This window comes from Platalea leucorodia, assembly GCF_965183815.1.
Source record: "Platalea leucorodia genome assembly, chromosome: W".
NCBI lineage: Eukaryota > Metazoa > Chordata > Aves > Pelecaniformes > Threskiornithidae > Platalea > Platalea leucorodia.
The window spans coordinates 8,581,562-8,849,238 of NC_138859.1; the positions used below are offsets into that span (position 1 = coordinate 8,581,562).

Genomic DNA, 267,677 nt, shown 5'->3' on the forward strand with positions numbered 1-267,677 from the left:
ATGGGGACTCAACCACTTCCCTGGGCAGCCTGTTCCAGTGCCTGACTACCCTTTCGGTGAAGAAGTTTTTCCTAATATCCAACCTGAACTTCCCCTGGTGCAGCTTGAGGCCGTTTCCTCTCGTCCTATCACTTGTTACTAGGGAGAAGAGACCGACCCCCACCTCGCTACAACCTCCTTTCAGGTAGTTGTAGAGAGCAATAAGGTCTCCCCTCAGCCTCCTCTTCTCCAGACTAAACAACCCCAGCTCCCTCAGCCGCTCCTCATAAGACTTGTGCTCCAGACCCTTCACCAGCTTCATAGCCCTTCTTTGGACACACTCCAGCACCTCGATGTCCTTCTTGTAGCGAGGGGCCCAAAACTGAACACAGGACTCGAGGTGCGGCCTCACCAGTGCCGAGTACAGGGGCACTATCACCTCCCTGGTCCTGCTGGCCACACTATTCCTGATACAGGCCAGGATGCCATTGGCCCTCTTGGCCACCTGAGCACACTGCTGGCTCATGTTCAGGTGGCTGTCAACCAACACCCCCAGGTCCTTTTCTGCCAGGCAGCTCTCCAGCCACTCCTCCCCAAGCCTGTAGCGTTGCATGGGGTTGTTGTGACCGAAGTGCTCGACCTGGCACTTAGCCTTGTTGAGTCTCATACAGTTGGATCCCATGTACACATCATGCAACTGATGCTACATGGAGTAAGTGGGTCGCACTCATCACACAACGGGCCCGAATAGGAAACCCCAGTCGCCCAGGAATCTTGGAAGTGATCATGGACTGGCCAGAAAGCAAAGATTTCGGAATATCGCCAAAGGAGGAGGTGACGCGGGCTGAGGAGGCCCCACTGTATAATAAACTGCCAGAAAATGAGAAGCAATATGCCCTGTTCACTGATGGGTCCCGTCATCTTGTGGGGAAGCATCGGAGGTGGAAAGCTGCTGCATGGAATCCTGTACGACAAGATGCAGAAACTGCTGAAGGAGAAGGTGAATCAAGTCATTTTGCAGAGGTGAAAGCCATCCAGCTGGCTTTAGATACTGCTGAAAGAGAAAAGTGGCCAGTACTTTATCTGTATACTGACTCATGGATGGTGGCAAATGCCCTGTGGGGGTGGTTGCAGCAATGGAAGCAGAGCAACTGGCAGCTCAGAGGAAAATCCATCTGGGCTGCTGCATTATGGCAAGATATTGCTGCCTGGGTAGAGAACCTGGTTGTAAAAGTACGTCACGTAGATGCTCACGTACCCGAGTCAGGCCACTGAAGAACATCAAAACCACCAGCAGGTGGATCAGGCTGCTAAGATTGAAGTGGCTCAGGTGGACCTGGACTGGCAACATAAGGGGGAGTTGTTTATAGCTTGATGAGCCCATGACACCTCAAGCCATCAAGGAAGAGATGCAACATATAGATGGGCTTGTGATCGAAGGGTGGACCTGACCATGGACGCTATTGCACAGGTTATCCATGGATGCGAAACATGCGCTGCAATCAAGCAAGCCAAGTGGTTCAAGCCTCCCTGGTATGGAGGACGATGGCTGAAATATCAATATGGGGAGGCCTGGCAGATTGATTATATCACACTCCCACAAACCCGCCAAGGCAAGCGCCATGTGCTCACCGTGGTGGAAGCAACCACCGGATGCCTGGAAACATATCCCGTGCCCCATGCCACCGCCCAGAACACTATCCTGGGCCTTGAAAAGCAAGTCCTATGGCGACATGGCACCCCAGAAAGAATTGAGTCAGATAACGGGACTCATTTCCCTAACAACCTCATAGACACCTGGGCCAAAGGGCATGGCATTGAGTGGGTATCTCACATCCCCTATCACGCACCAGCCTCCGGGAAAATCGAATGATACAATGGACTGTTAAAGACTACACTGAGAGCACTGGGTGGTGGGACATTCAAACACTGGGATACACATTTAGCAAAGGCCACCTGGTTAGTCAACACTAGGGGATCTGCCAATCGAGCTGGCCCTGCCCAGTCAAAACTTTTATGTACTGTAGAGGGGGATAAAGTCCCTGTAGTGCACCTAAAAAATATGCTGGGGAAGACAGTCTGGGTTACTATGATATCTCTGTGTGTGTGTGTGTGTGTGTGTGTGTATATATATATATATATATATAAAAAGACTGGAAAAGTGGTGGTGATTAATTGGAATGTATTGCAAAGTGTAAGACCTGGGCATGACATATATGGTATGGAATAAGGGATGGATACTGTCCTGGTTTCAGCTGGGATAGAGTTAGTTTTCTTCTTAGTAGCTGGTAGAGTGCTGTGTTTTGGATTTAGGATGAGAATAATGTTGATGACACACTGATGTTTTGGTTCTTGCTGACTAGAGTTTACACTAGTTAAGGACTTTTCAGCTTCTCATGCTCTGCCGGGTGCATAAGAATCTGGGAGGGAGCATAGCTAGGACAGCTGACCCAGACTGGCCCAAGGGCTGTTCCATACCATGTGACATCATGCTCAGTATATAAGCTGGGGGAAGAAGAAGGAAGGGGGGGACATTTGGAGTGATGGCGTTTGTCTTCCCAAGTAACCGTTACGCGTGATGGAGCCCTGCTTTCCTGGAGATGGCTGAACACCTGCCTGCCGATGGGAAGTAGTGAATGAATTCCTTGCTTTGCTTTGCTTGTGCGTGCGGCTTTTGCTTTCCCTATTAAACTGTCTTCATCTCAACCCATGAGTTTTCTCCCTTTTACTCTTCTGATTCTGTCCCCCATCCCACCGGGGGGGAGTGAGCGAGCGGCTGTGTGGTGCTTAGTTGCTGGCTGGGGTTAAACCACAACAGTCATTTATGGAGATGATGTACAATCAAATGAAAGCAGCAACCACCAAAAAGTCAGAAAATAAACCATGGTGCAATATTTGGAGATAGGAAGCTCTTTCCGTTGAAAATAGCAGTATGGAACAGGCACAGCATACAAAAGTCACAAATCCCCATTGCTGCTGAAAGCTTAGGCTCAGAAAATCAGTGGTCGGTCCTAAAAAGGCCACCCATATCTGACACACCTCAAGCGACAACTGCCATATCCTTGGTCACCCACCCCACATAGTCCCTGACCAGTCAGGGGCCCAGCTTCATGGAAACAGGGTGTTTTAGTTGCCAAGCCTGTTGTTTAGTCATTAGCTTTCTTCCCTTTGAAGACTTCCAGCAAGAATACCAATTAGTGCAAATGGCTTGTAATTAGCAGTGATGGTTTTTGTAATGTGGATACCTTCTCAGTATGAACAGGAATGAGCCACCAACTCATTTTGCATGGTCCATAGGCAGCCATGAGGAGGTAAAGTTTTGCAGTTAATAAAGGCCCATGTGAGAATGAAACCAGTGACTCAGAGGAGTAATGCATTGTCTTGCAATATCGGTCCACAGTGCTAGCACCTCTAATCTAACTGGATCATTGCTAATCTTTTGTTTTACTGAGAATGTGAACATTTTCTAAATGCTTACTTTACATTTAATTTCCTCAGAGATGCATATTGTAATAAGTGTGCTGCTCCCTGACATGGCGCCTTCTCCTTTATGCAGAGGGGAATTCACTCCTCCTGTGTGCCTCCTGCTTTCCCCCATCCTGCTCTGCTCCCGTCTCTTCCTGCCGGCATGCTGCCTACATCTACCGCCTTCACTTTCACACTGCTAATCCCCTGCTTGACCCACTTCAGCGCTGCTCTCTCAGCTCTCCTGGCAGCAGATGTGCAAAAAGGCCACTAATAAGTAAGTTCAAGTATCTTCCTTCTGTTCTCAGCTCCATTTAATGTGGAAAGGCTCTAATTTTTCTGGGATTTTGAACTTCTGCACTTGACTCATTCCCTTCTTGTTTCTTGATTCCTTTTGCTGTCTTTTCTCTGGTCACATCACTTTCTTCCCTTGGTATTTCATCCCTGGTTCGTGCCTGCTTTTATCACCAGCACAGCGTGACTGCTGCCTTCTCTGTCATCTCCTGTCCCCTCAGAGTACCGTCTCTAACAGCTTTCTTTGACACAAATTCATGAGATGACATTTGAGCTCACTCCCCTGATCCAAACACATGAGCTCCCACTTACTCCTTCTTCCCTTTTACTGACTGATAACGGATCAATTCCTCTATGGCTTTTATTTGCTATTATTTTCTTCTCCAAAGACCACTCTCTTCTTCCCCACCCCAGCCCTGCTATGACCCTCATCTGTGTGGCAGAGGTGGCTGAAAGTGGGCCTCCCCCTGGGTCTGCTGTGAGGTCTCCCTCAGGCCTCCCCCCAGGCCTGCTGCAAGGCCTGCAGCCAGGCCTATCCCTGGCTATTCTGAGCCTGCTGTGAGGCCTGCCTCAGGCCTGCCCACTGCTGCCCTGCCAAGCACCTCATCTGGCTGTTTCCTTCCTCCCTGCCTCCTCAGCCCTCCACTTCTTTCACAACATGTTTGCTCTGGGGGAGGGTTCAAAACGTGTGCCTCTGTCTCCCAGGCTCTCTCTCCCCCTCCCACTGGCTGCCCCAGCCAGCCCTCCCCTGTGTTTCCTTCCCAAGGCTCCCTCCCCTGAGTCATGGCTCTCCAGCAGCTTCCCTTCCTCCTGATGTTACAAGCTCCTTCACTTTTTCTAGAACCCCTCTGGAAACCCACATGTTCCCACATACCCTCTTGTGCCACGACTCACCCTCCCAAGCTAACCTTCTAATTATTTATAATTAACAATAACAAGTTGGAAGTGACATGATGTGGAGATGATCAGATGTGAGTATGAGAAGCTCAGTGTAAATGCTTAGAGAGGCAGAAACAGCATCATATACTACTCAATAATCCTATAATCACTCTGTGTATGTTCGCCTTTCCATAACCCCTGTCTGACACTATCATGCCCTGTGTCCTGTTACGAGATATCTAACCTCAATTGTAAGCAGAGACCATCCGCTTTCATTTCCATAGGTGCTCAGCACTAACAGAGGTCAGGGTGTCTGAAAATCAGGCCAGCTTTTTTCATTTTCTATGTAAAACATCATACACAACTGTTGCAGCCTGTGCTAATATATAATAAGACATTTAAATTAGCATGAGCTTGTCTCAGCTGCCTTGGATTCCTGTACTAAAAAGTCCAGCCTTTCCTGTTCTATCCGCTTATTGTACCTCTCATGCATTTATTTCTCACTGCAGCTATCCATGACTTAATGTGATGGCAGGCATGGGAAGCTGGCCTTGAAGATGATAAGCAAATTGCTTTTTTTTTTTCCTTAGAAGACTAAACTTGCTTTGATGGCATAACCTTTCTTTCTTCCACTCTCATTGACTATCCTCCTCTGCCACAGCCTTACTTTATAAGTAATATGCACTATACTTCCCCATTCTCCTCCCATAAGAACCAATAGTCTTCATCCATTGGAGCCAGAAGTGTTTACATCTAAGTTCACACATCTAATCTTTGCTTCTTTTACATTTCTAACCATATATGACATAAACTGCAGTAAAAGGTGACCTATAAAGGGGTGGGAGGGAGCACACGCATACACACACATACATATATATATACACATATATGTATGTATGCGTGTGTGTGTTTTTCTGTCCAGTTTTGCTTCTTTATGATATGTCAGGATAGAAGCACCTGAGAGAACTGGGAGTTTGAAAGGGTTATTTGCTGCTTCATATTTTATCTTTGAAATAATAGCAATGTCAAGTCTTGGCAACTCTGGTTCTACAGGTACTGTCCTGAGAGACAAGAACTAGTAGTTTTCTTAGTCCTCAGTTAAAGGTAGCTGTGTTTGTGTCCGTGTCAGGGAGAAAGAGGGGAGGCTCTGCAGAAACTGCTTTTCTTCCCAAAATCTGTTGACAGCTAGCACTGCAGAGGTGTTAACGGAAGCAAAAGAAAAAACTGAACAGTTTTAAGTGGTCTTTCTCAAATCCATTCCTCTCTCAAGTGCTCAGTTCCTCGTAATATAGTCGCACTAATCTAGTCTTTAGGAGAGAGGAAAAAGAACCAGACTTGCCAATCCCACTACAAAAGCCCTGCCTCTTTCTCTCCTCCAGTGAATGCCAGTCCAAACCCATAAACCTCCTTCAAACTTTTCAATGTCTTTATTTATAATAAATAAGAAAAAAAGCTTATTTATCACCATAAGTTATAAATTACAGAGGCTACTTTTAAGAGCAGAAAATTTAATGTGTGTAGAATTTTCCTGAATTGTTTACCTATTAATTTGATTCTAATGCTTGTGTCTGTGAAACCAGTGTTTGAAACATGAGCGGGAGCAGGTGAGGTCTTCCTGGGTCTGCAGTAAGACTGAAAAGGTAACCTCAAAGCTTCTTTTATTCATCTTAACAGTGTTGATGTGGTGGGTTGACCCTGGCTAGCCACCAGGTGCCCACCAAGCTGCTCTATCACTCCCCGTACTCAACTGAACAGGGGGAGGAAATATGATGAAAAGCTTGTGGGTTGAGATAAGGACAGGGAGATCACTCACCAATTACCATCACAGGAAAAACAGACTCGACTTGGGGAAATTAGTTTAATTTATTACCAATCAAATCAGAGTAGGGGAATGAGAAAATAAAACCTAAATCTTAAAACACCTTCCCCCCACCCCTCCCTTCTTCCTGGGCTCAACTTCACTCCCAAATTCTCTACCTCCTCCCCCTGAGTGGCACAGGGGGACAGGGAATGGGGGTTGCAGTCAGTTCATCACGCATTGTCTCTGCTGCTCCTTCCTCCTCACACTCTTCCCCTGCTCCAGCATTGGGCCCCTCCCATGGGAGACAGTCCTCCATGAACTGCTCCAGCGTGGATCCTTTCCACAGGGCCACAAGTCCTGCCAGAAAACCTGCTCTAGCGTGGGCTCCTCTCCACAGGTCCACAGGTCCTGCATGGAGCCTGCTCCGGCACAGGCTCTCCACAGGATCACAACTTCCTTCAGGGCACATCCACCTGCTCCGGTGTGGTGTCCTCCACGGGCTGCAGAGGGACAACCTGCTTCACCATGGGGCTGCAGGGGAATCTCTGCTCCGGGTGCCTGGAGCACCTCCTCCCCCTCCTTCTTCACTGACCTTGGTGTCTGCAGAGTTGTTTCTTGCGTATTCTCACTCCTCTCTCCCAGCTACTGTTGTGCAGCAGATTTTACCCCTTCTTAAATATGTTATCTCAGAGGCGCTACCACCATCACCGATTGGCCCAGCTTTGGCCAGCGGCGGGTCTGTCTTGGAGCAGGCTGGAACTGGCTCCATCCAACATGGGAATGGCTTCTGGCATCTTCTCATAGAAGCCACCCCTTGCAGCCCCCCCTCACTACCAAAACCTTGCCACATAAACCCAATACATCATTTAATGTGAAATACTGTGAATTGAGTCCTTCAGAAGAATGGTCCACAGGAATGATGTCCAAAATGACCAGGTTCTAAATGGGTTATTTGAATTACTGTAGCGCTTTGGAGTCATCTTTGTCTAGGAAGACCTAGCTGTGTGATAGGTTATCAGCCCTAATGATCTTAAATCCAGCTAAATAATTAAAGGAGCTGGTGTTTATTCCCCAAGGTGGAATCCAGAGAAAAAAGAACAGAAAATCAGGAGGGTAGAAATGAAATCTCCAGGAAGGGAAAAAAGAATTAGCTGAGATCTCTAGTAATAATAGTAGTAATGCACTAAACATGCTGTGGAGCAAGGATCTAACTTTATTTTTAAAATTAAAATGGTTGAATTAAAAATAATTTTAATATGAACTATCTATCCTTTCAATATCCACAGTCAGAATACGAGTATTTCTCTGAATTAAGTCTAACAGGTCAGGAGAAAGATCGGGATTGTTCTCTGGTGGGAAGACTACAGAGGTTGTGCTGAAGTCATTGGGAAAGGTTAGGTTGGTGAGGAGAAAGGGAGCATCTTGCATGTCTGGGGCTCTGAGCTGACTACCAGCTACCTCCACTTTCTTTTGTTTACCTCTGCCTAAGATTCTCAGTGTATGGAGACACTCACTCACCCATCCACTCATGCACAGAGCACAGTTGTTCCACCCTCTCCTTTATCTGGCTTTTGAAATTATCAATGGAAAATAAGCAGTCATTTTCATGAATCATTCAAGGTAAGTAAGGAAGGCAGAGCATGGAGTAATCTTCATTTCTGGCCTGCCTCAAAAGAAGGCAACACTAAATTCTGGCAAAGTGCCAGGGAGTTAATTCAATTCCTCCAGTCAAAATCCTTTGTGGAGGTAACTGTATAGTACTTTATTGCTTTTTAACCTCTGAAGAAAAAGTGTTTAGTAACTCCTTACTTGGGCCAGTTTTGTACCAATAATGCCTCTGTGCAAGGTACTGTTGATTTCATTAACTCTTTTATGTCCCCGTCATGTCAATCAAGATTAATACCTTACTCCTGTTCAGATCACATCTACATGATATGGACAATGTAAAATGTTTGTTTTCCTATGATTTCGTGGCAGAGAAAAAAAACCTGCAACAGTTTCAAACTTAGCCTAATTCTATGTCAGTATGATAGTCTTTCAAATCAATTTTGTTTCTGTGCTGAAGCTAATTTACACAGATAAATCCCAGAGGCTAAATCTTTATATTCTATTATACTAATTTCCAAATACTGATGAACCGTAATTTTTGTTTCCAATACTGTATATTTAAATGGAGTTTAACCTCTTAATTTGTATGTATTGGTCTAACATTGTCACAATTCAAAGATGTCTGCCACTATTGATGTTAATAAGGCATAAAGAGTATAAAAACAGACCAAAAGAAAAAAAACTATGGTCTATGCCATGCATGATTCTGGTTGATTCCTTAGGTATGCATCTAGTTGGGGGTTCATAATTACTTATAGGAACCTATACATTTTTTTTGAAAATTCACATCTAATCAGGCAGGAAATGCACAGTTATCGATGGGCAGTTGAAGGATCATTCTCCAGTCTGACTATTTTCAGAAGTAATGAAATAGCTTTAAAGTGATTGAATCTTTTTCTAGTTTCCTATGTAACCTGGACAATGTCAGTAAGTTTGTTCAATATTGCAGAGTAGCATGTAACCCAAACTCTCCGATTTTTTTTTTCTCCTATACTGTATATGAAGTGATGTCATGAAATGGAATAATTTCAGAACACCTTAAATGAATTACAGAATGCCCCAGAACACTTGAGTGACTAGTGGTATCACTGGGTAATACATTAAGTTAACATTGAAGCATGACCTATTTGAATTGTTTCCTTGACTTGTTTCCTGCTGGCAGGTTAGTGCACTGGGCTATACAAGTACATATGTATATTTGCAAATATATATTTTAAGATTTGATAACGCTATTTTGATAAGAGTACAAGAGATTTTTTTTTCTTGGCAATGTTATTTCCTGGGTCCACCACTCATACCTGAGAAACCTATCTGCCAATTTATGCTGTATTTGCTCTTGTTTTCAATAGAAAAGATGAGGATCACAGCCTGACAAGCATAAAATCCAGACCATATCACTTTCTTTCAAGAGAAGGTAAGATATTTGTAATATAGAGGAGTGGACAAGTACTTTTCTAATATTAATCTTCCCATACACAGAATTACAACAGGGATGTTACGTGATTGGGTAAAGGAGATCAATTAGTGCACTATAGTGTCTTATTTAAGACAGGATCCACCCTGGGAAGGAATTTCAGAACCTTTGTTCCAGATGCAAGTTCTTCTATTACAGAGTCTAAAGCAGCTTTCCCTCCTTGGACTGAGGGATTAGGGTGAAGGTAGTGTACTTTCTTCTTAACCTGATCTAAATGCCTCTCTTATTTTGCAATATGGAAAGAAGTGAGGTAAGGATACAGAGCACTAACCAGAAAGATACAGAAGGATTTAGAAAGCACCAAGCATCCTGGTACCACACATACACATTGCATACAGATAACTGATTCACTTAACTGTATTTGAGTGAGGTGCATTACAACTGTCCACAACCAATTAGCATCCTACAATAGGATTTGGGGCCTTTACATCCACTTTTAAACATCCTGTGCTTGAAGTCAGTTTACTTGCTTACACCAGCCTAAATTTCAGCCATAGAAAGATGTTGATACTCAAAGAAATTATAGCAGCTGAAGTAAAGGTTCATACTTTCTACAGCACATAGACATTCAAACAAAGAACTGTTTCTCCATTTGAAGAAATTAAGTACTATAGCGTAATTTTTGTGCTTCAAATAATACACACAAACTGTGTGCTTACTGGTGTCATAAACAAAAAGTGAGATTTTACTTTGTAAGAGAAAAGGGCTCAACAGTGGCTGTATGTGTGCAGCAGAATGAGATAAGTCATGGCCTCCCTGGAATAAAATCAATCGTTATCACTTGAAGAAAGTAGACAGCTGGGAAGCTGAATTCTGCTCACTATAGGAAGTATATATTTAACTTCACTGAACTGCCTAGATTCACATTAATGAATCCATCTGAAGAACTCAATTAGGTCATCCTGTCTAGATTTGAGAAGTAAATAAATATTACCTAATGCACTGTATTCAATACAAGGAAAACAATCATCACATTTATACACACTTGCTGCAAAATGAAGCAAACCAATGATACCTCCTCTGCTCGCTATTTTGGGCTGACATCAGTACTTTGTTTAGTCTACACTTCATTACATTGACTGCCTGTTCCTTGCATTCAGCTACTTTGATTGAAACACTGATGGCAATTGAGTTCTGTCTTTCAGAACAGACCTGGTTCAGTTACACAAAGATTAATCCAAATAAATGATTGAACTACTGCTTGCTGCTGCATCAGAACAGTTTTTTGAAGACTGCTATGTGTTTATATAGGTCCAGGTGCTACGTAACATATAGAGAAATAAGCCCAGACCACAAGTACACATTACCCTCCTGTACTGAGTCATGAGTCCTTAATAGTCCCATCTATTTGCATAGTTTAACAGACAAAGGGCAGTGCCTTCAGTTTAGGAAGGTGTCCCAGTTTAACCCCAGACAGCAACTAAGCACCACACAGCCACTTGCCCACCTTCCCCTGCCCACAGTGGGATGGGGGAGAGAATGGGAAAAAAAAACCAAACAACATGGGTTGAGATAAAAACAGTTTAATAGGATAGCAAAGGAAGAGAAAATAATAATAATAATGATGATAAAATAATATACAAAACGAGCGATGCACAATGGAATTGCTCACCACCTGCTGACTGATGCCAAGCCAGTCCCCGAGCAGAGATCACTGCCCCCCAAACAACTCCCCCCAGCTTATATACTGAGCATGACATCATATGGCATGGAATAGCCCTTTGGCCAGTCTGGGTCAGCTGTCCTGGCTGTGCCCCCTCCCAGCTTCTTGTGCACTGGGCAGAGCATGGGAAGCTGAAAAGTCCTTGACTAGTGTAAGCACTACTCAGCAACAACTAAAACATCAGTGTGTTATCAACATTATTCTCATCCTAAACCCAAAACACAGCACTATACCAGCTACTAGGAAGAAAAATCAATGCTATCCCAGCTGAAACCAGGACAGCATCCATCCCTTATTCTATACCATCTATGCTATGCCCAGGTCCTACCCTTTCCAATACATTCCAATTAATCACCACCACTTTTCCAGTCTTCTGATATATATACACACACACATAGATATAATTTCCTTAGTCTATAGGCTATCCCTCTAAAACGTTTGTCGAGTTCATTTAGTCCATGACTTTGGGCTTCATCTGTCATAACAGTCCTTCAGGGCAGGAGAGATGGTGTGTGGTGTTGGATTGTTGCATACTGAAGCCAGTTCTGGTTCCATCACCTCTGCAGTTTGCTCAGTTTCCTCAAAGTTCATTCTTCATTAATCTGGGTGATTCTTACTGTATACTGTTGATATGGCATATAGCAACCATAGTAGTGATGACATCCAGTATTATATAGCAACTAACATCATACCATTCAGTTCATTGGCTATTTTCACCCAAAATCAAATCCCCTTGAGGTACACATCAGACTTCCCCATCCTCCCGCATCACCCACCAAGTGCACCCAGGTCCTTGAGCAAAAGCAATCCCACGAATGGGCTTTCCTTTGACTGAGGCGGGAGTAACCCAGACTGTCTTCCCCAGCATATTTTTTAGGTGCACTACAGGGACTTTATCCCCCTCTACAGTACATAAAAGTTTTGACTGGGCAGGGCCAGCTTGATTGGCAGATCCCCTAGTGTTGACTAACCAGGTGGCCTTTGCTAAATGTGTATCCCAGTGTTTGAATGTCCCACCGCCCAGTGCTCTCAGTGTAGTCTTTAACAGTCCATTGTATCATTCGATTTTCCCGGAGGCTGGTGCGTGATAGGGGATGTGAGATACCCACTCAATGCCATGCTCTTTGGCCCAGGTGTCTATGAGGTTGTTTCGGAAATGAGTCCCGTTGTCTGACTCAATTCTTTCTGGGGTGCCATGTCGCCATAGGACTTGCTTTTCAAGGCCCAGGATAGTGTTCCAGGTGGCGGCATGGGGCACGGGATATGTTTCCAGACATCCGGTGGTTGCTTCCACCACGGTGAGCACATGGCGCTTGCCTTGGCGGGTTTGTGGGAGTGTGATATAATCAATCTGCCAGGCCTCCCCATATTGATATTTCAGCCATCGTCCTCCATACCAGAGAGGCTTGAACCACTTGGCTTGCTTGATTGCAGCGCATGTTTCGCATCCATGGATAACCTGTGCAATAGCGTCCATGGTCAAGTCCACCCTTCGATCACAAGCCCATCTATATGTTGCATCTCTTCCTTGATGGCTTGAGGTGTCATGGGCTCATCAAGCTATAAATAGCTCCCCCTTATGTTGCCAGTCCAGGTCCACCTGAGCCACTTCAATCTTAGCAGCCTGATCCACCTGCTGATTGTTTTGATGTTCTTCAGTGGCCTGACTCTTGGGTATGTGAGCATCTACGTGACATATTTTTACAACCAGGTTCTCTACCCAGGCAGCAATATCTTGCCACATTGCCTGTCGCAAGGGTTGGAGTAGCAGCGATGCTTGTTGCGGGGGCTGGAGTAACCGTAGTGCCTGTCACCGGGGTTTGAGTAGTAGGGGTAGAATGTACTGGATTCGCATGGCAAGGTTTTGGTAGTGGGGGGGCTACAGGGGTGGCTTCTGTGAGAAGCTGCTAGAAGCTTCCCCTATGTCCGATAAAGCCAACGCCAGCTGGCTCCAAGACGTACCCACCACTGGCCAAGGGCAAGCCAATCAGCGACAGTGGTAGCACCTCTGGGATAACATATTTAAGAAGAAAGGAAAAAAAAACACAAACTGTGCAACTGCAGCTGGAGAGAGGAGTGAGAATACATGAGATGAAAAACCCTGCAGATACCAAGGTCAGTGAAGAAGGGGGGGGAGGAGGTGCTCCAGGCACCAGAGCAGGGATTCCCCTGCAGCCCCTGGTGAAGACCATGGTGAGGCAGGCTGTTCCCCTGCAGCCCATGGAGGTTAATGGTGGAGCAGATATCCACCTGCAGCCTGTGGAGGACCCCACCCCAGAGCAGGTGGATGCACCCAAAGGAGGCTGTAACCCTGTGGGAATCCTGCACTGGAGCAGGCTCCTGGCAGGACCTGTGGACCTATGGAGAGGAGTGCACGCTGGATCAGGTGTTCTGGCAGGACCTGTGATCCTGTGGGGGACTCACGCTGGAGCAGTCTGTTTCTGAATGACTACACCCCATGGAAGGGGCCCACGCTGGGGCAGTTCATGAAGAACTGCAGCCTGTGGGAAGGACTCACATTGGAAAAGTTCATGGAGGACTGTCTGCTGTGGGAGGGACCCCACCCTGAAGCAGGGGAAGAGTGTGAGGAGTCCTCCCCTTGAGGAAGGAGCAGCAGAGACAATCTGTGATGAACTGACTGCAACCCCCATTCCCCATCCCCCTGTGCCACCCCGTGGGAGGAGATAGAGAAATCAGGAGTAAAGTTGAGCCTGAGAAGAAGGGTGTGGTGCAGGGAAGGTATTTTAAGATTTAGGTTTTTTGTCATTATCCTACTCTGATTTGATTGGTAATAAATTAAGCTAATTTCCCCAAATTGAGTCTGTTTTGCCCGTTGATGGTAATTGGTGAGTAATCCTCCCTGTCCTTATCTCAACCCACGAGCTTTTCATTATATTTTCTCTCCCCTGGCCAGCTGAGAAGGGGAAGTGATAGAGTAGCTTTGGTGGGCACCTGGCATTCAGCCAGGGTGAACCCACCACAGAAGGCAATTGCTCTAATATATGTACTTTTATTATCAGTAGGATTGCAGTAAGAGGCAACCCATCCTTATGTGGTCCTCAGCTTTAGAGAATTTATGGCATACCATAACTGATCTTCAGTCTTAATAACACCAGCAGTTGTCTTATGTTACCCATTTGGTAGAGTAAACCCAACGTTTATACTAAATCAGCCCTTAATCTTCTCAGCAGTTTTTATTTTACTTTAATGGGGTTGCCATTTAACCGAGGGTAAAAAGACACATAAAATAGAGCAGCAGTGCACCTGATAATGGTAGAATGAATTGTCTATACCCCTCACCTGTTTGAGTTGTCAGGATACTTTAGTCCCTTAGTAAATAAGAGCAATGCTTCCACAGCAAATAAAAGGAGGAAGCTTATACAGCTCTAGTTATCACAACTACTTTCCAGAGTATCATCCAGAAGTAAGGAGTTTGTTACATTAGTGTAAGACATCAATATCAGTTCTGGGATGTAATACCATGAAGAGGTCCCTACTTTTGTTTTTAGCCCCTAGGAAGATAACAGAGTGTCAAGGCCTACATCATTACTTTGCAAGCTTCATCTACAGTTGCTTTAGGGTTGCTGCTATAATTAGCAGCAGCAATTGGTGTTTGTAACTATGATTGTGCATAGACATGGACAGATTGCTCCATTTTAGAGCCTGTCATTCATATTCTGACCTATAGCAGACTTTAAAATAGCATAAGAAAAGCAGACCTGCAAGATTTTTGGGAACACTAAGCAAGGCATGTTAAGTTGTATTGTAAAAGAAGTGAAGAATGATGCTTCAGATTTCCATTCTCTTTATTCCCAACAAATTTTTATTTAAAATGCCAATGTCCAAAAATAATAAAAAAAAAAAGTGTTGTGTAATAAATACTTCACTTTAAGCTGTAATAAAAAAAAAAAAATTTAACAAGGAATGCCCTTTGCCACCCACAAGTGTGGGCATTTTTGAAAAATAAGGGGAAAAAAAAAGTATGGCCATAGTTCAGTTAAGCAGCCAGAAGCTGCTTATTACAGCTATTCCACAGTAATGAAGCTCTCCCTTTCCAGATGCATATTCACAGTTTAACTCCAGAAATGCTCTCTTACAGAGCAAGTAATCATGTTCTGCTCAGAGGTCAAGTCAAAAATATCTTTAACACACACATGAAGCAAGGAAAACTATGGTCTGAAGAACTCCTTGTCACACCATTTTCGTCCAACAGTAGGTTTAGGCTTCTGTCCAATAGATAGATGTGTGCCCAGCACACTAGGACAGTCAAGTTTTTGTACTACCACACATCCATCATCATCAACATAGTAGTTGCTCTACCATCTCCAGTGTAGATTGCACAGTGAACAAGAGGGTCCGTTTGGTTTAACGAGTCAGTCCCTTCAGTTACATCGCTGCAGCAGCATGTTTAGAGCATATTCCATTCTGTGTTTTAGTTCCAACAAGCATCCAGAAAACAGAAGTGTTGTCAGATAAAATGTTGTGGATATCCTCTCTTCATTGATGTAGGTAAGGAGATACTCCTCACTCTGATTGCAAATTATGATTTTTGTGTGATCATGATAGAAGTTCACCTGCAAAAGAGAAGAGAGTTCCTGTTTGTATACTTTCTCCTCTCAGTTTCTGGCACTTATCCGGTTTTATTACAATAAAGTATTTTAGAAACACTTTCTCGGGTGATGCTATCAAACTTACTTGAAATGTGCCATCATTGAAGAGCATCATTAATGCTTTATCAGATTTAAGCCACTGTAAGAGGTAAAGCCTGGGCCTGTGTACATCTGTTAGGCTGGGAAGATCTCCTCCCTAGGAAAGGGAACAGACACTACATTAAGCACTCAGTTCATGTTTAGCGCAAGGTCCATTTTTACAGCTCAAGATCCAGAAGGTGCTGAACTTACATCCATGAGGTTCTCCTCCATGTAGTGAGAGAAATACTTCAGTACAGTTACTTGGCTAATGAACTGTTCAGGAGCCTCTGTGGCTGAGAAGACAGAGCATTGGCCTAGCTTAGCATAATAGTGGACTGTCCTGTAAGAAGAGAAAGTAAGAAGGTCAGACATAAAAGCATTTCAAGTTTAAACTGCCTTAGTTAGTTGTCAGTTTTGTAATCATTCTTACTTTTTGTCTGGCTGAAGGCTCATATGCACCCCGTTATTGAAAAGGACACCAACAGTGTGATCTGACAGCTGGTACCCAAAGCCATGCTTGTTAGAATAGTCCACCCATTTTGTAACCCACTGGAAGGATGCTGTCAGATGTTCTTTGGGAATGCTGTCTGCTTCTGGCATGTTCTCCAGACATCCTCTCAATACCCTTGCGACTGTATCGGCAACACTTCCCATAGTACTGTCTTCCAGGCCTGAAAGGAAAGGATTATTAGACTGACAAGAGCACACAGAGCAGGCTTTAATTCTAAACCTTTCAGTATCTAGATTGTAATTTTAAGTTTAGCCTTTATGGCTTTCTAGTTTTAATTCTTCAAAAATATTGGCTGTAAAATTTAGAGCATCAAAAAGAGGGGGTGGGGATGAAAGCAGCTGTTTGTTTCAAGCTTCCAAGACATGAAGAAAGTAAAGGTGGGATTTAGAATTAGAGATTACATTTTGCTGCACTTACTTACATTCACTGCTACTGCTGCAGCTTCCCAAAGTTCCTCTGACTAACATCCGAATAGAGTCTCTAATCTGCTTAGTTTCTGGTAATGCTCCCAGCGTGGCTACTGTTGTGATAAGAGGTTGGATCTCCTATAAGAGATGTGAGACATGTAAACATAAAACATAACACAAGACAAGGCTTATACACAAGTTTTGCATGGCTCTCCTGTCTCTCAACAAATGATCAATTCTAGGGAAACTGGTATTAATATTTCCAGCAAGTACAAAAAGCTGCTGTTAGACTGAGCTTTAAGCAGCATGCCAGGTCTTTCCATTCTTTAGATCTTCAATTTGCATCTTACATGCTATTAATCAGTCCTCTGCTCTCCTGCCCTAGCAAGGGAACAGCTGCATGCAGGCCTGAACACCAAATGGTAAGAGTTAGATCTCAGCAATTTATTCTTTAATAAGTCTTAGTTAATCATGAACTGAAGCCCTGTATTTGGAAAGAGCACCTGGCAGACAAGTTTCCACACAGATGACAATGGAGTCTAGGCAGATACTATAATTACTCAAAAGACAAAACTGATAGTCTCTCTACAAAGGCTACCATACCTTGGTGAAGCTTGGTTAATCCCTGTTAAAGCAACTTTGCTAATCGTTTAAGCTTGATTATGCTGTGTACAGCCCCAGCTCTGATATCCAAGTCAAATATAATTTAATCATAGCTACTCCACCCAACTGTTATTGAATTCTAATCAAACTGCACTTGCATTTACCTCATCTGTTCTGTGTTTGTGGGGCTGCTGGGTTATCAATGTCATCTTCAAATCATGCCTGAGCTTGTAGATTTCTTCATCTTCTTTAGCTAGTCTGTCTGTAATACAAGAAAAATACTTAACACTGCATCTGGAAGTGCTGTTAAATTACAGAAAGCCTAACAAGTTAGCTGCAGAAAGTGTATTGTCTCCCTCCAGTAGCTTCTTCTAAACCTGCCATAGTCTCCCAGAACAGCAGTGCCATTATACACAGATCACTGAGACTAAACTTTAGTGGACATTACATTCTAACAGATGGCCAATATAGACTGTCAGTATGCCATAAGAAGCATTTACTTATGTAAGTTGGCATAGGTTGCAGGCTACCATCTATGCTTATCGATAAAGACATCAAAACTAAACCAAGGAAGCACCAAGATGTAAATACAAGTGCTGCACTGCTGTCTCATAGCTGTACATTACTAGCATGACATTGATGGCATAGAGATAAGTTTCAAACATAGCTATAGTCCACTTACTATGTGTGTCAAAGTATCTGGCTTTATCCTTTTTACCACCAAAGAGAGCAGCAGCTGCTTTTTTGAAGAAATTTTTAGCAGGGCTTGCCAAATGGAAATCAGGAATGGTGTGACAACAGCTAGCAGAAAGTCTGTCGGGTGTAAAGCCCTGTGGAAATGAGATTCAAAAAATAATTTTTAGACCACAGGGTGCATTTTTAGGGTGGATATTTTTTCAACCAGAACACTAAACAATGCAAACCCGTAAGAAAAATTCATGTCGAATTATTTCATCTAAACTGGGACGGTCTTCAGGATTTTTTGACAACATGCTAGCTATTAAGTGTTTTGCAGGTGCCAAGAGAGATGAAGGCAGGCTGTATCTTGCTTCCCTTATGCATCTGTATGTTTCTTTAAGATTTGTGGTCTCAAATGGGGGTCTTCCCAACAGCATTGTATACCTGTTTAAAAGCAAAGGAAACCAATTTTATTTATTTTACACACCCACAATACTTATCTACAACTACTGAGAAGGTTTTATCAACCTCCTAACAAGGAGAATTTCTGCACTTGGGTTAGACATATATAAAGGATTGCAAACTGATGCAGTACTGCATCCCCTTTGAACTCTTAAAAGCCTAAGCCAGTGATAGAAATATTTCATTTCAAAGGCAGTGAAGTACTTACATTACACAGCCTAAGGCCCAGATGTCAGATTCACAGCTGTGCCCTTGTTTGTTGAGGACTTCTGGAGAGAGGTAGTTTGGCGTGCCACATATTGTTCTGCAAGTTAAAGAGGCCACAGAGCCAGTTAGTATTTTAAATAGAAAGAGGAGAGAAACTATTTTTTATCAGCCAGGTTTTCCTCTCAAGTTCAGACAAGAGCTTAAAGACTCCTAAAGAGGAGTTGTATGAATATTAATAGTGTAGATGTGTTTCATGGTGTCTTCATGATACAGGACCAGCAGACTCATATCAGCACTATTAGTCAGTCAGGTACCGGTCTCTGGCACTTGCTATTATTCAAATACTCAGAGGAAAGCAGAAATCAAAGTATAGCAGCCTATTTTCTAGAAGGGGAAATCCTGATCCCAGAAGCAATTAGCTTTTGCTATGGAACAGGATCTCTCATTTCTAAATAAATTTGGTTTTGTTTACTATTAGACTTTACATTTTCTTTGATGCTCCTACCTCCTCCTGTACTCCAGTGGTTCCAGCCTAGCTGCCAAGCCAAAGTCACCCAGTTTCAGTTCCATGTTCTCATTAATGAAGAAGTTGCCTAGCAGACAGAGAAATTCCAGTTAGTCCTTTTCTTGCAGGGTAGGAATGCATTTGCCACAGGTGCTGAGTCATACTTTGTTCAAAGCCAAAAGCTAGCCAGGATTTTTTTTTTTTTTAATAGGACTACTTAATGTCATCCCTTAGCACTCCAAGTTTCCACTGTAAAGACAGACTGAGCTGATTCTATTAATTAAGCTATCGCCATACAAGTGGTAAAGTAGTACACTTTTCCAGCCCTGTTAGCATTGTATTTTGAAGTAGGCAAGGTACAGAACTTACCTAGTTTAAGATCCCTGTGCAATATTTCCTGTTCATGAAGATACTTTAGCCCTGACACAATTTGCCTGAGGTAGTATCGTACTTCTGGTTCTGTCAATACCTTCCTTGCTTTTAAGATGTGAGCCATTGACTGCAAAGGAAAAAACAAAGGCAGAAATGTCACTGAACATTCACGCACAAGATTCACCTTAAGCAAAAGTAAATCAATGCACGGAGAAGTGACAATTAAAGAAGCCATGAAAAATACCTTTTGCACATCACACATTTAAATTAGTTACAGATTCTAGGTAAGTAAATACTGGATTTCTCACAGTTGATGCTCACCCTTCTACTGCAGTACTCCAGAAGAATGTAAATATTTTCTCTGTCTTCAAAATAGTGGTAAAACTGTACAACATGCCTATGATTAAGCATTCTGTGCAGCTCAATCTCTTTATCAATCTGAAGAGACAAAAGGAGGGGGGAGTGTTGTTGAGCAAACAGCTCTATCAGAACCATTTCAGAAAAACGGTTGGGCAATCCAGCACACACAGAGTTTGAGGAAGAAAAAAAAAAAAGTCATTCATGCACACACACCTTTTCCCTTTGATGAGGTTTTGCTACTCTGCTGTGAGGAATGATTTTTGCAGCGTAAACTTTATTTGTTGTCAAATCTGTCATCTCATAACACTTGGCAAATCCACCCTAGAGAGACATATGAGAAAAAGGCAATTATACCATGCATGAAAGAAGTCCCACACTTAGTCATTCACTAGCTCATGTATTCGTCAAGAAGCATAACTTCCTTTGCACAGGACAATTTGGTCTTAGGTTCATCGCCTATCTGAAGGTTCGTGTTGCGGCTTCTCCCCCCCCCCCCCGCATGCAACAAAGTCATTTTTGTAGGCTTGCCCGAGCTGAAGGCACGATTGCGCTTGTATTTATGTGCAGAGATGAATCGGGGGCAGGAACCACTGCGTGTGGACCGGAGCAACGCAGGGACAAATCGGACCCCGTCCAGGTTGAGGGGCAGCAGTGCGGCAAACTCCAACATCCTCCCGGAGAAAAGCAACCCGTCCCGAGGGCTGGCGCCACAGAAGCAGCGCCCGCCGCACCCGCACCGGCGCTCCACACCGCGGCAGCAGTCCGCCGAGGAGGGCGACCGGGCCGGGGCACCCCCGCCGCCACCCCGGGAGGGCACGGGACCCGCCACGGCCGTTACCTTTCCGAGCACCTTGCCGCAGCAGTAGCGCTTCCCCATCGTGGGGTCGGTTATAATTCGGGAGACCTCAGCGGCGGGGTGGGAGTGCTGGTGCGGCTGCTCCTCTGTCTTCTTCCTCCGCGACTCATCACCGGCGGTTCTGCCTGGCTCCGCCTCGCGGCCCTTGACGACGACACCGCCGCCGCCCGGCGAGTAGGCAGTGGTCCGCAGCAGCTCCATCACCGCGCCTCACCGGCCCGCTCAGTCCATCCGACGTAACGTGACGCTCCCAAACCAGAGTATAAGCCCTGCTCGTCCCTTATATCTTGGCGGCGGCTCCGCCCCGGTGCTGCGGAACGGCCTCCGCCGAGACCCCGCTCCGCCCCGGCGGCGCGGCCGCCCGCGGAAGCCGCCCGGCCCCGGGCTGCGGAGCGGACCGTGGGGAGGTGGGCCGGGCCGGGCCGGGCCGGGCCGGACCGGACCGCCCTGCCCTGCCGAGTCGTGTGGCTGGCGCGGGACCGAAGCGACGCCGGCCGGGACGGGGGGAGGCTCGGCGGGAGCTGCTTTGCGGGACAGGAGTTAAACCCTGCTGGAGTCCCGGGGGCAGCCGGGCTGGGCGCCTTGGGGTAGCCCTGCAAAGCGGTCCAGCGGCAGCGGCTGCTCTGCCCACCACCACCCCCGGGTGGAAACTCTGCAAGAGGAACGCAAGGTCTATTTTCCTAACTTGACTGCTGCTCTTTGTGGGGCAGCAGAAGTTTCTGAGAGACGAGCACATTTCTGAAGTATTGTTTGCTTATTGGCACACACTAGGAATACTTTTGCCCACTTTCATTGCTGGTAAAATAAAAGTCTAGTTGATTTAATACAAATGAATCTCAGAGCATGTAACTGTATGAATGATTTCAGTGTCAAACATCCCTCATTTCAGATCTTAAAATAACAGCAAAATATACTTTTAGCAGTGCTCAAGTGTCAAATATATTTGGTTGTGTATACTCTACTTCTACCCATCTGCAGTTTTTTACTGGACATGCACTCTTGCATGCAGGTCTCTTACATCCTACCTCTCTCTACGAAGTCTAGTCAAGTCATCTTAGTATTACTAGTGATTAGCCATAGGGATGTAGGTAAAAACAAGAGGAGGGAAAAATTGGGATACAGAGTCTTTACTCAGTCCTGTGCCCACTTGCCCCTTAGCCTTACAAGCATTGGCTTCCCAGGCAAATACTGTTTCCCTCACCCAATTTAACTTTCTCCAAATTAGTATACGTTATGGCAAAATAAGTTACTTAATGTGATTTCTTGATGCTTTGTTTTCTGTCAGTAAGTTGCTTTGGTCTGCTGTGCTGAAAGGCTTATAGGGAAAGGGGTAGCTGTAGGTAATAAGTTCAATACTTAAGTGCTCCAGAGGCATCTTAAAGCTTATGTACTGGTACTTACATTTCTTACACTTACATTACTTACATTTCTTAGCTTCTGTGGAGAGCTACTAGATATTTTGCAATTTATATATTTCACTTTTTCCTTCTAAAGCTGTTCTCCTGGATAAAATAACATTAATGCAAAGACTTGAAACTGACCCTTTCATATCTTGAAAGAGGAAAGCCATCCTAGCCAGCACTCTGTAATCACCCACGTTTTCTTCCAAGTTACGTCAGCAGAGTGCTCAAGTATACCTGCAGCCTGCATGAGAAGCTCATTTGCAAGCTAGCTGAGATAGCAGCAGCAGCTTTGTAGCCAGGTTGGTATGCAGCACTGCAGTTACCCTGCCAAGAAACAGGGCAAACATAGCCCAAACTCAGGCTTCAGACATGCCTTCTGTCTCTGGCTCCAGAAAAAAAGTAATCCCTTATCCAAACAGCTTCATTTTGACAGAAGTATACAACTTTTTCATAAAAGCCTGATTTTGAGGGTCTGGGAAGTCTGAGCATACATAAATCCCTGAGTCAGATGGAGAATGGGAATTTGACAGAGTCACAAGTGGCCTAATTGCAACCTTGTGGGAAGAAGGTCTTGGCAGGAACAGCTCATTCTTACCCTGGCATTGGGAAAAGAGATGTTCAAAGACTTAAATTTCCAGAAAGAAGTGCATTAAATCCTGGACATCCAACTCCCTAAATATTACATAGCCTTGACACTATGTTCAGGGCCATGAATTTGCCAGGGCACCTGTAGGGCGCGAGAAGACTTTGCTACAGTAACCTGGAATAGTTTGCTTCTTCCCATCCAAGTATGCAGAGTCCCAAGCATGTTTTATCTCATTCACTTCCCCCCCTCCATCTGCACCCACCTTTGTACAGGCACCAATGTGGCAGCCAGGTGCAGATCTTGGAATTTGGACAACAGCACCTACATTACATCAGTGAGTTTGCTAATGAGCAAAACAAAACATTGCATATGTATGATATGTTAATCAGCACAAGTTTTATTATGCTCCCCTGCAGTGCTTTCCCTTGAGCTTCACCCCCAAGCAGGGCTCTGCTGCTGCGTCAGGTCCCCATTTTGACTAATGTCGGTGTCCTGGGGCTCCCACCGTGGTAACACTACACTTTCAATAAAGCCAAAGCTTTCACTCACTGAGTGTCACACCTGATCCCTGAAGGATCCGCACCTGCTTTTCACTCATAACAGTGCCCAAGTCCTTATGTGAAATCAGTATCAACACCATCTACCTGGTCTCCAGACTGTCTCACACCTGAACTTCCTTCCTACGGTGCCACAAATATGCTTTTCCATCAGCAGCATGCCAATCTGAGCCAATTCACTATGCTCCTATAGTCACACACATTGATAGCTCCCCAGTCCATACTGGGCTCAGGTGGCAGCCCACACTGGTTTGGCAGGCAGAGCTGCCTTTTACCCGGCTGGCCTCACCACTTACTTTTTACTATCAAAACGCCTGCTCTCCTGCCTTAGGATAGCGCTCCGTGTTTTCCACTTAGCCAGTCATGGAGTGCCCTCAGCTGCTGAAATGAAGTTATGACACTTTGTTCAAAAAGTGTATTCTGCTTAAAGTTGGGACAAACTAACAAGCCTCACGAATAGCATCATAACTGGAATATGTACCAACATATACAGGTGAGAAAAGATACGCAGCTGTACTGGTTTTGGCTGAGATAGAGTTAAATTTCTTCACAGTAACTTGTATGGGGCTATGCTTCGGATTTGTGATGAAAAGTTGATAGCACAGGGATGTTTCCGTTATTGCTGAGCAGTGCTTACACAGAGTCAAGGCCTTTTCTGCTTCTCACACCACCCCACCAGCGAGTAGGCTGGGGGTGGGCAAGAAGCTGGGAGGGGGCACAGCCAGGACAGCTGACCCAGACTGGCCAAAGGGCTATTCCATACCATATGGCGTCATGCTCAGCAATAAAAAGCTGGGGGAAGGAGGAAGGGGGGAATGTTTGGAGTTACAGCATTTGTCTTCCCAAGTAACCGTTACACGTGATGGAGCCCTGCTTTCCTGGAGATGGCTGAACACCTGCCTGCCGATGGAAATAGTGAATGAATTCCTTGCTTTGCTTGCGCACGTGGCTTTTGCTTTACCTATTAAACTGTCTTTATCTCAACCCATGAGTTTTCTCACTTTTACTCTTCCGATTCTCTCCCCCATCCCATTGTGGAGGGAGTGAGCAAGAAGCTGTGTGGTGCTTAGTTGGCTGGGGTTATACCACAACAGTTCTTTTTGGCACCCAACGTGGGGCTCGAAGGGTTCAAGAAAATGACAGGTTTGACCGGAATGTGCCAGATCGAATTTATAGCTCTTATTGCAGTTTAGCTATTAATCGGCAGGCTCCCGTGCTTGCCACGGGGCTTGCTTGCCTTACTGTATATTAGAGTCTAGTGCTCGTTTGTGGCTGCTTTTTGCTTTTGCTGCTTGCTGTCATGCTGTACTGCTTATCATCTTACTGTGCTGTGCCTGGGAACATTTTGATAACAACAACGGCCATGCCCTGGGCTGGCAGATGGCCAGGGCATCGCTGCTGTTTCTGTGCTGCTGTACTGGACAGGCTGGAACTCCAGTGTGAACTCGAGTCGAAGGGACTGTGACATGCGGATGAGTCCATGCAGGAGCAGGACACCCCGAAGCGCCTGTGGACGTGGATAAGCCCATGCCAGAGCAGGTATGTCTCGAAGAGTCTGTGGCCATGGTTATGTCTGTTCCATAGCAGGTATACCTTTGAAGGGATTGTGGCCCAAGGATAAGTCCACGCTGGAGAAGGTACACCCCAAAGCATCTGTGGCTGTGGATAAGTCCGTGCTGACACAGGTACACCTTGAAGCATCAGTGGCTGTGCATGAGGCTATGCTGGAACACCTCAAAGTATCTGTGGCTATGGATAAGTCCACAACGCAGCAGGTACACCCCTGAAGGGACTGTGGCCAAACCAAAACTTTTCCTATTTCTTGGAGTTTAATGAGTACCTATGTGGTCAGGATGCCTCTCTAAGGTGTTTCCCCAGTACAAAGATCAAGTATAGGCAGATAACTGGAAATAATATAGTTCCAATCAAGTGTCAGTATCAAGTCAAGACAGAGTCAAAGAAAGACTCCGCTTTCTCTTATCCCTCACTACTCTCACACTCCTTCCCTGTGCTGCTTGGGGCGAGTAATGTCTCACAGCTTGATTTCAGGCACTAGCCCCTGCACTCAGGAGAGTGCAGTAATGCCTTCATACACCCTACTTCTAAGAGTAAAGTCAGACCACATGTTTGCACATTGTGGTATTTTTCTCATTTTGTTTTTTTTTTACAGCTTGACTTGTTATTTGTGCACATCCCAGACCAAAACAAAGATTATACTAACCTCAAAGTTAACAATACTGCAAAGGTAAAGGCTCTAAAGCCTTTGCCTTTAACTCTAAAGGTTGATCAATTTTTTTTTTTTTTTTAAACTTTGCAAGGTTAATAGTTGAGAATGTGTTTACACAGACAATACTGTCAGATACATAGTTCCCTCCAATGAAATTCTCTACAGCCTCCATTTGCTCCCCTTAAAATGCACTAGGGAGAACCAAGAGTGCCAACTGTATTATCCATCCATAAGAAACAGTTCAACCTAATGACCACAAACACATGCAAATACTTCATGTCCTGTAGGAATCATGACCATTCTGCCTGCAACGTGAACACTCCTAAGTGCTCACTTAGCAAAAGAGTATATCTCTACAAGATATTTAGTGAGACATCCTGGCACCCTGGCCACCCATTCTGCCAGCAGCAGCTTTTTCCAGCTGCTGCTACTGCTTCTGCTAAAGCACTGGTGATTTTCAGTATGCTGTTGAAGGTGCTTGGAACTTTGTGAGACCAGGATTTAAGATACCACATGCCAGTGATATAACAGTTATGCCCAGAATTAGCCTGCCTCCCATATATAAGACCGCTACGCCTATTATGCAACTACATCAATCATGCAGAAGTAACAAAGATCTGTATGATGGTAAAGCATCAGGCACAGTAATAGACACACCTGGCTTCAAACCTGAAGAACAACTGGAGTAGTGTTTTGAGCCCTAAAAGAACTGACTAGATTCTTTTGCTTTTTTTTTAGCCCTTCTCAGTGCCCAAATATCTTAACATAAAACCTCTTTGTTAAAGGAAATAATGGCAAAGGGTAGTAAAAATCCTCTAAACAGAACAAAGAGTTCACTACTTCAGTCAGTTTGTTTCCCTTCCTGTTCCCCCTTCTTTCCAATTTTAGTCTTGTCATGGTTTAACACCAGTCGGCAACCAAGCACCATACTGCCGCTCGCTCACCCTCCCTCTCTGGTGGAATGGGGGTAGAAAATCGGAAGAGTAAAAGTGAGAAAACTTGTGGGCTGATATAAGAACAGTTTAATAATTGAAATAACATAAAATAATAATAATAATAGTAAATTGTAATGAAAAGGATAACAACAAGAGAGAAACAAAACTGAAGAAAAACAAGTGATGTAACCACTCACCACCCGCTGACCGATGCCCAGCATGTCCCCAAGCAGCAATCGCTGCCTCCCAGCCACCTCCCCCCAGTTTATATACTGAGCATGACGTCATATGGTATGGCATAGCCCCTTGGCCAGTCTGGGTCAGCTGTCCTGGCTGTGCCCCCTCCCAGCTTCTTGTGCACCTGGCAGAGCATGGGAAGCTGAAAAGTCCTTGACTGGTGTAAGCACTACTCAGCAACAACTAAACCATCAGTGTGTTATCAACATTATTCTCATCCTAAATCCAAAACACAGCACTATACCAGCTACTAGGAAGAAAAATCAATGCTATCCCAGCTGAAACCAGGACGCTATCCACCCCTTATTCCATACCATATACGTCATGCCCAGGTCCTACCCTTTCCAATACATTCCAATTAATCAATGACCACCACTTTTTCTGTCTTTTGATATATACACACAGATATACATGGGAAGCTGCAACCCGTAGTCCAAAAGCTATCAAGAGAGACTTCAGGGCCTTGGGACAGTTGGTGAGGAAATCAGGAGCACAGGTTACTTTTTCCTCCCTCCTTCCAGTTGCGGGCAGGAACATTGAGAGGAACAAACGGATCCAGTCCATTAATACATGGCTTCGTGGCTGGTGTCAACATCACAATTTTGGGTTTTTCAACAATGGGCTGGCCTACACGGCACCAGGCTTGCTGGCATCCGACAGGATTCACCTTTCTCAAAGGGGGAAGAGGGTCTTTTTGCTCAGGAGCTTGTGGGGCTCATTGACGGGGCTTTAAACTAGACTTGAAGGGGGAGGGGGTCGATATCAGGTTTGCCTGTGATAAGGGGTGGGATGGCACGCCATGGTTAGAGGGATGGGGTAGTAGCGGGGGATGGGATGCTAGCAGGGGCCCTCAGCCTGTTGGTCTGAGGCATGCTGGAGACACTGCAGCACAGTCGAAGTCTTATGGGGATGAGCAGGGGGCTCTTGAGGTAATAGGAGCCAACAGGGAAATATCAGAGAAATTCCTCAAGGGAACCAAGGGGTGTTCCTCCAAGAAGGTGACACGGAAAACAGCCCAGCTGAAGTGCCTCTACACCAATGCACGCAGCATGGGCAACAAACAGGAGGAGCTACCGTGCTGCTAGAAAGTTATGACCTAGTTGCCATCACTGAAACTTGGTGGGACGAATCCCATGACTGGAGTTCAGCTAACGAAGGCTACAGGCTGTTCAGAAGGGACAGGCAAGGTAGGAGGGGTGGAGGCGTTGCCCTCTACGTCAAGAAATGGATAGAATGTGAAGAAGTGTCTCTGAAGAATAGCCATGAGCAGGTTGAAAGTTTATGGGTAAGAATTAGAGACCAAGGCAACAAAGGGAACCTCGTGGTTGGTGTCTACTACAGGCCGCCTGATCAAGGGGAGCCTATTGATGAAGCCTTTTTTCTTCAACTACAGGAAGCTTCGCGCTCACAGGCTCTTGTCCTGATGGGGGATTTCAACCACCCCGACATCTGCTGGGAAAGTAACATGGCAGGCGGTAGGCAATCTAGGGGACTCCTGGAGTGCATGGAGGACAATTTCCTAAGCCAGGTAATAGATAGCCCTACCAGAGGGGACGCAGTACTGGACCTGGTGGTCACCAATGCAAGTGAGCTTATTGGTGATGTCAGGATTGGAGGCAGCCTCGGCTGTAGTGACCACACACTGGTAGAGTTCACAGTCCAGAGAGGTAAGGGTCGGGTGAAGAGTATAGTCAGGACCCTGAATTTTAGGAAAGCAAACTTCCAGCTCTTCAAGGAGTTAATCAACAGGACCTCCTGGGAAATGGCCCTCAGGGACAAGGGAGCAGAACAGAGCTGGCAGGTCTTCAAGGATGCTTTCCATAGGGCACAAGAGCTCTCAATCCCCAGGTGCAGGAAATTGGGCAAGGAAGGGAAGAGGCCAGCATGGCTGAGCCATGACCTGTGGGTCAAACTAAAGGGCAAGAAGAGATTGCACAGGCAGTGGAAGAAGGGACTGGTATCTTGGGAAGAGTACAGGGACGCTGTCCGGTTGTGTAAGGATGGGATCAGGAAGGCCAAGGCGTGGCTGGAGCTGAATCTGGCGAGGGATGCAAAGAATAATAAGAAGGGCTTCTATAGGTGCATCAACCAGAGAAGGAAGGTTAAAGAAAGCGTACCCCCTCTGATGAGCAGAAGTGGCGAGCTGGTAACAACAGACAAGGAGAAGGCTGAGGTACTCAACAACTTCTTTGCCTCAGTCTTCACTGGCAACCTCTCTCCTCACACCTCCCGAGTCAATGGGCCATTTGACAGGGATCAGGGCGGCAGAGGTCCTCCCACTGTAAGAGAAGATCAGGTTCGAGACCACCTGAGGAACCTGAACGTGCATAAGTCTATGGGTCCTGATGAGATGCATCCCAGAGTCCTGAGGGAATTGGCTGATGTAGTTGCCGAGCCACTCTCCATGATATTTGAAAAGTCATGGCAGTCAGGTGAAGTCCCTGGGGACTGGAAAAAGGGAAATATTGCAGCCATTTTTAAAAAGGGTAGAAAGGAGGACCCTGGGAACTACCGACCTGTCAGCCTCACCTCCGTGCCTGGGAAGATCATGGAACAGATCCTCCTAGAAGCTATGCTAAGGCACATGGAGGACAGGGAGGTGGTCTGAGACAGCCAGCACGGCTTCACCAAGGGCAAGTCCTGCCTGACCAACCTAGTGGCTTTCTGTGATGGAGTGACTGCATCAGTGGACGAGGGAAGAGCTATGGATGTCATCTATCTGGACTTCTGTAAGGCCTTTGACATGGTCCCCCACAATATCCTTCTCTCTAAATTGGAAGGATATGGATTTGATGGGCAGACTGTTTGGTGGATAAGGAATTGGCTGGATGGTCGCATCCAGAGGGTAGTGGTCAATGGCTCGATGTCCAGATGGAGATCAGTGACAAGTGGTGTCCCTCAGGGGTCCGTACTGGGGCCAGTGCTGTTCAATATCTTCATCAATGACATAGTGCACCCTCAGCAAGTTTGCAGATGACACCAAGCTGAGTGGTGCAGTTGACACGCCTGAGGGACAGGATGCCATCCAGAGGGACCTGGACAAGCTGGAGAAATGGGCCTGTGTGAACCTCATGAGGTTCAACAAGGCCAAGTGCAAGGTCCTGCACCTGGGTCGGGGCAACCCCCAGTATCAATACAGGCTGGGGGATGAAGGGATTGAGAGCAGCCCTGAGGAGAAGGACTTGGGGGTACTGATAGATGGAAAGCTGCACATGAGCCAGCAATGTGCTCTCGCAGCCCAGAAGGCCAACTGTATCCTGGGCTGCATCAAAAGAAGCGTGGCCAGCAGGTCGAGGGAGGTGATTTTGCCCCTCTACTCTGCTCTGGCGAGACCCCACCTGGCATATTGCATCCAGCTCTGGGGTCCTTAGTACAAGAAGGACATAGACCTGTTGGAGCAGGTCCAGAGGAGGGCCACAAAAATGATCAGAGGGATGGAACAGCTCTGCTACGAGGAAAGGCTGAGAGAGCTGGGGTTGTTGAGCCTGGAGAAGAGAAGGCTGCGGGGAGACCTTATTGCAGCCTTTCAGTACTTAAAGGGGGCTTATAAGAAAGATGGGGACAGACTTTTTAGCAGGGCCTGTTGTGATAGGACAAGGGGTAATGGTTTTAAACTAAAAGATTCAGACTAGATATAAGGAAGAAATTTTTTTACGATGAGGGTGGTGACACACTGGAACGGGTTGCCCAGAGAGGTGGTAGGTGCCCCATCCTTGGAAACATTCAAGGTCAGGTTGGAGGGGACTCTGAGCAACCTGATCTAGTTGAAGATGTCCCTGCCAGTTGCAGGGGGGGTGGACTAGATGACCTTTGAAGGTCCCTTCCATCCCAAAGCATTCTATGATTCTATATCACTCCCTTAGTCTGTGGGCCATCCCTCTGAAATGTCTACTGAGTTCATTCAGTCCATGCCATTGGGCTCCATCTGTCATAACAGATGGTATGTGGTGTTGGACTGTTGCATGCTGAAGCCAGTTCTGGTTCCATCACCTCTGCAGTTTGCTCAGTTTCCTCAAAGTTCATTCTTCATTAATCTGGGTGATTCCTACTGTAATACCATTGATATGGCAGATAGCCACCACAGAAGTGATGATATACAGTATTATATAGCAACTAACATCATACCATTCAGTTCATTGGCTATTTTCACCCAAAATCAAATCCCCTTGAGGTACAAATCAGACTTCCCCATCCTCCCGCATCACCCACCAAGTGCACCCAGGTCCTTGAGCAAAAGCAATCCCATGAATGGGTTTACCTCTGCCTGAAGCAGGAGTAACCCAGACTGTCTTCCCCAGCATATTTTTTAGGTGCACTACAGGGACTTTATCCCCCTCTACAGTACGTAAAAGTCTTGACTGGGCAGGGCCAGCTCGATTGGCAGATCCCCTACTGTCGACTAACCAGGTGGCCTTTGCTAAATGTGTATCCCAGTGTTTGAATGTCCCACCGCCCAGTGCTCTCAGTGTAGTCTTTAACAGTCCATTGTATCGTTCGATTTTCCCGGAGGCTGGTGCGTGATAGGGGATGTGAGATACCCACTCAATGCCATGCCCTTTGGCCCAGGTGTCTATGAGGTTGTTAGGGAAATGAGTCCCGTTATCTGACTCAATTCTTTCTGGGGTGCCATGTCGCCATAGGACTTGCTTTTCAAGGCCCAGGATAGCGTTCCGGGCGGTGGCATGGGGCACGGGATATGTTTCCAGGCATCCGGTGGTTGCTTCCACCACGGTGAGCACATGGCGCTTGCCTTGGCGGGTTTGTGGGAGTGTGATATAATCAATCTGCCAGGCCTCCCCATATTGATATTTCAGCCATCGTCCTCCATACCAGAGAGGCTTGAACCACTTGGCTTGCTTGATTGCAGCGCATGTTTCGCATCCATGGATAACCTGTGCAATAGCGTCCATGGTCAGGTCCACCCTTCGATCACAAGCCCATCTATATTTTGCATCTCTTCCTTGATGGCTTGAGGTGTCATGGGCTCATCAAGCTATAAACAGCTCCCCCTTATGTTGCCAGTCCAGATCCACCTGAGCCACTTCAATCTTAGCAGCCTGATCCACCTGCTGATTGTTTTGATGTTCTTCAGTGGCCTGACTCTTGGGTATGTGAGCATCTACGTGATGTACTTTCACAACCAGGTTCTCTACCCAGGCAGCAATATCTTGCCATAATGCAGCAGCCCAGATGGATTTTCCTCTGAGCTGCCAGTTGCTCTGCTTCCGTTGCTGTAACCACCCCCACAGGGCATTTGCCACCATCCATGAGTCAGTATACAGATAAAATACTGGCCACTTCTCTCTTTCAGCAGTATCTAAAGCCAGCTGGATGGCTTTCACCTCTGCAAAATGACTCGATTCCCCTTCTCCTTCAGCAGTTTCTGCAACTTGTCATACAGGATTCCATGCAGCAGCTTTCCACCTCCGATGCTTCCCCACAAGATGACGGGACCCATCAGTGAACAGGGCATATTGCTTCTCACTTTCTGGTAGTTTATTATACAGTGGGGCCTCCTCAGCATGCATCACCTCCTCCTCTGGCGATATTCCGAAATCTTTGCTTTCTGGCCAGTTGTCGTGGTTTAACCCCAGCCAGCAACTATGCACCACACAGCCGCTCGCTCACTCCCCCCCCCCCCGGTGGGGTAGGGGAGAAAATTGGTAGGGTGAAAGTCAGAAAAACTTGTGGGTTGAGATAAGAACAGTTTAATAATTGAAGTAAAATGAAATAGAATGGTAGTAATAATAATAATATAATACAATAATAATAATGTAAAGCAAGTGATATACGACACAGTTGCTCACGACCCACCGACGATGCCCAGCCCGTTCCTGAACAGCAATCGCCCTTCCCGTCCAGCCAGCTCTCCTCAGTTTATATACTGAGCATGATGTCACATGGCATGGAATAGCCCTTTGGCCAGTCTGGGTCAGCTGTCCTGGCTGTGCTCCCTCCCAGCTTCTTGTGCACCGGGCAGAGCATGGGAAGCTGAAAAGTCCTTGACTGGTGTAAGCACTACTCAGCAACAACTAAAACATCAGTGTGTTATCAACATTATTCTCATCCTAAATCCAAAACACAGCACTATACCAGCTACTAAGAAGAAAATTAACTCTATCCCAGCTGAAACCAGGACAGTATCCACCCCTTACTCCATACCATATACGTCATGCCCAGGTCTTACACTTTCAAATACATTCCAATTAATCACTACAGCTTTTCCAGTCTTTTGATATATTTATATATAAAAATATATATACACACACACATAGATATAATTTCCTTAGTCTATAGGCTATCCCTCTAAAACGTTTGTCGAGTTCATTTAGTCCATGACTTTGGGCTTCATCTGTCATAACAGTCCTTCAGGGCAGGAGAGATGGTGTCTGGTGTTAGATTGTTGCATGCTGAAGCCAGTTCTGGTTCCATCACCGCTGTACTTTGCTCGGTTTCCTCAAAGTTCATTCTTCATTAATTTGGGTGATTCTTATTGTATACTGTTGATATGGCATATAGCAACCATAGTAGTGATGACATCCAGTATTATATAGCAACTAACATTATACAATTCAGTTCATTGGCTATTTTCACCCAAAATCAAATCCCCTTGAGGTACACATCAGACTTCCCCATCGTCCTGCATCACCCACCAAGTGCATCCAGGTCCTTGAGCAAAAGCAATTCCACGAATGGGCTTACCTCTGCCTGAAGCAGGAGTAACCCAGACCGTCTTCCCTGTCATATTTTTTAGGTGGATTACAGGGACTTTATCCCCCTCTACAGTACGTAAAAGTCTTGACTGGGCAGGGCCAGCTCGATTGGCAGATCCCCTACTGTCGACTAACCAGGTGGCCTTTGCTAAATGTGTATCCCAGTGTTTGAATGTCCCACCGCCCAGTGCTCTCAGTGTAGTCTTTAACAGTCCATTGTATCGTTCGATTTTCCCGGAGGCTGGTGCGTGATAGGGGATGTGAGATACCCACTCAATGCCATGCTCTTTGGCCCAGGTGTCTATGAGGCTGTTTCGGAAATGAGTCCCGTTGTCTGACTCAATTCTTTCTGGGGTGCCATGTCACCATAGGACTTGCTTTTCAAGGCCCAGGATAGTGTTCCGGGCGGTGGCATGGGGCACGGGATATGTTTCCAGCCATCCGGTGGTTGCTTCCACCATTGTAAGCACATGGCGCTTGCCTTGGTGGGTTTGTGGGAGTGTGATATAATCAATCTGCCAGGCCTCCCCATATTGATATTTCAGCCATCGTCCTCCATACCAGGGAGGCTTGAACCGCTTGGCTCGCTTGATTGCAGCGCATGTTTCGCATCCATGGATAACCTGTGCAATAGTGCCCATGGTCAGGTCCACCCCTCGATCACGAGCCCATCTATATGTTGCATCTCTTCCTTGGTGGCCTGAGGTGTCATGGGAACACCAAGCTAGAAATAATTCACCCTTATGTTGCCAGCCCAGGTCCACTTGAGCCACTTCAATCTTAGCAGCCTGATCCACCTGCTGATTGTTTTGATGTTCTTCAGTGGCCCGACTCTTGGGTACGTGAGCATCTACGTGACGTACTTTTACAAGCAGGTTCTCTATCCGGGCAGCAATATCTTGCCACAACGCAGCAGCCCAGATGGGTTTGCCTCTGCCCTGCCAGTTGCTCTGCTTCCATTGCTGTAACCATCCCCACAGGGCATTTGCCACCATCCATGAGTCAGTATAGAGATAGAGCATTGGCCACTTCTCTCTTTCAGCAGTATCTAAAGCCAGCTGGATGGCTTTCACCTCTGCAAACTGACTTGATTCCCCTTCTCCTTCAGCAGTTTCTGCAACTTGTCGTACAGGACTCCATACAGCAGCTTTCCACCTCCGATGCTTCCCCACAAGACAACAGGACCCATCAGTGAACAGGGCATATTGCTTCTCATTTTCTGGCAGTTTATTATACAGTGGGGCCTCCTCAGCACGCGTCACCTCCTCCTCTGGTGATATTCAGAAATCTTTGCTTTCTGGCCAGTCCATGATCACTTCCAAGATTCCCGGGCGACTGGGGTTTCCTATTCGAGCCCGTTGTGTAATCAGTGCGACCCACTTACTCCATGTAGCATCAGTTGCATGATGTGTACAGGGGACCCTCCCTTTGAACATCCAGCCCAGCACTGGCAGTCGGGGTGCCAAGAGGAGCTGTGCTTCAGTACCAACCACTTCCGAAGCGGCTCGAACCCCTTCACAGGCTGCTAATATCTCTTTTTCAGTTGGAGTAGAGCCATCCTCGGATCCTCTGTATCCCCGACTCCAAAACCCTAGGGGTCGACCTCGAGTCTCCCCTGGTGCTTTCTGTCAGAGGCTCCAGGTAGGACCATTCTCCCCAGCTGCAGTGTAGAGCACATTTTTAATATCTTGTCCTGCCCGGACTGGCCCAAGGGCTACTGCATGGACTATCTCCTGTTTAATTTGTTCAAAGGCTTGTCGTTGCTCAGGGCCCCATTTGAAATCGTTCTTCTTGCGGGTCACTTGATAGAGAGGGCTTACGATCAGACTGTAATTTGGAATATGCATTCTCCAAAAACCCACAACGCCCAAGAAAGCTTGTGTTTCCTTTTTGCTGGTTGGTGGGGACATGGCTGTGATTTTGCTGATCACATCCATTGGGATCTGACGACGTCCATCTTGCCATTTTATTCCTAAGAACTGGATCTCCTGTGCAGGTCCCTTGACCTTACTTTGGTTTATGGCAAAGCCAGCCTCCAGAAGGATTTGGAGTATTTTCTTCCCTTTCTCAAAAACCTCTTCTGCTGTGTTGCCCCACATGATGATGTCATCAATGTATTGCAGGTGTTCCGGAGCCCCACCCTGTTCCAGTGCAGTCTGGATCAGTCCATGGCAAATGGTGGGGCTGTGTTTCCACCCCTGGGGCAGTTGATTCCAGGTGCACTAGACGCCCCTCCAAGTGAAAGCAAACTGTGGCCTGCACTCGGCCGCCAAAGGGATTGAGAAAAACGCATTAGCGATGTCAGTGGTGGCATACCACTTGGCTGCCTTTGACTCCAATTCATATTGAAGTTCTAACATGTCTGGCACGGCAGCGCTCAGTGGTGGCGTGACTTCCTTCAGGCCCCGATAGTCTACTGTTAGTCTCCACTCTCCATTAGACTTTCGCACTGGCCATATGGGACTGTTAAACGGTGAGTGAGTCTTGCTGCTCACTCCTTGGCTCTCCGGTTGACGAATCAGCTTATGGATGGGAATCAGGGAGTCTCTGTTGGTGCGATATTGCCGCCGGTGCACTGTTGTGGTAGCAATTGGTACCTGTTGTTCTTTGACCCTCAGCAACCCCACAATAGAAGGGTCCTTCGAGAGACCGGGCAGGGTAGACAGCTGTTTAATTTCCTCTGTCTCCAATGCGGCTATGCCAAAAGCCCACCGGTACCCTTTTGGGTCCTTGAAATACCCTCTGCTGAGGTAGTCTATGCCAAGGATGCACAGAGCCTCTGGGCCAGTCACAATGGGGTGCTTCTGCCACTCCTTCCTGGTTAAGCTCACTTCAGCCTCCAATACAGTCAGCTGTTGGGATCCCCCTGTCACTCCAGAAATACAGATGGGTTCTGCCCCTTCATAGCTTGATGGCATTCGGGTACATTGTGCACCGGTGTCTACTAAAGCCTTATACTCCTGTGGGTCTGATGTGCCAGGCCATCGAATCCACACAGTCCAGTACACCCGGTTGTCCCTTTCCTCCACCTGGCTGGAGGCAGGGCCCCTCTAGTCCTGGTCATAGCGTTCGTTACTCACTTCTTGTAAATGCAAATCAAAAATCCCTTTATTGAGATCGGAAGCAAAATCAGCCCTTCTGCTCTGCCTGGGGAACTGCTCACTGGAAACTGGAGCAGCAATTTTCCTGGAAGAACCACCTTTTGTGATTGTTTTTCCTTGCAACTCACATACTCGTGCCTCTAAGTTCGAGGTAGATTTTCCATCCCACTTCCTCATGTCCTCTCCATGGTCACGCAGAATAAACCACAGGGTGGCCCGTGGTGTGTATTCACTATATCTTCTCTCTTGAAGAGAGGGATGCTTACTCCTGATGGCTGAGATACTGGTCCGTACAGGTGAGGAGTAGGACATGTCCTCTTTGAATCGCTGGAGCTCCCGGGATAATTTCTCAGCTATCACATCAGGCAGTTTCTCCACAGCCGAGATGCAGGCCCGTAGGGAGGAAGAGAGACTTTCTTCGTATTGTCGGAGTTGGCCAGCCAATTCTTCCACTGTTGGTCCCTCTTCATCTTTCCAGGTCATTACTGCCAGAGAGTTTGCATACGATGATGGTGCGCTCCGTACAAACTTCTGCCACATGGATCGTGTGCACTGGGCTTCATCTGGATCTTTGGATAACTGCTCATTGTTTAAGTCATTATGCATCACCTCTAGCACGGCTAATTCTCTCAGGTATTGGATACCTCTCTCCATGGTGGTCCACTTGCCTGGCTGACATAAAAAATCTTCCTTGAAGGGATACCTTTCCTTCACAGCTGCCAGAAGTCGCCTCCAGAGGCTGAGGACTTTTGCTCCTTTTCCAATCGCTTTGTCAATGCCCCCTTCCCTAGAAATGGATCCCAGCTGCTTGGCTTCCCTACCCTCTAATTCCAGGCTACTGGCCCCATTATCCCAGCATCGGAGCAGCCAAGTGATGATGTGCTCGCCTGGATGACGACTAAAATCCTTTCGCATATCTGGCAGCTCACTCAGGGACAGAGATCGGGTTGTTACCATCTCATTTGTGGGTTCTGCCTCTTCCTCCTCCTGTTCTTGTGATGGCCCTGGTTCATCATCAGCCCTTACTAAGCGAGTTGATTTTCTCGTGTATTTTTTCTTCTGTATAGGGGCGACTGATACTGGTACAGATTGGTTCTCTGGTGTAGCCACAGCGCCTGTTACCGGGACTGGCATAGCCACAGCGCCCGTCACAGGGGCTGGTGTGTTGGCAGTGCTCGTCGCTGGGGCTGGCATAACCACAGCGCCCGTCGTTTTGTTGTCAGATCCAGAGACCTTCTCTTTCCCTTAAGGGTTCTGAATAGTGTTGAATAGGGCTCGGTAGGCATGGGCCAGGCCCCAGCACATTGTAGTAATTTGTGTCTCCCTAGGACTGTCAAGATGACAACATACTTTCTCTAAATGTTCTACTAATTTTTCAGGATTCTGCACTTGTTCAGGGGTGAAATTCCAAAACACTGGAGGGGCCCACCGTCCTAGGCATTTGCCCATGCTCTCCCACACCCCCTGCCACTCATAACTATCCAGCCTTGGGGCAGATCTCTGGATGATATTCTTAAAATGCTCATTAACCTTAGACAAAGCCGAAACAATATTCCCAAGAACTATCAATAGATATATCTTAACTACCCAAGGATGTTCAAGATACAAAAAAGTTGTTGTAATGAAGGAGGAAACATCACAGAAGAAGGCAGCCAAGGTGCCATTCTGTATTTCCTCCATAAAAAACTTCTCAGAGGAAGAGGTATAATTGTTAATTGTCTCCATGAGGTGGTATCCGCAGTACAGTAATGGCTTCAGTACAGAACCCAAATACCAGATAGCGCTCAAGGTCAGTGTTTTAATAACAAATCTCCCAGGCAAAACACCACTAATCACGGCAGAGCACAGCAAACTGCAACACCCAGCACCAAACTTTAACAAGTACTGCAAAAACAAGAGCATGGTGCAGATGAATCAATATTATGACCAACAACTGTTAACAGATACAAATTCCTTAATACACTCTGATTGATCTGTTATTATCTCAAACCCTTCGTGCCCCACGTTGGGCGCCAAAAAGGACTGTCGTGGTTTAACCCCAGCCAGCAACTATGCACCACACAGCCGCTCGCTCACTCCCCCCCCCCCGGTGGGGTAGGGGAGAAAATTGGTAGGGTGAAAGTCAGAAAAACTCGTGGGTTGAGATAAGAACAGTTTAATAATTGAAGTAAAATGAAATAGAATGGTAGTAATAATAATAATATAATACAATAATAATAATGTAAAGCAAGTGATATACGACACAATTGCTCACCACCCACCGACGATGCCCAGCCCGTTCCTGAACAGCAATCGCCCTTCCCCTCCGGCCAGCTCTCCTCAGTTTATATACTGAGCATGATGCCATACGGTATGGAATAGCCCTTTGGCCAGTCTGGGTCAGCTGTCCTGGCTGTGCCCCCTCCCAGCTTCTTGTGCACCGGGCAGAGCATGGGAAGCTGAAAAGTCCTTGACTGGTGTGAGCACTACTTAGCAACAACTAAAACATCAGTGTGTTATCAACATTATTCTCATACTAAATCCAAAACACAGCACTATACCAGCTACTAAGAAGAAAATTAACTCTATCCCAGCTGAAACCAGGACACCAGTCCACGATCACTTCCAAGATTCCTGGGCGACTGGGGTTTCCTATTCGGGCCCGTTGTGCGATCAGTGCGACCCACTTAATCCATGTAGCATCAGTTGCATGATGTGTACAGGGGATCCTCCCTTTGAACATCCAGCCCAGCACCAGAAGTTGGGTTGCCAGGAGTAGCTGTGCTTCAGTACCAACCACTTCTGAAGCAGCTCGAACCCCTTCGCATGCTGCCAATCTCTCTTTTTCAGTTGGAGTATAATGGGCCTCAGATCCTCTGTATCCCCGACTCCAAAACCCTAGGGGTCGACCTCAAGTCTCCCCTGGTGCTTTCTGCCAGAGGCTCCAGGTAGGGCTGTTCTCCCTGGCTGCAGTGTAGAGCACATTTTTTACATCTTGTCCTGCCCGGACTGGCCCAAGGGCTACTGTGTGAACTATCTCCTGTTTAATTTGTTCAAAGGCTTGTCGTTGCTCAGGGCCCCATTTGAAATCGTTCTTCTTGCGGGTCACTTGATAGAGAGGGCTTACAGTCAGACTGTAATTTGGAATACGCATTCTCCAAAACCCCACAACGCCTAAGAAAGCCTGTGTTTCCTTTTTGCTGGTTGGTGGAGACATGGCTGTTATTTTGTTGATTACATCCATTGGGATCTGACAACGTCCATCTTGCCATTTTATTCCTAAGAACTGGATCTCCTGTGCAGGTCCCTTGACCTTGCTTTGTTTTATGGCAAAACCATCTTTCAGAAGGGTATCTTCTGAAAGAAGCAGCCGCTACATCATCTGCACAAGAAGCATATCCTGCACTCTTTTTCCCATTGGGATTGGATTAAACCCGGTTAACATTTCTTGCCTTTCCTAGATTTCTTCTGTCCTCCACTCTAATATCAAAGCCACAGGCTTAAACTAAAAAGTGTATGAAGAGTTAGCATCATATGTTGTTGTTCATCAGATACGACATGAGAGGCACATGTTCAGAGACTGAGGAAAGCTTTGAGAACCACTCTTTCCAATAAGCTGTTTCTGTCTTGCATACATTAGAAGTTTTTTTTCCTAAGTGTTTCTTACCTCCATTTTGTTTTATACATAGGTCACTACAGCTTTTCCAGGCAAAAGAATACTTTCTATATTTATGTAAATATTTAGAAGTGACTGGCACTACATTTAGTTTAGAGTTATATTTGTCCTGACTGCTAATCTGAAGAGTTAAAGCATGTCATTAGTAAACTGCATGTAAAAAAAAAAAATCACATAAAAATGGCCTCTAATGAAAGTTAAGGTATCTAGGAAATAGAGCCATATAAAATCCAGTCTGCTGGCCTCTTTCAAAAATAGAAATGAGACCAGGTGTTGGTTAATACAGGATGGATAAAAGAAAAGATTAACAAAAAGCATGCCCTAAATAGCTAGGTGTGAAAGGGAAAATCCCCATTAGATTTTTCCAGCAACTCACTTCGATCTTTTCATTCTGGCATCTTTTTCTGACTGAAGCTATTATTAGCATCAGCCACCCAGGGAAGGTAGGTAGGCCACTGTGGTACTTTCCTCCTCCTGAGCTTAGCTGTGCACTCCACCCATGGCCAGAGACCTCAGGCAGTAACTGGACATCTGCTTTTTTAACTAGAGAAGCCAGTACCTTGAATAAAATTCCTCATCAGTACAAATAAAAACCCAGGGGAAGGTATTTGACAAGTGCAAAACAAAGCCAGAACTATGACCAAAAACCTGCTGGCAAAATTACTAAATCCACTAGGCAGAAGGGTAAATACTGCCCTCTAAACACACAGAATCTATGCGGGTGCAGTCACTGACCCCACAGACTGGTCACATGCTGGGGAGTAACAAATATGTATGCTTCCCAGCACCATAACAGATGTTTTTCTGCACATCTGCATTAATAAGAGAAAGTCAGGAGTACCAAAAGGGAAAATGAGAACTCAGTTCCACAGCTACAAACTGACCCAGGCATTTTGTCCAGCACAGGGGATATTTTGGGAAATTTTAGTTCTATTGACATTTTAAGCAGGTTTGGGTTGTGGAGTCTCAGTTGGCCTTTAATATTCTTTATTACTTAAAGTGGGCAGTTGTTTAAGTTTTGAGAGCTTTTACTATTGGCTCAGATCAACTGCAGCAAATTTATTGTGTAACAAGTACATCACATTTTCATGTCTAAAATGCAAAATAACACAAAGATAATGCTCAACTGAACTTACGACAAGGTAAAAACATGAACACAAATAGTTATTGCAGCTCTGTGATACCAAGAGAAGCTGTGATACCTGGCAAAGAGTAAGCCTTCAGAAAGGAAGTAGAATATTGCAAATACAAGTTTAGCAACAGGGTGTGATAGCTCAGTCCATAGCATGGATTATTGGACTTTTGAGATGGGGCTGAGCTAATTTTAGCTCTCATTTCAAGTAGAGCAGGGCACTTCCTCCAGCGAAAGAGTAGCAGTGACCTTCACAGCTAACTGTGAGGTTTCTCCTACTGAAGTCTGCATTTAGCTTTAAAAGTTCCTGCTTCTATTTTAGACTTCCAGGAAGGCTTGTGTGCTGAAAGACCTGTCTTTTTTTAGATGCATCAACTTGAGCAAACCAAAAATATTACCCCTCCCTGTAAACCTTGTCTGGTTTTTATCTTTAGATTCTCATGGCAAAGATACTGCCACCACAAGGTTACTGATTTTTTCTTAGTTAAGTAGCTCATCGCTGTGATCCGTAAATGACAGATTTGAGAATCATGGAATCAGCAAACTTCTATAACAGACATGGACAGCTTTCAGTCATCTGTCAAATGGTGACAGGGACTCATGGTCAGGATTTCAAGTAATAATACCCATTTGATGAATGAAACGTATGAAGGAAATCCTCCAATACTCATTTGCACAAAACATATTTTTAAAAATTAGAACTTTGGTTTCCTGCCCTTTGGCTCCTTGGTGGCAGTGTTTCTGGTTAGATGTACAGTGCTTAAGGAAACACAGCTGCTTCCAGAAGAGCAATACTGATTGAGAGGGGCAGAAAGTGAGCAGCTTTAAGAAGTCCAGCTATGAGAAACTCTAGTTTCCTGCCCTTTCAGCAGTCGGAGGGGCTGTTCACACTTGTATGTGCTTTACTAAAAGCAGGAAAGAGTCACCTATGTGAAAAACAATGATGTGGTGAATGTTATTTTGCAGCTACCTTAGAGTGCTTTAAAAAGATGTACCAATACATTAAATATACATGGCCATTTGTGGTTGGAACAAGTGTTTTCAAACACACTTCAGTCCCACACAGAGCACTGCATCAAAAACCCACTTTAGAGCTATCCTGAGTCCCCAAGCATGTCTTTGTAAAGAGAGAAACAGAACAGATGAACTGCATAACAAGGTCTCTGACCAAGAAGTACAGATGCCCAAGTCTCTACACTTTAAGGACTACAGACCTCACTGGACTTGTTCCAGCTTTACAAGCACAGGTCTAATTCAGACTCAGAGAAACTGTTTTCTTACATCACTGTTCCCTATAGATTACTGCCAGATAACTGAGACTTTTCATAGTGATGAACTCGATGCACAGTCTCATCAGTGATGAGAACAAAGAATTGACCAAAGGGAAAAAATAAACCAAACTGCATTATATCTTTCTCTGAAGAAATTAGGGAAAGAACACCTGGAATTTGCATTAGACTGACATACGTTCATTCCTGGTCAAGAAAGATACTTAGATATTAGGACTTGTTTGGTAGAACTGATAGGAAAAAACCCTTTGGAAATAACAATTCTATCCCCTAATCTTTTTCTGTTTCTCCCATCTGTGACAGTTCTTTTGTTGTTTTTTTTGGGGGGGTGGGTTTTTTTTTCCCTGATGCTTTTAATCTATCTTATGTTCTCTTAGTCACTGTGTCCCTCTTATGATTTTTAGTTGGGTGATATCCTCTGCTTCACTAATTTCTTCAGATAGATAAGCTGGCCTTCCATGAAGCAGTCTCTCTGGCAGCTCTCAGACCCTTCTGCATAGCCTAAACCCTTTCCAGCAGCTGCCTGGGGCTCTCCACTTGCATTAATTCAACCTGTTCACTTTGCTTTGGGACAAAGTTGAAGAGAAGCATCTTCAAGTGGAGAAAAAGTCACACTCAGCAGCAAAAAACAAACTTTGGAAATATCAGGAAACAGAATGTGTGGAAGCATACAGAAAATTAAGCTGATGGTGAGAGGAAGGGAGAGTAACCAAGTTGTATAGCCAGTGGAAAGAACAAAACAATGCAATAAGTCCAGAGGAGAGACTGTATTAGAAGTTGCTGCTTCACAAGAAGTTGGTGCCCAAACACTAAGCTAGATGCATTTTAAAGTTAACAAGTTTTGGGATCAAGTAGTTCATGGATGCAAGTCATCTTGTCTGAAGTAATTCCCAGGTGCTTTCACTACTGTCCGAGAAGGAACAGTGTAGTCAACAGTCCTCCTGAGATGCTGCATCAAGCAGCATTTACTGAATTTCAAGGAGTTTATAAAGAGAAGAATATTATGGGGAGGGAGCACATACATCTCAGTAAACAGCATCAGGCTCAGGAACTGGCAATCATCTTATTCCATGAACATTATACAGTTGCTCGTTATCCAGGCATCATCCTGTGCCTCACAACACAGCCATTTCATCAAGGGAACAAAGCAGCGCCTGTGAGGGAGTTGAGATACTCCAAATAACAATTATGAAGATACTCATCCACTGCATGTTCTCCCAACAGATTTGATTCATTGATGTTCTAATTAGTTGCAGGGGAGAGGGGATAATAAAATCTATCACCTGCTTTGTAATCTTATGAGAAATTGTAGGAATAAGTGAGATTGTGTTTTACTTTGATGAGATGCAGCTGTGCCCTTGAGGCTTGTTACAGGTTCACAGGAATGCAGCTGTGGCCTTGAGGCTTGTTACAAACAAGTTTGTGAAACTCAGAGGCAGAAAAATAAGGATGAGATTGGATACATCCCTGAAAGAGGAATTCGCATGCACCAGCTTGAAGAACCAATAAGTAACGCTGAAGAGATGCGTGGACAAAAGACAGCAGCCAATGAAATGGGTTTTGCTTGCTCGTGAACACTAGATCATATTATAAAAGGGATAGACTGTAAAAATAAAGGGTCTTTGCTTGTCTTTGCCTGAACTCATATGCGGAGTCCGTGTCTCATTCCCTTCAAGAAATTATGAGCAACTCCTTTCTCAGGGACTGCAAAAGAGAGAGACTGATATGGGAATGAAAGTTGTAAGGTGTACACCTATAGTTACATTTTTTTGTATGCATGCCTTGTGGCCAAAATCAGAGTGTTTTCCTCCCAAACTGGAGAGAAAGGTTTGCACCTGCAAAGATCTGCTGACTGATCTGCTCAGGACATCTGAGTTACATTGTACCAGGGCCAGAGAGAGCATGTGAGCACACAATGGGGCTCAGCTCCCCAGACATGGAGGGTGCAAAACAATTAATCATGAAACTCATCTGGCTGTTTGGAGTTAACACAGGCTGAGTTCATTCACTGGGCAGTGGAGAGATAGGAGGGATCATCCTGAGTGCCATCACTCAGCATGTATGGGACAGCCAGGGGATCAGGCCCAGTCAGCATGGGTTTATGAAAGGCAAGTCCTCCTTGACTAACCTGATCTCCTTCTATGACAAGGTGACCCACTTAGTGGATAAGGGAAAGGCTGTGGATGTTGTCCTGAAAGGAGGTTGTAGCGAGGTGGGGGTCGGTCTCTTCTCCCTAGTAACAAGCGATAGGACAAAAGGAAATGGCCTCAAGCTGCGCCAGGGGAAGTTCAGGTTGGATATTAGGAAAAACTTCTTCACCGAAAGGGTAGTCAGGCACTGGAACAGGCTGCCCAGGGAAGTGGTTGAGTCTCCATCCCTGGAGGTATTTAAAAGAAGGGTAGATGTGGTGCTTAGGGACATGGTTTAGTGATGGACTTGGCAGTGATAGGTTAACGGTTGGACTCAATGATCTTAAGGGTCTTTTCCAACCTAAATGATTCTATGATTCTATGATCTTCTTGCTAGGTGCAAAACACTTCACATTATACCAGGACCCTATTTCAAACAGTATGAAAAAGGAATAACTATGATATATGCTGTTTCCATAACTGTGTTGAGCTCCAGACCAGCTAAACCTCTGTTCCTTTCTTCAGGCATTGCTTCTTCCAGGTCCATGGCTGTGACCCCCTCCCCCCCATCACCTCCTTGCAATTGAAGCAGTGCACACTAGTGCCATTCAGCCAGTTTCTGACTGCTCCATTCCCCATGCACCCAGGGCCATGGTTCAATAGGCTTCAGCCAGCAACTCCCAAGAGCCTTCTTAAAGCACACTGAAAATGCTTTAACAGAATAAACAGCATAATTTTTTTTTTTCTTTCCCTTTGCATTAAGAAACTCTCCATGTGTTTTTTTTTTAATCTAAATACAAATAGGTATAATTTATACCCCCACCCTTTTGGGGTATGACAGTCTCCAAGAGAGTGATTCCCACTGATATCTCTGCAGTTTCCCTCCTAACAATTATCTCCTTTGGCAGACATAATGGCTTCAAAAAGAGCTGAACTGCTATGTCATTTAACTATTTCCCTAAGATGAGCATATGACAGTTAATCTCCAGCTCTAGGTGTATGATGCTTGGCAATGCTGCTTCCAAACAAGTCCAATAAAAACATCCAGCTACCATTTAAAAAACTTATCATTAACATTACCCTTGTGAACTCTTAACATGTAACTAAAAATCCATTACAGGCTATGCCACAAAACCCCTACATTTGTATGAACTCATCCAGGCACAAGAAATTCAGCTGTGCTCAGTTCTAAAAAACATACATGTTTTCATGAAAGCCATAACCACAAACATGAGCAACTGTTCTTCTCAAGGTCATCCACAGGAGGAATATTTTTCTGGCAATCAGTGGACAGGACAGAGCCACTAGTAATTTTTCAAAGAACTGTCTTTCTGTAAATTATTCCAAATAGATGTAGACACACCTGTGTCAGCCCACTCTCCCTTTCTTCAGCTTATCAGGAAGTATAGGCATTTCCAGGGTGAGAACACCAGAGGTTTCTCTTTCTCACTTTCCTTTGGGCAAGAAAGCCAGAGTCCATTCTCCCTCTCTGGTGCCTGGAAATAGCAAAGGCAGGCAGGCAGCTTGAGTATTTTCAGCTGCCTGTTTCTGAAATAGGGCCCAATGCTTCTCCTTGTGAAGCACAGACACATGAACAACTCATTAGTCCAGGACTGGAGCAAGACCTTCTGGCTTCCTGGAAATGCAGGAACTTCCTATGGCAGCAGTCAAATCATCCATCTTCAACACCTTGAATTCAAATCCATTTCAAGGCATGAATAAATGCCTTGAGTCCACCTTTTTGACTGTGCCTCTCTACATTTGAGTGGAACATTGTACTGAGAGGCAGAACACAGCACATTCCTGTAACAAGCACATCACTTCCTTCCAGCTGCTTAACTGGGAGGTCTGTGAGAAGTTGTTATACTTCTATCCTCAACAAGTGGCTCATGCTCATGTAATTAATAGTCCCAGTGCCCACAGGTCAGATATTTCTTTAATTTTAATGCCTCCGAACAGCTCAACTGATGTTATTCATCTCTTCACATGAATTATGGGAACTGGGACTGATGGAAATCAAATTACTCTTTTCTTAGCCAGTAATGTTTACGTGGACCCTGAGGGAAGATTAAAGGAAGTTTACAGTTAGCAGTGTTAAAAGTTGTAGCTTGGTATTACAGGTGCAATTTTAGCTCATAATTGACTACACTAACCTTTCTTTCCAATACACAAAGTTAGAGCTAGGGCTTAGCCCTGCAACTATTTTGAATATCTGTCTGGCTGAACACATTTGGTGCTCAAATAGATCTCAAATGGCTTGAGCTGTACCAGGAAAAAACCTCATGCAATATTAGAGGACCTGACACGATATTTGCGTGAAGTACTATATTGGCATCAAGAAGACACTGCACAGATGGAGGTACATGGAGCTCAAAAAGGGGAAAAGACACAGTAGGAGATTAAAAACAAAGCAGTGACACCTACTAAATAATGTTTCTAGGTTCTACCTTGCACAGACATTAGAGAATAACTTTTGAGAGGTAAGCTACTTTTCCTGAAAGGTTTAGTTCATGAGATAGTGCTTATAAAAAAGGAACAGAGAAATATTCCTGTAAGTCTGACTAGCAAGCACTCATACTTTACTACAAGCAAAGCAACTTACAGTTCAATTTTAAACCATATATCTGCAGGCTATTGCTTCCACTTACTTGCAGAAAAACTCATTAATACTAAGAAATACTCAGAGCAGACAGTGTTAAGCAAGAATAGACCGAGGCAAAGGATTCACTCACTGAATCACTAGGGTTTTCTCTGCAAATAATGCAGAAAATCCAGAATAAGCCCATATTTGCTGGGAGAAGTCTCAGCAGTAATGCCACATTAAGGATAACAATTGTGTAAGAATGTGCAGCCCTGGATTGGTGATCATTTATTTATAGGCAACCTTACTAAGGAATATGGCTACTGCTACAATCTACATATTGCTGTTACAAGGGCAATTTCTGACCCTTATAAATAGATATTATTTCAGAGACACATGAGCTTTCAAGGGTAAACTGCTTTAATTTAAAAATGTTTAATACAGAGAATCTTTAAGTGAGAAAGCCTTTGAAAATGAAGCAGTTCCCAAGGAATTATTAGCTTCCAATATAATGATCTCCTTAACGGATATAACTTTCACAAGTGTAGGGGTTTTTTTGATACATAGCCTCCCACAGGTAGGAGAGAGATTCCAGTACTCTTACCTGAGAAGTCCATTCCTCCTGCTCCCTCTACAAACCCCAAACTTTTCTCACATTTAGAAGATACACAGAAAAGCAAGTTACTACAAAGAATTACTATAAAACAGTTTTGTTTTCTTCCAGTCTCCTCAACTTCTTAGAGCAGTGTTTTCCACACCTTCATACTCATCACTCAGACAAGTATTTTTATAAAGGTAACTATAGCCACAATAAGTAATAGCATGACTTCATAAGTTTTAAGAAGTTAAACATTAAAACATTACTACAGATGAATATTAATTTTTAATTAAAAACTTATTACATCATCCTAGTATCTTCTAAAACCAAAGGGGAAGAAAACAGAGCAGTTATTGATCTGACAGCTAATTGATTATTCCTTTTCATTCAGATAAGAAACCAGTAAATTATTATGTGTATGTCTGCAAAGTTACTTTTTCTTAATAACAGCTCTATTAAACTCATATTACATCTGACTTATAACATCATTGTCTGGGGATAGTAATCTAAGTGTTTGAGTTTTTCATACTTTTGAAAGAGAAACTTAGTGAAAATCAGATATTTACACTTAAATCATACACTTAGATCCCACAAGTGAGGTGGAAAAGATTAATAGCCCTATTAAGAGACAGTTGGTTGTATATTTTTAAATGCATATATTAGCTTTAAAAATATAAAGCTATTGCATGCATATATTAACCATTAGTTCCAAATTGTATACGTTGCACCAGTTTCATTTCAGCTTATTCAGTCATCCAAGATAGAGGTGGTTTTGTCCTGCAGTATGTAACTGTATACACTTTCCTTTTATATATAAAAGCATTTATTTTACTCTTTTCCCCTTTTCAGTATTTCCAAGTCACAACCATACTGTTCAAGTCCCTTTAAGATGTGCCATTTTTGATACATAGCAAATTCTCAGTAAAAGCAGGAAGAGATATTTCTATCCTTCACTGGCACAGGAAGGCAGCCTACCTGCTAGCAGGTACCTGCTCCCTTCTTATATCACCCACAATTCAAAGCAGAGCATTAAAGACTGTCAGTGTTGACTTCAGTGTTTTCAAACATCCCTGAAATCTGCTATCATGACAGAAGTGTTAAGACATTTTGGAAATATTCAGCACTATTAAACCAGACTTACAGTAGAATATTACTGTGAAAAAAATAGCCAGCTTTAAGCAAGAGGGGAGAACAGCATTCAGCTGTTGCTATACAGCCCCTGCTCTGTACATGGGTGCAGCATGCCAGCTGGGGCTCCCCAGAGTCTGGAAAAGGATGAGCTGGGGAAAGCAGCAGTAGTAGTTTTCTGGACATCTCACCTGGAGATGGAGAGTGGATTTAGAGACCCTGTTTCCTGACTCTCCAAGTGAAACTGGAATAGGTGGCATTGCTAAGGAGTTCCCTTTCAGTGTGAGGCCCAATACAATCACAGAAGTCACACCAAACAGCCCTACACTTAATCACTTTAATTGCTTTTTTCATCTATGTCCCCCCAGCACTTTGGAAAACATTGATTAACATACACTTGCAATGTTCATGCAATATCCTTTGTTCATCAAGACACAGAAAAACTTTAATACATATTATTAAACAAGAGCTATCTGAGAAGATGATCACAGCTTGACATGTGCAATCCTGTTTATTGCAGTGCATTAAAAGTGAGAATGATGTCTGGAACATGAACATCTGCTTTTAGATCCCCAGTTTTGGTGAGCTTTAGAATCCTATGTTTTATCTTATACAAACATTAATCAAAGCTCCAGTACCCTGATTTTTGTGCTTTGATCAAAAACACAGCAGCAAGAGTGATACCATTTTAAAAGACCTCTGCTAATCCTAGCACAAAGGACCCATTGGGAAGCCCATCTTTTCTGTGAGGCTGAGCAGAGCAGCTCCCACTTACCAGGACCTCCTAGGACTTGTCTTAGAAAACTATAACATTAATTTAAAAAAACCAAAAAAACTTATTCATTAATGAAAAAATAGTCTCTTTTAACTACAAAACAGATATAATAGCTAGCAATAACATAAATTTATTTACCAGAGTGCTTCTGATGCAGGAACTCTATTGTTAGACTATTAAGGGCTATTTATATGTTTGCCAATTAGCACCTTAGTAACACATGCATGCAAAGTAGGCATATATTTAAGGCAAGCTGCTTAGCAGGTAACTCAGAAGGTGATATTAGTGCTTTTTCCTGTGTCTTTACAGAGACTCAATTATAGTAAGGTTTCTTTAGCAGTCTACTGATGTGTAGAGGCTCAAGTAATAGATTGAGTTACATCTAAGATAAAAGTTTTGAAAAAGTAATGATTGCATTATTTTTCTTAGGCAAGTAAAAATTAAAAAAGAAAAATAAGATTTCTGGATAGATAAGATATAGCTATCTAACTACTAGTCTGACAATTTTTGAAGTGCTTTGTCTCTTACAGTGTGTATATCTATTCACAGCTTTGTTTTTTCTTGTCTTTTAAAGTGGGAATGACTCATAATTTCTAAGCAGAAATGATGCTTGTGTTCACAGTATTTGTGTATACCCTGCATGAGAACAAACATGCCTTTTATTTTTTTAATAGATTAGATGTAATGAGGAAAGCACAGGGAAAAAGATATGTATTAGTCACTGTTTTAAAATGGCTTGGCTTTTTTTACTATTATAGTCAAAGTATAATAACATAGTCAAATATGAGTTAACTATTTTGATAATAATATTAAGAGAAATCAAAGGTATGATGAGATTGTAATTAACATGTTTTGTGGGGACTAGGTATAAGACTTTTTAGCATCTAAATCTAAACAAGGTTGTGGAGAGAAGGAAATAGACTTTTCAACTACCAGGAGCACCTAGCAGGAGGGTTATATGTCTCAAAATTGGACTATCTGCTGCTTTCTTCCAAAAGCCTAGCTGCTAGTAGCCAGAAACCTAGCTAGCAGTCTGGGTAGCAGGACAGCACTTATAGCAAGCAGCACTCTAATCTCAAGGATGAGTCTAGAGGCTTAAAACCAGTGAATCTTACTGTGAGGGAAATACAAATCTGGCTTTGAGCTTACACTACTGGTTTTATTCTGTCATTAGTATTGTCATGCTGGCAATAGTATTGAAACAGTTTCCCCAGTATGGCTGAGAGCAAGAGGCAATATCACTCTCTTGCACTGTACAGCACCATGATGTACTACCTATGGATGATGATGATGTCTAATCTAAGGGCAATCTCTTTTAATGGTATGTTGTGGCAGGGTAATAGTGAGCACAGATACAGCTGTGATTTTGCTTAGGGCAGCTTTCACTCAGGTGAGTGGTCTTGGTTTGCTCACCACTTCAGATGTCTCAATGTTACAGACTTTGATTCACTGCCTTTGTACCAGCTCATTTTTTCAGGGACACAGCAGTTATATCGAGGTTTCCATTTTAATTGGAGTGCTTCCCTTCCTGCCTCTTGCTCTGTCCAGGGCTCCTTCACCCTGTTGCTCCAGACTGTGATAAGAGCCCCTGGGTGTGCTTAATGTACCTTTCTTGTTAACTGTTGTGAAGCAGGGAAAATGTTTATTTCTTGTATTTGAAGATTGGCAGTTGTAGAAATTTTGTCAAATAATGTTGTTATTCAAATGTCCTGGTTTGTTTTTAATCCTTTGGCAATGATAGTGTTCAAAACTTAAGAAAAGAAAATAAAGGTATGTTACAGTCCTGAATAGAATTTAAAGTAATTGACTTTAGGACTAGACACCATTTGTATTCTGCTTGCTGGAAGCTGCCAAGAGAAGGTTGTCTCCCAGTCTGAGATCTATGTTCATTTGTCTGGACTTCTCAGATAGGCTTGAACAGTTCTTTTTCCTGCTCACCAGCAGGTATCATCAAAATGAGCTCCCTCCTCTTCCAAGTAGCTAGGATTAAAAACATCTGATCCAATGCATATTGCCCTTTACCTGAAAATCCGATCTGAATATAAAAGAGATATTGGGTAGAAAATTATCTTCTCAAGAATTACTTTTCTCCCCATGAAACCTAATCTAGCCCCTGGGGTCTTAGTCTTAAAACTGCCTGAAGTTATACTGAAGTACACCTCATACTTTATCCAAATATGGATGCATTAGACTAAGCAGTCTTTATATGAAATCGTGCTTCCTAGAATGCCTATGGGATTAAGATTTGCTTCTTAATGTTCAGATCAGAGGTTTAGGTTTTATTTGATAGTCAGCAGAGGATATTTAGCTGAAAGGTTTTTATTTTAGACCTCCTATAAGACAGCCAGATAAATAGATTACTCAATCCTGTATTTTTTTGCTGGTGACCAGCTGTTTGCAACCACTTGGGGTTGTTAGAGACAGAAAGTGAAAGGTACAGGTGAGAATATGAATGTGACTAGGAGAGGCAAAACTCAAATCCTAAACTATAGTTTGGACTTCACAGAGGAAGAGTGTTAACACACCACATTTTGTTTGGCCTGTAATGGAAAAAAAATGCCCAAATGAGAGCACAGATTTCCTCTTCACTGGGAATCTGCTTCCTCTCTACTTCAATGTCCAGATTCCTCCTAAAAGTTTTTGTCCAAGGCAGACAGCAGGATGCAAATATAGTAAGCTGGTAGAGTCTCCTGGTATTGCAGGAGAAACTGCTTAAGAACATGTATTTTTCTATCCCTGTTGCAACAGCAGATAAGGGTTTGGCTATAAAACCATTTTTAAGATGTTAGCTATGGTGTGAATTTGCAGTGCTCTCATCACATGGTAACTGAGAGGGAGCTTGTACTTCTATATGGACAATCAATTAAAGCATGAATACTGATACTTCCAGGCTGCAAATGCTAAAGTCATGTTTTGAACTGCATATGCTGCTATATCCTGAGCAATTCATGCCTTTTTTTATTATTTTAAAATTTATTTATTTTAAAATTAAAAAAAAAAAAAAACACCAAAGATAATGAAGTTTCATTTATTCTTTTCTCTTTTTTTTTTATTTGTAAGGGTGACACTGAATGTGACTTAACTGTAGAAAGGAAGTGTGTAGTAAACCAAGAGCATAAATCTATCTCCCAAGTGCCAGGCTAGTACTTTGGCTTTATATTGCTCTTCTTTTGTGTAAGACAGCTTACACTTTTGAATCATTAATTCAATAGAAAAATTTATTCTATTCATTTATGGTGTAGTTGAGGCTAGACAAGAAAGAGATGTGGATACACTCAATCTTTCACAGGCCTTTCTGATACAAAGACTTCTTCAGGAATTGTTTCTTACTGTAAGTAGACTTACGAAAACCAGTCTCCAAATCAAGCTATGCCTCCTACCATATGCCATACAATAGTTCAGGCATAACAGGTTGTGAGGGAGGTCTTGGTACTGTTTCAGGCAGTAACTTTGTCTTCAGGATAGCAGTGGTTTGAGTAGCAGCTTGCATGTTTGGCAGTGTTTGATATCTTACTTCCAGTTCACCTCACAAAAAGCCACATATAAACAATCCCCAGCTTCAGACTGGATTCATACCTACATCAGGATTTGGTGTTTTGGCCCTTTCTGTGTAGATGAAATTTGTTCACCTACAAACTTTAAACCTTACTTGAACATCACTTCAGGCTTTTTAGGGTTGAACTGGATCTGGCAGGCCAACGTTTACTTCAAAGGCAGGGCAGACTAAGTCTGAAGGGAAGAAAAGGGGGCTTTCTCACCTAAACTTGTACATAGCAAAGCATGCTGTCTGCATGCAATAAACAAATCAGGGGAGAGGAGGAGGAATCAACAAGCAAACCAGGAAACTTAGCTTTCACTATGATGCTATTATTCTGTTGAAGTTCAGTATTATGGCAGACTTCTACAGCACATAATTTAGGTCCCAGATCACGAGATGTCAAAGGGTTGTGTCCATAATGCCCTCCCTGTATGAAATAGAAGATCTCCCATAATAAAGACCTTTGGGTGGGAAAAGACAGTCTACCTGAATGGTCTTAACTTTCATTGTGGTTAGGTAATGAAGGCTTCATTAATTATGTGATCAAAACACAAGATGTAGTGTACTTTAGTCATGCATTATGTTTCATTTGGCAGAATTAGTGAGCTCTTACTTAAACCTGTATTATGTAATTAAAAAAATAGATAAATCATTAGGGAAAGATTTGGTAGAAGGTTCTGAAGCCTAATCTATTTCAAAATATAGGCTGGTTATTAAAGGGGGTTAACTGAAAAATTAAAGGGCAGAATACATGTGCTGTTGTAACACTTACAAATGCTGTGATTCTCCCCGCTGCCCCTTCTTTTGGACTTGTGACACTTGATGCTTCTCCTTAGACCATTCAATAGCAATAGGTCTCTTGAGCACTGTAATCTTTCCTGTGCCTCAGCCCCCTCCCAATTCCTATTTCTAACATTCCTCAGCACCCTGGTCTTGTCAAATACCAGCCTTTCACAGGCATTTTCACAATGCCAATCAGCTTATAAAGGGAAGCTAAATCTTATTTTGCAGTGCCTGGTGATTCAGTTGCATCCCCAGATAATCCAGGTGTGATCATGGGTGTTCTCTCTCCCATTAATCCCTTTTCTAATGGTGTGAATTGCTTGTTTTGCCAGTCCCTGATCTTCCTGCTAAAATGCCCAGGGTGCAAAACCCAGAACTCCTTTCTGATATTATACCCTCAGGATACACTGCCTTAGCAGGCTGATTTGCAATTCTCATGAAGAAAGGTTGGTTGTTGTTTTTTTTTTTTCTTAAAGAACATTACTAATTGTTGTAAATATCTGTCTGAGCTTTATTTGCAAGGACAAGCTCCCTACAGGGAAAACTCAGAGCCCAAAGGAATTGGTGGCTTTGCTGATACAAGATGGACTCCTGATGCAGAGCTCTGTGGTTTGCAATGGCTCAGCTGTTTATTTAGAAGCAGCTTCCAAGTCTCAGATTACTTTGAAGTCATTGACAACTATGATGAAACACGACTGGAGAATAAGAAATGCTCAGGTTTTTTATTTTCTTTGGGATTTTTTTTTTTTTTACTGAGCCCAGCTGTGACCCAGATTCCTCATCAGATTTAAGTTTGCTTCTGTTGCCTGGGAGCTGGAATAACAATTGCAGCTGTCTGGTGCACATCATGAGCCCTTTGCCCTGATTCCAGGTGTCTAAATAAATTCTGACACCTTGCAGGAACACTTTTGAAAATAGTGGGCAGGATAAGTATGCCAGTTATGTTCTTTGGTTTTGCTCAGTATATAGAGAAGAGTCAGCGATATTAAAATGAGCTTCCAGATAATTCACCCTGAACTGAAATTTGCATATTCCCCAGGCTTCCCTACATTTACATCTACAGATGGTACGTTTGTTGTGCTGCCGAAAGACATAAATAAGATTTTTTTTATCTATCTCCTCATCTTATGGAAATGTACAAAGAATATTAGGCAAAATGGTGTTATTTGCTTTTGCCTGTTCCATACTGCTATTTACAATGGAAAGAGCTTCCTATCTCCAAATATTTTACCATGGTTTATTTTCTGACTTTTTGGTGGTTGCTGCTTTCATTTGATTGTACATCATCTGCATAAATGACTGTCATGGTTTAATCCCAGCCAGCAACTAAGCACCACACAGCCGCTCACTCGCTCCCCCCCGGTGGGATGGGGGAGAGAATCGGAAGAGTAAAAGGGAGAAAACTCATGGGTTGAGATAAAGACAGTTTAATAGGGAAAGCAAAAGCCGCACGCACAAGCAAAGCAAAGCAAGGAATTCATTCACTTCTTCCCATCGGCAGGCAGGTGTTCAGCCATCTCCAGGAAAGCAGGGCTCCATCACGCGTAACGGTTACTTGGGAAGACAAACGCCATCCCTCCGAACGTCCCCCCCTTCCTTCTTCTTCCCCCAGCTTATATACTGAGCATGACGCCATATGGTATGGAATAGCCCTTTGGCCAGTCTGGGTCAGCTGTCCTGGCTGTGCCCCCTCCCAGCTTCTTGTGCACCAGGCAGAGCATGGGAAGCTGAAAAGTCCTTGACCAGTGTGAGCCCCACTTAGCAACAACTAAAACATCAGTGTGTTATCAACATTATTCTCATCCTAAATCCAAAACACAGCACTATACCAGCTACTAAGAAGAAAACTAACTTTATCCCAGCTGAAACCAGGACATATCTGTAGGGCCAATTTCAAACTTGTGCTTTATGGCGGAGCTGTAGTTAGTAACATTCAACTGGAACCAGTTGCAATTATGAAGTGAATCAACTACTAACACTGTTCCTTGCAGGTTACTGTCCAACCTATTCACAGACCCCTGGGACAGATATTGCTAATGCTTAACTAGCCTTTCTGTAAGAGAGTTTTCCTTGTGGTATAAACTTTGCTGCAGTATAAGCCTATTGTTCCCAATCCCATTCCTGGTGAATACAGAGAAGAATTTCTTACTTTCATTCTTTGCAGATATTTGAAGAACGTTGTATTGCCTCCCAGTCTCCTCTTTGTTAAATGAACCCATTATTTTATAAATTTCCTTACACATATTCTAGACCTCTGCCCATATATGCTGTCTGAATTCCTCTGGATACTTTCCAATTTGTCTATATATTTCTGGAAGCAGGATCATTGTGTCAGGGCTCCAACCAAAGCTTCACAAGTGCAGCATGCAATGGGAGGACTGTGTGGCTGTGGTGGGCTGACCCTGGCTGGACACCAGGTTCCCACCAAGCTGCTCTGTCACTCCCCCTCCTCAGCTGGACAGGGGAGAGAAAATATAACAAAAAGCTCATGGGTCGAGATAAGGACAGGGAGAGATCATTCACCAGTTACCATCACAGGCAAAACAGGCTTGACTTGGGGAAATTAGCTTAATTTATTACCAATCAAATCAGAGTAGGGTTATAGGAAATAAAACCAAATCTTAAAAACACCTTCCCCCCACCCCTCCCTTCTTCCCGGGCTCAACTTTACTCCCAAATTCTCTACCTCCTCCCACTGGGCAGCACAGGGGGACGGGGAATGGGGGTTGCGGTCAGTTCATCACACATTTTCTCTGCCGCTCCTTCCTCCTCAGGGGGAGGACTCCTCACACTCTTCCCCTGCTCCAGCATGGGGCCCCTCCCATCAGAGACAGTCCTCCACAAACTTCTCCAACATGGGTCCTTCCCATGGGCTGCAGTTCTTCACAAACTGCTCCAGTGTGGGTCCCTTCCATGGGGTGCAGTTTTTCAGGAACAGACTGCTCCAGCGTGTGTCCCCCACAGTGTCACAAGTCCTGCCAAAAGACCTGATCCAGCGTGGGCTCCTCTCTCCATAGGTCTACAGGTCCTGCCAGGAGCCTGCTCCAGTGCAGGATTCCCACAGGGTCACAGCCTCCTTTGGGTGCATCCACCTGCTCTGGGGTGGGGTCCTCCATGGGCTGCAGGTGGATATCTGCTCCACCATTAACCTCCATGGGCTGCAGGGGAACAGCCTGCCTCACCATGGTCTTCACCAGGGGCTGCAGGGGAATCCCTGCTCTGGTGCCTGGAGCACCTCCTCCCCCTCCTTCTTCACTGACCTTGGTGTCTGCAGAGTTGTTTCTCTCACATATTTTCACTTCTCTCTCCCACTGCAGTTTCCACAGCAGTTTTTCCCCTCCTTCTTAAATATGTTATCACAGAGGTGCTACCACTGTTGCTGATTGGCTCAGCCTTGGCCAGTGGCGGGTCTGTCTTGGAGCTGGCTGGCATTGGCTCTATTGGACTGTGGTGGTGCATTTCCCTCTCCCCCCCTCCTGGACCGCTTTATGATCTCAGTAATTCCCATCAAGACTTGGCCTTTGTGCAATGAGTTTGGCGGTTAAGCGTCCCTTGACCGTACCAGGAACTCTTGCATGGCTAAGGTGGGAGTAGCACTGACCATACCAGGAATAATCAGTTGCCCCCTGACAGCTTTGGAACATATCTTATCTGGATTGTAACTTGGGTGGCTCTGTACCAGCATCACTTGAATTTTTGAGAACTCCAGTAATTACCGACCCGGATTCCCAGATTGTGGCCAGGATGGAAATTTACTGATGCCTAAAGTCAATCATCTCGCAACCCTATAAACAGTGGTACCAAGTGAGACCCTTTGAGCTCTCCTGGACTGCAGTGGGCTGCGCTCAGTATCTCCTTCTGAGTGGGACACTTCCCAGAGTTTGCAAACTCTTAAGTTCTCTGCAAAGTTCAGAGGCCTGGCGACAGGACCTGGGCTGAACTCTGGGGGCCCCCCCTCACTCCTTGAGGCTCGACCTTCACCCATTGAGACAGTCATTTGACGTGAGTATTTCACTTAGCTCAAGGGGAATTTTTAACAGGTACCTTTATATGCATATTGTGTGTGTGTGTGAATCGATTCAAATATTGTAGTAAATCCTATTTAATCACTTTGTAAATAGTAAAATTAACCAATGATTAATTGCTGCTAAATTCCTGTGATTCTCTCTTTAACTGTGAATAAACCTTAAACTGCTGCTAGACATATATAATCCTTAGACATAAACTTTTGATAAAGTCTAAGGTGAAGTCTGGATCCAGCCACACCTAGGCTCCTCTCTGAGAAGGAGTTTAGAAAGCAAGGGGGTTCATTCTGAACCTCATGACTCAACGGGAAGGCCTCCTTTACCCCCTTGTATTTTCAGTCTCTGTATAAATCATTCTAATTCGCTTCTACCTCGATTTTTTTCTTTATATCTATTCCATTCATTTAATAAGTAATAGAGTGAACCTTGCCATTGAACTTTGTTAAATCACACTTTTATAAATTTCTATGAAAATCACTTTTTGTAAATATGTAATTCTTTAAGCAACCTAACCACTCATCCATGATATGGACATAGGGGAAGCTTCTAGCAGCTTCTCACAGAAGCCACCCCTGTAGCCCCCCTCGCTACCAAAACCTTGCCATGCAAACCCAATGCAGTGATATGTTTCCCCGGCCGTGCTCTGGATTTCGTGTTTTAGCTGATCCCATTTTTCAAAGTATTGCTCTTTTTTTTTATGGTGGTGTTAATCATTTGATGTTCTTTATGCTCTGGATACTCTTTTGTAGAAGTGCAGCACAGACAGTTGTTCCATTTTGTAAGCCTGTGCTCTTGATTGCTCCTATTTCCATGTGTGGACATTACTGCTTTCCCTTCACTCATTCCATCCTGTTTTTTCAGTTGATTTAGTCCAATTTGGTTTTTTTCTGGGGGGTAGTGTGTGTGTGTGTGGGGAACACTTTGCACAATTTTCACAGCTGATATTTTCAATAGCATAATTGGGAAAAAAACCCTCTTTCATAACTTTGTATTCTCACATTAGGGCAACAAGCCGTAAATGCTGGAGAATTCACTGCTTGGGGTAATCCTGGACAGAACTGAGATCAAGGAAAAGGCACACTGTCGTCTGTGTCTGTGGTGATGTTCCACAGACAAACATGGAGCTCACGTTTGGGGTTTAGATGGGATCTTTATACTGCAAAACTCCCATCCTACCAGTGAAACCACATGGCCTTCCATATATAGTCTTTCATGAAGGGTCCCTAGCCTGTGCCTTCCCCCGTGCCATGCGAGGGCACTGCCTTAGGGGTGCAGGCTGGCTGTGCCAGGGAGCACACTAATACTTATGCACTTGGGGTGGCCAGACCCCATGGCCGTGCTCAAGCCCATGCCCTAGCCCTGTTAGGTCTGTCGCAAAGATGTAGCTGCAGATCCCTTTCATGTTTGCTAGCTTACTTGCTGCTGTACTACTGACTTACCATTCAAAAACTCCCTGATAATCATGACTAAGGAGCTGCACAGCTGTAACCTGAATCCTGGTTTTGGAAGGATAAGACTAAATATTCCTTCACAGTGCAACTTTTTGTAGGTAAAGATGTGTTTTACCCTGGCTTATAAAGTCAACTTGCTACCCTCTGCTAGCCGGGACTTACAGTGACCTACAACGTGATGGCACCAGATAGCTCTCTGCTTTGTTCTTAAATCAATTTAAAGGTTCAACGCCAATTCCCCTAAAAGTGGACTATTACAGGACACACTTTTCTTTGCATTTGCAGGTGATTAAAATAGCTCAGACTGACTTGCTGTAACAGTCCACTTAGCAACCATCAGCCATTTAAAATTGCAGAAATAAGTAGAGGGTTAATATATCCCCCATCCTCTGCCAGTAACTGTCACTCCCACTAAGATCCATGATAGTAATTTAATTTCCATAAAGGATGCTGTTAATTCAGCAGACATGCAGAGAAAAGTACAAAAAAATCTAAGCTGAAATGACAAAAGTGTCAGGACAAACAGGGATTCCAGAGTGGAAAACCAGAATTTATTAAAATATGTATATACATATATATCCTTCATGTTTGTATTCTGAACCCTTTGAACACAAAGGTGAGTCCTAAATGTCTGGACTCATAGATTTAGTCTTACCAAATACATTTTGGAATATTTTGCTTGTGGTTTTTGGAAAGGAATTGTATTTGTGAATAAGAGAATTGTACTGAAACCTTCAGGAATTCACATCTTGGCTGCCATAATACCTTATTCATCTGTAAAGTGTATGCTGTTTTTTATTAACTATTACTGTATTCAGCAGGATTCTTTTTCTTTTTCTTTTAAAAAAGAAAAGAGCAGACCTGACCTTTTAACTAAAAAAACTTCTGCAACTGGGGGAGCATTTAAAACAAGGTTAGCCTGAAAGAGCCTGGTGGCTCAGAGATGGTTATCCTTTTCTTCACAGAATCATAGAATACCAGGTTGGAAGGGACCTCAAGGATCATGTGGTCCAACCTTTCTAGGCAAGAGCACAGTCTAGATGAGATGGCCCAGCACCATGTCCAGCTGAGTCTTAAACGTGTTCAGTGTAGCAGAGTCAACCACTTCCCTGGGGAGATTATTCCAATGACTGACTCCTTGTAAAAAGGGAGTCTCCATCTTCTTTGTAGCTCCCCTTTAAGTACTGGTACATGGTGATGAGATCACCTCTAAGCCTCCTTTTCTCAAGGCTGAACAAGCCCAGCTCTCTCAGCCTATCCTCATACAGCAGGCTTCCCAGACCCTTGATCATCTTGGTGGCCCTTCTCTGGACCCCCTCCAGCCTGTCCACGTCTTTTTTGTATAGTGGGGACCAGAACTGTACACAGTATTCCAGGTGTGGCCTGACAAGCGCCGAGTAGAGAGGGATAATGACTTCTTTATCTCTGCTGGTGATGCCCTTTTTGATGCAACCCAGCATCCTATTGGCCCTCTTGGCCGCAGCAGCACACTGTTCACTCATGTTGAGCTTCCTGTCCACCAGGACCCCCGGGTCCCTTTCCACGGAGCTGCTCTCCAGCCAGGTGGATCCCAGTCTGAGCTGCACTCCTGGATCATGTTTTCCCAGGTGCAGGACCTTACACTTGTCCTTGTTAAACTTCATAAGGTTCCTGTTAGCCCACTCTTCCAGCCTATCCAGATCTTCCTGCAGGGTGGCTCTCCCTTCCAGAGTGTCTACTTCCCCACTCAGTTTGGTGTCATCTGCAAACTTCATCAGGCTACACTTGATCCCGTTATCCAGATCACTTATGAAGATGATATTGAATAACGTTGGGCCCAATATCCATCCCTGGGGGACCCCACTTGTGACGGGTTGCCAGTTTGAAAAAGAGCTATTTACCACCACCCTTTGGGTGCGGCCCGCCAGCCAATTCCTCACCCACCACACAGACCACTTGTCTAGGCCATAACGCATCAATTTCTCCAGGAGGAGGCCGTGGGAAACCGTATCGAAAGCCTTGGAGAAGTCCAGGTAGACAATGTCCACCGCTTGCCCCATGTCAACCGAGCAGGTCACTTTATCGTAGAAGGCCACCAGATTTGTCAGGCACGATCTGCCCTTGGTGAAGCTGTGTTGGCTTTTCCCAGTCACGTGCTTCATTTGACTCGTGATGGCCCCCAGGAGGATCCGTACCGTGACTTTCCTGGGGATTGAAGTAAGACTGATGGGCCTATAATTACCTGGATCCTCCCTTGAGCCCTTCTTGTAGATAGGGGTAACATTCGTCTTCCTCCAGTCCTCTGGGACATCCCCCGATCTCCACGACTTCTCGAAGATTATGGAGAGTGGCCCCGCAATGACATCAGCCAGCTCTCTCAACACCCTCGGGTGGATGGCGTCAGGGCCCATCGATTTGTAGGGGTCAAGCTCCTGTAATAATTCACGTACTAACTCCTTCTTCACTGATGGTGGGTCTACGTTTGGACCATCCTGGATTTTCATTCCCAACACCTGGGATCCAACAGAGTTAGTAAAGACAGAGGTGAAGAAGGTGTTGAGAACCTCTGCCTTTTCAGCATTGTTGGTGACTGATTCACCACTCCTGTTTAACAGTGGGCCTATGTTTTCCTTCTGTTTCCGCTTGCAATTTACATACCTGAAGAACCCTTTCTTGTTATTTTTTACATCTCTGGCCAGTTCCAATTCAAGTTGAGCTTTCACTTTTCTAACTGCATCTCTGCACACTCTGGCAATGCCCTTGTAGTTCTCAATGGATAATCTTCCACTTCTCCATCTCTGGTACACATCTCTCTTCGTTTTAAGCAGACCCAGGAGCTCGTGGTTGAGCCAAGGGGGCCTCTTGCTCTGCTTCCTTCCCTTTCTTTTTTCTTTAAAAACTGGTTTTGTGCTTCCAAGAGAGCATTCTTGAAGAACTCCCAGCACTCGCTGGCTCCTTTATCCTCCATGGAAGCTTCCCACGGAATCCCTCCCAACTGAGCTCTGAGCAAGCTGAAGTTTACTCTTCTAAAATCTAGAACCCTTGTCTTGGTGCTAACCTTCAGCGTGCTCAGCTGGATCCCAAACTCCACAATACTGTGATCACTGCAGCCACGGTTGTTACTGACCGAGATATTACAAAGCAGGTTTTCTTGGTTTGTGAATAGCAGGTCCAGTAGCGCCTCCTTCCTGGTTGGCACATCTAACATTTGTAAGAGGAAGCAGTCCTCTACGCATTCCAGGAACTTGATGGATGACATGCGAGCTGCTGTATTGTTCTTCCAGCAAATGTCTGGGTAGGTGAAGTCACCCATGAGAACCAGGTTCTGTTGTCCAGAAGCTTGCCTTAGTGTCCCAGATATTGCTTCATCGGCTTTATCATCGTGGTTTGGAGGTCGGTAGCAGATGCCCACTGTAAGGTCCTGCTTGGAGACGACCCCTCTGATTTTAACCCAGAGGCATTCAATAGAGCACTCACAATCACCATAGTTGACTTCGATATGTTTGAGGTTTTCCTTAATATAGAGTGCGACTCCTCCACCTCTTCTTCCCTGCCTGTCTTTGCGAAACAGCCTATAACCATCCATCGTGATTCCCCAGTCATGTGAGTCGTCCCACCATGTCTCAGTTACTCCTATGATATCATAACCTTCTGACTGGGCACGGAGCTCCAGTTCCTCCTGCTTGTTTCCCAGACTGTGTGCATTTGTATACATACACTTGAGGTGGTTGCTCTTCTGGTTCACATCTTGGGAGACAGCTAAGGAACATTTGTCGCCGCTCTGGTTGGCCTGACTTACGCCCCAGTTGGATGTGATGGCATGAGCATTTCTGTTTTGGACCCCACCCCCCAAGTCCTTCAGTTTAAAGCCCTCCTCACCAAGTTAGCCAGCCTGTTGCTGAATATTCCCTTGCCCCTTCTAGACAGGTGGATTCCATCCCTCCCTAACATGCTATAGTCATCAAAGAACGTCTCATTGTCGTAAAAGCCAAAACCCTCTCGACGGCACCAGCCACGTAGCCAGGAGTTGATATGCATTATGCACCTATTTCTGGCTACCCCCTTCCCTCGAACTGGCAAAATGGAAGAAAAGATAACTTGGGCACCAATGTTTTCTTGTTGGGCATGGTTTCTTTGCATGCTCTTTTTTGGTGCCTTGTCCAACTGCTGCCCCATAGCGGTTGCTGAGTAAGATCATCATGTGTGAGAGAGTGCTTATTTCCCATAGCGTCAATAATAATGGCTAGAGATGAGCTCTAATTCTACACTTTAACCTACAAGGCATTTACATCAGACATGTTGACCTTTGTATCTTGGGATGATGAATCCTATGAACTGTCTCAAAATGAAGTGAATGTTGTTGTCCCTTCATATAATACTCTCTACTCTCTGGTAATGACAGTTCACCTGCTGAAGCCTTTCTTGGGATAAATAAACCTATGGTTTATCTGCTTGTTGTATTTTGCTAATTCCCTAATACTTTGTCCCCCCTGTGTTTTTGATTTTTTTTCCTATTTTCTTCCTCCCTTCCTACCACTGATCTCATATCTCAGATGATAATAAACATTTTTATATTTTTTAGCCCAGAAAAGGTCATTTAGTCTCTCCTGTCCTAAAAATATAGATCAGAGAATTTTGCCTAGTGATGTTTCATTTAGCCCTAACTAGCTTTTGCTTGAACTACTGGGTTTAGGTTATTTTAGAAAGTCAGACAGTGTTGATGCTTGTTTTCCACCACTTGGAATTTTTTGTATCTTGTTATCTCTTTCAAGGCTTAATTGTTCTTTCTGTTAATCCTGCATTATTTCCAGTTTGAGCTTTGCTGACTTCAGCTTCAAACTTCTTATACCTTGCCTTTCTCTGCTATACTGAAATAATGTGCTACCATCAGCTGTCTGTTAGCCATGTCTGCAGAGTGCGATTAAATCATCTCTTACCCTCTTTCACAAGCTAAAACAATTAGGCATGTCAGCCATTAAAAAAAAAAAATTTTTTTTTGAACATTTCTGAAAAGTAAGGTTGTCTAACCCAGTACAGGTGAGGGATGTTAAGGATACAGGAAGACTGTGAAGGGGAGACCCATGCATATAAAATACTTCAGGGCCTGAAATGGTGCAACTCATTCTCCGACCTTCCATATCACTCTATCACATGTAAAATAGCATCAGCATCCTACATTTTAGTCTCCTTCTGCCACAGGCTGCTTCTTTGTTCCTTAAGACTGTATAAAAGACAGCAGGCGGAGAGAAAGTGTCACATTAAAATGCCTGATGTTTGCTTTGAAAGCCTGTGGAGTTAGGAGTTATTTTTAATAGTATGAGACCATCAGCCACTAGAGGCCCTTCACGTCTAGGAGACCATCTGAGCCAAGAGGCTGTAGAATATCCATCTGGTTTGATTTAGTGCACCCAGAGGGGAAATATTAAAATCATAAACCACCTAACTGAGAAGCAACATTCAGAGTGTCTGTGTCAAGCACCTCTGACAGGATTTGGTCTCTTCTCAGCTGCTGTGTTATTCAGAAAACACCCTTGATATTAAAGCCTCTTCTCTCAGGCATGTTTTTTTCTTTTCATTCCCTCCTTCCCCAATTCTTTATCATATTTCCTCAGTTGTTTAAACTGAAGTATGGACGCTGATCTTTTATAATGTTTCTGATGTTAGTGCTCAAGGCACCTTATCTGGAAAGCAGAAGGGGACCCCAGGACCCAGGTGGGAGAAGCAGCAGCAGGGCACATAGACAGCACTGCTCTATGTCCCTCCCCAGTTCGAACAGACAAAGTAAATTAGGTTGGATCTGCCATAAAATGGGGATACAGACCTGCAAATATTTACTGTGAATGCTTAGTTAAAGCATAAGAGTCACTTAATGACCTACCAGAGTAGAAAGTACATAATATACTCTTGGGGAAGGGGATTCACACTGAATTACAATTATTTGTTACCCCTATGCCAGAGCTTCAGTCTGAATTAGGGTTTTGTTGTGCTGGATGCTTTTCAAATAATAGCATGTCAGTGTATGATGCTGGTCTAGCTCTCAACTCCAGAGGGCAGGGCTTCGGATGTACTGATATACTGAGAAAAGCAGCTGCCAGAAGAAAAAGGATCCCTTTGCCTCGTAAAAAGACTAGTATATTCTCCAAATCTACTTCCTGAATGCCAGGAGTGAGGCTTGGCCACCCATGCCATCACGGCTCACTATCTATCATCTCTTTCACAACACACAAGTGACGATTAGAAAAACCGTGCGTTTCTCAGGTGTCGCCTTTTTTTTTTTTTTAACTGTGTATTGTCTCTGTGGATATTAATTATCACTGTTGTGGTCTTTAGTGTTGTTATAATATTCATACAGCAATTAAGATAGGATCCAAATTGGAGACTAAATGACTTTTCAAGACTGTAGTTAAGTGAGAGAGTTCTTTCAAACGACTCACACCTTGCTCAGGATCAAAGTAACCCTTTAAAACGGCCCGGCAAAACTTTGAAAGGCTGGTAAAATCAGAAGAGAGTCCTTGAGCTAATCAGACCAACAATAAGAAGTGGAAGAGTTATGAGTTATTGGGAATGTCGTAACACATAAAGGATGAAGTCATTTCTCGCTGTGCTAACACTGCCACAAAAGAAAGCACATTTGTGTGAAGGAAGGACATTAAGCTTCAGCAGGAAAAGAAACACATTACTCAATAACACTGTAAAAAGGTTTATTAAGTCAACAGTCCTGTTTGGGATGGACACTGTGAGCTGCAAATAGCATGATTAATATGGAGGGACTTAGAGATTACCAGTTTTAGACCTTTATAACAAACAAACAGTTCTGTGACGGAGATGTGCCCTGTTTTGTGCTTTTCTTCAGTCTATATTCCTTCTTTACACTTCTTAAAAGAGTATATTTTAACCAGAGCCTTTTCTTGTACTTTGCTGTTAATGTAACACCAGGTACTGGCTGATTAGCAAGGAAGGGTTTATGAAAGGGAGGTCCTGTTTCACTAACCTGATCTCCTTCTATGACAAGGTGACCCGCTTAGTGGATGAGGGGAAGGCTGTGGATGTTGTCTACTTGGACTTTAGTAAGGCCTTTGACACTGTCTCCCACAGCATTCTCCTGGAGAAGATGGCTGCTCACGGCTTGGATAAGTGCACTCTGCGCTGGGTTAAAAACTGGCCGGACGACCGAGCCCAGAGAGTGGTGGTGAATGGAGTCAAATCCAGTTGGCGGCCGGTCACGAGTGGTGTTCCCCAGGGCTCAGTGTTGGGGCTGGTTCTGTTCAACATCTTCATTGATGATCTGGATGAGGGGATTGAGTGCACCCTCAGTAAGTTTGCAGATGACACCAAGTTGGGTGGAAGTGTTGATCTGCTGGAGGGTAGGAAGGCCCTGCAGAGGGACCTGGACAGGCTGGATCGATGGGCCAGGGCCAACTGCATGAGATTCAACAAGGCTCAGTGCCGGGTCCTGCACTTGGGTCACAACAAACCCATGCAAGGCTACAGGCTTGGGGAGGAGTGGCTGGAGAGCTGCCTGGCAGAAAAGGACCTGGGGGTGTTGGTTGACAGCCGCCTGAACATGAGCCAGCAGTGTGCTCAGGTGGCCAAGAGGGCCAATGGCATCCTGGCTTGTATCAGGAATAGCGTGGCCAGCAGGACCAGTGATAGTGCCCCTGTACTCGGCACTGGTGAGGCCGCGCCTCGAGTCCTGTGTTCAGTTTTGGGCCCCTCGCTACAAGAAGGACATCGAGGTGCTGGAGCGTGTCCAAAGAAGGGCAATGAAGCTGGTGAAGGGCCTAGAGCACAAGTCCTATGAGGAGCGGCTGAGGGAGCTGGGGTTGTTTAGTGTGGAGAAGAGGAGGCTGAGGGGAGACCTTATTGCTGAAAGGAGGTTGTAGCGAGGTGGGGGTCGGTCTCTTCTCCCTAGTAACAAGTGATAGGACGAGAGGAAACGGCCTCAAGCTGCGCCAGGGGAAGTTCAGGTTGGATATTAGGAAAAACTTCTTCACCGAAAGAGTAGTCAGGCATTGGAACAGGCTGCCCAGGGAAGTGGTTGAGTCCCCATCCCTGGAGGTATTTAAAAGACGGGTAGACGTGGTGCTTGAGGACATGGTTTAGTGGTGGACTTGGCAGTGATAGGTTAACGGTTGGACTCAATGATCTTAAGGGTCTTTTCCAACCTTAACGATTCTATGATTCTATGAAGGCAAAATCTTTTCTACTTTTGCAGGACAGAGTGGTAGGAAGAAAGCAAAAGCAGCAGAATGTACTATGACTTGCCCAGAAATACTCACTGGCTGAACAGAAAGCAGATTGCAAGTGATGAGGCATAACTAATCTTCCTAGTAGCTGGTATAGTGCTGTGTTTTGGATTTAGGATGAGAATAATGTTGATAACACACTGATGTTTTAGTTGTTGCTCAGTAGTGCTTACACTAAGTCAAGGACTTTTCAGCTTCCCATGCTCGGCCCAGTGCACAAGAAGCTGGGAGGGGGCACAGCCAGGACAGCTGACCCAGACTGGCCAAAGGGCTATGCCATACCATATGGCGTCATGCTCAGTATATAAAGCCGGGGGAAGAAGAAGGAAGCGGGGGACATTTGGAGTGATGGCGTTTGTCTTCCCAAGTAACCATTACGTGTGATGGAGCCCTGCTTTCCTGGAGATGGCTGAACACCTGCCTGCCGATGGGAAGGAGTGAATGAATTCCTTGTTCTGTTTTGCTTTGCTTGCAAGCATGGCTTTTGCTTTACCTTTTAAACTGTCTTTATCTCAACCCATGAGTTTTCTCCCTTTTACTCTTCCGATTCTCTCCCCCATCCCACCGGGGGGGAGTGAGTGAGCAGCTGTGTGGTGCTTAGTTGCCGGCTGGGGTTAAACCATGACATTGTGTTTTTGTTTTGTGAGCAAATTCCTTGTCTTAAATGAAAAATTCTTGGTCGGTGTAAGGAAAAATGGGATTATGCACATGGAGGAGAAGTGATCATCTTTATCTTTCAAATTGTTTATGTTTGCAGACCATCTCAGCATTTTTTAGTGAATGGACAGACTGCCTCACAGGGAGTTTAAGCCTGCTGTTAATTAGGCTTTTTTAAAGATACTCTTTTCCAAATTTAGTGGTTGAGATACCCTTCAGGTTGAAAATCGTGGACTAAGTGTTTTCCTGCTAAGTAAATTTTGAGCTAGAGTAATTTATATCGTGTCGCATATTGAACTGTTTTTGCTGAGTATTTCTGAGAAAATGGAATACATAAAATTAATTTACTGCATAAGCTTCTCATAATTAAGTTCAGCTAGAGAAATTAAGAGAGGCATTTGGGGTAGTAGTCAGAGTTGCTGAATCTGATTCTCTCTTCATTCAAAATCTGCATCACTGGCTGCACTTGTGCAACCACCAGCAGTGGGTATAAAACATAGAATCATAGAATAGTTTGGTTTGGAAGGGACCTTTAGAGGTCATCTAGTCCAACCCCCTGCAATGAGCAGGGACATCTTCAACCAGATCAGGTTGCTCAGAACCCTGTCCAACCTGACCTTGAATGTTTCCAGGGATGGGGCATCTACCACCTCTCTGGGCAACCTGTTCCAGTGTTTCACCACCCTCACTGTAAAAAATTTCTTCCTTATATCTAGTCTGAAATGAGTACATACTGTGCAAAGCTGCAAAGAAATGGCAGCCTTTACTGCTGAATGATATCGCATCAGACACAGGCACTTGGCCACTTTCAAGATGGACTTTTAGAACTTTTGGTGGGTTAGAAATACTTTTCAAAACTTGAATACTGCAAAATTGGATGACCATGATAGAAGCATAAAAGCAGCTTTCTAATTTATTGTGTGCCTTGGTTTGGACTTCTTGCTTATCTAATTTTAGAGGGCTGGAGATTAAGGATAGTAACAGGACTTTTAAGACAGGCAGGTATGTCTAGTCTGCCATTTTTACAACATATTGTAAGCACAGATTTGAAACCGAAGTGCAGCCCTCAAATGAGTTGTCTAAGGGAAAAAGTCTACTTTTAAAGTAAGAAAGTGTTAATTGTGAATGTTATCAAGTAAATAAATCACACATGAAAAAGGAAGGAATGGCCTTTCCAAGTAGTATGGTGACCTGAAAGAAAACCTTTCTTCAGAAGATGCGAGATCTAATGGTTCTGTGGGACATGCTGGGTATCTAATACATCCATATGTGTATGCTACTCTCTGATCTGATTGAGTAATTTGTACAAATGAGTCTATTCATTTTGCTTGTCCCTCCGTCCTGGATTTCCTGTATTTTCTTGCTGTTAGAAATGATTCAGAAGTTTTCCTGCATTTCACATCTTTGGAAACTGTGGCTAATTCAGCCACAGGCCTGGAAGCCTGGGGGGGGATACGAAGGGCCCAAGGAGGGGGGGCAGAATCAAACACTCTCAGATCTGAAGCTCAGCAAGGAGGAAAGTGAACTTACGTCAGGGTCTGTGGTCAGAGGACAGTTGAGGGGAAAAATGTAATAAAGATGGAGAGCAAAGATGTGTGTGTAGGGGGATCAAACTGCAAGGACAAGAATCAGTGTTTTAATTAAGAAAATAAGAGATAATCAAGGACTGAAAAAGAATAAAGATAGCATGGACTAGGCAGGATGATCATTTTTAAAGCTATTAAATTAATCGTAAGGAGGAAGCTAAGGTGAAAAAAAAACATTTCATAAAAGATGTATTTAATTCTAAAGTATATTCAGAAAACTTCCATTGCCTCCCCTGAAGGTCAGGCATACATGACGGTAGGAAGATTAGGTCTGTCAAAGTTAACAGAACTAAAAATAAACAGTATCAGTGTATGAAGAAGAGATACTGGATGAATGTGGTCAACCCTGAGGAATGGAAGGAGTGACTTTGGTCAGTGCAATCTGGACTTTAATAGTTATTTGATTCAGTGCCTTACAAAAACTTAACAGAAAACTTAATTAAAAACACCTCAGAAAAGAGCAGTGTTAAATGAAAAGAAACTGGTTGCATGTCTGTAAACAAACGATGATGACAGAACTGCCTGGATGAGGGTGTGTATGTGTACATGTGTGTGTGAAAAGCATTCTCCTCCGAGAGTCTGTCATGCCAAGCTGAATTTCAGTTCTTTATTAGTGATTGATCCAGAAGATGGAGTAAGTTTTTAGCAAGTACTGTACTGGCAATACTCCCTGTGTACATTTAACTTCCAGCAAGAAATGAATAAACCCAGAACACATTTGCTAATAGATTTGTGAAAAATCAGTCTCCTAACTAAGGATTCAGTAGAACAGTAATTACTCACAAAGCAGAAATTAGGCACCAGACTGCATGCAAGAAGAGAGATAGCAGAAAGCTACTCAGGTATCAGGTTGCTGCAAAACTAGACAGTTAAAAACAAATGAAGAAAAGAGAAAACCCAGCCAGTATAGCCTTGGCTAATATGCTAAAATATTTGTCCAGTTTGGGGTTTAATGTGGTAGTTTTTCCATACATATGAAATTTCCGTATTGAGATTCCTTTCTTGGTTCCTTTTAGCTACAGCAACATAGCTATTCAGAAAGGATAGCTGAGAAGCAGTGCCCATTTGGTGACAAGACATGGAAATGCACGCAAAGCTGAGAACTCTTAACTCTTAAAATTGTGTAGGATCTGAGGGCCAGATTTAATCTGATGAAAAATTATGATGATGCGAAACATCTATGAATAAGAACTTTAGGTGAAACATTAACATGCCAAAGAGATCAAAAGATGCAAGTGGCACAGATGTCCACCCCTCTGATTTCCACTTGGCTGTATAGCCTGGGATGGAGGGGAGAGATTCTGCTTAGGGCCTTCCATCACTAAACTTGGGAACAACTGTCATAAAAAGGAAAGTTAAAAAGCTGCCTGGATGTATATTTAAAATGTGATGTGGTGCCACAGTGCTAATATCAATCTTTTCATTATCTCATAATGAAGAACTCTGAATAACAATATTAGGAAATATTCTGAAGTAAATATTAGGGAATATTCTGAAGGAGAAAGTAACATGAGTACATGAAAGTAATATATGACAAGAGGAGGGTGCAAATGGTACAAAGCTGTTGATAATCTCATTTAATCACCACCAGAACTGAGTACTTTGAAGGTATATTTTCAAGAGAAGAACATTTGTTAAGTAGCTAAAATTGCAGTGAACAGTAGCAAATACTTTAAAACTGTTTTGGAGACATTAGACTTTGGTTTAGTGTGTGTTTAATTTGAAACAATGTAAACAAGTTGGATAATGAGATTGAGCCAAATATAATCGGAGGCTATGGGGCGTGTTTATTTTCCTTTCTGTGCATTCAGGGATTTGTATGAAGTAGTTAACTCCTGCGAAGCCACAGAAGGAGTATGAAGAGTGAATCCCTTGTGAAACAGATCCCTGTGGCTTCAAAGGGCCAACAGCATGAGAGCAGAGATCGGTTAATTCTGTAAAATCATTCTGCAGTGCTGATTAGAAGTAAAAGAAAACAAGTCCTGAGCACATTTCTAAAGATGCTGTTCAGTAGCAAAGATATGCTGACCCCATGGAAATTGGTGGAAAAACTATTGACTTTTATGGACCTGAAATTCATTGAAGGTCTCCAACACTTCAGTTGCTTATCCGAAGTAATTCTTGCACTAGTTCAAAAGCAGAATTCCATATGCTTTTTAATGCATCTTGTTAAGGGAATGATCTCTGCAACACAAAAAATGTACCAAGGGAACTGAGGCATATGAAAAGTCAAGGGACCAATTACACTAAAGGCATCTTCACAGCCACTGACATTTATGATTAAGATCCTAACAAATCTTGTAGAAAAAGTGTTTCTAGCCTGCCTACCTGGAAGAGCTTCTGCTGACCAAGGAGTAAACAAATGGAGTGAGGAAACAGTGCAAATTATTTTTAAAGCCCCAGTTAGCTTAGTCTAAAAAGGGCAAAGTAATTGATCCATTTAAGTACAGGAGGCTAACTCTCACAAAGATACAGCTTGCAAACTGCAAACCTCTGGATATTATGTTTAACTGCACAGCCTGAAGCTGAGGGAAGGCTTAGTTTATACAAGCCTATGTAGCTTAGCCTGTATAAACTAAGCATTCCCTCAGCTTATTCAGGCAGGATTCTTTAGATGGAAAGGCACAAACAAAACAAAGTGTCAAAGTCAGGTCTGAAAATCAGTGTTACACAGCACTTGAACAATGAATTCAGGATCCTAGGAAGAAGAAATAGAAGGGGGTCATCACTGAAGGATAATTAGATTAAAATACTCAAATATTTTTTTCTCCATTTATCTCAGTTTCAGGAGGAGAACAGTTGAACAGGGGACATTTTGTTATGGCATAAATTATATCTGTTAACACAAGCCAAGAGCTTAGTTTAGCTGCTTATTATTTTCTTGTTCACTTCTCCAACCAATTTCCCTCTGTCAGTTACCAGAGGGTCCACTAAAAGAGATACAGCATGTGAGGCTGAATTGCAGCCATCAAAGGCACAGTGCAGATAACTTAAATATATATCCTGGTGTCCTGGTTTCAGCTGGGATAGAGTTGATTTTTCTTCCTAGTAGCTGGTATAGTGCTGTGTTTTGGATTTAGTATGAGAATAATGTTGATAACACACTGATGTTTTAGTTGTTGCTAAGTGGGGCTCACACTGGTCAAGGACTTTTCAGCTTCCCATGCTCTGCCTGGTGCACAAGAAGCTGGGAGGGGGCACAGCCAGGACAGCTGACCCAGACTGGCCAAAGGGCTATTCCATGCCACATGGCGTCATGCTCAGTATATAAACTGGGGGGAGTTGGCCAGGGGGCAGTGATTGTTGCTCGGGGACGTGCTGGGCATTGGTTGGTGGGTGGTGAGCAATTGCACAGTATATCACTTGCTTTGTATATTATTATTGTATTAGTATTAGTATTACTACTATTCTATTTCATTTTACTTCAATTATTAAGCTGTTCTTATCTCAACCCACGAGTTTTCTGACTTTCACCCTTCCAATTCTCTCCCCCATCCCACTGGGGTGGGGGGAGTGAGCGAGTGGCTGTGTGGTGCTTAGTTGCTGGCTGGGGTTAAACCATGACACCTGGACATAATTATATGTGAGAAGTCAATTCTGATTGCTCAGGGGTGAATTATGGGTGGATGTAGTCATGACCTTGCTTGGTAGTTTGCTGACAGTTAAGGTAATGCAGATTCAGACAAATATCTCATAGTGTTCAGGAATGGTAATATTAAGCTACTTTCTCATTTCCTACTGGGTGAGAGTATTTAAAGAGAGGCAGCACACGTGATTCAGCACTGCCCACTTCCAATCTCTTTTGAGCTCTATGCTGTTGTCACTGTTTCTTCAGAGAAAGTCTTTGAGAAGGGACTTGCCAGCTTTTCCATCATCCATTTGAAAGTAAACACAAATGTTTTCTGTTAGCAAATGCAGAAAGAGATGGTAGTGGAAATGGAGTAGTAAGAGTCTGAGAGAGCAGCTTGAAAGAGCTGTTTATTTTCCTTTCTGTGCATTCAGGGATTTGTATGAAGTAGTTAACTCCTGCAAAGACACAGAAGGAGTTAGATATGAAGACTGAATCCCTTGTGAAACTGACATTAGTCAGCCCAGATGTGACATCAGCTTTTACCAGGGTTCTGGGAAAGGGCTGGCAGGAAGGGAATGAGGAGGATAAAGACTGTGTTTTAAAGTATCCTAAAGAAACTGAGTCTTCCTGCGATTCAATTTTCAAAACAATTATGTTTTATATAAAAAATATACTGACAGCACTTGCATGTTTATCACAGTGTAATGACTTGACTCTGACCCAAAATGAACACCCCTTTCATTAATAATCTATTTAATATATATATCTTAGCCAAAATAATTCTGAAAAGGAAACATACACTTTATTTGTGTACCCAGTAAGTAAACATTGGCTTCCTTAAATTGAAGTAAATTGAATGTAAATTATACATAGTTAATGACATTGTCTTTGTTCAATTTATCAAAAATGCCAGCCAATAAATAGGAAATATCCTATGATAGCTAAGTATTTATTTTGAGATATTGCTGACTTGATGCTAATATTAATCACATTTTACTAAACTAGTATAAGCATTAATTTAAGTTATCCTGAAACACAGACTTCTTTTATGCTTGCTTCCTGTGTGTGAAAGATAAGATTTTTGATGCTCTTAATAGTTTGATCTTCTTGTCTTCAAGCAGTTGAGATTGTAATGGATACGCAAGATACCTATATTATCATCGTATAGGAAAATTAGCTATGAATAGCTCAATGTTATGAATTGCCTTTTTTACTTCTGATTTTAGAATGAATGCTACAATCTATGGCAGAATAAATATAGCTCAGCTACTAGTATTGTATAACAGAGAGCTGCCAACTTTGACCTCTGTTATTTAAACTGATATCTGCAATACACAGACATGCAATATGAATGTAAAGTAAAACCTCCACTGTGTCTGTTCAAAATAATGTATATCTGATCTATATGCAATTCTGGTTAGCACAGAGAAAAATCTCCCACATTGAAGATGCCTTCAGAATTTAATTCTGTCTGTTCTCAGTGCTTTTACCAAGAACCAACTGAAGGTGGTTATTAGGGAGAGAAGACCTAGAGAAAATCATGGGGAAAGCTTAGAGACCATGGCTGGAGTTTAACACCATATAGATCAAAGCTGCTGGATGACAGTAGTCACTCATTCTTCCTCTGCCAACTATGCTGCACTAGTAAGTATTCCTTATTACTAGATGCACTCAACAAGATTACCTACACTGCTGTCGTGGTTTAACCCCAGCCAGCAACTAAGCACCACACAGCCACTCGCTCACTCCCCCCACAATGGGACGGGGGAGAGAATCGGAAGAGTAAAAGGGAGAAAACTCATGGGTTGAGATAAAGACAGTTTAATAGGTAAAGCAAAAGCTGTGCATGCAAGCAAAGCAAAGCAAGGAATTCATTCATTCCTTCCCATCGGCAGGCAGGTGTTCAGCCATCCCCAGGAAAGCAGGGCTCCATCACGCGTAACGGTTACTTGGGAAGACAAACGCCATCCCTCCGAACGTCCCCCCCTTCCTTCTTCTTCCCCCAGCTTATATACTGAGCATGACGCCATATGGTATGGCATAGCCCTTTGGCCAGTCTGGGTCAGCTGTCCTGGCTGTGCCCCCTCCCAGCTTCTTGTGCACCAGGCAGAGCATGGGAAGCTGAAAAGTCCTTGACTGATGTAAGCACTACTGAGCAACAACTAAAACATCAGTGTGTTATCAACATTATTCTCATCCTAAATCCAAAACACAGCACTATACCAGCTACTAGGAAGAAAAATCAATGCTATCCCAGCTGAAACCAGGACAGTATCCATCCCTTATTCCATACCATATACGTCATGCCCAGGTCTTACACTTTCCAATACATTCCAATTAATCACCACCACTTTTCCAGTCTTCTGATATATATACACACACACATAGATATAATTTCCTTAGTCTATAGGCTATCCCTCTAAAACGTTTGTCGAGTTCATTTAGTCCATGACTTTGGGCTTCATCTGTCATAACAGTCCTTCAGGGCAGGAGAGATGGTGTGTGGTGTTGGATTGTTGCATACTGAAGCCAGTTCTGGTTCCATCACCTCTGCAGTTTGCTCAGTTTCCTCAAAGTTCATTCTTCATTAATCTGGGTGATTCTTACTGTATACTGTTGATATGGCACATAGTAATCATTGAAGTGATGATATACAATATTATATAGCAACTAACATCATACCATTCAGTTCATTGGCTATTTTCACCCAAAATCAAATCCCCTTGAGGTACACATCAGACTTCCCCATCCTCCCGCATCACCCACCAAGTGCACCCAGGTCCTTAAGCAAAAGCAATTCCACGAATGGGTTTACCTTTGCCTGAGGCAGGAGTAACCCAGACTGTCTTCCCCAGCATATTTTTTAGGTGGATTACAGGGACTTTATCCCCCTCTACAGTACGTAAAAGTTTTGACTGGGCAGGGCCAGCTCGATTGGCAGATCCCCTACTGTCGACTAACCAGGTGGCCTTTGCTAAATGTGTATCCCAGTGTTTGAATGTCCCACCACCCAGTGCTCTCAGTGTAGTCTTTAACAGTCCATTGTATCGTTCGATTATCCTGGAGGCTGGTGCGTGATAGGGGATGTGAAATACCCACTCAATGCCATGCCCTTTGGCCCAGGTGTCTATGAGGTTGTTTGTTAGGGAAATGAGTCCCGTTGTCTGACTCAATTCTTTCTGGGGTGCCATGTCGCCATAGGACTTGCTTTTCAAGGCCCAGGATAGTGTTCCGGGCGGTGGCATGGGGCACGGGATATGTTTCCAGCCATCCGGTGGTTGCTTCCACCATTGTAAGCACATGGCGCTTGCCTTGGTGGGTTTGTGGGAGTGTGATATAATCAATCTGCCAGGCCTCCCCATATTGATATTTCAGCCATCATCCTCCATACCAGGGAGGCTTGAACCACTTGGCTTGCTTAATTGCAGCACGTTTCACATTCATGGATAACCTGTCATGGGCCCACCAAGCTAGAAATAATTCACCCTTATGTTGCCAGTCCAGCTCCACCTGAGCCACTTCAATCTTAGCAGCCTGATCCACCTGCTGATTGTTTTGATGTTCTTCAGTGGCCTGACTCTTGGGTACGTGAGCATCTACGTGATGTACTTTTACAACCAGGTTCTCTACCCAGGCAGCAACATCTTGCCACAATGTGGCATCCCAGATGGGTTTGCCTCTGAGCTGCCAGTTGCTCTGCTTCCGTTGCTGTAACCACCCCCACAGGGCATTTGCCACCATCCATGAGTCAGTATACAGATAAAGTACTGGCCACTTTTCTCTTTCAGCAGTATCATCTAAAGCCAGCTGGATGGCTTTCACCTCTGCAAAATGACTCGATTCCCCTTCTCCTTCAGCAGTTTGTGCGACTTGTCATACAGGATTCCATGCAGCAGCTTTCCACCTCCAATGCTTCCCCACAAGACGACAGGACCCATCAGAGAACAGGGCATATTGCTTCTCATTTTCTGATAGTTTATTATACAGTGGGGACTCCTCAGCTGTGCTTCAGTACCAACCACTTCCAAAGAGGCTCGAACCCCTTCATATGCTGCTAATATCTCTTTTTCAGTTGGAGTATAGCCAACCTCGGATCCTCTGTATCTCTGACTCCAAAACCCTAGGGGTCGACCTCAAGTCTCCCCTGGTGCTTTCTGCCAGAGGCTCCAGGTAGGGCTGTTCTCCCCAGCTGCGGTGTAGAGCACATTTTTTACATCTTGTCCTGCCCGGACTGGCCCAAGGGCTACTGTATGAACTATCTCCTGTTTAATTTGTTCAAAGGCTTGTCGTTGCTCAGGGCCCCATTTGAAATCGTTCTTCTTCTGGGTCACTTGATAGAGAGGGCTTACGATCAGACTGTAATTTGGAATATGCCTTCTCCAAAAACCCACAACGCCCAAGAAAGCTTGTGTTTCCTTTTTGCTGGTTGGTGGAGACATGGCTGTGATTTTGTTGATCACACCCATTGGGATCTGACAACGTCCATCTTGCCATTTTATTCCTAAGAACTGGATCTCCTGTGCAGGTCCCTTGGCTTTACTTTGTTTTATGGCAAAGCCAGTCTCCAGAAGGATTTGGACTATTTTCTTCTCTTTCTCAAAATCCTCTTCTGCTGTGTTGCCCCACACGATGATATCATCAATGTATTGCAGGTGTTCCGGAGCCCCACCCTGTTCCAGTGCAGCCTGGATCAGTCCATGGCAAATGGTGGGGCTGTGTTTCCACCCCTGGGGCAGTCGATTCCAGGTGCACTGGACGCCCCTCCAAGTGAAAGCAAACTGTGGCCTGCACTCTGCTGCCACCTGGCTGGAGGCAGGGCCCCTCTAGTCCTGGTCATAGCATTCATTACTCACTTCTTGTCAATGCGAATCAAGAGGCTCCTGAGAGTCCTCCAGAGGCTGAGGACTTCTGCCCCTTTTCCAGTCGCTTTGTCAATGCCCCCTTCCCTAGAAAGGGATCCCAGCTGCTTGGCTTCCCTACCCTCTAATTCCAGGCTACTGGCCCCATTATCCCAGCATCGGAGCAGCTAAGTGACGATGTGCTCGCCTGGACGACAACTGAAATCTTTTTGCATATCTGGCAGCTCACTCAGGGACAGAGATCAGGTTGTTACCATCTCATTTGTGGGTTCTGCCTCTTCCTCCTCCTGTTCTCGTGATGGCCCTGGTTCATCTTCAGCCCTTACTAAACGAGTTGATTTTCTCATGTATTTTTTCTTCTGTATAGGGGTGACTGATACTGGCATGGGTTGGTTCTCTGGTGTAGCCACAGTGCCTGTCATGGGGTCTGGAATAGCTGCAGCGTCTGTCATGGGGGCTGGCATAGCCACAGAGCCTGTCACCAGGGCTGGCGTAGCCACAGCACCTGTCGCCGGGTCTGGCATAGCTGCAGCACCTGTTCCCGGGGCTGGCATAGCCACAGCGCCTGTCCTCGGGGCTGGCATAGCCGCAGCACCTGTCACAGGGGCTGGTGTAGCTGCAGAGCCTGTTGTTCTGTCGTCAGATCCAGAGCCCTTCTCTTCCCCTTGAGGGTACTGAATAGTGTTGAATAGGGCTCGGTAGGCATGGGCCAGGCCCCAGCACATTGCAGTGATTTGTGTCTCCCTAGAATTGCCAGGGTGACAGCATACTTTTTCCAAATGTTCTACTAATTTTTCAGGATTCTGCACTTGTTCGGGGGTGAAGTTCCAAAACATTGGAGGGTCCCACTGTCCTAGGCATTTGCCCATGCTCTCCCACAAACCCTGACACTCGTAACTATCCAGCCTTGGGGCAGATCTCTGGATGATATTCTTAAAATGCTTATTAACCTTAGACAAAACCGAAACAATATTCCCAAAAACTACCAATAGATATATCTTAACTACCCAAGGATGTTCAAGATGATAGATACAAAAAAGTTGTTGCAATGAAGGAGGAAACATCACAGAAGAAGGCAGCCAAGGTGCCATTCTGTATTTCCTCCATAAAAACACCTCTCAGAGGAAGAGGTATAATTGCTAATTGTCTCCATGAGGTGGTACCCGAAGTGCAGTAATGGCTTCACTACAGAACCCAAATACCAGATAACGCTCAAGGTCAGTGTTTTAATAACAGATATCCCAGGCAAAGCATCACTAATCACTGCAGAGCACAGCAAACTGCAAAACCCAACACCAATCTTTAACACGTGCTGCAAAAACAAGAGCATGGCACAGATCAGGGAGACTAATATCGAGAACAGATGAATCAATATTATGACTGGCAACTGTTAACAGATACAAATTCCTTAATACACTCTGGTTAATCTGTTATTATCTCAAACCCTTTGTGCCCCACGTTGGGCACCAAAAAGGACTGTCGTGGTTTAACCCCAGTCAGCAACTAAAAGCACCACACAGCCGCTCGCTCACTCCCCCCACCCCAGTGGGATGGGGGAGAGAATTGGAAGTGTGAAATTCAGAAAATGCGTGGGTTGAGATAAGAACAGTTTAATAATTGAAGTAAAATAAAATAGAATAGTTGTTGTAGTAGTAGTAGTAGTAGTAGTAATAATAATAATAATAATAATAATATACAAAGCAAGTGATACACTATATAGTTGCTCACCACCCACCGACCAATGCCCAGCATGTCCCCAAGCAGCAATCGCTGCCCCCCGGCCATCTCCCCCCAGTTTATATACTGAGCATGACGTCATATGGCATGGAATAGCCCTTTGGCCAGTCTGGGCCAGCTGTCCTGGCTGTGCCCCCTCCCAGCTTCTTGTGCACCCGGCAGAGCATGGGAAGCTGAAAAGTCCTTGACCAGTGTGAGCGCCACTTAGCAACAACTAAAACATCAGTGTGTTATCAACATTATTCTCATCCTAAACCCAAAACACAGCACTATACCAGCTACTAGGAAGAAAAATCAACTCTATCCCAGCTGAAAACAGGACAAAGTTACATTGCATTTATATTCTTTTTACTTATGTAGGCCTCTAGCAAGAAATTGAGAAATGCCTTTGTTAACAATGTGTCCATCATTGCAGAATTCACTCATCCAAAACAACTCAGTTGCATACAAATCGGCTGTCTCCTGATGCCATTAATACAAGATTTCTTATATTTAGTATGCAGCCCTGAAAGTTATTGTTTATCTTCTATGTCCTGTAAAATTAGTGTTTTGGGAAAAAAAACCCTCTGTGTTACAAAGAAAGACTGAAATATGTCCTAAAATCACACTATTCTACATCTAGATAAACCAGATTGACTCCTAGCTATCTCATAGGCAGCATGCTCATCATCAAGAATTAGATATTTTACTAAACTGGGTCCCTTGTATGTTAGCACCTGGTGAAAACAGCTAGTTCATAGTAATTATGTACAAAAGAGAGCTTCAAGCACACCATGTTCCAAAAATGTTAACATATTGTAACACAGTGATTAGTAATCAACAGAAAATCCTGCCCCATGAAAGCAGTGCTTTGCGGACAAGAGTATTCAGGAGTATTGTCACAGCATACCACTGGACTAGGATGCTTGAGGTACAAAATGTTCCCATACCATCTTCAAAAGTCTCTGAAGAAGACAGAAAGAAAAGGACAAAGTTATTGCCAGAAGATAAATAGTAAACAAAACCTGAGGAATTAAAAAAAAATAGTATCATCTCTTCAACCAACACACAAAGCAAAATCTCAGTGTTACTTCTTGAGTTTTTATGCCTTTTAAAAATTAAACAAAGAAACAGAGAAGTATTGTTTATGCAGAGATGCTGTTTACCTTAACATTTTTAGTTTAAAAAAAAAAAAAAAGATGATCCGATACTTTGAAGAAGGACATACGACAATCTAAAAAGTAATCCTGCTTTATGTTCTATTGATATTTCCCTGTACGGAGGTTTTAGGTGAGAGATTGCTTAGAGACTTCAATGCTAATATAAATGCCAATATGATAAAAAGATGTGGAAGATTTTTGTCTTGGGATACATTTGGGAACCCAGCATCATTTAAGTCTTGTAATTTCTAATACAGTATCTGCAGTAAATCTACTTAAAAAATTTAATAGAATAATAAATACAGAGTATCTGCTTTCCAATTCTATAATCAAAAGCTGCTCTGAATATTTTAATCTACTGTTTCAAATATCTGTTCAGCTAAGATTTAAAATGCCATTCCAAAATGAGAACTGTTTTATGGAAAGCTATAGTTTAATATATTCATGACTGTGTACTATGTTTCTAATACTCTCTTTAAAACAAAACTCTGTAAAACAATACTTTCATAGAGCAAGAATCTCTCTGTTTTTCCCTATTTGCAATTGATAACAAATATAATGTGCCCTGTTTTCAGAGGAAAATGGGTTGTTACTCATGATTTTTGGTATGTATTCACCTAAAATCAACAGCAAGAATAAATCACATGCATAAAAAAAAAAATCAACTTTTAACATGCTCATGCATGCATGCACACCCACAGATGGTTTAAAATGTAAGTATTGAGCAAATTCATGATGTCTGTATGCCCACAGTGGCAGAAAGAGTAACATTCAATGTTTCATGCAGGAAAGAAAAATCAGCTGCAAAAATGCATGATGGCATGTGTCATGTCTTTGAAAAAACCCCCACTTAATTCCTATTTTGATGTTATAGTGAGGTAGCTTTAAATAGCTGTAAATGAAGTTAAAAACCCGCAGAGCTAGAATGAAATTACTTCTGACAAACACTTTAATCTGTATTCATGTCTCCTTTATACAATTTGTCTATGTCATAGCTCCTATAGGTGATTTACTTTACGCAACACATACCACATATGAAGTGTGTAGTCCACAGGACAGACTGCTGTTTTCACGCTGACTTGGCCACTGCACCTGCCTTCTCCTTGCCCTTCCCTCTCTGCCCAGACAACACTCAGCTCTCAAACTTCGGGCAAACATCCCCAGAGTGAGTTACCCATGCTGCTCACGCCCATGGTTCGTCTTCGCCCATTCAGTAGAGAACACACCAAATCTTAAATCTGAATACAAAACTGATTATACATTTTCCTACCAACTAGGGACCTGTATATTTGGTCCCAAGATAAGTATAGATTCTGCATTAGAGGATGGGGTTATGGAAAAAGTGCCAAGAAATGTGTTTATAACATCTTCTTGGACAATAAAAAACAGTGTTGGGGACACATGCATAGGTGTGCTGCTTTTTTGGTGTTTTACTGGCATTACTTTATGATGACCTCGATACCGCTCTCAAAAATGAGTGCCACCACCCAGAAGCAATGCTGCCATTTCTGCGCAGGGCTGCTGCCATCGTACAGCAGCATGGTCCAGCACCTGCCTGCTGCCATTTGTCAAAGGCCAGAGAAAATCAAAGTGAGGAAAGAGAAAGCAGGAATAGACAGTAGGATATGATAGAGGAGAAGTCATGGAGCGTTTAGGGACTGTTATTATACAACAATAACGACATTATCAGTGGTTGCCACGCTGAAGGGTTCTCAGCCTTGCTCAGCCCTTTGGCCGGCTGTGAGGAAGGAGGAGAGAGGCGGGAGAGGGACCGAGGCATGGCGGACGCTGCGGGAACCCCGCAAGTGTAGGGCTGCAGCCACCGCAAACCCTCCCCTCGGGTGCCCCCCGGGCCGGCCTCCTCGCCAGCTCCCGCTGGGCTGCTGGCGCTCCGCGGCGGGGCGGGCTGACAGCGAGGACCGGGCTGGCGTGAGGCCCGCAGCGGGGCGGGTGGTGCGGGCCCCCTGCCGGCGGGGCGGAGCGGCGCCGTGCCCCGAGGCGGGACCAGGTCGGCTGCGGGTGCAGGGATAATGGGACGTGAAATGGCAGCGCAACACAGACGCTTCCCGGCCGACCCCGCAGGAGGCGCCTTCGCGGCGGCAGCGGCGGCGGGCCGCCGGACGCAGAGCATCCCGGGAGTTGTAGTCTTTCTTCCTCGCCCTGGCGGCGGCGGAAGCGGGGCAGTGGGGACTACAGCTCCCGAGGGTGCGCGGGAGGAAGGGGCAGTGCTGGGGGAGGAGTGGGGACGGCTCCGGTACTGATCGCGACGCGGGTTTGTCAGCAGAGCCCGGGTGGGCGGCGGGCAGCGGCGGTGGCAGCTGGTGTGCGCGAGCGAGCGGCGAGCGGCAGCGGAGCGAGCGGCGGGCCGCGCCCGGCGATGAGGCACGAAGCGCCCATGCAGGTCGGTCCCTGGTCCGGAGCCGAGCGAGCGGCGAGGGGGCCGGCAGGCGCAGCGCGGCCGAGAGCTGGGCGTCCCGGCGCCCGCGGGACGGGGCAGGAGCCCCTCCGCCCTGCAGCGGCACGGCGGGGCCGCCGGGACGGGCTCTCCCGCTGGTGGCCGGGGAGTGTGAGGGGGGAGGGGGTGAGGACGCCCCTTGCGTGAGGGGGCCTGGGGGGTGCGTAAGGCGGCTCCGCGGTGTATGTGAGTGGGCTCGGGGGGGGGGGGGGGGGCGGGTCGCGTCCCTGTGAGAGGGGGCCCCGGCGGGCGGTCTCGGCGGGCGGGGGGCGACCGCAGCCCGTCGCGGGGCGGGGGTGCGGTGGGGCCGCCCCGTCCCCCGCGCAGCGTGGCTCCCCGGGCCGGGGGGTAGCCCGAGCGGGAGGCTGGGCGGCACGGCCCTGCGGTGGCCGCCACCCCACCGCGATGGCCGTGGGTGGGTTTCAGGTCTCATACGGGCAAACCGAACAGTCTTTTACAGATACTGCCCTTTGAGCGTTGGTCGTAGCTCCCCTGGGAGTGAAAGGATGTAAGTTGTTAGGTGATGAGATGTAACGAGGTCCTACCTAGATGCGCAGGAAGTTGGCATGATATCTCCACCTGTTTATTCAAGGAGCAGTTATCCATCTACACCAGGGAAAGATGGCTCATTGCTGGAATCAGGGGTAGCAAAGAGGTGGCCCCTTTTCAGCAGTTTTTATATATGGAAAAATATAATGCCTCTTAGCACTGGAGAAACAGATGATATACAGATACAAGTTACATTATGCACAGTTTTTAGCAGTTTCTAGGTAGTTGTTTCAAAACAGTTTATGCTGGTGTACTGTACTTCAGTTATTTATTAGGACCTATTTTATAATCTCATGCAGGAGCTCTGGGGGCCCCAGACTATACACTTGAACATGACTGTTTTTTAATAGAAGAACAGTCATGTTACCAGTGGATTGTTAACAATCAATCCCGCTTATTTTATACAATGTAAAGAGCACTTTTGCAGTCTGCTGTGATTTAAGTTATGAACTGCAGTTCTGTTAGCTAATATTTTTCATGCTGTATATCTACTCTGGCAGTAATAGAATTTCAGCTTGAAGGGAAGATCTGCATGTTCAATATGCATGTTCAAAAGCAATAATTAATTGTTCGAAGCAATAATTAAAAAGAAAACCAAGAAGTTAAAATATTTTAGCAGGATGAGAAAAAGGGCCTGTGCAGTGGCACTGTTGTTCTATATTTATGAATTCTTTGTTTCAATCTCAAGCTCATGCCATTTCTCTGTCGACAAGAAGGGCCAAAAATTACCAGAAAGGCAGCCCAAACAGTCCTTCCAGAGAGGGAGTTACCTAGTGTAAAAGTTTGCTATTGTCATCTGCTGGATATAATTTGATCTGGGTCAGAGTTTGTGACTACTTTTCATTTTTCTAGCCACGTTTTCAAAGAACAGATATAAATCTTAGTAGTGCTTATGGCCATGGAGAGGGCTTTGGTTTAGAAGTCAAAAGCAATGAACTCTTTTTTTTTTTTTTTTTTTTTTTTTCTTCTGTGAAACATACAAGTGTGTATGGTTTCTGCATGTTCTTTTGAGAATTGGTCTGAATTAGTTGAAATGTCTGTGTATCTCTCAGTAGTTTCCCCTAAGGCTTTGGTGGTACTTTGAAAAGTGAAGATTCAATAGGAAATTCTCAGTGATTCACACACTGATTAACTCGCTTCAAGTTTTGCTCTTTATCTGATTGTAGCATGCAAATTTTCCACATTCCTGCACTTTGCCAAAATGAAAAAGAGTTTAGTGTGGATAACCTGTTATTTGTGTTTATCAGAGCATATGGGCATTAATGGTGGCAGTTTGTAGGAAATGCCAGATCTCTACAGACCCTCTCTTTCATTTGCCAGGGCATCAGATCATTTCAAAGGTGACTGAGGCCATAGAGGTGAGGGAAAAGTAGGAAATGGGAAATAATCTGTAAATACACTATGAACATTTATGATGCTTTGCCAAGGAAATAAATGAGAACATTTTCTTCTTAGCTTTCCATGTCCTGTTGTCACTGGCAATGGTTATGCCCAGACAAAATAGGTTTATAACAGACACATCCAAACACAATGGAGAAGGGCAAAAGCAAGCAAAAAGGCTGCTTCCAGATATTTAAGAGGTTATTCTAAAATTATAATGAAAAAAGCCAAATCAAAGCTATTGGACACAGGAGTTAGCATGGCAATTCATCTCCTATCACTCAGCAAAATTATTAGATATATCAGTCTTGGTTCAAATTAGAAGCACTGGAGTGGAAGAGCCTGCCAAGCCACTGAGTCCACAGAGCAAGTTATATACACGTTTTTGTAAATTGATCAAGCTGCATTTGGCATCAGTAGTCATAAGTGTATACTGGAGTGGACATTGGACAGTAAGTGAGTATATACTAGTCCTGAGTGTCTTTGAGTTGGAGAGTAGAAAGTATCTAACCAGCAAAGGAGTGAGCTTCCATAGTACACTTCCAAAAAGGGGTAGTGACAGAAAGAGGACTACTGATGCCACGCTAAGTGTGTTTTGCTGAAAGTGATGCATGTTTAATATATCCATTTAATCGTTTGAGAAGAGAACTGTCAAAACAAAGGTAAGGTTTTTGCTTTCTTGGAAACAGAACATCATAACATTAGCACGGTTGGCATGTTTATTTGGTTCCCATCCATGTATGTAATATTTAATTAACAGGCCTGAACATGGCATTCCTGGTGATTATTTCCAGCATCGTTTCCAAAGGAGGAACATAACATCAGCGCTAGCTTCTTCACATTTCTTTGTCAAATTCCTCTGTAGTAGAGACAAGTCCTGTTAGGAGTGAACTGACATATTAATACACCAGGAAGTGGGCTACAGTGCATCCCATACTTACTTGAAGTCAGCAGCTTGCATTTAAGAAAGAGAAGCACTGTAGGTGTATTCATAAAGCCCAAGAGGACCAAGCATCTAGGTTTCCCTTACAGTCAACAGAAAAATAGAGACTCCTCAAGAGTATCATTTAGAGTGGGAGCCTGATGTAGGTGATGTGAATTGTAATCTGAAGAATCTGTCTCTGTGCTTAGTACAGAATGAGTGAGTTTGGGAAATAATGGCAAAGTGTTAGCACCAGTATTGAGTTTGATTTTTCTTCAGACTAATGCAGGCATTAGTACTTTTCTAAAACTCATTTGGGTTTTGGGCACGAGAAAGGATCGCTATCAATAGTCTAGGGATACTGGTTCTCTAGGCTAAAGTTAGTCTCTCCAAACAGTTTGAATTATTATCAATACCTCACTAATCATCTCATGATTCCCCAGGTGGGAGGTGGAGAAATTAGTCCTTTCCCATGCCTTTCCTATGCCTTCTGCATCCTGTAATAGGCAGACATACTCCTACCACTGAAATAAAAGCTGGCTGCAATTCTGTGTTCAACTTGCCCATAATTCTGCCTATGGTACTGCAAGTAATGAATCCATAAGTTCAAGACACAGTGAAGGTGTTGGTTTTTAATTTTTTATTAGTTTTTAAGAACTTTTAAGGAAACTATTGCATGGGTAATGCACATAAACACATTAATTTAGAGGAGCACTGAAATTTCTTTGTGGGGAAAGTCTATGTTTAAAACGATCCACAGGAAACAGGTTCTTACTCAGGAAGGCTACATAACATACATACAAGATTTAGCAAGACTATTATTAGAATCCAGGACTCCTGATTCCTCTGCTCACTGAATCATACTGTTTCTGAAGTGGTAGGCATTAAAGTACATAGGGATGAATTGTAAGGCACATAGGACTGAGGCCAGCAAATGAAATAAAAGCTAAAACTCTTTTTTGTAAACCTTAAGTGAGTTGAAGAAGCTACATGGAAGGCTTCCTAGGAGATAAAATCAAGAAAGAAAATTATTTTTCTTCTTCTTGCTAGAAGTGATAACTACTGGTTTCAGCTGCTGCATTACAGAGATTAGCCAGAAGGGCAGCAGAACAGGCTGCTGGGGAAAGCGCACAGGCTACACACTGGCATCTCTAGCCACTGCACAGTCTTTTGTCTGCTGGACTTGTTGCAAATTGTACACAACAACAGCGTTCTCTTCTTTACTGCTTTATAGCCAATTGTCATTAGACTGGTATAAATAGCATTTGATTTTCTTTTTCTCATGTTCCAAACAAAATATCCCCAAATAGTTTTACAGTAAGGGAGAGTAGTGAAGGTGGACAGGATTTGTTTCTGTCTTTTGCTGTAGAAATCAGAAAGATGAAAGATTAGTGATGTATATGCTTGGTAATTTTTAGGGTTTTGTTCTAAAGCTTCTTTGTTGCATGTCTGTGAAAGAAGTGAATAAATATTAAGGCCAATGCAAAAACTCAGGATGCAAACATGTAGGTACCCAAGACTACATTTAATCAAGAACTTTAGTCACTGCTAAATAAAAGGGTAATTCTGAAATCAAACACTCCCTACTGCATTATTTATGAAATATAAATCTTACACTGAATTTTCTCTCAAAGGCTTGCTACTTCTGTTGTCTCCTTCAGGACTTTTTGTCCCCACTTCTATACGCCTCTTCAGTAGCCCAAAGAAGCTGGCATACTGTTATTTGTACTATGAGACAGCAGAATTAGCTCAGAAAATTTATGCAGCAATTGAAATTCTGCTGAGAAGGTGGGTTAGTGTACAGCCCTCACCCTTCTGCAAGGTCCTGTTTCCAGCTGTCCTCTCTGACTGCCCAAATGCACTCTGAGATGTCTAACTTAGAAAGCTTTGACGTGGGCTGCTTTTCCATAGACCTTTATGTTAGGATATACTGTCTGTCTTTCTGTCTGAAATCAGTGTGCAAATGTATTGCCCTTAGTATTGCCAAACTCCAAGAATTTAAAACTCTGACAGGCTCCCAAAATACTTATTTTTCTTAAAAAGCATATGAGGTGAAACACTACCTAGTTCTAAGTTCTTTGTTTTTGCCATCTGCTTTGTGAGCTTCCCAGGTAGAATTTTGGTCAGGTTTTCAAGTTAATCTCTGCAACCCTCCTGAAAGCTAAAAGTGTACTTTTTATAAATGGAACCCATGATCTTTGTACTCTAGAGCAAAATAAGCTTGCTATTTAGCAGTATTCAATAATCTGTGCTTATTCAGGTGTTTTATATGGATTAGAAGCTGTATTTTAAGGACTTAAATTTGAAAACATTTGCAACTGTCGCTTATGATGATGTTGCATTAACATTGCAAATTCCAAAACTATAGAAGAGATGAGAACTGGAAAAAATCAAGACCTTATTTCAGAGGTATATACCCAACTCACTATTTAATGGTGTGATAACTGAAAGCTGGTAATGGCAAAATGCTTTGAATAAGGTTATAGGCATTACCAAAGACTGCATCATATTTACAGTAAAATAAATGTTTCAAGAATTCTATCAGATGTAAAACAGATTAAGCTTTTGCTTGGAAATATATCTCCTATATCATAACCCAGCATTCATCTCTTATTTCCTTCTTGTACATGTGAAGTATCTTTGTCTATATTTCCACCATCTATTTCATTCATCACGTTTTCTGAAAGTAGATCTTTAACGGTATACTCAAGAACTGTCCTGGATTTTTAGATTTTTTTTTTTTTTTTTTTTTTTTGGTACCAGTCACCAGTGATGTTTACCTTTGATACATCCTCTTTTGCAACCGGAACTATTACCATGGATACAATAATTGTAACAAAGACTTAAGCCTCTGTGAACTTCTTGAGTTCATTCATATCTGTTATCAAAAATTCCAATAAAATCTAAATGTTTCCAGTTTTATATGATACAAGAGACAATAAACTTTTTTTTTTTTTTTTTTTAAATTACAGATGGCATCTGCTCAAGATTCCAGATATGGCCAGAAAGATACATCTGACCAGAACTTTGATTACATGTTCAAACTGCTCATTATTGGCAACAGCAGTGTTGGGAAAACCTCCTTTTTGTTCCGATACGCTGATGATTCCTTTACGTCTGCATTTGTAAGCACAGTTGGGATCGATTTCAAAGTAAAAACGGTTTTCAAAAATGAAAAAAGAATTAAGCTACAGATTTGGGTAAGCCAAAAATAATAATTCTATGAATTAAGCAAGCTGTAGCAGTTTGAAAGTTAGCATTTAAGCTACTGTAGGTTTGCATTGAATGTCATAACCTTTATATATATATACACACACACACACATATGGCATAGTAATGAAAAAGCAATTAATTCTTTCCTGCATCATTTTTCTATCTTGAATAATAGAGTGTAGACAGTATTTTTAAGGTATTAAAGTACATCAGAGTATATATTCTGAATGAAATTCCATTAAGAAATAACACAGGTTGACAAATATTGGTATCTGTGCAGCAAGGTATAAACAACTGTGCAATTATAGTCTATTGAAAGTGATACACGTTATTAAAGAGTATTTTGAAATACTAGTTAGGATCTGGTTTCTTCCCACAAAAAATATAAATTCATGTAGGAACTATGATAGTGGATGCATAACAGAAGGTATAATTTTTTGCTCTGTCAGTTATCTTTGTCATTCTGATCACCTGAAAACTCTTCCTTCTTCTGCTGAGGAAACAAACGTGTGGAAAGAGAAAGTGTAACAGCTGTATTGCCCAAGTGTACAAAAACCCTCATCCCTTGCCTACACCTTAGAGATGGTAGAAAGATGCCAAATATAGGAAAGTGTGATGCCAGGGAATAGGTGTTCTTTTCTGCAAATTTTCCTCAGAAATAAAGAATAGCCAAAACTTATTTATGCAGGAGCTGCTGATGCTCACATCTCCTAATCCTTGGGTGATAGGGTGATACTCACTTAAAGGAGGGAAGGATAGCAGAACGTTTAACAGTGTGGGATCTGGAATTAAAGCTTCAGGTCTTTGCCATCTTCCTTGGGTGTTTGAAGATTTTGAGCAATGTTTCCTTTGTGAGATATTTGTAACAACAGCCTTATTAACAAAAATGTTCTTTTTTTTTTTTTTGGTGCATCAATACAAGTCATTTAAAAATGTATTTAATGATGGACAGCCATTAAAACATGGGAAACCGTGGATCAAATACAACCAGGTCATCTAACATGTTTTGAACAGCAGATAAAGTGAACATGTTTTTAATATGGCACAAAGGTGAATTTCCCAGAGTTTCCTAGGCTATATCTCATTCATGTCTTTTTAGGTAGGCTGCAGCCCTTGATATCTCAAATCATTTGTTGTTCTGTGCCCTCTAGGAACTGGAACACAGACTTTGCCTCTCAACTTCTCTACATTTTTAAGCTTAGATTCTTACTGTTATCATGAGTATAGCAATGCTACATACTATGTAACTATGTGTCATGTGTGTGCTTTCACTGCAATAACATGCTAGTTTCATTGTAGTACTTTAATGTTGGAGATCACATGGTAATTCACATTGACATTACCTTATTTTTTTTATAACGGAGCAATAAAATTGTTTTCACATTATAGTTTTCCCATTAAAATTTTAATGCCAGTTCTTAAAAAACCTTGTCATTGCCAAATGAACTCAAATTGCAACAGCTCACTATTGCTGTTTGCACTTTTTAGATGGAATATTCTGCATTGGAGCATTGTGTTGCAGTTATGCTTCCTAGAGTAAATCTGTTGACTGTTGCACCCCTAGGACCTTAAATAAAATCAGTTAAGTATCTCAGAAAGCTATTCTAGTGCACAAAATCTGAAATAGAGCACTATTACCCCATCTTGTAAGCTATATCAACAGCTGTATTGTTCATAATATGCAGTATCTGTATATGTAACACCTGTCTATATTATATTTTATTACTTTGATTATTCAAATGTCTTTCTGAAATGAATAGCACTCCTGCAATATCCATTTCTATTTCAAGCTACATTTACGAAAGACCATTTATATTGTATAAAATATAAAACTGAACGAATCAGAGGGAGTGTGATTTGATGTTAATTCTGAGTAGAAACATGCATGAGCTTATAACACTTCATTCAAAATCACTGGCAAAGTATTTGGTGACATCATGTGATAAATGATATTCAGCATATATGAAATAAAACATTCTGAAAAATCTCACAGGTTTGAATAGTCAGAAGAAACTGGAAATGAAGTGCAACTTTAAAATGTGTTCTGAATTATGAGATCAGAACTAAATTACTTTTCCATGTACTGCAGTGAAGAAATACATGGAATGCCACTGTTCTGCTGTCTTTGCCTGGCAGTAAGATGCATAAATGTGTAAATAGTAATGCTGTTAAAGTCACTAAAATTCCCTAGCTAGAGACACGGTTGATCCAACATGTTTCCAGTTACAATTTTGTACATGTTTTTTTGGGGGTAGACATGTAAACTTCTTGTTTAATAGCCATTTCAGCATGATACTTTGTGTTCAACTTGAAGCATGTTGGAGCTTGAAGCACTGATTTCCTCAGAATAAGATTCTCATATGCTTACCAGTGAAGTGTGTCAGTTTGTTTGAAAGTCAGCATGGGCACCTGAGGAAGCAGAGTCATTATTTCTTAATAAAATTCACTGTATGATTATTACAGATGAACTAGCAAGGGTTAACAGGTTGAAGTAGGTGCTGTCTTATATACTGGGATGCCCTGCAGGTCTTTTGTTTGTTTGAGGTTTTTTTCTTGCTTTGAGGCAATGGTGCCTTATTCTTGGATTCAAAGAACCTGAATTGAATTGTCCTCTTTTATTGTTCAAGTCAGGGAGGATGTGGCTCTCTTCAGTACTTATCATTATTGCTTTTTCATATGATCAGAAAGAGCCTGCTGGGAGCACTGTAAGGTCTGCTTTTTTTTTTCTTCTGAGCCAAACACCTTCTTTCCACAGTATTTCTTACTGGAATTGAGAGAGGCTCAGAGTTCAGATGCTATATTCATTAGTGATAGCACATTACCTTGTCATAGGGCCACCAGCTGGCCCTGAAATTTTGTTTATAAATGTGACAACCCTGGTACGGACATTACAAAGACAGCATATTAACAGGTTTTTTACCTTTTAAAGGAGAAAAATCCATAAAAAAGGCATTTTACCCAAAAAGGTATTGATTTCTCAACAAAAACTATAAGAAATTTTGGAAAGGAATTTTGTCTGTATGCAGGACATAGGTGCATAGGATAAAAGTCCATGAGAGGGCTTTAGGATGCTTTACAGTGTCAAATAATAAACAGCAATACATTTTTCCTCCATTTGGTTTGAGCTAGTAATATTAAAGAGATGGGACTGGAAGGCTATAAGATTATTTTGGTTTCAAACTTCTAGATTTCAAATTATGTCAAATAAAAAAATACATGGCTTGTCAATACCAATGCTGACAAAAATATACTCTAAGGAAAAATGATTAAAACCTCAGAGGTGCAAATCAGAAAAGAAAATTAAGTTTAACTTTATAAATCTGTCACTTTATTCACTGTATAAAACACTACATTCAGTATAGCCTGCAGCTGTGATGCCATAAAGGTTTGCATTACTTTTGTAAACACTGTCGATTATTTAATAGAAATAACAGAATGCAAGAGCTTATAGAGAAAATATGGGCAAACTTGGACAGTAGAATTTGTTAGCTAACATTTGTCAAATCATTAGAATAGGAAAAAAAATGGGAGGGGGGGAAAGTGCAGATATTGATTTCTAGAAAACAGAAGATTTACAAAGACAGGTCAACTTATTTGTTTAACTGACAGTGTATCCAGGCCACATCTTTAACTCCTGTTTAAAATGTACTTGATCAGAACTCTCAGTGATTTCTAACTGATTTCAGTACAAATTTTGTTTGAGGAATCAAGCATCAAGTTTTCCCTCTCTGTTCTGTTTATTATACAAAAATGTTCTAACTATAAAAATGTTCTATACAGCAATATTTGCATAGTTTCTATCTGATTACAGCACTTTGATGCAAATATCAAATAAGAACGCTGCACTGCCTTTTGCTGCTTAGATGGCTTTTCCCTGGGACTAGCCATAGACTTCATGGACTAGATACAATGATCACACACAAATAAAAGATATCCTCCTAGAGAAGACAGTGTGAGAGCTGCTTGTGTCAGCATATCTTTCCTAGAACTGTGTGTGACAGTTTCATTTGATACCCAAAATGTTGCTGTCTTCACATCAACTGTTTTCTATAAATTGTCATAGGGCTTAGGGACCAAGTGAGGACTAGGTTTTATAAGCTGAATGAGGAAATCCAATTTCATCATTCAATAATTAAAAATATAGTAGTAGTTGTTTAAAAAATATCAATAAATGTTAGGCACCTGATTTTTTGCTCTACAAGCTCCCTAACAGTGCTCTAGCAGTAAAAAGGGGTTCAGTTAAAATGAGAATAATTTTGTGTGTGTGTGTCAGAGGGGTCTGTGGGAGTACCAGTATGAATGAAAATTGCCTTGATATTGGAGTCTTTAAGGGGAATCCTACAGTAACTTGCAAGTGTGGAGGCAGTGCAATATTCCAGAAATATCCTGTAACAGTGACTATAGCATGAATGTAAGAATCACTAAATACACTGGTTCAGAAGAAAGGTAGTGAAAGCTGAAGCAACAAAATGGGAGTTAAGAGTAGCATGTGGAGATAGAGGATAGTGAATGTAGCAAATATTTCATCACAGGAATTTCAGGGTCTGGTTTTGCTACATCTGACTCATCTGAGTATTTTTAATTGGTACGATAGCCCCATCAGAGTTTATTTCAGGATTCCTTTCTCAGGTGCTGGTGACAGTGTGTAGCTGCTGCTTAGAATACACAGCCTTTTTAGATGCGAATAGTAAATCTAATATTGAAAATGAAATTTCCTCATCTCAGCATGAAAATCAAAAGTGTATCCAGTAATATACCAGGCAGCAAGTGATTTGAAGACAGCAATATAGAAGGCTCAAAACTGCAGGGATTTGGGATTTCTCTGGATCCATCTGTACTAGTAAATTAAACATACCAAGATTGTCCTTTGGCACTGAGTCCAGCTGGCATGGAATAGCTTTTTTCCATACGTTTAAACTGTTTTAGTCTCTGAAAGAGGATGGCTACATCTAGACTTTGTATTGGTAGTGGTCTCTGGCCTGTGCTAACTCCTGAACCTTGCCCAGGAGCTGTTTGGCAGAGTGCTAGCAAGCCTGGGTCAAAACTGTGCCAGAAAATATGCTGACAGTTTCACGGTGTAGACAAATTCCATAGCCTAGAAATGCTCCCTGGCACAACTTAATTTGCTGTTATAAGCATAGCCTGAAAGGGCAGCAGCTCCAGCCAGCCTCAGGTTAGGCTGGCCTGTCTGTGGTGATAAGCAATGCAATGTGTTCACAAATGCTGTTCTGTCAGAAGGCTCCAAAGGAACCATTCCTGGGCAAAGATGGTTAATGAGGTATGTGGTTGTGATGGCCAGAACACAAACTCTTTCTGGACCTCCCCTGTTAGCTGAAACAAGGTGAAATGTTGGGCAGCTTTTGTTATGGTTTAAGCTGCCCTCCGACAGGTGAATATTATACAAGCTGTGGTCAGATATTGTTAGCCTAAAAAATTCCCCTCCCTCTCTTTTGTTTATTTCTCTCCTTTATACACAATACACCTGGGGTTTTCAACAACAGATGCTAAAGATCTGCACAGCCAAGGGAAGGCCAATTATAGTACAGACAGAACTATTGTGTTCAGATCTCAGTCAGGGAACCGCCAGTTCTTCTTCATCCTTATATATCTTGGGAACCTTAGTTACTTCCAGAATTTGTATATTTTCCTTAATTCAGGGATTCTTAGTGCTTTCTTTACTTTGCCTTGTTTATTCTGTATTCTGTTTCTTGTACCTGTTCTTTTGTTTATATTAAAGTTGCACCCATGAATCCAAGTCAGCTCAGGTTTCCATTGTTTTAGGTAAATAGCCAAGAAAAAAATGGTCGATTAGTTCACTTTTAGCCAGTCAAGTGGGAATGACCAGGTGGGAAGGGAAGATGGCTAATGTAGATATTTGTTGGGAAAAGAAAACTGCTTACCTAAAAAGCAGACAAGACAGCTTGCCTTTTCTCTGAACTTTAGTAGATGCTAGTAGTTTATATAATCTATATAATGTATACATAATGTAAATAGTTTCTATAGTTTAAAGGCATCAGAGCAGAAGCAAATATAAGTAGAGACTGAAAAGATAATGTGTGCTGCTATTTGAAGTTTGACAGCAATTGCTCATACAATGAGGCATGATGTGAGAGAAAGCACCAAAGAGTCTGAGTGAGAATGGGACCAAGAGTTTAGGAGAGAGGGCACCATAAATGACGTAAAAATTCAGCAGCAGTTACAGATACTAAATGTGATGCCTTGTATTATTTCCTTGCAAATCACACTGCAAAAGCGGTAAATGATGTGACACTGCAGTCCTTTACTTGAAAAGACAAAACTGAACTCTATAAAACTTTGTGCAAGAAATGCTACCTTGGGACCTATTCTGGGTGTAAAATATAGATGCATCCCTTATAAACAATACATTTCTTGTAAAACTACTTGATGTATTTCTTGTATAGAGCCAGGGCCCAGTCTTCAGTGCCAAAGAAGATCTTGGCAATGTAAAAGGCATACTCAGTTCAGATGGTCTTCAGTGCAAATAGCAAATGCTGGTTGCTTTGTGAGACTGGCCACATTGGCCAGTGATGGCACTTTTTTAAAAATGATATGCATTTATTTAAAAAGTACCACTGGCTATTCAAATATCTATGTGACATTGCAATCTTATTGCTATAAAAAACATCTTGAGGGTTTCAAACATTTGCTCTAAACCCATCTCAAAAAAAGGATGGTCCTATCACTTTAGCACCCTGGCTTTCACTGCTGAAACTGCTATTTTTCTGTGATTTTAAAATTTCTTTAATGTTTTTGTTATCACAACAGCAGTTTCTACTGATGGATTGAAAGACATTCTTATCTTTACATCTGAGAAAGCTGACAAGATGTGTAAAGCATCAAGGCATATAAAGCCCCTTGGTTGCTTAAATGCTGCAAGAAGACGTAATGTTATTATTACTGCTTAGCTATAAACAATGTGGTTATTTTCATGTTTCTTTCCAGTTCCTTCCCCTCCTGCTGCTTCTACTTCTAGTTTGTGAATCTGTCTACTTAGGTAAATGCATACTGGGACTTCTGATTGTCTTTCCGTTGGACCATCTGGTTTTCTGTTTTCCAATTAAAGTTGTGCTGCTAAGGAATTATATGGTTCTGGGAATGGTAACCATATACAGAGCCCTGCAGCCCCAGGAATGTGATTTAAATCCAGGTCAGAACTGATCAACTGCTGTTTCTTTCTGATGGATTGTCGTGGTTTAACCCCAGCCAGCAACTAAGCACCACGCAGCTGCTCGCTCACTCCCCCCCGGTGGGATGGGGGAGAGACTCGGAAGAGTAAAAGGGAGAAAACTCATGGGTTGAGATGAAGACAGTTTAATAGGTAAAGCAAAAGCTGCACGCACAAGCAAAGCAAAGCAAGGAATTCATTCACTCCTTCCCATCGGCAGGCAGGTGTTCAGCCATCCCCAGGAAAGGAGGGCTCCATCACGCGTAACGGTTACTTGGGAAGACAAACGCCATCCCTCCGAACGTCCCCCCCTTCCTTCTTCTTCCCCCAGCTTATATACTGAGCATGACGTCATATGGTATGGAATAGCCCTTTGGCCAGTCTGGGTCAGCTGTCCTAGCTATGCTCCCTCCCAACTTCTTACGCACCTGGCAGAGCACAAGAAGCTAAAAAGTCCTTGACTAGTGTAAACTCTGCTCAGCAAGAACCAAAACATCAGTGTGTTATCGACATTATTCTCATCCTAAATCCAAAACACAGCACTATACCAGCTACTGAGAAGAAAATCAACTCTATCCCAGCTGAAACCAGGACATGGATGTTTCGTTAATGTATGTGAAATGAGTTTAGCAGTCTTAGACTGGTTTCTAATTAACATGTCCACTTTGCTTCTTCTAAAATTATCTGGAATTCTGATGTTGCGAACACTTCTGCACATTCTTAACATGCATTATCGTATTGATTCTTTTAGATTTAAAACTGGTTTTTAGCCATATGCTTAATGTTATCTATGTCAAAATTCCTGAGCCACAAGTGTTAGGAGAATACTTGGGGAAGTATTATGTGTACTTGCTCTATACTCCTTGTTGAAGAATTTTCACCAGAAAGTGGGTATCTCTAGGTTTGCTTTATTAACAACTCAGAGTTGGGCCATCACCTCAGTGAGTGGCAACTATTACAATTGTCACCTTATATATGTTTCTATAACAATTACATGCTTATCAAAGTCCACCTAAGGTTTCCACTGTGTTCTCAATTCTTCATTCTTCTGGTCAGCAGAAAGTTCTTGATTTTCCATCGGTAAACCAGTTCTTTGCGTTCCGTTTCAGTTCTTGTTTATTGACCATGTAGACCACTTCAACCACTGGTCCGATGCAAGATCATAAGAGTCATTTATTTCCCTTCTATGTCTAGTTTCACAATGTTCTATTTAAAACTGTCTTTAAATTCTAAGAATCTGATCTCTTAACTTATATTATAAATGCTTACCTTACCCTTATTCTTATCTAATGTCTACATCAGTTAAAATGTCTTAATCAGCTGTTCAAGTATTCATCTTTTCTTACTACATCTATCTTTATCTACTGATTAACTCGGCTGGTGATTAATCCAGTCATGGGATAGGGCTATACAGGGACAAAATGAGCAGTGTAGCATGGACTTAGATTAATATAAAACACCTGTAGTTATACAAGTCATGTAATTTATCTTTTCTAAATTACCCTGTACAATAACTATTCTTAAATGCACAATAACATTCAAAGCCTCGATTAACTATTTGCTAACACTCCTTCTTAGGCAACTGCTTTTGGCCACTGTCAGGATACTGGGCTAGAGAGCCCTGTGGCCTGATCCCATGTGCTTGCTCTTACACTCATATGCACCAAAGTGGTTGCAAACTCTTGGCCTCATATTTTGGAGAGGTAAATGTCAATCCTGCAACTAGCATTAAATTCCACTATTTTTCCCAATATTCCAATGGTTTTGGGAAAGCCTTCTGTAATATTAGGTTAAAGACTTTACTCTTTTACAAAGTTCTGTGCTTTGAGTGATCTCTCTGTCCTTATCTCAACTCACGAGCCTTTCATTGTATTTTTCTTCCCCTGTCCAACTGAGGAAGGGGAGTAGATAGAGTGGCTTGGTGGGCACCTGGCGTTTAGCCAGGGTCAACCCACCACACTGTGATAGGGGACTGAAGCAAGAACAATAACCTTGGGCTAACGTTGAAAAACAAATAAGCTATTTTAATTGTTCAGGCTCAATAAAATCCGGAGAAATCTGTCAGTATACTTTAAACTGTGAGATGTAAGTTATCATTTTAAGAAGCAAGAATAAGTCTATTTCTAAAAGGAAATTAATGTTGACAGCATTCCTTAAAGTGAAATCAACTGTGCTGCCAGGTCCTGTGAACCATTTTAATGGCACATGTAAGACATCTGTACAGCTGCAGTGAATCTACAAAGAAAAAGCAAGACCATGCAGGCTTTTCACTGCATTTTAATAAGATTCATGTTGTAGATTAGAGCAGTGTTGGACTGTTGCTGTGCAGTTGTTGCTTTGAAATTGGAGGACTAGAGCTTTGGATGGGAGCCATAATGTAAATACCATGAAAAGGGGAGTGTAGAAACAGTATTTAAAGCTCACTTTTGCTTTCTACTGCTCAGTGCAAGCTGTTTCCTTGTGCTGTGTTAGAACAGCTTGAGGTCATTATGAAATTATGCTGGGTTGAGAGGGGCACAAGTGACTGAAGGAGCATGGGGGTCACACAAAAGCAACTCATTTTTATTTAACACTACCCAATTTGCATTATATTCTGGATGTAAGCTTAAGTGCATATCTTTAGAAGCCAGAGCCATATGGGGCTCTGTGTCACATCAGGATAATGTTTGTAGTAGCTAACACATTATGGACAACGCACCCAGCTTTTACACATGAAATGATAGCATCAAGCAAAACAGCATCCCTGGAGGATTTAGCTCTGTATTTACATTGTTATTTCTTGCATTGGTCAGCTAGGAAAAATCAGTTAGGATATTGGTTGCATTTTTTTCTAGTAGAGAAGCTGCTTTTTCTGCTTTTATTTCTTTTCAGTGTAGTTGAAGGCTAATCTCCTTCAATATTTTCTGAATAAATATATTGTTGTTCTGTAATCATCTAGGTATTTTCTGGTTTAACCCAGATTGTTTTATTACTCACTGCCCATAAACAAATTCTTTCCACAGTTTTAAACAAATTCTTTCCACAGTTTTAAACAAATTCTTTCCACAGTTTTTAACTGTTATGACTTTATTTATTCATTAATTGCAGTTTGAGAAATACAGAGAATGTATTCAGTCAGCAACTCAGATGGAAGTTATCAATGGTGTAATTTAGCCAACTTGTTTACTCTAAAATTAGGATGGTACCTGGGTATAAAAGTTCTTACTTTCCTGCCCATCAGGTTATTATTTATGTGTATTTATAAAAAAAGAAAAAGGAATTTAGGTCTGTCGCAGGAAATCAGTTGTTCTGTTCTGACAGCAAGAATGATATTTGGTAGACATTTTTGCCCCATATAGATTGGATACTATTGACTTTGGTTTATTTTATTTGGAAATAAAGCCAACTCTGCAGAAAGGAATGTGAAGTAACCTCTCATAGGGGTTTCTGGTTTTCCTTTCTAGGCGGTTTAGTCTGTCACACTGGCTAGCAAGGCCTATATTTGTTCAGCTTAATGAATCATTCTAGGATGAGTTGAGCTAAAAAAAGCCTGGAAATGTAATATTTTATAATTCTATATTCACCTATAATTAGGACTCTCATTTTCTGCAGACTCCTGAAATCTTTTGGGACTGCATATTTCTGACCTCTTCTCCAAAAGATATTCAAATTATATATATAAAATATATATAAAATAGTCATCATAGGAGACTTTTTAACAGCAATAAGTGCAATTTACTTACTATAATTTCTTTGGAGAAATCTGTTTGTGTCTTCCCTGTACAATGACTAGTGCCACAGAGTTGTGATATAAGATCAGGGTTCCTAGATTTTAGTGGATATGATCACACATGAGATGGCTTCACCTGCACTGTGAACTAGGAGTGCCAGAGAATGAAGTGTGGAAGCATCCCAGTTGGCTGAATGTAAATGTAAGATTCTTTAACCGTGTGAACAAAAGGAGTCGAGGAAATTTCCTGGAGAAGGTGGAGTTTAGTAATGAAAAGAAGGGTGAGGAACTGATGACAAGCTGTCTTGAAAGGAGAGGACATCATACTTGGAATGCATTATGGAAAGGTTTTAGGACTCAAATAGTTACTAATCTTAATACACAATAGGTATATGCTAATAAAACTTGTTAATGATGGGAAGTTGGGAAGTGTTACCAGTATGGAAGAGGATCACTATATCATACAGAAAAAAATAATGACTTTCAAGTGTGGTTTAATATAAATAGAATTTAATTTAACAGTACCAAATTGTGCACTTTGGGAACAACGATAAGAAATTATTTTATAAACTGGAAGTTATTCAGTTAGCAACCAATGAAGAAAGGCACAGTCTGGGTATATGAGGAAGAGAACAGATTCCTACCAACTATCCAGTGAAAAACAGTTAATATGGCTCTTGCATGTGCCTGGTGAAATATTTCCAGAGGAACTAGGACTATACCATTATCTACTGCACTGGAGATACTTCATATGGAAAAAGGAACTCAAACTGAAAACAGGTGCAGAAAAACCCTATGGTAGTGAATAGAGGAACTAAAGGAGATAGAAGGAAGCTAAAAGTGTGGCTTTTTTACTCTAGAAAACAAAGGCAAGAGTAGTGCTTTGTTTTTTGACAAAGTAATTTTTTCTCAATAAATATACTTAATTTTGTCCAAACCCCACAATTCTCCGCTGAGAAACAGTTTGGATGGGAAAATGTGTAGGCAGGACTGTTATTTAAATGACATCAGTGTGCTGTAAGATGAAACCTGTAACAAATGAACAGGATATGCACTGATGGGCTGTATAAAAGACAAAGGCATTCATAAATTGCCTTAGAAAATGCGTGGAGTTGGGCTGACAAATAGCACATGCACTGTTCTGAATGCTCCCAATTGCTTCCTCCCCAATCATACAGCGGAAATTAATGCTTGTATGATATTTTGAATATGGCAGTGTGAAGGGAATGAGACACGGACTCCGCATATGAGTTCAGGCAAAGACAAGCAAAGACCCTTTATTTTTACAATCTATCCCTTTTATAATATGATCTAGTGTTCACGAGCAAGCAAAACCCATTTCATTGGCTGCTGTCTTTTGTCCACGCATCTCTTCAGCGTTACTTATTGGTTCTTCAAGCTGGTGCATGCGAATTCCTCTTTCAGGGATGTATCCAATCTCATCCTTATTTTTCTGCCTCTGAGTTTCACAAACTTGTTTGTAACAAGCCTCAAGGCCACAGCTGCATTCCTGTGAACCTGTAACAAGCCTCAAGGGCACAGCTGCATCTCGTCAAAGTAAAACACAATCTCATTTATTCCTACAAATCCCCCTTTTTGTTTTTCTACCACAAAAGCTTGTTTAATCATATTCTATAGCATTTTCTGTACCCAAGACAAGAAACTATCATTATTATAGTGCAAAATATTAGTAACAAGAAAAAACCTATTTTGATTAGAGACATTATCCACCTGCCAATTCCCCAACTTGTTAGTAAGTAAGTGATTCAGCCAACCAAATCCATCACTGACTTGTAATTTGCTAACTTCAAATCTTTGATTGCTTTATGGATTAATTCGGAGTTATCAGATAAGTCATTCCCCATCAGTCTTCTCAGAGTTCAGTGTCTTCTGCTGTTCGTTCTTGTTATCCGATGCAAGAGCCGGTCTTATGCACCTTGCAGGTACCCACTTAGGTCCTACATCTGTTGAGACACAAGCATACCCTTGACCCCAAGTTAGTAGCCGATATCGCCCTTCCCAACACCCAGTATTTAAATTTTTCATCATTACCATCGCCTTCTCCTGTGATATATGTGCCATTCCCGACTCCATAGCTTTAAAATGTTTGACTATGGGTGTGACATCTTCATGTTGAAAAGGCAGCGATAAATGGTTTAGTACATATATAGCTTTTCCTAATCTGTTTTGGGGAGATTCCTGAGCTTCCCCCTCTTTTTGTTTTTGCAATAGAGTTTTTAAGGTTCTGTGTGCACGTTCTATAATAGCTTGCCCTGTGGGGGAATGGGGTATCCCTGTCTTATGAGTGATACCCCATGTGTGGAAAAATTTTTGTGTCGCATGGCTGACATATGCAGGGCCATTATCTGTTTTTATTTCTTTTGGAATACCAAGCGCTGCAAAGGCAGCTCGGAAGTGGCTTTGTACGTGCCGGCTAGTTTCACCTGTCATTGCAGTGGCCCAGATTGCATGGAAGTAGGTATCTATGGAAACGTGAACATATCTCTGCCGACCAAAGTCGGGTACATGAGTCACGTCAGTTTGCCAGAGCTGAAGGGAGGAGAGTCCCCTAGGGTTTGTCGCAAACAATGGGCGGGATGGTGGTTGTTGACAGTCTGGACATGTTTGCACAACGAGTTTTGCATCCCCCATAGAGATTGCAAATTGTTTCACAAGAGCTTTGGCAGATTGGTGGAAAAATTGATGCGATAATTGAGCTTGAGAAAGTGTGTTTGGTACTGGGGTATGTAATGCAACGTTCGTTAGGTAGTCAGCTCGTGCATTTCCTTCTGTAAAGAACCCGGGTAAGTTTGTATGGCTTCTAATGTGGATTACACAATAGGGATGTTTTCGTTATTCTATTAAGAATAATAGCTCCTTAAACTTCAAAACCAAGGCTTCTTTCAGTATATGTTTTAGTTGTGCCCTTTCAATGCGTTGCACAACTCCTACAGCATATAGTGAGTCTGATGATACAATATTTAGTGGAGTTAGAGGCCATTCTCTAAAAGCCATGGTAATGGCGTGCAACTCGACTAATTGAGGTGAACCCTCAATTTGTTCTATTTTGTGTTGCCTTTGACCTTCTTTTTTCCATGTGATGACTGCTTTTCCTGTTTTCCCTGAGCCATCGGTGAACACCGTTTGACCCTTAACCGGTTGCCACTGGTATAGTGGCGCCTCTTCAATTTTCACATTATTGTAAAAGGTGAACATTTTATGAGGGGGGTGATGAGTATCAGTTCTTCCACTAAACCCTGCTAAGGCCATTTGAAGTTCTAGACTATTTTGTAAGCACCAATCATCTAAGTTGTCCTTTACGACAGGAAGGACAATGAGATGAGGCTCTTCTCCAGCCATTTCTACAATTTGTTCTCTGCCCTTTTTTATCAAGGCGGCGAACATTTCAATACGAGTAGCCAGGGTTTTCGCAGGCTGATGTGGCAAAAACACCCATTCCAACATTATGAGAGGGTCTTTTCCTTTGTTCTCCCATTGTCCGATGATTGCTAGAGGCTGTTGGTTTTGGTTGCAGATATATAATTGTATGGGTAAATTTTCAAGTCGTCGGTGACATTGTTGCAGTGAGAGTTTTTCATTTATGATTCTCAGTGCGTTTTTTGCTTCGGTCGTCCATTGGCGTGGTGCGTTAATATCGGTATCTCCTTTAAGTAGCTCAAATAAGGGTGTTAATGTGTAGTTATCGATACCACACTGTGCTCTAATCCAATTTATGTTTCCCAATAGTTTTTGTACATCATTCAAGGTTTTTATGTCTGCTGAAATGATCACATTTTGAGGTTGGATACTTTGTTGTAAGATTTTCCACCCAAGATATTTCCATGGTGCTTCCATTTGAATTTTTTCTGGTGCGATTTGCAGTCCTTTGCTTTGCAATGCATATTTCAAAACAGGTAGTGCTTCACGCACCATGGTGTTCGTGGGGCCTGCTAGTAAAATGTCGTCCATATAGTGATAGATATACATTTCCGGGAATTTTAGTCGTACAGGACGTATGGCTTTAGCCACATATGTTTGACAGATCGTTGGAGAATTCTTCATTCCTTGAGAGTCCAGAGGTATCTATCCATTGGCTCACCTCGGTTAATTTTTGGTACCGAAAGCGCAAAACGCGGTGCATCCGTAGGATGTAGTGGGATAGTAAAGAAGCAGTCTTTTAAGTCTACTATGATTATGTCCCAATTTCGGGGTATCGTTGTTGGCGAGGGCAAGCCGGGTTGGAGCGCTCCCATTTCTTCCATAGCTTCGTTTATTTGTCTCAAGTCATGTAGCAGTTGCCATTTTCCACTCTTCTTTTTTATAACAAATACAGGAGAATTCCAGGGGCTGGTTGTAGGAGTGATATGTCCTTGTTGAAGCTGTTCTTTGACCAGTTCTTGAAGGGCAGCGACCTTTTCTTTGGGGAGAGGCCATTGATCTGTCCAAATGGGTGTTTCCTTTTTCCAAATAAGTTTCATTGTCGGTCGCTCATCAATGGCCGCTACTGAAAATTTTCAGGGCAATTTAAGGTGAAGCCGCATTGGGACATTACGTCTCGCCCCAACAGGCTCATGGGCAAATTTGTCACATATGGCCGTACAGTAAATGTAGACCCTTCTTTGGTATTGATATTGAGCAGGTGGGTGCTTTGAAAGGTTTGAGAAAGGCCGCCGACTCCAATCAAGCCCTCTGTGGGGGTGGCTATTAAATCCTTTGATTGAAGAGGCAGAAAATGAGAGATAATAACAGGAATATTATTTTCAGACATATTCAGGTAGTTTAACACATACACGGCTTTACTTAGTCTGTCTGCTGGAGTGGCTCCTGGCATTCCTCCTTTTTGTTTTTGCAGGTTCAATTGTTTGTTGCAAGATTTTCCAGCCCAGATATTTCCAAGGCTCAGTTTTTTGCACCTTTTCAGGGGCTATTTCAAGTCCATATCTGTTTAGAGCTCGTCGTATCTCTTTTTCTTAGTTGTGGGCAATCTCTTTTAAAATGTCCAGTTTTACCACAGGAGAAACATGATTTCTGCACTTTCATTGGGGCGGCAAAAGCTGTAGCTAATGTTTCCATATGATGGGACATTGACCCCACCTTCTGGGTAGCTTCTATCATGTCCATTAAGGAGGGATTTTTTAGAGGCAAAAGCACTTTTTTTACAGTCCATATTTGCATTTTCAAAGGCTAATTTTAAGAGTAGGACCTCTCTTGCTTCTGCATTTTCGACTTGTTTTTCCAAAGCCTCTTTAAGACGATCTAAGAATGAGATATATCCCTCTCCTGTCCCTTGCTTTATTAATGATGTAAATGATTTTGTCGCTCTTCCGGCATCCGGCACTCTTAGTAATGCCTGTAAAGCAAGGTCTCTGCCTTGTGCTAATATCTCTGGTCGTAATCGTGCCTGTAACGTTGGATGATTTAACGGCGGATCCCCCATAAGCTGTGGGAGTCCTGCCCCTTGTAAAGGGTCGCCTTGTTGTCGCTGCATATTGATAATTGTGGCATTTTGGCAGGCGGTACGCCAGGTGCTTTCAAAGATCACCTTTTGCGTTGGGGTCAATATAAGATTAGTAAGCGTGCATATATCAAATGGTACTATTTCATTTGTAAATATTCCCCATAGCAGGGATTGTGTAAAAGGAGAACCCAGTCCGTGCACGGCAACTGTTTGTCGTAGATCTTTTAAAACATTATAGCCAAAAGGTTCATGCTCATCGGGGACATTTGCGTTGCTGCGTATGACGGGACACGCTATCGCTGAACAAAAAGCTGTATCCCCCGCTTGCAATGCTTGGTGTCTAATCTTTTGCCACCTTGTAGCAGGGGCTGACGCCCCCCATTCCTCGGGCGGCAATTGATTATGGGTTTGTGGAGTATCGGCATTAGAAGCGGTAGAGAAAGGCGGTAAGAGTGCCGACGCAGCAGGGGCCGGGGGCGGGCGGGGAAGTGGAGTACTGGTTGCAGGGATCGGGAGGTCTAGCAGAGGTGTTGAAGCCATAGGAGCAGGTGAAGGAGAAAACGGCGCAGAGGGTAGCGGCGGCGTGTGGGGGGGTGGCTGCTATTATCTTGTACCCGCACTGGAAACGCGAACCCCGCGGTTTCTCCACCTTTCAGCGCTTCCCTACGGAGCTGCTCCCACCGATCCCGGGGGTCGAAGGCTCGCTCAGGCTGTGGTACAGCCTGCGGCGCGGGCGGCTGCATCGGACAGGGGGGACAGGACAGAGTGGGTTTCATTGGAATGGAACTTGGGGGAGGCGGTCTGAGTCCTGTTCCCTTGTTTGTTTCACCCAAGTTCTCATTCTTTTCATTTTCCCCCGAGTCTATAAGAGCTTCCTTGTCTTGGGGCTTACTTTCACTCAGTTCATCATTCCTTATCTGCGCCGCTTGAGCGACTGCGTTTTGTACCTTTTTTTTTTTTTCAGCTTGCCATTAGCGCAAGGTCTCAGTCACTAATCGCCAAGTGGTCGTGACTTCGGTGGTGGTGGTGTCCCCTCTGGACGCCACCTCCCAAATCGTCTCCCCTGCCTGTTCCCAAGTTTTCACATCAAATACTGCAGAGACTGTAAAGGGAACCCCTTGCTTTTGCAAGAACTTCAGTAATAATTTTATTTTATATGCGTCATAGTTCACTCCTCGTTTCGCTAATAGCTGCATTAAAAGTTTAACTATAGCTGCTTCTTCAGCTGCTATGTTAGCTCCCATGATTACTGCCCAGCTGCTCACCTGTTTCTTAAGGTGATGTTCTGGGATTAAAGCCATGGTCCTGCCGTCAGCTTGAGTCGTTCAGCTGGGGTTCCCTCCAGACGCTACTTGCAGCGCTGCCTCCTCCGGATCACGTCGGGGTCACCATTTGAAGGGAATGAGACACAGACTCCGCATATGAGTTCAGGCAAAGACAAGCAAAGACCCTTTATTTTTACAATCTATCCCTTTTATAATATGATCTAGTGTTCACGAGCAAGCAAAACCCATTTCATTGGCTGCTGTCTTTTGTCCACGCGTCTCTTCAGCGTTACTTATTGGTTCTTCAAGCTGGTGCATGCGAATTCCTCTTTCAGGGATGTATCCAATCTCATCCTTATTTTTCTGCCTCTGAGTTTCACAAACTTGTTTGTAACAAGCCTCAAGGCCACAGCTGCATTCCTGTGAACCTGTAACAAGCCTCAAGGGCACAGCTGCATCTCGTCAAAGTAAAACACAATCTCACTTATTCCTACAGCAGTGGTCTTATGGTATCTCAAGGACTCAAGTATTTGTCTTGCTTCATGTCTGTGAGCCACCATCCTTCTTCCTGTTCTTATTTAGGCTAAATTCCTTTTGGAAAGTCCATCTGTGCAGGTGCTAAGAATGTTTTATTCACAGCACTCTGCTTCAGGTAGTTTAACGAAACAAGAGGGACAGAATAATGTCATTAGCTGGCTGCATCCCATAAGATAGAGCTGGTGGCAGGTAGGAAGATTCATAACAGAAGTGTGACTCGAGGGCGATCAACAGGAAATCAATTTGGTCATTGGATATAATGAGTCTCGCAGACAAAGAAACTCACTAGACAACAGGTGAGTGTGAACATGTCTGTTTGCCATGTTGCAGGGAGTATAGAGTCTATCAAGGCAGAAAGGCATTAAAAAGATCATATAATGGCAAGGGGCGTTATAGTTGCTTTGGCTGGGAAATGGAAAGGCTGAGAAAACCAGTACTGTGCTAATTAGAGGGGAAGAGAGAAAAAACTGATGTGATTGAAGCATATATGAGGAGTCCTGTGAAAATTAATGTCAGACCTGAAGCAAGAGAGTAATTAACAGCCTGAAGGATAAAAAGATCTTACAGAAAAGTCAGTCCAGGAGAAATGCTTCTACGATTAAGATAATAAATGCCATTATGATCACACAGGAACAGAAGTCTTAAAAGCTAAATGGAAGAAACAATGATAGAAGATGACATTTGTATGTAACACCCTTAATTGGACATCAGCTCTAGGGATTAAACCCATATATATTTAGAGCTAAAATCATGAGCACTTCTTGCTTTATTTGAAAGGCTAAGACTGCCTACAGAATGTAGTAAACCAGCTGTTGTAAACCAGCCATTATAAGAGCTGGTCTATATGAGAGGAATGAGCCTGTGATTTTAAAGGGATAGAAAGAAGAAAACCTGGAATGTCTTCATACATTCTGTCAGTACCATACATGTAGATAAGCAATATAAGTCCTTGCTAAAGGACATTGCACATGCCAAAAGTTTACATGAATAAAGAGAAGTCTGGGCAAATTCATGGAAGAGATATTCATTGAGAGTACTTATAGACATAGAAACTGCATCCAGCTCAGGAAATCATGGAGCTGCATGTGGTTGGAGGTTAGGGGGATGTTAAAAAGAACTATCATATTTGTCCACTTTGCTGTTACAATTTTCCCTAAGCATTTACTCATCAACCTTGTCACAGAGGATAATGACTAGATATACTTTTGGTCTGACCCAGCAAGACTGGTCTTATATATATGTTTATTTACCTGTAAAACAGATGATGTGGTTTAACCCCAGTTGGCAACTAAGCACCACACAGCTGCTCGCCCACTCCCCCCTGGTGGGATGGGGGAGAGAATTGTAAGATTAAAAGTGAGAAAACTCATGGGTTGAGATAAAGACAGTTTAATAAGTAAAGCAAAAGCCGTGCATGCAAGCAAAGCAAAACAAGGAATTCATTTACTCCTTCCCATCGGCAGGCAGGTGTTCAGCCATCTCCAGGAAAGCAGGGCTCCATCACGCGTAACGGTTACTTAGGAAGACAAACGCCATCACTCCGAACGTCCCCCCCTTCCTTCTTCTTCCCCCAGCTTATATACTGAGCATGACGCCATATGGTATGGAATAGCCCCTTGGCCAGTCTGGGTCATCTGTCCTGGCTGTGCTCCCTCCCAGCTTCTTGTGCACCAGGCAGAGCATGGGAAGCTGCAAAATCCTTGACTGGTGTGAGCACTACTTAGCAACAACTAAAACATCAGTGTGTTATCAACATTATTCTCATCCTAAATCCAAAACACAGCACTCTACGAGCTACTTAGAAGAAAATTAACTCTATCCCAGCTGAAACCAGGACAACAGATCAGTTCTTTGCCTTCTTCCAGGAAAAGCTTCCCTGCTTTTTATGGATCTATATTTCCCAGCTAGAAAAGTAGAAGAAAATTCAGTCAGTCATTTTAATACTCAGGCCTCTGTCATGTACAAATGAACCTTAATACTTTGAAAATAACAGGATCTGGGGAAATAATAGGAATTTTACCTGCCTGTCCCTTGCAACAAGGTTTTCTGAGAGCTATCATGTAGTAGTACACAAGTAATCCCAGAAGAGGTTGGAGGTGAGGCATGGCAGGACTGCAGTCTTCTTGTTTCGTCATGGTGATGGATGCAGGGCCAGGAACTGGGTAGATTCCAGGAAATCTTATGGTAATATTTGTGCTTTAATTCTCATTTTTAAAGGATCGCTAAGAAGCTAAAGTTGGCATAATTATCTTGTAGTTCCTGATAGATTACATACTAGCTTTCTTTTGCTAAATTATAAAATGTCTTTACTTCTTTTTAAACCTCATATATCATAATCTATTCCCTTATAAATTCCTTTAGAAATCCTAGGCCCCAGTGCAGTGGTTCTTAACCATTCATATTCAAGTCCATGGTGTCCTGTAGGACAGCCAGACGTGGTCTGTTAAATGACTGCAGATTTAAAAAAAATACATTCTCACACATATAAGCAAAGAAACAAAATGAAGGAAAAATAGTAGTTTACATTATTAGCCCAACCTGTATTTGGATAGAAATAAAAACTCTTGTGGGGCATCTCTGAAAAATACGTTGAGTAACCTTGACTTAGAAAGCCTTGTTTTCCCTCTGCAAACATAGGAGTGATACTGTCTCCTACCTGACTTGCAATAACCATTCTTTCTTGAGCTCTTAGTTTCTTTTTTTCTTCTTCCTTTGTATAAACTATGGAGTTCACTCTGGCCACAGCACAGCCTTTGGGACTTACTTAATTCTTTGATATTTTCCATTTTGTGTTTCCAGCTAGGAAGTGAAATAGAATTGTATGACTTTCCTTCTCTTTGCGTATAAAAGAATAAGTAAATATAGACACCTTCTTTATAAGAATGGGAGAAGGTTTTCAAGGAAGACTGGCTTAGGTTTGGATAATGAGATGATTGTTGTATTTTGAACATGTTCTGGAAAGATGCTAGAGTCTGTCTCTGTTGACAATGATGGACACGTTCATCTAATACATCTTTTGTCTCAGTGCAATCACTGTGCAAAGCAGAGTTTCCAGCACACAGTGTGCTACCACACAAAGGGTCTCAAACACAAAGAAATTACACAGGAGCACAGCATGGCAGCCCTTGCATAGCAGAAACAGGCAATGTTTTTCTAAGCCTTTTTAAGTTTGGGAGCTTTTTTCTTTTCCCTTTTGGTTTTTTTTTTACCTGATTTACTTCCATGTAGTACAGTGAGAACATAAAGAGTACCCAGTAAGTTTGCCTAATTTACAGCCCGACTCCAGATAAACTCTGCTGGGTGCAAAGGTAAATTTGTTTTTTCCCTTATGTACAGAAGTTCTTAGGAAATAGGAACATTCTGCAGGGCAGGAGAATTCACTTCCTACAGTGGTTTCTTTCTGATTATGCAGAAGGGAGCCTGTGTTAATGATTTGCCCAAATGTAACTTTCAACAGACCAAAATGAGTGTCTGTCTTTTGTGAGAACTTGAGTTTTCAAGAGTGGCACTCATCTTTTACTGTGGCTGTTTCTTTTGGAAGCATATAGTTAAATCCACAGGTATAGTCCAGTGACACAAGGATATCTTGTTTAGTGTGTTTATAAACATGTCCTATGTAGAATAAATTTTAAATGCTGGAAGTTTCTTTTATCTTAGCAGTTTCAAACAGTGGGTAGGGCCACCCACATAAAATGTCCATTAGTATATCTTCCATTGATTTGTCTCATTAAATATAACTCCAAAACTAAGTAATATAGGATTTTTTTTTCTGCCTTGTGGATTTTGTCAGTGGTGTATGAACAAGGGTTTTAAATGTTGTTGACCGTTTCGTAGTTTTTTATCACATATAACTTTTAATAATAGAACAAATCCTCCTCTATGGCAAACCACTTCCAAGTCTGAAAGAATTGATGCTGAATTACTGTGATCCATCCTCTTGGTAACCCAAATTATATCTCCAGGGCTGCCAGACTTTTAGCGTTTTGGAGACTAATAGGCTCTGTTTTCTGTTTCTGGAAAGGATTTTGGAGTCTGGCTTTGAATAAGCTAGGGAGGAAAGAAATAACTTTAACAACTGTTCATGTCCTTGAAGGTCTTAATTTAACTGATTGACAGTCCTTCATCTAGAATTGAATTACCTCTGAATCCAACTTAGCAATTACCCTATCATTTGCATCTCTTGTACACAAATATAGCCAAACTCCCTAAAAGTAAGGTTTTAGGAAAGATTTTAGATTCATTACATCAAGTAAACAGGTGAATTTGACAATATTATATTAAGTTCAAGATCTAACAGTTTTATCCGGTGCTGTGACTGTTGTAACTGAGTGTCCTGGTTTCAGCTGGGATAGAGTTAATTTTCTTAGTAGCTGCTATAGTGCTGTGTTTTGGGTTTAGGATGAGAATAATGTTGATAACACACTGATGTTTTAGTTGTTGCTAAGTAGTGCTTACACCAGTCAAGGACTTTTCAGCTTCCCCTGCTCTGCCGGGGGCACAAGAAGCTGGGAGGGGGCACAGCCAGGACAGCTGACCCAGACTGGCCAAAGGGCTATTCCATGCCATATGACATCATGCTCAGTATATAAACTGGGGGAGGAAGAAGGAAGGGGGGAAGTTTGGAGTGATGGTGCCCAACGTGGGGCTCGAAGGGTTCGAGATAATGACAGTTTTGATTGGAACGCGCTAGATCGAATTTATAGATGTTATTGCTGTTTAGCTTATTAATCGGCAGGCTTCTGTGCTTGCCACGGGGCTTGCTTGCCTTACTGTATGTTAGAGTCTAGCACTCGTTAGTGGCTGCTTTTTGCTTTTGCTGCTTGCTGTACTGCTGATCATCGTACTCTGATGTGCCTGGGAACATTTTGATAACAGCAATGGCCATGTGCCTGGGCTGGCAGATGGCCAGGGCATCGCTGCTGTTTCTGTACTGCTGTACTGGACAGGCTGGAACTCCAGTGTGAACTCGAATCGAAGGGACTGTGACCTGTGGATGAGTCCCTGTGGGAGCAGGACACCCCGAAGTGTCTGTGGATGTGGATAATCCCATGCCAGAGCAGCCCATGGAAGTTAAGGGTGGAGCAGAGATCCACCTGCAGCCCATGGAGGACCCCATGCTGGAGCAGTTGGATGCCCGAAGGAGGCTGTGACCCCGTGGGAAGCCCGCACTGGAGCAGGCTCCTGGCAGGACCTGTGGACCCATGGAAAGAGGAGCCCATGCTGGAGCAAGTTTGCTGGCAGGACTTGTGACCCCGCAGGGGACCCACACTGGAGCAGTCTGTTCCTGAAGGACTGCACCCCGTGTAAGGGACCCATGCTGGAGCAGTTTGTGAAGAACTGCAGCCCGTGGGAAGGACTCGGATTGGAGAAGTTCATGGAGGACTGTCTCCCGTGGGAGGGACCCTACGCTGGAGCAGGGGCAAGGGGAGGAGTCCATTGCAGTGTTAAACCCAATGGTCTGGTCCAAAGGGGCCAGGGGTGGAGATTGTAATGGAAATACCTTTAAATTATTGTAACCCAGGATTTGAGTTGCATGTTATGGGAATTACTATAGCAGGAACCCCTTGTTGCTAGCCAGGCTAGGAGCAAGGGGAGGAGTTCATTGCAATGTTAAACCCTATAACCTGGCCTAAAGGGGCCAGGGGTGGAGATTGTAATGGAAATACCTTTAAATTGTTGTAACCCATGATCTGAGTTGCATGTTATAGGAATTACCATAGCAGGAACCACCTGAACCAATGGAGGAGAAGCCTTACAAGAAGCAGTGCAAGTGCAGCAGTGACCCGACCTGAGCTGGCTTTGGTGCCCAATAACTACACGCGACACACCACCTCTCCTGTCCTGAGTGACCACCATCACAGATGGAGCCCAAAGTCATGGACTAAATGAACTCAATGGGCATTATGTGGACATTTTACAGACATTTCACAGGAGTGGTCCATAGACTAAGGGAATGATATCTATGCATTATATCAAAGGATGCGAAGGGGGATGGTGGGTAATGAGGATGTATTGGATAGTGTGTGGCCTGAGCATGATGTAAATGGTATGGAATAAGGGGTGGATACTGTCCTGGTTTCAGCTGGGATAGGGTAAATTTTCTTCTTAGTAGCTGGTAGAGCGCTGTGTTTTGGATTTAGGATGAGAATAATGTTGATAACACACTGATGTTTTAGTTGTTGCTGAGTAGTGCTTATACTAGTCAAGGATTTTTCAGCTTCCCATGCTCTGCCTGGTGCACAAGAAGCTGGGAGGGGGCACAGCCAGGACAGCTGACCCAGACTGGCCAAAGGGCTATTCCATGCCATATGACATCATGCTCAGTATATAAGCTGGGGGAGGAAGGAGGAAGAAGGAAGGGGGGAACGTTCGGAGTGATGACATTTGTCTTCCCAAGTAACCGTTACGCGTGATGGAGCCCTGCTTTCCTGGGGATGGCTGAACACCTGCCTGCCGATGGGAAGGAGTGAATGAATTCCTTGCTTTGCTTTGTTTGCGTGCGCAGCTTTTGCTTTACCTGTTTAACTGTTCTATTTCATTTTACTTCAATTATTAAACTGTTCTTATCTCAACCCACGAGTTTTCTCCCTTTTACCCTTCTGATTCTCTCCCCCATCCCACCGGTGGGGGAGTGAGCGAGCAGCTGTGTGGTGCTTAGTTGCTGGCTGGGGTTAAACCACGACACATAGCTTTTCATAATTTTTGCGAAAATCTGTATGCTGTAAATTAATGACCACCAGAGCACTTCGGGCAGGTTCTGAGTAGCACAAATGATATTAAGGAGGCAGATGTTAACTGATGAATTGGTGTTATGCATGCAGAAGCCTCCTTTAGATGGATGTCATTGCTGAGTTGATAACAGTGGTTAATAACATTAAGGCATTTTTTGTTTATTAGAACTGGATGCCTATGTTCTCATTCTGAATTTCACTGTCTGGTGAAGAAAAGGATTTTGCAGAAGGAAAATTAAGATGAGTACTAATAATTATTAGCCAGGAAATTTTAGAGAGCAAAGACATGACTATGCCAGCTTTGTTAAATTTTTGAGAAAGGGGGTGGGAAAGAGAATGGCCATCAAGGCAGAATTTTTGAGCAAAACAATAAAGTTTTTTCATCCCACTGTGTATGGATAGATCCCTACATCCATTTTATGGGAAAAAGTTATCTTTGTGATTTGGTCTGGTGTCTCTATGGAGACCAAATGATTGTCTGAATTTTATTGTAATCATGGGTCTATCTTGAAAAAAACCTTTGTCAGTGGCGTAGTGCCTTATAAAGAACTTGCTAAGGAGGCTATATGGTTTCTTAAGCCTTTTTTAAATGGACATTTTTAAAACAGCTTCTAAGAGTTGTCTTCTTTCCCCAAAATCTTCTACAAATGGGTATGTTTTTGTGTTTGGAAAAGGATCACATAGTTGTTTGGTTTTTTTTTCCTCCAATGGGACATGAGCCAGGCAGCCAAAGGACTTCTGGAGCAATAACCGAGATCAAGAAAGAACTTCAAAATGTACCTGGCAAGAATTTCCTTGTTTTTTCCTGTTATCTCTGGGAGTGAGCAGGAATCTGTGCTTCATAACCATAGCTTAGGAAAAAGATATGTAATTAATTCTCACAGTGGTGAGTTCTACTCACCAATCCATTTTCTGATTTGTTTATATTTGTCAGAGAACATTTTATAATGCCTGCTGCCATTCTTTTTACTGTTAATTATCTGGACTGTAATTCAATTGTCCCTTATATTCTTCTGCATTAGAAATCTTAAATAGTATTTCTTTCCTAAAAGCCAGGCATTTCCCTTGAATGCAAGCCAAGATTTTGCAGCATGTCTTAAGTAAATGAGCTGCATGTGATACTAATCATTTAGGGTTTGTGTTTTTCAGTCTGTAATAGGCTTTGGCACAAATCTGCACTTTCCTGTGTCTTTTTATGGGGCTCTTCAAAGGGGAAGAGTTATAACTCATTTTTGTGATTTGGCCTCCATGTCAGTAAGCTGCTCAGTTGTATGAAAATAACATGCTTGCCTCTACCATCCATGAGTACGTGTTCAAGAGAAACCATGTTCTTTGTTTTTGTAGTCCCTCCTGCTGTCAGGAGCTTTCAGAATAGAAATAACTTGCAAGTGAAAAATCCTAATTTTCAATCTTAAATCTCAGTTCTGCAGCACTTATGTGAGTGATTCCTGGTCACGTGAATTAGACTATTGCAAATAAAGAGGTTACTCAGGCAAATAAAGACTGAAAGACCAGGTCCATATTAATTACCCCTTAGAGGTCTGCATTTGCAATCATTCAGCTTCAAATTTTACCATCAGCTTATCTCATTTGAGTCATGGCTAAATGTATTTCTGCCTAGTAACAATTAATTCCTGGTGGCAGCTGCCTGTTCTCAAATCACATTCTGTACTCATGTGCCTGCAACTGTCTGATCTGAATCTGAATTCTCTCAGTGCCAGGAAGCACACAAGGCGCGAACATCGTTCTTCCACTTCGATCGGTCCGCGGCTGTGTGCTCTGGAGTCAAGGGCCACAGCGCAGTCTTCTGTCGGTTTCCCCCTCAGGACACGACCGATCCAGTTCCATCTCCTCCTCCTCACTTCGTTACCGATTTTTCTCCATCCCCGCCATTTCTGATGCTCGTCGTTTCTGCAACTTTTTATTTTTTTTTCCGGGAGGAGGTAGTTGGCCTCCTGCCCAACCCCCATGACTTGGAGGGCCAGTGGTTTTTCTGTCAGGGTGGCCTTCCCTTAGGCTGCGCTGGTTTGCGGCACCTTCTTCAATTTTATCCGGTGCACCCCCCAGAGAGGGATCCCCTATCCACCACCCAGGGGACGCGCCTTCTAGCCGTGCAGCCCCAGCCGAAGGATGTGCCTGCAACACATGTAGCTAATTATGACAGAAGACCTGGAAATGTTATTACAGTCCAAGCTCTTAGAGACCCTCATTATTACATACAGGGCTACCTGTGATCAGTTACATTGTCTATTTAGTATGATCTGTACAGTATTGAGTCTGTATAAAGAAAAATCATAAGGAAGAATTAACATTGAGAAAGCATCTACTTTCTACTCTGTGAAGGAGAAGAATGCCTAAGGATCTTCAGAAATAGGAGAAAAATTCATATTGAGATCTTATATTTCTGGGGTGTCTAATTTGTAAGTCCTGTCTACTGGTGGAATATCTGAAATATTGATGTTAGATGAATATATATGTTCCTTTCTTCTTGTTACTTGTCCTAAAAAGTTACTATGTTTTGTGAGGTATGTTAATGCTCTTTGGGTTCTCTACTGAGTTTTTGAGAAAGGAAGGAGGAGGAATAACATTAGCTGAGGGGTGCACTTGCAGACTGGAGAAACCTACTGCTTTTCACAGCAGACTGTCACATCTTCAGGACATGTTAGTTTTCTTGTTTGTACACATATCACCTGTTCATGTAGAGTAGGGCTAGGGTGGGACCTTCTTTTTACAGAAAAAGAGGTAGAGAAAGTCAGAATGGCAGCTAGGTAGGGTGGAATAAGAGAGAGCAAACCATATTCAGGAGCAGAAGTATGCTGTGGCATTTTTTTCTCTCTTAAAATATGTTCAAATATTAAAGTGTCTTCTCTCTCACTAATATTTCTCTCTATGAGTGCCTCATGTTACATTGGATAAGGAGAGGTTTTTTTCAGCACTTAGCAGATGTGAAACATGGAATCAGCAGAAATTTCCACTCTTATGACAAATATCACTGAACCTCTTGGAATATCCTTGTAGTTGCTGGGAACGGGCCTTTGGCAATAAGGTAAATAGTGGTATCTTCCCCACAATGTTGACAAAGCAACTGAGGCACAGAAGGTTCTCACAATTTGCCCAGGATTACAGAGCAAAGCTGTCATTCCTCAGCTTTCCTCTTGCTCTTTGACATTGTTTCCTCCCATTGCCATTAATTTCTCAGAACATCTGTGAAGTAGTCAGCATATGGCCTTCCTGTGTGATTGCTAATGAGCTTATTAAAAGCTACAGCACAAAATTACAGTTGTATGTGATTTTGCCTTACTTTACACTGGGCTTTAATTACCTGCAAGCACTTTATTAAATACTGTGGCTTAATAACTTTGCAGTGAGGAAAATTCCCTAATGTTATTTTAAAATAGGGAATTCAGTGGGCAGGGAGTACTTAGTTTGGTGGAGAAGTTTGATAAATTCTACTTAAAGCAATATTTCTCCCTAGGCTGTTGCTGCAGAGAACATGCTAGATGACAATAATAAATCAAAAAATAATGGATTCTGTATAAGTTAGGTGTACCTAAACAGTGTGTAGATCTTGTGATAGATCTTTGTATAGGGATAAATATCAGTCTTAATCCTAAAATGACAGCTTGATATCAGAAGAACATGGGACTATTTAATTAGTGAAGAATTTCTAGCTAAATTCCCAAAGATTTCCCATAGAATGGCAAAAGTCTCTGAACTGTTTTTGTGCTAAAATAAAAACCAAAAAATTTCATGTCTGCCAGTACTTGAGAAAAAGGGCTACTAGGAAACTGGAAAACATTGTTCTTAGTTCAGAGAACAAGAAATCTGTGTACAAGTGTTCTGCTTTGTTTTCATGTGTTTCTTTCCTTTCTGCCTTTCAAGACTTCACAGTGAGCGAATCAGGTTAGTTTGGCATGTTCATTGTAAGCTAAACGTGATGTTTGTTCCTCACTTTTTTTTCTTCTTAAGGGTCAAACTCCACAATGGTAGGAATTAAGTGGAACTAATAGCACTAATCGTTCCCCTTCCATGGATTCTGGGAGTAGCTGATTCAGTCTTCTCACTTTCACTAATTAGCTCATTAGGTGGTTCTTCCTATCACTGTTCTGTTCTTTATCAGGTCTCTGTGTTTGCAGTGATTAGATTTTTAAATAGAGAACCTAACACAGATAAAACGTCACAAATGTTCATTATAAAATGACCTCAACTTTTCAAGCACAGCTTGCTTTGGTTTTATCATAGAATCATAGAATTGTTAAGGTTGGAAAAGACCCTTAAGATCATTGAATCCAACCGTTAACCTAGCACTGCCAAGTCCACCACTAAACCATGTCCCTAAGCACCACGTCTACCCGTCTTTTAAATACCTCCAGGGATGGAGACTCAACCACTTCCCCAATCAGCCTGTTCCAGTGCCTGACTACCCTTTCAGTGAAGAAGTTTTTCCTAATATCCAACCTAAACTTCCCCTGGCGCAGCTTGAGGCCGTTTCCTCTCGTCCTATCGCTTGTTACTTGGGAGAAGAGACTGACCCCCCACCTCGCTACAACCTCCTTTCAGGTAGTTGTAGAGAGCAATAAGGTCTCCCCTCAGCCTCCTCTTCTCCAGGCTAAACAACCCCAGCTCCCTCAGCCTCTCCGCATAAGACTTGTTCTCTACACCCTTCACCAGCTTCATTGCCCTTCTTTGGACATGCTCCAGCACCTCAATGTCCTTCTGGTAGTGAGGGACCCAAAACTGAACACAGTACTCGAGGTGCGGCCTCACCAATGCCGAGTACAGGGGCACTATCACCTCCCTGGTCCTGCTGGCCACACTATTCCTGACACAAGCCAGGATGCCATTGGCCCTCTTGGCCACCTGGGCACACTGCTGGCTCATGTTCAGGCGGCTGTCAACCAACACCCCCAGGTCCTTTTCTGCCAGGCAGCTCTCCAGCCACTCTTCCCCAAGCCTGTAGCGTTGCATGGGGTTGTTGTGACCCAAGTGCAGGACCCAGCACTTAGCCTTGTTGAATCTCATGCAGTTGGCCCCGGCCCATCGATCCAGCCTGTCCAGGTCCCTCTGCAGGGCCTTCCTACCCTCCAGCAGATCAACACTTCCACCCAACTTGGTGTCGCCTGCAAACTTACTGAGGGTGCACTCAATCCCCTCATCCAGATCATCAATGAAGATGTTGAACAGAACCAGCCCCAGTACTGAGCCCTGGGGAACACCACTCGTGACCGGCCGCCAACTGGATTTGACTCCATTCACCACCACTCTCTGGGCTCAGCCGTCCAGCCAGTTTTTAACCCAGCGCAGAGTGCACTTATCCAAGCCGTGAGCAGCCAGCTTCTCCAGGAGAATGCTGTGGGAGACAGTGTCATAGGCCTTACTAAAGTCCAAGTAGACAACATCCACAGCCTTTCCCTCATCCAATAAGTGGGTCACCTTGTCCCAGGAGGTGAGAAGGAGACCAGGTTAGTGAAACAGGACCTCCCTTTCATAAACCCATGCTGGCTGAGTCTGATCCCCTGGTTGTCCCGCACGTGCCGCGTGATGGCACTCAATATGATCTGCTCCTTGATAAAGCCTCTCTGTCACTGGGATATGGAGTGGTGGTTTATGTGAACTGTGAATGACACAGGTACATTTTTGTGTGCGTTGTCTTCAAGGAGGAAGCATTTGGAACAAGCCTAGTGTGCAGATGCTTCAGTGGAACTGGTGCCTCAGGAAATCTTTATGGAGCTCTTGAGCTTGGGACAGCAATGTGTAGAGATTAGCGTGAAGCTGCTGACAGCTGGGAAAGAGTTATTTATATCACCTGATATAAACAAATGTCCCTTCTGTATGGGGTAGATAAGAGACATACTGACAGTCCCTATGGCATCATGGATCCCTTATAAACTTTCAGGACAGTCAGTGTGGCATGAGTATCACTGCTTATTCTGTCAAAGGAGTTTAAGCTTATTCTGTCAGAGGAATATTATAAGTTCCTTGTAAAAAATACGGTATTAGTGATATTCCTGCCAAAACAAATCAATCTGGACAAGTGGATTCATTATCCACACAGAGCTATAAACGGTTTGGGGTTACTACCCAATTATTGTAAAATCTGTTCAGCCTTGCTCTTTCTAGACTCTTTCAAGGCATTTTAGTTACAGCTTCACTATAGAATTTTTTTCTTGATGTTTCCAAATTCTTTCATCAGTTGTCCAGGAGTGATGCAGATTCGGACTGCTTTTTTTATTTTATGCAACACACAGTTTTACAGTAGTATGCTAGATGACCAGCTGAGATAAGCCTGTATTATTCCTTTGGCTTTTGTGGAGCTACCATGACCTACGTGAGGATAGGATCTAGTCCAGTACCAATTAACAAATCAACTAATATGCTTGAACACAATCTTCCTTATTCCTCATTGCCTCCGAGTAATTCCAAAAACTGTGAACATTAAAGTTTATACTTCTCTGTAATGGAGCACTGTGTATTATTTATGCAGGTAGCAGCTTCAGATTCAGATAGACTTTCTGAAGGGCCAATTTATTTTAGACATAATTATTAGACTTGAAAAAAAGGCATACAATTGTCATTAAAACCATGAATTGCTCACCATTTCAAATTATACTAACAAAACAAGGACAAGGTAAATTTGTCATATTAATAAGCTACTGAAAGATCTTACTTCGTGGGGAAGTAGAGGCTTGTAGAGCCTGATTCATTAAAATTTGCTCCTGTTAGACTGTTGTAGGCAAACCTAAGATACTTCTCTCTGTCATTTGCTAGAACCTGAGCAAGGTATATATTTTGTTTCTATGTTGAAGGTATAGGGAAACATTCAAACTTCAGCCCATTGCCACAGGGATGCAGCTCTTGATCAATGAGAGGTGTACCCATGCAATAATGCAGGGCAACCACTCTTAATAATAGCAAATCACTAAAGATTAATGTTGATGTATTTTTTCTTGGTTTCTTTCTTGGCTTGTTTCTCTAAGGTCTCGTCTCATAAACCCACATAAATTTTGATATAACAAAAAGGGGGAAAGTGGTAAAACCAGGCTTGCTAGAGATAAGCCTGGGGGCAGCATGCCAATGTTTGAGGGACAGGGTGCTAGCGAGGTCTATCGGTCTGCTGTCTCAGTGGAGGTAGGGGATGGAGAGCCATGCAGCAGCAAAGACACAAGGGCTATGGATGTGTTAGAAACCACGGAAGCACCTGAGAATGTTCACATAGGAACTAGGGCTTCTCCCCCCAAAAAGGTGGCAGGAGCAATAGCCCAACTGAAGTGTATCTGTGTGAATGCACGCAGCATGGGCAACAAACAGGAGGAGCTGGAAACCATTGTGCAGCAGGAAAACTATGATATAGTTGCCATCACAGAAACATGGTGGGATGACTTGCACAACTGGAGTGCTGCAATGGACAGCTATAAACTCTTGAGATGCGATAGGCAAGGAAGGAGAGGCGGTGAGGTAGCCCTGTATGTTAGGGAGTGTTTTGACTGTTTAGAGCTTGATGATGGTGATGATAGGGTTGAGTGTTTATAGGTGAGAATCGGGGGAAGGCCAACAAGGCAGACATCCTGGTGGGAGTCTGTTATAGACCAGCCAACCAGGATGAAGAGGGAGACGAAGTATTCTATAAGCAGCTGGGAGAAGTCTCATGCTCGCTAGCCCTTGTTCTCGTGGGGGACTTCAACTTACCAGATGTCTGCTGGAAATGCAATACAGGAGAGAGGAAACAGTCTAGGAGGTTCCTGGAGTGTGTGGAAGATATAACTTCCTGACACAGCTGGTGAGGGAGCCAACTAGGGAAGGTGCCCCACTGGACCTGTTGTTTGTGAACAGAGAAGGACTTGTGGGTGATGTGATGATTGGAGGCCGTCTTGGGCATAGTGATCATGAAATGATAGAGATTTCGATTCTCGGAGAAGTAAGGAGGGGGGTCAGCAGAACTGCCACCTTGGACTTCCGGAGGGCAGACTTTGGCCTGTTTAGGAGCCTGGTTGAGAGAGTCCCTTGGGAGGCGGTCCTGAAGGGCAAAGGAGTCCAGGAAGGCTGGACATTCTTCAAGAAGGAAATCTTAGAGGCGCAGGAGCAGGCTGTCCCCATGTGCCAAAAGACAAGCCAGCGTGAAAAAAGACTAGTCTGGCTGAACAGAGAGCTTTGGCTGGAACTCAGGAATAAAAGGAGAGTTTATGACCTTTGGAAGAAGGGGCAGGAAACTCAGGAGGACTACAAGGATGTTGTGAGGTTATGCAGGGAGAAGATTAGAAGGGCCAAAGCCCAGCTGGAACTTAATCTGGCTACTGCCGTAAAAGATAACAAGAAGTGTTTTTACAAATACATTAGCAACAAAAGGAGAGCTAAGGAGAATCTCCATCCTTTGTTGGATGTGGGGGGAAACATAGTGACAGAGGACAAGGAAAAGGCTGAGGTACTTAATGTCTCCTTTCCTTCAATCTTTAATAGTCAGACCAGTTCTTCCCAGGGTACCCAGCCCCCTGAGCTGCAAGACAGGGCTGGGGAGCAGAAGGAAGCCCCCATTATCCAAGGGGAAATGGTTAGCAACCTGCTACACCACTTAGACACACACAAGTCTATGGGTCCAGATGAGATCCACTCAAGGGTACTGAGGGAGCTGGCAGAGGAGCTGGCCAAGCCACTCTCCATCATTTATCAGCAGTCCTGGTCAACCGGGGAGGTCCCAGTTGACTGGAGGTTAGCAAATGTGACGCCCATCTACAAGAAGGGCCGAAAGGAGGATCCAGGGAACTACAGGCCTGTCAGCCTGACCTCGGTGCCAGGGAAGGTCATGGAGCAGATCATCCTGAGTGCCATCACGCGGCACGTGTGGGACAACCGAGGGATCAGGCCCAGTCAGCATGGGTTTATGAAAGGCAGGTCCTGCTTGACTAACCTGATCTCCTTCTATGACAAGGTGACCCGCTTAGTGGATGAGGGAAAGGCTGTGGATGTTGTCTGCCTGGACTTTAGTAAAGCCTTTGACACCGTTTCCCACAGCATTCTCCTGGAGAAACTGGCTGCTCATGGCTTGGACGGGTGTACTCTTTGATGGTTAAAAAAACTGGCTGGACGGCCGAGCCCAGAGAGTGGTGGTGAATGGAGTTAAATCCAGCTGGCAGCCGTTCACAAGTGGTGTTCCCCAGGGGTCAGTACTGAGTCCAGTTCTGTTTATTATCTATATCGATGATCTGAATGAAGGGATTGAGTGCACCCTCAGTAAGTTTGCAGATGACACCAAGTTGGGTGGAAGTGTTGATCTGCTGGAGGGTAGGAAGGCCCTACAAAGGGACCTGGACAGGCTAGATCGATGGGCCGGGGCCAACTGCATGAGGTTCAACAAGGCTAAGTGCTGGGTCCTGCACTTGGGTCATAACAACCCCATGCAACGCTACAGGCTTGGGGAAGAGTGGCTGGAGAGCTGCCTGGCAGAAAAGGACCTGGGGGTGTTGGTTGACAGCTGCCTGAACATGAGCCAGCAGTGTGCCCAGGTGGCCAAGAGGGCCAATGGCATCCTGGCTTGTGTCAGGAATAGTGTGGCCAGCAGGACTAGGGAAGTGGTCGTCCCCTTGTACTCGGCACTGGTGAGGCCGCGCCTCAAGTCCTGTGTTCAGTTTTGGGCCCCTCACTACAAGAAGGACATCGAGGTGCTGGAATGTGTCCAAAGAAGAGCAATGAAGCTGGTGAAGGATCTGGAGAACAAGACCTATGAGGAGCAGCTGAGGGAGCTGGGGTTGTTTAGTCTGGAGAAGAGGAGGCTGAGGGGAGACCTTATTGCTCTCTACAACTACCTGAAAGGAGGTTGTAGCGAGGTGGGTGTTGGTCTCTTCTCCTAAGTAACAAGCGATAGGACGAGAGGAAATGGCCTCAAGCTGTGCCAGGGGAGGTTTAGGTTGGATGTTAGGAAAAATTTCTTCACTGAAAGGGTAGTCAGGCACTGGAACAGGCTGATTGGGGAAGTGGTTGAGTCTCCATCCCTGGAGGTATTTAAAAGACGGGTAGACGTGGTGCTTAGGGACATGGTTTAGTGGTGGACTTGGCAGTGCTAGGTTAATGGTTGGACTCGATGATTTTAAGGGTCTTTTCCAACCTAAATGATTCTATGATTTATTGTCATGCTCTCAGCTGACATCAATATCCCAGCAGTACCCTTGTCCTGGATAGAGCTGTGCTACATTGGGAGTATTCAATTGGATAAAGAATAGGCATGCCAGCAGATAAGCCCCTTAGTTTGTTATGTGCAGTGTGCATGTAAAGGAGCTCTGCTATGGTATTTTTCCTGCTGTAGGGTACTAGTGTTGCTATGGTGTAGTGGGGAAAAGTGACTAAGGATATGCCTATAGAGTCAGGTTAAAAGACAGGATGTATTTGCTCAGGTATAGCACTGTAGAACTATCTGAATTCTGTGTCCGTCCCTGTAGATATGTTCTGCAAATCAGACTGAAACTGTTATGTGAGGAGGGGTGAGCCCTATTTCTCTTACTGCCTGATGGGTCTAATTAAGTTTGCACTGACATGGCTCACAAAAAAGATGAAATTTTGCTCTCTGGGACTGTATAGCATATACTCCTGGCATCGGTGGAATGGAGACACTGGAAATGATCCTTATGAATCCTTTTGGGATGTGTAAATGATAAGTACTACACCTCAGTCAACTGTTACAGTAAAATAAAATCAGTATTATCAATGTAAGCTCCATCAGTTGATTTACACTATAGTAACACTAGTATTATTTCCGCTTCCTGGCTGGATGACTTAAGTGCATATTACAAAGGAAGAAACATCTCTATTATGTGGTGAATATTTGCAGCTGTTGTGGTTACACGGGACAGGGAGCAGTAAGAACAGTTGTGTGTATCTTCATATTAAAAACAAAATTGTTTTCTGAAAAGTGTGTGTGGGAAATGTGCACTGAACATAGCAAATTTAGCAGATTAAGAACTCCAATTTGTCCATAACAGTACAGAATTAATAGCTACTGTTTGAACTGTGACTCAATAGTATTGCAGGAATCCTTCTACATACCCACCAATATTTGAGATTCCTAAGTGGCAGATTTATGGTTTTGGTGCCAAGCTGCCCACTGAATCATGATGCATATGTCCCATATGGATAGTACAGCATCCAGGGGCACCTGCAGTGTTTGAAGGGGATGGAAGAATGACCTTTGAGCAGGGGACCATGTGGCAGGCTACAAACAGATAGAAGGAAGGGAAAGTGGCATGTGATAGGAAAACAGATAAAGCAGAAGAGTGGAAAGAGCTGTAGGAGCCAAAGTTTATTGCCCAAATTGGTAAGGTTCATAAGAATGTTCCTGTATGCTGTATGTCACACAGAGGCACTTAACTCCTCTTAGCAACAAACTCTATTTAACATCTTATTTAATTAAAGATTTATCTAAGTCCCTTCTCAGACTACCATCTTATTCATACTGAGCCACTTAGACTTCATTATATTAATAAAATCTACCTAATGTAAGCAATATTGGAATAAAGTGATAGAAAAGACTGTTGGCTTAGTCACAAAGAGCTGTGAAATAAGACCTGATGGCTTACAAATCAGGAAGCCTGCTTCTGTTTCCAGCTTTGTCACTTCCTTTTGAGAAGCAGCTGTCCTGCTCGTTTGCCCTGTGTATAAGGACACTTTCTTTTGGAAAGATCTTTAGGCTCTCTGCCTGATGCAGTGGGTGGGTCTTTTAACCCTTTGAGTTGACTTCTCCTTATAGAGTAGAGAAGACCTCTTTCCAGAAGGGCATTTTTGTTCTTGTATTTTAATTAATCATATTTGGATTTGGGGGTGTAATATTTCTTGGGAAAATGTAAGTGTAGGAAAGCAACAGTTCATTCTCTAGTCAAAGTGAAATATTGGTGATATTTTGTAATTCTCTTGATGTTCTTTTGTCCAGGAGATAAAGAATAAAGAAAAAATTCAGCTGGGGTCATTTTGGTCCATTTTGTCAAAATTTGAAGTAGAAGTTTTGTTGTTTTCACCTGGTCTCTGTTTGTAGGTTCTTTTCTGAATTGAATATTTTCATAATGTGAGACACAACATCTTTCTAACACGTTGGGCATACACCTGCATATTTAATCCTGTGAGATATATATATATATATAAAATTTATATTGCATATAGTGCAGGCAGTAGCAGTTTCATAGAATCTATGGGAACACTCTCCCCTGCATCTTCCCCAGCAATTGTGCTGATGTTGCTTCTTCCATCACCTGATAGGAGCATGGAACTTGGAATAATTTTTCTCTTCTTATCTTCTTCATTGTAATTAAGACTTTGTCATCCTTATTATATGGATTTCACAAATTTCAGAAACTTTTTTTCAGAAGATGCTTGTGCAGCAAGAAAAAAACATGAGTTTTATTTTAAAACCTAATCCCTATTTACAGTATATCAATTGGTTATGTGTTTTAAAAAGGGTGGGGGGGAAGCAACAAAAGAAGACCCAAACACTCCAAAAGTCTGGGATTCAGCAGCAGTGCGAGTTTTATAAGTGTGCAGGCAGTAACAGGAAAAGATTAAACTCCCTGACCATGTCTCTGGTTTCTGAAGGCCTGCTTCTCTGCTAAGACTCCATTTACTTTGATTTTTTTCTTCCTTGTTTTACATGGGTTATCCAAGGACTTATTTCAGGTTTTGGTACTTTTAAAGACACTCATGTTGTCTGCTGTACTGGCTTGTGTACATGAAAATACAGTTCTTTAAGCTTTAACCAAAAATATTCTTGCATATAAAGCAAGCCAATCCCAATGTGTCAGAAAACTGTTCTGAGGCAATGTGTAGAGCAAGCAGCAATCAGTGCAATCAGACAAAATTATATTCTAAATCTCTGATTGCATCAGTGTCCCAGAAGTAAAAGGCATTTTAATTCTTGAAAAAATAATCATGAAAATTAAAAGGTGTGGTAAGTTGACCCTGGCTGGACACCAGGTGCCCACCAAGCTGCTCTATCACTCCCCCTCCTCAGCTGGACAGGGGAGAGAAAATATGATGAAAGGCTTGTGGGTCGAGATAAGGACAGTGAGATCACTCACCAATTACCATCACAGGCAAAACAGACTCAACTCAGGGAAATTAGCTTAATTTATTACCAATCAAATCAGAGTAGAGTAATGAGAAAATAAGAACAAAACCAAAAACACCTTCCCCCCACCCCTCCCTTCTTCCTGGGCTCAACTTTACTCCTGATTTCTCTACCTCCTCCCACTGAGTGGTGCAGGGGGATGGGGAATGGGGGTTGTGGTCAGTTCATCACACTTGCCTCTGCCACTCCTTCCTCCTCACTCTCTTCCCCTGCTCCAGCATGGAGTCCCTCCCATGGGAGACAGTTCTCCACGAACTTCTCCAACATGGGTCCTTCCCATGGGCTGCAGTTCTTCACAAACTGCTCCAGTGTGGGTCCTTTCCATGGGGTGCAGTTTTTCAGGAACAGACTGCTCCAGCGTGGGTCCCCCATGGGGTCACCAGTCCTGCCAGCAAATATGCTCCAGCATGGGCTCCTCTCTCCATAGGTCCACAGGTTCTGCCAGGAGCCTACTCCAGCATGGGCTTCCCATGGGGTCACAGCCTCCTTTGGGTGCATCCACCTGCTCTGGCATGGGGTCCTCCATGGGCTGCAGGGGGATATCTGCTCCACTGTTAACCTCCATGGGTTGTAGGGGGAGAACCTGTCTCACCATGGTCTTCACCAGGGGCTGCAGGGGAATCCCTGCTCTGGTGCCTGGAGCACCTCCTCCCCCTCCTTCTTCACTGACCTTGGTGTCTGCAGAGTTGTTTCTCTCACATATTCTCACTCCTCTCTCTCATAGCTGCAGTTGCACAGATTCCCCCCCCCCCCTTCTTAAATATGTTATCCCAGAGGTGCTATCACTGTTGCTGATTGGCTCAGTCTTGGCCAGCAGCAGGTCCATCTTGGAGCCAGCTGGCACTGGCTCTGTTGGACATGGGGGAAGCTTCTGGCATCTTCTCACAGAAGCCACCCCTGTAGCCCCCCCACTACCAAAACCTTGCCATGCAAACCCAGTACAAAAGGCTTGTTTTGTATTGATGCTACCTAGACGATTTTCAGTTGATTTCAAAGCAATTAACAATAGATTTTTCTCTTCCCTTTTTTTCCACTGTACAAGGGATACTTTGAATTAAAGATATTCAGCTTCCTTCCCTCATGTTCCTACACTAGATTTAGTTTTTTTGTATTATCATTATTTCAGTGGAGATCTAGTATTTTTCACTTTTATGAAAGTTTTAAAATGTTTTGTCTTTGCTAATAAATGCAAAACGTGCTTTTAATCAAGGCAACATTGTCCATCCTGGTTCATCTATGCTGGTCAATGTTGATTCAGAGGCATTTCTTGCTGTTAACTCTGCAAAAAGAGGTTATTTGGTGGCAGAAGACCAATCCCCAGTATTATTCCATTGCTTCAGATACTGAATGTTCCCAAGAACACTAGCAATGCAGGCCAGTGATATCTTTCAAAAGGTACACTTTGTATCTGGTTTTCTGACCCAGAAATATATTCTGCATTCATAAATAAGTGGAAAGCATTCTGGATACAGTGAAATTGATACTCTTAATTCACTATGAGTGGAAACATGCTGTAGGCTACACTAAATCTCATTTTTTGACTGATGCTGTCTGTTTTTCAGACGCCTCAATTATACTCTTGGTAATCTCCACTCTCTCTTTGGCAAACATCATCCTATGAGGAATCACTGCTGAAAAATCAACGGTTGTAGGTCAATAACAGGAAAATGGATTTGAATTCTTAAATAACTGTCCGTGTGGTCCTGGCCCCCACTCATGCTTGAAATCAGTAAATCTTTGTGCATCTTCTCTCCCTGAGCTTATCCTTTTTTGCTTGTTTGTTTTTTGGTTTTGTTTTTTTCAGAGGTGGTAGTAAAGTGCTGCTTTTCCCAAATGGTTATTTTATAATGAGGACATGCCTGAAGACACAAAGCTAGCTGAGCAAGCAGTGCCATAGTTCATATATGAGTATACTTTCCTCACACATATTCATGTGATACTGAACCATTTTCATAGCAATGACATTTCTAAGAAAAAAATAGTTTAAGGACGTTTGTGAAAGAGGCAGTAAAAGGAGAACAGAAGCAATTGCATTCCAGTCTGATTCAGTTTAACTTCTTTGTGAATAACTGTTTTCACTATTGTTCCAGATCTGCTCCTCAGTAATTAACAACTTAGGAAAATCCTAATCTTTTAATTAATATACATATATATTGCAGAGTTGAATACTGGCTCTGCATGTACACATGGCCATCTCCGCTGTGAACTTTTATGGTTTAGTTTCAATGGAAAACCACTGAATAACTCTACTGGAATATAAACATCTCTGTGGACAATGAGCTTACAGAAAATAGTTGCCTGTTCTGGCAGAAAGGAAGGTTAAACTAATTATTAATATCCTGTGGGTGGCTGAGCTGAATGGGAAGCAGCAGATCCTGAAACTGCTTCTGATACCTGAGAATGAAGGTCTTGGAGATCCATTGACATTTTTGTTAGCCTTAGCTTGCAAACCCACAAAACTGACAAGAGCTGGGGTTTGGATTTCCTAACGCTGACTAGGTGTAGACACCAATGTTTCTCATCCTTCTGATTTTTCTTGATGAGGACTTTCTGCTTACCATTCTCCCTTGCCACGTGATGGGAAAGCTGTGCTCTGCAAAGAATGTGGAGGAAAGAACTGTTGAAGGTAAAGAGCTGGAAATCTTCCACTTAAGTGAGTAGTGGGTTGGGCTCTGCTGCTGTCAGTGCCAAGATCTCCTTCCTGGGCAGCAGAGGGAAGGAAAAGTTTCTCTCACAGTAATGGCTTCCTGCAGGATGCAGTAAGAAAAGAAGTAAGAAAAGTAAGTAAGTAAAGAAGTAAGAAAAGAAGTAAGGAAGCCAGCATGGGTTTATGAAAGGGAGATCCTGCTTCACTAACCTGGTCTCCTTCTATGACAAGGTGACCCGCTTAGTGGATGAGGGGAAGGCTGTGGATGTTGTCTACTTGGACTTTAGTAAGGCCTTTGACACTGTCTCCCACAGCATTCTCCTGGAGAAGATGGCTGATCACGGCTTGGATGGGTTCACTCTGCGCTGGGTTAAAAACTGGCTGGATGGCCGAGCCCAGAGAGTGGTGGTGAATGGAGTCAAATCCAGTTGGCGGCCGGTCACGAGTGGTGTTCCCCAGGGCTCAGTGTTGGGGCCGGTCCTGTTCAACATCTTTATCGATGATCTGGATGAGGGGATCGAGTGCACCCTCAGTAAGTTTGCAGATGACACCAAGTTGGGTGGAAGTGTTGATCTGCTGGAGGGTAGGAAGGCCCTGCAGAGGGACCTGGACAGGCTGGATCGTTGGGCTGGGGCCAACTGCATGAGATTCAACAAGGCTAAGTGCCAGGTCCTGCACTTGTGTCACAACAACCCCATGCAACGCTACAGGCTTGGGGAAGAGTGGCTGGAGAGCTGCCTGGCAGAAAAGGACCTGGGGGTGTTGGTTGACAGCTGCCTGAACATGAGCCAGCAGTGTGCCCAGGTGGCCAAGAGGGCCAATGGCATCCTGGCTTGTATCAAGAATAGTGTGGCCAGCAGGACCAGGGAGGTGATAGTGCCCCTGTACTCAGCACTGGTGAGGCCGCGCCTCAAGTACTGTGTTCAGTTTTGGGCCCCTCACTTCAAGAAGGACATTGAGGTGCTGGAGCGTGTCCAAAGAAGGGCAATGAAGCTGGTGAAGGGTCTGGAGCACAAGTCCTATGAGGAGCGGCTGAGGGAGCTGGGGTTGTTTAGTGTGGAGAAGAGGAGGTTGAGGGGAGACCTTATTGCCCTCTACAACTACCTGAAAGGAGGTTGTAGTGAGGTGGGGGGTCAGTCTCTTCTCCTAAGTAACAAGCAATAGTACGAGAGGAAACGGCCTCAAGCTGCATCAGGGGAAGTTTAGGTTAGACATTAGGAAAACCTTCTTCACTGAAAGGGTGGTCAAGCATTGGAACAGACTGCCCAGGGAAGTGGTTGAGTCTCCATTCCTGGAGGTATTTAAAGAACGGATAGATGTGGTGCTCGAGGACATGGTATAGATGGACTTGGCAGTGATAGGTTAATGGTTGGACTCGATGATTTTAAGGGTCTTTTCCAACCTTGACGATTCTATGGTTCTATGATTCTATGATGCAATAAGAGAAAAATCACAAATCAGCTGGATTATAGCTAGGAGACTGAGGAAAGTATTTTGGGGAAAGTAACATCACTTTTCTGCTGAGATAGCAAATCTGATTCAAACCACAGAGTATCTACTCAGTTTATTAAATCATAGGAATCTAAATCTCTCCTATGTTCCCCTGAGACCTATGAAGTATATACTTTGCCTTACTGAAGAACCCTCCAGTAGAGATTCTTTCATCCTGTGTGTATGTTAACTTTAGGTTTCTTTTCTATAGAGCATATAAAGGGATATGACTTAGACCAGTTAAAAAACACTACATTTAGATCTTATGAAACGCTTTTCATCTCTATACTTCTATAACTTCAGAATTTTAGTGTTCCAGCTCCTAAGTGGTACAGGAAACAATAGAATCATAAATAAGTGCTTAATTCTCACAATCAACTGTATTTAATAGCTGATGCTTGAATGCAAGTAACAGACTTTTCTAGCTGGGAGGAATCACATGAGAGCTGTGGCAGTTTTCCTTGCTTTCCCTAATGAACTCTTTAGGAACTTCACCATTTTCCATATTATGGACTAAATTATTGCTTTGCCTATACTACTGCCTGATTGTCATGGCTTTTAATCTACTGTGCACCCATCATGTACATCCATCTATACTACTGCTTGAATTTCTGGGAGGTCTAGCATGGCTCTCTTGAGCGAAGTTATTCACATTAAATATAAATATTTGATTAAATATATACAAAAAAAAAAGTCATACTCTTGCAATGTTTTAGGGCCTGATCCATCTTATGTGTAACATTAGCAGGAGAGATGCACACAGTTATCATTCGATCCAACAGTAGAAGCCAATACTATCTGAACATTTTCTGTCCACCCATTTTACAATAACATCATGGCGTGTGGAAGTCTTTCCATGTAGCTGAGTTTATCGTCAAGGCACATGCTTGCCCTTTAAAGTCAGTGGAAACTTTGCCCTTATTTCTATGTAGCCAGAATTTCTCTGCAGAGTTCCTGTTGCTAGCTGTCCCAAGGAAGCAGGAGCTTCCTTTCCCTTAACCTTTTGCATATGATAGTCCAATGCTGCTTTTGAATGAATAGTTAATGTGGGGCATTCATTTCCCATGAGGAAGCCAATATATGGGACTTAAGATGAAACAGCACCATTCTTTGAAGTGAATTTATTAATGGGATATGATGTTCTGTTTATAAAGCATCCTTGTTTTATTACAGTAATAAAAAGAAGCTCTCAGAAGAATAATTCTGCAACACTTTGTGGAACATGAAAATTGTGTGCTATATTTTTTCTTCCATTTAAAGAGTGTCTCCATCAGGCTCTAACTCAGCTATCAGCCTTTCAGCTAGCTGCAGTTAGCATCCTTAGCAGCTGACAGCCTAGGAAATCCCTACCAGCTGAAGACTGACCTATACACCTGACTTTGTCTCCCTGCTAATGTATAAGGGAATCTCAGTTGTTTCCCATTGCTATTCAACCAGTTTCTGGATTACATTATCTTAATCTTTTATTTTATTGTCCCTGTCTTTGGCTCCTGTCTATTCTATCCCTGATCTGTATATCAGCTCCTGTACTATATTCTCCCAACCTGCTTAGTTCTTAACTTCATCCTTGTTCCTGATCTTGTTTACTGTTACACTGATCCTGATACCTCTTTCTTACTGGCTTTCTTAGCCTTTCTTTTGTCATGCCTGCTTCTAGCTGCAGACCCTGCATTTCTCTGTGGTTGGTGTTCTTCACCTTTTACTTGCCTTCAAACTGTATCTGGCCTTGCAGCATGTGTACACCTCTGCTTGTGCACCTTAGCCAAACCTCTCATTGCTCTTCTGCTTGACCTTTTACCTTTTCTTTCTGATGTGGCCACACTTTAACTCCTGCTTCTTCTATAGGTCCTATATCCAAGTTGGAGCACACTGACACTCGAAGTTTCCCATCCCCAAGTGCTAGCTTAATTTGTGTTGTCAGTTAGCCTTCAAGTCCCAACTCCAACAGTAACTGAGGACTAAACTCAGAGGACATAGGTGTTTGTTTAAAAGATAAAACAAGGAGGAAGTTGAGCAAATTTGTGTGGAGAAGGACTGTTTATATGCATATATCTATGAATTGTCCAGATATTCACCAGATCTTCTTCAGGCCTTTTCTGTTTTCATAGCAGCAAGCCCATAAGTCAATATTTCTTCTAAAACTTTATTTTTCAGGCCCAGCAGGACATGTACAAGAGAGCCTTATAATGTGGATGAGCTCTCAGGCATTGTCTGTCCACTTCAGAGTTTATTTTAGACCAACATTAAGCACAAAGTCTAATTCTGCTGAAGTGGGGAAATGCTCCAGGCTGAGAGATGATAAAATTATCAAATTCCACTCTTTTCTCAGGATAGACTGTGGTTTTCTGAGAAAACAATGCTGGATAGAGTAGAGTATTGAATCACAGTTGCCACCGCATCACTACATATAGAAAGCACTGATCTTGTATAAACTCTTCTGCTGGATCAAATTTGTTTGATAAATATTTGAGATCCCTTTGTATGAGACAGCTTTATATCATATTTACTTGAGTCACTCTAACCTTACACTGAATCAGATAATGTCTGTCATTGTGCAAATGATATACAAGCATAATGTCAAATTAATTACTATAAAGGTGCATTCTGGTTAATTCAATAAAAATGTGACAAGCTGCCTGTTCTGGATCTGGATCAAATTTATACTGCAGTGTGTTCCCATATGTTATGAGCGAAAAGCAGGTGCAGATTCCTCAGGGACGAGGCATGACACTCAGTGAGTGAAAGCTTTGGCTTTATTGAAAGTGTAGTGTTACCATGGTGGGAGCCCCAGGACACCAATGTTAGTCAAAATGGGGACCTGACACAGTGGAGCCCTGCTTGGGGGTGAAGCTCAAGGGAAAGCACCACAGGGAAGCATAATAAAACTTGTGCTGATTAACATCATACATATGCAATGTCTTGTTTTGCTCATTAGCAAACTCACTGATGTAATGCAGGTGCTGTTGTCCGACTTCTGAGATCTGCAGCTGGCCGCCATGTTGGCACCCACGGGTGCAGATGGAGGGGGGGAAGCGAACTATTCTGAGTTACCATGACAACAAGATAAAACGTGCTTGGGACTCTACATACTCAGATGGGAAGAAGCGAACTATCCCAGGTTACCGTAACAAAGTCTTCTCGTGCCCTACACCATATACTTGTGGAAGCATAAATGTCATTAGCATATAATTAGAAGTTCCTAAAATATAGCTGAAAAAGACAAATTTTCTGGCAGAATCCATTTGCTGTGATAACTGCATGTATATACCACAAATCTTGATAAAACAGACTTTGCATAAACATCAAGCTATAATACACCAGAAGACTACCTTTGCAGTCTTAAGATCACTGAGGAAAGCAATGAAAATGCATTCATTTGTTACTGTCCTTGGGACATGGACAGACGCAGAGAAGTGTAATGTAAATTGCTTATGACCTTCAGGGGTTTTCTCTTAAAAAAAAAGCTGCAAGTGTGTATTATTGTCTTAATGTTCCTTAGATATAGGTTTCATTCATATATGGAAATACAGTACTTCAGCATTTCAGTGGAGTAGCCTTACTATTTAAGCTGAGAATTATGTTGATATGTTTTTCAGGAAATTGAAACAGCTTTTAGATTTTTACAGAAGAGCTTTTGTGGAGATGCTGAATTGGAATAAATCACCCATGTTTAATGGAGACTGTCTAAAACATTTTCCCTACCTTAGTAGGAAGCTACGGGTAGATATATTGCAGCATGAAGAAATCAATCCTTTACCCTGCTCACCCTGAAAAAAATTATTGGAACAAATCCAGGAATACCTCTGTCTTAAAAAATGGTTGTTTTAACCTAAACTGCCTCATATTCAGACGACATGGGAGGACGACATGGGCGATTGCTTGAAGGATCAGGAGCACAGGTGGTGTTTTCCTCCATCCCATCAGTAGCCAGGAGGCATACGGAAAGGAACAGGAAGACCCACCTCATCAACACGTGGCTCAGAGGCTGGTGCCAGTGGCGGAATTTTGGGTTTTTCGACCATGGGGCAGTTTACATGGCACCAGGCCTGCTGGAGACAGATGGGGTTCACCTGTCACAAAGGGGGAAAAGGATCCTGGCCCAGGAGTTAGCAGGCCTCATTGAGAGAGCTTTAAACTAGATGCGAAGGGGGAAGGGGATAAAACCAGGCTTGCTAGGGATGAGCCTAGGGGTGGCATGCCTGTGTTGGAGAAGAGATCTATAGCCCAACTGAAGTGCATTTACACCAATGGACGCAGCATGGGCAATAAGCAGGAGGAGCTGGAAGCCATTGCGCGGCAGGAAAACTATGATGTGGTCGCCATCACGGAAACATGGTGGGATGACTCACACAACTGGAGTGCTGCAATGGATGGCTACAAGCTCTTTAGAAGGGATAGGTAAGGAAGGAGAGGTGGTGGGGTAGCCCTGTATGTTAGGGAGTGTTTTGATTGTCTAGAACTCAATAACAGTAATGATAAGGTTGAGTGCTTATAGGTAAAGATCAGGGGGAAGGCTAATAAAGCAGATATCCTGGTGGGAGTCTGTTACAGACCACCCAACCAGGACGAGGAAACAGATGAAGTATTCTACAAGCGGCTGGCTGAAGTCTCACAATCCCTAGCCCTTGTTCTTGTGGGGGACTTCAATTTACCAGATATCTGCTGGAAATACAACACAGCAGAGAGGAAGCAGTCTCGGAGGTTCCTGGAGTGTGTGGGAGATGATAACTTCCTGACGCAGCTGGTAAGCGAGCCAACCAGGGGAGGTGCCCCGCTGGACCTGCTGTTTACGAACAGAGAAGGCCTGGTGGGCGATGTGGTGGTCGGAGGCTGTCTTGGGCTCAGCGACCACGAAATGATAGAGTTTTCGATTCTTGGAGAAGTAAGGAAGGGGGTCAGCAAAACTGTTACCCTGAACTTTAGAAGGGCAGACTTTGGATTGTTTAGGAGTCTGGTTGAGAGAGTCCCTTGGGAGGCAGTCCTGAAGGGCAAAGGAGTCCAGGAAGGCTGGACGTTATTTAAGGAGGAAATCTCAAAGGCGCAGGAGCAGGCCGTCCCCATGTGCCGCAAGTCGAGCAGGCGGGGGAGAAGACCGGCCTGGCTGAACAGGGAGCTTTGGCTAGAACTCAGGAAAAAAAGGAGAGCTTACCACCTTTGGAAGACGGGGCAGGTGACTCAGGGGGATTACAAGGATGTTGTGAGGTTATGCAGGGAGAAGATCAGAAAGGCGAAGGCCCAGCTGGAACTTAAACTGGCCACCGCCGTTAAAGACAACAAAAAAAGTTTTTATAAATATATCTGTGACAAAAGGAGGGCCAGGGAGAATCTCCCTCCTTTGTTGGATGCAGAAGGTAACCTTGCCACGAAGGATGAGGAGAAGGCAGAGGTACTTAATGCCTTCTTTGCCTCAGTCTTTAATAGTCAAGCTAGTCATCCTCAGGGTTTTCAGGCCCCTGAGCTGGGAGATGGAGATAGGATGCAGAATGAAGCCCCAGTTGTTGAAGAGGTGGCAGTCACTGACCTGCTCCTCCACCTGGATGCGCACAAGTCCATGGGGCCAGATGGGATCCACCCGAGGATACTGAGGGAGCTGGCAGAGGAGCTGGCCAAGCCACTCTCCATCATTTATCAGCAGTCCTGGTCAACCGGGGAGGTCCCAGCTGACTGGTAGTTAGCAAACGTGACGCCCCTCCACAAGAAGGGTCGGAAGGAGGATCCAGGGAACTACAGGCCTGTCAGCCTGACCTTGGTGCCAGGGAAGGTCATGGAGCAGATCATCTTGAGTGCCATTATGCAGCAAGCGCGGGACAACCAGGGGATCAGGCTCAGCCAGCATAGGTTTATGAAAGGAAGGTCCTGCTTCACTAACCTGATCTCCTTCTATGGCAAGGTGACCTGCTTAGTGGATGAGGGGAAGGCTGTGGATGTTGTCTACTTGGACTTTAGTAAGGCCTTTGACACTGTCTCCCACAGCATTCTCCTGGAGAAGCTGGCTGCTCACGGCTTGGATAAGTGCACTCTGCGCTGGGTTAAAAACTGGCTGGACGGCTGAGCCCAGAGAGTGGTGGTGAATGGAGTCAAATCCAGTTGGCGGCCGGTCACGAGTGGTGTTCCCCAGGGCTCAGTGTTGGGGCCGGTCCTGTTCAATATCTTCATTGATGATCTGGATGAGGGGATGGAGTGCTCCCTCAGTAAGTTTGCAGGCGACACCAAGTTGGGTGGAAGTGTTGATCTGCTGGAGGGTAGGAAGGCCCTGCAGAGGGACCTGGACAGGCTGGATCGTTGGGCTGGGGCCAACTGCATGAGATTCAACAAGGCTAAGTGCCAGGTCCTGCACTTGGGTCACAACAACCCCATGCAACGCTACAGGCTTGGGGAAGAGTGGCTGGAGAGCTGCCTGGCAGAAAAGGACCTGGGGGTGTTGGTTGACAGCTGCCTGAACATGAGCCAGCGGTGTGCTCAGGTGGCCAAGAGGGCCAATGGCATCCTGGCTTGTATCAGGAATAGTGTGGCCAGCAGGACCAGGGAGGTGATAGTGCCCCTGTACTCGGCACTGGTGAGGCCGCGCCTCGAGTCCTGTGTTCAGTTTTGGGCCCCTCACTACAAGAAGGACATCGAGGTGCTGGAGCATGTCCAGAGAAGGGCAACGAAGCTGGTGAAGGGTCTGGAGCACAAGTCTTATGAGGAGCGGCTGAGGGAGCTGGGGTTGTTTAGTGTGGAGAAGAGGAGGCTGAGGGGAGACCTTATTGCTCTCTACAACTACCTGAAAGGAGGTTGTAGCGAGGTGGGGGTCAGTCTCTTCTCCCAAGTAACAAGCAATAGGACGAGAGGAAACGGCCTCAAGCTGCGCCAGGGGAAGTTTAGGTTAGATATTAGGGAAAACTTCTTCACCGAAAGGGTGGTCAAGCATTGGAACAGGCTGCCCAGGGAAGTGGTTGAGTCCCCATTCCTGGAGGTATTTAAAGAACGTATAGATGTGGTGCTCGAGGACATGGTATAGTGGTGGACTTGGCAGTGATAGGTTAACGGTTGGACTCGATCTTAACGGTCTTTTCCAACCTTAACGATTCTATGATTCTATGATTCTATGACTACAGGGATGCCGTTCGCCACTGTAGGGAGGAAATATGCTTGGCCAAAGCTTAACTAGAGCTGAAGCTGGCCAGTACTGTGAAGGACAATAAAAAGGGCTTTTTAAAATATATAAATAGCCAAAGGCAGGCCCGAAATAACATTGGCCCATTACTTGATGAGCACAGTCACCTCACAAACAGGGGTATAGACAAAGCAGAGACATTTAATGCTTTCTTCGCCTCGGTCTTCAACACCGATGATGGGCTCTGGGACCCTCAGAGCCCTGGGCTAGAGAACCATGACTGCGAGAACGACAAACTCCCAACCAACCCCAAACTTGTGCGGGATTAGCTGCTCCAGCTGGATCCCTATAAGTCAATGGGGCCCGATGGGATTCATCCCAGGGTACTGAAAGAGCTGGCTGATGTCATAGCGAGACCTCTCTCAATGATTTTTCAGTGCTCCTGGGAATCTAGGGAGGTCCCAGTTGACTGGAAGCTGGCAAACGTTGTCCCAGTCTTCAGGAGGGGCAACAGGGATGACCCCGGTAACTACAGGCCTGTCAGTCTCACCTCCATGCCTGGCAAAATCATGGAGAAGATTATTCTGGAAGTTATTGAAAAACACCTGAAAGACAACGCAGTCATTGGTCCCAGCCAGCACGGGTTTGTGAGGGGAAAGTCCTGCTTGACTAACTTGATTTCCTTCTATGACGAGGTTACCCACCTAGTTGACCGAGGGAAGCCAGTCGATGTAATTTTTTGGGACTTCGGTAAAGCCTTTGATACTGCCTCTCACAGTATCCTCCTGGACAAAATGTCCAGCATACAGCTGGATAAACGCATAATGCAATGGGTCTGCAATTGGCTGATGGGTCGGGCTCAAAGGGTTATAGTAAATGGGGTTACATCGGGCTGGCAACCAGTCACTAGCGGGGTTCCGCAGGGATCCATCTTAGGGCCAGTGCTCTTCAATATCTTCATAAAGGACTTGGATGCAGGACTGGATGGTTTGTTATCAAAGTTTGCCAACGACACAAAAGTGGGAGGAGCCATTGACACTCTCGAGGGCAGAGAGGCCCTGCAGAGAGATCTAGACAAATTAGAGAGCTGGGCAATCACCAACCATATGAAGTTTAACAAGGGCAAGTGCCGGATTTTGCACCTGGGACATGGCAACCCTGGATGTACATACAGACTGGGGAACGAGAGGCTGGAGAGCAGCCCCGCGGAGAGGGATCTGGGGGTTCTGGTCGACGGCAAGTTGAACGTGAGCCAACAGTGTGCCCTGGCAGCCAGGAGGGCCAACCGTGTCCTGGGGTGCATCAAGCACTGTATTGCTAGCCGGTCGAGGGAGGGGATTGTCCCGCTCTACTCCGCACTGGTGTGGCCTCATCTTGAGTGCTGTGTGCAGTTTTGGGAGCCACAGTACAAAAAGGATATGAAGCTACTAGAGAGTGTCCAGAGGAGAGCCACAAAGATGGTGAAGGGTTTAGAGGGGAAGCTGTACGAGGAGCGGCTGAAGTCACTTGGTCTGTTCAGCCTGGAGAAGAGGTGACTGAGGGGAGACGTCATTACGGTCTACAGCTTCCTCACAAGGGGAAGGAGGAGGGGCAGGTGCTGATCTCTTCTCCCTGATGACCAACGATAGGACCCGAGGGAATGGCAGGAAGATATGCCAGCGGAGGTTTAGGTTGGACATTAGGAAAAGGTTCTTCACCCAAAGGGTGGTGGAGCACTGGAACAAGCTCCCCGGGGAGGTAGTCATGGTGCCAAGCCTGAGAACATTCAAGAAGCATTTGGACAGTGCCCTCAGACACATGGTGTGAATTTTGGGGGTGTCCTATGCAGGGACAGGAGTTGGACTCGATGATCCTTGTGGGTCCCTTCCAACTCAGGATATTCTATGATTCTATATTAAGAAAATTCTTCAACAAAGATTGTACCATTTCTGTGTGAGTTCAGAATACAGAGAAATTAATCTCTTTCTGTAAAGGTGCTTTCTTTTTTTCTTGTCAGATGTCACATATAATGTGGGGATGTTGGTACAAATGTCTTTAATTTCTCTATCTATCTGGCCTACCATAGCTAGTCTAAAGGACGTGGTAAGCTGTTTCTTTAAATGTCTGGTGTCGAGATGATTTCTATAGTGATTTATACAACAGACAATAAATAAAGGATGGTCTTGTCAAATTAAAATAGGTATTTGAACCTTAGCAATGCAATTGCTGTCATGTAGCTCCCCCTTTAAAAAAATTCATTAGGAAAGTAAACCAATTAAAATAATAGTGTGCCCTTATACTAGAATTCGCATTCATTTGATATGTTCTTTGAGCAACTAAAAAGACAAAATCCTAAAATGGAAAAAAAAATACAAAGGAGTTGGTGTTGCTTCAATTTGAGATAATTAAAGTTACTCTGACAGTGCTGTAAGTCTAATTCTACAGCCCTTACAAACTGACCCATGTCTCCCATGACTTGAGGAGAGTCTTGCTAGAAATCAGCATAAATATAAAGCCTTGCAATATCTCATGAGAATACAAAGTAATGACTTCCAGACATCTTTAGCTTAGGCTAAACTCACATCACAATACTTGGTGTGTTAGTGAAGTAAATATCCACTGTAGGTCAGAAAACAATACAAGTCAAGTCCAACATGAAATAATAAGAAAACAATATAAATCTAAAAGCCCGCCTTCCGTACAAGTTGCTTTGTATGAACATGCTAGTGAATCTATGCTAGAAATTTCTGGGAAATGCAATTTCAAAATTTTTACTTTTGAGAATTTTGAAAATGTTGCTTTGGCTTGGAAGCTCTGAAGGAAAAACATTAAATGAGACAGATGATTAGTTCATAGGGACTGTGTTTACAAAATCAACCAAATCCAAAAATATATAACACAGAATAGAAAAGCCTACTGAAAGACACAAATATATATCATGAGTTAAACCATTCAAGTAACAGATCCATATTTACCTTAATGTAAATAAGGTAAGAAGACTGATAGTGATCAAGTCTGCTGCACCTGTTAACAGTATTAAAAAAGAACACTTAGTTCTGTCTTTTAAGTTCAGAGTCCATTTTTTTTTTGTCCAATGCTCTAGTAAAATTTCAAATCCAAATTACTCATGGTAGTGAATCCACATAAAAATATGTAGCAGTTATAATCCCTGTCCCTGCTTAAGAAAAATGCAAAATAATGTGATAGGTTTTTCACTAAAAAAAGACGTCATGATTAATTCTTAAAAATTCATTGAAAATCAAGAGTTGTCTTATCTGGTCTAAGTTTTGGTTTAGGTTATAGGTTGGATTAATATAGCATGCATTTTTATATACTAAATAACACAGGATATTATCTGTGCTGTTGTTTCTTAATGACATAGATCTAATTTATAAGTTTATTCTGTGTAGTTAGTAACTTAAAAAATGCAGAGGAATACTAGATACGTATTAGAAACAGTTATCTATATTTTCACAGAAATAAATATTTTAAACTCTATCTTTCTTAAAATTCAGTCCTTAGCCTTATGTTTATTATTTTTTATTAACACTACCAAACTCTCTCATATAAACCAGTGAAATACCCATTACGCATCTCTGAGTATATATGTAAATAATATAATAGTTGGAGGTATCTTTGTTCTGCAGTCAGGCATTGTGTTGTGATTGAGTTTTCTTTATTAGAGGGAAGATATGTCATGATAATACACAGCAGATTTCACTGCTTTAGGAGCAAATGAACACTGTACTAAGGATTCAGTCTCTCTTCTCAGCAAGAGAGAGAGTTGGAAGGGAAGAGGAAAGCTGGCATGGTTAAAAGAGTTCTTGGATTTAATATTCTGTGCCGCTATACATGGACAACTCACTCAAGCTTTTCTGTGTTTCAGACACTCCACCTGGCAGGTATTCAGTTTACCTATTTCATCGTACTATAGTGATAAATAGGTTATTATATGCACAAAGGAGCTTTAAGAGTCAGAGAGAAGACAGAGAGGACAATGCATCATGTTTAAACTGCAAAGTATAGCTGTTGTATTGAGCACTAAGAAAGAAAGAAAGAAAGTGCACCCTGCAGATTTTTCTTGCTTTAGTCTTCAGCATTCTGTTATACTATTAACTGAATTAAAATACGAACAAACAAACAAACAAAAACCCCAAACAAATCTGAACTTCCTGAGTTTTTATTGAGCCACCATCATGGAATATGAATGATCTTAGGTCATCGGTCAGGACCCATATTTCATCTATTGTCACTGGTGCCTCATGACCCATATCCTTGCTCATGCCTCATGTCACACTTCAGTCAGTTCAACCTTCACTAGCTCTAATCATAGTACATGGATTCTGGGGTGATAGTTGGAGGAGAAGATAGATACTTGTTTGGACTTCACAGGTTGAAAGTATACCACCTACCATAGACAGTATATTCCTCCCCCACCCCCCTTTTTGGTAGGATTTAGCCTAAATTATCCTATATAAAAATGGAATTAACAATTTTATGTTTGAAATTGTATACTTTCTTTTAAAGGAGGGACTTATTTTTATAATTCTGAAAAAATGAAAATATTGTGGTCTAAAAAGATAGATTTGTTGCTATACACTTTTCTGCTAAACATTGGAATGGATAACAGGTTATTTTCAGCAGTCTTTCCAAAGACAGCATGTTCTGAAAAAATACTGAGTGACTTCGACATTCCAGCTTTTCTACTTTAGATAAGCATATGGTAAGTCTAATAAAACGTTTGAGAGGAGAGAATCATTTTTGTGGTTAGTAATTTTGCTCCAAGTTCAATTAAATTGTGCCATGAGATTAAGATCATGCTTAGATATATGAAGTGACTAAACTGAGTGTATTTTGCTTACCATAACTTTGTGATATAAAAGTATTAATTAGTTATTGATTGACTCTACTATTTCCCTATATTACATTGTCAAGTATATGTAATACTTTATTATGAAATATCCATGCTAGAACCACTTGAACTTTTAGTATATAGTATCTGGTGATGAGTCAACAGTTTGTGTAATCTTTCCATAAACACTTGAGTTGTTTTTCCTCCTGGTATATCTGCTTTGGGAAAGGTCTAACACTGAAATAGACACTTAAAAAAAAACCCACGTAATTTTTCTTCAGGAAGTAGTACTAGGAAGTTTAATATAATTAAAACATAGAAACACATAAATACATCACCACATTATACAGAAAGGTAAATGTTATGGTGAAACCAGTGTCAGTAGGAATAAAATACTCAAAATTTTAATTCTTTAATTTGGGAAGTTAGATCTTCACTTTGGTTTGCATCAGTCTGGATTTCATTGAGGTATATGTGCTTGTTTAATTATTTTGTGTATCTAAGGACAGAATTTGGCCTCCTTCCTTTTGCATTTCAAATCCTATTAATCATTGCTATTTCTTTAGCGTCAATTACATCTTCAGCCTTCTTGAACTCCTGATGCTGTCCTATGGAGCTGTCCTTATTCACAGTTTTGAAGACTGGGTACCTGAAGTACTCAGAAACTCCTGTATAGGCACAAAAGAGAAGTTTGATTTTTGTCAATTTGGAGAACATGTAACTTCCATCAAAGTTACTGGGCATTGCAGGTACTTGGCATCAAAGAAAATGTAGTACAAAACAAAGGATTGTAGTACGGTCATCTTTTAGCCAAAATTGTGTGTCATTACAGATCATATTTTCATCATTCTGAAGATTAAAAGGGAAAAAAATGGGAGAAAAATCATGTGTTCCCCACATTCATTTGCTGCCTCCACTCATCAGTAAAGGTCACTTTGAAACCCAAAGCACATTTCAGTGCTTTTTGGATTGAATATAATTTCCAGGTTTAAGTAGTGAGTTCTGTCATCTTCTAAAATTGCTGTTTGTGATGGCAGATGTTTGGAAGGACCACACACACAGAGTTAGCATCAGTTAGATTTAGCAAAATCAACAACTTCTGTTTGAGCTATGTGCTGTGGGCTGAAACACGAACCCCTGGGAGCCTGTGTGGAGCTGATTAATAAACAACTCTGGTAAATTATCCTCCTCTTACTTCCTTGAAGAAACAGTCTTTGAGCATGCTTACATGTGAAATGACCAGAACTGAGATTTTTATTATTATTATTTTTTCCCAGTATATTAGAAAAAAAACCCAAACACCTCCTTTCTGGGACAAAAGTCTCACTTTGATCTTTCTTTATTCAAGTCTTGTCAGTCACAGTAGCATTTTGTCAGCTGATGGATGATGATTCAGTTATGTCTGCACAACGAGAGAATATGTACTGCAATTTAATCAAATCAGGGTAGAAATAATACTCAATTTTTATCTAGGATCAAAGAACACATGGTGTGTCTGATAATGCAATTTCCAGTTAATATGATGGTCAGTGTTATATTCCGTGAAAAGATTACTGGGGTTTCTATTCAGGTTGCAGCAGCCAAAGGCAGAGATTGCATGCAGGGAAAATACACGTGCACCCAAAAAGATGTCTTTTGGAGTGAAAGAGGCCTGGAGAGGCACAGTTAAGGAACCTGAATTATGTTAACTCTGCTGTGTACTTAACAGCTGCTCTATCAAGGGATTTCTTAACTGGACTTTTGAAATTTTTAGTCTAATCTGTAATTGAAAAAGATTCATTTGATTGGCTATCATCTTTTACATTTAACTTTATATTTGATTTTCTTTGGTAAATAATATATGAATCTGAAATAATTATAATATCCTAGTATGCTTGCATTTCTGATTCATACTCCTGAGTTTAACTCTTCTGTAAGGTAACTCTCCTCTTTGTTTATAATTAATGAAATGTAAATGTATATGGGAACAATTATGAATAGATACATTTTCTTCTCCTCATGCTCTGATGAGGTCAGTCAGAATTCTGGGACTGTAGGCACAAATTTGCAATGTGAAAAATTTGCTTTCTTTATCCCTTACATAAAGACATAATATTTAGGGCAAGTTCACAAAAAAATCTTTCTATCATAATAGGAATAGTAGAACATATATGTTTTATTTTTTATATACATATGGTCATATTATATACATATACATATTTATACATTTGCGTATATGCACATGTCCTGGTTTCAGCTGGGATAGAGTTAATTTTCTTCTTAGTAGCCGGTATGGGGCTGTGTTTTGGCTTTAGGATGAGAACAATGTCGATGATACACTGATGCTTTGGTTCTTGCTAAGTAGTGCTAAGCTGTTGCTAAATAGGTGCTAAGTGGCGCTCACACTGGTCAAGGACTTTTCAGCTTCCCATGCTCTGCCGGGGGCACAAGAAGCTGGGAGGGGGCACAGCCAGGACAGCTGACCCAGACTGGCCCAAGGGCTATTCCATACCACATGACGTCATGCTCAGTATATAAACTGGGGGAAGAAGAAGGAAGGGGGGGACGTTCGGCGTGATGGCGTTTGTCTTCCCAAGTAACCGTTACGCCTGATGAGCCCTGCTTTCCTGGGGATGGCTGAGCACCTGCCTGCCGCTGGGAAGGAGTAAATGAATTCCTTGTTTTGCTTTGTTTGCGTGCACGGTTTTTGCTTTGCCTATTTAACTGTTCTAATTTATTTTACTTCAATTATTAAACTGTTCTTATCTCAACCCACGAGTTTTCTCCCTTTTACCCTTCTGATTCTCTCCCCCATGCCACTGGTGGGGAGTGAGCGAGCGGCTGCGTGGTGCTTAGTTGCTGGCTGGGGTTAAACCATGACAGCACAGAAACATACACCTGTGTGACTATATTGTTTACAAATTAGCAAACACCACTACTACTATAAAACCACTATTATGTGACAGTTAGAAGACTGGGAAGAAATGGGATAGAGCTGTAGTAGAATATGGTGGCTTCCAGGAAGCTGCATCTTAGTTTTACTGAATTTTAAATTAGAGAAGAAATTGCACAGTGTATAAATTAAAGTAGAATTGTTGTCATTGAACATCTACTGCTCAATGTAGTCAGTGCTGCACTGTAGGCAGCGAATCCCTTTGGAAGTTATTTACACTCAATTTGTTTTTAGACTGTTCTTTGACTGCATATAAGCCAAATTTTGTAGTAGCTAGTGCTTTAATCTAGCTCTCATTATAATTATACTTGCTACAGATTTCACAGCTGGTCATTTTTCTGCTTCCATTAGACTATACTTTCTTATTCCTTTATGATGCATTAAGACAGAATAACTCTGATTACTGGAAAAATACTTGTAGTTTGAAAATCACAGCTGAAGAATGACACTAATTATAGTACATCATATGGGATCTAAATCCTACCTTTAGAAATTATTTATAACAGTATGTTTTATTTTATTGAAATATTTGCATTCAAAACTTTCCAAATAACCTATGGCAATCATTCTGCCTGGTAATATATATAAGAATTACAGAATGTTTTTGGAAAGAAAGGTGCATTTCAATCAGGCCTTCTGCCTTAACTGGTCAAAATTTTTTCATTCTGTTTTTCTTTGGTACTTGATTTGACATCTTGTGATGACATTGCAGTTTCAGGGATGATTGATAGAATTGTCCCCCTTTACTTGATCAGCATAAATGGTTTTAGTAATTAACCTTGCTAAAAGGTTAATTAATTTACTAATTATATGATCTAGGATTTCTGCCTTTGTAAACATACATTTTGTTATTTTAAAGAAAAACAAGCGTGGATATAATGTAACTATTAGAGCTACAGAACCAAGAAGTCTTTTTTCTCTAATTGTACTCTGCTTGAAAATTTCATGTTATTGGATCCCATAATCCACTGGTTCACTTGCTGATTTAAAAAATAAACCAAAGGAAAATTAAATCAGTAGTGTAAAACTAGAAACAGTTTCTCAGAAAACTGAGAAATCTATTTACTTGGATGCTAAAAGGATCTGTTGTATTTGGGTGATGTAGTAGAAGTGAATCTTCAAAATAATTGCACAAATTAAAGTGATATAGCATCTCTTGTGCCTTTGTGTATGTTGTGCTCTATAAGTTTGTAAATGTGAACTAGAAGATAGCCTGGGCGCTTGGAGCCAGGTCCACCATATCTAACAGTCCCTTCCAGCCAACATTTTTATGATTCTGTTACTCCGTGGATTTCTACAACCGATGACCTAGTACCTGTTTCTGGTGGGAGTTACTTTATAGTTTTGGCCAGTAATTCCTTGATGGATTTGATTTGATCCAATTACCTGCTGTAACAAAATTTTACACAGAAGCATAAACTTCAGCAAAAGTTCATTTTGGATAATTCAGCGTTTTCCAGTAAAATAACATTACATCAAAAATCAAAACTGGCATTATTATTTCTTCAGTTAATTTAGCACTAATATCATGAGTTTTTAGTGAATTTTATTTGATTTTTTTTCATATTTCAAATAATATTTTCATATTATTTACTGTCTGTGAGTAGTCAGGAAACTGTTATTCATATGTAACAGTTAAAAATGGTCATCACTTGTAAATGATAAAGCATCAGCAGTTTCACATTCTTTTCATAAATTTCTAAACAGTGTTAGTTTTACAAATTATGTTAACCCTCACGTCTCTTTCTTTACCTAAGTCTAAAAAAATTAGATTTCCTTAAAAGTCCAAGAAGTAATGTTTGTTCATCTAAGATTTTTATCCCAGAATGTGATTACCATACTAGTCCTCACCCAGAAAAGCACCTGAAAGCCTGAATTCCTGCTGGAAGTTACTTCTCTGTGTGGGGACTTTTGGACTTGTCAAGTTCCTTAGGCACTGGTAAAACTTCAAACCCTATTCCTTCATGTGTAGACATCTTGCTGATGCTTTGATTGCCTGATGCTTTTTGAAATATAAATATAGAAAGAAAAATTCCTAGTTAATATTCTTCTTTTGATACCTGTTCTTTGCTTCACTTATTGCTCCATGTTTTGAAGAAATTTTGAATAGAACAAAACAGAACAGAACAGAATATTTCAGTTGGAAGGGACCTACAATGATCATCTAGTCCAACTGCCCGACCATTTCAGGGCTGACCAAAAGTTAAAGCATGTTAGTAAGGGCATTGTCCCAATGCCTCTTAAACACTGACAGGCATGGGGCATCGACCACCTCTCTAGGAAGCCTGTTCCAGGGTTTGACTACTCTCTTGGTAAAGAAATGCTTCCTAATATCCAGTCTAAACCTCCCCTGATCCAACTTTGAACCATTCCCACGCGTCCTATCACAGGATACCAGGCAGAAGAGCTCAGCACCTCCCTCTCCACTTCCCCTCCTCAGGAAGCTGCAGAGAGCAATGAGGTTGCCCCTCAGCCTCCTTTTCTCCAAACTAGACAAGCCCAGAGTCCTTAGCCTCTCCTCATAGGACATTCTTTCCAGCCCTTTCACCAGCTTTGTTGCCCTCCTCTGGATGCATTTAAGGACCTTAACATCCTTCTTAAATTGTGGGGCCCAGAGCTATACACAATACTCAAGGTGAGGTCGCACCAACTCTAAATACAGAGGGATAATCACCTCTCTTGACCAGTTGCACCCCAGAATTTTGGGTCAAGGGAGGGAGCAGCTCCCTGAAAGGCATGAAGCAGAATTTCTTCAGGTATCTTTGATGTCTGCCACAGAAAATGTCTGCCACAGCCATAGAAAGAGGATGATACAAAAGTTACCTACAGATCACTGCACAAGGAATCTTTTTCTAAACCAACATTATGTTGACAAAGCAAGAGGAAACTGTTTTAGCACAGACCACGCTGTAGTCCGGTACTTTTATTCTGTAGTTTTTTTAAAGCACTAAGCTGCGCCTTATACTAGTCTGAATGGGATTGAACTTCAGCCATGCCTGAACTCTTCCAGAAATATTGCATTTATAGTTTCTTGCTTAAAATAGGTAAAATATGGCTTGTTCTTTATTGCAGAATGTTTCTTTTCCTTTTTATAGGTAAATGAGATTTAAAACATTTTTATGTAAAAAGCATGAATTGATAATAATTCTAATGAGCCTTTAAATGTGTTTTGTAAACTTAATATTCTTCACGGAAATGCATTCTTTTACTCCTGGGAAGGTTTGGAAGTTAATAATGCTTAATAGGAACATTCCTGTAATTTGTTCCAAATTAGAGAAACTTCACTGCAGATTTAAACACAGGGATTTATCACAAGGAAAAGCAGAGGTGGAGAGAGAGAGTTTCTGGCAAGAGTGATTGGTTTATGGCTTTAAAAGGTCCTTTGTACCACTAATTCTCTTTTCTATTGGAACTGGAGAGTTGCAAAACTGTGCTCCTAAAAAAGGCCCAGAACAAGAATGTGCTAAGCTCAGTGGTGTCATGAGGAAAGAATTATGTTCATAGCTCTCAATAGCTAAGAGGTACTGTTAGCTAATCAGTGGAGAAGGATTTGCATAATATTGTAACATGATGACAGTATTATGCAAATTTTTACAGTGCAATGAGCCACTAACATAGAGCTATTATCAAAATGGCTAGTCAAACTTTCCTCTATCCATGGAGCCCACCTCATTCTGAATAATAAGGGTAAGTTAATTAAATATGAGTAATGAATATTAATAGAGAAAACTGTCTTCAAGATACTGAATAAGACAGAATTACAAGGAAGAGAGAGAACTGAAAGCTTATTACTCATATTTTACGAATAACAAGTTCAAGAGAGTAGTTAATCCAAAAGATTTATAAGTATATAATCAAAGTACAGAAATGGGAAGAGGGAGAAAGGTATTGTGGCATTCCAATACACCTGGATGCTGCTCTGTTTATGTGATAATAGCCAGCTTGACTCTAAGTCTTTGAATTTATATTTTAGCTCAGTGCTTTTTCCCATCTCTGCTAAATGAAAGACAAATGCCTTTAAAAAATGGTGGAAGATCAGACAAAGATGTAAAAGCTTTAGCGCAGCTGTAAAAAAAACAAAAACAAAAAACCTACCACTTTTGTCATAGGGCAAGAACACACCTATTTTTAGGCTACCAAGTGCTTTGTGGATGGAAGAGCCAGTTTGAAACACCATCAAGTTGCAAATACCTTTAGCAGTCACCAAAGCCAAGCGTTTAGTGTCAGCTTCATATACGGATGAAACAGCTCTGCTTCTTGTTTTCCTAATAGGCATGTCTCACAGCATTAGGATTGACTCTGTTGCAACCTATCCTCATCCCACTATAAGTATGATGACCACTGTTTGTTTAGTTTCAAAGGTACCAAGTAAATTCCTGGAGGTTAAGGAGACTTTCTGTCAAGTTTGAAAATTGTCCATAGTGTGTTTGAGTGTCAGGTTTCTAAGATTACCATTCCTTCTGTTATTATAGATCTAATATTCTTTTGTGTCCCTTTCACTCAAAAGCAGGTTGTTCTGATCCTTCCAAGCTTTGCCAGAATTCAGTACCAGGTGTCAGGATTTCTAAATGATTTTGGTTTTAGTAGAAATTTTATTCTTAATACAGTAATTTCAGTCCATATTAAATGCCTTTTGTTTTTTCCTTATGCACTGGGCCACATTTTTGGTCTCTAACTACAAAGATTAAAAAAAAAAAGAAGTCGCACAATCACAGGACTCTGGGAGCAGGAGCTTTAAAAATTAAATATGACAAAACTAAGAATATCACATGGTTTTCCAGTGCTGCTTCCTGTATGGTAATAGCTGCCTGTAGAGCAAAGATCCTTATCATAGCTTTGCTGGTTTTGCTTGTATAGAACATATTTTTTCAGAATGGCTCTCTGTTGTCTCATTTTTTTCTGAGAAACACGAGAAATTTTTACGGTCTGATTTACAGGTAATTAAAAATAATACAAATAAATAGAAAGTTATTCAACTGAATTTTCCCTAGCTGTAGTTACAAGCTGAGCTCCAATATTAATTTGCCTTTTAATTTTACTCAGAAAAAAATACTTGCCTTATTATATGAACTGCAAATTAGAATATTTTGTAAATTCATGATTTCCACTATACATTTTTTGAGCTGTACTTAATGTTTGATTTCGCAACACTTCATAAAATGAAAAAAAGATATCTCGAAAGTAAAACCTGAGTCTTTCCAGAAAGAGAAATCCTTCTTAAGACCTAACATGAAGTTTAGTTAAAATATAAAGTAGTACTTTAATTAATCTATTTTACTTATGAAGAGAATTCCAGGTCTCACTGATCTGACATGTTTTATAAAGTATGTTCAAAGATGGGGAAGAGTACCAGAGAAATTGATCCTCACCTCCCCCAGAGCAGGACAGGCCACAATCAAAGTGAAGACAGGACAAGGAGAAAGCTGTAGCTTGTGGCAGGGAAAGAGAAGACTGCACTAAAATGGCTGAGGGACTCAAAACGTATCCAGAACAGGTGACAGCTGAGGTCAAGCTACACTGGGCTAGAAAGAAGGCAGTGATACCATGGCTTTGCTAAGCTTTGTGCTTCAGGAGGGCATGGTAGTTGGACTGCAGAGAATGAAAGTTTTATGCGAGTCTTAAAAATAAAGAAGGAGAGAGAAGAAAGAACAGGAAAAGAGAAAAATAGAAAATGTAAAAGGAAATGTGTCCTGGTTTCAGCTGGGATAGAGTTAATTTTCTTCCTAGTAGCTGGTATAGTGCTGTGTTTTGGATTTAGGATGAGAATAATGTTGATAACACACTGATGTTTTAGTTGTTGCTGAGTAGTGCTTACACCAGTCAAGGACTTTTCAGCTTCCCCTGCTCTGCCCGGTGCACAAGAAGCTGGGAGGGAGCACAGCCAGGACAGCTGACCCAGACTGGCCAAAGGGCTATGCCATACCATATGGCGTCATGCTCAGTATATAAACTGGGGGAGTTGACTGGGGGCAGTGATCGCTGCTCGGGGACAGGCTGGACATCGGTCAGTGGGTGGTGAGCAGTTGCATCACTTGTTTTTCCTGGGTTTTGTTTCTCTCTTTCTGTCTCGTTGCTTTCCTTTTCATTACAATTTATTATTATTATTATTATTATTATTATTATTATTATTATATTTCAATTATTAAACTGTTCTTATCTCAATCCATGAGTTTTTTTCACTTTTACTCTTCCTATTCTCTCCCCCATCCCACCAGAGAGGGAAGGTGAGCGAGCGGCTGTGTGGTGCTTAGTTGCTGGCTGGGGTTAAACCACGACAAAATGAACTTCAGGCACAGTGACCAGCTGCATGGATGGAGTGAGAGGAAGCAAATCTGGCAGTAAAGTACTTTTACAACCCTGACTTGGACTTTCTGGGAGCCAAACTATCCCTCTAGGGTAAGCTCTGCCCCACCTTCTGCCTGCCAGGACAGCCTTCCCAGGCCCATTTTACTAGCTGCATTTGGAATAATGCCTCTCCCCGCTGCTCTGGCCCCAGCTATTTCCAGCTGGCCCTGCCATGTTCCCACATCCCTCCCATACGATGAATGAACTGTCAGCTGTGATTTTGGGATGAGTTCTAAGGACTAGCATACAGCTCTAGCAGATGTGTACTGGCAAGCTGAGTAGCTGGCTTTTCAAGCTCCAAATGTTTTTTTTAATATACATATATGTATATTTCTACAATCACATGCACACATGCATACACACATATGTATATAAAAGAACAGAATTCCAGGGAAACCAAAGCCATGAGAAGTCTGGAAAGAGCTGTTGACAGGAGATAGGTACATAAGCAGACTGAGTTGGCAATATGCAGTGTTACATCTTTTGTGCATACATTAGCTAAAGAAACTGTTTTGAACTGTGTTTTCCATTCCTAGTTGTAAATGTTCATATGTCTGTGTTTCTATGTGCCTAACACTTTCTGTTGGAAGTGCTGTTTGTTGAGAAACGGTGCTCCCAGGATAGTCAGCTCCTCCTGCTCGAGTAGCTTTCCTCCCTTTTCTTTCTTTGTGCCTTGCCCAGTTGCTTCTGCTATAGACCCATAGCTGATCTTCCTGGGTGGCTAGCTGCAGGCTTCAGGTGGGTTTACCCCTGTCCACCCTCCGTCTCAGAGGATTCTTGTAGAGGTTGTCCCTTGCCCCTCCCTGAACAGCTTTCTTACTGTTTTTTTTTTTTGTTTGTCATACTTTTCTTTTTATCCTTTCTTCCCTGAAATCCCAGAGATCCCTGAGGAAGGGTCAGATACGTCTTTTGTGCTGCTCTGAAAAGAGCCAGTTTAGATTTTCATTCACTTACTGCCTCGAGTCCTTTTATGTATCAATAGGAGAAATTAGAAAAATATAGAGTCTCTTTGATAGAGTATATAAATAACCTTTGGGAAGCAACAGCAGGAAGGAAACATGAAACTCATAAAGGAGCTGCAGTTCTTGATTGCTGTGCCAATTTTGTTTACCTTAACAGAAAATTTTGACCTGCAAAGCAAGAATTCACCCAATTCACATTTCTAATTTTATCTTTCTGTTTGCCTGTCTTCAAATGTTGTGGATGTGCAGCAGAGATATAGACGCTGTCCAAGAAATCCTCCTCTACTGCAGCCAGTTTTTTTGGCACATAACACAAGCTGTATTGTGATATGAGTAAAACTTGTAATGTGGGGAAATGGATGGATCTAAAATGATATTTGTATGTTTAGCATACAGGACAGAAATGCAGAGGCACAGAGTCACTTGAGTGTGCAACAAAATCAGTTTGTGTTTTGCAGACTGAATTCCTTCATGACAGGCTCATTAAAAGTTCTTGCTGTCAAATGCTGTTTGCTTTCACCTTCAAAACTGTCTGCATTAAAAATTAGTAACTCCACTTGGAAGTTATCTACATAAAGTATTGTTCCTGTCAGTGGTGCAGTGCTAGGCAAGGGTGGGAGGGAGAGCACACACTCAGCAAATGAATTCAAGAAGGGCCTGATTTAATGTATTGCTCAAAAACATTGGTATAGTCTAAGCTAGTATGGCACACTCTGGATGAAGTCTAGCTTAGCAGGACTTGACAGTAAGGGGGATTTACTTCTGCTAAGTTAACTCAGCTAACCATGCTTTGCAAGCCTAAATAGTTACTATTTATTTTCAAGATTACTATCAGAACATTGGTTTCTCTGTTTTGTGTTTTGAAACTTTCCAGCCCCATAAACTCTTCGTGTGGAATACAGGTTCTTCTAGAATCAGCTAGCTCGCTATTTCTAAGTGTTTCTACTTGTGCAGATGGCTATTACATTATATCTCTCCATTCCTCTGTGAGCATTGTTGTCAGCAGCTGGTGCATTCCCCATACACTAAGGCCTTCAATGGTATGGCAGTTACGTGGCAATAATGAGAATCTGTAGGAAATTTCCCATAATATTATTAAAGGGTGGTTTCAAGGGAGAAGCACATGACAAAAACCTGGTTCATGTAGTTACTGTAAAAGTAACTAGTGTATCTTCACTTTAATCTTTATTGTACTGTCAAATTCACAGCTTTAAGTTTAACTCAAATGAACAGCCAAGGTAATCTAGGATTATCTATCTCCAGATCATATTTGATACATATATGAGAAAGGACAGATTTTTACTGGTCCTTTTGGCTATCAAATTTCTGGCAAAAAGCAATGAATTTTTGTAATATGAAATTATACATATCAGGATATGGAGCATAAAAATGTTTGCAAATACCTAATTTCAATCATAGATGAAAGAATTAAGGGAAAAAAAAACCAAAGAAAACATACTAGAGACATCAGAGCACACAAGGCCAAACTGCAAGTCTCGTAGTCTTCCAAATACTCAGGACCATGGGCTATTAGCCAGCATGCTGCATACAATGCTCAGAAGCTGGATAATTTCTAAAGTACTATGTCCACTGAACCTCATTGTTCTGTGATTTAATATCTAAAATCTGGTGCCTATTAAAAAAGATTCACTAAGATAGGATCACCTAACCAGAAGCTAATGGAATTGTGGGAGCTTTATTAAAAACAGAATTTATGAAAGTGAATATGATATTTGAAAATATTCCTTGCAGCTGCTGAGACCCTTTATGTTTTGTTTTGATTAAGTTTTGTAAAATACCCCTATTTTTCTTCTTTGCATTGAACTTTTCATAAAGCATTCCCTCACTGCCATTCATTCCCTTCTGCTTTTCCACTCTACTTCTTTAATGAACAGTCAGTTGTCCTTATCAGACATTACCTACATGAATTAAAAGGACCCCAAGATGATCTGTGTGTCTTGTTTTCTGCCCATCAAAGATGGAAATGAACTGCCTTGGTTAAAATGCCAGTCAATAACATGTCAAATTTTATTCTTCCTCAGGCATATCTTATTTAGTTTGCTCAGAAGTAAACATCATTCAGTGAAAATACAGACATCATATTTCAGAATTAAAACCTAAAAAGATGGTCATCAGATCAATTCCATGGTCTTGCAAAAAGGGCTAAGATAACAGCAGCCGCCAGTAACCATACCTGAACTGGAAAAGGTTTTCTTCAAGTACAAACCAGTATCTGAGGATAAAAATCATAGTGATTTGCAGATATAAATATGATGAAATATGGAAATTAGTTCTTTTCTGCTCAGTTCTTCCATAAGAATAAAAGCTAATAAGCAGAGAGAAAGGACACTTACATTTTTGCATTATCTGTCTCAAATAAATTAAATCATTGTAATAAAATATAATGTTTAATATTAAAGTATTTGATGTTTCTAATGTGCTATGTCTCCTGACAAATGATATTTGAGTTCCTTAAAGGTCGCACAAAAGGAGCTGTCTTTAGGGTGTTTATGAATATATTCTAGTTAGAATACAAAGGAGTTGCTTATGAATGTGTGGAACACAAAAGTTTTGACAACATCGATTACTGATATTTGGGTTCATTTCTTACATGATCATAAACACTCTACTGCAGAATTTGTATGTTAGGCCAATTAAAATTTCAGTTGCTTCTTATAGCAAGTGAATTGAAAATAGTACCAACAGGAATGTGATTATCAACATTTGAAACTAATAAACTCCGCTTTATTCATGGTCATCCATCTATGCCATACACTGAAATACCACTTTAGAAAATCTTCTTTATTATCATCTCATTAACATAGCATTAGCTACAGCCACCTATTAGATGCCTGTATTGAGAGCGACCCCAAATACCTGGTTCCTTCCCTGACTGACACAAACCAAATGCCTAAGTCCAGAAGAGCATCTCCTATCCCAAAGTCAGTCAATGTTTGGATCCTCATCTGCAGTTTCATTTCCCTTTGTGGAAAATGATTTAAGAACTTTTATCTTGATTTGTCTTCCTTTACACTCATTTTTTTTCTCTTTAATCAAGGATGCCTAAGCCCATACTAACTCCCTTTAACACTGCGCAGAAAGTAGTTGGTATCTTGGATAGGAAGCCTCGCTGACTTACTGCTTTATTGCTAGGGCTGTTCACTCTTATCTGCAGACAGGCTTCAGCGGAAATCACCCACAGCAAAATAAGCTTTGCTTCAGTAGCAGTGGGCTCCTGCTTGTCATGCCATCATATTTCCAACCATACATGTCTCTGACAAACAAGCAGATAGACACTGACAAAACTTGTTTGAAAATCATCTCTCTTCTGTACAGAAAGGCTGCGTTGTGTGCTTGCTATAGGCCATATTTTCCTTCTGTCCCTCCAAGCTCTTTTCTCTAATATCAAATCAAATAAATTAAGCCAGCAAAACATGTGAGAGTAAACCTTATTTCATAAAAGAAATACAAATAAATGGTTTTAAATAATGGCAGGTGATAGTTCTTCTGCTAATAAATTATTTTACTCAACATTTCAATGATACTTTCCTCTTATTTACAGACTATGACCTACTGAGAAAGAACTGACCTCTGAGTATTAGAATGTGCAGAGGCTTAGCGCAAGAGTCTTAATACCTTAATATTCAGTAATACCACCAAAAAATTTGGGAGCAGTTCTGTTAATGCAGCTATCTAACTTCCAGACCACAGTTGGTATAGGTTTGCCCAGCTCAGAGTATAAGCAGAAAAAGTTTAGGTCTGTCTGGCCTTTCCTGCAAAGACATAGCCTAACCTCCTGTGAGACCTATTAGGATCTAACTTCTACATTAGCTTTCCGTCTTAGATCACTGAAACTACATCAAAGCAGTAGCAGCTGTAATCCAGAATGAACCGAATCCATATATTTTACCTAAGACCTTGTTTGGTTTCAGTAACTGACTTTGTTATGTTTCTTATTCTGCAAGTGGTTTCTGATGTATGTAGAATCTCCTTTTTTTACTTTATTAGTTTACAAGATGAATGATTGTTGTAGTTTAACCCCAGCCGGAAACTAAACACCACACAGCCACTCGCTCACTCCCCCCTGGTGGGATGGGGGAAAGAATCAGAAGGGTGAAAGGGAGAAAACTCGTGGGTTGAGATAAAGACAGTTTAATAGGTAAAGCAAAAGCTGCACATGCAAGCAAAGCAAAGCAAGGAATTCATTCACTCCTTCCCATGGGCAGGCAGGTGTTCAGCCATCCCCAGGAAAGCAGGGCTCCATCACGCGTAACGGTTACTTGGGAAGACAAATGCCATATCTCCGAACATCCTCCCCTTCCTTCTTCTTCCCCCAGCTTATATACTGAGCATGACGTCATATGGTATGGCATAGCCCTTTGGCCAGTCTGGGTCAGCTGTCCTGGCTGTGCCCCCTCCCAGCTTCTTGTGCACCCCCAGCCTACTCGCTTGGCAGGGCAGTGTGAGGAGCAGAAAAGACCTTGACTCTGTGTAAGCACTGCTCAGACATAATGAAAATATCCCTGTGTTATCAACACTGTTTCCAGCATAAATCCAAAACATAGCCCCATACTAGCTACTGTGAAGAAAATTAAGTCTATCCCAGCCAAAACCAGCACAATGATATATGTGTAAAGAAGGCGGCCCACTTAATTTATTTTTCTCTTATTCACAAGGCAGTACTACTAGCCCAGGAACCATTTCAGAAAACAATTCAAATAAAACATTATCTATCATTGGTTATTGTTCTCTCTCTGTAGGAAGACAAATTAAATAAATTTGTTCATATTGTAAACTATTTCTTATCCACTCAAAAAATCTGAAATAATGCAGTTAAGTTTCAAAGTCTGTTTAAATTGAATATGCACAGATGATCTGTTAGACAGTTACAGGATTGCACTGAAATGTTATGTATGTTTCATCTAAAGCTTTTAATGTTTATGGTTTAAAAATGTTAAATAGGTATTTTGGAACAGGAAATAGTTATGCATTTCTTGCATTTTAGTTATCATCTCTGGTGTCTCACAATCTTAGTACAGACATGGGTGGTTATTCGAGACATTGCATATAAATGCAGTAACAGGTAGTTCCTGCCCTGAAGATTTTTTAATGGAAATAAATAAAGCAAGGAGTAGGAGAAAGGAAGACTTGCATTTCTCACTTTAAAGGCAGGAGGATGAGATACAGAGAATGAGGGAGAAAACTGGTTTGAGGTAAGGAACTGCTAGCAAACTCCAAGACAGGAGCAGGAGACAAGGTTCTCACCCGACTCTCAGGTTGTTGCATGACATGAATCAGTGAATGACTCCTGTTATATGACCTGACACAGGGCCATGCCTTTCTGCTTCTCTCTGCTCTCACCTCATGACAGAATGGATGTGTCCCTCCTATTATGATCCAGCACAGAATTCTCCTTTTTCCTGTTATTCTCAATTTTCTTCCCCTTGATTAGTTTTATGAGTAGGATTGCAGAGTTGTACAATGACTGTTGTCAGAGTTTTCTTCCTATTTTAAAAGAAAAAGAAATTGTCATTTTATTTGCAACATGTAAAAATTTTGTTTCTTATTGTTTCAGGACACAGCAGGTCAGGAGAGATACAGAACAATTACCACGGCTTACTACCGGGGTGCAATGGGCTTCATTTTAATGTATGACATCACGAATGAAGAATCCTTCAATGCTGTGCAGGACTGGTAAGTAAAACTTGTAATTCGTATTAAATATCACAGAGAATATTTGATATCACTCATTTGCCGTGCTCAAGCATTCCTATACCCAAACATTCAGCTCTCTGAAAATAAGAACTGAGAACCTTAGCTTGATTCTGCTCTACAAGAAATGGGATCTTGGGTTGCCTAACATTTCCTGTGTAAGCACTAGGGATGTAGTCATTCACACTCCTCCAGGGGAAAGGGACAACTCCAGAGTGTGTCCCACCTTCTTCTCCCCATCAGTTATCTGTACGACTCTACACTGAATTGCTCTTACAAGTGTCTCTTTCCATCTACTAGAGAATCAATAAGCTTACATGACTAGCATAGACCAGACAACTAGCTTTTGGACAACTGAATTTATCTGAGAGGAGTCTCTGCTTGATACTCAAAGGGGAAGACACATTTGCTCACTGTGACTTGTTACGCCAAAGGGATGTTCTGCCCATTTTGTAAAAGCTGGAGGCATCATGCTGAGGGCTTGCTGTTACACAGTTGTGAGTACTGCTCTGTTCAACAGCATGAGACAGAATGTCCTGCCTAACAGGAGGTAGCTGAAAGTCTTATTTGTAGATGCTGCTATGAAAGTTTAGCAAAACCAGGGAATCAAGGAGTACACCCGGCCTCCCAGCTGAACCTGCAGTTGAGCCTGCCAGCACCACTACTTCCTAAGCCTGCTAGCTGATGCACTTTCTTGCTTTGCCTCTGCTGTCCGTTGTCCATGGGCTGATTCCATTCAAGCACTGGGTTAACTGGGTGATAATAGCTGTCTGGGACCAGCTGTAATCTGCAAATCTCATTACCCCATCTCCGTGCAAACTAGATGCCATGCCATGTATTATCTAGCTTCCTCTGATACAGAGGTTTCTTTATAGCAAGTGTAAATATGAGTACTTATTAATTTTCCCACCTGTTTGTTTTCCAGCCTCCTAGATCTGGTGTGGTTGGCACTCTTTCTCTCCTAGTGAAAAATAACTAGGCTTCATACTAATTTAAAAAATAAATAAATCCCTGTAAAATGAAACAAGAAAATATTTAAAAGCTATGGCGTTCTTAAATAGGTTTGTGAAATATTATTTTTCCATCAATATATCTAGAAGCTCTACAAACAGTTGGTAGCTACTATAAAAATTTGGTGGACAGGAGAGATTGCGTGATTGTGTGCTGAAAGCTATTGAGCAGTCATGTGCATGATGAAAGGGATGACAGAGCAGCAGAGTGACTCACTTGTCAGGATGAGACATAGATTTGCTTTTATTTTTAATTTCGTGAGCCCAGTTGCCACCCTGCTGTTCTTCCTCTGTTTTATTCCTCCCATCTCACAGCTGATAATTGGTTTTGATTAGCCCATGCTCCAATTTTGATAGTAATTACAAAACTACAGCTTGCTTCTGAATGTGAGAGAAGTTAAAGAAAACTCACAATTACCAATGTTGCAGAAGAGCAAGCATGACTGCGCACGTGTCTGTGCATTTGTGAAAGATATGGGGGGAGGGAGTGGGAGCTTTTAAGCCTCTCTGGGGCTTAAAATGCTTTTCCCTGTGATAAATGTGCCTGTGAAGACAGCGGTGCCATTTCATATACGTGCACAATTGGCCAAATCCAAGCTCAAATCCCATCAGTTTCAAGGCTTGATCTAGAAACTGCGCTGCAGTCAGGACAATGAATCTACAGGTGACTTTTAGATTTGGATAAAGGAGTTTGGTTTCAAATGTGTGTTGGGATGATTCTTTAAAAGCAGTTTGTTCAAAGCTGTTGTATTCATACTGAAAGGCATTTTTTTCAATCTGAAGTCTGGCTGACATTTCTCCTTTATAACAACAGATGGATAGTTGTATTTCCAGATGCCATACCTAGATCAGCATGAATCTATTCAGCTGTGAGAAATGCTATATCTAATTTGACTATTAACATTTTACATTAAAAAAAAATTAGTGTCTTTAATTTTATCTAAACCTATTAGCACCAATATATGCAACAGTATAGTAGCTAAGCATTTGTCCGCCACTCTGTGAGACTGAGAAAGTTTTTTGCCTAAGAGTTTGGCTAAATGACTTGAAGGTCCAATAAATTTCAACCATACTGCAGATGCTTCAGGAAACATTTATATCTTACCTTCGCTAAGTAAAATCAAAAAACTTAAAGATTACAAATGATGGTAACAACAAAGTTGTAACCTAAATAGAGATTTTTTTTGAGATTCAAAAACTTTTGGCATGAGAAATCTTGAGTTTCTACCTTTTGATAGTTCCTCTGTATGTACACCCAGTGATTTATTGCCTTCAGTCTCATCCAGAGGATGATGCTAAGAATACACTGCCAGTGCTCATGTCCTATAATTGCTCAGTCACTTCAGAATTGCTAACTTCTAGGGTATGTTCACCTAACCTGTGTCCTCTGAATAGCTATGATGTTCCCTGTATAGTTTCAGGTGTACTACAACAGATACTGTTTAAATGAGCCTAGTTTGGTGGACAGTTCAGACTGACCTACATAATTGACAGGTCCTTAATAATTTTGTACCATTTGGACATTTTTTGCATCATCTATAGACTTTATCAGCAGTTATTCTAAATGTTTAAAAACTTTGATAAAATAAGTGACGAGTATTTCTCCAAGAAGATTTATACAGGACCCCTAGCCACGTCTCAAGTTAATGATTACCCTTTTCCATTTCTCCATTGAGAGCTAATTCAGGTTGTAATCTTTTTCAGGGACTAATTTGTTTCTGTATGTTAGTTTTAGGGAGCAGTGCTAATCTTCTAACTAGTTCTCCTGAAGAAGAACCAGTCACCTACTTTTATCTCTGCAGTGTATTCTGCTAGTATTCTCCAAACTAACTGTATTTTTAAGTATATATTTCCAATTCTTTAGAGAATGCTAAAATGAAATGAAAACAATAAAGTAGCAGGCAAAAATACTTTCCTGCTCTAGATTTCAGAAGCATTTTGAATTTGAATTTTGTAGCTAACAGGTTTTTTTGTCACTTTATTTTTCTTTGTGAAATATTTGTAGTTGTTCATGCATCAAGACAAAGGAAACAGTATCTGCATAAACTTTTTCTATGATGGAAAACAGTTGGAGTGTATTATTTACAATACTGAAATTCCAAATGAATGTTATAGGTCTAGACAAAATGGGGAAATAATAGAATTTGTCTTCCTCAGACAGAAAGGATCATTAAGAGTATTCATTTGACTTAGGTAGGAGGAAGTTAGTTTCTCTCACTTAGCTCTTACTTCTGCCTCTGGTAGCAGGTTAGGTGAGCAACCTGTGTACATGACCCTTTTCCCGGGACAGCCTGAACAAGCCAGTACTGCTGGCTAGGAAGCAGTGCTAGGTCAGTCTCTGAATGTGTTTCCTCTGAAGAAAATGCCAGTGGCAGTAGTCACAGCACTGAACAATATTCTCCTTTATAGATACAGATTTTCAGAAATTCACAAAGACCAACAGTTTCTGTTTCTATTCAGTGAGAGTGGATGTGTGCTGAAAATCTGGCTGCTAGCAGAAACAGCAAAGCAAACATGCTTTGACTCAGCAGATCTCCTATGGAGCTCTGCTCAGAATTTGAAGATGCCTTTTCCAGGAGGCTTTTTCCTTTAGAAATGTAGCTAATGCTGCAAGTGCCAAGTGTGTACCTTGCAGTGCTTTGGTGCATGTTGATCATGCCACCCTAAAAAGATGCAGATTTTGGGAACAGCTTTATTTCTTATAAATAGGAACCACTTGTAGAGCATAATTTTTCTGCCTGGCTGAGGTCTAAATTAGAAACAAGCAATAACCAAAACATGCCATTGAGCTGAATTCTTTAGATAGCATCTACACGTTTCAAGTAATTGGTCTAGTGGAATCTGATTTTCTTTAACAAATTCCTTATTAAATCTGAAGAGGAAATAAGTGAATGTTGAGAATGGCTTCATGCCACTTGAATGCATATTTCTTTTAGTTCAGTTATAATGTCACAGTGGTTGCATTCATTCCTCTTTTATGCTACCACCTGTAGCATTTACATTTTTTAGCCTTTTTCATCATTACATTTCACTAGGAGCTTTTATGCCCCCTTTCCTCTTAGTGGTTCAGTCCACATAAGGTGTAGACCACTGCTTTATGGCAGTGGTTCCTTACGGTAGAAAGGAGAGGTTGAAGGCTTTGTACTTTCTTTGCAAATGCTATCAACTCAGTATGTTAAGTTCTATAGAAATGACAGGAAAAAAAATGCCCCTGAGTTGAAGTTAAGCCTGTTTTTTTATAAATACAGCCTTTCTAGGCTTTTAATGACAGGTTTGGGGTTGAAGAGTTATTTATACTCAGGATATTTCTAATGCAGTGTCTCCGGCTAGGTCAGAAACAGCAGAAATGTAAACCATGATCTAAATGATTGAATTTTTATGTTCTAGGTTGAAACCCAGCTGGCTTGACTTGAAACTTTGCAAAGTCTGAAGGCTAGACAGGGACAGAGAGCACATTGTGTATAGTGGTTTACACTCACTTTAAGTTGCTCCTCTGCACCTGAAAATGTTGTCCCAACTTCAAGTGTTTGTCTGGCAATATCTTTATCATTGTCTGGTGACTGCTGAAAGCACTGATGTGGAGGGCTTCCTTGTGCAGGAATTCAAAACTTGAGAATTCCACATTGCTGAAGTCTCAGATTCAGGGATGCTTCCTCAGGAGACACACAAGGCTGAAGGAGCCTAAGACCTTTGAATTATTAAAGTTTTCAGACGATCTGTGTTTTGTGAGCCTGTCAAGGTCTACAGAACCGATTCTTCCTGCATTCTGGATGAGCTGGGAGGACAGCATCCTAGGAAAAACTTTGATTGCCCACACTCTTTAAAAAATAAAGTATTTCTTAAAAATTATAAGATGGATATTTTTTAATGTCCCTGTTGGAAAGGAGTATGCTTACAGATCTTCTTAAGAAGTTCAGAGGGTCTTCCATGAAAGATGCTGCTTTTTCCTCTTTTTCTCTTGCTTTTTTCTCTAATGTCATTTGAAAGGCTCCCCATCTTCAGTCTGCTCAAGATCATCAACTTTGGGAAGGAATCAGCTGGCAGAAGGTACATAATCTGCCTATTTTTTGAAGGAGACAGAGGCTTAGGACACAGCAGGCAATTTCTGATTTAAGAACTCTGTTGTTCTGTGTTTACTTGTACAGTTCCATAGGAACTTCTTGCAGAATGTAGTGCTAACCAATATGCTTGGAACAACATGAAAATTAAGTTAATTTCAAATTAAAGCCAACAGAATGAAATTCTAATTTTGCATCCTTCATCAGTGCCTATAACACATGGGAGATGGTTACTGGGAATTGGGTCTGGGCAAAGAAAACAGAAATAAAACAGTAGGCATCAGATACATCCAGAGTAGATCTTGAGCTGTGCAATATTATGCGTTCAGCCATTACCAGAAATGTTGTTTGGGGTTTTTTTCCCTATAGTATACATGGCTTGAATTAAATTCTTCAAAGTATCATTTGAGATTGTTAAAGCAGAACCTTAAAAAGTGACTATGCTACTATTAATTCAAGATAATATTCAGAATTAAGGCTTAAAAAATATGAACATTCACTACAACATGGCATTTGGCAGCTGGATTTACTGGATATACCAGTACCAGTTGTCATTCTGGACAACATTGTGAAAAAAATTGTTCCATTTCTTCAAACTATTAGCTTTTTCTTTCCTTTTAGCACCTCAAGTGAACTACAAGTTAGCAGCTATGGCTGCAGTGCACTAGAAATTTTTTCTGTGTTCTGCTGTGTCTCTCTTGTAATAAGAGACACGATGGCATTTTTTGAATTGTCATTAAGAGAAATAATAAAATTGGAAAATACATTAGCATGTTAATGGGCAAATGTAAAAAGTCCTCAAAGCAAATTAAGCCTATTAAGTTAATGTCAGTACTGCTACATGCAATTCTAAAGTGCATATGTTCTAAAGAGTACCTTCTTTTTGCTTCCACCTAGAAAATGTCAGTCTAATATTCATGCTCAGCACACGCTTGAACTACAGACAGGCTATTTTTCTTTTACCTCTCAATATTGAACTTAGTTCTATCATTTAAGAAAAATCCATTATTTGCTATATATCAGGATACAAATCTGGAAAGTGCTTCTAGGCAAATTTAGCCTCCATCCATCTTTGCCAAAACATATGACCTGACATGCAGCACAATTTGTGTGGTTCTGCTGCACAGAGAGCAGACTCAAGCCGTGTATGCCATTCCCTGTGCACATCCTCGGGAGCTCTGTCCCACGGGGCTGTGTCCAGACATGAGCTGCATCATGTCCACTGGTAATCCACACACAAACTGAGTGTCTGCCAGGCAGCCAACAGCAACCTCAACTCAACAATGCAACTTAGAGCCAGCTTACACCAAGCAGGTGCAAGAAGTTGCACATTGTTGGATAATTTCATGGCATTCTCCTATATAAAACAAAAGAATGAAACACTAATATTGCACAAATTATATTCAGTGAAAAGAAGAGAGTGAAATTTAAGGTTTAATATTTCAAAGGAATCACAGTTTGGAATATTTTTTGTTTCTATCTAAGTCTTTTTTCTGCACAATGGATGAACATCAGGGAACTGGTATTCTTTACAGACTTAAATATAGGAAACCAAAACACATTTTACAATTTGAAATATTAGTGGTTGCAATTACATGAAATTTACAGTTTTCCCTTTTAATGTTCACTATTGGTAATGGACTTCTGTTATGCACAAAATGACACTAAAATTCTTTGCTTCTTCATAAACTGTGAATACTTGCTTTATTTTACTTTTCCTTTTCACTTTTTATTTCTGTAAGAAGAATTAAGGCCAGTGGCAAATTAGATATACTTCAAAACCAAAATATTTTTTCCCACTCAGAATAGAATAGAATAGAACAGAACAGAACAGAATATTTCAGTTGGAAGGGACCTACAACGATCATCTAGTCCAACTGCCCGACCATTTCAGGGCTGACCAAAAGTTAAAGCATGTTAGTAAGGGCATCGTCCAAATGCCTCTTAAACACTGACAGGCATGGGGCATCGACCACCTCTCTAGGAAGCCTGTTCCAGGGTTTGACTACTCTCTTGGTAAAGAAATGCTTCCTAATATCCAGTCTAAACCTCCCCTGATCCAACTTTGAGCCATTCCCACACACATCCTGTCACAGGATACCAGGCAGAAGAGCTCAGCACCTCCCTCTCCACTTCCCCTCCTCAGGAAGCTGCAGAGAGCAATGAGGTCGCCCCTCAGCCTCCTTTTCTCCAAACTAGACAAACCCAGAGTCCTTAGCCTCACCTCATAGGACATTCTTTCCAGCCCTTTCACCAGCTTTGTTGCCCTCCTCTGGATGCATTTAAGGACCTTAACATCCTTCTTAAATTGTGGGGCCCAGAACTATACACAGTACTCAAGGTGAGGATGCACCAACTCTAAATACAGAGGGATAATCACCTCTTTTGACCAGTTGGTTATACTGTGTTTGATGCACCCCAGGATGTGGTTTGCCCTCTTGGCTGCCAGGGCACACTGCTGACTCATATTGAGCCTGCTGTCAACCAGCACCCCCAGATCCCTTTCTGCAGGGCTGCTCTCCAGCCACTCCTCTCCCAATTTATACTTGTGTCCAGCATTACTCTGTCCCAGGTGCAGAATCCGGCATTTGGTCTTGTTAAATTTCATGCCATTAATGCTTGCCCAATGCTCCAATCTATCTAGATGTCTCTGCAAGGCCTTTTGTCCCTCGAGACAGTCAACAGCACCTCCCAGTTGGGTATCATTAGCAAACCTGCTAATGGTGCATTCAACTCCTGCATCCAGATCATTGATAAATATATTGAACAGAACTGGCCCTAGGATTGAGCCCTGAGGAACACTGCTGGGGACTGGTCGCCAGCCAGATGTAGCCCCATTCACCACAACCCTTTGAGCCCTGCCCTTCAGCCAGTTCTTCACCCAGCGCACTGTGTACCTGCTTAGTATCAAGACATTTATCAAAATTTATTCTTGGTGGAACAAATGTGTTTTAAAATATTTAAACAAAACTCTCTATCCCAGGTCAGTTTGCTTAGCCATTTTTAACCCATTGTTTGGTACTGAATTCCTGATGTTGTAAATTGCATATGGAAAACTTAGTTCTCTGAGATGATGTCTTATCTTTTCCCTCAAAAGATTTTGTGCTGGTTTTGGCTGGGATAGAGTTAATTTTCTTCATAGGAGCTAGTATGGGGCTGTGTTTTGGATTTGTGCTGGAAACAGTGTTGATATAACACAGGAATGTTTTGGTTACTGCTGAGCAGTGCTTGCACAGAGTCAAGGCCTTTTCTGCTCCTCACACCATCCCACCAGTGAGTAGGCTGGGGGTGCACAAGAAATTGGGAGGGGACACAGCTGGGACAGCTGACCCCAACTGACCAAAGGCATATTCCATACCATATGACGTCATGCTCGGCATTAAAACTAGTGGGGAGGTTGGTGGGGGGGCCACTGCTCGGAGACTGGCTGGGCATCGGTCGGTTGGTGGTGAGCAATTGTTTTCATTTGCATCACTTGTCTTTCTTGGGTTTTATTTTCCTCTCTCTGTTTTTTTTCCCTCTTTTCCTTACAAATTTTAAAAGTTATTATTATTTCCTTTTAATTATTAAACTGGTTTTATCTCAACCCACGAGTTTCTTTCTCACTTTTACCCTTCCGATTCTCTCCCCCATCCTGCTGTGGGGGGAGTGAGCAAGCAGCTATTTGGTGCTTAGTTACCAGCTGGGGTTAAACCACGACAGTCCTTTTTTGGTGCCCAACGTGGGGCACAAAGGTTTTGAGATAATAACAGATTTCATTATATACATCTTTGATTATACTGAACCATATTCATACTTCGGGTACCATCGCATGGAGATGATTAGCAATTACACTTCTTTCTCTGAGAGGTTTTTTGTGGAGGAAATATAGAATGGCACCTTTACCACCTCCTTCTCTGACATTTTCTCCCTCGTTACAATAACTTTTCAGTATCTTGAACATCCTTGAGTAGTTAAAATACTTCTATTGGCATTTCTTAGGATTATTGTTTTGGTTTTGTCTAAGGTTAACAAGCTATTTAGGAACATGACCCAGGCTCCACGACAGTACGGTCATGGGTGGCAAGGCATGTGGGAGAATATGGGCAGGTATCTAGAGAACTTCTCACCTCCAATGGTCTGGAACTTCACTCCCGAACAAGTGCAGAAACCTGATGAAGTGATAGAATGTTTGAAAGAAAAAATGTCCTGGCTATTCCAAAGAGGCACAACTTACCGCACTGTGCTGGGGCCTGGCCTGCACCTACCAAACACTGCTCGGTATTATGCAGCACCCTCAAGGAGAAGAGAGGGTGTCTGGATCTGAAAACATGCCAACAGGCATTATGGCTAAACCAGACACTATATCAGTTGCCCCTATAACTAAAAAGAAACAATGGAAGCAGAAGTCAACTCGTTTAGTAAGGGATGAAGAAGCTTCTCCTAAGAGGGAGCAGGAGAAAGAATCAGAAGATGCAGCCTGTTCTGCAGCAGAGCAGTCACAAGAACAGGAGGAGGAAGAGACTGAAATCATAAATGAGACAGAAACCACCCTATCCCTAAGCAAGCTGCGAGATATGCAAAAAGATTTCAGCTGTCAACCAGGTGAGCTAATTCTCAGCTGGTTACTCTGATGCTGGGATATTGGGGCCAATAGTCAGGAATTAGAGGGTAAGGAAGCCCGGCAACTGGGATCCCTTGCTAGGGATAAGGCCATTGACAAAGGGATTGGAAAAGGGGCAGGAGTGCTCAGTCTTTGGCAGCGACTCCTGTCGAGTGTGAAGGACAGGAAGAATTCTTCAAGGAAGAACTTGCAAATTCCCGAAGCAAATGGACCACCACTGAGGGAGGTATCCAGTATCTGAGGGATTTAGCCATGGTGGAGGGGATCTATAACAACCTGGATGACAGCCAGGTATCCAAAGACCCGGATGAAATCCGGTGCATGCAGTCCATGTGGCGAACGTTTGTACGAAATGCACCAATGTCATATGTCAACACTTTGGCAATAATGAGCTGGACAGACATGGAGGCACCAACTATGGATGGATTGGCCAGACAATTCTCAGAATATGAAGATAATATCACTTCCTCCCTACAGGCCTGCATCTCGGTTGTGGAGAAACTGACCCAAAAACTGTCCGAGCAAACCAAGAAGGATAGGTCTTCCTCACGCACTCCAGCCAAGATCTCAGCTATTAAGAGTCAGCCTTTTTCTGTTCAAGGGAGAGGGTACTGGTGGCGCACACCACGTACAACCCTGTGGTTCTTCCTGCGTGAGCAGGGGGAGGACATGAGGAAGTGGGATGGTGAACCTACCTGGAGACTAGAAGCTCGGGTACAGGAACTGCAAGGAAAAACAACAGCCAAAAGGCATCCATCGAGGAAAATTACTGCTCCAGTGTCTGTTGGGCAGAGTAGAAGGGCTGATCGTACTTTTGACCCTGATGAAGGGATTTCTGGTTTGCAGTTACAAAAATCAAGTAATGAATGCTCCGACCAGGAAAAGAGGGGCCCTGCCTTTGGCCAGGCGGAAGAAAGGGACAACCAGGTTTACTGGACTGTGTGGATTCAATGGCCTGGCACATCAGCCCCACAGGAGTAAAAAGCTCTGGTGGACACTGGTGCACAGTGTACTCTAATACCATAAGATTACAAAGAGGCAGAATCAATCTGTATTTCTGGAGTGACAGGAGGATCCCAGCAGCTGTCTGTGTTGGAAGCTGAGGTAAGCCTAATTGGGAATGAGTGGCAAAAGCACCCCATTGTGACTGGTCCAGAGGACCCATGTATCCTTGGCATAGACTACCTCAGGAGAGGGTATTTCAAGGACCCAAAAGGGTACCGGTGGGCTTTTGGTATAGCTGCCTTGAGTACGGAGAAGATTAAGCAGCTGCCTAGCCTGCCTGGTCTCTCAGAGGATCCGTCTGTGGTGGGGCTGCTGCGGGTTAAATAACAGCAGGTGCCAATTGCTACCAGGACAGTGCACTGGCGACAATATCACACCAATGGAGACTCCCTGGTCTCCATTGCTGATCCATAAGCTGATCTGGTGACTGGAGAGTCAAGGAGTGATCAGCAAGACTCCCTCACCCTTTAACAGTGCCATATGGCCAGTGCAAAAATCTAACGGAGAGTGGAGGCTAACAGTAGACTATCAGGGCCTGAACGAAGTCACGCCGCTGCTGAGTGCTGCTGTACCAGACATGCTAGAACTCCAATATGAACTGGAGTCAAAGGCTGCCAAATGGTATGTGACAATTGATATAACTAACACGTTTTTCTCTATCCCTTTGGCAGCAGAGTGCAGGCCACAGTTTGCTTTCACTTGGAGGGGGGTCCAGTGCACCTGGAATCGACTGCCCCAGGGGTGGAAACACAGCCCCACCATTTGCCATGGACTGATCCAGACTGCATTGGAACAAGGTGAAGCTCCTGAACACCTGCAATACATTGATGACATCATCATGTGGGGCAACACAGCAGAAGAGGTTTTTGAGAAAGGGAGAAGAATAATCCAGATTCCTTTGAAAGCTGGTTTTGCCATAAAACAAAGTAAGGTCAAGGAACCTGCACGGGAGATCCAGTTCTTAGGAATAAAATGGCAAGATGGGCATCGTCAGATCCCAATGGATGTGATGAACAAAATAACAGCTATGTCCCCACCAACTAACAAAAAAGAAACACAAGCTTTCTTAGGTGTCGTGGTTTTTTGGAGAATGCATATTCCAAATTACAGTCTGATCGTAAGCCCTCTCTGTTGAGTGACCCAGAAGAAGAATGACTTTGAATGGGGCCCTGAGCAGCAGCAAGCCTTTGACCAAATTAAACAGGAGACAGTTCATGCAGTCGCCCTTGGGCCAGTCTGGGCAAGGCAAGATGTAAAAAAATGTGCTTTACACTGCAGCCAGGGATAACGGCCCCACCTGGAGTCTCTGGCAGAAAGCGCTTAGGAAGACTCGAGGTCGACCCCTAGGGTTTTGGAGCCAGGGATATAGAGGATCTGAAGCCCGTTACACCCCAACTAAAAAAGAAATATTAGCAGCATATGAAGGAGATCGAGCTGCTTCGGAAGTGGTTGGTACTGAAGCACATCTCCTCTTGGCACCTCGATTGCCTGTGCTGGGCTGGATGTTCAAAGGGAGGGTCCCCTGTACACATCATGCAACTGATGCTATGTGGACTAAGAGGGTCACACAGATAATGCAAGAGGCTCAAATAGGAAACCCCAACCACCCAGGAATTCTGGAAGTGATCATGGACTGGCCAGAGGGCCCAAACTTCGGAGTGTTGCCAGAGGAGGTGGCTCATGCTGAAGAGGCCCCACTGAACAACAAATTACCGGAAAATGAAAAGCAATATGCCCTGTTTACAGATGGATCCTGTCGTATTGTGGGAAAACATCACAGGTGGAAAGCTGCTGTGTGAAGTCCTATATGACAAGTTGCAGAAACTGCTGAAGGAGAAGGGGAATCGAGTCATTCTGCAGAGGTGAAAGCCATCCAGCTGGCTTTAGATACTGCTGAAAGAGAAAAGTGGCCAGTACTTTATACTGACTCATGGATGGTGGCAAATGCTCTCTGGGGGTGTCTACAGCAATGGAAGCAGAGCAACTGGCAGTGCAGAGGCAAACCCATCTGGGCTGCCGCATTGTGGCAAGATATTGCCGCCTGGGTAGAGAATCTGGTTGGAAAAGTGCGTCACGTAGATGCTCACGTACCCAAGAGTCAGGCCACTGAAGAACATCAAAACAACCAGCAGGTGGACCAGGCTGCTAAGATTGAAGTGGCTCAGGTGGATCTGGACTGGCAACATAAGGGGGAGCTATTTATAGCTTGATGAGCCCATGACACATCAGGACATTTAGGAAGGGATGCAACATATAGATGGGCTCGTGATCGAGGGGTGGACTTGACTATTGATGCCATTGCACAGGTTATCCATGAATGTAAAACATGTGCCATAATCAAACACGCCAAGCGGCTAAAGACTTTTTGGTATAGAGGACGATGGCTGAGATATCAATATGGGGAAGCCTGGCAGACTGATTTTATCACACTACCATGAACCCTCCATGGCAAGCACCATGTGCTTACAATGGTGGAAGCAACTACTGGATGGTTGGAAACATACCTTGTGACCCATGCCACTGCCCGGAATACTGTCTTGGGCCTTGAAAAGCAAGTTTTATGGCGACATGGCACCCCAGAAAGAATTGAATCAGACAATGGGACTCATTTCCAAAACAACCTCATAAACATCTGGGCCAAGGAGCATGGCATTGACTGGATGTATCACATCCCCTATCATGCACCAGCCTCCAGGATAATTGAACGATACAATGGACTGTTAAAGACTACACTGAGAGCAATGGGTGCTGGGACATTCAAGCGTTGGGATACACATTTAGCCGAAGCCACTTGGCTAGTTAGCACTAGAGGATCTGCCAGTCGACCTGGCCCTGCCCAATCAAAACCCCTGCGCACTGTGGAAGGCGATCAGGTCCCCGTAGTACATTTAAGGATCTGGTTGGGAAAAAGAGTCTGGGTTGTTTCTTCCTCAGAGGTTCTTCCTTTGTTTTTCTCTCTTTGTTATTTTCCTTTTCATTACATCATCATCATCATCATTATTATTATTATTATTTTATTATATTTTATTTCCATTATTAAACTGTTTTTATCTCAACCCATGAGTTTTATCACTTTTACCCTTCCGATTCTCTCCCCCATCCCGCTGCGGGGGAGTGAGCATGTGGCTGTGTGGTGCTTAGTTGCCAGCTGGGGTTAAACCATGACAGTTTGTCATCAAGTTTTGTTTGGCTCACAAATTCTAAACTGGTGCCAGCTCAAACCACTTACATGCTTTCCAGTTTCATAGACCCACTCCAAAGTCTTCCAAAATGTTTGACCCAGCATTTCCAAAAAAAGAGTATCCCTGCATTTCAAAGTCAAGGGCGGGGCATATCCCTAGAGATTTGAGGAACAGTATATACTGCAACTGATTCTTCCCCCCAAAAAAAGGAACCTATGATGATAGGAAAATGTTTCAAATAATCTATTTTTTTTATTTTTCATTACAGGCTTCTATAATTTTCATCACATCATTCTTAACACTCATGACAGACCAACAAAAAATATTCAACGTCATCTAAAATCTTTATTGGTTTCTTGAAGTTTTGGATGTGGCAGAAATTAACGTATTACCCTCTCTTATTACTGATATTGCCAAAACATGGCTTTAGGTTTGCCTGGAAAACAACTCTCAGTGACGAAAAAAAACATATGCCTGTTTTTTTAAAGGCTATTTCTGGTAACATAGAATCATAGAATATCTCGAGTTGGAAGGGACCCATAAGGATCATCAAGTCCAACTCCCTGCTCCTCGCAGGATTACCTAACACTAAATCATATGACTAAGAGCGTCGTCCAGACACTCCTTGAACTCTGACAGGCTTGGTGCTGTGACCACTTCCCTGGGGAGCCTGTTCAAGTGATCAACCACCCCCTCAGTGAAGAACCTTTTCCTAATGTCCTATCTGAACTTCCCTGATGCAGCTTCATTCCATTTCCTTGTGTCCTATTGCTGGTCACCAGAGAGAGATCAGCACCTCCCCCTCTGCTGCCCCCCCTTGAGGAAGTTGTAGACTGTGATGAGGTCACCCCTCAGCCTTCTCTTCTCCAAGTTGAATAAACCAAGTGACCTCAGCTGCTCCTTGTAAGTCTTGCCATTGAGACCTTTCACCATCTTGGTCACCTTCCTCTGGACACACTCTAATAGTTTGATGTCCTTCTTATATTGAGGTGCCCAAAACTGCACACAGTACTTGAGGTGGGGTCGCACCAGTGCAGTGTAGAGTGGGACAATCAATCACCTCCCTCGACCAGCTAGCTATGCTGTGCTTGATGCACCCAGGAGACAGTTGGCCCTTTTGGCTGCCAGGGCACACTGTTGGCCCATATTCATATCTGGTGTTAGGCTTAAACAACACAGTAGCCTGGACAACATTGCTCTGATGAAGATAATTTTCTTATATTTTTCTTTCTGCTAAACCCTGAATTTAAATATGCATATTACACATGGAAATTTATGCAAATCCTTATCCAAGTGTTTTTCATCTTGAAAATAGTAAACCTTTGATTTAAAAGTTCAAACCCCATCATAAAATGTTTTCAGTAGGATTCAGGGAGCTTTCCTCAAGTCAACTTCTGCAGTAGGTGAAGGGCAGCAGCTCTTGCTGAGGGGCACAGTCCTCGCAGCAGGGGGTCACAGGGCTGTGGGAGGTATCACAGGGACCTGTGGGAACCAGAAGATGCCACTAATCAGAGGGGGCTGAGTGAGGGCTGGGGAACAAGGCAGCAAGGATCACCCCCCACTGCTTGAGCACCTGTCCTCAGATTGTGAGTGGGATGGAGCAGGAGGGCTCACACATCAAAATCACTGGGGAACTGCTGCTGGAAGCCTGTCTTTATCTGATATTTCTGTTATTGATCTTTATTTAATTCATACATCCCCCCCATGCTGATTTCTCTCCCTAGTCTCCACTGCAGCTCTTTGAAAATCATTTCTCACTACTCTGTGAGAAAGAAGATGGCTGAGCTATCTTCCATAGCCTATTGACATCTTCATTTTTGTTGGTGTTCTTCATTTTTCTTCCGAGTCCAGAACACCAGCATCTTCTTGAGACTCTTCTTCCAAAAATGGGGTTTATCCCCTCTTCACTTAACTGGCAAAAGGCTTCATGGGAAGGGATGAAGGAGGAAGGGAAAAGGCTTTTGCTAGGAAGAAGAATGCTGCAGAATAAGAGCACTGCATAAAGTAGAAGGAGGTTTGTAAAATATATTTGAACAAGTCTTAGAATGGTTCTGTTTTCACTTAGGGTCTGCCAGAGCCCACTCGTGGACACATATTGCTAGAAAGTCTCTGAAGCAGCTCTCTTGAATTTCAGTCTGATTTTATATAATAAACTGCTGAAGTTTACTTTTCTGACAGGAAAGGTTATCTTGAGAACAGTGTAGCAAAAGACCAAACAAGGGTGTTTCAATATTGATCTTGTATATTCATAGCACAAAGTTGAAGCTGATGATGACAGCCCTTTCTCCACAAAATCATGTCCTGAGCACTAAGGGCTAGAATGCACTTTCAAAGCACACACAGCTTAAAACAGCAGAGAACTGTGCTATCCAAGAAGTAGTGCTGGGATGGCTTGGAAGAGCACAGTTATCCCCACTTGTATGAGTAGCACCCTACTGTAAGAACATAGTCAGCTCTTCTCCCTGAGTGTGGCTGGCAACCCACACTGTTTTCTGAAGGAAGAAGTCCAAGTACTAAGTCCAAGTTCATCCCATGAGTTACAGAAAGGTGATGAAAGTAAAGGCTTATGTTAAATTACTGGGTAGGTTAAGGCAGTTCATATTTCCATGAGGTATGCTGGACACTGTCTCCCATGTTCCTCCATACTATTATCATATATAGAGGAAGTGCTTAAGTTTGCTTTTATGAAAGCAGACTAAAGCTGCCTCATATGCAGACTGCTTATTCCCCAGCCATGGACAGACCTTACTAGACTTTGTTTATGCCTAGCCAGTCAGACAGAACTGGAGGAGAGTTTTGAAGTGTAAAGTTGCACTGTATGTGCATGTTGGATTAAAATGTTATTGTAGAATCCTACAGATTGCATGGATCCCTGTCACAGCTTTATTACTTGCAAATGGTTTTTGCCTTTGTAATGGCAAAGGTCTTTTATGGTTTCCTGCTGGGATATAGTGGCATAGCTTCCCATTGCCCTAATAATCTTGTTACCCCTGAGTAATTACCTGCTTTCATACTCTAGCAAATCTTCTGAATTAGTGGTTGTTTGCTGTTTTCATAGTGGAATATTGCTTACATAGCTGAGATCATGTGGGACACCCAGTCCTTTTCTGCTTTATTGTCTCCTGTTGTATCTACACCTTTTTGTTTTCCTCTTAACAAAACCTGGAAGTTTTTTAAGCAGGGTATCTGGATCCTAGACCCATGCAAGTTTTGCTTTGACTTGAATGCAAAGCAAAATGGAAAACTCCCTCTGACTTCAGTGAGACCAAGTTTTCACTGTGTCACTTTAATCAGGCTTACTGTGATGTGCAGCAGTCTCACCAAAATACAGTATATTGAAACCAGTTTCTAGATTTCATTTTCTTTAATAAAGATGTTGGAGGAAATGAATAAAAATGAAGCTTTACAAGCTGCAAAACCTGTTAAGGGAAATTAAAATAATAAATAAAATAAAAATAATGTAGGCTCATTCTTATTTAGTAGAATACTTGAATCATTAACTGTCTTATTCCATGATGTATGTACACATCCAATTTGTTTCTATATTTCCTATGCTTATTCACCCTGTTAATAGTGTATCTTGTAATGGAGTCAATACTGCTCTCTCCTAGACTTGGACTGACTTGAAATAAAGATCCTGATTTCGATCTTGAAAAAAGGGATCTTCTTCTAGTAGTAAAAGTCACAAGGAGGTGAATGGCATCATAAAATAATTATTTCAATATTTGAATATATTTATGTTGTTTTTATTAGAGATCACTGATATGACTATTAATTAAAAACTCCAGGAAATGCAGCACTCCTTTCTTATGTGGTAAGATTTGAACACAGAAACAAACTCAATACATTCTGCATAGGAATCCTAGGGGGGAAATGCTCATAAACACAAGTGTTTGGATTCACTTTTAAGCATTATTAAGTCAATCAGTCAATACAGATTTCATTATCTTCATTTTTACTGTATTGGTTTTTGGACTTATTTGTTTATCCTGAAGGCACTGTGGTACTTTCCTAGGTATACTTCATTGAAAACTATTGATTCATTACATTGGTTGCTCTCCTTTTTAATTTTTTCCTTTTTTTACAGCCACGGCCAATATCATACACATAAGAATCTGCTGCAGAGAGAGCTGAAGTCCTCCACACTATTAAAAATCAAGTTTTAAATGTCTTTTGCTTTTTCTTTTTCGTATATAGCTAAGGCTATCAAGGATGAAATCAGTAAGTCCTTCCTAATTAAGTGCTTGAGAAATATGAATGCTTGGAATATTACTTATTTAATATTCAGCAATTAATTAGCATTTATAGCATTCCTTTTGATTACCATTTTGTAGTGATTTTTTTTTTAAATTGAATTCTGCATTCATAAAAAAACCCAAGGGACAGGAATGAGAATTTCTGAAAAGAATGTATACATACCTTACCATGGAGTACATGGTTTTCTTCTGAGCCTTAGGAATGAAGATTGCTGGGAATTTCTTTCAGTTTTGCTTAGGATTTGGATGGGGGGGAAAGAAGCAAAAGGCATGAAGAAAATGAGATGGAATCTTTTCTGTTAAATCAAGCAACTAATTATTTTGTTGTGTTTTTCTGCTTGTTCTCTGGGCACTTAAAGGTATAAATTAGGACATTTCAGGATGTAGATTATTTCTTTGGGCTTTGGCTTTTTGAGAGACAACTATATAATAAACTAGAAAATAGCATGAGTGCAAAATAAAAGGCCCAAATTAAATGGCTAATAAGAAAGGGGGGTTAGGAGTCTGAACAGTGAGATACTGTGCTCAAGAAGGATAGGAAACAATGGTAAAAATCATTTCACTTTTTTGAAGAAAGAGAATTGAGAAATGAAGTGGTTCTGATGGGCTTTCATCAAGTCAGGAGCATTGGCTGTACTCATTCCAGCCATTTTCCATTTTGGGAAACTCCCCATGTCTTCACTGATGGCTGACAAGTGGTGCACATTTTGTGCTAGCTCACCGTGACGTGAAAGAAAAGTGTTGTTCAGCTTCCAGGACAGGGACAGTTTAAAGCCAGAGCAAGTTATTTATTTAGAAGCCACAGGAACCTGTCTGCTCAGCCAGGGCACATGCCAGGGCTGGGCAAGCTTCCTGGAGCAGTGGTGTCCTTGATGTTCTCAGCAGAGCTTTAGACCTGCATGGGATAGGGTTCAAGAATATAAGCCTGTCAAGTTTTAAACAAATTCCAGACATATACTAAGCCAAAATATCATGTTCACAGTAAAAAATATGTCAAAATGTATGCCTCCTGACATATACAAAACTGAAGAGATGAAAAATGAAAATGAAATACACTGGAGCTGAGCTTGTTTCTTCCTCCAGACATTTATTGCTTTGCTTGGTGTATTAATTCATTGCAGCAGCTAATTCATAATATCCATTTATTTAAACACAATTCTATGTAATCATATATCTGTAACTTAGTGAGCAGGTGGCAAATATAGTATAAACTATAAACATAACAAATATCAGAGTGTCTGTTGAGCAAAGCACATCTCATGTTTGGTGTCTTACACACATTAAAGAAGACAGATACACTGGGTTTTAAAGTATCTAAAAAAACTTCAGCCAGCATGTTGCTTCTCGGGATGATTAAAAGGACATCATTGCCACTGTATTCCTTGAGCAAATTAAAACTTAAAGTAGCTTGTTTATAGATCAGCATTAATAATGTGTAATTTCTTTGGCTATACCTCACATAAATTATATATCCACAGTGCTTTATTATCATTTTCAAATGTGTATGACTGTTAAAGGAGTGCTTGGAAGATCTACCAGTAGAATACCATTTTTCAAAGATTCAGAACTGAAGAAATAGTTGGGTTTCAGCTCTTCAGCTTAAGCAGCTGTGCTGTAGATGAGCAGCCTGTCCAATATCAGTTTTCCCGCATACATTTCAACCTGATTTTTGATGTTGCTGATCTGTACTGAGCTATGACCAAAAAAGAAAAAAAAAATCTAGGGAAGAATGGAGTCACAAAATCATTTGTATTAACTTACAGAAGATTTCTGGTTTAGGTAAAAGGCGATCTGTGATGTTACACAGTTGACAGATGTCCTAGGAAGGAAGGTGTTAATCTTCAACTAGACAGAGTTAATTAGAATAATGGAAGAATATGAGAATGAGGTCTATAAAATATATTACTTATACTTGTGTGTCAATATATAACAGGAAAAGCAGACAATTGGACTTTGGGGGCATTATGAACTGCAAAGACATTATAGCCTAATTGTTGACACTTTGTCAATATGAATGATTTTATGGTGGATTTTTAAACTTTATTGTAAGAGTGTCTATAATTATCTGATCTGAACACAGTATACACTGAAGAAGGACCTAGAAATAAATGCTCTGATAATCATTTTCAGCTATGCTCTGCCAGATATGTGCCCAGCATTTTAAAGACAAGAAGTAGGTTCCTGTATACAGGTATGGAGCATATCCTATCTGACCTGCAGCTGGCTAAATCATTGGCAAGTCCTGTTTCTGTGGTCAAACAAAGCTACATCTAAACTGTGGTCAAACTAAAACAAAATATTTCAGTCAGTCCAAGAATCTTCTCTTTTGTCTCCAAAAGAATATTATTACCCAAGAACTGGAAGGAAAAATATCAGAGTGAAGAAAATATTTTGTTCTCTCTTAAAACTGGTAATACTTTGTGGTGAAAGGTACTGTGTGGCTTGCAAAGGACTCCATTTTTTTTTGTTTTGTTTCCACCTGTACATTTGCAATGGAAATAAAGAGAAGGAATTAAGCGCTCTTCCCAAACTAACAATTTCAATGGCAGGGATCCTTTTTTACCATAGAGGCCAGTGTTTAGAGCACTTGCAACTCATGTAGGCAGCTGGATTTAATTCCTTTTTCTATGTGAGAAGTTTTGAGCCTACATTGGTTGCTGTTCTCAGTGGTGTGTCCTAACTGTCGTGCTGTGGGATATTCCAAAGGTCTTTTTCATACCTTTTGTAGAAGTTGATGTGATTTTTTTATAAGATGCATTCAATATATATTTTTGGGTTATGAGAATCAAAAAATGAAAATAAAAGTCTATACCCTGGTGCCCTTATAGCCCTAACAATTCACCTGAGAAAAGAGGTGAGTATTCCTTGTTGTTGGCTTGTGAATTCAATCTGAAGAGTCTTTATAATTAAGGCTATTCAACAAAGCTGAAAAACCACTAAATGTTTCAGGTTTATTTTAGGCAAATAAACTAATACAATTCCGCTCAGAACAGGAAAGATGTGCAAAGACATTTGCCATAGGACTCTCAATGCCACAAATAAACAGGACTATGGTTATACATTTTCTCTGAAAAGAGTTCAGTGTCTTTTAATTCCAGAATAGTAGTAGTGCTGGAGTAGCTACCAACTAAGTTGGAAGAGAATTGTGCTCCAAATTGCTTCCACCACCACCACTACTCCCCCAAAAGATAAGTGGCCTTCCAGCCAGAATCTAAAACCTAAGCAGTCTCACAACCTAAGTTCATTTCACTGCTAAGAATGACAGAAGTATCGCATGTGAAGATAAGCCTCTTGACCCCAAGACAGTTAATGTGATCTGTAGTAAGTTGACATTCTGAGGTACCTTTACACCTTTTTTTGGTGTTTTAAATGTTTTCAGACCTTTACCAAGAACCATGAGGGCCAATAATATCCCTTGTTTGCGTTTTTTAAAAAATACATTAAAATTACATGTAATATCACAATCTCAAGAGCTGGTATTTCAAAGAAAATGCTGAATTTTATGAGAATTTTTAAGAGAAATAAAATCTTGGCGTTTAGAATGCTGCAAACATATAACCTTTTAATATATTTCCTTGCAAGAAACATGCCCTAGCACAAACAAATCCATCTGTTCTCCCTGGAAATTATTAAAAAATGGAAGACTTCAGAAAATATGATCTATACAATGACTTTAAGAATGGCTCTAAAAATCACATTATCACTTAGGTATGATGATATGAACTAACCGTACATTAGGAATGCAGCCCAATTCTATTTGCACAGTATTGCTTTATGCAATCCTCTATTATTTTCTTCCTTCATCAGGTTCAGTTGAATTTCAGTTGGTGAGTTTTTGGCTTTCCTTTCTTTCTGCTCATTCCCCAACTTGGGCTTTCCATGATGCCAAGGAATAGAGAGTAAATTTCCCCAAAATAGTTCAGAACAGATGATAATTGGCATACGCACCAGACAATACTGACTGCTTCTGGGATTTGATGTCACGTCTCTGTGTGATGCTGTGTTGCATTGTACCACTTAGCCATCCAGACTACCTAGGAGGATCCCTAAATTAGTAACACATGGTGCTGTACACATGCTCCATCTGTATGTTTGTGTGTATCATCCCTACATTAATGATCCTTTCCGTTTTCATTTTCCTATACACTGAAGTTTAATACGATATGATGAGAAAGGTAGATTTTTAGACACAGTTACCCTTCTATTGTTAATGCACTGCATTAAAAGTCTTATCAGAACTGAGTGCCAGCTGTAATAGGCTTCATGCAAAAATGCCATGTAAAATGTCAGTTCTTGCAAAAATAAAATAAATCTTTGGAGCTGAGGTCATGGAAGACAAAATAATGCTAAATATCTGGCGGAACTTTATCTCAGGTTTGTAAATTCTGTAATAGGATGATGAGTGGCTTCTTTCCATAAACAATTGTTCACCTATATTCATTAAGTAGTTATTGTAAAGAAGATAATATGTTGGCCAAAGTGTTTTTAAGTGTTCACTTCAAATACATTGGAAACATATTCTTGTCAAGGAGATTATCACATACTTCTACACTTTTGCTTTTCTGTTCTCAAATATCTTCCTCACTTTAAGGGTTTAGAAGTGTAGAGGAAACAAAGTAATGCATTTAAGCAGTACACAAATACTCAGTGTTGATAGGAAGACCTTTTAGTATAAACTTTACAAAAAGTTCCACCTTAAATCCATACACAGCAGTTGGAAATAGGTCATCACTGAGCATCTTGTTGTTTGATGAAAGAATTCAAACCTGTTTCCAAGGTAACCAATCCCATCCTCTATAAATCTCTGCTGTGCTTCCACCTTTTTGTGAAGCTGAATGCTTTTTTTCATTTCCTGAGATATAGTTTGAACTTTAACACACACACCACGTGCTGCTTTCTTTCCGCTATGACAAAGGAGACAACAAAAGTAAATAGGATGTGGTTAATATTTAAACTGTTAATGCAGGTGTCTCAGTAGCACATTTTTAGAGGTATTGTAAGTGGTGCCAAGCAGCACTTGAACAAATTGCTCTTACAGGAAAGGCAGATTAATTTTGGATGAATTCCTGGGTATCTGGATGTCAGGTCACTGTAGTTTCCTTTGTTCTTTGCTCTCTATATAGGCTAGGAAGGGTACTGTATTTTATAGAGAGCAATGAGGATGTGTTAATAGAGGCAAATGATATTTAATAATACCATTTAATGCATAAATTGCTATCTTCTCTGTTGCATTAGGTAGTTGCTCCACACATCTGATAATAGCATGTAAAGGCAGAACATTCATTTTAGAGAGTTCTCTTTGCACATTCCACACACATTAAAATATTTCCTGTAAAAAGTTTGAAAGGCCATTCTTTTTTTTCATAAAATGATTTTTCCCATTGAGACACTAAGGCTTTGGGAGGGTTGGAATACAAACTGTATGGCAGGAGAGCACAGAAAAGTACAGAGTGGAGGGAGGCAATGAAAAAAGCCTTGCAAAAATATTTTCTTTTATCTGGAAAAAAGCAGGGAAGTGATACCTCATTAAGGACATTCTGAATGTTGCCAGTATTTTATAGAAAGCATGTCCAATAATAATTTATTTTGCTTTTGTTTTATTTAAATATTGACCACACAAGCAATTTAGAATTTCCTAAACGGGTCTCAGAGTAAAATAAAACAAAGCAATTGCTACAAGACAGAAACTGCTCCTGTTCTGACACAATAGATGTATCAAATCCATAGCTCGCTTTAATAGAAGACTTAATAATGATATAAAACATGATCTTTTCTATAATAATTGCCGTGGTTTAACCCCAGCCAGCAACTAAGCACCACGCAGCCGCTCGCTCACTCCCCCACCGGTGGCATGGGGGAGAGAATCAGAAGGGTAAAAGGGAGAAAACCCGCGGGTTGAGATAAGAACAGTTTAATAATTGAAGTAAAATAAATTAGAACAGTTAAATAGGCAAAGCAAAAACCGTGCACACGCAAACAAAGCAAAGCAAGGAATTCATTCACTACTTCCCAGCGGCAGGCAGGTGTTCAGCCATCCCCAGGAAAGCAGGGCTCCATCACACGTAAGGGTTACTTGGGAAGACAAACGCCATCACGCCGAACATCCCCCCTTCCTTCTTCTTCCCTCAGCTTATATACTGAGCATGACATCATATGGTATGGCATAGCCCTGTGGCCAGTCTGGGTCAGCTGTCCTGGCTGTGCCCCCTCCCAGCTTCTTGTGCCCCCGGCAGAGCAGGGGAAGCTGAAAAGTCCTTGACCAGTGTGAGCGCCACTTAGCACCTATTTAGAGAGAGCTTAGCACTACTTAGCAAGAACCAAAGCATCAGTGTATCATCATCGACATTGTTCTCATCCTAAAGCCAAAACACAGCCCCATACCGGCTACTAAGAAGAAAATTAACTCTATCCCAGCTGAAACTAGGACAATAATCCAATAGAAATGCTCTAGCTCTAGTAATCTATTAATCATATAATTCACTAGTATTAATCAAAGAATGTCTAACTAACTGCCTTAAGTCATTCATAATATATTTACATGCAGTCTGATACACACTTTCTGTTTAGCTTTTGAAAATTTAATTTGTTATCTGAAAAGTGGCCAGTTGTATCAATTAGATAAATCAGCTTAATAAAAGATACTACCTGTGACAGTGTCTCAAATAAAAGAAACAGGTGATTCACCAAATAAAATTCTGGTGACGTGCGGAAACAGCCTCCACAGCCCCTAAGGTTGTAAAGTAGGTATGTTTGTTTATTCAGCGCTGGGCAGCACGGGGGGGGGGGGGGGGGGGGGTCATCCCGCCAAAGTCGTGCGCGCCCACGTGGTAGCTTGTCCTGGATTTATACGACAAGTGTTACATATACATAAGGTTTCCCAATACGCCTATACATACGCATGACCTGTCCCCGCTTCGTATTAAAATTAGCCCCAAGAGGTCGTTTCCATAAACTCCTCCCAACTGCGCTTGCGCAGTGCTTCCTGGTGGGGGTCGCGGGGGTGGTGGGGATGAAGGCTGATGACTCCTCTTCGTCACCGGGGGTGGTGGGGATGAAGGCTCATGACTCCTCTTCGTCACCGCTAGTAACCCCTTGTTCTTGCGCAGACTCAGTTGCTCCTTAGCTCTTGTCCAAATCGCAGGGTCGGTTTCAGCTGGTTCTTGAGACAAGTTTCTGTTCTTATCAGGAGCTGTCCTCTGTTGTGAGACTACCAGGCTCCTCGCTTTAATCATCTTGTACAATAGTTAGATAAGCGTAGTTACACTCTAAAGCCCCTTTTCACTGTCAAGGTCTCTTCAACTATATATGAGTGAATACAGTGCTGTTCAAATATCCATGCCTTCAATTTAATTTGTAACACCAAGGATCATCTTAAACTTCAGTTTGAGAAAGTGTTGTAATTAGTCTTCTATTGTCAGAATTAGAAGAAGAAAGCTACTGTCATGAGTAAACTTTAATGCTTGCGATTGCTTTGGGTGACTCTAGCGAGGGTGACTTTCAGAAGCATTTCCATCTGTAATGGAAATTCTGCAGAGTTTCAGCGCATGGTGCACAGTTCAAGGAGAAGTGGCGAAATGGATTCATGTTTCTTTTATTAAAGTGTTGAGTGTTTCTCTAACTGCCTCTTCTGGAAAATGTCTTATAACAATCAGCATAAAACACATCATAGGTTATTTCTGCCTAAATCATCAGGAAAGCAAAATGCATCCTTTGTGCATGGGCATATTTATTTTTAAAGTATTTATTTTACAATATTCCTTAATAAAAGTTGTTGATAATGAAAGGGTTAAAGCCAAGATAGACAAAGCCACTGCATCAAAATGCCTCCTGAAAGAATTAAAGCCTAGGGGCAAGGAGGATATTTAAATATCTTAGTCACTTAACTAAACAAAAGAAAGGCCTTTGTGATTTAGGGAGTAGTTAGAATGGTTGTAAGATAAGGGGGCTCCGGGATAATCCCATCTCAGACAACTGGGCCTCGGGAGAACAAATGCAGGGAAAATAGGAGGTCACAAAAGAATGACGACAGCCTTGAAGGACACCGTTTACGTGATCCTAGGACTGAGTTTGCGCAGAAGCAAAGGTCAATCAGCGAACACAGTGAAGAAGACTACGAGCCTTCATCTGAAGACCCCCAAAGACCACCTGAAGACCACCACGGGAGACGACTGCGCATGCGGATCGGACATTTGCATATGTTAATAAGTTCCAGGAAATATCATGTTTATGTAAATGAATTCTCAGAAATCCTGTGAATACGTAGGACTTCTTTATAGTATATAATCTCTGAAAGTCCACCAGATCGGTGGAGCGCTTATGGTGGAGAATCCCCAGTGCTGCCCAGCGCTGCAATAAAGAATACCTGCTTAATAGTAACTTCGTTGCTATTGAGTTCCATTTCAGGGACTCTCTGAATACTCCGTTTCTCCCTTGGGGGGGGATTCAGACTGTGAGGAGAAGCATCCATGAATTTTTGTATCAATATAGCAGTATCCTGTTTAGGTCTTGTTTAATAGCCTTTAACATCTTGGTCACAAGAGAAGGCCTATTAATTGTGTTATTTTGAAAGCTGCTTATTATCTTGATTATACAGATGTTGCAGAACATGTACTTCATGTTCAGTAAATTCCTACTTTGGAGGAGTTTTGGAGCTTGTCAGTAAACATTTGTTTTGGTAATTGCTCAGGTCACTGCTGGATTTTTTTTGCCTTTGATTTCTCCTTATATTTCTAGTCCAAAGTTAATTTTCTCTATCTATATTTTCTCATCATATCTAGCATCTTCAACCTCTTAAAAGTCTGTTTGCTTTCTATATGTATTACATATTAATCAGTGTTCATTTGTCTTACTTTGACCCTTTGATCTGTGTAAATATAGATGACTAAGCAATATGATCAGTTAGTTATAATAGAATCGATCTCTCCTAACTTTAAATTAGATATTAATCTAAGCCAGTCACCAAGGCTCTATTTGTAATCAAAGAAGAGAAATTAGAACCTGGGAGGGGAAATTCATCTACTAAACTTTCACGGACATTATACAGTTGAATGAACTGCTCTCTGCCAGGCCCTGTGCCTTTGCTTTGACTATGGAAGGAGCCAAAGCAACTGACTTAGAGTGGATGCCTAGGCTTTCAGAGGCTGAAGTTAAAAGTGCTGAATCCCAGCCTTGCTGTATTTTGGTTTGGACTTATGATTACTCGTTGTTCCATGAAGAAGTCATGTAAAAATATTGTGGACATTCAGGATCAAAACGTCAAGACATAGTGTTTAACTAGCTAGCTAAACAAGTTTTCATTTAGTAGCTGTTCTTGGATAAAGCCGTTGTGGGTGGATTTGGGAGCACAGGGCTGTTTCATACACTTTACCGCATCATTCCATACTTGGAGCGTGGACCCTCAATTTGTGTCAAATATCTTGGTTTTAGCTTTTGTTAGAATTTTATAATAAAGGGACTTTGACAGTTTGAGGGATTCTGAGTCTCATCATGTTTTCAAATGTGGCGCCATAGTGCATATAAAGGAATTTTCTCTGGAATGGAGTGCACATAGCACATCTGCAAAGCACAAAGATAAATGCTGATGTATACCTGGGTGACTCTAATAATAAGTGCAGCAAACTGATTTGCCATAGAAAAGGATATTCAGAACCATAGTAAGCCAAGCTTGTCAACTACATCACTAAGAAAGAAGCAGCATGAAATCAAAATGCTCCCTGCCAACAGGGGCTGTGGGAACCCCAGAACAGTGTCTAGTTCATAGCCCTATGCTAGATATTCCCCATGGGCCACTGTCAGCGCTCACAATTTCTCATGGGCTATGCAACTTTTATCATCCAGCCTTTAAGCATGCTGAAGTAATCTATTTTTACAAGCTAGCAGTGAAACATTTGACAAAGTCACTTAGTGTTATATAATTTGTCATTGTAGCCCCAAACTAGAGTTAGGGAATCATTGAGCTAGCTCGTTCCTGAAAAAATGTTTATCTATCCTATTCTTAAAAGTCACTAGAGAAGAGGTCCCATAACTTCCATGACTCTCTGTTTCATTGATTGTCTACCTTTATAGTGTGAAAGCTTGCCCTAATAGCAAAAAGTTACTTCATTGCAAATTAAGCAAATTGTTTCTTGATCTGTCTCCAGTTGAGGTTGATAATTTATTTTTCTTTGTATCTTTGTTTTTTTAAGTATTAGAATACTGTTATTATGTTGTTTCTTCTACCACCCTTTCTAAATTAAAATTATAATCCTTTAATATTTTTTCACAAATGATAGTTTCTAAACTTCTGATCTGTCTTGTTTTTCTCCTCTACAATCTTCCTAATTTGTCTGTGCATTTATTAGTGTAGCATGCAAAACAGAGCAAAAGTCCTGCAAATGCTGAGTAGAATGAATAAACCTTGTTCTTTATAACACCTCTTAACTCTGCTGAGAGTCAGATTTGTTTTATCACTACATTACCCATATTGAGTTTTTGGTCACTGCAGCCCCAGACTCCTTTTCTTTAGAAACACCATCTAGTCAGTTATTTCAAAGCTCATATTTATGCATTTGCTCTCTTCTTCCAGAAGGTAGCGCTTTTCACTTGTCTGTATTGAATTTCATCTCATTGATTCCAGATTGCTCCATTAGTCTTATCAAGGCCATTTAGAATTCTGATCCCGTTCTCTGAAGTGCTTGCAAATACTTCCCTCCAGCTTGGTGTCTTCATATTCAATCAGTGTCTTCCTTATTCTGTCATCCAAGTCATTAATACAGCAGCAAATAGAAATGCATTGACAGACCACATTCAGAGTGCCTTTCTAGCTTGACAGTGAATCATTCATAACTAATCTGAGGGCAGATTTTAATTTTGTTCTGTTTCTCTTCCACATATTTCCTTTGCTGCTGTATTGAAAATTCCTATTGCATGTTAACCTTACTAAAATCAAGAGAATTCTCATTCATTTTCTCCCCTGGAAGTGCCAGGTTAGTTAGCCTATCAATGAAGGCAACTAGATTGGTCTGACATTGTTTGTTATTGACATAGCAATGTCAGTAACACATCTATGGTGGCTATGTCTTATGAACTTGTTATACCTAAAGAGCCAGGAAACTGTTCTGGTTTTAAATATTTCCAGCCATTAAGTGGGCTTACTGATCTATAATTCCTCAGCTTCTGCTTTTAACTTTTTGTTTGTTTGTTTGTTTGTTTGTTTGTTTTTAAAGTGTTCTAAGCTTTCCTGTTTAATTTCTTGGGACCTACTCCAGAAGTACTCAAAGATAATTGCTAATAGTTTAGAGAATACTTCAACAGTTTCTGTAATGCTTTAGGAAGCATCAGGCTCTGCTGACTTAAATACGTCTAAATTGCCTGAACATTCATTAACATCTTTGCTATTTTGGCATGCACTTCTCTCCTGCTATTAAACTTGCATTATGCATGTGAACCAATCTTTATTTTAAAGACTGAATAAGGTATCAAGTACAGGATATTGAACACTTGGAGTTTGTCAAGCCATCATAATTCTTCCCCACTCATTCAGCAGCTCTATATTTCCCCTTTTTTCCAGCTTACTTCTAATGCATATATAGAACTTTTTATTTGAATGTCATTATTTTTATATCCCTCCGTAACTGTATGAGACAACTCTTGCTCCTTGTAAGAATCAGATTCCTACAGAACCAGAAGGATTCAGGTAGGTACTCATAGCTTTGTACCATGGAAAACACCTTTCTGCTTATCACCAATCACTTGAAGGCATTTCTGCAAATGCAGTTTCTGTGCAGATATATTTTCTTACTTTTTGGGTACTCTGGAAAACATGTTGGGAAGCTAAGCACTTTTATTAAGCTGCACCAGGATCTCAGTTTTTAGATTCTTCTCCGCCTTAGATGAGGAAACTTTCAAAATCACTCCTTACTCAAATCAAGTTACAACTGAATGCAAATAAAATCTGCTTTTATTGGACAAAGTAATACAGTTGGAATAAAGAGACAAGATTTTAGGCTTTTTTCCTGAAGACTTAAAAAAGGATATATGTGGCTGAAAGCTTTTCTGTTTACCCAGCTCTGTCACTTGGCCTAATAAAAGATACTACCTCATTGGGCAGTCTCCTTGTATGCAGCTGACATTCTGTAGATGCTTTCCTGATACACCTGCTTAGGAATTTTTTTCACCTGGAGTATTCTTTGTCTTAGGTTTTATTCCTTAGGGACAAAACAGTTTTCTGATGGAAAATGCTAGCTTTTATAACTAAGCTTCTTAGAGCCCTTCAGGACATTCAGACAGATTTAATCTTTCCTTCCAAAACATGTTTACTGCAAACTTATTCAAAGAATGGTCTTAATGCACTACCTAATTTAAGGTCAAATTTATGTCTTCAGAGACACAAATGCCAATTGGGTAGATGAGAAACCCTGTACTGTACTTGGTTGGTCAATTAACAACTGTTTGACTGAGTGACTGAGAGTCACCTCCTCTGCTATTTTGTGAATCAATATGCATTTTTTATTGTAAAACAACCCTATCTGCTGAATCTTATGTTTTATATTATCAGATATTCTTCACAGAAAAATGTGAATGGGTTGAATGCATGTAATAATACTGATTTTTGACTGAGACTAGTCACAATGATCATACTTTGTACATAAATTCTTGGCACAATGGTAAAACTTTGAGATGACTGGCTTCAAAGCCTCTTGCCAAGGGATATCATAAAATACTGATGTGTGATGGGTGTGTGGAGGAGAGCAATGCCTTGACTAGTATGCGTTGCTCACGCATATGAGCAGTCCTCCGTAGGTCTGCATAGTTTTCCATCCATTTCTGATTTAACAAAGATAATTTAGCCAAAACGCTTGAAGACTTTGACATACTCATTATGACAGACTTGAAGTTGGTGACATATCTCTCTTCATCCTACTTAACAGTTCTACCTCCCCCAGTTTCTCTGTGTAGGAATGTCATAACCTAAACAAAAATAATTTTGGAGAAAGACTACATATGTTACATCAAAATACTCATTTCAAAATACCTTAGTCCTCCTACAGAAAATCTGTTTTATTTATGCATTTATCTGTTCCCTAATTCTTTGCATTATTAGTAGAATCACTTGTAGTGTCAAAACTGAAAGACAGGAAGGTCTGAGTAAATCCTTCATTTTTATACACATATCACAAACCAAATTTTCCATCATTCACAGGGAATAGTACAAGTGTTGTTGTAACTGTGGCGGTCTAAAGACATAAGTAGAGAGACATCAATATGTAAAGGTGTTAATTTTTATTAAGCCACTCAGTGTGTTTGAAAATTGCAGAGAAGGCTTTGGATTGCCTGACTCACTCTAAATTCAAGCCACTGTAAGGTAGGATGCAAATAGATATGTTTAAAATGGACAACATTGTTATAAATATTTATGAAGGAAAGGGTTGGCAAACTGAAAAAAAACCCTAAAACATACTTTGTCTACTTACATAAACATTAAATCAGAAAGATCCTCACCCACTATTCAATTTATTTGCTGTAAACTATCCTAAAAATATGCTGACACCAAACAAGTCCCTGCAGAATGGATTTTATTGTGTTTCTCCGACTCCCATAGCTATCTATGTGAGACATCTGAAGAAGGCATTAACTTCATGCCCTCTAGCTCTTTTATCATGGCAAGTTGTTCAAGCTCGCCTTCCTAACATCTTCAGAGAACATCAGGTTTCTGCTGTGTATGGATTCAAAGATTTTTATAAAGCCCATTCTACTAACCCACAATTATTTGCAAACTTGTCCCTTCAGTGCTTTGTTTTTTTCTAAGAACTACTGGGCTAAAGGAGGGTTAAAAGCATCCCTATTATCTATACTTACCAGAAGGCCTTGATTTACTCAGTGCTGTACCCAAGAAGACATCTCCACTTTGTGTATGGCAATCATTATTGTATTTAATGGGAAAAATTAGATGTTGAGCATGAAAAATAGAATTCATTCCATGTAAAGGGCTGAGGTCTGGAAAGACTATCTTTAAATATTCTTTTCTGAGGCCTACAATTTGTAAGTCTTATATGCTTTTCCCAGATAAAATTATTGTTTGGCTTCCATCTGCTACCTATTAAATAAAGATTCTTTTTTATTATTTCCATCCATCAGTTACAACAAACTGAATGAAGATTTTCAGCTTCTTGTGTTCATGTGCCTTAAACTGGTCATAACTCTGGCTTGCAGCTATGACACCTGAAACCCCAGGACAGGCTTCCATCCAAGTACCAGGCAGCTGTAGTGTACTCAGTTATTCGGCCCACTATAAGACAACAGAATACTTTCTAGTACTTTTTTTTTTTATTTAAAAAATAACTGAACAGTTTTGCAGAATGAATGCTACATGTTTCTGTCAGTGAAGCTAACAAATTCACTTGTCTGAACCAAAAATAAATGTAAATGAAGCCATTATTTGTTTTAGGAACATAGGACACTGACTATTCACAGGACATAAAAATTCCAATTTCCATATCATACAGTATGCTTTTTCTCATGTCTTATTTACATCTCAAGGCTGGTTTTATTTATACATTTCTGTGCCAGAGTGACTAGAACTCAGCATCTTGTTCCAAGAAAGCTTCTGCAAACAATTTATATGTTGGAGTTAAGTTTTATTATGATGAAGGTCAGGTGAAACTATGCTATTGATATGATGGCCGTATGTCATTAAAAACAAATGGAAGAACCAGTAAAAATTCCCATTTTGGAATAAGGTAGTTAAAACGTTGAAATTTTCTACCCAATGTATATCTTACACACAGTATTTGAAAAGAAAAGAAAAAAAGAAAAGAAAAGAAAAGAAAAGAAAAGAAAAGAAAAGAAAAGAAAAGAAAAGAAAAGAAAAGAAAAGAAAAGAAAAGAAAAGAAAAGAAAAGAAAAGAAAAGAAAAGAAAAGAAAAGAAAAGAAGAAAAGAAAGAGTTATGATTAAGCTGGGATCATGAGCTGTTGATGATTCGTAAGGCTGGCATTCATCTGACAAGATGTCAGCATCTGCCCTGTGCTAGTTACTCTAGGCTCACTTTACAGCCAGTGCAGAGAAGTGGGTACTTTTGTCACATGATTTGTCTCATCCTAAGACAGACATCTAAAATGGATTGTGTGATTTGTGCCCTAAAAGTGCCTTTCTCTCTCCAGTGAGGGAGTCAGCAGTGACTGACCCACAGTCATGGACACTTACACTGTAAATGTCTCAGGTTAGGTAAGGTGGAACCTATTCTATGTATTTAAAGGCAGAAGACAGAGAAACAGCCAAAACCCCAACAGAAAATAACATTAAATGTGCTCCTCTGAGAAGATGCAAGGAGTTCGTTGTGCAAGGATTTCTTTGGGGAATAGACTGGTTTTATGAGGTTTGGGAATTGTGAGAAAAATTACTATATCTCCTATTTAATTTCTATTGTGACCTCAGCTTTGAGCACATTTTTTGTATGTAAGAGAACTGCATCAAAGATATATGTGATACTCTCCTACAAAAATTAAAAACCAAATAAGCAAACAAAAAACCCTGCCTACAAAACCCTAAATCTGGCTAATGACCTTGTGCAAGAAGGAGTTTTTTAGTGTTCTACTCAATCATGCTATGCATGCAGCCAACATTTTTCTTGGTTATTTAACTGTTGTGGCACATGGTATACCAGTTTTCATTAAGCAGCTTGCAATGACACTTCAGATTTTTCCTAAGTGATTGTAGTTAATTTAGACTTCATTAGAGAAGATGAGTAATACAGATTATCCCTTCTAATGTGCATGTTTTAAATTTATCAACACTAAATTTTAACAGCCATGACTTTTTCCTTCATTTAGATTCCTTTACTCCTGCAGAAATTTTTCAGTCATCTTCCATCCTGACTATCCTATCTGATATATCCGTGTGTTATCATCTTGCCTTGTTTTTTTCAGAATGTTATTTTTACTGTTTCACAAAAATTGGAGGCATTGCTTCTCTTTTTTCACCAAATGAAATGCTGGTTTTCTTTCCCTCTGTGTCTTGTGTCTCTTAGCCAGCTCCTGTTCTAGATGATATTTTAGTGCTTGTCCTGTACTTTAGTTTCCTACTTGTGTTTACTAGACAAACAGCTGCAATAGCCTGACATGCTACTTCCATGCCTCAACTATCTGTGACTGCTCTTCCTCCATATTATTGCTGCTATACACAACTCAACAAAATAAAACATATACCTGCTTCTCAACCAGCTCACAGCCCAGAGCCATAGTTCATCATCAGATAAGCTTGTATGTTGCTGTCAATGTAAATATCGAGAGACATCATGTTTAGTCTGTTACACTAAAACTCCAGCAGGAAAAGTGGAGAAACAACTGGGAGTTCATGTGTCCAAATCCTCCTCCTTACAAACTTCTTAAAAAAGAGTTTCAAACTTTTTAGCAGTCCAAATAAACTATGTCAACCAACTGGTTCACAACTAAGAGGAAAACAATTCTTGAGCTTTATAGAAAACATTTCTTCAGAGCACTTGAGCAGAGTAAAATTTTTCCTTAATAATTTATGTGCAAAAGAAATGTTATTCTCTTTGACCTTGTAGAATTACACATAAAATCCTTGAAAGTACAATAAACAAGAGTTTATATTCTGTTTTTATTTTATTACCAAAGCCTCAGAATGCTATGAAGTGTGGGGGGGTATTTTATGAAGCCTGTAAAGCACCCTACATCATTCTTTTACAGCAATAAGTAGGACTAACTTTAAATATCGATGCATTGCTCTTTTAATATCATTCTTGTTTTTTCCTTGGTGCACGCAGTTAGCTGATATTTAGCCTTTAGCACAGCTGTTTCTCTGTGATGGAGAAATTTATTAAATTATTCAGGTAAAATATAATCTTTTTCATTTACAAATGAGCATGCAGTATCCTATTTCCCTGAACACAGCAGAAACAAACAGGAGCCAGAGGTCTTCATGTGTATCAGTCCATAAAATTCTCATGTCTTCCTCCTTCATCTAGGCCTGGGTTTGGTTTCCTCTCTTGACTCTTTTCTGGCCCCAAGAGTGAGACAGCTACAAACCAATACTGTATTGTAAACCCAAGTGTTTTGCTCTAGCCTGCTGTCTGACTTAGTCCTTGGGCTTTTCCTTCACTGTTTGCAGCTCTCTCTGTTATTATCGAGTCTGAGTAAGTGACATACCATTATTTTAATTGCTGTACATGAATATAAAAAAAAATAAATTAAAAAATCCATGACCAAAGGAGTATGAGTAAAGCATGAGCAGAAGCATAAGGAATAAAGATATAAGGCAACAGAAAGAAACACAGGATACCAGTGAAACAGTGAGAATTAGAGTAATAACTTCATTCACAGCACCCCAGCTGGCTACTCCTTAAACAGACATCACTAAATAGGTTGTTTTTCAGCAGGGATTCAAAGGAGGATAACATCATGCTGCTTTTTACAAAGGACAGATTGGGAGAATGTGTGGAGGTTACTGTTAGAAAAGTGAAACGTTGGCCATACAGGTTGGAGTTATCAGTAATGCAGAGATGAGGTTTGGTGGCATGATGAAATATGGGAAACATGAGGGGGTTTGTACAGAAGTATTCCAACCAGAAGCAGTAATCTGGGATTTCAGAGTGTTGTGGTTTAACCCCAGCCAGCAACTAAGCACCACACAGCCGCTCACTCACTCCCCACCCCCGGTGGGATGGGGGAGAGAATCAGAAGGGTAAAAGGGAGAAAACTCATGGGTTGAGATAAGAACAGTTTAATAATTGAAGTAAAATGAAATAGAATAGTAGTAATAGTTGTAGTAGTAATAATATAATACAATAATAATATACAAAGCAAGTGATACACTATACAATTGCTCACCACCCGCTGAATGATGCCCAGCCCGTCCCCAGCCAACTCCCCCAGTTTATGTACTGAGCATGATGTCATATGGTATGGAATAGCCCTTTGGCCAGTCTGGGTCAGCTGTCCTGGCTGTGTCCCCTCCCAGCTTCTTGTGCACCTGGCAGAGCATGGGAAGCTGAAAAGTCCTTGACTAGTATAAGCACTACTGAGCAACAACTAAAACATCAGTGTGTTATCAACATTATTCTCATCCTAAATCCAAAACACAGCGCTCTACCAGCTACTAGGAAGAAAAATCAATGCTATTCCAGCTGAAACCAGGACAGTATCCACCCCTTATTCCATACCATATACGTCACGCCCAGGTCTTACACTTTCCAATACATTCCAATTAATCACCACCACTTTTCCAGTCTTTTGAGATATATATATATACACACACACACACACACACACAGAGATATAATTCCCTTAGTCTATGGGCTATCCCTCTATAAAGTTCATTGGGTTCATTTAGTCCATGACTTTGAGCTTCATCCATCATAACAGACTTTCAGGGCAGGAGAGATGGTGTGTGGTATTGGATTGTTGCATGCTGAAGCCAGTTCTGGTTCCATCACCGCTCCACTTTGCTTGGTTTCCTCAAAGTTCATTCTTCATTAATCTGGGTGATTCTTACTGTATACTGTTGATATGGCACATAGTCATCACAGCCGTGATGACATATAGTATTACATAGCAACTAACATTATACAATTCAGTTCATTGGCTATTTTCACCCAAAATCGAATCCCCTTGAGGTACACATCAGACTTCCCCATCCTCCCGCATCACCCACCAAGTGCGTCCAGGTCCTTGAGCAAAAGCAATTCCACGAATGGGTTTACCTTTGCCTGAGGCAGGAGTAACCCAGACTGTCTTCCCCAGCATACTTTTTAGGTGCACTACAGAGACTTTATCCCCCTCTACAGTACGTAAAAGTTTTGACTGGGCAGGGCCAGCTCGATTGGCAGATCCTCTAGTGTTAACTAGCCAAGTGGCCTTTGCTAAATGTGTATCCCAGTGTTTGAATGTCCCACCACCCAGTGCTCTCAGTGTAGTCTTTAACAGTCCATTGTATCGTTCGATTTTCCCGGAGGCTGGTGCATGATAGGGGATGTGAAATACCCACTCAATGCCATGCCCTTTGGCCCAGGTGTCTATGAGGTTGCTTCGGAAATGAGTCCCATTGTCTGACTCAATTCTTTCTGGGGTGCCATGTCGCCATAGGACTTGCTTTTCAAGGCCCAGGATAGTGTTCCAGGTGGCGGCATGGGGCACGGGATATGTTTCCAGACATCCGGTGGTTGCTTCCACCATTGTAAGCACATGGCGCTTGCCTTGGCGGGTTTGTGGGAGTGTGATATAATCCAGGCCTCCCCATATTGATATTTCAGCCATCATCCTCCATACCAGGGAGGCTTGAACCACTTGGCTTGCTTGGTTGCAGCTCATGTTTCGCATCCATGGATAACCTGTGCAATAGCGTCCATGGTCAAGTCCACCCTTCGATCACAAGCCCATCTATATGTTGCATCTCTTCCTTGATGGCCTGAGGTGTCATGGGAACACCAAGCTATAAATAGCTCCCCCTTATGTTGCCAGTCCAGGTCCACCTGAGCCACTTCAATCTTAGCAGCCTGATCCACCTGCTGATTGTTTTGATGTTCTTCAGTGGCCTGACTCTTGGGTACGTGAGCATCTACGTGATGTACTTTTACAACCAGGTTCTCTACCCAGGCAGCAACATCTTGCCATAATGCAGCAGCCCAGATGGGTTTGCCTCTGTGCTGCCAGTTGCTCTGCTTCCGTTGCTGTAACCACCCCCACAGGGCATTTGCCACCATCCATGAGTCAGTATAGAGATAAAGTACTGGCCGCTTTTCTCTTTCAGCAATATCCAAAGCCAGCTGGATGGCTTTCACCTCTACAAAATGACTCGATTCCCCTTCTCCTTCAGCAGTTTCTGCAACTTGTCGTACAGGATTCCATACAGCAGCTTTCCACCTCCGATGCTTCCCCACAAGACAACAGGACCCATCAGTGAACAGGGCATATTGCTTCTCATTTTCTGGCAGTTTATTATACAGTGGGGCCTCCTCAGCATGCATCACCTCCTCCTCTGGCAATATTCCAAAATCTTTGCCTTCTGGCCAGTCCATGATCACTTCCAAGATTCCTGGGCGACTGGGGTTTCCTATTCGGGCCCGTTGTGCGATCAGTGCGACCCACTTACTCCACGTAGCATCAGTTGCATGATGTGTACAGGGGACCCTCCCTTTGAACATCCAGCCCAGCACCAGAAGTTGGGTTGCCAGGAGGAGCTGTGCTTCAGTACCAACCACTTCTGAAGCAGCTCGAACCCCTTCGTATGCTGCCAATCTCTCTTTTTCAGTTGGAGTATAGCCAGCCTCGGATCCTCTGTATCCCCGACTCCAAAACCCTAGGGGTCGACCTCGAGTCTCCCCTGGTGCTTTCTGCCAGAGGCTCCAGGTAGGGCCGTTCTCCCTGGCTGCAGTGCAGAGCACATTTTTTACATCTTGTCCTGCCCGGACTGGCCCAAGGGCTACTGCATGAACTATCTCCTGTTTAATTTGTTCAAAGGCTTGTCGTTGCTCAGGGCCCCATTTGAAATCGTTCTTCTTCTGGGTCACTTGATAGAGAGGGCTTACGATCAGACTGTAATTTGGAATATGCATTCTCCAAAAACCCACAACCCCCAAGAAAGCTTGTGTTTCCTTTTTGCTGGTTGGTGGAGACATGGCTGTGATTTTGTTGATTACATCCATTGGGATCTGACGACGTCCATCTTGCCATTTTATTCCTAAGAACTGGATCTCCTGTGCAGGTCCCTTGACTTTACTTTGTTTTATGGCAAAGCCAGCCTCCAGAAGGATTTGGAGTATTTTCTTCTCTTTCTCAAAAACCTCTTCTGCTGTGTTGCCCCACACGATGATGTCATCAATGTATTGCAGGTGTTCTGGAGCCCCACCCTGTTCCAGTGCAGCCTGGATCAGTCCATGGCAAATGGTGGGGCTGTGTTTCCACCCCTGGGGCAGTTGATTCCAGGTGCACTGGACGCCCCTCCAAGTGAAAGCAAACTGTGGCCTGCACTCGGCCGCCAAAGGGATTGAGAAAAACACATTAGCGATGTCAATGGTGGCATACCGCTTGGCTGCCTTTGACTGCAGTTCGTATTGAAATTCTAGCATGTCCGGCACAGCAGTGCTCAGCGGCAGTGTGAATTCGTTCAGGCCCTGATAGTCTACTGTTAGTCTCCACTCTCCATTAGACTTTCGCAATGGCCATATGGGACTGTTAAAGGGTGAGCGAGTCTTGCTGATCACTCCTTGGCTCTCCAGTCAACGAATCAACTTATGGATGGGAATCAGGGAATCTCTGTTGGTGCGATATTGCTGCCGGTGCACTGTTGTGGTAGTGATTGGCACCTGTTGTTCTTTGACCCTCAGCAACCCCACAACAGAAGGGTCCTTCGAGAGACCAGGCAGGGTAGACAGCTGTTTAATTTCCTCCGTCTCCAAGGCAGCTATACCAAAAGCCCACCGGTACCCTTTTGGGTCCTTGAAATACCCTCTCCTGAGGTAGTCTATGCCAAGGATGCATGGGGCCTCTGGGCCAGTCACAATGGGGTGCTTCTGCCACTCCTTCCCGGTTAAGCTCACTTTGGCCTCCAATACAATCAGCTCTTGGGATCCCCCTGTCACTCCAGAAATACAGATGGGTTCTGCCCCTTTATAGCTTGATGGCATTCGGGTACACTGTGCACCGGTGTCTACTAAAGCCTTATACTCCTGTGGGGCTGATGTGCCAGGCCATCGAATCCACACAGTCCAGTACACCCGGTTGTCCCTTTCCTCCACCTGGCTGGAAGCAGAGCCCCTCTAGTCCTGGTCATAGCATTCGTTACTCACTTCTTGTCAATGCGAATCAAAAATGCCTTTATTAAGATCAGAAGCAAAATCAGCCCTTCTACTCTGTCTGGGGAACTGCTCACTGGAAACTGGAGCAGCAATTTTCCTGGAAGAACCACCTTTTGTAGTTTTTCCTTGCAACTCACGTACCCATGCCTCTAGGGTCGAGGTAGATTTTCCATCCCACTTCATCATGTCCTCTCCGTGGTCACGCAGATAAAACCACAGGGTGGCCCATGGTGTGTATCCACTATATCTTCTCTCTTGAGCAGAGGGACGCTTTCTTCTAATGGCTGAGACACTGGTCCATACAGGCGAGGAGTAGGACATGTCCTCTTTGAATCGCTGGAACTCCCGGGTTAATTTCTCAGCTATCACATCAGGCAGTTTCTCCACAGCCGAGATGCAGGCCTGTAGGGAGGAAGAGAGACTTTCTTCGTATTGTTGGAGTTGGCCAGCCATTTCATCCACCGTTGGTCCCTCTTCATCTTTCCAGGTTATTATTGCCAATGAGTTTGCGTGCGATGATGGTGCACTCGTACAAACTTCTGCCACATGGGTCGTGTGCACTGGGCTTCGTCTGGATCTTTGGATAACTGCTTGTTGTCCAGGTCATCATAAATCACCTCCAGCACTGCTAATTCCCTCAGGTACTGGATACCTCTCTCCATGGTGGTCCACTTGCCTGGGTGACATATAACATCTTCCTTGAAGGGATACCTTTCCTTCATGCCTGACAGGAGTCGCCTCCAGAGGCTGAGGACTTTTGCCCCTTTTCCAATCTCTTTGTCAATGCCCCCTTCCCTAGAAAGGGATCCCAGCTGCTTGGCTTCCCTACCCTCTAATTCCAGGCTACTGGCCCTGTTATCCCAGCATCAGAGCAGCCAGGTGGCACTGTGCTCACCTGGACGACAGCTGAAATCTTTTCGCATATCTCGCAGCTCACTCAGGGACAGGGATAGGGTGGTTTAATTATATACAAAGCATGTGATACACTATGCAATTGCTCACCACCCACCGATCAATGCCCAGCACGTCCCCAAGCAGTGATAGCTGCCCCCTGGCCAACTCCCCCAGTTTATATACTGAGCATGACGTCATATGGTATGGCATAGCCCTTTGGCCAGTCTGGGTCAGCTGTCCTGGCTGTGCCCCCTCCCAGCTTCTTGTGCACCAGGCAGAGCATGGGAAGCTGAAAAGTCCTTGACTGGTGTAAGCACTACTTAGCAGCAACTAAAACATCAGTGTGTTATCAACATTATTCTCATCCTAAATCCAAAACACAGCACTATACCAGCTACTAGGAAGAATATTGACTCTATCCCAGCTGAAACCAGGACACAGAGAAAGAAACAGCAGCTTTATTCCATTTGTTTTTTTTGGTACTGAAAGAATGAGCCAGATCATGTCAAGAGCACCTCAAGATCAAATATGTGGATGTCTGACATCCACATATCACACACTGTGCTGGAGACCCTTAGGAGGCACTGAAAATGGGAGGCTTGCAGTTCTTCTCATCTCTTGTGGGCAAGCTCAGAAAGAAGGACAGTGTAGTGTTTGCATCCATTTAGTGTATCTATGAAAAGTCAAGCAGAGCATAGATCTAACCATTCTGTGACTATTCTAATTGGCAGTCCAAAAATAGACTCGTAAATCCACATTGAGGCACTTGAACAACCAACCTAGTTTAATAGAACTCAACACAAAAATTCAAAGCTCAGGACAATGTGACTCCAAATTTTAGATGTCCTTTCTCTGAAAATCATTGTCATCAGCTTTGAAGTGTTACAGCACAAAATAGATTGCTAAAAAACCAAATCAAACCAAACCAAAAAATGCTAGGATGCTACAGTTAGTATCTGCCAGTGATTTATGTATCAATACTTCAGATTACAAGTAAAAATACTCCTCTTCCTCTTGTCGTCAGTCTGAGAATTAAAAGTCAAGTTCTAGTGTGTTTGCTTTTCCTTTTTCCCCTCTAATCAAAGGTATTAGACATCCTGCTCTTCACAGTGAGTCCTCAGGATGACCTGTGCCACCTTACTCCCTGCTGTGGCTTTGCAGTCAGCAATAAAACTCTTATAATCAGGATTAGAGCCCAGGTGTCCTGCTGCTTAGAGACATACACTTAACAGGGCAGGCAACACTGACTGTTTTACCATTAATTCCTTAGCTAAAGATCTGCACACAAGGAATGAGCTTGCAGGATGCCTGAGGTATAATTTTGGGAAAACCGTTTTTCCCCATCTTCCAGGGGTCAGGATAGAGGGCGTTGTCCTCAGCTTCTTTCTACAGCGATACACTGGAGGGTCTCTCCCTTCCCACAGCCTTTAGCATTTATACCTGCATTTAAAAGTATTATGTATTCTTTTTAAAGCCCTGAACAAAGGTGAGAGACAGAGACATATTGTCGTGGTTTAACCCCAGCCGGCAACTAAGCACCACAGAGCAGCTCGCTCACTCCCCCCACAGTGGGATGGGGGAGAGAATCAGAAGAGTAAAAGTGAGAAAACTCATGGGTTGAGATAAAAACAGTTTAATAGGTAAAGCAAAAGCCGGGCTCACATGCAAAGCAAAGCAAGGAATTCATTCACTACTTCCCATCGGCAGGCAGGTGTTCAGCCATCTCCAGGAAAGCAGGGCTCCATCACGCGTAACAGTTACTTGGAAGACAAACGCCATCAATCTGAATGTCCTCCCTTTCCTTCTTCTTCATCCAGCTTTTATTGCTGAGCATGATGTCATATGGTATGGAATATCCCTTTGGTCAATTGGGGTCATCTGTCCCAGCTGTGTCCCCTCCCAACTTCTTGTGCACCCCCAGCCTACTCAATGGTGGGGTGGTGTGAGGAGCAGAAAAGGCCTTGACTCTGTGTCAGCACTGCTCAGCAATAACGAAAACATCCCTGTACTATCAACAGTTTCCAGCACAAATTCAAAACACAGCTCCATACTAGCTGCTATGAAGAAAATTAACTCTATCCCAGCCAAAACCAGCACACATATAAAGAGATCAATTTTGCATTACCTACTGTTTCTCTGCATGAAGGTTTTATAAGTCAGTCATTTATTTGATTGCTAGGTATCCTTAAAGTGGTTGGCCAAAAAGCTTTGAACTTCACTGAAGTACAAAAAGCAAGCTGTTCTTTTAATCAGCACATTTAATTCATCCTGCTTTGCATGCTGCTCCACACTGTCTTCTTTCCATATAAGGATTCTGTTGTATCTTCCTGCAGCAACCCTGCCTCTCTTCTGAATGCAGCCAAAGATGGCTTTGTGCATATTGCTTATATATGCTATAGGCCCAACTCCCTTTTGGTGTGCAGCGTAGCAGCTACCTCCCTCTCCTATATCTCTTGTCTTCAGGTGAGTTGTTTATCTTTAAGTTCTTTTCACACCGACTGAGAACATGTTCTTAATTTATCTTGGTTTTTAATGTTTATTTTAGCTCTGAGTGAGTAAGTGGGAAGTGAATCAGCAAAATGAGCTTTGGTTATATTAAGTATTTATATCATTGATAGGTGTCTTCTGCCTTTAGACATTTCTTTTTGCTTAATATTGGTTATTCATCAGATTTCTCTTTAAGCAGCTGTTGTTTAGGCTTTGAGGGCTTTCTAATACTATTCAAAAATTTAAAAAATACCTTCAGGGCAAAATTGAGGAGAAGGAGGAAAGATTTTCTAATTTAGCAATCATTATATTAACAAAAGTATAGCATATTTGTTCTGGGCTTTAGTAACATTAGGGATGTTTGTTTATTCTCTCAGACTCGCTCACTCACTCATGCATTATATATAAATATGTAACATGCAGTTTACAACAAATTAATAGAACCTTTTGTGTCACTTTCGGTGGTCCCTGTTTTTTATCTGCTTTACTTTCCTGTTCTAAATTGTTTAAGGAGAGTGTGGCACTTCAGCCTTCAGAGATTATCTGCCACAAATGTTAGAAAAGGTACTTGATTATCCCTTAGCATCTGTTCATGCATATCCCACTTTACTTTACTGGACTGATTTCAGATAACTCATAATTTCTTTCTCAGTCACATCCTCTCTTCCATTCTAAGACCTTCCACTGCCAGATGTATAGGGGGTAGAAGTTAAGATTTGTTTATGAAATGATTGATCCATTCAGCACTGCTGTGACGAGTCAGAAAAGACAATATAGATTTATACCTTGTCATCCAAATTCTTTTCTCCACTTCTGTATGGAAGACTGAAGTGATCGATGCTCACCTGGAGGTCATGGGATTGCTGTGGGAAGCATAGGTCCATGGGACAAGCCCTGTTCCTCTGGAAGCTCTCTGCATGTTCCCCAGGGGCCCTGTGTCCCTCAAGAGAGCAGTTCAGTTGCATTGCAGTTCATTCTGCTTTCCCCCCCAAGCCTCCCACCTCTGTGCTTCAGGTTGGCCTTGGATTGCATACATTCCTTTTTATGGACTGTCTATCTGAGAGGTAGTCATCATTTGTGTCTTTGAACACAAACCCTTATGAGACTGAACCACCTGCTTGAAATTTCTTCTTTTCTGTTAATAGAGTACCATTGACCTTCTCTTTACCACTTGATGGGTCCCACTGGCAGTTCCCCAATCTGCAAGTCCACAATCCGCAGTACAAAAGCCTACTTACAGAGGACACCTTGTGTCTGTGAGCAGATCTATCAATAAAGTCCTCATGTTAGATGACAATCTGGAGATGATCTTTTAGCTGTCTTGGAAAAATCTCAAAAAAAAGGATCAACGCTCAGACCACAGTAAAATTTGTTGGAGCTAGGAACTAACCACTTAAATATCTTTTGTAACTCTGACCTGCAGCCCCCATGTCTATAGGATTAAATGAGCTCAGAGCAGCACACATTGCTAAGATGACAATGAGTGCTAGTTGAAGTTTCTGAGGTGTAAAGGTTTTGTACCCAAAGAGATTTCTTGCTCTAGTCCCATCATATGCTGACAAAGGCATGTATAAATGAAGCCAGGTTTGCTGTAACTTCCCATTCAGCTGTGAACAACAGAGACCTCACTTTCAAATGTTGCTATACAGAATTTAGCTTCAGTGAAATCTAGGAACTTTCTTAGATGAAGACAGCCATAGCCTCTCTTTGTTGTGGGACCTGGTGGTTAATACCATCCAGGCTTTTCAGATACATTACTCCTCCCTTTTAGCCTTTCTTAGCTCTGCTGATCAGCATAGGAAAACAGATGGTTTTCCCCCAAATAGGATCACAGTCCAATGTGGCGCCATTCACAGACAAATGGTCAGATGAGGAATTCTACTCCCCATGGACTTTCTAATAGGCCTTTCTGAGTTACATCCAGCAGAGGTGAGTGAGGCTATTAGTAGCACTTGAGCTTCTGATTCCCTGCATATGCAAGCAGTAGCATTGCTTTTGCCTTCTATTGCCAGGAGTTTTAACAACTGTTGGTTGAAGTTTTACCTTTTTAAGAAAATAATGAATACTGAGATTCTGCATAGCAAATTGAAGCTTCAGAAACAATGAGTAGAGTCACTGCATCTTAAGTAGTGGTCACTGGCTTGATATAGCCAAACTAAACATAAGGGAAGAAATAAGAGGTTTGTTAACCTCTTAAATCTATATGTTCTGTTTCTTTTTCTTTTTTTTTTTTTTTTTTTTTTCCCAGATCTGTTTTGTGGCAGTTGGGTTAGTTCTTGGGTTTTCAAGAAAAGACAGACAATTTGCCTTCTCTTTGAATACATGTGCTTACATTTGAGTGTGTTTAGTGCTTATTTAACAGCTCTTTCTGGACATAAATAGTTAAATGATTCATACAGAGCTAATTGCTGCAGCATTTAGGATTCTCACAAGGAATTCTTACTGATTTTAAGTGATCCACAGAATCCCATTTTTCTTAATTAAGTCAGAGTCCCTACCAGCACCTGGTTTGTGGGAAATATAGGTCCCTGCACCCGCTGTCCTTCTATCTCCAGACTGGGGTTTCTACACATCTCTAATGGTGAGGAAAAGGCAAAGCTGGGCCTGCAACTTGGCCCAGGGTCAGGATGATGTCCATAGGATTTCCATATGACAGAAGATTGTCACATTGGCATTTCTTGTCTGCTCAGCCTAGGAAATGTGCCCAGACCTCCTCAGAATTCATGTCCACCCATCACAGTTTTTCTCCACCTTCCCTGGGGATGCTTGGTTTACACTGAAGCCATATGAAGGAATATGAGGAGAATAATAATTCTGTCTGCAGCAGAGATGAAAGAGGAGAGGCCCTCTGCTCCTTCTGAGAAAGACATCAGACAGTGGGGACTATACAGGAAAGGGGGAAAGGAAGCTGGATGGCAGGAGATGGTGTCATCTTGCCCCAGACTGTAACCCTTCTGCAGTTCTGCAATACTGTCCTGGTTTCAGCTGGGATAGAGTTAATTTTCTTCCTAGTAGCTGGTATAGTGCTGTGTTTTGGATTTAGGATGAGAATAATGTTGATAACACACTGATGTTTTAGTTGTTGCTGAGCAGTGATTGCATGGAGTCAAGACCTTTTCTGCTTCTCACACCATCCCACCAGTGAGTAGGCTGGGGGTGCACAAGAATTTGGGAGGGGACACAGATGGGGCAGCTGACTCCCAACTGACCAAAGGGCTATTCCATACCATATGATGTCATGCTCAGCATGTAAAGCTGGGGGAAGAAGGAGGAAGGGGGAGGACATTCAGATTGATGGCGTTTGTCTTCCAAGTAACCGTTACGCGTGATGGAGCCCTGCTTTCCTGGAGATGGCTGAACACCTGCCTGCCGATGGGAAGTAGTGAATGAATTCCTTGTTTTGCTTTGCTTGCGTGCGCGGCTTTTGCTTTACCTATTAAACTGTCTTTATCTCAACCCACGAGTTTTCTCTCTTTTACTCTTCCAATTCTCTCCTCCATCCCATTGTGGTGAGGGAGGGTGAGTGAGCAGCTGCATGGTGCTTAGTTGCATACTGGGGTAAAACCACGACAAATACACACACAGGTGTACTCAGCTGTTCTCGTAGTCTGCCACAGGCTAAAAGTCCTGTGTTTTTCCTTCTTGAGTTACAGGTAGTGAACACGCCTTAGGGGTTCAGCCTTGGCTAGAAATGTTTCATACCCACAAAGCTTATATAAGTTCATTAGCTAAATGATCTTCTGAGTATTATAGCTCTACAGAAATCTTTCTCTGGTATGACATAAGTCTGCTTGGATGTATTTGCTAGTTTATATCTGTAAAGTAGAGGTGTATGGGAAACCTTCACCTGATAATGTTGTTTTGTAGACAAATCTTGCAGTCTGTTAGTGAGTTCTGAAACCTTGGAGACCTTGGCAAGATCCAAAGCTGTGGGTGAGACTCCTCAGAATAAATTTAGCTGCTGCATTGCAGACATCCATATCCAAATTAAACATACAAGGATCCCTTTTGGTCAATGGCAAGAAACAGACACTTTTAGCTCATTACTCATCTCATTCTAAAGTAGTTGTCTAGAATAGACCAGATGAATTGCACCCAAAAAGACCTTTGCCAGCCCATCTATGTCAGAGCTGTGAAGAGTTGTGACCCTTAACTTGTCTAGCTCTGCCAATAGACATCTCTATTAGAGATGTGGTTATATGGGCAAAAGTTTTACTGCTTTATTTTGATTTGCTATAGGATCAAAGTTGGCAGTGCATGATAGCTTATTACATTCCAGGGCAAAATACAGTTTTGTTGATATAACTATGTCCACACTGGAAACACCTTCTGGTAAAGCACAGTCATTTCCTGTACTCCATGCCTTATAAAGACCTGATGTCCAACTCATTCATTCATGCTTGCTTGTTTGCAATTGTAGACTTTCATTTCTGGAACAGTGCATAGGAAATGCTTTATTCTCTTGATTTTCCAGTACATCGCTTCAGGAATCTTATATCTTGTAATCCTCTACTGTGTTGGGGATGGATACAGAAAAATGTAACTGATGATGAACTTCTGATTTTGTGATTCTTGCCCTTCTAAGCTTTCTATCCAAAGATTCCTGTCTACCCAAGGACCTGTTTGATGCACACAGTTATGTCCTACTTAGGACATGTTAGGTCTCTACCTGCTGAAGTCAATGATGAAGTGTCAATAAGACAATATTAAACACTTTGTTTTTATCACTGGAGAGAAGCTGTAACCTTAAAAATGTGTTGGCTAACATGGTTTAAACAGTATGTTTTAAAGTGTTCACAGGCAGAGTGAGATTAATTTATGGAAGTTCAACATGAGCCTTAGGAGAGGTTTAGGCTGTATCTGTGTTCAGTTTTCAAAAGTGTTAAAAAGTTTTAAATCTAATCTCCAAATGTTTTACTGAAAAGTTGTATTCATGCCTGCATATGTTGCTAACAGCTTCCACTTATACTCAGGATTTCCTTTTAGCTCTAGCTTCTGGGGTCAGGGACAAGCACTATACTTTTATTTTAAGAATTGTGATGGAGAACAAAATTCAAATATATAAAAGTTAGGGCTTGAGAGGCAACTATATATATATGTATACATATATATACACAGTCTTTTGATTTGTGAATCAGGTAGCAGCACTACTGACATTCTGAATGAATACACAAGACTTTCATTTTTTTACAATTTTTTTCTTGCTTTATTTTTAATCCTAGAAATAAAATCTAAAGTCTAATGCCTCCCATCAGCCCCCGTGTGTCAACAGAAATAAACCTGCAGTTTACTTGCTTGCAGGGTGAGTCAGCAGGACAATCCTGACACCCTGTGCCAGGTAGGATGTAGACAGTGAAATGGTTGTTACTGTTGTCTTTGGCTCCTGGCAGCCCTCACAAAATAAATTTTGCTCAGCAGTGTCTCAAAAGCAAAGTGTGACCAGAGTAATTCAAAACTTACTTACCTTCAGGGCCTCAAAGAAAAAAAGAAAGGTACAATTATATAACTCATACTCGTCTGATTAACCAGTATCATTTAACAGCGGGATTAAGTCAGTTGCCATTTTGCCAATCCAGTTTCAGGTATCTGTGAAAAAAAAAGGCAGAAGCTCAAGTGTTCAGATGAAAACTAGGCCACACATATTCTGACTCAAAATTTCAGACCTCAAATCTTTTGTGCTTGCAGTGTACAGCCATGTAGGGAAATTACTTCCAAGCAGGTATTGGTGCAAGGACACAATGGTGGAATCACATTTTTATGTCTAGAGGTCAAGTATAGCTCTGAATATTTCCTTTGCTTTGCTTCCAGGAGATAAGACGTTACATGCTGATAGGATTTATACCAGTTCTGGTGTAAAATGTAGTATTATAAAAGTAACATATCCTTGATGTTGTAGTAAAACAATGCTGTCTATCTTATCAATGAGAAGTAAAATGACTCATATGATAGCCCTGACACGTGGCTTGCAAGTTGGATGAATCCTTAACAAGGATAGTCCAAGATAATTTATCACAGGTGGCTTCTATGACTTAATAAGTTTTAACCCCTTCATTAAAACATGGACACAGGCATTTCAGAACACAATTTATATGCATATAAGACTTATATGAAAGAGGTTGTGCAAAATACTGAATGAGAAAAATAACTCAAAATGATCTAACAAGATCAGATATGAGAAGCAATAGCAGAATTCATTTATACTTAAAAAAAATGAAAGCTAAAACAATAGAGGAAATAAAATCCAAAGCAGCGAATTTGAGAAATGAGAGAAACTTGGAAGGTGTTCCTGGCAAAACAGGCAAAAAGGGATTAATGTCCACAAATATGCAACAAATTTCATAATGAGATATGACCGTAAAAAGTCAGTCAATCCAGAATTCTAGAGAATTGTTTAATATGAGAAATTCCCTGAAATAAGGACATCTTGTTGCCAGATACTTGCCATATATATTGCAAATATGAATCTGGATTTGCTATTTAAGAGAAAAAACCAAAATAAATCACCCTGTGCGACCAAGCTAAATTATAGCTGCAGGATTATCAGCATTGTTACAAACCAAAAGAACTTTACTTTGCCTGTAAAAACTTTGCTACCTCCAAAATGCCATTGCTGTGCAAGTGCTCTGTGAGGCTGAAGGGGGGGAGGGGGGAATAATAGGTAACCGCAGAAGTGCAAGAGAGGCTCTTCGGCATAGTAGTGCAGTCCAGGGTTAAGGGACCATTGCTGGTGCAGTGAGGAGAGAAGTATTAGATAGAAGCATGTAGGACTAAAAGGACTTGTTCAGCATCAATATTGCTTGCTTAACTATCTTTTTTTTTTTTAAATCATCAAAACCACATCACTGCAAGAAAGAAAAACAGCAAATGTGAGGACACATATGTATGTGTCTGTATCTGTTTCCTGATATATATATATGAATACAAAATGGCAAGCAAAAAAAAATATTTTAAAGTGACAGCAAATTGCTCATTTACTTAAAAGCGTAATATACTCAAACAGATGCTGTAGCTGCTTTAGTAAATGACTTCAGTATTCCCTTATTTCACAGCTATGTTTTTCAGATACCAGAGTTAGGATCAGCTGCACTGATTAGGGTCATTACTCAGAGTTCCAGCAACAGTCTGCAATCAACATAAATTGGTGATTAACAGGATCATTTATTTGAAAGCATCTGGAACATGAAACCATGGGGACAGCCAAAAGATGTGCAAGTGCAGACTGTATTTTGCCTTTTATTGTTTCCATGAATATTATTTTCCTGTAAATACTTTTTTTCCAATCTCCTTTCAAATCCTAATTTTTGATGATTGTGTGCACTGTGCATGTCTAGTAGTAGCTTTGAAGGATGATAATTTAATGGTGGGTTTCTCAGTGGGGAGAAAATGAAAATGTACAGCCCTTTGTCTGTGTGGTTATTTGCTAAATCACTTCCCACAGTATGACACAGCTTGTGGCATTATACATGACATAAAAACACTTCATTAACATGTATCGTTACTGTGTCCCACTGTAAAAAATGTGTTATATTAGTTGGTCTGCTCATAAGTAAACCTTGTTGTAGGATTAATAATTAAATATTGAAATGTATTTCATATTGTTTTATCATGACACAAAATACAAAGAAGTAGGTTGGAAGATCTCTCTGCCCTTAATGTCTAACACAGTACTTGTCTCTTCTTCACTGTCTGTGTAATCATCTGTTCAACTTTTCTAAACAAAAAGCCTGGAAAAGAAGTATATACTACACATCAGAAAAGGAAAGAAATGCAGTTGACTTTGACAAGGAATTTACTGTCTTTTATTAATTCTGCACACCTTCAGTAAAGTTCACCTTGCCCGGGAGCAGGTTGGGAGCTTCTATATGACTATGTCATCTGCCTCCATGACAAAAAAGCTTCCAGGGTGCACGACATCACGGTGATGTACTGAATGTCAGGACCTTACTCTGACTAACGCTCTTTTTAGAGTTACTGCCAGGTGTTTAAGTGCCAGCTGCAGCGTGCTGGCTGTACAGGTACAGGAAAACACCTCACCTGGTTGGCTTTTCTTCTAAAGAGATGGCCATTAGAGCTCAGGCAGAGGAGTTACTGGGGAGGAGGGATACAGAGTATTATTCTAACTTAGAGCACAGCCTTTTTTTTTTTTTTTTTTTTTTTAAATGCAGTAAGTGCATAATTGGACTCCTGCTACACTGGAATTGGAAAGTAGTTTCAAGGTGTATTTGACAGCTGGGAAGAAAGCAGGATGCAGAGATTGTGCCAAAGATGCAAAAATTGAGGACCTCTGCAACCTGATTAATACAAATTAAGTATGCCCTGCAGTCTTCTAGTCCTTCATTGTAACTCCAACTAAAGGGACATACGTAAGAATTACAGTTTGAACATGAATGTCTTTTGCCCACAGTATATTAATTTGATACCATATCCAGTGGATTTGCATTTTAGTGTCAGAAAAGAATCTTCTTCTGACAACAACAGACACTTAGTACTTTTATTTGAAACAACACCATACAGAAAAGGCACCAAAGCTAATTCATGGACTACTAAGAAAATTATTTATATATTACATTAAAAATAGAATGTAATTCAATAAAGTACTCAGCAGAGGATTGTGGATGGGAAGGCACTTCTGTGTGCCAGGTAAGAACAGATAGAAATGGTTGATTAAAAAGAAAGAAAATTCTGATTGATGAATCTCTGTGAAGCCTATCTCCCATCTTAGGCACCACACAGAATTACAGAGTTATCAATGCCATGTCAGTTCTTATTGTGTTGTGTTAAATACAGACCCAGGGCATTCCCAAGAGTGGACATTATTGAGCAAGCATACACTTCCTCCATACAATGATGGTAATGGATTATCACTAAATTATTTACATAAGAAGAAATGTCATAAATACACAGAGAATATCAGCTCTTACATCTTTACCTGTTCTCTCCTTTTTTTTCTTTTTTTTTTGAGTAACAACTTTTTGCAAAATGATATGTCATATTTCCTTGCATAATGTTATAAAAAATTATACATTAAATATTAGCTCACTTTTACCATCCAAAAGAACTGGATTCATTTTGATTATCTTTATAACCTGTCAAAACTGAAATGTTGCATGTGGTTTTCTAAAACAAAGTTATGGCCTCAGAAACTTGTAGTGGAATCTTCTGTTAAGGCAGCTTTTGTGTTTTGTTCACCAGCAAAGCTAAATTTATTTTCCTTAAAGTAGACCCAGTTCCTACCCAAACACTGAAAACCTGTGATGCTCTGGGTAATACTGATTTTGACTAGCCTTCTGGCTGTAAATGAACCAGAAATTTCTTAGTGTCACACCTGTCATGCAGCTTCTGCATCATCGATTTATCTTCCTCCAAGGGGAGGTTAAATGTGTAGCCTTTCATTGCATGGTGTGCACTCTTTGGCTCTGCACAAGGAAGAGAAAGCCTGTCAGAAGGAAGTGGTGAGTCATTGGTATTCTTCTGGTTTCTTCAATATCAGCTTATTTCACAATCATAAGGCATTTTTAAATTAATTTGCCCTTCAATCCAGACAGAAAACATAATATTGTATAAACAATAACTGACACACCAAATATGGTCAGTCCCGGTCAATATTCACATATCCAGGTCTGTTGCAAGAGTAAAGAGGTTGGTATATACCATTCTTGCTATTACATCCACTTCTCCCTGGATCCTTTTCCCTTGCTGCTTTGTGATACTGAGGATGGAAAAAAATTACTTTGTTCATTTTTTTCCCTTTCTTTGCCCCCTCCATCCATGTTCAATACTCTTGTGTTGCTGGGACATCTTAGCCTACTCTCTATCTGGTACCATCACTGAAAAAAGCATCGCAAATGCATTATGAGTCTACTCCGAATAGAAGGGGAGATGCTAGGATGCCCACTAGATGTAAATCCTTTATGAGAAGAGCATACCTCTTGTGCATTTTCCCCATTCTTGTCACAGGTTCATCTACCTCAGCTTTCTATTTTGATAATTATGTCCTTTATTGATGGCTTTTCTTGGTTTTCACTAACTGCTTCAATAATTACAAAGGGGTTCATGAAGGCAAGAGGTAAAAAAATCTGTATTGGCCATAATAATTGAGCTTTTATGGCCCTCAGCTGGAGCATGCCAGAATGATTAAATAAGTAGCAATAGCTTGAATTTAGAAGTTGCAAATATCCAAACATTCCTGTTGTGCTTTAACCCCAGCCAGCGACTAAGCAGCACACAGCCACTCGCTCACTCCCCTGCAGCAGGATGGGGGGAGAGAATCAGAAGGGCAAAAGTGAGGAAACTCATGGGTTGAGATAAAAACAGTTTAATAATTGAAATAAAATAATAATAATAATAATAATTGTAATGAAAAGAAAAATAACAAAGAGAGAGAAATAAAACCCAAGAAAGACAAGTGATGCAAATGAAAACAATTGTTCACCACCAACCAACAGATGACCAGCCAGTCCCTGAGCAGCAGCCCCCCTGCCAACCTCCCCACTAGTTTTAATGCCGAGCATGACATATGATATGGAATATCCCTTTGGTCAGTTGGGGTCAGCTGTCTCAGCTGTGTCCCCTCCCAACTTCTTGTGCACCCCCAGCCTACTCACTGGCAGGGTGGAGTGAGGAACAGAAAAGGCCTTGACTCTGTGTAAGCACTGCTCAGCAATAACAAAAACATCCCTGTGTTATCAACACTGTTTTCAGCACAAATCCAAAACATAGCCCCTTACCAGCTACTGTGAAGAAAATTAACTCTGTCCTAGCTGAAACCAGCACATTCTTCACCCCTTATTCCATACCATTTACATCATGCTCAGGTCCCACATTATCCAATGCATCCTAATTAACCACCAACCCCCCTTCCCATCCTTTATAATACGCAGATATCATTCCCTTAGTCTATGGACCACCCCTGTAAAACGTCCATAAAATGTCCATTGATCTCATTTAGTCCATGACTTTGGGCTCCATCTGTGATGGTGGTCACTCAGGACAGGAGAGGTGGTGTGTTGCATGGAGTTATTGGGCACCAAAGCCAGCTCAGGTCGGGTCACTGCTTCTTGTAAGGCTTGTCCTCCATTGGTTCAGGTGGTTCCTGCTACAGTACTTCCTATAACACACAACTCAAATCATGGGTTACAACAATTGAAAGGTATATCCATTACAGTCTCCACCCCTTGGTCCCTTTGGACTAGGCCTTAAGTTTTAACATTGCAATTAATTCCTCCTCTTGCCTCTAGCCTGGATAGCAGTGAGAGGTTCCTGCTATAAAACCTTTGACATATGGCAGCCACAGCAGTGGTGGCATACAGCATCATGTAATACTGCCATCATACAACTCAAATCATGGATTATTTTCACCCAGGATTAAATCCCCTTGAGGTACACATTGGACTCCCCCATCCTTCTGCATTACCCACCAAGTGCACCCAGGTCCTTGAGCAAAAGCAGTCCCACGAATGGGTTTCCCCTTTCCTGAGGAAGGAATAACCCGGACTGTTTTTCCCAACCAGATCCTTAAATGTACTACGGGGACCTGATCGCCTTCCACAGTGCGCAGGGGTTTTGATTGGGCAGGGCCAGGTCGACTGGCAGATCCTCTAGTGCTAACTAGCCAAGTGGCTTCGGCTAAATGTGTATCCCAACGCTTGAATGTCCCAGCACCCATTGCTCTCAGTGTAGTCTTTAACAGTCCATTGTATCGTTCAATTATCCTGGAGGCTAGTGCATGATAGGGGATGTGATACATCCAGTCAATGCCATGCTCCTTGGCCCAGATGTTTATGAGGTTGTTTTGGAAATGAGTCCCATTGTCTGATTCAATTCTTTCTGGGGTGCCATGTCGCCATAAAACTTGCTTTTCAAGGCCCAAGACAGTATTCCGGGCAGTGGCATGGGTCACAGGGTATGTTTCCAACCATCCAGTAGTTGCTTCCACCATTGTAAGCACATGGTGCTTGCCATGGAGGGTTCATGGTAGTGTGATAAAATCAGTCTGCCAGGCTTCCCCATATTGATATCTCAGCCATCGTCCTCTATACCAAAAAGTCTTTAGCCGCTTGGCTTGTTTGATTATGGCACATGTTTTACATTCATGGATAACCTGTGCAATGGCATCAATAGTCAAGTCCACCCCTCGATCACGAGCCCATCTATATGTTGCATCCCTTCCTAAATGTCCTGATGTGTCATGGGCTCATCAAGCTATAAATAGCTCCCCCTTATGTTGCCAGTCCAGATCCACCTGAGCCACTTCAATCTTAGCAGCCTGGTCCACCTTTTGATGTTCTTCAGTGGCCTGACTCTTGGGTATGTGAGCATCTATGTGATGTACTTTTACAACCAGGTTCTCTACCCAGGCGGCAACATCTTGCCACAATGCAGCAGCCCAGATGGGTTTGCCTCTGCACTGCCAGTTGCTCTGCTTCCATTGCTGTAGACACCCCCAGAGAGCATTTGCCACCATCCATGAGTCAGTATAAAGTACTGGCCACTTTTCTCGTTCAGCAATATAAAGCTAGGGGAAGAAGATGGAAAGGGGGGACGTTCAGAGTTATGGCGTTTGTCTTCCCAAGTAACCATTACGCGTGACGGAGCCCTGCTTTCCTGGAGATGGCTGAACACCTACCTGCTGATGGGGAGTAGTGAATGAATTCGTTGCTTTGCTTTGCTTGCGTGCATGGCTTTTGCTTTTCCTATTAAACTGTCTTTATCTCAGCCCACGAGTTTTCTCACTTTTACCCTTTTGATTCTCTCCCCCATCCCATTGTGGGGGAGTGAGCGAGCGGCTGCGTGGTGCTTAGTTGTCAGCTGCAGTTAAACCACGACAATCATCAGTAACTGAAGGAGGAAATATCCTGAGCTGTGTCTCAAAGCTAGTTCTTTTTCTTGGGGCTGTGTATTCCCCCTGCTGCTCATTAATTCTACTAAAATCTGGCAAATGTCAAGATCTTCTTTTTATTCTTCCTGATGTTATTACTAATTATTGCTAGTATATTCCCACTATGCCAATAATCATGGCCATAAAAAGTATAGTATTCAAATAATCATAGAATCATAGAATCATTAAGGTTGGAAAAGACCTCTGAGATCATCGAGTCCAACCGTTAACCTAACTGCCAGGTCCGCCTCTAAACCGTGTCACTAAGCACCACATCCACACGTTTTCTGAATACTTCCAGGGACTGTGATTGCACCACTTCCCTGGGAAGTCTGTTCCAATGCCTAACCAGTCTCTCCATGAAGAAATTTTTCCTAATATCCAATCTAAATCTCCCCTGGCACAACTTGAGGCCATTTCTTCACATCCTGGTGCTTGCTACTTGGGAGAAGAGACCAACACCCACCTCGCTAAAACCTCCTTTCAGGTAGTTGTAGAGAGCAATAAGGTCTCCCCTCAGCCTCCTCTTCTCCAGGCTAAACAACCCCAGTTCCCTCAGCCTCTCCTCATAAGACTTGTGCTCTAGACCCTTCACCAGCTTCATTGCCCTTCTTTGGACACGCTCCAGCACCTCAATATCTTTCTTATAGTGAGGGGTACTGAACACAGCACTCGAGGTGCGGCCTCACTAGTGCTGAATACAGGGGCACTATCGCCTCCATGGTCCTGCTGGCCACACTATTCCTGATGCAAGCCAGAATGCCATTGGCCCTCTTGGCCACCTGAGCACACTGCTGGCTCATGTTCAGGCGGCTGTCAACCAATAACCCCAGGTCCTTTTCTGCCAGGCAGCTCTCTAGCCACTCCTCCCCCAGCCTGTAGCGTTGCATGGGGTTGTTGTGACCCAAGTGCAGGACCCGGCCCTTAGCCTTGTTGAACCTCATGCAGTTGGCCTCAGCCCATCAATCCAGCCTGTCCAGGTCCCTCTGTAGAGCCATTCTGCCCTCAAGCAGATCAACACTCCCGCCCAACTTGGTGTCATCTGCAAACTTACTGAGGGTGCACTCCATCCCCTCATCCAGATCATCAATGAAGATATTGAAGAGAACTTCCCCCAGTACTGAGCCCTGGGGAACACCACTCGTGACCGGCCGCCAACTGGATTTGACTCCATTCACCACCACTCTCTGGGCTCGTCCATCCAGCCAGTTTTTAACCCAGTGCAGAGTGCACCCATCCAAGCCATGAGCAGCCATCTTCTCCAGGAGAATGCTGTGGGAGACAGTGTCAAAGGCCTTACTAAAGTCCAAGTAGACAACATCCACAGCCTTCCCCTCATCCACTAAGCGGGTCACCTTGCCATAGAAGGAGATCAGGTTGGTCAAGCAGGACCTGCCTTTCATAAACCCATGCTGGCTGGGCCTGATCCCCGATTGTCCCGTATGTGCCGTGTGATGGCACTCAACATGATCTGCTCCATGACTTTCCCTGGCACCGAGGTCAGGCTGACAGGCCTGTAGTTCCCTGGATCCTCCTTCCAATCCTTCTTGTAGAGGGGCGTCACACTAGCTAGCTTCCATTCATCTGGGACCTCCCCGGTTGACCAGGACTGCTGATAAATGATGGAGAGTGGCTTGGCCAGCTCCTCTGCCAGCTCCCTCAGTATCCTCGGGTGGATCCTGTCTGGCCCCATGGACTTGTGAGCATCCAGGTGGAGGAGCAGGTCGCTAACTGTTACCTCTTGGATTACTGGAGCTTTATTCTGCTTCCCATCTCGATCTCCCAGCTCAGGGGGCTGAATACCCTGAGGATAACCGGTCTGACTATTAAAGACTGAGGCAAAGAAGGCATTAAGTACCTCTGCCTTCTCCTCATCCTTCATGGCGATGTTTCCCTCCGCATCCAACAAAGGATGGAGATTCTCCCTGGCCCTCCTTTTGTCGCTGATATATTTGTAAAAACATTTTTTGTTATCTTTAACTGCAGTGGCCAGTTTAAGTTCCAGCTGGGCTTTTGCCTTTCTAATTTTCTCCCTGCATAACCTCACAACATCCTTGTAGTCCTCCTGAGTTGCCTGCCCCTTCTTCCAAACATGGTAAACTCTCTTTTTTTTCCTGAGTTCCAGCCAAAGCTCTCTGTTCAGCCAGGCCGGTCTTCTCCCCCTCCTGCTTGTCTTTCGGCACATGGGGACAGCCTGCTCCTGTGCCTTTGAGACTTCCTTCTTGAAGAATATCCAGCCTTCCTGGACTCCTTTGCCCTTCAGGACTGCCTCCCAAGGGACTCTCTCGACCAGGCTCCTGAACAGGCCAAAGTCTGCCCTTCTAAAGTCCAAGGTAGTGGTTTTGCTGAACCCCCTCCAAGAATTGAAAACTAATCACTCAGAAGCCTGAAGAGCCAAGACTCTTCTGTCTTGTTTTTGCTCAGAGCGCTTCAAATTTTTTACCTCTAGCACTGTTTTCAGAATCCCAATTAGAAAGTTGAGTTGGGGTTTTGGTTGGTAGGTTTATATAGTTTTGTATGGCTCGTCTCCTATTATCAGTGGGTTATTCTGGAGAACAGATGGAAAGCCTGAGGCCACCTCTCTCCCTGCCCTCCCTGTGGCAGGGTCTGAGTGCCAAGTGCAGAGCAGCTGGTACAGAGCCAGCTTCCAAATGGCCACCAAGATTGAGCACTGGCATCAATTAATGTGCTTGGAGAGAGACTTTTTAATAGGGCCTGTAGTGATAGGATAAGGGGTAATGGCTTTAATCTAAAAGAGGGTAGATTCAGACTAGATATAAGGAAGATATTTTTTACAATGAGGGTGGTGAAACACTGGCACAGGTTGCCCAAAGAGGTGGTAGATGCCCCATCCCTGGAAACATTCAAGGTCAGGTTGGATGGGGCTCTGAGCAACCTGATCTAGTTGTAGATGTCCCTGCTCATTGCAGGGGGTTGGACTAGATGACCTTTAAAGGTCCCTTCCAACCCAAACCATTCTATGATTCTATGATTCTGTATAGAATAATCCTCTATAGGCCCCATCTCCATCATATCCCCAAGGTGAGTGGGATAGAGAGAGGAGATGGGAAAACTCCAAGATATAGGGGCATTCCTAAGGCACATATCAGGCTTGCTGGGAATAATAAGGGCTTAGGAGACGTAATGGAGGGCATGGGGAAAGGAATAGAGCATATGGTACACACTGACATCTGAAAGACACTTGGTAGCATGAGGGAGACCTCAGACTAACCTCGTGGAAAAGATGGCTTGAATGGGGAGAGTGACAGAGCTCCTCCCAGACAATGAGGGTGGGAAAGGGCTCCTGACACGATCCAATCCCCTGAAAAGATGGGAATGGCAGATCTTCCCTTTACCATCCCAGTCTGTGTTGGGGGTTGGAGGGGGCTGTGCCATGCCTTCCCACTTCATAGGAAGGGGACTGGGGGAAGATACCCTCCATTGCCTCAATTAGAGAAGGAAAATTATGTCTCCTGAAAATGCTGGAAAGCCAGCCTTTCTGCTCAGAGGTAGCCAGGCATTCGGCACTCTCACCTGCAAATAAAGGGAGGAAATTCAACTTGGGGCACCAAATGCTTTTGGACACACCTCCAAACTCATAGCTGCTTCTCTGACACTCCCCCTCACCAAATACTCCAATAAACTAAGAAAGTTTTAGAATAGATAACCTGGACTCCACTGCAGGTCCCATCACTACCCTGCAGCCCCTGATAGTTCAGCTAAAGGGCTTTGGAGGCATCATGCTGGAAACAGAGATGAGAGAGTTTTTTCGGATCAACCAGTCAGTGAACTCAACATAACAGTAACTTAAAAAAAAAAAGGTTTTGACAGGGGTTTTGTTTATTTGGGCTGGGGTTGGGGTTTTTTTTGTTGTTTTATTTGTTTTCCTGGCAAGATGATGCACTCCAGTTAATTGCATACTCCTTTCTGAAGCCAGAACATCAGAAGTACAGCATGTTCCCTGAACTTGCTGGAATAAACATTATACATGGCCCCCTCTGGAGCATTTTCATTAGAGTGATTCTCTGCTGTCAGTGCATGTGACTTACTACATAATTAATCTAAAAAGCCCATAGAAACCAGCCCCTCTAGGGATTGTAGGCGTCCTTGGAGGGCTCTGAGTCCAAACAGTAGTGTGTAGATTGCGGCTGTCTCTAAAAGTTCATATTCCTGATGTATTTACTATATGGGCATATCTTTATCTAATATATTTGTTTGCCATCTTTGCTGTCTGTAGGTGAGAATATACACAGTCTATTCCAGGTTAGATTAATGTTTGTTCTGGACATATATATGAGTTAATAAAAAGTGATCTTCTGGAGATGTATTCAGAGTGAATTCTAAGATATGCCAATCAGTGGGTGCAACCTGAAATGTATCAAGTACAGCAAGTAGCAGGTTTGGCTTCTGTAGCAGTATCTCCATGGTACAATGCAGTGTTACCCAGGCGTAGCTGAGTTAAGTCTGAACTCTTAGGGGAAAATATATCACACTGGATCTGACAGCCTGAGAGAGGTGAGGCTGCTGTAGCTCTATGCCCCAAGTCCAACCAGCAGTGAGCCTGAAGACGTATTCCTAGGAGGCACAAGCACACAGCGCACACTTATACATCACATGACCAGCCACACAGATCACAGACAGACACACAGAGCACTCCCACAAACACAAACAGCACTAACAGCCTCATCCTGCTCCCCTCCCTGGCAGAGCAGGATGGAGGTCCACTAGCAAGAATATATATATGTGTAGTCATATATACAGCATGGATCCCTCCATCAGCTGGGCTCAGACACTCAGACTGCCCAGTAGCTGCCCCTGGATCCCAGTCTCCCTAGTTGCTGGTATATGGACATACAAGCCTCTGAGGCCACAGCCCCACTCCAGCTGCTGGTACGGACCATCCCACATGCACACACACACAAACACACACACACTCAGAGCTGGCCGGGACTACCCTGCTCCTCAGTAGCAACTCCCCCATGGTCCCGCCCTTAGAGAAACCCTTAGAAAGGAATTCAATAAGAAGATAGGACAGCCTGTGCTGATCAGGCTCAGGGCATGGCCAGACAAGGGTACTGACCAGCCAGCTCCTTACACACAACTGACACATTTTATCCTCTTACCCCTCTATTTTCCCACACTTGTTCTAACCCACTTGTTCCACTTCAATCCCTCCCTTTCCCTGCCTTTGATTCCTCCCCTAAACATGCCATAATGTCCTGTACAATCCTGAAATGCTCTTCCTCTGCATCCCATCATGTGTCCCATACCCCTAGGCAGCAACTCATTCCAAAAGGTGCTCCAGTGTTGACTCATGGTGATGGTTTTTATGCCTGGACAGTGAGGTTGAGGCTCTCCTGGGACAGCCCTGGGAGGGGCCTGGATGTGGTGTTCCTTATTCTGAGTCTTTAATTTGGGTTGTCTCCAGCTTTTGTTCCCCTATGCTCCTCTGGGCTTATGGAAGTGGGCCTTTGACAGGCTGATTGATAGCTCTTGCGATAGGCCTGGAAGCAACCAGTGCCAGGATATTATTTGGGCTCCCTCACCTGCCATTGTCTCTCTGTACTCCTTTGTGGATGTGCAGATGAGCTTTTATCACATAATTTAACGTGAACAAGCTAGCTTGCACAACAGTAACATCACAGCAGTGCTCCCATATTGCTCTGTGCTAGCTACCTTGGCTTCCAGCATCTCAGCTACCTCAGCCAGCTAGGGCTGGGTATTTCTGAATCCCACTCCATCATGCTGTGCAATACTCCTTGTAAGCTGCCTACACAAGCGCACACACCCCATCATTGTCACCTGGACAATTATTTGAAGCTCTTGCATGTTCAGAGGTACAGGGTCACACTGCTTCACGAAGTTTAGTTTCCTGCTTCTTTGAAATTTTTGTTCTTTCGTGGTTGGTTTCAGTCTCCCTGCTAGAACCAAGTTCTTTATTCAATTGATTCTTTTGTAGACCTAAAGCAGAGTCTTACCTGAGAATAGACGTAGCCCTTTAAGCTCATACCCGATCTTTTCCCAAAAGATAGTGTGCTGCAACATCATAGACCTTTTACCTACTGCTTCATCTCAGTCATGAAGGTGCATTTCACTATGCTTGGTTATAACCATAACTGACATTTAATTTTTTGGCAGACTTGGAGAGGGGTAGTGCATGATAATAGTGTCTTTGGTCTTTATAATGTTGTGTTCACCATTTTAAGCATTGTAATATTCACTTTGAAACCTGTGTGCTCATGAGACATGAGGTAACAGAGGATATCTTTGCCTAGGCAACACTGGGTTTATTCTCTACTTCAGTAAATGACAGTGTTAGAAGTGGCAGCAATACAAAAATCTCATTATACTATATTGAACTAATAAGCAAAATTTTCAGAAGAATATTTTGTGAACTAACAAGTATTACAAGGCATTTCCTAGGAGCAGAACTAGGTAGCACGCTAGTACTGAAGCAGTGTGCATATGGACATATGCCAGTGTGAACTGTTTAACTTTGCCTTTTCTTCAGGGTTCATTTCAAAGAAAGTAGGATTGAAAAACTGCATTTGGAACATTTTTTCACATAGTATTCCATTCCATCAAACAAAGGAAAAAGCCTACATATTATCTTTGACAGTCTTCTGTCATAATAGTCCAAAACTCTTTTGGAAATTTATTGATGTAACTTTACAGTACTTTTAACCATTACTGGAAAATACAGCACTGTTTTAAGATGAGAAAATAGAATTGCTTTAGTTAGCATTCAGCAAGTGCTCTTTTCTGACAAGGAATATGTACAGGGAGAATGAGTCTTGTGTTGATCACTGAAAGTAATGGATCATTGAATTCCTGCATTAATCTGCCCCTCTGGTATCTATACATTATAAAAATTCAAGCATGTTGCAGATTGCCTGCCTACCATACAACTAGAATGTGAAAGATTTACAGGGTAAATTGCTATTGACATATACTAGGGCAGTGAAACTGAACAAGAATTGCCATATTCAGCTTGCTGCAAACATCAGCTTTGCCTTTTCATGTCTTCAGTCTTCCTGAGGCTAAAGTTCTTTACAAGGACAATGTTATGTGCTTTGGATTAATCAAAAGCCTCGGCCATTTGAAATGTCACATATGCAAGGAACAGCAAAATCTTTTTTTGTGTGTTGGCTTTTGTGGAGAATTGTGGGAATCAAAATCTATAGAAGCCATCAGTAGAAATGTATGTCTAAAAGAAAACATAACAGTGATAAGCCTATTATACTGTCCTGGTTTCAGCTGGGATAGAGTTAGTTTTCTTCTAAGTAGCTGGTACAGTGCTGTGTTTTGGATTTAGGATGAGAACAATGTCGATAACACACTGATGTTTTGGTTCTTGCTGAGCAGAGTTCACACTAGTCAAGGACTTTTCAGCTTCCCATGCTCTGCCGGGTGCACAAGAAGCTGGGAGGGAGCACAGCCAGGACAGCTGACCCAGACTGGCCAAAGGGCTATGCCATACCATATGGCATCATGCTCAGCATATAAGCTGGGTGAAGAAGAAGGAAGGGGGGGACATTCGGAGTGATGGCGTTTGTCTTCCCAAGTAACCGTTACACATGATGGAGCCCTGCTTTCTTGGAGATGGCTGAACACCTGCCTGCCGATGGGAAGTAGTGAATGAATTCCTTGCTTTGCTTTGCTTGTGTGCGTGGCTTTTGCTTTACCTATTAAACTGTCTTCATCTCAACCCATGAGTTTTCTCCCTTTTACTCTTCCGATTCTCTCCCCCATCCCACTGGGGGGGAGTGAGCGAGCAGCTGTGTGGTGCTTAGTTGCTGGCTGGGATTAAACCACGACATATACTCTTTGAATCCAAGCTCCTACTGAAGTGTGGTTGGGTGGGGATACATTTGACCGATTTTCAAAGTAAGTTCATCAGTTGTATTTTTGCACTACAGAGTCTTTTGCAAAACATAAGCCTTTGGAATCATTATCAAGGACAAGATCTCTTCTCTTGTTGCTTAAAAAATTCCTTATAACTAGAAGATGAGACATAAGCAAACCAGATAGTCTAAGAATAAAATAAGTGGCTTTGGTAATAAGAAGCATTTGAATGCACAGATTCATAGTTCATAGAATGAAAAATCACATCTGGCTGCAGTAAAATGAAGGGGTTTACATTCTTAAGCAAAGAAACTCTGGTAAGGCTCTGGAGCAAAAGTCTGCAAAACAAGGCTGAATGAGTTCTCTTTACAGTGGTGTGATGATATTTCTCTAGGTTGTATTTCTTCATTCATCAATTTCTTATATTTCACCTTTGCAGAATACGCAATTAATTCCTTCAGTGAAGCTTAATATTTTTACTGTATATTTTGTTTTTCAAACATCTTCAATATCCTGCTGACATAAGGGGAACCAGTTGACCCTCAGCTCATAATTTTTCAAAGCTAAACTCTTTTAGAGTCCTTAATGGACTAAGATCCTCTGACATTTGAATTATTAGTATTTGCAAATTTGCTATGGTGACAAATATAGGTCTGGTTAAAAAACAGTAATCCTATCTTGTTTAACCACAAATTCCAGAAGAACTCAGCATCATTCCAAAAGTACATTTCTACCAAAATGAATGCACGGTGCCCTTTTTTCAGAGCAATTATATCTTTAGTAAAATGTAAGTGTAAAGGAAGCCTGACCTCCTCTTTGGTCACAGTACCTTATGATAGCCTACTCAAATTGCTATAATTTTTTAAACAGATTTAAAATAGCACAGTATCCATTTCTTGAAGGAAAGATCTGGACAGGCCCAAGGGAACAATCTACAGCACAAAATGCCTGGGGCTTGCTTCAGCTTCTTTTTTGGTCATTCTGATGAAGTAAAACAACCGTAAAGGCAGTGTGATCCTTCCCTTTAAAATTCCTCTGCCCAGCACTGCAGACCCATCACACATGGCTTAAAGGTAAACTACAGTAGGCTGCTTTGACTCATGCCAGGAGGGTCTGGGCCTGTGGGCATTGGCATTGGACCTAGGGGTACAAAGATAGCCTGTAGCAGTTTTTGCCCATGTCCATCCCTCTGGTCTCACACTAAGCAAAGCCATCTGGGGAGATTTGATCCATTTTTTGTCTTTCACTAGAAATGGTTGTCAGACTACATTGTGGTCTTTTTTGTGCATGAAGCATTTTGCAGACAGGGATCTGAATATGTAGAGATAACGGCTGTGTTATGAGAAGGGGTCACTAGTGAAATTAACACCCACACAGACCAGCTTCCAAAACACTTAGGTGACAGATTTTTGAAGCTATTTCATCTTTTCTCACAGAGATGTAGGGCTCTGATACACACCAGGATTCCCTTCCAGGGTACTCTCTCCTAAATGTCTAGTTAAGCAGGCTAGTTTCTATACCAGTGCAGTTTTCCTAAGCACCCTGTATTGTCCAAGTAGAGAGAGAGATATTCTCTACATGTCTTTCTCTCTCCATTGAGCATATGGGGACAGATGAGATATTCATATCCTACCAAGCACTTGAGTCAGAGCCTAAAGCCAGGCATAGTCACAAGTCTAAGGCAAAGTGTAAGTGCTTAGAGTAAGCTTACTGCACCCTACATTACTTTCAAGGGTAGTTAGAAGGTGGTAGCCAGCAGCATCACTCCTGGCTGAGCCTGGAGCCAGGACGTGGATCTTTCCTTCCTACAGAGCAGGTCTGAGTATCAGCAGAGTGGTGGCAGTCAGCAGCTGAGAGGTGCTACAAGCGTGCTCCTAAGTTGCCCATTAGTTGCATCGCATTCAAATTGCAGCAGAGAGCTTTGTAGGGTGAGCTGTTTTACCACCAGCACTCAAGGTCCTATGGTGTTTCAAGGCCTCAGATACTCCAGTTCAGCTGTAGTCAAGGTTAGGGTTGTATAATTTAAACGGAAGGTAAATTAAAGTTCAAACTCGGCCCCTGTCGATGGCTTAATGTACAATGTAAATGTTGTTCTGGTAGATCAAAGAGCTATAGTGGAATGTGCTAGAGAGAAACAACAGAAGGAAGACAGAATGACTTTGAAGTTTTGCTGATAAATTTAGATCCTGATTTTAAAAGGTGAAAGATGATAAGAAATTAATAAGCTGTTGATTTTGTTTCAAAGCTCTGGGTTTAGATGATAAGATTTGCATTAAAATGTGAAAATGCTTTTTTTAGTTGTGTGGGAGAATGTGTCACTGCTTCTTTCTAAAAATATAGGAAGAATGTTGATAGCAGGAGAAAATGCTAAAAGACTGTCTTGTTTTAACAAGAAAAAGCAAAACCTGTGTTGATGATATTCCTATAATAATAATTCCTGACAGATAATCCTTAGTTTATTTGAAATCCAGAATTAAACAGAATCACGTTACCCTAGATGCCAAAATCAGTATTGTCTTTTTTGCCTTGTTGCAATTCTGTTTGATTTAAGGGGAATTTGCTTTGTTTTGACTTCTCCCTCTCTCTCTTTCTCTCTTTTAAGGTCAACTCAAATCAAGACATACTCTTGGGAGAATGCCCAGGTTATTTTGGTCGGTAACAAATGTGACATGGAGGATGAACGGGTAATCTTCACTGAGAGAGGCAAACATTTAGCAGAGCAACTTGGTAAGAAAAGAAATTACAAAAGCTTTATGATTGCTTGTGAGAATGCACGATGCCATTAATTGCTACAGTACTTGTAATGAAATGTTTGTGATACACTCACTGTAAAGAAATCATCATACACCACCTCCCTTTTGTTTCTGTAGGCTGAGGTCTGAACTGTGCTTGTTGATATCACTGAAGCTGTAACATCATTAGAATGGACATGTGTCCAGGGATGACCTTATGCAGAGCTGTGACATGTCTGTCATCTAAGTGTCCACAAGACCAGTGCTGGTTCAGAGGCTGACTTAGACTAAAGACATATCTGATACAACATTCCTTATGCTGCTCCTTAGATAGGAAGTACATTATGGCCTTTGTGATAAGCAGCAAGATTAGGTACGCGTATGTATATACACAATATGTTTAAGTAGTTATAGCCATAGGCAGATATGTTCTAGCCAGGAAAAAAATAAAAAAACCCAACAAACCAACAAAAAAAAAAATAGGAGAAGGAGAGGAGAAGAGAGATTGAAGAAACAGTTTACTCAAAATGTGAACTAGACCTTTATGAAAGTTGAGAACATTTGGGTTGTGATTTCCAATACAATAATCCAAAACAGAAAGACGCCAATATCCAACTCCCACTGCTATCAGTTCACCTGCTGCACATTTACACAGGTGTAAATAAGATGAACCTCTGTTTCATAAAGTCTCCCTCTTGGAGGCAAATGTTGTCCACACAGGAAATTATGGAGCTGTGAACATCTGTGTTCTTTCTGTTTCTGGCCAGCAGTGATATCCTTTCATACCATGAAATGTTTTTGAGGCGACACTGGCCAAACTGTAATGGAAAAGCTCCAGAGCATCATAATAACACTACCTGGCCTGTTTTTTTCTCCAAATTTGCTGATATCTGGAGAGCATGTTCAGCAGGTGTGCAAATCAAACCCTGACATCATTGGAGGTCAATTTCTGTGCTGTACTGGGCATGGGTTTGTTATTATTATTATTTTTAAAACTGACTGTGGTAAAGGCTCAGTCTGGCTTCTGGTGAATATGTGTGTAACTAAGATCTCCTTGTCACTATTCTTATACAGGTGTTTAGGGGAAAGGGTATTATAAGAATGACTGCATGGGAAACAGAAAGAGATGGTGACATTTCACAGTATACCACCTGTGCTACATCCAATTCCATGCTGGTGGTTTTTAATTTATGTATTTTCATAGCTCGCTGACCTTTTTTTTTTTAAATATTTTTTTCTAGTTGTACAATTGCTTGTCCTGGTAAATAATTTCATCAGAATAACATAGCTTCCTATCGCATCTGTCTAAATAAGCATTACATATGTGTAAAAGCACACCTCAAAAGTATCCATTAAAAATAGCCATAAAATAGTCCTTGAAAGGTGACAGAAAAGATTTAACAAGTTATGTCCAGAAAAATTGCCAGCATTTGTGAAGAACTGAGTTTTTTAAACTGTTTGCAACAAAACCAAAATGGTTGCCATTGCACCTGCTTTAACAGAAGATGGTTTTCTTTGAATAAATGCCTGTCACATTATATATATTTCTATAATCTGTTCTTCCCTCTGTGAGCTTTTCTAATATTTATTCATTTTAATAGGAGCTAGGAAAGTGTATTCAATGGAGAAAGAGATCCAAAAATTGTAACTGTATACTTTTACCCCAAATTTAGACCAGGCACTAAAATGCCTGGCACTCTGTAAATTTGCAATGTAGAGTTTGAAGATTTTTCTTTAAGTCACATAACTAATCTGAATTTCTATTCCTCAAACTATTTTCCTATAGAAAGATTAATGCAGTGAGTTGACAAGCAATTCCCAAGGTCATGAATTTAGCAGGAGGAGAATGAACTTTGCATGTTGTACAGTCAAGAATCCTCATGTTTAATAACCAATGCTTGCAAAAAAAAAGAAGGGTAATAAGATAGATATCAAAACTCATGTTTCAGGCTTTAAAGCGAACTCTGACTCCTGGGATTTAGAATTCAGTCTTTATAGAAGCTGATTATCCTCTATCTCCATCTTTATCTACTCTGGGGTTTTCCTTTCTCAGATATATGTCCTATGGCTATCTCAAGGGCAGATTATTGTATTGGATAAATTGTGGCTCTGATCCAGTATGTCAATTACTGTACTCAGACTGCACACAGAAATGTTTATATCTTTTCTGTACAGCTGCAATCATTTCTTAAATCTGCTCAGAGATTGTGGGAGGTGGTGTCAGGAAAAGCAGAAGAACGAGTTTCCCTGACTTGTAGTAAGTGCTCTGGCCATGTTGGCCAGTTTGAAGGGCACGAGTTGTGTCAAGCACTTGGGACTGTCTTTTCTTTCTTTCTCTGCCATTGAGTCGATAACGTCTTTCTCTGCCATGAGTTGATAACATCTCTTGTGGACAACTTTTAAAAATAACAATATAGATTTTTGTGTCCAGCAAGACATTTTAAGACTGTGGGCCCTTTGAATGCCATGGTCTGCAATGTTGGTTACAGCCGCAATTACAAACAAGCACAACACGTGAATGCTGTACAAAGAACATATTGTGAAACACTCTGTTCTCAAGTGTGGTTTTATTTTTAGCCCTGGTTTATTTGAAGTCACTGAGAAAATTAACACGTGTACATTTTGGGAAGGGTTTTCAAAAGATCAAAAAGAATGCTGGGCATTTAGCCCTCTGGGAAACATAGTGTCCTGTTGAGAACAGTGTTATTGTAAATTGTGGCTGCTGACCTCTTTGAAAAGTGTGGCCTTCAATTTTATTAAGGAGGTATAATCAATCATTTCTTTAAATCTCAGTGCTGGTTTGTTTCTCAAGTGTAATCCCAAACAAGTGGTTTAGATCAACTGGCAATAGGTCTCATTACCTGCTAAAGTCTGGCTAAATTAGTCAAGTATCCTGTGGTAGCTCTGAGTAGCTCTCCTCATAACACTAACGGAAGTTCACAAAAGAGAGACGGAATGGTTAATAAAACCAGATCCGACCTTGAAGGGAAATTAACAGAATGTTTATGAAGACAGAATTTGTCTCATTTCCATTTTATATTTTTTTAAAGTTTGTTGTTAATGACATAGAACAATGGTGATATGACCACAGATCATAGCTGCAAGCAGCATACGACCTTACCTACGGTAATGGCCAGAAGTAGGTGCCTTGGGAAAGGTATAAAAGGGCAAATATATAGTGATACTTTCCCAGACTGTAGCAAATTATATTTGTGGGCAGTATCTTTATATTCATAGAATCATAGAATCATAGAATCGTTAAGGTTGCAAAAGACCCTTAAGATCATTGAGTCCAACCGTTAACCTATCACTGACAAGTCCACCACTAAACCATGTCCCTAAGCACCACATCTACCCATCTTTTAAATACCTCCAGGGATGGAGACTCAACCACTAACCTGGGCAGCCTGTTCCAGTGCCTGACTACCCCTTCAGTGAAGAAATTTTTCCTAATATCCAACCTAAACTTCCCCTGGCGCAGCTTGAGGCCGTTTCCTCTCATCCTATCACTTGTTACTAGGGAGAAGAGACCAACACCCACCTCGCTACAACCTCCTTTCAGGTAGTTGTAGAGAGCAATAAGGTCTCCCCTCAGACTCCTCCACACTAAACAACCCCAGCTCCCTCAGCCGCTCCTCATAAGACTTGTGCTCCAGACCCTTCACCAGCTTTGTTGCCCTTCTTTGGACACGCTCCAGCACCTCAATGTCCTTCTTGAAGTGAGGGGCCCAAAACTGAACACAGTACTCGAGGTACGGCCTCACCAATGCCGAGTACAGGGGTACTATCTCCTCCATGGTCCTGCTGGCCACAATATTCCTGATGCAAGCCAGGATGCCATTGGCCCTCTTGGCCACCTGAGCACATTGCTGGCTCATGTTCAGGCGGCTGTCAACCAATAACCCCAGGTCCTTTTCCGCCAGGCAGCTCTCCAGCCACTCCTCCCCAAGCCTGTAGCTTTGCATGGGGTTGTTATGACCCAAGTGCAGGACCCGGCACTTAGCCTTGTTAAACCTCATACAGTTGGCCCTGGCCCATAGATCCAGCCTGTCCAGGTCCCTCTGCAGGGCCTTCCTACCCTCCAGCAGATCGATACTTCCACGCAACTTGGTGTCATCTGCAAACTTACTGAGGGTGCGCTCAATCCCCTCATCCAGATCATCAATGAAGATATTGAACAGGACCGGCCCCAACACTGAGCCCTGGGGAACACCACTCGTGACTGGCCGCCAACTGGATTTGACTCCATTCACCACCACTCTCTGGGCTCGTCCATCCAGCCAGTTTTTAACCCAGCACAGAGTGCACTTATCCAAGCCATGAGCAGCCAGCTTCTCCAGGAGAATGCTGTGGGAGACAGTGTCAAAGGCCTTACTAAAGTCCAGGTAGACAACATCCACAGCCTTCCCCTCATCCACTAAGCGGGTCACCTTGTCATAGAAGGAGATCAGGTTAGTCAAGCAGGACCTGCCTTTCATAAACCCATGCTGACTGGGCCTGGTCCCCCAGTTGTCCCGCACTTGCTGCATGATGGCACTCAGGATGATCTGCTCCATGACCTTCCCCGGCACCAAGGTCAGGCTGACAGGCCTGTAGTTCCCTGGATCCTCCTTCTGGCCCTTCTTGTAGAGGGGCGTCACATTAGCTAACTACCAGTCAGCTGGGACCTCCCCGGTTGACCAGGACTGCTGATAAATGATGGAGAGTGTCTTGGCCAGCTCCTCTGCCAGCTCCCTCAGTATCCTCGGGTGGATCCCATCTGGCCCCATGGACTTGTGGGGATCTAGGTGGAGGAGCAGGTCAGTGACTGCCACCTCTTTGACAACTGGGGCTTCGTTCTGCATCCTATCTCCATCTCCCAGCTCAGGGGCCTGAAAACCCTGAGGATGACCAGTCTGACTATTAAAGACTGAGGCAAAGAAGGCATTAAGTACCTCTGCCTTCTCCTCATCCTTCATGGCAGTGTTTCCTTCTGCATCCAACAAAGGAGGGAGATTCTCCCTGGCCCTCCTTTTGTCACTGATATATTTGTAAAAATATTTTTGTTGTATTTAACGGCGGTGGCCAGTTTAAGTTCTAGCTGGGCCTTTGCCTTTCTGATCTTCTCCCTGCATAACCTCACAACATCCTTGTAGTCCTCCTGAGATGCCTGCCCCTTCTTCCAAAGGTGGTAGGCTCTCCTTTTTTTCCTGAGTTCCAGCCAAAGCTCTCTGTTCAGCCAAGCCGGTCTTCTCCCCCTCCTGCTCGACTTGCGGCACATGGGGACGGCCTGCTCCTGCGCCTTTGAGGCTTCCGTCTTGAATAACATCCAGCCTTCCTGGACTCCTTTGCCCTTCAGGACTGCCTCCTGACTCAATAGCCCTTTCATGATTTTTTTCCACGGACTTATCCAATGATGTCTTTGAAATCATATAAAATCTTATCATCCACAACATCCTTTAAATATACACAGTTTATCTGAGTTTTCTGCTTTGAATTGGCCACTTGCTAATTTTATTTGATATTTCTTAACTGTTATATTCTGAGAAGCAGTGAACAATTGTTTCCTCTTACCTGCTCTGTACCACTGTTGGCTTTAGAGACCTCTATCATACCCCTCCTTTTTCTCCAGGCTGAAATTCCCAGACTATTTCATCATTCCAGACACAAAGACCATCTCACACCTTAGCCATTCCTTGTCACCCTATTCAGTACTTTTTGTAAGTAAGTGGTACATCTTTGTTTGAGAAATTAGTTCATGGTTGTTTAACATATTAGCATCATTAAAAGAGTAATGTTAGAATGAGATGAAAACAGACAGGATCAAATAAATTCAGCTGTCATGCAACTTTACTTCACAGAGATGTCATACCAAGAAAATATAGAAATGTGACAAATCAGCCAGTAGAGAGAACAAATTAATGTAATGGTAATTGATGTGGGGATCACAGCAATCACATTTAAACAGGTTTATTCACTAATCACTAAAAAAGGTGTAGAACAAAATGCTTATGCTATTTTGTCACTTCATGAATGTTTACTCTGAGCACTACATGCATTGGCTATCAAGTGAAACCCTGATATAGTCAGCACTTACTTACACGCTTTAAAGCATTTTAGTAGAAAAGGCTTGGAACTTCTTGCAAGCAAAATGCATGCACACTTGCCAGCTGCATTACTCACACAGCTTTTCTAACATATTCATCTCAGCTGAGTTCAAAGCTTCATACGTTCATAAAAGTTTGGTGCTACTTGTCAGAATAGAAATAAAAAGAATGACTCACAGATGGCATGAATTTCTTGATTCCTTTTATTTGTGGTCTGCATGATATATTGTGATCTACATTCTGGCAAAGGCTTAGCAGGCAGAGGTGTGCACAGAGCTTTGAATAGACACTGAGTAACTGCACACGCAAATGGATGGTTGCATATGTAGTTTGACATACAGTTACCCCATTTACTTATGCCATTTGGCTGTGCCTGCAAATTAGGTACATAATTTTATGTTTTCTTGCCTTTGGTTGTTCATGTGCTTCTGTACAACTCCTATTTGCTATGTGTATACTACAAATTATTTAAACACTAATTAGTTTTTAATTGCAAGTTCTGTCATTATAGGGTGTATTATATCTTTAAGACAAGGTTTCTGTAGAAGTACAGTCCTGCCATAGGTTCAAACTATGCCTGTTGTGCTCATGCTGCACCAGGTACTAGGGGGATACTGCAAGATCTGCCCCAAATGTCTGTCCATCTTTGCTGTAAGGTCCCGTTCATCCTATCCCACCTTTTTGGCTTGAGTTGGTTAAGGCTCTGGGAAACGGAGCTGTTGTATCATAGAAACATTGGTTGGAAGGGACTTCTGGTGATCATTTAGTGTGATGTCCCACTAAAATCCACCTCTGACTCCATGTTCTGTCAAGTAGTTTTCAGAGCAGTGCCCTTCCCATCAGATTTTGTGTGTTTACTCTCTGCCACCCAGGGTCACCCATGGCTGGCAGCACCCAGAACTTCTGAGCATGTTTTAGGGTGCGCTCACCTGCTTTGCAAATGTATCCTGGTACACCGTTTTTCCCAGAGGCCACCAACCGATGTCAGAAAGCAAAACGAAATGGGCCCTTTCTGGGTGATCTCTCACATTCCCTTCTGCAAGGGCAGGCAGAAGCCAGCCCTCATATTGAATTCAGGGCACCTGCAAAGGGCTGTGAATGCTACGTGCCCCAGCGTCAGCAGTGCCCAGGGCTTCAGTGCGCCTCCACAGCTTGTCACTCACAGAGGTGGTCATTTTATCCCTCAGATTTTAACACATACCTTATTTTGCATATTTTTGGGTCTTTTTTTTTTTCCTCTCTCCATCCTTTCTCTTCTCACCTCTTTTGTGCCATTTGTTCCTTAAAGTCTTTATTTTCATCTTTTTCTTTCTTTCCTTCTCTTGATTCCCAGTGCTTTGAAAATATGTTCCACCAAAACCAAGAAGAAAATTTCTCACTTCAAACCAAAATCAGCCTGCCTTGTCTATTTTGTTTTCACTTTGTTCTTGGCTCAGGCATGTATATACATAATGGTTGTACTGGGGAGATCCCAGAGACCCAATTCAGGGATGATTAGAGTTCTTCAAATTAAACCCATTTAGCACCCCAGCAAGCCTGAAAGCAGAGTGTTTGTCAGTGCCGTGTGCTTATACAGGGTGTAATTTGGCACCCAGCACTTCTGCGTGATCTGACCAAGCCTGCAAGACCACGCCTGCTCCTGAGATGGGGCAGGAACATGGCTGATTTCTGAATCCTGCCAGGGCTGGGGCACAAGACAGCAGCTCTGCAGCATCAGGACTGGGGTGAACCTTCACATGCCTTGGGGTATGAGCTCTGTGGGTATTAGGCATCTGTGTACATTAGGCATCTGTGGGTACACTGGGGGTATTAGGCATCGGTGAGTTTAGGCAGCAACCGAAGAGGCATTTTTAGGGCTGTAATTTTGGCATCTAAATCAGGAATCAAGTGGGACTTGGCACCTCAGCACACAGCTTGCAAGTTCTGTTTTGCCTCTGTGGCTGGCTGGAGGCCATGGTGCAGAAGGCAAGGTTGTCAGCAGCTTCAAGAGCACAGACATATGGCTGCATCTAACTTTGCATTAAAAAATGAAAATAATTGGGTTGTGCAGGAACATGCTTGTTCATAGTTCCACTCTTCATCGTGTTTTAGCTCTTTTTAAAGAGCAAAGGTTAGTGCCAGAGGAAAGAGACAGACTAATAGCACTGACAAACACCAGTCTTCTGTTTAGTTACAACACACGCAGGGTATTGGCAGACCAATTAAAGGCTCCTGTCCCCAGGATGTTTTTTTACAGGGGAGAAATGCCAACCTGCCATTGCTTTCATGCACTTGGAGATGCGTTACAGGAAAGTTACTTAATGACAATGAGAAGCAAGGGATTGTTTTTGCTCACCAAATGTCTCATGTAAACAAACAAACAAACAAAAATTTCTTTGACAGGACTCTAATTTATTCCCTAAATGCACTCTTTCAAAAGGTATCTGGAAGCCACAAACAAAATCAGTACAACTGGAATTTATATGGAAACTTTCTGTTCTGAAAGACTGGAAAAGAAGGTGTTTTCTAGCACGTTACTAGTAACTGCCCCTCGTGTCTGTCTGTTCTGTCACAGCTGAGAGTCCCCCTTTAGCTTTTTTTTTAATTTTTAATTTGGCCACCCTAAAGGATGGATAAATATCTTAGCATTTCTGTTAACAATGTTTATATTAGCTCTATCCAGAATAGTGATAAAGCACTGCTCTTTGCTGAGATAATAATAGCAAAGTCCTGATTTGGGCTTAATGTTGTTTTAATACTTTTCTTAACGTAGTCTAGTCCTTGGGCTTGTTTGGACAGCACAGGTCCCATCCAGCTGGTCTACAAAGCACAGCACAGCATAGCCAGATCTGCTACCATAGCTGCAGTTGCAGGATATACTTTCATAGTGGTTTAGCCCCAGTAGGCAGCTAAGCATCACACAGATGCTCACTCACTTCTCCCCGGTGGGATGGGGAAGAGAATCAGAAGAGTAAAAGTGAGAAAACTCGTGGGTTGAGATAAAGACAGTTTAATAGGTAAAGCAAAAGCCACGCGCACAAGCAAAGCAAAACGAGGAATTCATTCACTATTTCCCATCGGCAGGCAGGTGTTCAGCCATCCCCAGGAAAGCAGGGCTCCATCACGTGTAACAGTTACTTGGGAAGACAAACGCCATCACTCCGAACGTCCCCCCCTTCCTTCTTCCCCCAGCTTTATATACTGAGCATGACGTCATATGGTATGGAATATCCCTGTGGTCAGTTGGGGTCAGCTGTCCCATCTGTGTCCCCTCCCAACTTCTTGCCCACCCCCAGCCTACTCAATGGTGGGGTGGTGTGAGAAGCAGAAAAGGCCTTGACTGTGTAAGCACTGCTCAGCAATAACGAAACCATCCCTGTATTATCAACACTGTTTCCAGCACAAATTCAAAACATAGCCCCATAATAGCTACTATGAAGAAAATTAACTCTATCCCAGCCAAAGCCAGCACACTATTTTACCTGGAAAATGGGTGCCTCTCAGTTTTTCATGGTGTTCTTATGCAGAACATCTTCACCGTGGTAGTGGACCTGTTTTCTTGATCCTGTCCATGTTACAGTATTTCCTGACATCGGTCTCCTCTCTTTTTTGTGACTGTTTTCCTTTCACTTTCTGCTTTTCTCTGTCCAGATCTCTTACCTACCTGTCATATGTGCCATTTCATGATCATCTCATGTGCCAGTTATTCTGTCTTCTTATCTTTAAAAACTGCTCCTCTCCAAAATGTCCTTAAGATTCATTCTTCTTCTTGTCATCTTCTCCAAGGCTTTGGTGTTCCAATTCTCAGGCATCCCCTCATTGTCCCTCAACCCTTCTACCCTCTGGTCCTGCTTGTTCCTCTTTGGAACAGAGGCTTTCCTTCTGCTTCCTGTGGAGCAGATGCTAACAGTTGTGGAAGAATCTGACTGTGTTGCTGTGCTACAGGGTTGCAGCTGGGTTTCAACACAGAGCACTGAAAATGTGGAGGATCTTCCTTCCCCCAAGCCCTCCCCAAGAGATCTGAACAGTCTTCTGCATGGAGCTCTGCGGGAGCGCTGAAGCCACCAGCAAGTGAAGCTACACTGGCTTTCCCTATTTTCCTTCTAGTTTACAACAAAGGAGATGTGTAAGCAAAGCTAAACTAAAACAATGACATATAGATTCAAACCGCCTCCCAGTATATGATTTCTTTATATGGTCTTTTATTATGCATGGTTTTCCTGCTTTCCAGAGAAATGTGGAAAGGAAAAGTTTTCTTTCAATGTATACTCATACCTGTGAGGTTATCCTCACACTTCTTGCTGATATTAACAGAAGTTGTATGACTAAATCCCTGTACAATGTTTATATCTCTTTTATTATATAAACTACCTATGAACACTAACTTTGGCCTGTGTTTAGCTCCTATGCATTTAAACAATTTAGCACTTTGTGCTTTTTCAACACAAGGCACCTTATGTAAATTAAAAATATGAAGAAAATTCAGAATATAGCATTAAGTTTTTGCATTGGTTATTAGCACATGCTGGGATATCATGCCGAGCTAAATATAATTATCTGCTGTAAGTCTAGGCTAGTACTCAAATATGCGAAAGCTACATGGTAAGCAGTTATAGGACTGAATGTGCACATTACATCTTGTTTAGATGGCATATTGAATATATAGTGCTAATGTTATCAAAGTAGTTGCATTTAAATTTCAAGTGGCCTTTGGAAATAGAAGATTAGTCCGTTCACTAGAAAATGCACATAACATTTTAAAAAAAAAAAAAAAAGAGCTTTTTTCTTCCCTTCTGCCAAGAGTTTCAAGTGACTGACATTTTCTTACTGGGATTTTCCTCATAATTAAACGCAGTGGTAGTTGCATATTGTTATTCAGAGTTAATCAGAAAGAATCAAAATAGTTCTGCAAAGTTTAAGCCACTTCTGTAAAATTACCAGTGGATTAGACATTTTGTAAACTGTCTTAATATTGAACCTTTAGGCAGTGGAAAGACAGAAGTAGGAGAAAGTTTTAAATTACCAATGAACCCTCAGGTGAGCAACGTGGTAACTGTGGGAAAAGATGGAGCATGTCAGAAAAGGCTTAGAAAACAAACGAACGAAAAAGACAAAGGAATTGCAAAGGAAGTAAGAACATGGGAAGACCCAGAGCTGGCAGAAGCCTGCTGGATTGTAGACTGACCAGCAAATTGCAAACCTGGCCCAGATGGAGGAGGCAGATGTGGGAGATAAGATGTAGGACAAATGGGGGCAGAGAAGAGAGCTTAGGAAAGCTGGCTCTTCTCCATAAAGTCTTCCAGCGTCCCTTCTGGGTTAAGGATAGCTGTAATTTTTGCCTTTGGGGTAGTCATTGGGAATGGATAGATAAAAAGTCCTTCTATATAAATTAATTAAGGAAGAAAAATATGTGCGTTTGTGTATTTGTTTATTAGTTTGGCTTGGGGGGTTGGGGGCCCCTTTGTTCTCATGGATTTACCTCTATCTTAAATAGATATCGAATTGCAGAAATCTTTCCTTGCCTTGCTTGGTTTTTTTCCTGATTACTTCCAAACACAGTTGTCTATTTTGACACCAGGTTAATGTCATGATGGAAGTGGCTGTTTCCAGCTGAATAATGCTCAGAGGAACATAATAGTTAGAGATGGAGCAGTAAATTATTCCTTCACAATGACTGGTTATATAGGGCATTTCTAAAATAATAGCACTCTCAAACTGGCATCAGTTTTTAGATTAAACTGTTTTAAGGTAAAATTTGTTTAAGGGAATGTATTTGGGCCAGTCCTGATTTCATATGGCTTGGTATAAAGCAAATAACACTAATGTAGTTACTCTGATTTTGTTACAATTTTAACTGCTCTTGCAATATCGCTCTTTTATATTTGTGCTCTCACATATTTCCTTTCTGTGTGTCTCTCCACTCTTCCTTGCCCAAGAGAAGTTTGTATATTTATTGGAGATGTTGGAATATGCATCAAACATAAATGTGTTGTTTATTTTCTTAGGATTTGAATTTTTTGAAACAAGTGCCAAGGACAACATTAACGTCAAGCAGACATTTGAGCGACTCATGGATATCATCTGTGACAAAATGTCAGAAAGTCTGGAGATGGATCCCACCATTGCTGCCAGCAAGCAGAACACACAGCTAAAGGACACCCCCCCTCCACAGCAGCCCAACTGCGGCTGTTAATGCAACTATCAACAAAGGCAGCTCCAGTGTGTTCCGTTGCCAACAGAATATTTATGAATGGCCTATATGCCTTTATTTATACTGTCTTATTAATTTATTTGGGAGAAAAGTCTTTTATTCTACATCAGCAGCTGGTCGAGTATGTGTATGGAGATGGAGATGTTATTAGTTTGAAAGGATGATCCATTTTTTTGCATCTGGCTTTTGCATGCAGGATGGCTATTAGTTTCTCTTTTCTTTTTACTGCTTTACATTACACTTACTTCAGCTGGTGCCATGTCCTCAGACCACATTTGCCTAGAATTGACTCTTGCTTCATGGGTTTCAAATTATATAGTTGAATCCTTAGGGTAGTGGCCAAGGTGTTTTAGAATAAGCTTCCTGATGTCACTTATATTTTCTGCTGACTAAAAATCAATTTAGAAATATTGCTCTAGTGAGCCAATCGCTCATTCTGTCCAGATCATTTGTATAAGGGACACTTCCTGGAGTGTATTGCCTTGGCAAATCTATGCTCATTATGTTACACATCATGGCTGCTTGGAAATTGCAGAAGTTAGAAAGGAAAAACCTCCAGCCTTCCTGGACCCAAAGCCACCGAACTTCCCTGTGAGTTTCCAACTGATGTAGGTGTTCAGTGCAGATCCTCAGAGATACTAGGTACTGCATCCTGTTTGAATAGCTAGTATGTTTACATTTCCATGGAAGCTGCATGTCTGTCTAATACCTTTCTGAAACTGGATCATTACAGAGATCCCAGTAGTACCTGCCCCAGTACTTGTGGGCTGACTAGCTCTTTTCATTTCTACCTGCATGAGATATTAAACACACAGTTCTGATATTACCCTTGGCAGAACCAAATCCATTACGTTCAGTAGTTCATAGCCAAAAACTGTCTTGTCATGTTGCTGTCAAACCTGCATACTTAAGCATTCAGGAATTTCATCTCCCATTCAGTCACTGAGACAACCATCACCACACTGGCTACAAACACCTGTATTTCACTCAGACCTCTTGCAGAAGTGCTGCTGCTGTCAGTGAACTGGAGTTTTACCTCAATTTTACTTACTTCGATGAGGATATCTTTTTTTTGACAAGACAATTAGAAATTCACAAGATTTTTAAAAACTTTAGGAGTAAAAAATTGTCAACATTTCTGGAGTTAGGCTGAATACATTCATAAGATCAGCAAAAGGCTGTGAAGATAGCAGAATAAAGTACACAAATTCTTTTTTAATAAAGTGTTAAAATATTCATATTTCACAGTTTTTAAAAGTACTCTTCTAGTACTTGGTGGCAGTTTCTTGCATCTGTGCCCTGGAGTACTTTGTACAACTGCTTTACTTGGGTCACAGTGACATTTTTTTAACTAAATTGCATAACTGAAGAAGTGTTAACTGTTTTATTGTTCCTATTAGACAGGATTTAGGACAAGGCTGACATTTCTTAAAATGTCTGCAATGGGAAAAATTGGAAGACAAATTTAAAAAAAGGAACACAAGGTACTGCAAACTGCTCACAACTGCAAAGAAATCCCTCTATGCACATTACCTTTTTTCAAAGGTAATTTATATAAGCTCCTGAAACACACTAAGAGAAAATGGTCACACTTTTTTACTGGTTAAATAACATACATAAACTTTGACACAGTAAAAACGACTTTCAAACAAGGCATATAGACACATGTAAAATGGATATGCCATCAGGGCGCTACATTGGCTGCCTAACTTAAATGAATAAATGTTCTTTCTTCAGTCTGGGGTTTTAAACAAATGTCTGTCCTGTTAGCTAGCTTCCTTAAGCGCTTGTTTTCCTAGTAGACATGGAGGCTGAACCTTCACTTGTTTACCTCCATGAAGGGAAAGCACTGTCCCCTTTGGGCCGATGAGCAGCCAGGCGGAAGAGGCATGTGCTACCCCAACCATAACCCTGTCTCTCTCCAGGGATGCTGATTTTGTCTCCCCCATCTAAGGTAGCATGTTGATAACTGTGCTGAGAGACTTTCATTGATACCTCTTCACCCACTAGGTACCAGCTGCTTTGGAAAAAGAAGTGATAAGAAGCTGAGGAAGCTTTGTGTGAGATGGTGGGCAGTTTTCCACCCTATGCTTGTTATGTGCAGTTATTCCTGCTGGAGAAAAGGGAGCAGGGAAGCCTTGAGACAGCACTCAGCTGCAGCCCTCAGTCCTTTAGAAAAGGTTTAGGCTGTATTATTAGTCTGAGCCATCCTCAGGCAAGGCAAGGCGAGAGGAGGACATGGTCACATTTTACATGAGCTTGGGCATATCCTGGATCATGCAGCATGCCTACAAGTGCAAATAGTCTCCCAGCTTTGCTCTGGGATGCTGACTGCAAAATGGTCATCTCCTGTGCATGTTGTAACAAGGAAAAAAGACCCCAAGATGCCCCTTGCTACAGCCACACCTTGCTTGTACTCCATTGCAATGAATTCCAGACCCTCCCTGCCTCTTTATGACCATGTAGAGTCTAATCAGTGGTGGCAATACATTATTAGCATATATCTTTTTAAAGAAATTGAGTGATAGATAGTTCTTTACTTAAATAAGATTAATTAATTGCTTTTCATTTTGCATCAAGAGACCAGGCAGAAGAATAATAGCAAATCCTTTGGATTTCTGAGACAACTAACCACCCAGGCCTCCAAAATGTCTGATCTTCTGTATGGGATGGGGAGGATGGGGGAAGCAGCTGTCAGAGTAACATTGGTCATTAGACTGCCAGCCATGTGTTATAATGAAAAGGTTCATCTGAAGTACAACAGCAGAACCAGTCAGTAGATTAAAAACTCCTAGGATCTTTTTATTGACACTCATTGTCATAGAGTTCAGAATTAGTCAGATGAATTTTTAAAGTGTTCACATCAAATCCTTGGAGGTTTTCAAGATCAGACTGGATAAAGCCCTGAGCAAATTGATTGGACCTCTTAGTTGACTCTGTTTTGAGCAGGAGGTTGGGCTGGGTGACCTGCTGATGTCCCATTGAACCCAATTTATCCTATGTGTGGAAGTTCAAGTAGACCTTTTCTGAACAATCAGGGTTAGCTACTGTTGGAAAAGTAGGCTTTGATTTTCCATCACGGGTTGGCTTTCAGAGCCACGTGTTTCACAGGATTATTGAGTTTTCTGCTATAAAGTTTGGTCAGATTTAGATCAGAAGCATCATGATCTCAGTACTTCTCTCAGCTGGAACCTGGCTATTGTAGAGAAACATGAAAGACAGAAAGGCTTTTGGGTAGTAGCTTACTATCCCTTCCCCAAACATTCTAAAAATTTAGTTTGAATTCTGGGGGAACTAGCAGGATTGGGATTTTCATTCTATTTAAAATTATGCCTTGACCTGTTTCATAGGGTAGGATTTCCAAAAGCAGCCTGTGTCAATCTAGTTCAGCTCCTATTGACTTATGTGATAGAATTGCAATTTTCTTAAATGCAAGTAGAGTTAGGCTAATACTGAGCACTTTTGGAAATCCCATCCCAACCTGATCAAAGGCCAAAATTTAAACAATCAATGGCTCGTTCTTCACATATATCCAGTAGTCACTGATTATGAGTTGTTGGAGGAGACAAGCAGGATTTGGTTAGATCCCTGATCTATCCACTGTTGTAGCACAGTTCTGGCAAGAGAAAGTACCAGGCTGAAAAGAGATATATTTTAGTGATGGAAGAGGGCTGGATCATTAAATTGAAACCTGGGATAGGAAATCCAAAACTATTTTCAGCCTCATCACAATTCTTGGTGCAAAAGTACTCACACACTTTGCACTAATTTGTTGTTACTCTCAGCACAGAAATAGGACTGAATGTCATGGAGCCTTATTGGGCCAGCCACAGATAACCTCTTCAGCTGAGATTTAGGGCACTTGGTGAGATACAGCAGTTGACACACAGAGCACATTAAATTTATGAGAGATTAGATGCCTTTGGACAGAGGGTCCTGAGCTCCATAGTACCAGCTGAACTAATACTACACAACACATTTTCCAAGTTATGATCTAGACTAAAGCTTTTAGCATCAGGCTAATCCTGTGCATGGCTAATGCACAGCCTTATCGTGCTCTCACAGTGTCTTGCTTGCTGCATGATCAAACTAGTGCTCAGAAAATGCCTTGGGAGCATGGGATGTGACTGGCTCCTGTGGTGCCTCCTGGCACCAACCCACCAAACAGCTAGCAAGCCCTGCTGGGCTGAACCTTCAGATGCATGTTTTCAATTTTGATAAGAGTTTATCTTCACAAGTGTTCTGATCATTATATCGCACCTAACTTATTACTGACTTTGTTGTTGTTGTTGTTGCTGGGTTTATTTAGACCTGTTTGATTGGTGTTTGAATTACATATGAACTAGCCTGATTTTCTGTCAAAAAATACTCTTTCTCTCTGAACAGCTGTGTACGTGACTGTTACCTGGAACTGTTTGTTCCTTTGTGCTTATACTTAATGTAATGCCTAGAGAAACTACCTGAGCAACTACATCTATGTGGCCTTTCCAGAGCATCAGTCTGAAAGATTAAGTTTTCTTCTCAGTTTGCTCAGCTCTGTATATTTAGCTATACCACATGCACCTTCTTTATTTTAGGAATGAAGTGCTATTTCAGGGTTCACAAAATCTGCTGGAGTTTGATCCTAACTTTGAGAATGCTTTGAGTTTAATTAATTGCCATTTTTAGGGAAAAAATGGTGGTACAAATTCTACATATGATGATGATGATGCCTTTGTTTCTTCAGTAGCAGACGAATTATGCTGATTTGCATTCCAAAAGAAACACCCCCCCAAAAAAAATCCCCCCAACTACTCTTTTCTATATTTGTTTGTGAGAGGCAAGTTTTATTACTTGCATTCTTAAGGGCATCAACTAAATTACTGTTCTGCTGACTGACTGTTAGGAAAGATTCCTCCTTGGCTTGTTTCATATAGACAGACACACAGTATATGTGCCTAGTTCCTCTTTAGGATGACAGATTTAGTGGTGTGAGACCATGAGTATGTAAATCCTCATAGATTAAAACCCTCGGGAGTGTAAAGCAACAGATCTTCACTTATGCCAACAGGGGAGTGAGTTGTATTGATTTACACCATTTAATCCATATGCATAGTCTCTTCAGTACCTGCTGACTCCAGATTCTCCAAGGTTCATCATTTGTCAAGTCTCATTTAAAGAGGCAACTCGTTCAATTATTTGAATGATTTCTACCAGTTTTCTTTATTAAGAAGGGGTAAATGTAGTTCATCTTTGCAATTTAAGATTTTTTTCTTTTTTTTTCTTTTTTTTTTACTTTGTTTATCCATGGATGTTCATTGAAGCAGAAATTGTAACTACACACATATAGTATACACATATACACAGCAATACATCATCTTTGACACTCATTCAGTTCCCACTGCTACTTGTTCATGTTCAGTGCAGCCTTCCCTAAATGCCACAGTGGAATTTATCCATAAATGCTCATTAGCACCAGAAATCAGCTGGGTTACATTTGCAGACCATAGGTTTATTATCCATGGTTCCAGCAGGTGTAGATGGCTTGTCATTTATAGAATAAGGTACCTGGTATTTGATCTGGGGGGGAAGCATAAGTCCTAATCTTCCAGTAACTTCAAGATCATGCATAACATGCAGAAATGAAAGCTAGGGATTGCTTACCACTTCTGGCAATAAATTTCCTCGAGTAATTCTGACATGTACCCACAACTAGTGTTAAATGAAATGTTTGTGCTGTAACGCCTGTTTAATATTTTGTCAGTAATGTCAGATGTGTCATGGCTCAGTTGGACTGTCAGAATGTGTAAACTATATACTAGTGTTCGTGGAACTGAAATGTCTGAAATGTTGCATGAAAATATGTTATAAAAATAGATATGTTTTCTATTTTTAATACCTCAAAACTGAGGAATCATGGGCCAATAAGTGCAATATTTAATGACTTAGTGTATATAAACTTGTGTGAAAGGGAGAAGTGTCATGTGTGATAACCTGTTGATGATGCCTGCATGGCTTAAGATTTCCAGTAGCTGTATGTGTCTTGTAGTAAAATTTATATAGTAAATGCTTTACCAGTGTAGTGTAAGAATACTCTATTCTTAAGTCATTTGAGCTATTTTTCATATATGAGATGACAGTAAAAGATAGCTGTATGTTTACTGCAAGTGCATGTCAATTTTACTTTTAGACTTGTGAGTGTCCTTTTTGAAAATGATCGCATTACACCAACACTAGTGGGACAGCGCTTTCAGTCAGAAGATGCTTGTAACCATTTCTAAACTATCTGCCTATATTTTTAAAGCATGTTCTCTAGAAGCATTAAAAGAACCTCCTAGAGCTCAGCAGTTACAGTGAGTTATTTATTCTTAAAGAATCAGTTACATGCTCTGTCTGCCTGTATTGCATAATATCATGTGGGAATGTTTTCTTTAATCTGATACAGTTAACTCATAATACTTACCTGAAATATTAAATAGGAATACCCAATACTCTTGCAGATAACTCAGCAAACTTCAGTTGGTGCACTGAGTTAACATTTTTGGGAACAGCTTGAAGGTCACAGTCAAAATGGTCCAGCATGGTGGATGGTGACCTTAATTAGTCACTTCTGCTGATTAAGTTTCTTAACTTTTCTAGATCCTAAAGATGGAAGATACATCCTTAAATATATTGACCCAGACTCTTCACTCAACTGTTACATGGCCCTCAATGTTGAACAACTCCACTGTTAGCAGTAAAGCTGTAGTATAAATGGAAACAAAATTCAGCCCATTACCTAACCATGATAGTAAAAGGAGACATCCAATAATTTCTTTTTCCTTTCCAGTTATCCTTGCATATTTCTAATAATTCTCTAAGCACACAAGCAAGGCCATCGTTATTCAGCAAAACCCTTGGGTACATTTGGGACTTTAAACCCTGAATCACTGATCTGCCATGGGTTCCCAGCTGTGGCTATGGACTCTGCAGAGGAGAAGCTCATTCTGCAAATTCTTGCTATATCTCTGGTTTCAAAGGAACATGTCATGCACCTTGGAAATTTGCTAAATAGAGATGGGCCACTGAGTCTGGGCCAAGGAGAGTAACTGTTTTTGCTGAACAGTTTTCATAACAAGTTGTTTTCATTAGTAACACATTAAAAGGTACATAAGTAGATTTTTAGTTTGATCTGATGCATTTTTGTGACAATGTACAAGGTTGATTTAGGTTTGGATTTTTTTTTAAATTAGCCTGATCAGACAAAGAATCAAACTCTAAGGCCTACCGGAAACCAGTAGCATGGTTTTCCTTTCCTATGTCATCAAATAGTTTCTCTGTGAAAGCAAAGTAGCCAAATTGCATTAAGTAGCACAGGAAGGTACTTGCAATGACTTGAGCAGCCCTTAAAATTCTTCCTTGTTTTATACCTTTTGCCATGAAAACTGCAAAATTATAAAGACCAGAGTGAAATGAAAATGTATTTGGAGATAAATTTGGGATTGCTTAATAAAAAAGGAAATTCTGGATATCTTTATAGTTGAGCAGCAGACAAATTAACAGTCATAATATGAGGTACCACTTAAATACAGATATGCAGGCTGCTACAGGACTGAGGATGCATTACCTAAACTTTTTATTGCTAAGTGACCTGACTGTTCAAGGGCCGGCAGATAATTTTACCTAGTATTTTTATTATTCCTCATAGACATGTGATTACGTACACAAAGATAAATACTTACCTTGAAAATATGTAGCTGTTCTGGCTCCCTCAAGCTAACTTACTTGCTGAATTGTTCCTGAAGAAAAGAAGTACTTGCTTAGGATACATTTGTGAGGGGGTGAGACTCAATCTGTCCCTCCTCCCCCAACTATTACTGCAATATAGTGACTGTAGTTCTAAAAAATATGTTAGTTTAAAATGCTGCTGGGTGACAAATTTTGTGAATCTTCTGCATACATCCATGCGAGCTCTTGTCTGAACGTGAAGTACAAGTTTTATCCATGTGCAGAGTTTTAATTCTATGTGGAAGTAGAGACTGTGTGTATTCCATTGGATATTCTATTTGTATGTGACTTCCGTATACCAAGTGGATTTTGCTTGTTTAATTCTTTGTTGAAAGTTTTTTTTCCTTTTGCTATTAGAATAAATATTCAAGACACTATATTCATGAATATCTCAGTTGTTGTGACATGGTCTTACCCCCCTCCCTCTGTTTATTTCCTTTCACTTACTAAAACTGTGAGAGAATTACTTCAGTTTTGATAAAATAATGGACAACGATACCACAGCATTTCATTAATATCCCCTCAGTAGCACTGGTGAGTCATAGTTGTCTCCATCCCACAGAATTCACTGGAGATTTTGCCTTTAGGAGTCTGCAGGAGAAAGATTAGACATTGCCCTACCAAAAGCTGTGTTGTGGCAGCCTACACGCTGGCCCTTTAGCATGGGGTAAAGTTTTTTCTTTTGACTTTTCACTGTATAAACTGTTAAACAGTGTCTGTGCCTTTTGAATGCTGTTATTAGTTTGCCATGCAATCTTAGCCCGTACGATCCATCTTAATTGTGGGGGTAGTAGTTCACACATATCGTGATATATTACTGTCCGGGTATTGCTTTTTCCTAGACACACAGCCACCCTTGTGCTAGTTTGAACCCTGCTGCGACTCCTGAATTTATATTCCCTTCACATAAGTCCTAATCTTCATCCAGCCTGTTGAACAGGTCACACTGTCCCCTGTGCCCCCCAGCTCCTGCTCGCAGGGGTCCACCTGCAAACTCCTTTAGCTCATGTTCCCTCTCATTGTTCCACTGTGTTTTAGTCAAGTCCCCCAGTTTTTCTAGTATATTTACATCTCATCTGCAGAGTAAACATTGCCTGATTAATGCCAAGTTCTCACTCAACACCAAGTGCTTCCTAGCTTATTGCTCGGGACCCCGTATCTCTAGGCAGGTTTCTGCTGAGGGGTCTATCTGTGCAGCTCACTGCCCTCACTCATAGAGCTGCTCTTTCTGGCATCAACTCTTGTCATCAAATCACATCTGATAATGAAATTCCCTCTTTCCTCCCAGCTACCAGCAAACCTAGTGTCTTCTCCATCCACCTTCCTCATGCCATTGCTCTGTGAGATTGGCTCTAGTGTACTTGCTTTGCCTAATAGGGTGAGTGGAAGATAAGAGAATGAAGGGTAAGAGGGGAAGGATAACAGGGAAGGAACAGACGGCTTCTGACAGATACCTTGGAATGAGGCTATTTTTGAATTGCTGTTATTTTGAATATGTTGGAATTTTGAACATATAGAACTAGACTAGAGAAAATTACAGATGGGTAGATGAGAACAGTGATCTACTAGGATAAAAACTGTCTCAACAACAGGTGTTTCTTGCTCAAGAAACCCCATTTTTATCTTATTTCCAGTCAGAAGGCTGGAGACAGAAAGTTCCCAACCACCAAAGAAAAAGACATCAGAAAAGACTGGAAAGGGGAGCGGCACAGAAAAGATTCCCAACTTTGAGTAAGAAAGGACAATCAGGCAGAATGTCCCAGTGAAGTGAGGGTGGATGATTTAGCAATGGGATCCACCAAAATCAAGAAAGACAAACCGTGGGCTTACAGTCGACTGAAGGGACTCTGCAAGATAATCAGAAAACCGAGGCAGTTAAGTGCAAGGAGGGTTAGTTGGTTTTGTACAGATCTGTGCAACTCTTGAGCTGTAAAGTGAAAAACAAAGGTGCCTTCGAAAATCTTATGAAGTGCCTTGCTATATCTGTGTGTCTGTTTGCACCCATGCAAGATCCTGAAGAGTTAAACAGTAAGCCAGAAGATTTACAGCTTAACTGGTTGACATCAGGAAAAGATGTGCTTTAAGCCATGGTGAACTCAGGTCATCAGTGGCAGGCACAGGCGATGGGAAGCTGGTGTGAGGTCCTGTCCTCTGTGATGTGCTAGCCAGAGGGTCTGCCTGGGGTCTGGTCCTGATGCATCTAGACTCCACCAGGGCTCAAGAAGCTAGGGGTGCTGGAGGAGTGGCAGCATGAGGAGACACCCCAGCCCAATGAACGACCAAGTGCAAGAGTGAGCTGAGGCAGTTCTGTGACCCACCACAGGGGGATGGAAAATGAGACCAGAGACCATTCCAACAGTAGAAAAAAGGTGTGGAAGGGCCAAAGCCCACCCGAACCCCCTGTTGTTAGGAAGATAAAAGCCATCTTCTTGGAGAGTTAGAAACTCTAGTGTTATGCTTCCTAACAGCTGCCCCAGGGGAGGATATCTGGGGCCTCCCCTAAGCAGGAACATGCTCTCCTGAGGAGATATTACCTTTTCCTCATGTCCAAGCACACAAAAAGAGTGACCTTGGGCAGGCAAATTATCAGCCCCTAATGATGCAGTGCAGCTAGCCTGATACAACTCTCCCAGACACACATGAGCATGCTCATAGCAGAGCAACCTCGTTCTGTGGCCCATGCTGGGTTTTCTGAGGCCCCAGAAAGTGTATATGCACTTATTTCAAACCAATGCTTGTGGTCAGAAAATAACTATGAATAGTTTTAGAACATCTGGGGATGCCACACAAGATGTCTGCCTCTAGCCAACCTCTTAAAGCTTTAAAGCTTAAATAAGGTTTTAGGAATATAACATCAGGCAGCCATTTTTAGTTAGCAACCTGCTATACCACATAGACACACAAAAGTCTATGGGGCCAGATGGGATCCACCCAAGGGTACTGAGGGAGCTGGCGGAAGTGCTCACCAAGCCACTTTCAATCCTTTATCAGCAGTCCTGGCTAACCGGGGAGGTCCCAGTTGACTGGAGGTTAGCAAATGTGATGCCCATCTCCATTTCCAGCCAGTTTAACCCCTTCTTGCAGCTGGGCCTTCTTGCCCTCTGTGCCAGATCATTCCTCAGTGAGAAAACTCGTGGGTTGAGATAAAGACAGTTTAATAGACAGCAATAAAAAGCTGGGGAAAGAAGAAGGAAGGGGGGGACATTCGGAGTGATGGTGTTTGTCTTCCCAAGTAACCGTTACACGTGATGGAGCCCTGCTTTCCTGGAGATGGCTGAACACCTGCCTGCCGATGGGAAGGAGTGAATGAATTCCTTGCTTTGCTTTGCTTGTGCGTGTGGCTTTTGCTTTACCTATTAAACTGTTTTTATCTCAACCCACGAGTTTTCTCCCTTTTACTCTTCCGATTCTCTCCCCCATCCCGTTGTGAGGGAGTGAGTGAGCGAATGTGTGGTGCTTAGTTGCCGGCTGGGGTTAATTCACAACAGTCTCCTACCAACTTTAAGACATTATGGTTCCATAGCCAGGAACACCTCAGCATTGACAAGCTTGGAGGCTTACCCAAACTTCTGCATTTTTTCAGACAGCAGGGTTAGTTGTGCATTTGCCAACACTTCCAGGTGGGCTCACAGGGCCACCCAAACAGGCTTTCCTGTCCAGGTCCTGTCACCCAGCCAGAAGCAGGAGGTGCTGCTGCACAGGGGCTGGCAGGCAGAGCGAGCTTCCCACCTGCAGCAGCTGCAGAGAGAGGGAAACACACAGCTTTAACGTGGGCCCATGATGCAGACTGTGCTGCTTGTGCGAGCACAGGTTTCACGTCCATCTGTCCATCTCCCCATTTCTTGTCCCTCTTCTGACCCCAGGGATAGGAGTAGGGCAGAGCTCATTCCAGTGCGGAGACAGGAAACACATTTCCCCCCTTCCTTGTAGCCTAATGCATCCTGCTCTCTCTCCTCTCAGACAGTGGAGAAAGTATCTTGGCACATCATGGGAAGGCATTTAGCTGAGTTATCAAAGCAAGGAAACTTTACACAGAGTATAGGAAATGTCCTCTAGCATGCTACGAATGATCCCTTGCTACCTTTGCTTCGCCACATGGTGGGAATGTGGTGCATGAGGCTGCAGTCTGCAAAAATGGTGTATCCCTCTGCTACTTCTCATGATATTATTGCAACTCACAGACTTTCTAGGGCTTCTCTTAAAACTCTAGCCCCAAGATTGACTCATCATTTATTATAGAGGTAAGCTTGCAAACCTGAATTTTAAAGGCTGCCAGACCCACTAGCGAAATAGCAGGAACACTCAATATATTTCTTATTAATCTCATTGCCTAGGAGAAGCAGGCCCACTCCTGACCCATGGTCCCCCATGTTGGCAGTACAGTATGTGGGGGTGTGCAGTGGTCAGGGACAGACCAGCCCCACTCTGCACAAAGCAGAGGCTGTGAGTATCTCAGTCCTCCCCATCCTCCCATCTGCCCCAAGGATGGGGGCCACCAGGTTTGGAGGCTTTGGGCTGGCATTTACATTAACTAGAGGTTTAAAGTTTTGAGAGAGAGAGAGAGCAGAGCTAGCTGCAGATGCTCAGCTGACCTCCTCCTAAAATATCAGGGGAGCCTGCCCCATTCCTGTATGGAAGAAGAGGCTGCTTCTCTCCTCACATCCCCCACATCTAAAATATTGCAGCCTACCAATCCCCACCCATCCAGCCAGAAGGCAGTGTGAGGAGATGATCAGCTCAGACAGACGACGCTTGATGCCCCTGCTCTCACCAGGAAGCAACATGGCCCCCCGGCCCCAGTCTCATGGTGTCATCAGGGCGGGCAACTGGGAGCACAAAGGCTCCCTTCACGTGGCACCTGGTGTTGTCCCCTCTTAACCTCTGTTACAGACAGTGCAGAAATATTTCTCAGCAGGGGTGCACACGGGGCATGAATCCCAGTGCTGCCTTATGACTCCAGTAAGGATGCAGACAATTTCTGAAGGGTTTTGGGGGAGGAACACATGCTCTTGCCCTTTGTGCACCAAAGCAGCTGGGAGGGATGGCAGAGGGAAAGGGCACTGCTGATGCTACCCAAAAACGGGCTCATGGAGGGGGAAGGGAAAGGATGATTTATGTTTCATGTAAAATCTACTAAAGCTATGGGGTTCTCCCTCCCAGTCCTCCCCATTGCTTTTCATTTAAAGATGTGACTCCTTTTATACTTCTTTTCTCCCCAAGGGTGACAGCCTGGCCCAGCCCGCAGCCCCAGACAGCTCTGCCCATGCCTGGCTCTGCCAGGGCTGTGCTCCCAGATATCCACATCCTGCCTTAATTTGCCTGCAGCAAGCGATTAGGAGAAATAGTCCAGCTCTAATTTGTATAGCAATGGCAGCAATCATTGCCTACAAGAGCGGGGAGTATTAAAAACAGGAAAAGCAAACCCCAGAAATGGTGGCAAGATAAAGCAACTCACTTCAGGCACGAGTCCCCCATGCAGTGACTTTTCCTGGGGATGACTGCTGTGAACAGCCAAGGGACTTGCCATGTCTACTTTCACCCTCTTACACCCCTGCTTTATCTTGGCCATCTGTTGGTTATAGTACCAGTCAAAGCTTTCTCTCTGAACAACATCCCTGGGAGAGATGTGTTATAAAGACCTATTCACTACCAACACTTTCCTCAAACTCACACCTCTCTCCAAAGACCCACACAAAGCTCACAATCCTGCTGCATTAAAAGGGCAACAAAGCAGCAGCCCCAGGTGGAAGTCATTGCTCACTTAACGAAGGCACTAGAGCAAGGAGTTATCCAAAGGGAGAGGAAAGAGGCTCCTCTCAGATAGCACTGTGGGTAGGGAAAGGAGCCATGTAGAAAAGCCATATGCTGGTTATTGACTGCCACCCTGCTTCACACCCTGGCGTGGCGAGAGCAGCCTGGGAGAGCTCATCCCTGCTCCTAGTGCCATGCTGGTTCTGCCTCCCCTGCAATCTCCACCTGCTCTCAGTTTCTCAGCTTAAACTGACTGACTGGTGAGATCCAAGGAAGCAGAGTGGGGTCTCTCCCCATCTGACACCCGGGACCTCTTCCACTCCACTCTGTGGTGAGGTGCTTGCAAGCATAAACAGCGACATGGCAGAAGTTGCAAACTTAGACCTTACTGAGAGATGTGGCAGTGAACATAGCCGTTTATGAAGCGTCTGGGTGAAGGAAGTGGCATGTGATAATTAGGAAGTATCAGGTATGGAGCAGGTTGTGAAAGTTTGCAGATATTGAGTGACAAGTGCAAACAATAAGAAAAGCTGAAACACGTAACATGGGAGCAGCTTCAAACCATGGAAGTATCTTATTTTTCATACCAGGAATCTCCGTAATTGCTCCTTTTTGAGCGAGAGAAGATGCTACCCTTCTGCAAAGGGAAGCAGAGCTTTTGCAGTTGAGGGATGGCAGGGTGATAGGGGTTGCACATTGGGTGACCTCTGCTCATCCACCATCATGTCCTGCACCTGCATTTGACAAGGGATCTTGGAAACCTGCTGTTTTGTGGTTGACTCATGTCGTGGTTTAACCCCAGTCAGGAATAAGCACCACACAGCCGCCCACAGTGGGATGGGGTAGAGAATCAGAAAAAAAAAAAAAAGTAAAACCCATGGGTTGAGATAAAGACAATTTAATAGGACAGCAGAGGAAGAGAAAATAATAATAATAATGATAAAAGAATATACAAAACAAGTGATGCACAATGCAATTGCTCACCACCTGCCGACTGATGCCCAGCCAGTCCTCGAGCAGCGGCCCACCCCCTGGCCAACTCCCCCCAGTTTATATACTGAGCATGACATCATATGGTATGGAATAGCCCTTTGGCCAGTCTGGGTCAGCTGTCCTGGCTGTGCCCCCTCCCAGCTTCTTGTGCATCTCCAGCCTTCTCAGTCGGTAGAGCATGGGAAGCTGAAAAGTCCTTGACTAGTGTAAGCCCTACTTAGCAACAACTAAAACATCAGTGTGTTATCAACATTATTCTCATACTAAATCCAAAACACAGCACTATGCCAGCTACTAGGAAGAAAATTAACTCTATCCCAGCTGAAACCAGGACAGATTCTAGTTACAAGACAGTTAGATGAAATTTGCACCTGCATGGAGGATCCAGGAAGACCAGAGCTTCACTTATGTCCCACTTAAGTGGTGTTTTGAACAGTGTAGTAGTTTGTATTGATTTTGGGGAAAAATCACACCCATTTTTGATATCAATCAGAAGTGAAGCCACTGTGCACATGGTGGTTTACAGCGGTCCTGCCAGGCCACGGCATGGATTCAGCCCTAACCATGGCCTCCTGGGGAACATGTTAAAGATGTCAGCTTCAGCTCCCCATTCTGTTCCCGACATCCTAAATGTGCTGTGTAGGGGACAGGGTGCAGGCCAAGCCAGGGAGCTCAAGCTTTTGCAGAGTATTGAGGAAAATGAACACATCAAGCCAAAAGATCTGCTTGCTTATGCTTGTTCACAGCATCGAGCCATACAGAAGAGCAAGGACTTATGGCTATGCGTTATCCTTGTGCCTTTGCCTCTTCCCTCCCCAACCCCCCCAAAACTTTGAAGTGCTATAAGAGTAAGTTGTAAATAAAACAGTCCCTGGCACAATTTTTGCTTTCATACCAGGATGTCCTCTGTGTGGGTGAATGAAAAGTTTGGGTCTGAGATGCAACACTTCTATGGGAAGTAAAGGCTGAGGCTTTTGTGGGAAAAGGGTTTGCAAAGTTGAGCAATGGGTGTTAGTCCAGAAGGCTAGCATCTTGGGAATAAGCTTTTCCCCACAGCACGAGAGCGCTGGGTCTAGCCGGCACCAAGTGGCCTGGACATGACCAACCCAGGGTTAAGCTCTGCTCCGGTCAGACTAATGATCCTACTCTGGAAAAAAATGGGGCAAGAGGGTGTTGTAATTCTGCCTTGGACAGGCAGGCACAGCTCCCAGTGCTTTAGTGGGTATTGCACACACACACCCCTGAGAGCCCAAAGTGACCCTGTGCAGGCTAATGAAGCTATCCATGCTTGCCATGCCCTGCCATTGCTGCTTCTAGTCACAGGTATTTGTATTGTCAGGTGTCACAGCGAGAAAGCAGAAAACCAAACACTACCTTATTTTTCCTCCCTATAAAAAAAACCTCATAAACCTCCCTTCATGCCCTGTTTTCTTTGTCAAGCTACACATACCTGCCCAGAAGATATAGGAAAAAAAAGAGGGTAGGAGGTATTAGTAGTTCTTTCACATGGTTTGGCATTAGCATGTCACCAGCATATCAGGGGACTCATCGTAGGCAGGAATAGCAGGTGACTCACAGGCAGTGTGTCTGTGCTCTTGTACATCCCTGGTTCAGGCAGCGTGTTCGCTTGTTGGATTTTATGTGTCACGCAAGTGAGATGGGGGATTTGTCAAGGCTGAATCCACCTGGAGCTGGCTGTCAGTGCGGGATCCTCACCGCTTGGTTCAAGAGCTGCTTCCCTCACTTCTCGAGATGTGTTTTCCACAAGGCGTTCAGTACCTAGAGAGATGTGGTTGCTGCCAGGGCTGGGTACAGAACAGAGAGGTTGTGAGTGGGGCAGTTTCCTGAGATGCTGGGGCCCTAAGACATGTGTCCTACTTGCAGGTCTGTACGGCTACACCCGTGACACAGGAGGCCAGATGTCACATTGTGCATTGCCCAGAGAAGAGCACTTGCATCGGCATAGCTATAGCTTGCTGCACACACACGCCCTCAAAGAACTTGTTCAATGGTCCATGCTGCACAATTCGCATCCTAATGGATGGACTAATCATGGACTCTGATCTAGGTCAGCAAACTTGCTTATTAGAGTTGTAGCTGGCACAGGCTGCGGGGAGAAAATTCCTTTGCTTGGGAGATCCCTCCATGAGATAGGGCAAAGCCCTAGGCTGTCTCCAGGAGCCAGAGGAAACTAGCTTGCACAGCAGTGCACTTCTCTCTTTCACTTCTTCAGTGCCTCTACCCTTGCAACACAGACTCCTGTCAGAGCCTACCACCCTGCTTCCAGGCCAGCCAGTGTCCTGGGCCTCCATTTTCCGGTCGCAATGCTCCTGTGAAGTGATCTCTGCAGTTATTCAGTTGGCCCCATCTATGTTTTATGTTGGTGTCCATGTGAAATTACTTGCTCAGACCCAGTTCACAGGCCATTTTGCCAGGCCAGAGGGTGCACCTGGATCTGACTGCCTGTACACACCACCTTCCCCCAAGTGACCTGCCTCAGTGACCACATACCTGGTGCCAGAGGGGCCAGGCACAGTGCTACTACCCAGACAGCCCACAGTAAGGCACAGTGCAGACATGAATGCCTCTCCTTTTCCCAATATATGCCCCTCAAACCCATTCTGGTTGTGAGGAGAGGTAGAGTCAAGCAGGGCTTCAGAGCATGGTCCAAGTCATATAACCTTAGATTAAACAGGTATCATCTTTGCAGTTAGTGGTAAACCTCTGCCTGGCCCAGGCAGTGCTCTGCCCTGTCCTTCTTCCAGGCATGTGCAAATAGCTTTAATGCAGGCAGAAGATGCTCTTGCTCCCACTGAGCAGATGCAGCTGAGAATATGGGCCCAGGTTTCATCTCTTTGCAAGTGGATCATCAGCTTTTTCTGCACTGAAAACCAGTCTTGACAAGTTTTGACACTGCTGGGCCTCCTTGAGCCATCCCACAGTTACACCTGGGCACTTGGGCTGTATTTTTCTTTTTTTGTTTGTTTGGGTTTTTTTTTGCTTTTACCTTTCTCGTATGCTGACATCTGCCAAGACCAGCTCAGCTTTTTACCTCCATATTTTTCTGTTCATGATTGCAGTTCTCCAGGCAGCAGGGAAGGCTGCTGGGTGCTTCAATGCAAGGTGTCATCCTTGTACTGACGGACCACAGCCCCATGCTCAGTGAATAGCAGAGAGCCTGTGTACATGCATGGTGAACCATCCCACTCCATCCTGTACAGAGATGTGGATAACATCAATGTGAACACAGCTACACCCATCTGGGTGGGTAGGAGTATGCAATGACAGCACGCCATTTATGCTGGGCTGGCTTTTATATTCTCTGATGAACATCATCTCCGCAGTTTGAGAAGTTGCCTGCCCCTTTCCTCTGCAGAGACAGGGGAAGGGAACAGGCACCTGAACATTCGTTGTTTCAGTGTACATCTCCATGTCTGCACAAATCCACCTTTGGTGGCAGTGTCATCGGTGATGCTGGGCTTTGCATTGCAATGGTTGAGTCATGGGCAATATTCCCTGCAGATGACTGTGCTGTGGAAGAGGTGCCTCCCCTGGGCATACAGCAGGCAGGTCAAGGATCCCACATGCTCAATATCTACTTCGTCCAGAGTCACCAGAGGGAACCTTGCACCTCCTGGTACCTGGAGTGAGCCAGTTCGTGCTCTGATAGGAGAATGGGGCCAAAATCCTTTTGCATAAATGCTGCAAGGGTTTATTTCTAATGCAGCATCAAAGTTACCTTTTATGGTAAGAAATAGTTGATCCTGACCCACTGATCATGGTTGAAAATACTTGCTGTTGAATGATGTTTACCGGGAAGGAATATCTGAGGAGGTATTTCTGGGAGACTCAGCACCACGAGGAAAATAAGTTTGTCTGTTATGTATCTATTTACCTTTATCATTTGCTATACATATCCATTCCAAACAACATAATATGGTAGAGGTGAGTTTCCCCATCCTAGGGACAGCAAAAAGAACAGAACGACATCCTTTACAGTGCTTAACCAAGGAAGTAGAAGGTGCGAGAGTATCAAGGTGATGACGTACAAAGTACAAAGAAAGAAACCTCATGGGACCAGGGAAAATGACAGCAACTGAATGTCCCGGCCTAAAAGGAAAGGACCCCTGTGTGCAGCACATATATGTGAGAGTGTGGGGAGTTACTAAGAGGAAAGGTGTGAGAAGTGATAATGAAATGTGATGAATGTGATGAATATGATGATCTGCAGTTAAAATACAGTTGACAAACGGGTTAGTTCCGCAGAGCTGTGAGAGAAGTAGGTTGGGGGGGGCAGACTGAGGCTGCAGCCCCCTCTGGCTCTGCAACCTCTTCCAGACCCTTCCCTCCTCCCAGAGGCTGAGCGCTGCTTTGGGGAAAGGATTTTGTTACAGCCTAGCTACTGGAAGGAGAGGTGATATTTAATCCCTTTCTCAGTACCTGACAGGAAAAGGAGTGAAATTGGAAGCAACATGTTTGGGGAGGGGTGGCGTGGAAGCTAGGAAAATAAATATGCTGCTAACACAGCCACAATGACAGCCCTTTGCACTGTGCCCATTAGATAGACTTGGTGGTACAAGGCACAAACACTGGACTCACTGAGAGACAACGGACTACAAATTTCATAACACACACTGTCTGAAGCATACATTTGCACAGGCACAGCCCGCAAGCATCCACACCCCCCAGCCACGCTGCGCAGGGAAGCTCTGCCTCCACCCCCAGTGGGGCACCACTCTCCACTCCTTTCCCTCACCAGAAAATAAACCCATCTTCAACAGTAGCCGGGAAGAGGGGCACTCTAACTTTCTTTCGTTTGAAAAAGCACTCTGTTATTAAAAGTGTTCCAGCTAACATGCATTATTTGAGCCAAAGGGGGTTGGAATAAACAAGGCTTCAAGCAGCAATGCTGGCAGTAAGTCCCAGGAGAGGGGTGGTAGAGGGGTGACAGTCCCTTTACTGCAGCTGCTGTAGTAAGCACCAGGCTTGCATGGGGTCTCCACCAACATCCAAGAAACTTATTGGTCATTGCAGATGAATATAGGATTAAGCAACTTTCATCTTTTGTCTCATTCGGTAGTTTTTAAGATGGCCCTGTCAAAACTTACTGCCAGTGACTTTGGCAGTAAAAAAAGAAAGGAAAGAAAAAGATGAGGCAGTATTTTACCACTCTAGTCTGCACAGCCAGCCTCTGTGACTCCCTGGCCAGCTCGCTCCTCCTGAAGCTAGGGGGAACATGCAAGCAACAGGGCTGTGAGCTTGCTCCATTCATTTCCACTGAGTGTTAAATTCAAAGGCTATTTTAATCATTAAAATGCCATCACCTGCTTGTTCCTTGAGACTTTCCTGACCACCCCAATATGGAATGTATGAAATAATTTTGAAGTCCAGGTAGAGTTAGTTCTGTCACATGATTTCCCCATGAGTCCGTTATCATGAGCCATTTTAAGGAATGTCTGAGCTGTGGTCCTCCTATATAACACAGGAAAATCTTAGCTTGTACATGCATGTGCATGTGTTTATATTTACATGTGTTTAGCTACTTAATTGTCTTAAATCTTGCTTCTAAGGTGCACTCATTTTGCTGCTTGTTGCTAGAGGAAGGGGGATGGTGGCTCAGGACTGCACTCATCCCTCAGCTATCTGCCCTTTTGCAGCAGAGCTGGAGGAGCGAGACCAGACACAGCAGTGCATAGTCCCCCACTGTAGCTTGCATGGTTGGCAGAGGTGAGTTTAGTCAAAGCCGGCAGGCTTTGCATTGAAGCTGTCAATAAACGTTCATATGTTCCTTCTTGTCGACACTTTTGCAAGGAGGATACCTTCTTATAGACAGCCTGACCAGACATTCACTCCTGATAACTGCTTGAACTGCTCCAGGTAGACTCACTAGCCTGGGCACTAATAAGCTGTGCGGGGCAGCTGTTTTCTGCTTAGTGCAGCTAGTCCACAAGAGAAACATGTTCACTCATGCACCCACACAGAATTTCCCCTTCCCAACAATTAAAAAAAGGTGTGTGTATATATAGATATATGTTGTTTCACACCAAGCATAGATTATTTCATATGTCTTTCACTGATAGAAACATAATAAGCTTTCCTAAATTACTAGTTTCAAAAGCTCACTAAGCAATAGTGATTTCTTTACTATACAAGCTTTTTGGAAAGCCTTAACTCATAGATATGTACAACAAACTCCATGCTGCACTAAAGCTTGTTAGCTGATGTCAAACACCAACCCACCACCTTGACAGGGACAATTGCTCAAAGTAAGCAGATGTTAACTTCCCTCTGTATCTGGGGAAGTCACTACTTTACTTTTGGTGAGAAGAGATGACAAAATAAGTTGTAGATGAACTAAAATAGGGTTCCAATCTGCTGTGCCCACGATTAAGCTGTTCACCACTGCTATTCACCAGGGCCTGACTTATATTACACAAGCTGTCCCATAGACCTTTCCTCCAAGGACTTTTTCCCCTCCACATCCCAGAACTGTGATGGCAGGAGGTACCTCCCTCACCCTGTGAGCAAGCTGTGGCCCATCTTTCTCAGCACCTGCTGGATGCAGAACTTTCCCCCCTACCCTAAGGGCACTCCTGGCATCCCTCTGTCCACCATCACCCTCTGTGCTCAGATGCTCACTGGGAAATAATTCCTCAGCCAGGACTATGCCCCTCCGCATCACCCTCCTCCATCCATCAGCCCTCCCCAGGAGATGCCCAGGTGGGAGGTGGAGGCCAGGCAAGCAGCGGAGCTGGGCACCTTCGCAGAGCGGGCCCGGGACATTGCGGGGCGCCGGGCAGTCCTTCGTCTTGCTGTAACCCACTTCATGAACAAACTCAGGCTTTTTTAGCTGTTAATTAAGGGATCCTCAGAGACTTTTTGACTGAGATAGTGCAGATATCAGGAGGCCCTGCTCTTCCCTCTCCTCAAACAAGCACAGTTATGTTGCTATATGAGCCTTGCTGCAGATGTCAAGGTTGTGTTTTCTATTGTGCATTTGTTTCCTCCTCCTGGGGAACCTTCACTTCACCTTGGATGGTGCGCTCACCTTTTCTCACATACCACTATTAGCTACAGCAAGAGGCACAGATTTTGTTTACTTCTCTTACACACCCAGCTGTCCTTTCTAGAGCTTTGGTGTAAGAGCGGCTGTGCAGATCTGCAGATGCACTCTCCCCTTTGGCTGTGACAGAAGACAATGCGGCTGAGTCCCACTTCTCCACTGTATTATTAATGAAGCTGAACACTGGAGCAGTTTAGCTGAAGCAGCAAGGAGTGATTCATACCCACTCTCACTAATGCTTTCAGAGTAATTTGCTGGATTTCCACTGACCCACAATTAAATCCCCCTTCCTTCCCCTTTTTTTAAATCAGGCACAAAACTCTACCCTGTTAGAGGAAATTTCAATTTATTAGAGGCAGAGTGGTCTGTATGTGACTCTGTGATGCCTGAAATGCAATATGGGGTTTTGGATATGAAGCTTGTTTCGAAGGGTTTTTTTCACCTATTGCTCTATTTTTCACAATAATATGCTGCTCTATACTGAAATGAATGTGTAGAGATTAACATGTGCCCAAAGCAGCATTTCCCATCTGCCATGAACACACAAAATACCTTTGCAACAGCCAGTGACCAGCCCAGCCACTCCTCAGCACTGCACCAGGAGCACGGCAGTAGGTTGTGCAGCCCAGGATCGCGGTGTGGATGGCAGCACCCCTGCAGCGAGGGCTCCCGCGGACACACAACCTGCCCCCAGAAAACAGCGGGAACCCACTGCCTGCTACTGGGTAGCTACTGGGAAGGGGAGGCACTGGGATTTCATCTCCATTCTCCCTGAATCCAGTACAGCAGAGGAAAGCTTGGGTACCACCATAAGGATAATTTTTTGCTAAAAGAAGCCAAACCCTAACATCTGTTATGAAAAAAGCTGCCGTTACTGCTGCCAGGGAGGGCTGTGACTACAAGCAGAGCTGCAGAACTCTGCAGAGAGGCAGCAGAAAATTGCCCAAATGTATCTAAAAATAAACCTCCAGGCTTTTAAGGCTGGCTGGGGGTAAGAAAGAGCACAGGTAGCCCAAAACCTCACCCTGCTTGCCACGCCACCCCCCCACTCGGCCCCACACAACATCACCATTGCACTCAGTTGTGATTTTCACCACTCACCAAGCACGAAGCCCTGAGGATTTTACCAGCCTGTCAACCTGCCAGAGAAACATGCTGCATTACCACCCATACTTCCTCCCACCTGGTGGCTTGTGCAAACAGCCCATCTGGAGCAGATGAGCTCCAGCACTGCCACCGCAGCCATCCCACAGGAAAACAGCACTGGGGCCTTGCCACCATCCCTGGCTGGCAGAGTGCTGGGACCAACAAACCCAACAGAGCAGAAGGCCTGAGGTTTGAAGCCACCTGAATCAGACACAAGGGTTGAATGGGTTCTGCAACAACATATTTTAAAGGACATCCCTACTAGTCTCTCTGGGCAGCTGTGGGCTAGTGAGAAGCACTGGCAGGTATTAATATTTATGAAGATGGGGCTTGCACAGGGAATTTTGGTGGGGAAAAAGGGACAGCTCCTCTGGCTCTGCTGGGGACACTACCCAGCATCATGTCTGCCCTGGCCTCACAGTGCCGTCAGCATTGTGGATCAGAGCCTGCAGTTCTCTGCGAACAGCGTAGTACCCTGCTCCTGTTTTGGGAAGTAGGATTTAAAGACCCTTTAAATGTACAGACTGCTCCGTACAGATCTGGCTGGCCCCAAGCAAGGGAGCGGTGGGGGGGCAGTGATGCTCCTCCTGGGCGGCCCACAGGAGCACAACGGGTTTCCCTCCTGCTGTGGCTGCCGCTGGCACCATCTGGGAGACTTTTGGGAGTGCATTTCAGCCTCAGGGCACTGGCTGCTTTCCAGGGGACCCATCCTTCCGATGACTTCAGAGCAGTTGGCACCCTGACCTACGGGCTGCATTTAGCAACAAGCAACTACTCTGGCTGAGCCCAGGCAAGTCTGCTACAGCACTGTGTGAGCAAGAGAGCAAGCAACTGTGCATCCTGAAACACCAGTACATAACAGCCTCAGGTCACTGGGTTTTTTTTGGTTGAGATTTGTAGCTCTTTAATCCTTTCAAGAGCAGCAGAGAATCTGTGGTTGAGACATTCCTTGAGTGAGGCTTTGTTCCTCAGTTTCTTCCTGTTTCTCCCTCTCTGCCCTCAGCACCCCCCAGACCCTCCATGGCTTTTCAACATGAAGGCCCAGGTGCCTACAGCACCGGGGGACTGCAGAAATCAGAGGATACAGCAGGATGTTGCATCTCTGCAAAGAAGTGTCAAAACCCCGGGCCAGATGGTAATAACCTCATTTTCATACTTTTTTTTGTTTTGTTTTTCTCTAAATTTCCTTGAAACATTTCTCCCTTCCCTTTCCTCACTTGTTTGTTTCCCTGAAGGTTTCATACTGGACTTCAAGGCAATCCTGAACAGACCATTTTTGATAGGTTTCAATGAGATCTCATTAGCTAATTGCACCTGAGGGTGGCTTACATGAGTAACCTTCAGTAAAACTGGAGGTGTTACAGAGATACTCTTCTCTTGAAAAGCCACACTAGCAAAAAAAAAAAAAAAAAGTAAAACCGGACCAACACCTACTGTATCCTAAGCATGTTCCTTCTACATACAGACACTAACTTGTTTAATTAAATGGAAGTGTACCATTGCACCAGCAGCTGGACACCTTGGAGGGTAGCACTCACTGCCCTGCGCCTCTCCCCACTCCACGTGGCACTGAGCCCCTTCCTGCAGCCACCTTGTGCCGGGAGTTGGGAGGCAGAGCCCCCCCAGGAGGGATGGCCCCACCAGCCCCGCCCTAGTAGCGAGAGGCCTTGGGAAGGATGTCTGCCACTCATTTCGTATTTGGGATGCAGCAGGAACCGTCGCACTTTAATGGACAGTACTTGCCAAGGAAATGATGCCTCCAGTAAAGCAGATCTTTCCTCTGGGGTCCAGGAGACAGCTGCTAATTGTAAGCAGTGGAGTCCCCATCATCTCCCCCGCCACCAGGAAACACAGCCCATGCACCAACACCAGCTGCCTACACAGCTGGTCTCTAACTTTTGAACCTGTGAGCCAAATTTTACCACATTTAAGGGCCCAAATTCCTAATAGTTTCATGAAAATAAACAGCCAGCTAAAGGAGAAAAACCCACACATGTATCTACTCGTGCAGGGGTAGGCTAAGCTGGGAGCTTATGACTTCAGAAAAAACACCAGAGCAGAAGAAAACTGGCTTCGTAAGCTCTGTGACTCACAGAAATGCGTGGTTGTCTTACGGTGAGTGTTCATTTCACACTGAGAAGGAGCTCCTGAAAGCATGTGAGGTGGGATGCCATCACACCATGCATCATCATGCAGCCCAGCACAGTGCTCTGACATATCTCTGGAAAAACTGCAAAACTTTCCTCTCCCACTGGCCAGGGAGAGTTTCCTCCAGCACTGGCGGCGCAGTACTCCCTCCTGCAGGGATTTTGTCATGGTGTCACCTGGAGAGTGAGAAACTGGGGTAAGGGGCCAGGCCATCCTCCAGTTGTTGGTTGTGGGGAGTGTCTAAGCACTAAGCGCAGAAGGCTTCATAGCTCCTAAATAAGAGATGTAACTAACTGCGTTCCTTAGGGATGGAGGAATAGCGGTACTTGAAGCACAAGCTCTAGATGGCCAGGTGAGGCCATCCAAGTGCAAAGTTATTTGATGTACGTGGAAGTGAAAGACACACATATGAAAATGCACATGCACATTCATGCACACAGCTTAGTCATATCACAAGACTAGAAAGCAGGAGTCTGCTTCCATGAACTGTACCCATGGCTGGACACAGTCGTGTTGACCAAAACAGTAAACCAACCCTGTCAAACTTAGCTACCTGATGATGGGAGAAGGCAACCCAATCCCAAACATATTTTTGGGTAAGAGAGAGAAGCAGACCAGCCTGGCCCTTTTGGATGCCCTCACCCCACTGGCGGCCTGGCTGATGAGGGCTGTGCTCATTAAAAAAAATGGGGGGAGGCACACGTGCAATTACACCCCGCTGTCTTGGTTCAGCTGAGGAAAACAGGGCCAATGCCCTGCTGCTAATGCAGGGTGACACATAACCACTGCCGTGAACAGCACAGTGCAATGGTCAGAGTGCTGCAGCCTGATCTCCCCCCCCTCCCCCGCATAGCTCACAAGCCCAGGACCCACACTGGCATTAGGAGGAACATGACTGCCAGCACCCCTAAATCCAGCAGTGTCCTTTCCCTCCTGCAAGCATGTGGGGAAGGAGCAGAACAACGAAGAAGGTTAAATGAGAATATCAGCTCAGACTGGAGGCTGTTATTAGAAATAGAGACAGAAAGCTTTTTGCCTGCAAAGAAAATGTTTTGCTCTTTTGCAATAAACAGCCCTACTGCTTTATGGTTTGAAAATTCTTGCAATAGAAAAAGTCCTTCCATCTCTTAGCACCTCCCTCTCCTTCACCCCCCACTCCCATTTGGACAAGGAACCAGCCCATTCTCAGGCAAAGCTAAACCAAAGTGAATTGCACATATCATTAAATACCCTTTAAGTAAGGACCTGTGGCACTAAGCAGTGTGTGTGGCTCCCAGCACAAGCGCATCGCTCACTTGTAACAGTGATGTTTCCCCAGATCCTGGTCCCCAGTGAGGTACCTGCAAGCACGAAGAGTGAATGAAACCAGCTGACGCAGCTGCTCTGTCCTGCAGCCTGAATTTGTCGCACGTCAGCTTCCAGTGATTTGGCTCCCTTGCCAGTGGCTGGCTTTGCCTGCTAGACAAAAGAATGGACTGAGGGACTATCACATTTCTATCCCCATATGATCAAGCCATATCTTAACCTTTTCTTGGGTAAGATAAATAGGCCATATTCCTTGAATCCTGCTAGACAGCAAGATTCCAGGTTGTTAAACATTATTTTTTCATTGTGTTTTTTTTTTTCTCCTCAAACTGCATCTCTAAGCATCACTACCAAATCTGAACACTGTGATTCCAATCAGATCCTTAGTAGCACTAAAGGTTGTTTAAATAGTCTTCCATTTACTGTTTCTCAAGCATTTCTTTAGCCCTTTTACAGGCACAGCTTTGTAAAGGACATTTCTCTGCAGCTGCCATCAGCACAGCATCATCACACACATGCTGTATCACTGATTCCTTGATAGTCTCTCACCTGATAAATGTGTCCCACAGTCTTTATTCCCAGATGCATGTGGTTATTAGAGACATACTATCCTGGCTTATGGGAGAGAAGAAGAGAGAGAGAAAGCAAGAGAGCAAGCAAGATTGCTTTGAAGCAGGGCTAGGGCCGCGTCCTTGTTTGCTACAAGCTTTGTCTTTGTGGTATATGCAATAAATTAATACATACAAATTTAAAACTATGCAGAGCACTTCTGTTCTCTTTCCACACCATGGCAAAGATCCTAAAACCAAGAACTGCTTTATGTAGGACCCTGTTACAAACCCAGGTGTCGGTGGAGGTCCACAGTCAGCTGGATTATAAAGGCAGCTCTACATGAGCTAGTGCTGCTCTTTTCATCAGAGGAGGGGGACTGCTTGATGTCTCTGCACTCAAGTGATCCCTTGCATCAAGTAGGCTTTGTATCAGGCTTCAATCAACACCACAGTTTAGGAAGTCTACCCCTGGCCACAGTCAGGACAGCCAACGTAAACCGCTAACCACAGTTTGAGAATGTAATGGGCTATGCACAGCTCTTAGTTTGGTCAACCCTGCAGCCAGTCAAGTTTTTGAAAACTTACTTAAGTAAGTTTGTAAGAGATTTGAAGTATTAGTTCTGGAGAGTTTCGACTAGCAGAAGGTACTGAAGTTTTTAAGCCACCTTTAACTGTTTCTGTCTAGCCCCACGTAATGATGTCTGGTAGTCATTTGCCATAGGCCATCCTACACATGTACAACACACATGCCAACTGTACTTTGATTACTACATGCTGCATAACCTGTATTTTCTTTTCCAGCCTTCTTCAGACAAACAATGGTCTCTGCTGCATATTAGAGATGCTGATAGTATAGACAACTGAACTCCACAGATGCTGGAAGAGGACAGGGTAAGGGCTGGTGGGGGTGAGAGGTTCAATGCTTGGACGTAACCGTGCAATGTGACTGTTGCGTTTCTGATCTGCATTTGCTGTCTGCTGCACAGCTCATCAGCACTAGACAGTTAATGCTATCTGGGGCCACACGTCATGTATCTTCTCCCTCTCCCTCTCATTAAAGGCTATTTACCCAGGTATGATGCCATCCTTCTTCTCCCATGCTAAGGGCCTGTTTAGCAGAGATAACAATCACACATTTTTAGTCTTTAAAGCTGTGTTAAACTCTGCATTGTATCAAACAATTTTTTACTTTCTAAAGATCCATCTTAAATACATACATAGTTCTTACTGCCACAATAACTCCAAGGACCTCAAAATATTTGCTTCGTGAGAAGGAAAAAAATACAGCTTTGTACCTGGGGAACTGAGACAGAATCAAACTCAAACTTAGTTCTCCTATGTCTGTATCCAAACCACAGGATCACCTTTGACGGGATGAGATTATTTTAGTTGGAGGATATTTCTCCCTGCCCAGGTTTTACTCCCAATTTATCACTCAGATTTCTGTTTGGCCTTCCTATCCCCTTTATTACTTTTGTAGATTTCTCAACCAGTTTGAGAGGAGGAAGCTGGAGATTTTCTTTACCCTGCAGGATAAACTAAATTGAACTAACTAAAGGCTTTCATAACATCTTTGAATTTTTGCTTCTTCTTTTTTTTCCAGAAAAACTATGCAAAATTATTCACAGCTGGTAGAGAAATTGGGCTGTTCATCCCAGTAAACACTATGTGTGCTAGCAGCTGTGACTTTTGTTTTCAGTGCAGCAGAGAGATTGAGCAAATGAAGCTGCAGCTATTCAGACTATATTTGTCTCACTAGGAAATAAAGGAGTCATTAGTTCAAAAATATATTCAGCTCCTATAGCAGCAGCGAAACAGGGGATCCATTTTGGTTTTGCTCTGAAACTTGCCTGTTCTGATGCATTATTATCGCCACACACAGAGACTGAGAAAGTGCTGCCAGAGGATGTAGGAAGCAGTGGGCTAATCCTGCCAGCTTCAGGCTCACCATGTGCACAACTGTGATACCTGAGCTCCTTACTGAAAAGGTTTTAATAATGCTAAC

The 267,677-nt window shown here is 42.6% G+C and overlaps 2 protein-coding genes across 2 annotated transcripts; one reads left to right on the forward strand and one right to left on the reverse strand.

The window, feature by feature from the left end:
• Positions 1 to 15,545: 15,545 nt before the first annotated feature.
• LOC309601799 (serine/threonine-protein kinase PLK2-like) lies at positions 15,546 to 21,016 on the reverse strand (the record flags this gene model as incomplete). The annotated part of the gene is made up of 14 exons (XM_082334930.1): positions 15,546 to 15,737; positions 15,859 to 15,969; positions 16,065 to 16,194; positions 16,285 to 16,525; positions 16,787 to 16,910; positions 17,540 to 17,637; positions 18,058 to 18,205; positions 18,299 to 18,497; positions 18,724 to 18,819; positions 19,228 to 19,315; positions 19,597 to 19,726; positions 19,921 to 20,037; positions 20,173 to 20,280; positions 20,798 to 21,016. 14 exons carry the CDS (start codon positions 21,014 to 21,016, stop codon positions 15,546 to 15,548), a joined length of 2,001 nt encoding a protein of 666 aa, XP_082191056.1.
• Positions 21,017 to 83,809: 62,793 nt separating this feature from the next.
• On the forward strand, positions 83,810 to 238,951 carry LOC309601665 (ras-related protein Rab-3C-like; the record flags this gene model as incomplete). The annotated part of the gene is made up of 5 exons (XM_082334829.1): positions 83,810 to 83,833; positions 89,711 to 89,938; positions 159,816 to 159,934; positions 226,564 to 226,688; positions 238,764 to 238,951. The coding sequence occupies 5 exons, from the start codon at positions 83,810 to 83,812 to the stop codon at positions 238,949 to 238,951; spliced, it is 684 nt and encodes a 227-aa protein (XP_082190955.1).
• Positions 238,952 to 267,677: the final 28,726 nt, after the last annotated feature.